At 48.9% G+C, this 283,879-nt stretch overlaps 7 protein-coding genes across 11 annotated transcripts; 3 read left to right on the top strand and 4 right to left on the bottom strand.

Moving 5' to 3' along the window:
* The first annotated feature begins 15,611 nt into the window (after window positions 1-15,611).
* TARDBP (TAR DNA binding protein) lies at window positions 15,612-27,651 on the top strand. Of its 3 annotated transcripts, none has more exons than XR_004298054.1 (7): window positions 15,612-15,906; window positions 16,903-17,154; window positions 19,046-19,209; window positions 20,867-21,007; window positions 21,926-22,096; window positions 22,484-25,569; window positions 27,589-27,651. XR_004298054.1 is itself a non-coding variant. In XM_032393749.1 (6 exons), the coding sequence occupies exons 2-6, from the start codon at window positions 16,917-16,919 to the stop codon at window positions 23,012-23,014; spliced, it is 1,245 nt and encodes a 414-aa protein (XP_032249640.1). In that variant the 5' UTR covers window positions 15,612-15,906; window positions 16,903-16,916; the 3' UTR covers window positions 23,015-25,862. The 3 variants fall into 3 exon arrangements, 1 of the variants encoding a protein (XP_032249640.1); XR_004298055.1 differs by lacking the exon at window positions 27,589-27,651 and having other exon boundaries at window positions 22,484-23,693; window positions 24,428-25,862; XM_032393749.1 differs by lacking the exon at window positions 27,589-27,651 and having other exon boundaries at window positions 22,484-25,862.
* Window positions 27,652-39,659: 12,008 nt separating this feature from the next.
* MASP2 (mannan binding lectin serine peptidase 2) lies at window positions 39,660-42,135 on the bottom strand. Of its 2 annotated transcripts, none has more exons than XM_032393771.1 (5): window positions 42,071-42,135; window positions 41,756-41,984; window positions 41,445-41,622; window positions 40,490-40,621; window positions 39,660-39,786 (listed from the first exon to the last, which is right to left on the bottom strand). In XM_032393771.1, exons 1-5 carry the CDS (start codon window positions 42,073-42,075, stop codon window positions 39,773-39,775), a joined length of 558 nt encoding a protein of 185 aa, XP_032249662.1. In that variant the 5' UTR covers window positions 42,076-42,135; the 3' UTR covers window positions 39,660-39,772. The 2 variants fall into 2 exon arrangements, with proteins under 2 accessions (XP_032249662.1, XP_032249673.1); XM_032393782.1 differs by having other exon boundaries at window positions 41,445-41,580.
* A 1,485-nt stretch (window positions 42,136-43,620) lies between these two features.
* On the bottom strand, window positions 43,621-51,893 carry SRM (spermidine synthase). Its single transcript, XM_032393737.1, has 8 exons — window positions 51,641-51,893; window positions 50,927-51,047; window positions 50,319-50,411; window positions 49,381-49,534; window positions 48,737-48,820; window positions 48,436-48,581; window positions 48,227-48,349; window positions 43,621-48,125 (listed from the first exon to the last, which is right to left on the bottom strand). Exons 1-8 carry the CDS (start codon window positions 51,805-51,807, stop codon window positions 48,105-48,107), a joined length of 909 nt encoding a protein of 302 aa, XP_032249628.1. The 5' UTR covers window positions 51,808-51,893; the 3' UTR covers window positions 43,621-48,104.
* A 4,594-nt stretch (window positions 51,894-56,487) lies between these two features.
* EXOSC10 (exosome component 10) lies at window positions 56,488-77,356 on the bottom strand. The gene is made up of 25 exons (XM_032393722.1): window positions 77,205-77,356; window positions 75,480-75,616; window positions 74,115-74,238; window positions 72,683-72,787; window positions 72,198-72,363; window positions 71,927-72,041; window positions 70,809-70,884; window positions 70,521-70,631; window positions 70,165-70,308; window positions 69,241-69,431; window positions 68,077-68,233; window positions 67,794-67,942; window positions 67,564-67,614; window positions 66,801-66,912; window positions 65,254-65,304; window positions 65,015-65,093; window positions 64,819-64,928; window positions 62,621-62,716; window positions 62,221-62,295; window positions 60,738-60,825; window positions 59,568-59,641; window positions 58,907-59,078; window positions 58,024-58,085; window positions 57,283-57,359; window positions 56,488-56,626 (listed from the first exon to the last, which is right to left on the bottom strand). Exons 1-25 carry the CDS (start codon window positions 77,313-77,315, stop codon window positions 56,596-56,598), a joined length of 2,664 nt encoding a protein of 887 aa, XP_032249613.1. The 5' UTR covers window positions 77,316-77,356; the 3' UTR covers window positions 56,488-56,595.
* A 3,697-nt stretch (window positions 77,357-81,053) lies between these two features.
* Window positions 81,054-202,194, bottom strand: MTOR (mechanistic target of rapamycin kinase). Of its 2 annotated transcripts, none has more exons than XM_032393713.1 (58): window positions 202,092-202,194; window positions 199,776-199,978; window positions 199,049-199,157; window positions 198,124-198,356; window positions 196,101-196,301; window positions 195,233-195,367; window positions 187,471-187,746; window positions 187,277-187,385; window positions 183,931-184,117; window positions 182,836-182,964; window positions 181,873-182,117; window positions 180,600-180,815; window positions 180,041-180,246; window positions 177,370-177,492; window positions 176,671-176,760; window positions 176,455-176,547; window positions 175,418-175,552; window positions 175,049-175,178; window positions 173,445-173,695; window positions 164,127-164,213; window positions 160,943-161,110; window positions 160,341-160,453; window positions 159,864-160,026; window positions 158,640-158,732; window positions 157,817-157,963; window positions 153,562-153,704; window positions 151,019-151,181; window positions 150,742-150,887; window positions 124,457-124,532; window positions 121,181-121,320; window positions 114,677-114,777; window positions 112,752-112,867; window positions 111,472-111,549; window positions 111,156-111,263; window positions 107,579-107,704; window positions 107,350-107,481; window positions 103,666-103,781; window positions 102,388-102,505; window positions 99,941-100,192; window positions 99,176-99,276; window positions 97,983-98,079; window positions 97,621-97,719; window positions 97,219-97,341; window positions 96,922-97,104; window positions 96,376-96,510; window positions 95,998-96,172; window positions 94,597-94,732; window positions 93,859-94,006; window positions 92,888-93,010; window positions 91,635-91,717; window positions 89,982-90,054; window positions 89,088-89,162; window positions 88,563-88,698; window positions 87,828-87,893; window positions 85,400-85,480; window positions 85,041-85,121; window positions 82,685-82,790; window positions 81,054-81,992 (listed from the first exon to the last, which is right to left on the bottom strand). In XM_032393713.1, exons 2-58 carry the CDS (start codon window positions 199,935-199,937, stop codon window positions 81,977-81,979), a joined length of 7,653 nt encoding a protein of 2,550 aa, XP_032249604.1. In that variant the 5' UTR covers window positions 199,938-199,978; window positions 202,092-202,194; the 3' UTR covers window positions 81,054-81,976. The 2 variants fall into 2 exon arrangements, with proteins under 2 accessions (XP_032249604.1, XP_032249601.1); XM_032393710.1 differs by having other exon boundaries at window positions 199,776-199,951.
* On the top strand, window positions 136,785-149,477 carry ANGPTL7 (angiopoietin like 7). The gene is made up of 4 exons (XM_032419221.1): window positions 136,785-140,803; window positions 143,200-143,300; window positions 143,896-144,178; window positions 149,470-149,477. The coding sequence occupies exons 1-4, from the start codon at window positions 140,434-140,436 to the stop codon at window positions 149,475-149,477; spliced, it is 762 nt and encodes a 253-aa protein (XP_032275112.1). The 5' UTR covers window positions 136,785-140,433.
* Window positions 202,195-207,046: 4,852 nt separating the features above from the next.
* Window positions 207,047-216,649, top strand: UBIAD1 (UbiA prenyltransferase domain containing 1). The gene is made up of 2 exons (XM_032393698.1): window positions 207,047-207,867; window positions 214,228-216,649. The coding sequence occupies exons 1-2, from the start codon at window positions 207,342-207,344 to the stop codon at window positions 214,713-214,715; spliced, it is 1,014 nt and encodes a 337-aa protein (XP_032249589.1). The 5' UTR covers window positions 207,047-207,341; the 3' UTR covers window positions 214,716-216,649.
* The last annotated feature ends 67,230 nt before the right edge of the window (window positions 216,650-283,879 follow it).

The following is a 283,879-nucleotide window of genomic DNA, read 5'->3' as shown; positions in this document are numbered from 1 at the left end:
AGTGACCAGGTAAGGCCTTTCTGGATGGCTTAAGTAAGGGACCCTTAGCAGACAACCGCTGGGGTCCCCCACATCCTGGGGCTCGGCCGCTCTCTGCTGCCCCGGACGAAGCAGAACCAAGAGCACAAATGAAAGGTCAGCCTCTTTCCTTCCCCTCCAGCGCAGGTCTCAAGGGGCACTGTGGGGCCTGAAAGCACAGGTGGGTGCCCCCATCTCTCAACCCCCCCCCCCCACGGCCCCGTTCTCTGGTGAGATTAGCTGCGGTAGCCCTGGGAGCTCCAAGTAAGAATGGATGCTCAGGAGGATGACAAGAGACCAATGCCCTGGAAAAGCAAGGCCCCCACCTCAGCTTGAAGGAAAAGGTTCTGTAGGGAGGAGAAAAAATTTCCTCCACTTCTTAGGGTCTCTGGCGATACTAGGGTCTGCAAATCAACCCGACAAAGACAGATTATAGGAGAAAAACACACACATTAATTTAACATGAGTTTTATAGGGTGTGGGAGACTTCATAAGGAAATGAAGACCCGAAGAAATGGTTAAACCTGAGTGTTTTCATGCTAGTTTGATGCTCAGGGTAGTAAACTGGGGGAGACCTAGCAAGGCCCGTGCACTTGGATCCCTCCCAGGGTCCCTCTATCTTGGGGATAAGGATGCTCCTTTCCTCCATGTCTAGGGAAGGTCTCCCACGAAGGTTCTGTGACCTGCTTCAGGGGAAGGTGGGAAGGCCACCTGCACCTGCCACGTTCTCAAACTCCGTCAGCTTTACAGTATTCAATATAGCAAAGTGCCACATTTTAGGGGAGCGTGTCCTGAGCCCTGTCAGCTGCCTCCAGGCCAGATGAAGAAGCTCAGAAGCCATGTTTAACTTGAGAAACAGTCATGTTCTCTTGACCCAACTTCCCAGAAACTCCCCGGGGCCCCTCCTGGTGGAGTCCAGGGGTTGCTGAGAGCAGGCCACACCAGAGGGCTGAGGCTTAGAGGGTTTCTGAGAGAATGAATGGAGATTTTCTGAATGAAGCAGCCGAGGCGAGAGACATCACAAACAGAGGAGGGAAATGAACTGACTTGAGGTTTTTAAAGGGTCACTGTGGCTGCTGGGTTGAGAATGGCTGGGAAGGGGGTGAGGGAAGAGGTGAGGAGACCAACTGAGAGCCTGCTACCACCATCCATCCAGAAGACAGGTGTCTCCTGCACACGTGGCCCTTCCTGCCTTCAGGTCGTGCCTTGTGCAGTCTGCACTCTGCTCTCCCACCCACCCCTCCTTGCACATGGCAAGACTCAGCAGAGTGAGCATCCTTGGAGCTTTCCTGGACTAACAATGGGTGCCTGGATCTTCTTGTGGGATAGTTTTGAGCATGTGGTGCTTTAGTCCCACAGGGCAAGGCTGCCAATAAGACTGGAAAGAAGAACCAGACCGGGAGTTGGGAGACACATCCTGGCCCGAGTTCTGCTGCTGATGAGCTTGGGCAAATCGCCTCACGTCCCCGTGCTTATCTTTCCATACCTGTTGTTACGGGCTGAGCTGCAGCCTTCCAAAACGCATAGGCCTAATCCTCAGTACCTCAGAATGTGACCTTATTTGGAGGTAGGGTCTTTATGGAGGTAATTGGGCCCTGAGCTAGTCTGACTGGTGTCCTTATAAGAGGAGTTAGGACCTAAATATACGCAAAGGGAAGACCACATGAAGACAGAGAAGACAACCACCCACAAACCCAGGAGAGGGGCCTCAGAAGAAAGCAACCCTGCAGACACCTTGATCTTGGACTTCCAACCTCCAGACTGTGAGATCATAAATTTCTGTTGTTTAAGCCACCTGGTCTGTGGTCCTTTGTTAACAGTCCTTTGAACTCACAACCCTGAGATCAAGAGTCATATGCTCTATAGACTGAGCCAGCCAGATGCCCTGGATCTCTTTTTTAAAATGAGCCAGAACATTTTCCCAGCTACATCAAAACTGAGGGGTCTTGGGATAATATCCTTTTTTTAAAATTGGATCTCTCTCCTTACCCAGAGTTTCATTATGATAATTTTTAAACATACAGAAAAATCAGATGTGTGTAATGAACGCTCGTATGTATACCTGCTGCCTAGATTCTAGGTTCCTATCTTGTCTGTACCTGTACCTTTTCCCCCTGCCCCCAAAGTCTTGCCATCATTGAAAAGTCAAGGAATGTCCAACCCCAGCAGGGTCCTGGGCACACGGTAGCTTTCAATAAACACTTCCTGAATGAATACAATAACAACAGGGCAGAAATAGTAAGGAGTAGCGCAATATAGTGGATATTTATTTGACAAATGTTCGCTGAACACCTATTACGTGCCAGGCCCTGTTCTAGGTGCTGGGGTCACAGCCATGAACAGGAACTGTCTTCTCTGCCCTCATGGAGGTGACATTCTAGAGTGGAAGGAGCAGAGAACAATCCATAGACACATGACATAAGTAAATTATGTAATATTGCTCGTCGGTCAATCCCAGCTACTTACTGAGCAGCAATTTTGTGCCAGGAGCTGCCCCAGAGGGGAACAAGGCCATCCTCCTCCGTTTCAGTGACAGTCCAAATCAGCCGCTCTATTAGTGTTTGAGGGTGCCACGACCTCGGTGACTTAAGACAAGATCTATTCTCACCGTTCTGGAAGTCAGAAGTCCAAATTGAAGCCTTCTCTGAAGGCCCTGAGGGAGGATTCTTCCTTGCTTCTAGCTTGTACGGGCTGCCAACACCCCTTGGTGTTCCTTGGCTTGTAGCTGCATCTCTGCTCCTGTCTTCACACGCTGTTCTCCCCATGCATCTCTGGTCCAAATTTCCCTCTTGTAAAAACACCAGTCAACAAATGATCAGAACCCACCCTAATCCAGGATGACCTCATTTTGCCTTGATGACATCTGCCAACATCTATTTCCAAATAAGGTCCCATTCACAAGTACCAGGGGTCTGCACGTACCTTTTTGAGAGACACAAGTCAACCCACAATAGCCACCATCTTGCTTTGTTTGCTTAGTGAGCAAGATTATGGCAGAATTTAAAGGTCGGGACTCTGTCAACTATATTTCAATCAAAAAAAAAAAGTCAGGACCATATCTATGCTTGGAACTAACTAAGTAACTAATTCTGTTCATCTTTTTTGGATCCATTTTTGGTTTTGTTTTTGTTTTTAAAGTAGGCTCCAACACCCAACCTGGGGTTTGAACGCACAACCCTGAGATCAAGAGTCACGTAGTCTACTGACTGAGCCAGCCAGACGCCCTGGATGTCCTTTTTTAAATGAGCCAGAAGAACATTATCCTAGCTACATCAAAAATTGGGGGATCTTGGGATAATATCTTTTCTAAAAATTGGATGTCTCCCCTTACCCAGAATTTCCTTATGATAATTTTTAAACACACAGAAAAGTCAGATGTGTATAATGAACCCTCGTATGTATCCCTGCTACCTAGATTCTACTTAGATTGTTGATCTATTGCTCCATCTGTGTTGGATTATCTCTCCTTTTAACTCATCTCTCTGTTCATCAACATCCTTTAATCCCACGTTGCTGCAGATTTATAATGAGCCACCTGAGCAGACTCGGGGTTGGAAGTCAGGAACCAGCGTGCTGTGTGGAGCTTGGCATTGGCAGGGTCTGTCCACGCACAGGTGACATTCAGCAGAACACACAGGAAGGGCTCCTGTCTTGGATATTCTTAGAGAACGCAGTTTCACTCAGATCTTTTCAGTTGGGCTCAAATTTCCTTTTTCCATTTGGGAAAAATCACACTTTCAAAACTGCTTTTGTTCAATAGATTAGAAGCACCAGGGATTGGCTGACTCGCAGCCCCTGCACGGTTTCACCACGGTTTTATTTATTAACACCCTCCCTCTCTTGCAAATGAGAAATTGTGAAATCCTTTTTAAACTGAGGGCTCTTCTACTTACTGAGCCGGTTTTTCAAAAAAGCAGAAACCACTGACCTACTGACAGTTTCTTTTGATATTTAGAGGTCAAAGATTAATAAAATATACTTAACTCCCATTGCCAAGCTTCCAAGGCATTTTAAATGTGCCCATCTCGGTGAGATCTGGCACCATCATTACCACTTTATAGATGTGGAAACCAACATTTAACCAAACAATGATCAGACTGGCTGAAAAGCTCCCCGATGAGTCAATTACAAAACACACACAGCCTGGGAACCAAGAAATGAATGGTCAACTAGTTATGATATAGAAATACGACTTTCTTCTTTGCTCTATGAGGAGTGATTTAATCCATTCTAGGGAACAGTTCCTTCTCCTCCTGGAACAGAAAGCAAATCTTTGACTCTCCTTGCCTCCCAGAGGGGAGCCCAGCTCTGGCATGCCTCCAGAGCCAGACCCGGTTCTAAGACCCATTTGGGTATCCTTACCCAGGGTCCACCCCGAGGCCTGAATAGAATCTGGGGGTCCTTGAATTTGGATGGGGAAAAAAAATTACATCTTTCTTTCCACTAACTTCTTTTTTTTTAAAGAAATTTATTTATTTATTTGACAGGGAGAGAGAGCGTACAAGCAGGGGGAGCAGCAGGGAGAAGGAGAAGCAGGCTCCCCACTGAGCACAGAGCCCGACGTGAGGTTCCATCCCAGGACCATGGGATCATGACCTGAGCTGAAGGCAGACGCTAAACTGACCGAGCCACCCAGGCGCCCCTATTTCCATTAACTTCTAACCGGACAGAAATCCCAAATATTTTTGTACTACAGGGCTATCGTCAGGGAGCTCTCCAGAAATCCTTTACATGCGTCATTACTTTTGATTTAAAGTAGTGAATTGACCCACTGACATTTAGTTCCTAAGAAAGCGGTGTTTATTACATCATGCAGCATACATTTGCTTGACAGTTTAATAAGTGAGTTTTGATATAATTCTTTTCTGTAAAGCACCTCTTTTTATTATTTTTACATGTGGTAAAAACCACATAATATAAAATTGACTCTCCTAACCATTTTTAAGTGTCCAGTTCGATGGCATTAAACACGGTCTCTCGGTTGGGCAACCACCACCAACAACCGCCTCCAGAACTCTTTCCATCTTGCAAAACTGAAACTCTGCCCCTGCTAAACACTAACTCCCCATTCTTCTCTCTCCCCAACCCCTGGCAACCACTGTCCGACTTTCCTTCTCTATGAATTTGATTCTTCGAGGGACCTTTTAGGAGTGGAATCATACAGTATTTGTTGTTTTGTGACTGGCTCACTTCACTTGGTATAAAGTCCTCAAGGTTCGTTCACGTTGTAGCAGGGTGACAGAACTTCTTTTTTCAGGCTAATATTCCATTGTTGTGTATAGACAACATTCTGTTTATTCATGCATCTGCCGATGAACACTTGGATTGGATTGGATTCATTTTCTTTGTAGTCCCACATGTTTTATGACATGCCTTTTTTTAAAGATTTTATTTATTTGTCAGAGAGAGAGAGTGCGAGAACACAAGCAGGGGGAGCGACAGGCAGAGGGAGAAGCAGGGAGCTCGATGCGGGACTCGATTCCAGGACCCTGGGATCATGACCTGAGCCAAAGGCAGACGCTTAACCGACTAAGCCACCCAAGTGTCCCTATGACATGCTTTCTAAAATGTTATTTAGAGAAGGGGTCCATAGACTTCACCAACCACCAGAGGGATGCGTGTGTAACACACAAAAGGTGAAGAAGCCGGGTGAGACAGACATTAGAAAGATGGGCTCAGAGAAGTTAAAACACTTGCCCGAGGTCACCCAGCTGGGATTCAAGCCCAGCTCAGTTAGGCTCCAGAGCCCACCTGTATGGTATGACTTCCCTTTTCACTGAGATGACTTAGACTCTGATTTTAATGGACATTCGGTGCCATTCCAGATAGGCCCTGAGAGGAATGAAGACATCTTATATCCCAGCAGCGACACCTAAATGTCTGTGAGTTTCTGTTAAAACTTTTTTTTCCGCCTTGTTTAGAAAATATGTTAGTTAGATTTCAAGAAGCAAATTAACAGTCAAGAGCCCAGATTCTAGAAATATTCAAATTCATTGGAGATCAGAGAAATGCAAATTATAACCACATTAGGAGAGAGCATTTTACACTCATCAGAATGGCAAAAATTAAGAAGGTGGAGATGAGAGGGTTGAGTGTTGACAACACTGTGCAGACAGGCAGGAGATCGAGATGCTAAGAAGCCAGGAGCCACAACTGGTCAGGGGTGGAGCTCACACCCCCTCACCCCTGGCATTTCTGAGCTGGTCTCTGGCAAAAGGAGATGGCATTACCTACTTCACAAGATTGTCGTGAGGGTTCCAACCGCTGTTGACACCACGTGCTGGGAAGGACACCTGAGTCCAGGAAGGGCTCCATGAACACAGCACCGGCTACTGGAAGCTCCCAGCAGGCAAAGATTTTTCTCTGCTCCTTTGCTGCATCCCCAGTGCCCAGGATAATTGAGCCCTCTGTAAGTCAAGTGCTCGATTAATATTTGTTGAATAAATGATGCGCTTGTGACTGATATGCAGAGAGGAAACATCTCAGCACTGCTTGATGGAATGCTCAAATAGTGAAAAAATGGAAAAGATCTTGGAAATGGTGACAACACAGAAGGAAGGAAGGTTAAATGTGTGTCCACTGCCTGAGCCATGTGTCCCACTTAGATGTGGCTCAGAGAGGTTCTTCTTCTGGTTCACGACACGTAAACCAGGAGCAAGCCGGACATTTGTAGGGGAATGAGCAATTAAAACGAGGGAGTCACACAATAGAACATTGCCGTAGTTAGATGCGGTCACCCAGGGGCGCCTGGGTGGCTCAGTCAGTTGAGCATCGGACTCTTGATTTTGGCTCAGGTCATGATCTCTGGGTGGTGAGACTGAGCCCTGACTCAGGGTCCGCACTCAGTGCAGAGTCTGCTTGAGATTCTCTCCCTCTCCCTCTGCCCCTCCTCCCGCCCCCACTCCACACACTCCCTCTCTCAAATAAATAGATAAATCTTTTAAAAAAATTTTTTTTATTTATTTTATTTTTGAGAGAAAGAGAGCACGAGGGGGCGGGGGGAGGGAGAAGCAGACTCCCCACTGAGCAAGGAGCCCAACACTGGGCTTGATCCCAGGACCCCAGGATCATTACCTGAGCCAAAGGCAGACACTTAACCCACTGAGCCACCCAGGCGCCCCAATAAATAAATCTTTTAAAAAGGGGGGCACCTGGGTGGCTCAGTGGGTTAAGCATCTGCCTTCGGCTTGGGTCATGATCTCAGGGTCCTGGGATCGAGTCCCACGTCGGACTCCCTGCTCGACAGGAAGTCTGCTTCTCCCTCTCCCTCTGCCCCTCCCCCTGGCTCGTGCTCGCTCTCTCTGTCTCTCTCTCTCTCAAATAAATAAATAAAATCTAAAAAAAAAAGAAAGAAAAAAATAAAAGTCCAGATAGTATGGGGCACCTCGATGGCTCAGTCAGTTAAGCATCTGACTCTTGGTTTCAGCTCAGGTCATGATCCCGTGGTTGTGGGATCAAGTCCCACGTCAGGCTCCACACTGAGTGTGAGTCTGCTTCAGATTCTCTCTCTCTTCCCCTCTGCTCCTCCCCGCCCCTCGCTCACACTCTCTCTAAAATAAATTAAAAAATAGGGTGCCTGGGTGGCTCAGATGGTTAAACGTCTGCCTTCATTTCAGGTCATGATCCCAGGGTCCTGGGATCGAGTCCCGCATCGGGCTCCCTGCTCCTTGGGAGCCTGCTTCTCCCTCTGCTTCTCTCTCTCTCTCTCTCTCTGTCTCTCATGAATAAATAAATAAAATCTTTAAAAAAATAAAAATAAAATAAAATAAAATCTAAAAAAAAAAAAAAAAAAAAGCCAGATAGTAAATATTCTAGGCTTTTGGGACCATAGGGTCTCTGGTGCAGCCTTAGATGATATGCAAATGAAGGGGGGGCTGTTCCAATGAAACTATGGACATTGAAATTTGAATTAAATATAATTTGCATGTGCCACAAAATATTATTCTTCTTTTGATCTTTTTTCTCCCCAACCATTTAAAAATCTTCGACTGCACAGAAATCATACAACTTTGTTGTACCAAAACTGCTGTGGTCCAGATTTGTCCCTCGTTTGTTGAGCCCTGTTTTAGATGTGTATCCATAACATGACAAATTCTAAAAACACAACAAACAAAGCCGGTGCTCTCAGGCAGGATGACAGTCAGAGAGAGATGACCACACATCCTAGTTTTCCAGGGACAGACAGATAGTTTACCCCAAGTTGTCCCAGGAATTAATAGCCTCTCTTTCACTCTCAAAAGTCCCAGATGGGGTGATGAATTATATGCACCCCTCTACCTGGTAAAACCATCATTCTTTTTATATAAATTAAAAACATATGTTCACTACTGTGCCCTAACATCTAGAGCAGGGCTCAGCAATTATTTTTCCTGTAAAAGGCCAGATAGTAAATATTTTAAGCCTTGTGCCATAAAGCCCATGCAGCGTGAGAACAATATATAAATGGATGAATGTGTACCACTAAACCTACTGATGGACACAGAAATTTGAATTCCACATATCACAAAATATTCTTCTTTTGATTTTGTTTCAACTAATTACGTAAAAACCATTTTTAGCTTGTGTGTTGTACAAAATCCAGCAATGGGCTGTAGTTTGTCGACCCTTGGTCAGCAATAACACCTACCACCTGGTAGGCACTGCATGCATGTCTGGTTTTGCTGAGTACATTCACTGAACAACTGTGCATGTTTTGCAAGGACAGGAGCAAACTGAAGGACAAATGGCAAATACCTGAGTGAGGGTCCTGGGGGAAGATGGAAGGGGATAGGGATTAGGAATAAATGGGGAAAATAGTGAAATAAGAGAGACTTTGCTCAAATGGAAGAGGATGGTGGGTATGATATGCAAGGGGTGGTAAACTCAACACCACTTCCAAGGCCCAGAAAGAAAAAGACAAGGAGAGAGACAAAGAAAGGAACGCCCTGAAGCTGAATAGCCTCGATTTGAAATCCTGGTGCTACGCTCACTATCTGGGGATCTTGAGTAAGTTTCGTCTCTCAAAGGTTCTTTGCACAATGCAACTAAATATAATACCTACTTCATAGAACCATTGTGAGGATTACATGAACCCATCCACGTAAAGTGCTTGGAACAGTGTCTGGCACTTAGTAAATGGTCAATAAATGTTATGATGTTGTGGTCGTTTTCTATAAAGAATAGAGAAAAACGTGTTCGGGGAGGGGATGGGCAAAATGGGTGAAGGGGAGTGGGAGGTATAGGCTTCCAGTGATGGAATGAATAAGTCATGGGGGTGAAAGGCACAGCACAGGGAATACAGTCAACGATATTTTAATAGTGTTGCACGGTGACAGATGGTAGCTACAATTACAAGCACAGCATAATGTAGAGTTGTCGAATCTCTGTGTTGTAAACCTGAAACTAACGTAACATTGTGTGTCAGCTATACGCAAATAAAAGCAATTGTTCCCCAGGGTTCCAAATAAGGTGATTGATTAGAGGTGATTAAGAGGGCAGGTTCTGGAGCCAAGAACCCCAGCTCTGCCACGTACTGGCTGTGTGACCTTGGCCAAGTTACACGACCTCTCTGTGCTTCCCAGTTTCCTCAGTTGGGAAGTGCTAACAATAGTAGTACTTACCTGATAGGTTTGAGGTAAGAATTATTCAGAACAGAGCCTAGCATCTAAGTACTCAAATAAATTAGTATGTTATCACTCTGGACCCACAATTTCTGGAGAAAGTAATAAAAGGAGTCAGAACAAAAACCCCCTGTGAAATACTCCAAAAGGTCCCAGGAGGTGGGCCGTGGACGCTGAGCAAAAATTCTGTTGAGAAAACCTCTAACATGAAAGACAAGACCAAAATAAACAAACAGAAAATAATTATCCTGATGAAACAGACATAATGTTGTGTGCACAAAAACAGCAAGGAAATTATCATTAATGTCCTCAGAGAGTTAAATAAAAATATTACTTCTGTGCAAAAGGAACAGTTGCTATAATTGAGGAGAAATCAACAAATAAGAAAGATCTCTGGGAAAATAAAAATATAGATGCTAAAAAATTTTTTTAAAAGCCAATAGAAGGATTGCAGGTAAAGTTGGAGAAGCTCCACAGAAAGGACAATGAAAAGGAAAATTTGCACAACAGAAGAAAAAAGATTTATTTTTAAATGGTGGGTCATTGCAGCAACAGCTAGCTAATAGAAATTTCAGAAAGAGAGAACCAAGAAAACAGTAGGGAAGTAGTTGTTAAAGTAATACTACAACAGATTTTTCCAGAACTGAAGAACAAGAATATCTAGGATGAAAAGATCACCATATGCCTGGGACAATGAACAAAAAAAGACCTCCAGGAAAACAAAGTCATCATCTTGAATTTCAGGCTATGAGTGATAAGGAGAAGATTATGTATGTTTCCAGAGAGAACATGCAGATTATATGAACGACCAAGAATGCAATAGACTGCTCAAAAGCAACAAGAGAAGCTAGAGGGTGGTGGGAAAATGTCTTCAAAATGTTGAGAAAAAATAATTTGCAACCTGAAATTCTATATGCAACCAGACTATCAGTCAAGTGTGATCATTGAATAAAGCCATTTTCAAGCATATGGATGTCCCAGGATGACAGCTGACAGATTTGACTACAAGGAAAACTTTGAGAGGTTCATACAGTTTTTTGAGGGTGTAAGGGAGATTTGGATGTTCAAGAACAAAACAAGTGGAAAAAACAAGGCAATTATTAACTCCAGAAAAAAGAAAAAGTTGCACAAGAAAGAATACTTCTTGGCTCAGTATTGAATAAAATTTATTTAGTTATAAATAATGAAAACATTGAATGTGTACTTAACTAAAAATTGTGATATATTAAGAGGATGGAGGAAATGATACAGGAGTGTTTGTGAGATGAAAACCTTCACTGATCATAATAAGAAATCAACATATAATCTCTAAAATGAATGAATCAAAATTTTGCAGACTAGATTTATTATTTAAATATATATAAGTATATATATGGGGAGAACAAGGGACTACAGTTTTTTGTTATTGGTATTTTTGCACTAATTGGCTGTTTACAAAAAATAATTTAAAAAATCTAAGACCCAACAGGGAGGCATATCTTAACTTTGGCAGGTTCTAAGGCACTTAAATTAAAAGAAAGTAAATTGTGATGAAATAAAAATACCTTGCCTTGATGTTATGTGTTTTTACCTTTCAAAAATGCTTGTGATAACCACAGTAGCAATGAGTACACATAATGCCCAAATTCTAGTTTCTAAACGTCTTTTCTGACTAAAAGGAATCAGAGCTCTTTAGAGGAATGGCTGATTCCAGGGCTGGTGCAGGGAAGGTATAAGGTGAACTTTCTGTGCCAGACAGCAAGAACAGGCTCAGAGACTAATAGGGACACATAAAAAGGACCCAAAGCTAGTTTAAAGGGCTCCCCCGGCCACCATTAGGACAATTTGATCATTAAAAACACTAATGACTGTAACCTATTGTAAATCATTGAATAAATAAAATCCAAGGGTTCATAGTGGCTATCAAAAAAGAGAGAAAGAGAGAGAGAGGCACCTGGCTAGCTCAGTCAGTGGAGCATCCAACTCTTGATCTCAGGACTGTAAGTTCGAGCCCCGTGTTGGGTGTAGAGATTACTTTAAAAAATAAAATCTTTGGGGCACCTGAGTGGCTCAGTCGGTTAAGCATCTGACTTTTAATCTCAGTTCAGGTCTTGATCTCAGGGTCATGAGTTCAAGCCTCATGTTAGGCTCCATACTGGGTTTGGAGCCCACTTAAATAAAATCTTTTTAATTTAAAAGAAAAAGAAGAGAGAGAAAATAAAATTTTTGTGATAGCATTGGAGGAGACTATTATGTCAACCTATTCTGAAAATTGATAAAAAGGTAAGTATTTAGAAGGAATTGTAGTTCATCCTCCGTTGATGAAGGAAAGTTCTTCTTCTTCTTTTTTTTTTTTTTTTGCAGTGTTTCTGAAACATGTTCTTGTGTTTTATTCACCTGCAATGAAACAGACATGGCTTTACTCACATAGTGTTTTGACCATTACGTCTAACCTAAATGTGATCATGTCTTTAAACCTAACTTCCTGTATGCAGGAAAAATAGGGGAGAGAGGAATGAGCTAAGTTAATGCTATGAGGAACCAACCGAATGAATCTAAAATGTATTCTACAAACTATCTAGTTCAGATATCTTTAAAAAGTCAGTATCTTGGATGGGGAGATTATTCTAGATTTAAAATGATTAAAGGATGGGGCACCCGGGTGGCTCAGTCCAACTCTTGATCTCAGCTCAGGTCTGGGCTCCACACTGGGCATAGAGCCTACTTAAAAAAAAAATAAAATAAAATGACTAAAGGACGTAATAACTGAAGGCAATGTGTGAAAATTAATTGGATCCCGATTCAAGAAAACAGCTATAAAAGACATTTTGGGGGCACCTGGATGGCTCAGTTGTTAAGCATCTGCCTTCGGCTCAGGTCATGATCCTAAGGTCCTGGGATCGAGTCCCGCATTGGGCTCCTTTCTCAGCAGGGAGCCTGCTTCTCCCTCTGCCTGCTGCTCACCCCCTGCTTGTGCGCTTGCTCCCTCTCTCTCTCTGACAAATAAATAAATAAATAATCTTTAAAGACATTTTGGGGATCAATTGTGGAAATTTGAATATGGACTGGATATGAGGTGATATTAGGAAATAATTGTTAATTATTGGGTGTGATAATAGCATTGTGGTTATGTAGAAGAGTGTCCTTGTTTTTACAAGATGCGTGTTGAAGCATTTAGGGGGTGAAATTTCATAACGAGGTGAAATGTCATAACGACTCTAACTCCGAAATGGTCCAGCAAAAAATGGTCCAGCAAAAAATGGCCAGCTAGATAAACAAACAGTACAAAATAGTAACAGTCATTGCATGTGGGTGTAGAGATTACATATATACATACGTAAATTTAAAAAAAAATAAATTATTTCACAGTAAAAAATTTTAGAAAAATCTAAGTTAGACCTAGACCAGTTGGAGAGGCAGCTTCTAATTTTGGTGGGACCTAAAAACTCAGGGACTAAGAGAAAAGTAAACCTTGATAAAGTTACTTTTATTTAAATACTTTTATTATCTTGGTATTTCTTTTAGTGTGCAAGAATGCATTTAGAACTCCATCCTCTACACTTTCTCAAGCTGGCAGAGCTGGGAATCTAAGGAGGGGAAGGAGAGGTGAGGAGGTGTGGCCTAGCGAGTAGGGTGAGAACTGGGGTCGGTTCCCAGACACTCTGGTTCCCTGCCCAGTGTCCTTCCTTTCCATTTGAAACTCCTCATCCTTATACTGGAAGTCCAATATATTAGGAGCACCCCAAAGAGCTATTGGGGAACCCCTTGGTCCCACAGCATCTGCCTAGCACTGACACCCATGTGCTTTATGTCTCCTGGGATTGTCTTCTAATTAACTCTCTGTCCCTAGATTCTAGACCACTGCATGCCCACAGTGACTGGCCTTCATTTTTCTTGTGTGTCTTTACACTGTAGTTTTGGCACAGTGCTGGATTAGGTGTGAGAGTTCCGTCTAACCTTTCTGATCCATCGTCTTCAGAAAGCATTTAATAAATGCTCAGAAGAGAGGAGATGGTTAAGAGCAGATAAATGTTTGGCCTTCTAACAATCCTCGGGCTTAATGTGTACGGGCTATGAACAAACAAGCAAACAAACCAGGAGAACTTACAAAACACATTTCAAACAAGTAGAACATTTGACAATCATGACTGTAGGGCTGAAACCCAGAGATGAGCTCCAGTTAGAGCAGAAGGACTCTGCTGTTCAGCTTCCCTCTGGCCTTTATCGTTGATTCTCTTCCCGAAGGAGTGTTTGTTCTCTTCGAGACCATGTTTGCTGGTCTTCTCAACTGGCCTGAAAACTTCTGGGGGAAGGGACGGCTTTTGTGGTTTTGTCCCTGTTTAACTTTTCTCCAGTTTCTGCATACCCTGCTCCTCCCACCTATGGCTGGCATCCAAGGCCCACAGAGCTGCCCACACTAAATACCTCAGTCTCAATCATGGCACAGAGAGTGGCCCAGGGAGGAGGATGGAACACAGCTTCGGGGGCTGATAGACCTAGGAGAGGAATTTATGGGCTGGGTGACGCATTTGGGCAAGTGTTTGACCTCAGGCAAGTCACACGGCCTCTGCGCCTCAGTTTCTTCTGCAAAATGGAGAGATAATAAAACTAACTTCTCCCCACAAAATGGCCAAGTGGATTAGTTCAGATGACTCGGGCCTCCAAGCTCATCCAGAGCTTCAAAATGGGCCATGGGGGGCATGTGCCCAATTCTGCTGTCCTCTGTGTACAGGGCCGCCCTTGGGCGAGGTAAAGGTTACTCAATCTGTCCTCTTCCATTCTCTCTTCACTTATCTCTGCAAATCGATTCAGGAGTAATCTGGTTAATATAAACAGCACCCATCTGGACTTGCCGGTCTTAATACTTATTCCCTAGGAGGCTGTAAGGAGGAGGCAGTAGAGCTCCTCATCCAGTGCCAGACTGCCTGGGTTCAAACTCCGGTTCCACCACTGACTGGCCCTCTGAGCTTGGGCAAGGCGTATCCTAATACACAGTATTATTATTAGAGGCCTGGAGCTGGAATATGGTAGCATTAGGGTTAGGGTTCAAATCCCAGGTCCACCATTTACTAGCTGGGTGACCTCATGCAAGATCCTTAACCTCTGTGTGCCTCAGTTACCCCCTCACCTGTACATGCGAATTGTATCAATAGTACCTCGCACACACGAGACCATCGGGGCAGATAGTAGGCGCTATCATTTGTTTATTTGAAACAAAGTCATCTTTCCAGGTGTGGAGGTTGGCTAGGGGCGGGAGGAAAGGATGCACCCGGCTGGCTTTTTTTTTTTTTTTAAGATTTTATTTACTTATTTGACAGAGAGAGACACAGCGAGAGAGGGAACACAGCAGGGGGAGTGGGAGAGGGAGAAGCAGGCTCCCCGCAGAGCCGGGAGCCCGATGTGGGACTCGATCCCAGGACCCTGGGATCATGACCTGAGCCGAAGGCAGTCGCTTAACCGACTGAGCCACCCAGGCTCCCCACCCGGCTGGCTTTTTATTTTTATTTATTTATTTTTTTTTTTAAAGATTTTATTTATTTATTTGACAGAGAGAGACACAGCGAGAACAGGAACACAAGCAGGGGGAGTGGGAGAGGGAGAAGCAGGCTTCTTGCCGAGCAGGGAGCCCGATGTGGGACTCTATCCCAGGACCCTGGGATCATGACCTGAGCTGAAGGCAGACGCTTAACGACTGAGCCACCCAGGCGCCCCCGGCTGGCTTTTTAAACAAAGGGTGCTTGGCTCCCCTGCTCGCTCAGGCCTCGGGAAAGTCAGGAAGACCCGGGACCCGGCTCCCCGCCCCCGTTTGGCCCCGCCCCACCCCCGCCCCGCCCCCACCTCACCTGGCCCCGCCCCACCCCGCCCCTCCTAGCCCTGCCCCTGCGCTAGTCTCGCGCACTTTTAGAGTGCGCGAGCTCGGGCGACCCGGGGCCGACGGTTGGTCGGGCGGAGCCATCTGTTACGCTACGTGGGGGGAGCCAACAGCCTAGGCTTCCTTATTTTTTCAACTTTTAGCTTTTCTGGTCCGGGTTCCTAGTCTTATTGTAGCCCTTAAATCCGCCCCGTTTGCTCAGCTTCCCAGCAGGGAGCCCTGCCTCTCTGGGGAGAAGGTCATTGTGCCTCCGTGCGGCGTCCTTCCCCTCCTGACGCGGACCGGTGGGAGAGGACGACGGCCGGCGGGGGGAGGAGGCGGCCTTAGCGCCATTTTGTGGGAGCGAAGCGGTAGCTGGGCTGCTCTTGGATCCCTCGCTGCTTCGGTTTCCCTGTAGGAAGAGAAACCAGACCGGGCTTCCTAGCAGCGGCCTAGCGGGTGAGTCGCGGACGCTTCTCACCGAGGACGCCCTGGGCGTCCCGGCTCCCGCGTTGCGCGGCCCGAGGCGGACGCAGCGGGTTCCGCCTCCGCCCCGGGAAGGGAGCCGTGGGGCCGGGCCTGCCTCGTCCTGCCCGAGCGGGCTCGCGCGGGCGCGTCGTTAGGGCTTGGCGCGGGGTGGCAGCCGGCGCCGAAGCAGGGACGCTTGGCCCGCGGGGCCGTGCAGCCCGAGGCGGAGCTGTGGCCTGGCCTCCGGGCCCGGGCCATTGCCCTGGGCCCTCCGGCACTTGGCACGCCGGGGGACCCCGCCAGCCTAGGCCCCGGGTCCCCGCGTCTGCACCTCGGGCTGCGCTTAAAAACTCCTCCCTCGGCCGCCACGCACTGGCTTCTGGGAGGTAGCGGCCCGCGTCGGGAAGGACCTGTCGTCGCTGTCCTTGGTCAACTTTGGAGACCCCCCCCCCCCCCGGAAGTCCCACAATGAGGAACAGGGAGGAACTTTTTTCCTGCTCTCTTCACCTGGCTCACTGCTTCTGTTCCTCCTCAAGACACAGCTTCTGCATCGCGTTCTTAGGGAAATGTGCTCTCATTCCTACACAGCTCTCAGCTTAGGTTCTCCTCGGCCCCCAAGATGACTGACTTCTTTCTAGTAGCATATATCACGGTTGTAATAAATAAATGGCTTGTTTGCTATCATCTCTGCGTCCCCCCGCCCCCCCCCCCGCGCCCCTTGTAGCCGGCATGCCCCCTGGGACTGACGGGTTGCAGCATCTGATGCATAGTAGGCACTCAGCAAGTGTTTAGGGCAGGAATGAACTAGCAAGGCACTATCCTTGTTATCTCATTTCAGTGATAACCAACACCTATAAGAACCCAAACCCCAAAGTTTTTCTAGAAGTCCTAGAAGATTGACATGGTAGTGTTTATTAATCAGGTGATTTTAAGGAAACAGTTACTTTGACACGAGTGTTCGTCATTAATATTTCTTTTTGCTTTAAGAAAAATAAGAAAAGATGTCTGAATATATTCGGGTAACCGAAGATGAGAATGACGAGCCCATTGAAATACCATCAGAAGACGACGGGACAGTGCTGCTGTCCACGGTTACAGCCCAGTTTCCCGGGGCATGTGGACTGCGCTACAGGAATCCAGTGTCCCAGTGTATGAGAGGCGTCCGGCTGGTAGAAGGAATTCTGCATGCCCCCGATGCCGGCTGGGGAAATCTGGTATATGTTGTCAACTATCCCAAAGGTGTGTTGCCATTTGCTTTTGCAATACTGAAGTATGGTCGTGTTTGTGTCTCCTAAGTTGGATCATGGCCTCATTTCACGGCGTCTCCTATAACACAAGTATTTCTTTAAACGTTGCTAATAGACTAGTTTGGAACGCCACTACTCTAAATTAGTAAGAATTGGAAATACAGAACATTTTTTAAAGAAAAAACTTTGTACTTAATTATTTGAACAAGTGTTGCCAACTTAATGCCAAATTTAAGGAACAGCTAAGAATGTTTTGCAGTGATCAGTCTGTGGTAAATAGATTCTTTTTAAAGTGCCCGATAATTTTGTTCTGGTTTCTTGCAGGCTTATATCATTCATTCAGTTAATCTGATTTTTCCATCCTTAAATGATTATCAGTTGCAGTAACCCAAATCTTGAATTAGTGCAATTATAATTTGAGGTTTTGGTCTTATTCTCACTGCCACTTATCCCTGATGTTCTAAATCTTAAAAAAGGAAACATGAAGTTTGTGGAGGAAACAGGTACATTTTAGCAATAAGAATTTACTTTAGTTGATATATCTATGTTACTTTTATTACAACTCGATGTTGCAACAAAGTATTGTAGTTGGTTAGTATGCAAGACATTGACTTAAACTTTGAGAACATTTTTTAACAGCATCAACTTGGTTTTTCTTTAGTATGCTGTTACCCAAATCTAAAATGTCATTTAGATGATGATATGTCGATGTAGGTTCATCAGTTGTAACAAGTGTACCATCTTGGATGGGGCAGGAATATCATGATAATGGGGGAAGCTATGCACCTGTAGAGGTAAAAGGAGGGTATGGGAAATCTCTGCGTTTCTTTCCATTTTGCTGGGGACCTAAAACTGCTCTAAAAAATAAAGTCTAGGGGCGCCTGGGTGGCTCAGTCAGTTGGGCGTCTGCCTTCAGCTTGGGTTGTGATCTCGGGGTCCTGGGACTGAGCCCCACATCAGGCTCTCTGCCCAGTTGGGCGTCTGCTTCTCCCTCTCACTCTCCCTCTGTGCGCATGCACTCTCAAAAAATAAATGAGAAATTTTTAAAATAAAATTAAAAAATCTGTTTTTTAAAATGTCATTTAGTTCCTCCTCCTCCCTTCCAAATACTGTTTTTTAAAAATAACCCAAGACTTTCTTTTTAATTACAAAATCAACATGAGTTCATGGTTGAAAGTTTAGAAAAGAAAGAAAAAGAAAATTTAAATCACCCTTAAATCCACAGCTGGAGATAAAAGTTTGATCGCTTTTTGGTATATAACTTTTAAGTTACGGGCATTAAAATAATTAAGCAAATCTATTTAATAGGCACAAAGATAGTACAGCACGGTTTTTTAGCCTGTTTTCTTTTTTTCCTTACTGTGTGTTTTTTTTTTTTTTAAAGATTTTATTTATTTATTTGACAGACACAGCGAGAGAGGAAACACAAGCAGGGGGAGCGGGAGAAGGAGAAGCAGGCTTCCCGCTGAGCAGGGAGCCTGATGCGGGGCTCGATCCCAGGACCCTGGGATCATGACCTGAGCCGAAGGCAGACGCTTAACGACTGAGCCACCCAGGCGCCCCTCCTTACTGTGTTTTTAAAGTCGAAGTGAAGTAGAATTATTTTTGTTTTGATGTGCCTTTTGAGAGGGGAGAACAAACCATCATAATCTTGAGATCTCACAAAACCAGAGGTGGGAGTCCTGGCCTTTGCACCAGAAAGCCCCTCAGCCACTTCCTCAGTCCCTCCGTCTGTCTTTGAGAGCTGACCTCTCTCTTTGCCAAAAGTTTTCAGTATCTTATTCTTAGAATCTTTTTGCTTATCGTTGTTAGATGTAGGGGCTAATGTGTTTTAAGACATGTTAAGTGAGGAGTTCTGAAAGGTTTCTGCTCATTTTGTTTAGATAACAAAAGAAAAATGGATGAGACAGATGCTTCATCAGCAGTGAAAGTGAAAAGAGCTGTCCAGAAAACGTCTGATTTAATAGTGTTGGGTCTTCCATGGAAAACGACTGAACAGGATCTAAAAGAATATTTTAGTACCTTTGGAGAAGTTCTTATGGTTCAGGTAAACTTTGATTTCATATTAACGATTTCTTTCTTCCCATAAATGAACATCCAGAATTCCTGTAGTTCGGTAACACTGCCCTTCATGCTCAGCAGATGGTATTTTTAATATTTATTACGTGCATGCATAGGGGATGCTAAAAAGAAATTTGGGTTGGGGTGCCTGGCGGGCTCAATGGGTAGAGTACACAACTCTTGATCTCAGAGTCGTGAGTTCAAGCCCTATGTTGGGCCTAGAGCCTACTTAAACAAAAACAAAATTTGGGTTGTACTGTTTCTCTTTATGCACGTAACCTATGTTTTTGCCTTTGACATTATAAAATGCTGCATAAAAGCTTAAGGGAAGGTGGTGACATTAGTCTATTTCTTTTTTTATTTTTTTTAAGACTTTATTTATTTGAGAGAGACAGCGTGAGCGCCAAGAGCAGGGGTAGGGGCAAAGGGAGAGGGAGAAGCAGACTCCCCACTGAGCAGGGAGCCCAATGCGGCGCTTGATCCCAGGACCCAGAGATCATAACCTGGGCCGAAGGCAGACGCTTAACTGACTGAGCCACCCAGGCGCTCCATAGCCTATTTCTTTATAACTTACATTACTGGGAGATTTAAAAACACTTATTTTTAAAAGGGGGGGGGCAGTTGGCTGGCTCATTCGGGGGATCATGTGACTCTTGACCTCAGGGTTGTGAGTTGGAACCCCACATTGGGTGTAGAGATTACTAAAATAAATAACTTTAAAAAGAAAAACACTGGGGGCACTTGGGTGGCTCAGTCGTTAAGCGTCTGCCTTCGGCTCAGGTCATGATCCCAGGGTCCTGGGATCGAGCCCCACATCTGGCTCCCCGCTCGGTGGGAAGCCTGCTTCTACCTCTCCCACTCCCCCTGCTTGTGTTCCCTCTCTCGCTGTCTCTCTCTCTGTCAAATAGATAAATAAAATCTTTAAAAAAAAAACAAAACACTGGGCGCCTGGGTGGCTCAGTTGGTTAAGCGACTGCCTTCGGCTCAGGTCATGATCCTGGAGTCCCTAGATCGAGTCCCGCATCGGGCTCCCTGCTCAGCGAGGAGCCTGCTTCTCCCTCTAACCTTCCCCCCTCTCGTGTTCTCTCTCTCTCTCTCTCTCTCTTATTCTCACTCTCTCAAATAAATAAATCTTTAAAAAAAAAAAACACTGATTTTCTGTTTTTCCCACTTAAGATTTGTAAATATTAGATCTAATTTATCTTTGCATTCTAAAACATTTTGTTAGAATTCTGTTTTGTGACATGATTAACTATTAACATGATCTGGATTCAACGTTTACTCTCCTGTTGCTTTTTTACCGCAAGAATAACTTGGTTTAGGGGCGCCTGGGTGGCTCAGTCGTTAAGCGTCTGCCTTTGGCTCAGGTCATGATCCCAGGGTCCTGGGATCGAGCCCCGCATCGGGCTCCCTGCTCCGCGGGAAGCCTGCTTCTCCCTCTCCCACTCCCCCTGCTTGTGTTCCCTCTCTCGCTGTATTTCTGTCAAATAAATAAAATCTTTAAAAAAAAAAAAAAGAATAACTTGGTTTAAGTTTTAATTAAGCAATTCCATCGAAGTAAAGCCATTCAAATTACTCAGGAACTGATTTGGGTGTGTGTGTGTGTTTCTAGTAAATTTCATTGTTTTTTTTTTTCCCCCCAGGTCAAGAAAGATATTAAAACTGGCCATTCAAAGGGGTTTGGCTTTGTTCGTTTTACGGAATATGAAACCCAGGTTAAAGTAATGTCGCAGCGACATATGATAGATGGACGGTGGTGTGACTGTAAACTTCCTAATTCTAAGGTACTTTGCTCTTTTTTCCTGTGCTTTGGGAATTTTTGCTGACAAACTCCCTTAGAAGACACCGTAAAATAACACATAAAATGCACTCTTAAAAGGTGGTGGCTGGTGAATTCCTGAAACCTTTTGCCTTGTTAAAGCCTTAGGACCTTCATGCGTGCTGAATATTTTGTTTGTTTGAAATCTTTAGTTTATTACCTCTCTAAAAGTTTGTTCGTTTTATTCTTTTCTTTTGTTATTTCTAGTGAGTGGAGAGTTTTCTTATGTAGTTACAGGTTTAAAACACAAGGACAGTGAGAATACATTAATCTTGTCACGAAAGCCTGACTGGTTCCAAGCAAGCAAGACTGACTTGGAGAGTTCGCCTCTTTGCCAGGGTGTTTCTATCATTGACTTTCCTTAATCCAAATACAGTCTTTTTTTTTTTTTAAGATTTTATTTATTTATTTGGTAGAGACACAGCGAGAGAGGGAACACAAGCAGGGGGAGTGGGAGAGGGAGAAGCAGGCTTCCCGCTGAGCAGGGAGCCCAATGCGGGGCTCAGTCCCAGGACCTGAAGGCAGGCGCTTAACGACTGAGCCACCCAGGTGCCCCCAAATACACAGTCTTGAACTTTAAACTTTAAAATGTGGGAGCGCCTGGCAGGCTCAGTCGGTAGAGTGTGTGACTCTTGATCTCGGAGTTGTGAGTTCAAGCCCCATGCTGGGTGTAGCAAGAACTTAAAAATTAGATCTTTAAAAAAGAAAATGTTATTTTTCACTGTTCTTAAAGAGCAGTGCTAATGCAGAAAACTAAGAATGTACCTCCTTTTTAATGACTAACAGAAAAGGCAGGTAACTTTTGTTATATCTGCTATCATAATGCTTTTTTCATGGCTTGTAAAATATTTCTCATGTTTTTCTTTTCTTTCCATCCGCCCAGCAAAGCCCAGACGAGCCTCTGAGAAGCAGGAAGGTGTTCGTCGGGCGCTGTACAGAGGACATGACCGCTGATGAGCTGCGTCAGTTCTTCTGCCAGTACGGAGAAGTGGTAGATGTCTTCATTCCCAAACCGTTCCGGGCCTTTGCCTTTGTTACCTTTGCAGATGATCAGGTATTTTTCTCTTGAATAATTTTGTCCCAGCTCTATTAGGTAATTTGTCTTGAACTTCTCCCACCCAGCTAATTGCCATCCTTAGCCAAGCTTTCTGACCTTGTGAGCTGTGGGATATATGGGTCTAGATAGTCGTGGTAATCCCTTGAGATATTTTTTCAGTATGTGGCACTAACCTGGGAGTGTTCTATGTGTTGAAAATAAGCTGACAAATTCCTGCCGCCTTACTAGAGCTAAAAGCGATTTTATGGGTTTAAATGAAATGAGCGTTCATTGCTTGTTTTTCCTCCAGCTTAGACAGTGGCTTGAAATCTTAAGTGTTATTGCTACTTTGATGCGTGAGTCAGTGGTTTAATCTCCTTTATTTACACCCCTTATTTCTTATAGGTTGCCCAGTCTCTTTGTGGAGAGGACTTGATCATTAAAGGAATCAGCGTACATATATCCAATGCTGAACCTAAGCACAATAGCAATAGACAGTTAGAAAGAAGTGGAAGATTTGGTGGTAATCCAGGTGGCTTTGGGAATCAGGGTGGGTTTGGTAACAGTCGAGGGGGTGGAGCTGGCTTGGGAAACAATCAGGGTAGTAATATGGGTGGAGGGATGAACTTTGGCGCCTTTAGCATCAATCCAGCGATGATGGCTGCAGCCCAGGCAGCGCTGCAGAGCAGCTGGGGCATGATGGGCATGTTAGCCAGTCAGCAGAACCAGTCGGGCCCATCAGGTAACAACCAGAGCCAAGGCAACATGCAGAGGGAGCCAAATCAGGCCTTTGGTTCTGGAAATAACTCCTATAGCGGTTCTAATTCAGGTGCAGCAATTGGTTGGGGATCCGCATCAAATGCAGGGTCTGGCAGCGGTTTTAATGGAGGGTTCGGCTCAAGCATGGATTCTAAATCTTCTGGCTGGGGGATGTAGACAGTGGGGTTGGTAGAGACTGGTGGGAATTCAAATTTTTCTAAACACATGGTAAGTATATTGTAAAATACATATGTACTAAGAATTTTCAAAATTGGTTTGTTCAGTGTGGAGTATATTCAGCAGTATTTTTGACATTTTTCTTTAGAAAAAGAGGAAAAGCTAAAGGAATTTTATAAGTTTTGTTACATAAAGGGTTGAAATATTGAGTGTTTGAAAGTGAACTGCTGTTTGCCTGATGGGTAAAAACCAACACACTACAATTGATATCAAAAGGTTTCTCCTGTAATCTTTTATCCCTGGACTTGTCAAGTGAATTCTTTGCATGTTCAAATGGAAACCATTGATTAGAACTACATTCTTTTCTCCTTGTTTTAATTTGAACCCCACCATATGGATTTCTCCCTTAGGAAAATCTCCTTTTTGGAGATCATGGTGTCACAGTGTTTGGTTCTTTTGTTTTTGTTTTTGTTTTTTTTAACGCTTGTCTCCCTTCACATGCAAAAGTACAATATGAAGCCTTCATTTAATCTCTGCAGTTCATCTCATTTCAAATGTTTATGGAAGAAGCACTTCATTGAAAGGAGTGCTGTAAATGTTCTGCCATAGGAATACTTCTGTCTGCACGCTTTCTCATTCAAGAACTCGTCAGCACGCTGCACAGGCTGCGTCTTTGACGGTGGGTGTCCCATTTTTATCCGCTACTCTTTATTTCATGGAGTCGTATCAACGCTATGAACGCAAGGCTGTGATATGGAACCAGAAGGCTGTTTGAACTTTTGAAACCTTGTGTGGGATTGATGGTGGTGCCGAGGCATGAAAGGCTAGTATGAGCGAGAAAAGGAGAGAGCGCGTGCAGAGACTTGGTGGTGCATAATGGATATTTTTTAACTTGGCGAGATGTGTCTCTCAATCCTGTGGCTTTGGTGAGAGAGTGTGCAGAGAGCAATGATAGCAAATAATGTACGAATGTTTTTTGCATTCAAAGGACATCCACATCTGTTGGAAGACTTTAAGTGAGTTCTGTTGTTAGGTGACCCGCGTTAGCTGAATGTGTTAAGTGAAACGATACTTGTACCTCCCCCACCCCTTTGTCAACTGCTGTGAATGCTGTATGGTGTGTGCTCTCTCCTGTTACTGACCTGTAAGTGTGCTCATGTGAACTGAAGCTGGTGGCTTGAGAACATGGACGGAGCTTGTGGCGTGCTTTGCAGGAGTACTTGGAAGCAGAGTTCACCAGTGAGCTCGGGGTGTCGCAAAGAAGGGTGGAGGTTCCTCTGTCTGTTAGCCGCCCATGAGAATGCTGTCTGATGCAGTTCTGTGTCCTGTGCTTGGATGCTTTTTATAAGAGTTGTCAATGTTGGAAATTCTTAAATAAAACTGATTTAAATAATATGTGTCTTTGTTTTGCAGCCCTGAATGCAAAGAATTCATAGCAGTTAATTCCCCTTTTTTGACCCTTTTGAGATGGAACTTTCATAAAGTTTCTTGGCAATAGTTTATTTTGCTTCAAATAAACTTATTTGAAAAGTTGTCTCAAGTCAAATGGATTCATCACCTGTCATGCATTGACACCTGATACCCAGACTTAATTGCTATTTGTTCTTGCATTGTCCAAAGTGAAAGTGTTTTTTTTTTTTTTTCTTTTTAAATCTAGTTTTTAATAAGTCTGGGTGACCGCACCTAAAATGGTAAGCAGTACCCTCCAGCTTCTTATTAGTGCCTCTGTGCATTTGGGTGATGTTCTATTTACATGGCCTGTATAAATCTCCATTGGGAATCATGCCTTCTAAAAATATTTGGGGGAGTGGGAAAAACAATGTTAATTATTTTCAAATGCTTTGTAGCAAAGCATAGCAGTCAAAAAGAAGGGAATATCAGCACCTTTCTGGTTCGGGATTTGAAAAGTGGAATTAATTGCGGTAGGGATAAAGTAGAAGAAACCACAAATTATCTTGTGCCTGAATCCATTACAAAGCCTGATAGCTTTAAGAACTAGCAGGGTGGGTTGTCTGTCTGGAAGTGTTAAGTGAAATGGGCTTTGTCCTCCACAAGTGGGGGAATAGAGTAATGTTGAATAAAATCGTTTACAAACTCAGATTAGACTCTCACGACGCATTGTGAAGTGTGTAAAAGCAATAATCTGTTGATTCTCTGTTGTACTTTTTATGTAACTACTGTGAGGGTTGAGCTTGTTTTCTGATGGAAGAATGAAGTTTTTGTGTTGGTAGTTTTACCTGATGCCCTTATCTGATTAGATTATGATAAATAGGTTTGTCATTTTGCAAGTTACGTGTTTTAACTTGTAGAAATGAAGTCGTCCTTTAGACTTGTGATCGCCACGTTGTTTCGTTATTCAGTTTCCTCTGTAAAAGGATCTTGCGTTGTTTTAATTTTTTTTCTGCATCTAAGTTGCATGATTTCCAAACCCTGTACCATCTGAATTTTGCATTTTAGCACTTGCACTATTACTCAGCAGCAGTAACATGGTAACACTTAAAATGGTATTCGGGGACCTCCAAAGACTAAACTGACAAGCCTCCAAGGAGCCCGGGGTAAGTTCACTTGTCAATGGCATGGTTTTAATCCCTTATTTACACTTGTTGTAAATCTAGTTACCCGTTAGAAGGCCTTCAGTGTGGAGCAGCCTTCTGCTAACATGTTTGTGGTACAGTAGCTGTGGGTATTTAATTCTACCCTAAAAAAAAAAAGAAAGAAAAAAGAAAATGAAGTCTAGAAGTAAACCATTTCGCAAAGATTTGTTTTTAAAAGTCTATTTGGTCATCTCAATGCATTCATTCTCAAAACTTTTTTGAACCAGTTGAATAAAAAATTTGTTGCCACCACAGTTTAGTGTCTGGAGTCTTACTGGAAAAATACAATTTCTTTTTTGTATGTGACAAAGGTGATGGAAAGTTACCTTTAAAAAGTGAGTCTCAAGAAGTTCCCCTTTAACGTGCACAAGAAAGAAAATTCACAAATGAATTTTTACATGAGTGATAATTATTTGGCTAGAATGAAACCCTTTGTTAAATGTTAACCTATTAAAACTTCTTAAGGAGGAACAGCCAACGAAAATGACATGAGATTTTTAAGGTTAAGTCGGCTTAAATTGTGTCCTTAGGAAAAAGAAGATGTATGTGATAATTAGAATAATTTGTTGTTGAGTACTAGGTGAGTAGCTCTTACTTGTGTATGAGTTCTGTACTCAGCTATTGTATGATTTGTGGTCCGTTGTTCGTTAAATGTGCCCAAGTATTTCCATGTTCATTGTAAGAAGGAAGAAAACACTATAGATTTATCTATAATAACACCACTTAATTCTAATATATTTCTTCTTAAGGAAATGGCACATTCGATTCAGCGTTTTTCTCTATGTGGACATTATTTAGTCTATTTTCAAGTGCCAGGAACATCCTCACAGCTAAAATAAATTCTTAACATTGGAATTACTAGGTCAAAGACTATGCATGCTCTCAAGGCTTTTCAAATATATTGCCAGATTGTCCTTTAGAAAATGTGTGTTGTCTTTGACAATGTGAAATAGTGCTATTCCATGTTCTTTTTGTCTGCCAATTTGATAAGTGAAAAATTAGATCTCACCAGTCTGTGGTATTGGTTTTTAAACATGGGAGTCAGCCAGCACCTAAGCCAAAGTATCGATGTGTCCAGTTTATTTACCAAAAAATCATGATTCAGTGTTATCCCTGAACCAATATTGCTATAATATATGAAGCTGTGTTAGAGATCAGTAAGAACAGGCCCCCACATGGTGGAATAGTCGTCAGAGAACATGAACAGGCAATTCGTAGAAATACAGATAACCATTACAAAATGTACTGGACTTTGTAAGTAATTAAATGCAGATTTAACCAGCGAGTTTCTATTGGATTGGCAAAGGTGATCCCACCTAATTGTCTGTGACCCCTTGAATCAAAGAGTAAGAAGCGAAAAACCTGGCGAGTGAGAAGCGCCCGGAATGGGTCTGACCCATGGTGTGGCGGTGGTTTGGGGGTTAGAGCGACAACTGATGTGTTCGTGTCTCTCAGGCCACGTGGCTGCTAAGACCTTTTACAGGAATTTTTAAAACTAAGGAATCATTGAAGACCTACAAATTAAAAATTGTTAATTATGTTCTTGATCCAGGGAATATAGTTAATAACTTTGGTGTAGACTCCATACTGATTTGCTTCCCCACAATTAAAGGAACCCCAGGACACTATTCCTCCCACAAACCATCTCTGTGTCTCATTATCTTGAAACACTAACGCCCCCCCACTGTCCCCTCTACAGCTGTCCTTGCCCCCACCTTCTAAGCCAGCACAAAACATGTTCTCTGTTACCCTCCCCCCTGGATAGGAGTGCTTCTCATACGCAGCAGTACATTTCTGATGGTCGACAATTGGTATGTCAACAAACATTAGATTTCTGGCAAGAAAACCCCTCTGGGTTAATCCCCATCCAGATGCGGTTCCAATGTCATTTGTCCTCATGAAGGATTCAGCTTCCTTTCCTGGCAAACAGATAGGCAGGATGTTACTATTGATTACAACTCTGTTCTTCAATTTAATCAGTGCTATGTCGTTATCAAAACCAGCATCATGAGTATAACCTTCATGTATAAAAATGGCCTCGGCCCAGGCTTGTGTGTAATGAGCCGACAGTCTCTTCACGGTACCCATTCTGATGTCTAAGGAGGAGGCAGCTTCTTTCTGCGCGTACACAGCGTGAGCAGCTGTTAGGATCCAGCCGTCCTGCAGGAGTGCGCCCGCTGCTGTAGCTTGACCTAATAACAGGACTTGCCAGGGGAAATCACCAAGCTTTGCCTTCTGCCCTCCGTATATACGACCTCCTATGGTACGAGTTGATATTCCACAAACTGGGGAAAGAAGCAGAGCCTTTATAGAAACCCCGCGGTTTTTCCCACAGTTATTACCACTTTGGAATTGTGTCTGATGTCATCCAAAAGTTACCTCGGGTTGATTGGGCGCCCACCTAAACAGGTGAGGCTGCTTTTTAAAACACAGTTCAAAGACCGGATAAAACCTCTTGGTAAAAATGAGGTGAGTGAAAATTAACTTTTAGAAACTAATTTGTTTTGCTAAAATAATTTGGTCTACACGATTGGGAGAATTAATAGGGCAAACAGGAAGTGTCTGAGCTGATGTACTGGGTGATGTGATTAGAAAGTGAAAGGAAATGACCTTTTCATTGCTTATTTTCCTACTTGTAAAATGGGGGTATTTACCATGTAGTTCTGGGAAAGCAGGAACTAAGGTCACTATCCCAGGATTTGCAAAATTTGTTTCACCTTTGAACATACAAATGTTTTAAAAATCAGAAACGTTGCAGTTGTAGCCAGGAACCTTCAGGTTCAGGAATTATTTTTGGTCTAGTTGATGCTTCCAAACTACATTTACTGTGTGTGGCTAACTGAGTGTGCTCATTAATGTAGTAACCGTGTTTGCTGTTGTGTCAGAATACTGGCATTAAAACTTACAAATGTGTCAGCTAAGATACCATTTTTTTTTAAGCCAATTTAAGCCAAATAACAAAGGAGTAATGAATATATTACCACCTTTCTTATTTTTTTAATCACTGTACTCAACTTTATCTTTAGAGCCAATTCTGGTAAAAAAATTTTTTTTGAGTACTATTAAAAGGCAAATTGCATTAATGTTTAAAAACTAGATGTCATTGAAAACAATTGCTTAGGGAAATAATGAAGTTATTAGCTTTGGGGTTTTAATAGTTATACAGAGAAAAGTAACTCCGCAGCAGAACTCGTGTTTATAAATGTATAAATGGTTCAAGATAATTTTTAAAATAATTTAATTTTTTATGCTTGCCTAGTTATAAGGTCAGAAATAATCAAGTGACTGATAAAGTCAGCACCTAGCAACCTCTCCGTCCGGAAAGGGGGTGATGAGAACGTAGTATTTGGAAATAACAACATGGTGTAAGAACCAAGTGCTGAAGTTCCATTTCTGCCCACCACAGCTAAAGCTCTGCTGATGTCTCCCACCCAGTTCTACTTCCATCAATAAGAATCTCTTGTATAAATGTATCCATTACCAGGCTCACAGACTGGGAGTGATGTTTCTCCTTTGGAGCTCGTCCAGAATCCATCAGCCTCACACACATATTTACCTGCAAATCATTGGAAAAGCAAAAATGTTTAACTGCATGTATAAGGTGGTTGTCATTTGCTTGAATACCCCCTTGAAAAATGTTGATTCTTGAGCATCAGTGGGAAATAGAGGTGTCTGAATAACCATTTTACATGATTTCATGAATAGGAGGTCTCTGCATTAACCATGTTTGCTTGCAAAGTGGAAACCTTTTAGATGTGTAACTTGAATATGTATCAAGATCTCAAGTGCTTAATGATAAGGTTTTGACTTGTTAAATTAAACCATTTGGAATATATTGTGTGTTTGTAGTAGTCATTTACTAGATAAGATCTGTTTTCAGATTCCTGCAAATTGACATTAAAGTCACTTCAGCTGTAATATTTCACTTAGCGGGTGGAAGAAGTGCCTTTTAATCTTTTGTGTCGCCTTAGCCAAAAATGTCGGCTCAAGTTTAGTTTCAGATCGTGAGGGCTTTGGTTCCAAATATCACGCACCGCCAACTTGGAAGAGTTTGCTTACCGTCATCAGGTGTCATTGTGTAGAAGCTCTCATCACAGCGGTACTGAATCACCGCTTTGTACGTGGTCACTTCAGGGCCTGTGATGGACTCCGCTTGGCCGCTGGGTAGGTCATCAGGAGGGCCACAGTCAACAACTAGTGAACACGGGAGGAGGAGGACAGTAAAAAGACAAGACTGACAGGTGGTTGTGCGCGGGGTGCTGGAGCTCGAAGCCATATTCATCCCCCCCACCCCCACCCCGTGCGGTGGACATCCTCCATCTCTCTGAAGAGGGAATTGCCTTAGTGTGATTTTAAAGACAACCCCTCCTTCCTGTTCTGAACTAAATGGCTAGAGTGAGGTGAGGCCCCTGGGGTAGGAGCCCTGTGATTCCTTTCATAAAGGAAGGGAGTTTGAAACCACTTGGACTCCTTAGCGCCCTTTTTTTTTTTTTAAAGATTTTACTTATTTGAGGGGCGCCTGGGTGGCTCAGATGGTTAAGTGTCCGCCTTTGGCTCAGGTCATGATCCCGGGGTCCTGGGATCGAGCCCCGCATCGGGCTCCTGGCTCGGTGGGGAGCCTGCTTCTCCCTCTCTGTCTGCCTCTCCCCCTACTCATGCTCTCTCTTTCTGTCTGTATCTCTGTGTCTCAAATGAATAAATAAAATCTTAAAAAAAAAAAGATTTTACTTATTAGAGAGCACAAGCAGGGGGAAGAGGGAGAAGCAGGCTCCCCGATGCGGGAATCAATCCCGGGACCCTGGCATCATGACCTGAGCCGAAGGCAGACGCTTAACCATCTGAGCCACCCAGGCGCCCCAGGCGCCCTGACTTCTAACCTCTAGGTCTGCCGCAAGCAGCCGCTCGGAGGGAAGAACCGGGCCACGCTGCACGTGCCTGCCCAGGCTGGATCCCCAGAAAATGGTCCTCGGTTTGCAGTTCGGTTGGCCTTAAAGGTCAAAGAACAACACAAAGAAGGACTTGGCTGCTGCTTAGGTTCAAAAATGTGTAGGGGAGGGGCGCCTGGGTGGCTCAGTTGGTTAAGCGACTGCCTTCGGCTCAGGTCATGATCCTGGAGTCCCTGGATCGAGTCCCGCATCGGGCTCCCTGCTCGGCAGGGAGTCTGCTTCTCCCTCTGACCCTCCCCCCTCTCATGTGCTCTCTCTCTCATTCTCTCTCTCTCAAATAAATAAACAAAAATCTAAAAAAAAAAAAAAAAAAAAGTGTAGGGGACCCGGAAGTCATAATACCTTGACTTCGCATTAAAATGCACACCTGTGGGGACATAATTAAGGTGAAGTAACTGCCCAGTTTAGGAGCCCAAGTGACTGCAGTCTAGAAGTCTGGTTCCCATAGAAGAGCTAAAATTCGATGGGTTTCTCTGGATATTTTAAAAGGTTACATTTAAGTAGTTTTCCGCAACTTCATAGCTGTGTGCCTGGTTCTGTGCCAAGTGCTGTCCATTTCTCTGTAGAGATGCCCACACCCAACTCGCTTAATTAAGGTGGCCCGGCTGGGCTTCAAATCCAGACCTCTCACTCCTCCCAGCTCTGCTGCTTTTGAACTAAGGATTGACAGTCTCATTGGTGGGAATGTAAATTTATGAAATGAAAATATTTAAATTCCCTAGGAATTCTGTGGGGAAACGTTTGCACTCAGTATGCACAAATATATTTACAGGGGCGTTCACTATGGCAGTGTATGTAATAGTGAAAATCTGGGAGCACTGCGGTGGGGGGCTCCATGCTGTCGTTAACAAGGATGAGTGAGTGGCTCTGCTAATACTTGGATTGATGTGGAAAGAGATCCCGACGACATGGAGGGAAAGAGCACAGTGCGATCAGACTTAGTATCCCATTTTGGTTAAAATGTATGTAATAGCGGGGGCGCCTGGGTGGCTCGGTGGGTGAAGCGTCTGCCTTCAGCTCCGGTCATGATCCCCGGGTCCTGGGATCGAGTCCTGCATGGGGGGCGGTCCCTGCTCAGCCAGAGGCCTACTTCTCCCTCTGCCCCTCCCCCTGCTTGTGCTCTTGGTGTCTGTTGAATGAATAAATTTTTTTTTAAATCCTAAAAAAAATGTAATTTTAAAATATATAATAGTGAAATCCCTTCATGTATACAGCATAGGAATGAAGGAATGGGCCCTAAACCCTCAGCAGTAGTTTGGGGATTTGGGCAAGAGAGGTTCTCACTATGTTTTTGTAAATTTATTTTTTCTAATTAACATGTATTTTATAATTGAAAAAATATTTAAAATAAGATGTGATGCTTACAAAATGGTAATGTACCTCCTCACCCCAGTTTGGTGTGTGTGTACACACGTGTGAGAGATGTGTGTGATTGGAGGGATGTCATAACAGTGGGATTGTGGGAATTAAAAGGTCTCATTTTCTCTTTCCCATCCTCAATGAATATTTTACACTTGGAAAAATATTTTTAAATATCATGCTTTTCCAAAGGAAATAATACTTTTCCTGGTAGCTTGGTTCCGTTTGAACCTATAAGTGCACAGAGAGGCTGGGGAAGAGAAGCAACTTTGAAATTCGGTCCCTGATAAGCAGACCGTTTCAGAAAACAGCAGAAGCAGTGATCAAAGCAGGCAAAGCAGCAGAAGCCGCCCCAGGACCCATGGTCACGTGGACTTACTGCTGCACGTGGGCATCGGCTGGTCCCAAGATCCATCTTTCTGACAGACCGCAGCAAACGATTTCAGGGGCAAATCACCCTAAAGAAGAATTCAGCAAATATTACTTACCTTGTTTATATCATGACGCCACGCCCCAAGGCTGTGCTCCTACACTGGTTCCTCTGGGGGGGGGCGGTTCGGGAGGTGCCCGGCGTGGGATGCCACACCCACATGACTGGCCACACCCCAGTAGCTCTGCGGGGTTTGTTCCCTACGGGATAGATCTCCTCTTTCAAGATGTATTTGGCACTGTAGGAATCATATGTGGGCCTCTGCAGCAGTTTATGAATATTTCTTGCTTTCCCCTTAAATCCAAGAACACATCAGATCTCACAAGTTCCTGCTGATTTCCCACCAGTGCTTTATATAAAGTGCCAAAGAGGGGTGGTCGGAATCTGGGGAAGGCCAACCTGCTCCAACACAGAGCGGGTGTGCCTGGATTTTTCTAGTTTGTGGCCATTAGCTGCAGGACAGTTATTAAAAATACTTTGATAAGCTTCACATGTGTATTCTCAGTTTTTATTGCTAGTATTGTTTACGGAGAAACATTTTTCTAAAGTTTATGAAAGATCACTTTGGCAGAAGAAGCCTTTATGCTTAAAAGGAGAGAAGGATGATATTTTTTAATTTTTTTTTTCAGATCAGAAACTGAAGAGGTTTGCAGTCCAAGGAGCTGTGGGAAAGAGCCTTCCCCGGGGCACTTTGCAAGGTGGGAAAAGTGCCTTCTTTTGAGGGGGGGAGGAGGATTTGTCCCTCCACAGGACTGGATTGAATAGCTATCATTTCAGTGTTATTACTTTTTACCACTGGGATTCAGTGACAATTTTGAAGAAGGTTAATCGCTTACCTGTGCCCCTAAAGCAACACAGTAAGCATTTTTAAAAATTACCCTCCCTTTCCCTTAACAGTTTATAACTTTGCAGAATATACTGTTTCCCAGGGCCGTTTAATTTTTTGTGGGCCCAGGAGTGGTGGCCAGTTAAGGTCATCACGTGGCCAGGGGGCGGGGCCTCATTTAATGCAAGGCGGTTTCGCAGAGCAGGTGGAAGGAGGATGGCAAACTCATCCTTCCCTTGTTTCAGCCGCTTTACAAGAGCTGCTGTGATGTGTGAACGGAGAAGAATCCACTTTAATCACCAGCTTTCAATCAAAGGCCTTTTTAAAGCTCTTTGTATAAAGGCACAATTCCTAAGAATAAAAAATTCTCCATAGCCATCTCTCTTCTCAGCCGAGTTTTCTTTGATTTGTATTGTTCAGTCATAGGCAAAAGAAACCAGCATGCTGACCACAGCTCTTTTCCCACTTTCGCACATGTATGCGTATCAGACCGATCGCGATCCTGCTGCACTTACGGTTTTGTATTAACTTACTTGGAGAAGCTCATAACCGGTCTCGCAAAAGACGGCGAAGCGATCCTTCAAGATGTACTCGGCTTGCACCGGCGCGATGTGGCCATTAGGTGGCGCCACCGGACCAGGGCAGGGCTGAGCTGTCGGGGGTGGGGCGGAGAGGGAGGCCGGGCTGAGTGAGGGGTTTTGGTGCGGTCTCCAGCGCGCCGCTCCGAATTTAGCCATTTAAAGGTCTTGATTTATACATGGGTCCCTCATCACAAAAAGAGCTCGCCGCAAGTGGGGTAGAGTCCGTCAGATTTAAAACCCCAAAGGCAAGATTACACTGGGTCGCTTATTGCCCAAATGAGGAATTGCAGCCGGGCCTGGCCTCAGCCAAGGCTGCCAGACAGGCGGGCACGCGGGGAGCCGGGGCGGCCTCCACACCGGCAGGGCAGCGTCCGCTCCGCGCCGGGAACCTGAGCCACGCGGCCCAAAACCAAGCCACAGTGTCGGTTGGAGGAAAAGAGCTAGACCGCATTCCCAGCAGTTACTTCCAACTCCGTGTGCCTGTTTCCTCAGCTGTGAGATGGGGAGGGGAGAACAGTCACTCACCCTCCAGGGTTGTCGTGAAGGCCGGATGTAAAGCACCTGGGCTGGGCAAGAGTGGGTGCATGTGACCCCCGACAAGAGCCCTGTGGCATGATCTTCGCTGCTCGGGGAAACCTGGGGTCCAGATCCTCTCCAGCACCCAAGAAGCCTCCTGCTTCCCCTTGAGAGCACGTGCCCACAGTGTGCAGGCCTCCAGGGAGAGGTCCTTCACTCTGGCCCCCAAACCCTGGCCTATTGTCACCCCAAGCCTTCAGCCCACCCCCATCGCTTCCCCTCGGCCTGTGCCAGTCTTCTGCTGAGTCACCTTCTCCCTCCAGCTGTGTGTCCCAGGGCAGCTCTCAGTCCCCTGCAGGCCTGAAGTCCCCACCTCCAGGGACAGCACAGGCCGCTGGCGCCCGGCTGGCACCTTCCCTCCCTCGCACAAGCCTCAAGGCTCTGTCCTGGCCCTTCCCCCACTAGCCTGGCAGACCTGACTCCCCCTTTGAGTCGCTCTGAAACCAGCACTTCGGTTGTAGAAGTTTTATTACTTTGACCTACAGGAAAATGAAAGACTCTCAGAAATGAACAGGAGACAAACGAATTGTTCTCATAGTGTTGGGCTCCCTCCTCCCAACCAGTCTCGCCCCTTCCCACATTTCCAACAGAGGTGGCCCGAGGGTTAATCTTTTCTCATCCAATTTTCTAATTTAAAAACTACCCCAATCCCTTTAATCCAATTATCACTTCCTCTATGCTACACCCTGCACCCAATGCTTTCCCTGCATTAGCCCACGAATTGACACCTTTTGAAGGAGACATTGTCCTTTTATAATTGGGACATTAAGGGTCAGAAAAGTTTTGTGAGAGGTTCAGTGTCACATAGTCAGGAAACAGGTTTGTGCCTGGACACAAACCTAGGCAGTCTGACACCCAAACCTGAGCTCTAAGCTTCCTGGATGGGTGGTTGGTTAGAGAGAAGGATGGATGGATGGATGGATGGAAGGAAGGAAGAAAGGATGGATGGAAGAAGGATGGAAGGATGGATGAATGGAAGGAAAGAAGGATGGATGGATGGAAGGAAGGAAGGAAGGAAGGATGGAAGGAAAGGATGGATGGAAGGATGGATGGAAGGAAGGAAGAAGGATGGATGGATTTTGGAAGGAAGGAAGGATGGATGGATGGATGGATGGAAGGAAAGAAGGATGGATGGATGGATGGATGGAAAGATGGATGGATAGATGGATGGATGGATGGAAGGAAGGATGGAAGGAAGGATGGATGGATGGAAGGATGGAAGAATGGAAGGACAGATGGATGGATGAAAGGATGGATGGGGGGGCGCCTGGGTGGCTCCGTCATTAAGCGTCTGCCTTTGGCTCAGGTCATGATCCCAGGGTCCTGGGATCTAGCCCCACATCGGGCTCCCTGCTCGGCGGGAAGCCTGCTTCTCCCTCTCCCACTCCCCCTGCTTGTGTTCCCTCTCTCGCTGTGTCTCTCTCTGTCAAATAAATAAATAAAATCTTAAAAAAAAAAAAAGAAAGGATGGATGGGTGGAAGGAAGGATGGATAGATGGATGAAAGGATGGATGGGTCGATGGAAGGATGGAAGGATGGATGGATGGATGGATGGAAGGAAGAAGGATGGATGGATGGATAGATGGAAGGAAGGAAGGAAGGATGGATTTTGGAAGGAAGGAAGGATGGATGGATTTTGGAAGGAAGGATGGATGGATGGATGGATGGAGGGAAGGATGGATGGAAGGATGGATGGATGGAAGGAAGGATGGATGGAAGGATGGAAGGATGGATGGAAGGAAGGATGGATGGATGGAAGGAAGGAAGGAACAATGGATGGATGGATGGATTGATGGAAGGATGAATGGATGGAAGGAAGGAAGGATGGATGGAAGGAAGGAAGGATGGAAGGAAGGATGGTTGAAAGGAAGGAAGGATGGATGGAAGGAAGGAGGGATGGATGAATGTATGGATGGAAGGAAGGAAGGATGGATGGATGGAAGAAAGAAGGATGGATGGATGGATGGATGGATTGATGGATGGATGGAAGGATGAATGGATGGAAGGAAGGAAGGATGGATGGAAGGAAGGAAGGATGGAAGGAAGGAAGGATGGTTGAAAGGAAGGAAGGATGGATGGATGGATGGAAGGATGGATGGAAGGAAAGAGGGATGGATGAATGGATGGATGGAAGGAAGGAAGGACGGATGGATGGAAGAAAGAAGGATGGATGGATGGATGGATGGATGGATTGATGGATGGATGGATGGAAGGAGGGAGCCAAGGAAGGAGAGAAGTTGGGAGAGATGCAAGATCACCAGGAGAAGGTGATCTTGCCTAGAACAATCTTTTCTTTTGCTTATTATCTTTCTTGCCCTACCTTCCTTCCTATGAAAACCCTCCATTTTGTACAACTCCCTTCAGAGCTCCCCTCCACCTGGTAGATGGGATACTGCCCAATTCACAAATCATTTAATAAAGCCAATTAAGCCTTCAAATTTACTCAGTGGAATTTGGTTTTTTGTTTTTGATGGATGGATATGAAGGGTGGCAGAATATGGCACTCCAGAATATGCCTCTTTGGCATAAGGATTATTTTGAGCTGATTATTTTCAGAAATAGCAGACACAGGAGAAGGTCTGAAAACAGAGCAAAAGTTATCCTTTTGTAAGGAAACTTTGTATTCACACAAGAAACGTCCATTAAGAGCGTCTCCCTCTCTGTCCCAGGAGAAGGATGACTAAATCACTAGAAACTCATCCCTGGAGAAGGCAGGGTCTTACATCTGTATAACAAACCTTACTTTCGTTTGCCATACTTTTCCCAGTCATGGGCACCTCCCCATAACTGGCTTCCCCCACGCCCTCCTCTCTTTTATCTTTAGCTGAAGATGGTACTGACGCCTTGAGTTCTAAATCCCCATTCTCCCGTGGGTAATCTCCCACATATGCATGAGACATACACCTTAACAAACGTGTTTGTTTTCCTCTTGTTAATCTGTTTCTTGGTCCCAGCCAAGAATTTAGGAGGGCAGAGGGAAAATTGTTTTTTCCTCTCCTACAGATGGAAGGAGGGCCGGTTGAGTGGATGGGTGGTTGCAAGAAGGGAGGGAGAGAAGGAGGAGTGAAGAGAGGGATAGGTGCGTGGGTGGGTGGGTGCGTGGGTGGCATTTCCCCTTAGGGACCACTGTCTCACAGACCACCCTCACTCAAACCTGGTTTGTCTTCTGGTGGAGTTCAGGACGCACTACCCCAAAATACAGCTCCTGGGCATGTTGAGTGTTTTAAGCTGAAGGAGTTTGAGAAAACAGAAGCAGGGAGATCCCTCGGACCTCTGCCCCCTCCCTCACCCTTCTTCCCCATCACAGTCAGAAGACCCTCACGTACCGTCACATGACAGTTGCCCTCCCTATACCAGGAGGGAAGGAGCATCCTTATCTCCAAAGACAAAGGGAACCAAGAAGAATCCAAATAAAGAGGCCTTGCTAAGTTTCCCCCATTTACAACACTTGCCTTAACCTGTCATTTTTCCCCATGACTGTCTCCTCTTCTGCAAACCCCCCACACAGAAATACGCAAGCCTAAGTGTTCCTCTGGGTCTTTCCTGCCTTGCGAAGTCTCCCATGCCATGTAGACCTTACATTACATAAGTGTGGATGTTTTTCTCCTGTTGATCTGTCTTTGTCAGTTTACTTTTCGGACCCAGCCAGGAACCCTAGAGGGCCGAGGAAAACTTTCTACTCCCCTGCACTCCCCGGGCCTAGTCAGGAAGAGTTCCATCCTATGTAGCTCCTCAACACTCCGGGAAGAGCTTGCTGCCGGGATCCAAGACGCACTTGCCCTCACCTGTGCTGGTGTAGCGGATCTTCCAGCCTGTGTGGTCCCCCGACTGATCAGTGACAAAGGTGATGGTCATGGCATTGCTTTTAGTTTCAATCCTAGGGGGCAACGTTGTCCCACAAAATGGGCCATATTCCTCTTTGTCTGTTCGAATCTGAAAGCAGAAGGGGCTCTGTCACCTCCGGACCCGCCAGAGCCAGAGGAGGTCTAGATCCAGGGAGCCGGACCTTGAGGATGTCGTAGGGACACTGGGTGTCCGGGTGTGTCTCCACGTCGAAGGACCCCACAAAGTCCAGGATAATGCTGAACCCCTCCTCCAGCTGGATGCCATAGGTGCAACTTGAGAGTTTGGGGTACGGCTGTGGGTATTCAGGGCTGCTGAGCACCCCCGACCGGTTGGTGAAGACCTGACCTGAACACAGGGCTGAGAGAGGACGGGCCGCTGTGAGCGGGTGCCAGCAGCCTGATTCCGCCCCCCCGGCTGCCCTCACTGCCCTCTGGCCCAGTCAGATCGAACACCCCACCTCATGGGTGAAGGAACAATCTAGAGTTTCTTGGGCTTCCTGGATTTGGCTGAAACAGGTGGCACTCAGATGTACATCTTCCAGGACCCCACCCACACCCCCAGGGGCTCCTGGGCCTGGGGAGTTCTGGGCCCGAGTCACAACTCTGGGGTTGACAAAGTGAGCGAGGTTAGACTCTGCTGAGGGGGAAGGAGACGAGGGGGTCCTTCTTCCACCCCTGACCCCAGCCAAATTCATCCACCACGGGGCTCCCACCTGCACCCAGCTGGGACCAGTCCAGCCTTCCCTGGGTCCCCACGGGGAACAGAGGGGCCTCCCCTTGTCCACTTTCCCTCCCACCCTGGGTCTGCGCACTGCCCTGGGGGTTAGTTGAGGGAAGTTCAAGTTCACACTGATCAAAAGCATGTCTGGTGCCCTCTTTCCCCACCGGGCCAGATGGTCGTGCGCTTGCAGAGTGAGCTTCTTTCTGCACCAGCCATGGGAGGCATCTGCCCAACCCCACCCCAGGCTGCAGAGGGTGTCTGAGCTGGGAGGCTTCCAGAAGTGAGGAGTCCCAGCACAGCCCACCTTCCTCCGTGGGCCTGCTCCCCACAGGGCAGAGGGAACAGCCCCTGGATGCGGGGGACCAGCCTGCCCATCGATGGCTATCTCCCTGGGCTTTTCTGCTCTGGGTCAGGCTCCCCCAGCCCACCCCCCCTAGGGCATGAGTCATCCCCTGAACAGGAGCTGGTCCAAGGATGCTCCCAGCTCAGCCGCTGGGGACCCAGTGGGGGAGTAGAGAGAACTCGGTCTCCCTGTGTGAACTCAAGCAAGCCCTCGTCCCTCTCTGGGCCTCAGTGCCCCATCTTTAGAATGGATTTGGGGATGCTGGGCAAGGCTTTCTGGCAAAGGGTCCGGTGGCCCCATGGAGGGGGTTCCCACCAACTAGGGTTCATCCAGGCTATGATGAGGGGAGGGAGAGAGTGGAGGGGGCCAGGGTGCACACCACTGCCCTCTCCCCACCATGCCACCCAAGAGACACGAAGCAGTAGGTGGAGCCGGAAGCAGGTTTATTTTTAGGTCCATGGAGGGATGCATGGGGTGGATGGGGGGCTGCAGGTAGCAGCAATGTCGGCCCAACCCAGACCGGAGCCAGAGGTGAGGCTAGGGGCTCTGCTCTGGAAGAGAGAACAGAGAGACAGGGAGAGACACTGGGGGAGAGACCCCAAGCCGGGGGAGGCAGGGGCGGCACTGAGGCTTGGGGCTGCCCCCTCCCCAGGGCACCCCAGGTTTCCCATCTGGGCACCTGGCACCTGGCACCTGGCAGGAGCTCAGAGGGTGCGGGCAGTAGAGGCCAAAGGGGTCGGCCTGCTGGGGAGCCAGCCGCCTTGAGTGCACCCTGCCCCGACTGGGAAGTTTTGTGCAGAGAAGCCTGTGTGAGCCGAGCCTCTGTTCCCCACTCCTCCAACCTGGGAGCCCAAGGAGGGCGAGGTGGCTGTAGCAGGAGCCCAGAGCCCAGACACGGTAGGTACATAGTGGGGGCCCAACACATATGATCCAAGGGATGGGCTGAAGACCCATGAGAGGGAGCCGAGGATGGAACGGAGGAGGGGGAGGGATTCCGGATTGTCAACGATGGACAGATGGCAGGAGGGGACCGAAGATCAAAGATGGCAGGAGGGGACAGCCTGCCAGGAGGGGACAGCCTGCCAGGAGGAGTGCCCAGTAGGCCAAGGTCAGTGGTCCCTCCAGACCCCTGGGCAGAGCACTTATGGCTTTTAGGAGCTGGCTGTATTCTGCGCCAAGGTGGGGGCTGGCCTGGGCACAGTGTCCGCCCCATACCTTCCCCAGCCCCGGCTCACCTGAGCGGGTGCGGCTCACCTGAGCAGGTGCGCTTGTTCCTGTGGAGGACGTAGCCCCTGCGGCAGGAGCAATAGAAGCCACCCAGGTGGTTGTGGCAGTGGTGGTCGCAGGGAGATGCCTGTCCCGGCGGCACCTGGCACTCATCGATGTCTGGGGGAGGGGCAGGTCAGGCAGGGGGTCAGGGGGGAGGAGCCGAGGCGGTACTGGGGCCCGGGAGCAGACTCGGCCTCACGGCTGACCCAACAGGTGTCTCCTCATGTCTGGAAGTGGCTGATGCCCGGCCAAGCATCGAACAGGCCGAGGCTCACTATAACCTCCTCAGGACACTTGGAGGAAGATGTCAGTACCCCTCTTTTTTCAAACGAGTGACGGGTTAAGTGTCCCTGCTCGAAGTCACGCAGCTAATGGGCGGCCAGCGGGCGGAAGCAGCCGTCAAGCCCAAGGAGCGGGGCTGTGACCCAGGTTCCAGCAAACCCTGCTGCAGCCTCCTGAGGAGCACAGAGAGGTGGAGCCACTTGCCCGAGGTCACACAGCTGGTCCCTGCAGGAGCCCCTATCTGCAACCAAGTGTTCGGCTGGAAGCCCACGCACAGGGAGCACAGGCTGGGTGTCCTCAACGGGGCTCAGGCCGGTGGGGCTGCACTTCCCATCCGGAGGGGGGCTCACTGGGCCCTGGCCTCACGGGGGGGCGGGGGGGCGCTAGGAGCACGTCCCTGGCTCAGCACCCCGCACACCATCGGGCTCAGCCGGAGGGCAGGGGTCACGGCTGTTACTGATATTTGCCCTGGGGCTGGTGTTGGACGGAGGGCTGGACTCCTCGCCCGCTGGTTTGCGCCCGCTGGTTTGGCAGGAACCCAGCCTCGGGGAGGTGAGGGGACCGAAGGGAGAGCTGGCCTGGCCTAAGACAGAGTCACCCCGTGGGCAGATGGGCCATCTCGCGTCCCTCCCCGGACCCCAGCCTCCTCTCGCCTCACCCTCTGCGGCATAGAAGGCCTCAAAGCCCGTGAACGGCTTCTCGTTGGAGTAGTCGGAGCGGAAGGTGACGTCCAGGCTGGAGGCCGGCGAGTAGAAGGTGTCATTGCCGGGGGCACGCTCCGTGTCTGTGCTCTCCTGCCCGCACAGCGTGGTCAGCACCTTGCTCCCCGAGCTCAGCTGTGGGGTTGGGGTCACGGGGAGGGAGGGCGAGACGCAAGGCCCGCACTCGCTCCCTCCCTCCCTGCTCCCAGGGGTCCCTGTCCCCCAGCCCTCGAGAGGGTCCGGGTCGTCCCCCCCCAGCTGTCGGCACCTTGACATAGTCGTACTCGCAGAGGTAGGAGAGCTCCAGGTGGAAGTGGGTGAAGTAGAGGCGCAGGCGGTAGCCGGGGGGTGCTGTCAGGGTCCAGCGCTGCTCCTGGTTGTTGGCGTACTCCCCGGGGAAGCCAGGCGATGCCAGGCGCCCAAACACGGGCTCAGGCCACTGTGGGCCGGGGAGTGTGGCTGCCCAGCCCCACAGCAAGCCCAGGAAGACCAGCAGCCTGAGGGCGGCGGCAGGGGGGCGGGTGAGGAGCCCTGTTCTGACCCCTCGCCCCTGCCGGGGAGGCGGTGGGGGGCTCCCACTCACCTCATTGTGCACCCGTCCAGCTGGCCAGGCCCGGTCTGGAGCCGCACGGTGTCTCACCTTTGGTCTGTTTGTCCAATGCCTGGCCCTGCCCCCAGCCTCCCTGACCCTGGGATTCTGGGAGTTGACCCCATGACTCCGGATTGCCCCGAGTGTCAGGCAGTGAGGGGAGGTCGCTCCGGGAGCCAGGAGCTGGACCTGAGCGACACAGCCCCAGAATAAATCCTGGCTCTGTCCCTTACCCTTAACCTCCGTGTTCCCTCCCTCAGTGTGTGACTTCCAAGGCCAGCGGGGGGGGGGGGGGGGGGGGGGCAAAAAAGAGGGAAAAACCGGGGGGGGGGGGGGGGGGGGGGGGGGGGGCGGGCAATGACAATGATCAAGACAATGATGGCTTCTGGGGAGACTTGGGGATGCGTCTATTTTTGCTCCCTCCCTCCTGCATCTACTTTTTCCCTACGCAAGATGGGAAAGAGAATTTTTAAAAACATGTGTGCACGAGGATGGGGGATATGGGAGAGGAGGCAGCCTCACCATTTTGAAAGCTGGAAACAGACGGACAGGTGAAAACTGCCCTCTAGAAAGCAACTCTAAGTCCCGCTGAGCAGGGAGGGACAGCCAGAAAACAGTGCTGAGCAGACAGACTGAATGTTGACAGCCCCAGCCGTCCTCCCGATTCAATTCCTAGAACCAGGCAGCCCCCCAGGCAGGCTTCTCCCTTGTTGCTGGACAAGTGTGGCCAGTCCAGGAGGAAGGGCCTGAGGACACTGACTTGGAAGGTTCTCCCGGCAAATGGCTCAGCCACGTCTCCTGGGGTGAAAACTCAGCGGACGAGCCCCAGTCATGTGCTCAGAGCTTCCAAATAGCTTTTTAGTCCCCACTCTTACATATGAGCAGAACATTCAAGGAATGAGAGAGAGTCTTCTAACAGACTCTCAGACATGAGAGAGAGTCTTCTAAATCAGCCAACCAACCAAAGAGTACAGAAACAAAGTAGGGAGGGGAAAATGTCCCAAACCAAAGTGAAATAATCATTAACATCTTCAGAGGGAAAAGAAAAGCAAGAACAAGAAGCAAGAACAGGAAACTACTTAAAAAGAACATTCAGGGTGCCTGGTTGGCTCAGTCGGTTAAGCAGCTGCCTTCGGCTCAGGTCATGATCCCAGGGTCCTGGAATCGAGTCCTGCATCAGGCTCCCTGCTCAGTGAGGAGCTTGCTTTTCCCTCTCCCTCTGCCTGCCACGCTCCTTCTCTCTCTGACAAATAAACAAATAAAATCTTTAAAAAAAAATAAAAAGGGGGCGCCTGGGTGGCTCAGTCGTTAGGTGTCTGCCTTTGGCTCAGGTCATGATCCCAGGGTCCTGGGATCAAGTCCCACATTGGGCTCCCTGCTAAGCGGGGAACCTGCTTCTCCCTCTCCCACTCCCCCTGCTTGTGTTCCCTCTCTCGCTGTCTCTCTCTCTGTCAAATAAATAAATAAATAATCTTTAAAAAAAATTAAAAAAAGAAAAAGAACATTCAGAGAACAAAGAATAGTTTCGGGAAATAAAAAGTATGATAGAAATGAAAAGCTCAATCAAATATTTGGAAGATAAGATGGAAGAAATCTTCCAGAAAATAGAGCAGGAAAGAAGTGAAAAACAGTAAAGATGAGGACATTAACAGATTTGTACCGTATGTCGAAGACTGAAGAAGAGGAATTCCAGACAGAGATAAAGGAAATAGAGGAGAGGAAATTATAAAGAAAAGAATGCAAAGAAATGTCCCCAAACAGAACATGAGTTTGTTGACTGAAAGTGTCCCCAGTGCCCAGAACAATAGATGAAAATAGAAGTTTACACATCATATCTCAAAAGGCTCGAGAGAAAAATGATTTTTTCTACAAACTGAGAGAGGAGAGAGAAAACGGAACAATCCGCATACAAAATATCAGGAAAAGAATTATTTTAGAGCTCCCCAAACAACACCAGAAACTAGAAGCCAGCATCCAAGATGGCCTTTAAAGATTCCTGCTTTGGGGTCCTCACACCCTTGTACGCAGTCTCTTCTCAAACGGAGTAAGGCTTGTGGGTGGGATATGGCTGAAGTGGTGTGTTACTTTGGGGCTCAGCCATATAAGACCCTGCAACTTCCATCTGGCTCTCTGGGATCCGTTGCTCTGGGAAGCCAGCCACCATGTTGTGAGGACACTCAGTGTCCCTATGGAGAGGTCCGCATGGGGAAGAACTGAGGCCTCCTAGCAACCACCGGTGTGATTTGCTGGTCGCGTGAGGGAACCGCCTGGGAAGCTGATCCTCTAGCTCCAGTTAAGGTCAGGTGATTGCAGCCCTGGCCTACAGCTTTACTGCAACCTTACGAATGACTCTAGGCTGGATCAACTAGCTAAGCCACTTCCCAAATCCTGACCCACAGAAAAGACATCCCTCTGCTATGTCTGGGCTAATCTTCAACACAGCAATAGACAATCTATAAAAATGGAAAAGAGCAAATCCCAAAATGCTAAAGGAAGATGATTTCCAACATAGAATTCTATACCCATCCGAATTCTATACCCACCAATTAAGCACGAAGATGGAACAAAGACATTTCATGGGTGTCAGAGTTGTAAAACTTTGCATCCCCTGTCCCCTTCCTCAGAAAGTTACCACAGAATATGCTCCACCCAGACAAGGGAGTAAACCAAGAAACAGGAAGATATGGAGTCCAAGGAACAAGACTTCTGATAGGGAGTTCCATTGGGGGTAGTCAGAATGCTCAGGACAGAACACTCGTAGAGTCTAGAGATTTAAAAAAACTTTTTCCGTAGTTTTTGTTTCTTAAATGAGAGTGTTATATACTTTCTGGTATAAATCATAATGGAGAAATGCATATTATGTATATTAATATTTCCTATTAGTGAAATTTCCAATTCAGTGTGATCGTGAATTGACTATGAGTTATAATGTGCTGGATACTAGGATCTCATAACGAAAAAATTGATTAGCATTCTGTCCAGATCCTCATGACATGTATTGAGTCCAGAGATCTTAAAAAAAAAAAAAAAAGCTTTCAAGATTTGGTAAAAAGTTCGAGGCTAAACTGGTGATGAATTTATTACAAATTAAGCAAATGCGAAACACCTCTAGGGGCAAGCAGCAGCTGCACGGGGGATAGACTCGAGTCCGGGCCGAGAGCGGTGTTTACAGAGATGTGATGGCACCAACGCTGAACATGGCCCTGACCGAGGTGATCATGTCGTTGTTGAGTGTGGTTGGGTCAGGGAAGGAAAGAACTAAATTCTCAGCTTCCCTAGTGGCAAGTCAACAGATTATGACTGAAACCGACAAGCTAAAACCCGGTAAGACAAGAGGATACAGACGTGCAGGTAAATACCAGGACCATCAGCTGGGAGAGGTACACGTGGCTGGCTCTGCAGGAAGCCAAGTGGCTGAGGAGGGCCGCCATTTTCCTTCTAATGATCCACCTGCAACTACTGGAATCCTTAAACCAGGGCAGCGCTAGCTTCGATAAATAACTTCCAAACTCTAGGCAAGGGGGTGCCTGGCTGGCCCAGTCACTAGAGCATGCGACTCTTGATCTTGGGGTCGTGAGTTGGAGCCCCATGTTGGGCATAAAGCTTACTTAAAATAACAACAAAACCCAAGAAGCTCTAGACAGGATCGATTTTATCCTCGATGCCACAGGCAGGGCCTGTTCACGACCCTCTCTGGGATTTCTGGGACCTCGGGGCTCGGGCCACGCCTGCACAGAGTGCCCCACTTCTGCTTCAGGCCATCAGTCCGTGTCTCCATCACATCTGTCTAGATGTGGGGTCCAGCGCTAGTCCTTAATGTGCACCCCTTCAGGGAGGCTTTACTAAAAGTTGGGGAAGTGGAGGGATTTACACCGAGACAACCTCAACGTCCAGGTCAGGCATCCTTGTTTCCCCAACGACCCCTCTCTTTCAACAACTTGGGGCCTCCTCTTCCCCTCCTCTGCCCTGACAGGCAGTCCTGATTCCCACTAGTTGCACGAGCACCACATGACCCACGCTGCTTAACGGAGCCTGTCACAGGTGAGGACCATTGCTCCCAGAGACTTGACAGACAAGGCAAGCAAGCCAGGAGCTGTGAGCGGCTCAACGCCACAGTCAATGGGGAGGCAGAGTTGAGATTCAGACTCAGGCCCAGAGCCCCTGCCAGCAGCATTCCTGGCGTCACCCTAGGGATGGACCTTCCTGGAGCTTCGTAAGATGAGCTGGGGGAGAAGAGTGGATGTCTGGTGATGTCCCTGTTGGGGCCCAAGGGTGCTTGGGCTGAGCTGCAGAGGAGGCACGCAGGGCAGGTCGAGTGGAGTGGCTCTCCAAAGGCCGGCTGCCTGGTGTCCTCCACCGTGTGCTTACTAGGTGTGTGGCCTTGGGCATGTCATCTACCTTCCTCACGAGCAGCTGGAAGGTTTAAGGAAGGAGACCTGGGTTGGGTCAGGGCCTCATAAGTAGCCACCACGTCTTCCTTTAACGGACACTCTGCCGTGTGACCCACACATCATGACCCTACCTCGTCTCCCCAGGAGTGGGGAGACCTGGGGAAACCATGTTCACCCCCAAGCCTGGGTGTAAGATTGTTCTAGAGTTGGGGGGTGGTGGAATGGTGAAGTTAACTTGCAATCACATGTCAGAAGGTGCTCCAAGTCCAGTGAGGGGCTGGGGGTGGGGTACGTGGAGCCCAGAGCGGGCAAGTGACCTCCCTGATGCCACTCAAGAAGTGGGCCGTGCAGCTGGAGCCTTGTTCCCCTGCCCCATGATGACTGCAGTTCCAGGCCCCCTGGAAACTCTCAGGTCCAAGGTAGCTGCGCAGGGCAGGTGCAGGTTCCCTGCCGGGGCCACTCCCTTGTCCCCTTCCTGCCAAGTCTTCCAGGTCAACCCATCCTCTGGCAGTGCTTCTGTCCAGGATGGAGAAAGGGGTTGGTGAGGTCAGCTTTTCTAGAGAGCAGGGCCCTTTCCTGCAGACCCTGAGACAAGAGTGGGCTGGAGGCCCCCTTCCCCAACCTGCACCCTGTTATGGTGGCTCTTCTCCTCCCAGGAGAGCCTCAGTCCTGGTTGTTGGGAAGGGTGAGGTGCCTGTGGGGCAGAGGATGGAGGTTCAGGACCTTGGAGAGGGGACAGTCCTGTGCCCACGGAGCCCTGGTACGGCCACCCACACCTGCTTTCTCCACCTCTCAACACTTGGGGGGTACTTCTGAGAATTTACCAGAGCATGCTCATGGGTTGGCAGGCAGGATTTGAACCTAAGTCTGAATCCTGAGGCAAGTCAGGGCACCTGATGTGCTTAAACAGGCCCAAGTAACCGGACACCAACCACGCACCAGCCAGCCGCCTCTGGAGTCCCATCCAGCATCGCCCTGAACCCCCAGGATGGGACCTGACAACCCTGTGAGTGACCCGAATTCTTCTGAGACAACAAAGCCCCTGAGTGACCCCACCATGATCTTCTCAACCCCACAGCCCTTGCCCCAGGGGTCTGTCATCTCCACCCTCTGTGGCGCTTGGTGAAGGAATGACTACAGCAGTGTCTTGGTACAGATTTGTCCCCTGGTGCCAGAGGTCAAGGGGCCAGTCCCAGGCGACACAGAAGGGCCGGGTCTGCCTATTCACCGACACGTGGCGGATACCTGGAGGCCAGACGCTGGGGTCAGCTCCGAGCCCAATACATAGGAACGCCCAACACTGGCTGATGTGGCACCTGCCTGGGCCCATTCAAGGTCTGGGGACACACGATTCGGAATTTGTTATAAATACACGTGTTTGGTGAGTGAGGGCGACAGAAGGTGGAGAAGGTGCTGTACACAGCTGGTAGAGGCTTGGAGGCTGGACGCCACATCGACAGAGAGACAGTCCGCCCAGCAGGGCAGCCCGGGCAGCATTCTGGGGCCTGTAACACTTGCTTGGTGGGCACACCGGCGGGGCGGGGGGCGGGGGGTCTCGTCCAGGGCTCGTCGCGCCCAGGCGCCCTGGAGGCTCCCTGGCCTGAGGTCCTGGGCGGTGTCAGCAGGGGCGCCTGGGCTCAGCTCACATCATTCAGGGCCTGGTGGGACAGAAGGCCTCGTCAGGAGGATGCTGGGTCATGTGGGGGCTCGGGAGGCCCCGAGTCTCTTTGGTTGTGGCCCCGGCCGGCAGGCGGCTCACCTTGCGTGCAAACTCGGGCAGGACGAAGGCGGCCTGGTGCACGTCTGAGTTGTAGTACTTCAGCTGCATCTGCTCCACCTGCTTCTGTGTCAGAGGCTGCACGGGCTTCTGGAAGTCGGTGCTCTGGGGACAGGGGATGCGGGCATCAGGGAAGTGCTTTCGGTGCCCGCCTGCCCCCCCTCCGGCCCCCGGGAGGGCACGCAGCTCACAGGATTTTTGCTGCACAGCATGAAGCCTATCTGGCCGCTGGGGTAGGTGGGGATGGTGCAGTACGCATAGGCCACCACGGGGAAGAGCGACTTGCAGAACTGCCGCATCTGCTTGATGAGGTCCAGGTGCAGCCATTGACACTCGCCTGTGCGGGGAGCAGGGGGGCATCAGCCCCAGCAGGCCGCCGGCCAGCCAGCTGCCCCGCCCCTACTCCCATGCTGGAAGCCTGCTCACCCTGCCCACGCTGGAGGGCTGCCCCGCCTGCCCGCCCCCCGCGGCCCCCCACGCTGGCCTGCTCACCCTGGCAGCAGAGGACGCCATTGTCCTTGAGGGCCGTCTTCATGAGCTGGTAATAGGACTCCTTGAAGAGACTCTCTGCGGGGCCTGCACCGGCGGGACAAGGGACAGTGAACACTCCGGCTGAGACCTCCCAACCCGGGCCGGGATTTGAACCCCGGTCTGTGGATCCAGAAACCAACCACAAAGACGGTGCTTTTGAGGAGCGCAGGGATCCACTGTCCCAGTATCTGAGGGGGCTCCACGTTTCCATTCCATTCCTTGGGGCGGGGGGTCCTCACTGCCACTGTGTCAGGGGACTCTGCACCCTGGGCCTTGGGTTGAGACTAGGTCCCACCCCTCGCCCCGATGCTGGCCTATTAAGAGCAGAGAGGAGACTGAAGAGGAAGCTGGGGCCTCCATGGGCCAAGGCCGGAGCCCCACTCTCCTCCAGGTCCCCAGTCAACTCGTAACTTTGGGCAGCAGCATCTTCTCCCTCCTCTGCTGAGCCAGGTCTGGGGTGGGGAGGGGAGCGACCAAGAAGGGGAAGGTGCGGCTCTCACTCTGGACCCCTCTGTCCTCCGCTCTGCAAACCAGCTGTGGGCCCAGTGGGAAGGCTGGCCTCTGGACGGTGGCTGCCCGGGGCCCAAGGCCCCTGCCTTGCTTACCCATAGGGTCTGAGGAGTCAGTGATGATAACGTCGAAGGCATCCTGGTTCTGTTTCATGAACTCAAAACCGTCGCCCACGTGTAGGGTCAGTTTGGAGCTGGAGTAGCCCACGGCCATGCCCGGCAGGAACTTCTTGGAGACCTGGATGACGTCCTGGGGAGGGAGGAGGGACCCGGCTGGGCCGTGGGGGTTGAGGGCCCTCCAGCTCTCCCTCTAATACTCTGGTCACTTGGGCAAGCCATTCATTTTGTGGAAACCCGGTACTCTGCTGCCTCGCCTTCCATCATGGAGGGCTGGCTCCTGCCTCACCATCCCCGTTCTCTGTCCCCGGACCAAACCGTCCCATCCGAGTGACTTTCTTGCTGGGTCAGAGGAAGGGGAGTCCAGCCTCCACCAAGAGGACCTCCCCTGCCTCCACATGGCCAGCTGCTTCTCATCCAGGCCTCAGCTGAAACCCATCTCCTTGAGGCAAGCACTGACCAGCCTTCACCCCTAAGCTCTGAGCCTGCTTTTTCCTTTCATGCCCTGCGCCTGCCGTGCCTTCATCGGGACTCGTCCTCACTAGAATATAACTTCAAGGGGGCAGGGACTGGACCTGTCCATTCACCACTCTACCACCAGCATCTAGATCATTGGCTGCCACGTAAAAGATGCTCATTAAAAACGTGCCGAGCGTAAAGTGTAGACACACAAGTAGTTGCAATGCTCCTGGGTCTTGCCTGGGACTTGACGTAAAAACCAGCTTAGTCTTACTAAGAACCAGCATCGTGGCACACCTACTATGTGCCAGGCCCTTTGCTACCCAGTTTTCCTACCGAATCCTCCCAACACGTTTTTGAGATGAACAAAGAGGCCGAGCAACGTTGAGCGACTCGCCCAAGGGTATACAGCCAATTCAGGGCGGAACTGGGATTCGAACCCACAGCCCGGCACTCACCTCATCAATCTCACACTGGACCACAGACTCCACGGAGGAATGCTTCAACACCTCCCGCAGGACACCTCCGTCCCCACCCCCGATGATCAGCACCTAGGAGGGGCAGGATCATTCAGAAGCACAGCCCCGAGCCTGAGCACCGGCCCCACCAAAGAGGCTCCAGCAGGACTCGGGGGCCCAGGCCCGCACGGGGCAGATGCACTCACACAACACCATCCCAACAGGGTAGGTTTCTCAACTCCTCAGATGCACAGACAGACCTCATTACTTCATTTGCTACTCTCAGAAATGCTTTCCTGCCTCAGGAACCTGTCACAAGGTGTCCCCTTTTCCTGGAAACTCCTCCCAGGGCTGCTCCTTCTTATGAAGCAGGCCTCAGCCAGAACTGTTTGCTCCTCAGAGGCCGTGGCGGCCCCCACCCCTTGTGAAGTGGGCCACTCGCCCCACTTACTTCCCCGGTTCTTGCTAGCACTTTCTGACAACCATTTAGGAAGCACCTGGGCTGAGCATGGGCACAGCTGGAGCCTCCTGCACTGTTCTGCGGGGCACTGAGCAGTGGGCTTCCTATCTCCGGGCTCGGGGCTGAACCCTGGCGGGAGCGGCGATACCTTCCGTGGGTTTGGGTGGCTGCAGAGGGGCAGGTTGGCTATCATCTCCTGGTAGGAGAACTCGTCCCTCTCCGTGCACTGGATGACACCGTCCAACACCAGCACGTTGCCGTAGCTCTTACTGAAGGCAGGAGTGACAGTCAGGGACCTGGGTCCTCTGGAGTGGGGGCAGTGCTCTCCCACTCGCCCCCGGTGAGAAGAATCTCCCCCAGCCTGCCAAGGGGTCCCAGGAGTGAGTGCTGGGGGTGACACGTGGCGAGGATGGCCAGGCAGGCCCGCCGGGTGGGGGGTGGGGGTGGACTCAGGGTCCCGGCTCTGACGTGTCCGGGGCTGACACGTGGAGCTCGGCGCGTGGGGCCGGCGCAGACTCCGGCTCCCTCCCCGCCCAAGAGGACCGCCCGAAACGCCAGCCTCCTGCGCAGGGAGACGGGATGCAGGGTCGGGAGGGGGTCTCGGGAGGGGAGGGGCCTAGTTCCCCAGAACTTCTGACAGTTTTGCAGGGGGTGGGGCGGGGACAGAGACGGCCCGCGGGCCGAGGGGGGGGGGCGTCCGGAGGTAAAGGGCGCAAGACAGGGGTCCGGAAGGAAGAGGGGCGGCCGGGGCTGAGACCGGAGCAGGAGGAGCCCCGGCTGGCTCCGGGGCGGCGGGCAGCGGGCGGTCTGGGCTGAGGGCCGCCGCACGCTCGGGGGCGCGGGCCCGGGCCGGCGGTGGTACCTGCGGAAGACAAGGATATCCTGGTACCGCGAGCGCTGATGGTGTAGCAGCTGCTCCACCTGCAGCGACAGGGCCTGGCCGGGCCACAGGCTGCACGTCTCGCGGAACCAGCCCTCGTGGATGTCAGCGGGGCCGAAGGCGACAGGGCCGTCGGGGCCGGGCTCCATGGCGGGCGGGCGGGCGGGCGGCGCGGGGCGCGGGCCCGGGACTGCAGGCCGCGCGGAGCCGCAGCACAACGGGACCAGCTCCGCCCGCCGCCGAGCGGCAACCTAACGCGGCCGGAGGGGCGGGGTCCACTGGTGGGGGCGGGACCCAACCCCACCAATGGAGGCGCCAGCGCGGGGCGCGCGGCGACCCCCGAGGCCCCGCCCTCGCCGGCAGTCGGAGCGCGCTCATTGGCCGCCGGTCCAGAGCGCGGTGCCCAGTGGCTGCGGCGGACCGTCCGTCGGCGGCAGCAGGGTAGTGCGGCTCGCTCCGAGGGGCCACGTGGGGGCCGGGGCCGGGCTGCCGGGCCCGGGTTCCGGCTCGGGGCGGGCCGGGCCGGCGGAGGGGATCCGGCTCCGTCCCCCTGCCCTGCGTTGGCCGGGCGGTACAGCCCCCAGGGCCCTGTCCCGTTTCTGGGGTCCGGGAGGCGCCGAGGGCCGCAGAGAGGTAGCGAGGGGGTGCCCGGCGCGGACTTTCCGAGCGCTGGGACGAGCGGGCCGCCGGCTGGAGCCTTCGGGCTACAGAACCCGGAGCAGGCGGCTACACTGTCGGGCGCAGAGTTACGTGGTTGCGCCGGGGCGGTGGGGTAGAATGTCTCTCTCGCCGCGTCCCCAAATGTGGCTCCTTGTTGGACTTGAACGGAGCGTGTGGCTCGTCAGGGGCTCACTGAGGGTTTTTATTTACTTGAAAAGGACCAACACAGCTCCCTGACTTTAGGGAGATCTTGCCATTTTCTTTCGATCCTCCAATCCGTGAGCCGTGCGGCTGCTGGATAAGGAGTTCTTTTCTAAGCGAGTTTCTAAATTTACCAGCAGTGCCCCGGAAGAGGCCAACACATGCATATTCAGCACCAAATAAGACTGGCACGCGGTTTTTTTTTTTTTTTTAAACAAACGGCTTTGCTGTTTGAAGGGTGGGCGGGAACGTGCTGTTTTTAGAAAAATGTCAAGGAACTTCTCTGAATCACATTAAGCATGCTAATTACCAAATATTAAATGCTAATTGCTCTACACGCATAGTTCTTTGCATGCCAGGGAAGGGAGATGAAACTGGTATAAGCTACTGGGGACATGACAGGGATGTTTTTTGACTGACGTTCCGCAGCCTCCACTTGGAGGTGGGAAGCATGTTCTCTGTAACCTCAGATGAATAACACACTAGTGTTTATCAGTGCAAGCCTCAAGGCTTACAGCAGCAATGTGTCTTGGTTGATTTTAAGCTGCTTTTCGGGGGAAGGTGAGCCAAGACAATAAAAGAATTGCTCGGAGATGGCTCATAGGGAGCTGCTTCGAGACCCGAGGTCATTCAGGTAAGAGACAGTCCACCCCTCTGTCCAGTTACCCAGGCTTGCCTGGGTTCAGCCCTGTACTTCCTCCACTGACACTTACACCTCTGAGCTGTGATGGCCTGTTCACTTGTGTGTCCCCTGAACCAGACTGGAAGCTCCATGAGACTAGGGATGGTGTCCGTAGCCGGCTGAGTTGACGCTGGAGGCTCGGGCGCTGGTCCAGGCACCTCGTAGTCAGCTGTCTTGGCCGCCTTCCAGGGATTGCACAGCCGAGACCAGACAGGGGCCCTGGCATTCCAGGGGCACTGCAAGGTGGGGGTGGGGGCAGTGGAAGATCAAGTCCATCCATCCCATTCCTCCCACAAGCTGAACAAAGCTGCACCAGCACGTATATCCTCAGCGGAGAAGGACCATAAATGACACCCTTGCCCTCCTGTAGAGGAGGTGAAACCACGGTTTTGGCCTCAACACCAACAGTGAATGGGATTTCTGGGATGGTGTGTATAAGCAGTAGCTCAGACCTTCCCAGTCCAGAGGAAACAAAGGCCCAAATGCAGGCAGAAAAGTCCCTAGATGTCCAGGGCCATGATCCTGTAAATGTCACTCAGCTTTAGATCACAAGGAGCAAAAGCAGTGGTTCAGCCAGAAGTAGCCAGCTAGCACAACACTGCCCGGTTACATTCACAACGGATACGGAACATCAGGATGCAGAAAACCAAGGTACAGGATGAAACGTTTCCTTGAATTCAGACCCACGTGCATTTAAGATTCAGTGGGAAAGCATTACTGTCTAGTGGGTCAACTATCCCAATCTGTTAAGATGTAGATGATTTAGCCACCGGGAGAGGGGAGAGGCGGGCGAAGGCGGGCTGTCCAAGGCAGAGGCTGCAGTGTGTGTCTGTCACTGAGAGACGTTCAGCAGTTCGCACCTGAGTCCTGTTGCAGGCACTGTGTTCAGCCAGGCAGATGGGGCTGGCTGTGAGTGAGAATGAATTTGGCCACGGCGTGGGATTACTTGGTTGAAAATGTTTCTGGCAAGCTAAGGTACCACCAACAGCACTGTGCCTCCTGGAGCAAAGAGCCCTTCTCCCCATCAATTCTCTCTCCACCCCCAAGCCCGCTGGCCCTGCCACACCCTCTCCCAGGGCACAGCGCCATCCTCCACGGCCGTTCGGACACACGGCCCTTGGGACACTCACCCATCCTCCCGGGGCCCTGGGGATCCAAGTGCTCCCCCCATGGCCTTAAACTCCAGTGAAGGGAACTACAGCTGTTCCCCAAACAGCCCCAAGGCTCTCATCTCCATCCCGTGGCTCAGGAGTCCTGGACTTCTGGTTTCGGGGACCAGTAAAATTTCAAAAACACATTTGGGGATGGACATCAGGTTGCCAACTCTTTCTTTTGCAAGGAAGGACATTTACAAAGACCTCGACTACTACTGTCTACGGTCCTCATCTTTTTATAAAACAAACACAAAACATTGCCACAAAGACAAAACTAGTAAGGGTCATTTCCAAGTAAAGGACAAGGAATCACCTTACTTCTCTAAGAAACTTAATATACTGTCTTTGTTCTCATGTCACCTCTGGCCCGTGGTGAGCCTGCCGTGGCCCACTCAGCAAGGCCTGGGGCGCACTGCCATGCTTATCCAGTGGTTCTCAGACTTCAGCCAACAGGGGAATCATCTGGAGAGCTTGCTGCGCCCGGCTTCCCAGGCCACCGGCCCTCCCTCCTGCTTGGCACGTATGGGGTGGAGCCCGGGGTTCAGCTCCCTGCAGGTCTCTGGCAGAAGTCCACACTCTGGAGTAGCACTAATTAAAAGGTTCTCTGGACTTTCTCCCTTACTCTTCAAGGTCCAAACCAAATGTACTTTTCGTGAAGCCTCCTCAGTAGAAAACCATTTCTCGCTCTTAAAAATTCCCATCTGTCCACCTTTTTTTTTTTTTTTAGCAGAGACTCCACCATGTTTGGGCAGACTGCTTACTGTGCCTCTGTGTCTGCTCTTTCCCAGCTCTGCACCAGAACCCTGGACTTTTGGGGGCCCGTGGACACTGAAATGACTTTCCCAGTAGCCTCTGCTGTGGCATGTGACTATGTGCTGGCCAGTGGGAAGTGGACACAGGCCGTATCTTTTTCAAGGGAGACTGGGTGTGCATCTCTTCCCCTCCTTCCAGCTGAATGGAATGCAGATGTGATGGATGGAGCTGGGCCAGTTACCCAGCCCATGAGGTGGAAGCCCTGGGTTCCAGTCGAGGGTGGTAGACCCCCAAGTAAGGGCCAGAGTGAGAATTGCCAGTTGCCGCACTAAGCTCTGGACTAACTAGGACTGAAGAGAGAGAGAAAAAACCCTCTGTTTTGCTAAGTCACCGAGAGTCTGCCTTTTCTGTCAGTTGCAACCATTCTAGTCCCAACTAGTCCAAACTTCAGCCCATCTGGGGCCTGGGCTGTTCTCTGCTGTTCTGCTTGACTAACTGCTCTCTGGCAGCGATGTCTGGATTCGTGGCCCCTCAGGGTACTGCACGCAGCCAGCCCTCCCAATCATCTGTGAGAAAAACTTTTAAGAAAATAGGCTCCCTGTTTGAGTATTTGTGAAAACAAAAATAATGGTATTTTGTGCTTTCTGAATTTAATAGCCCATCCCAGGACTAAAATCATATGGAATTCTGAAGAAATTCAATGCTACATTATTAATACAAAAATGGAAATCTAAATGTTCAAAAATGGTGAGCTAGAAGGAATTTTGGAATGAGGAAAGATAAAAACTTTTTCAGTGTGAAAAACTGTAGAAACATGAATCCAAGTTTGGAAATGAACAAACATGTGGTACAAAGACTTGATACCAAGGTGTGAAAGTTTCTCTCCGCGTGGAAGGATTGCAGATGTAATTTTTCTCGTTTCCTCATTCCGTCAGTGAACGTGCCATTACTTTTCCAATTGGGGAAAACGTTAAAAAGAAACAAAAGGGAGCGAGACAGGAAGAGGGAGGGAACCCGGCCTGGAGGCCGCAGTGGCTCCGAAGCTGCACCAGCCACCTCCCTGAGGGCGTCTGTACCCTGCGGCTTCACTGACATGACCTGAGGGCACGGGAAGGAGGTAACATGGCCCACAGACCCCCCGGAAAATGCAGAGTCAGTGCTCCCTGCCTCGTGGAGGCCGCCCTCTTCTGAGTCACAGGAGGCTTTCCTGCATTCCCCCTCAGGGGTGACTGTGGATTTCTCCAGAAATCGCAGCGTCCTCCAGGGTGCACTTACCCACAGACAGCCGAAGCTGGGGATCCGAACGGGGGTGGGGGTGGGGTCTGTCTTCTCCCGCCGGAACTGAGGTGGCAGCAAAGGAAAAGTCAGGAATCCGCTTTCTTCCAATAAGAATTATTTTTAATGGTTTAAAAATGAGTCTGTACAAAACCTGCACCACCATTTGGTGCTTCCAGTCCACCGGGGAATTCCAAGGGTCTCTTCCACCACTATCTCTTTGGCCAGCTGTGCCTGAAACCCCTGCAGAGAGAGACAGTGTGAAAACAGAAGAGTTACTTCTCCCAGTTGGGCTGGAGGTTTGCTCTCAGCCGGTTTACAAAATGCTGCAGACCTCAATAACGCACAACTGGGGAGGCATGGTTCGTCCAGGGCTCCTGGAGAACTGAGCTTGGCAGCAGCATGTCCCTCACACTCCGGCAGACAAGAGGGGACTGGGGAAGTGCTCTGGGGCCCCACGAGGGTGGCTGTGTTCATCAAGATCTAAAGGCAGATTCCCTCCTCATCAGGCCACACCCTAGGGGTGAATCCTCTGGTTTCAGGCTCTGCCCTGGGGATGAGGGTTTCATGTTTTTAATGAAAATATTCTTAAATGATGACCCACATTTACTTCCTGATTTTTTTCTCCCTCACTCCTCAGAAATGGGAAGATCTGGGAAAACTTCAAGTCTATTTGCTCGGAGGTGACCCCGGGAAGCTGTATGGTTGGTTAACAGGCGGTGAGGGACAGGAATCTGAGTCCTGGGACGCAGGGACCGTCAGGTGGATGGCACTTGGCAAGGCCCTCCCCTCCTCCTATCTCAGCTGCCCGACCGACAGAGAGGGATCTGGGCAAGAGAGCCTCTCTGAGGCTTTCCAGCTGGGCCCTGTGAGCCCGTACGCCAGCCTCCCCCACATACCTGTCTGACTTTCCGGTTGGAAAGGACATACTTTTGTTTCCCACCGACTGTTTCAGTTTTTTGGGTGCAATGCATTTCTGAAAAGATAAAAAGCCATTTCAGCCGAGGGACAACCTGACCACAGGACACACACAGGAAACAACACAGGAGCCCAGCTGGCCCGTCCAAGACTCCAGTGCCACCAGTGTGACTGGTTTTCTTGCAAATGGACCTTTCTGGGTGCTTCTGAAGGCGAGGCCGTCCGGACGAGCTCCCAAAGGAACAGGAGGGCTCCGCACAGGCCTCAGCCTCCACATGCCAAACTTGCGGTCATGTTTGGCCCCGCCTGGCAGCAACGCCCACAGGGGCAGATGCAGGCTTGTGCGGGCGCCCGAGGGAGTGTTTGTGGCCTGTAGCTGTAATTCCCATGGCAGTGAACAGCAAACACCCCTTCAAACCACACGCCAGCCTTCACAACCTCTTTAAAAGTTCATTTTTATTGCTGGAATAGCTGGTAGGTATTGTCTGTACTTGGGGAGAAATGAGGTGAGGGAAAGGATGTGCAGAGGAAGAGGGTTCCTAGCCAGGCCGTCTTCCCAGCAAAGGAAGAGGGAAAAAAAAGCACCACGAGCAGGAGAGAATTTTCAAGAAGATTTTTCTTTCTTTTTAATGGTATCTTGTATTTTGTTTTTTGAATTTGGAATCAAAGCCTAGTTGACATATACGATCCCATTAGTTTTCCACACCAAGTATATTTCTTACCTTGCCGGGCTGGGTCTGCTTATTTGGATCAAATTGGGAAGAAGGTTTCGGTTTGCTGTCTCCTGGAAGGTGAGAGAAGAGAGATGCCAGTGAGCGTGTCCGTGAGTTTATATACCCAACGGGCTGACTGCGGGGCTGGCGCACGATGTTCAGAAAGGGTGGGCTGTCAGCTCCCCTGCCGCCCCCTGCAGGAGAAGGGACTTAGGCTGACAAAGGTTCACGTGGTGTGTTCCCAGTAGGGAAGGGCAGCCCGAACACCAGGCTCATTTTTCACAGATCTATTCTCAGCTCAGGGGCAGGTGGCTACAGCATTAGCTCCTCTTACACCAAGGACATCCAGTCTGGTCTCTGTGTGCCCGTCAGGAAGTGCCACTGGCAGTCACTTGGGCCCTGGGGTGACGATCCTGCCCTACCTTCCCTCTCTCAAAGGGTTGTGTTGCCAAGGAGGCTGCCCTACCGTCAGGAGGGCCGCCTGCAGCCCCTCCGAGGCAGATGGACTCTCACCGGCTAAGGGGCCAGAGAGCAGCCCCCGGGCGTCAGGTTTCTTCGTAAACTCCTTGCCGTGTTTGTGTGTCTGTCTGAGAAAATGTGTTTCTGGGCACGAGCTACTGTGAGGAAAGATGGAGCCGCTATTAGAATGGACGCCATCTTGCGCTATGACCAGCGAGGCCATGGCGAGGTAACTGCAGCCCAGGAGGGTGGGGGTGGACGGTGCCTTCCGTCCCCGCACTGCGGTTCCCCTGCATGGCTCTCAGAGTGCTTGGGTGAGAGCCGGGTCTTTCTCGGGCTTCATCGGTGCCCAGGTCATGCTTTCTTTCCTCTACGGCTTCCTCCCTCCTAACAGGCCCAGACATTCCTTAAAGGGCACCAGTCCCGGCCTCACCAGCAAAAGCCTTGAAATCCGACTTGCTGTAGTCATAAGGGGTGAAATCCTTTTCTGGCGGATCTGGGTCTTTTGGCTTCTTGGAAGTTTTGAGTCGCTTCTTTTCTTGTTTCTGCTCTGTGGTCCTTGGGTCACTTGTGGTTCGCTCCCTTTTCTTGGCGGCACTTTCCAGCTGTAAGGTGAACACACCGTGGGAAGAACGCACGGGAGTGGATGCGACAGCCAGGCCCGCGAGCCTCCAGGCCTGCTGTGCTGGCATCTACGGGCTCGGGGACAGGGAGAGAAGTGCGGGTGGCTGTGAGCCTGGGCGGGGCTAGCACCGGGTGGGACACGTTCCTCGGTGGAGAGGGACATCAGGTCATTTACGAAAGGCACAACAGGCTTGGATATGCATAAGCTTTAGTACCTTGTCTACCACTAGACTCAGGGGTACGGTCTGTTCACCATAAATTCATCACAAAAAATCATGTAAGAGAAATTACAATATAAACGTTTTTGAGGGGAAATGCAGGCACTATTTGACAAGCAAAATGAACTAGAAAGACGTAGAAGCATTTACTTTGAAGCACAGGACAAGCCCTCCTGCTATTCGGGGAAAATCCTGACCGTGACCAGGGGCAGCTCATTTCTCAAAAGGGAAAGCAGAAGGGCCAGCACGTACGGCAGCCTGCTGTCGGACAGACACGGCCTGTTCCACTGTCGCTTTGTACTCTTCCTTGGCCTGGTCCCGAGCAGCTGCAAGAGAGCACGGTCCGTGGAGCTGCTGTCTCCAGCAGCCAAGCCTCCCTCCGCATCTGGCTGCATCGACTGCTGTGGCTGCCACAGCCGGGGCACCCTCCCTGCCCCCCAGTCTCCTGCGCTGGCCCCCCGCCCCTCAAGGATGGCCGCCTTGCAGCTCAGGCGCAGATGCTCTTCCTACACTCTGTCTGAAAGCCCACCTGCCCCTCCCCTGAGAACCCAAGCCGGACACCCGCCAGCCTACGTGACGCCTCTCTGAGGTCTCACAGGGGCCGCAATCAAAACACGTCAAGGACCAGAACAAAGCCACTTCCCCAACTGGCTCCTCGTGCACTCTCACTCTGTTGCTGGCCACCCTGCCTTTCTAGTCGCTCAGGACCAGCCCTTCTGGCACCCACGGCCCCCTTCTTCCTCTTATGTGCCACACACACAACTCATCATCAAGTGCTGTCGGGTCACCATGGGGTACACATCGGCTTCGGGCCACTTCTCACCACCTCTGCTACCATGCTGGTCAAGCCAATAGCCCCTCACCTGGCCTCCCACCCCTGCCCTCTTTGCTGGACTCTCCACAGTCTCGGAGTGAGCTTTTCTGGTCAGTGCAGGCCACTGCTCTGCTCAGACCCTCCACAGCTTCCCGGCCTGCTCGGAGGACAAGCCACATCCTTATACAATGGTCCTGTTCTCCCCATCAGCCACACTGGCTTCCTGGCCACTCTCTGCACACGCCCAGTGAGCAACTGCCTGGGGCCTTGGACTCGCTGGGCCACCAGCATGGGACCACTCTTCCCCTAGAAGCAGCCAGTCTTTGCTCAATGTCACATTTATCCGACTGCCTTCTCTAAACACCGTAGAGAAGTAGCCACCCCACCCCCCACCCCAGCACTTCCTACCCCTCTCCCTGCCATCGGAAAGAACGTACATTTATGGGTACACTGTCCGCTACCCCCCGGGAAAAGGCACACTCCACAGGGCAGGGGCTGTGCTTTGTTCTCAGCCATACTGACACTTTGTTGAACAAACAACAGGATACACGAGGCCTGTTCTTTGATAGACACCCCGACAGGCTGAGTTACAAGGAAGTGAGGGCTACCTGTTTGCTCCGCTGCCTTCCCCTTGGCAGTTTCTTTAGATTCCTTGTGCACCTGGACCTGGCTTGCCAGCTTCCAGCGGTTGCTGATCTACAATGAAAACAAATAAAACAAAAACACTCCAAAACTCAGCCACCTAGGAACGCTTTACTTTTTTAATGAGGGGATGCCGGCCATACTAATAACCTAGTCACTACACACATTTCTTAGTCATGAATTCCAAATCTGATGACACAAAAAATAAAATCTCTCGCTGGCTTTATTTATAAAATACTCATCAAGAAGGACAAAGTGCAACTGGATTCCAGGCACGGGGCCGGATGCCTTCCTGTCCGCCATCTCACTCAATCCCTTCCATAATCCCGGGACAAAGGCATCCTCATCACCCCCACTTTGAGATGGGAAACAGGCTCAGAGAAGCTAAATAATTTGTCTGGGGGGACACAGTTAGCAAATGGTGAAGCTGGGCTTCAAGGCAGGACTTCTCGAGTTGGGTCTGCTGTTGTACGATACCACATCTGCTCGTGGCGTTAGAACAGGTCTCGCTGGTATTAGAAGCACGGTAAGGGATGTGTGGTTGAATGGGCCACAACCCGTGGGGGAGGAAGGAAAGAAGCCCCAAAAATCCCCCTGACTCCCCATTTCTAAAGACAGCAGGCTAACCACTAGCGACAGGGCAGAGGCCCATCAGGCTTTCTGGCCTGACCTTTGCTGCCTAATGAAAGAGAGGGTGGGCAGAGGGAGCCAGGCCCCCGTCTGATCACAGCAGGTCCTTCCTACAGGAAGGAAGAAGGCTTTTAACAATTAACACGGTGGCTCCCAGGAACATCTCATGGGGCTCCAGGGAAGGTGTTTCCTTATTCTTATCCATAATGCTGTTAAAAACAAACCAAACAATAGAAGACAGAATGTTTTAAAATTTAAGCTGTCACCTGTGAGAGCCTTAAAGTAATATTCACATATAAAAATGCATCAAGCTGAACACCTACACCTGGGCACTTTACTATGTACAAACTAAACTTCAAGTAAAAACCAAACACAAAAACCAAAGACCTGTTTCTTAAAAGGTTTGCAAAGGCTTCTGAAAATCAGAATAAAGTTCTGGCCCCTCTCTCTAGAAATAATGCTTATATATATTTATATATAAAGCATTTTTTGTATTCATTTTCAGGGGGCTCAAGATGGGCTTAAGACAAAAACCTCGTTCAGATAATTAAGAAGCCCCCTTCTCTTAGAAAGTCACTCTTGGAAAAGGGTGACAAATCCACTTACTTCGATTTTTTTTTTTTTTTAAAGATTTTATTTATTTATCTGACAGAGAGAGCGAGAGAGCACAAGCAGGGAGAACAGTAGAGGGAGAGGGAGAAGCAGGCTCCCCGCCAAGCAGGGAGCCCGATGTGGGGCTCGATCCCAGGACCCTGAGATCATGACCTGAGCCGAAGGCAGACGCTTAACCATCTGAGCCACCCAGGCGCCCTCACTTACTTCGTAGATTTTTGACGATGGATCAAACTTTGCTGCCTGAGAAATGTGAGCGCAGTGTTCGAGTGAAGGCAGGAACTGGAGGGATGGAAGGAAACGGTTGTTTAAATGTGCTCAGGACCTGCATGGGGGTTTTCTGGTGGGGTTCATTGTGGGAGGCCTAACTCAGAGCATCCACCTGGCCACAGCTCACTGGCACTTGAGTGAGGTGTCCTTGCTGGTTTCACCTGAGAAGACCCCAACTCCGTCTCCACCCAGACACCAGGGACAGCGGACACATGCTGGGTTCAGAGACTCCCTCTCTCCAAAGACTGTTGGCTGCTTTTCTGGGCAAGAGGCCCCTACAAGCTGCAGAAAGCTCTGCCTATTCTGTCAGCCCTGAACACACACAACGCCTACTTACCATCTTAAATGGATTTTCGAAGGACTCCATTATGTTCTGGGCTTTCTTCTGCGCAACTGTTAATGGGCTCTTTCTACTTTCTTCGGCACTAGGTTCCTGCAGGGACAGAAAGTGAGCAACTTATCCCGTAATCATTCTGTGGCATTACGATGCAAGCAACGGAATAATCCTGGGTGGTTCAGTCGTTAAGCGTCTGCCTTCGGCTCAGCTCATGATCCCAGAGTCCTGGGATCAAGCCCCGCATCGGGCTCCCTGCTCAGCAGAGAGCCTGCTTTTCCCTCTGCCGGCCGCTCCCCCTGCTCGCGTTCTCACTCTCTCTCTCTGACACATAAATAAATAAAATCTTAAAAAAAAAAAAAAAAGTAGTAAGAATACCAGCTTTTAGGTCTCTCACATGTACGAGGCGCTGTCACAGTCTGTGATATAGCACAGGAGGGCGCTATAACACACATTTATTGAACCAATGAATTCTCACTGTGTCCTTACAACTTACGAGGTACATGGTATTATTCTCACCATCTTACAGATGAGGAAACTGAGGCACAGAGGGGTTAAGTCTTCCAGAGCCTGACAGTGAACAGGGGCAGAATGAGGACGAACTCCCAGGTCTGTCTCGCTCTAGAATGTGAGGTTGTAACCAGACACTTACAAATTAAGAATTATAAACTGTTGCGGGCAATCAGTACAACTAAGCGACAAGGTGCTGCTTCCTGGGTTCAGAATGTGTGCTATCCTTCTGCTTCCTCCGTGGTGACAGTCCTGCCACACAGAGCATGGGGACACCACCGCCTCTGTTAGACAGAGCACGGCGCTTCCGGGCTCACGTGGCCCAAAGTTCATGCTCCTATTTTTAGCTGCCTGTTCACCGTGATGGCTCAATTAAGCTCCCAGACTTCTCTGCTCACAAATTACTGAAGCAAGACCCAGTCTAAATTTCTGTGATGATGTGAAAAAGAACGTTAACTCGGGGCACCTGGGTGGCTCAGTCAGTTAATCGTCTGCCTTCGGCTCGGGTCACGGTCCCAGCGTCCTGGGATCGAGCCCCACATTGGGCTCCCTGCTCCACAGGAAGCCTGCTTCTCCCTCCCACCCCCGTTTGTGTTCCCTCTCTGTCTGTCTCCGTCAAATAAAATCTTTAAAAAAAAAAAAAAAGGTTAACTCTCAGGAAGTACATTTTGCAGGCGGTACTGCGCCTTCCTGGCTTTGGGCCCGCACTCTGGCATGATGGACTGGCTGGGACCCATGATCCTGGAAGCTCTGGCCTACCCAGCTGTTTCCCATGTGACACCTGCTAAGCTGGAGATGCGTCTTTATCCAAACGGATCGTATGCCTGCTTCTCTTTCTTTCCAGAAATTATGATTTTTCCTTTACCACATCTGTTGTTTGCACTACCCAGAGTTTTCTCTGTGTATTTTCCTTTCATGCTGGCCATTTCAGCGCCTACCCATCTTGACCAACAACTGCACCCTGGTCCTGCTTTTGCACAGAGCCTGTAGTTCAAGCCCTGGCAGAAACGAGACACCTGCTGGGTACGACAGACCGGGATAAGCTCTGTCACATCTCAATGCATAGTCCAGGAATACAGCTGGGTCCCCATTGCCCACACGTGGTCCCGGACTGGACAGAGTCACTGCCTACCATGACTCAGCCCCACTTTGGGATGTGAAACAAATTTCTACCCATGTACTAGTGCTTTCCTATCTCGCTCGTCACTTGCCCTAATCAGCCACAGTGTAGAGGAATGCTTTTCAAAGCCTCCTCTTTTCCAGCCCGAGCACACGCAGATGGTGCTGGCGCGTATTGCAGGGGGATACCCAGTCCCTACGGTTGAGCTGAGCACTCAGCCCGCCACTTCTGGGAGTCAGGATGGGCTGCGCCTCCCCTGCAGATGGAGCGGGGAAGGTCCTGCTTCTGAATCACCGTGGCGCACACCGTCCTCCCTGCTAGGCACTAGTGAGTGTCCAGATGTCAACTCTCCCTTGGGGCTGTCTTCACACCTCCCGAGAGGATCCTCCACCCACCTCTCACGGACTGCCTCGCGGATCTGTCTCCATGCCTGTCCCCACGGCTGCTGGGTTTTACTCCTGGCATTAGTCTCAAAAGTCGAGGCAGCACTCCAGGCAGACAGCCTGTTTGATAAACCCAGTAACTCCTTACGGGTCTATGCACCACCCGCCCAGCGTGTCCTAGCACTCACGTTAAACAGCGTGATGACGGCAGTGGCAATAAGGCATCTGGTATCTGGCAGGGCTTCTTCTTCTCTTTGGTTGGGGAACAGGAGTGCCTGTTTCTGCACTGGCACAGGCCCTAAGGGGATGGAAGTCAGTCAGGTCAAAGCCTCGTGGAGAGTGCGCAAGGCAGTTTCCAGAACGTTCCAGAGACCTCTACATTACCGTTGTTTGGGATGACAGGGTAGCCCTCTGAAGAGGCGTGGGAGCAGTCATGGGGTCCAAAAAGCACATTCTCCAATCTCTGCAGCAGAAAGAAATCAACAGGCCTCAGGAAGGATTTGCAAGCATGCGGCAGCTTTCTGCCGCACTGCTGGGGGCTGCCTCTGACAGGGAGGTGTCTTCTGCACCGGCTCTGACTGGTGCCCTCCCCCAGAAAAGAGACGTCAGATACAGCACTCTACCTCAGGACCCGGCAGCGGGCCGCTCTTCTTCACGCCGGTTGCAACTTCAGACTGAGGAGGAAAAATAAAGAGCGTCTGAGGAAAGGTGCCTGAACTCGGTGACCGCACATGTTTCCCTCAGCACAGACTGGGTCCCTTCACTAGATGTTTTACAAGAGCCCAGAGATGTTCTTTTGTCCTTCATCCCTTACAGTGCCTAGCACTATAATCACACAGTGCTCAATAATTACTTGTTGAATGAAAGAATGAAACCCTTTATCGTGACAAGGCACAATGCAGAAGATTTCTAAGAGCTTGAAAGAGATTGTCCTCTAGAAACCAGGGTTTCTCTTTCTACTTGGCCAAACTGTAGAGCTAACAAAAGATGTTTTTTTTCAAAGACTTTATTTATTTATTTGAGAGAGAGAGAGAGAGAGCATGGGTGGGGGGAAGGTCAGAGGGAGAAGCAGACACCCCACAGAGCAGGGAGCCCAATGCCGGACTTGATCCTGGGACTCCAGGATCATGACCTGAGCTGAAGGCAGTCACTTAACCAATTGAGCCACCCAGGCGCCCCAAAAGATTCTTTTTAAAGAAATTTTAACATGAAGACTGAAAATGTGTTTATCCTCAGTCTCTTCTTTATCGACCTAAAGGAACTGATTTTGTATCTTTCTGGATCCATAATCTTTCAAAAAATTGCAAATATAATTTACCATACACCGATATTACTACTGAGGCAAAACAAAAACTGTCCCCCCAAATTGAAATTGAAATTCAAATTGAATTGGGTGGCTCAGTTAGTTAAGCAACTGACTCTTGATTTCAGCTCAGGTCGTGATCTCAGGATCTTGAGATCGAGCCCCATGTTGGACTCCATGCTCAGCGCAGAGTTTGCTTGAGATTCTTTTTCCCTCTCCCTCTGCCCCTCTCCCCTGATGGCGTGTACCCATGCATGCTCTAATATAAATAAATAAATAAATAAATGAAATCTTAAAAAAAAAAAAAGAGTTTTAGCTTTTGATAATCATAAAGAAGACATGTTGGGGCACCTGGATGGCTCAGTGGGTTAAGCGTCTGCCTTCAGCTCAGGTCATGATCTCAGGGTCCTGGGACTGAGTCCCGAGTTGGGCTCCCTGCTCAGTGGGGAGTCTGCTTCTCCTTCTCCCTCTCCCTCTGCCCCTCCCCCGCTCATTCTCTCTAATAAATAAATAAATAAAATCTTAAAAAAAGGGGCGCCTGGGTGGCTCAGTTGTTAAGCGTCTGCCTTCGGCTCAGGTCATGATCCCAGGGTCCTGGGATTGAGTCCCCTATCGGGCTCCCTGCTTGGCGAGAAGCCTGCTTCTCCCTCTCCCCCTCCCCCTGCTTGTGTTCCCTCTCTGGCTGTCTGTCAGATAAATAAAATCTTAAAAAAAAAAAAAAAAAAGACCTGTCTACTGGCTTTCCTAACCCCTATTATTTTCTTGGGGCTTTTAGAATGGAGACCAGATTGTGTATGGAGGAGACCACAGGTGCCAGCAGACAGACGGGTCTGCTGAGCTGGAACCTTTAGCAGCAAAGCTTCTCACCTTGAGGAGGGGCATCTCCCGAGCCTGCTGGATTAAAAGATGCATCTCATTGATCTGCTGCCGTACAAGAGGTGGTACAGGGTTACAGCAAGCTATGATGCCCTGAGGTTCCCTGAAGACAAGAAAGAACACAACTCATCATTTAGGGACACAGCCCTCCCCACCGAGGCTTGCAGACGAGAACAGAGAGCTACGGCTAAGGTGAAGACCTGGGAAACACATTCCCAGCAGGGCAGGCTGGGCCGACTGCACCTCCGCGTGTTCTTTGTGGCACCAACCTCTGAGCAGGCGCCTTTTCTGCACTCGCCTCTGGCTCACCGGGAGAGCTGGGGGGGAGCCCCACAGCTCTGCTGAGCCACAGTACTGCAACAGGCTCAAAGGAACATGATGAAATTTGATTCTTTGCTTATTCTTCAATTAACATCAGAAAGCGTTCAAAATCATCAGGTGCCTTGGTTTGGAACAAATTACAGCTACGAGACTCTGACACACTTTCCTCCCTTCCAAGTGGATGCTGGAGGCTCGGCCTTACACTGGATCTCATCTGAGGCATAACCACTGAAATGACTGCAGCCCAGAAAGTTAAGTCCCTACGGGGCGGCCCAGGGGCAGACAGTCTGAATTCCCTGGGCTTGTGAATTTCCTTAGAGCACAGTCTCTGCGTCAACAGCCTTGAGGCAATAACTATCAGAGAAGCTGATTCTGAAGGATAAAATTTCTCTACTGAGAAAGGCAGGACATCGTTATCAGTTCTCAGACTCACTTGGGCAGTTCTTCAGCTATCTTCAGCATCATGTGGTTTGGCAGTACGTATCTGGAACAAAACACACAGTGCGATCACATTACATTCAGCCAGCCAGCCCCGTTAAAGGCTACAACTTGGGGGAAAACATAACCAACTTTCATGGTGAAAAGAAAAAAGGCCATCATTTCCTCGTTACCCGAGTTGCTCGGTCTCGAAAGCAGATATTGAAAGGATGTCTAATTGCTTACCCATAACTTTCATCTTCCCTACGAGCTGTTTTATCCCTCCAGGCGAACAGCAGCTGAAAGGCTGTCAGCTGCTGTGTGTTGAGATGCTTTTTCTGCTTCCTGTACAGTTCAAGGTAGGACTCGTCTGTGAAGATGGGCTTGACGAATTTCTGCAAAATATGACAGAACATTCAAGATCAGTGGGGATCAGAATGGCGCCCTGGGCTCCTCAGAACATTTGGCTCTTTTCAGAAGTGTAAGGAACAAAGCGAAGCACCAGGACCCAGGCAGAGAGCGGCCGTACCTTGAGGCAGATGTCCCTGCTGCGTTGCCACACCACCCGCAGCTGCGTGGGATGCTCGCTGCCTCGCTCCCACAGCTCCAGCCTCATTTTATCATAAATGTAAAGCAGGTAATGGGTGTCATCCCGGGCGTAGCTGAGCATTTCCTCGGGCAGAGGTCTAGAATTGCAAGGGAAGAAATTATTTCGCCACTCAGCCCTAGGAGCAGCAATGTCGTCTATCAGCTCTGCGTGCGAAGACTCTGGATCCCTTTGGTATCACGGCCAATACTGTAGTTACATCCATAGTCCCTCCGTCTCAACATGACAAGCCATTGTTTTCACAGCTGGGGAGAAAGGGCAGCAGGGTCAAAGTGCGGTTGAAAAGAGAGGCCCTTCCATCCTGAGTTTGAGCCTTAGCTCCGCACACCTGTCCTGGGACAAGTCTCTTAAGCTCACTTTCCTCACCTGTGAAATGAAAGGCGGCACCTCACAAGCTGCTGTGGGGACCACCCAGCACAACACCCCAGAAGCTCTTAGCTCAGTGCCTGGCACATGACAACAGCTGAATGACAAGGAGTGGCTTTTAGACTTTGTCAATTTTCATCTTCTATTCGGGCTTTATCAGATTCTCTTTAGAAATTCTGCCCTGCAGAACTGGAGGAAAGCTTCTGGAGCCACTGGAGTGGTTCTTCAGACAACAGCTGCTACCTCAGGGAGGAAGCCGGCCACCTGACAGTGATGGAGCGGAGCCCAGACTCCAGAAAGTGTGGCAGGACCCCACCACGCTCTCAGGCTACAGTACACATGCATGGTAAGACGCAATCACTTATGTACCTCAGAAGCCTCTCGAACCTCTGGGAGATCACCTGACACACACACACACCCCTCATTACTAGGGAGATCCGAGCTTCAAACGACACACAGGCAGGGACACAGATCCTGACACGGCACGCCTCTTCCAACTACGCTCTCCGTGAAGTGTGAGAGCCTAACACACACACTCCACGTGGTCACCCTAAAACTTCTGGTTGTGCTTCTGCTGCTGCCACCAGCGGGAGGAGACACCAAGGCCAGTCAAGCCAAGGTTCCACTACCGTCACAGCCCGCACATGGCTGTGTGTGGCTGAGAGGCTCAGGAGCACCCCGCTTCCTGCTGCCATCCACACGTCCTTGTCGAGCACAAACCGTATTCTCCAGTCGGCCAGCTGATACTGCTTGTTCGAGTCCACACTGCAGTAGAGTTTCAGGAGGTGGTCCAGGGAGTGCCGGCCCAGGTTAAGGAGGCGTGCTGCCTGATGGGTATCAAACATGTTCACTACGTACAAGCCGAAGTCTTTCTGTAGCCATTCGATGTCCGAGTCAGCACCGTGGAAGACCTGAAAACAAAAGCAGAGTCATGCAGCACAATGCGTACAAGGCCACTTGCGCTCTGAAATAAACTCGGCCTCTGGGTTAGTACAACATTGGAATTAGAAGCCAGAAGGAAGGGGCACCTGGGTGGCTCAGATGGTTAAGCGTCTGCCTTCGGTTCAGGTCATGATCCCAGGGTCCTGGGATCGAGCCCCACATCGGGCTCCTGGCTAAACGGGGAGCCTGCTTCTCCCTCTGCCTCTGCTTCTCCCCCTGCTCATGCTCTCTATCTCTGTGTCTCAAATGAACAAATAAAATCTTAAAAAAAAAAAAAAAGAAGCCAGAAGGAAGATTGAGATGGGTTCAGTTTTAAAAGCTTCTTTTAATTTGGACCAACGGCCTTCCACACTCCTAAATGCACACTCTTAAAGTCTGAAACAGCTCCCAGCCAGTGATTCTAAGCAAGCAGCTCTACTAGCTTCAAGGATAGTCATTAAGTGCAAAGGATCCTGATGGCACGGCCTCGCCCCAGTCGTCATTAACATGATGGAACATTTCTCCGGGTGGTAACAAGCTACAGCTTAAGCTGTTCTAATTGGGGCTTAGAAACAAAAGCAGTTTAGCGTGTGCGGCCAGAATGTAGGAAATTACAATTATTTCTCTCAACTTCACCAGGTCTATGTTGAAATGATGAAACAGTAAAGTGAACAGCACTTAAATCCTAGGCTTACATGCAAGAGCTACAAGAGGCTGGCTGACCTTAACGATGGCAGGGTCTGTGAGGCTCTCATTGAGAATGTACATGTCACTTCGAAGCTCCAGCGTGTCCACGATGAAGTCTTCTGTTCGGGTGGAGATTTGCATCAGGCAGGTCAGCCCCAGGAAGCTCCTGTATGAGTGGTGCTAAAACCCAGAAAGAGGGGAGAACAGGGAAAAATGATCACACCAGGCTTTCCTTTCTTGATTTTGGGAGGGCAGCTATAAAAACAAAGTTATACAATAGATCAGTTTTTGCCAAAAAACCCCAGATCTGTTAGTCTTAATTTTGTACTCCTCAGGTAGGGAGTGAACTCCTAGAAGATGTAAAATTTCACTCCACGTCATTCACAACTTACCTCTAAGTCTACCGCGAATTCTTGACAAGTCAAGAGCTTTTCATTGAGCTCCACCAGCTCATCCAGGGAGGACACAAAATGGCAGGGGGTCTCCCCCACCGGCCTATATAACTGGGGCACAAAAGCACAGGTAGAAAGAGAGAGGAATATTATGAATCATCCTTTACTAAAGCACAAAATGAATTAGGAGTTCAAGAAATGACCCGAAGTTGCAACCTTTAAGGATATTTAAGGAAAGCCAAAATTGCACTGATTTGATTCATCCATAAATTAAGTTTGGGTGCTAACCTGGGGTTGTGGCTTTTGAAGGACTGAATCTGGTGGAGTGAAGTGATCTAGTTCATACTGATAAGGATGTGCAAACCTGAATAAATGAAACAAAAAGAAAAATCCTTTTGATGAATTCCGTGATTCAAGGAAAAACAACTGCTTTAGTCCAGTTTGTAAAAACAAATGAGAAGAGACCATTGTGAAAATATTTTCTCGCTATAAAAACTACCATTCTTTAAATGATAATTAAAGGGTATCAGAAAAAAAAAAAAACAATACATCAGGTCAAACTGGTTCACCCTTACAATGTGATCATAAAAATGTACTCATCTATAAGGATTTGAGCTCTTATTTCAAAACACTGCATGGCTGCCATTGTGGAGGATACAAAAACATACAATGTGCAATTCCTTGTGGTCTGGAAAACAAACCTGTGGGGTGAGGGAGGACGGGCCAATATTGCAGTTGGTCAGATGCCAAATGCTGTATTTTTTATTCCTCTATCATCTACTTGCATAAAAATCCTAAGTCTGGGAGTTCCTTGAGGGCAGGGCCTCTCATCACCTCTGTTTCTTTAGCACTTGGCCTGTGGCCTCTCAGTGTGGAGCTGGGCCTGAAGGAATGCTGCTCAGGCAGACTCTGGCTACACATGACAAAAAGACCAACACCAGCCAAGTTCTTACCACCCTTTTCCTTCATGCAAGGTCCATCTGTCTATTTTAAGCCTTTTCCTTGATGAATTTATTAGGGGGCCCCTACCTCACTGTTTGAGTCCCCACCTGCTAAGAAAGGCAGAATGGCAGGGACAAAGGACAGTTTTAAGAAAACTTGGGGTTTCAGGTTCTGGTTGTGCGGGAAGGCAGCATCAGCATCCCTTGTTCTGTCTTCACATCTGGACAAAGGGGGAGAGAGCAACTGCTCCCCTTCAGGGCTGCTGTGAGGGTTACCTGAGACGCCACTTGGGCAGGCCCTCTGTGAACACAAACAGGAGGTTTTACCAAAAAGATCCACATTAGGATAAGGATAGCAATCACCCATTCCTCACATTCTTTGTTCACATTGATGTATCTTACAAAAGTGAAATTGAGGGAGAATGTAGAAAGTTCTCAGAGTAGAAAGTTCTGACAAATACTTACATGTCCTGCTCCACCTGCTGGGTTCTCTGCTGATGGATGAAATCCGCCAGGGCAGGGGGCACATCCAGGTCCTCCGGACGATCCTGTGGGCGCTCCCTCCTTTCTTTAGAAAGTGCTGGAGACCCAAGCAGTGACAACAACACCATCACAAAAGAGGTGAACACATTCACATCTTGTCTAGTTACGGAGCGGGTAAGTGGCTCCTTTTGAAGAAAGGAAGGTGGGAGGGAGACGTTTTCCCCTTTACTGAGGCAGAGTTCGCATGCCTTACCCTGAGGGAGGGGTTTCTGAGCATTGGGCTTGATGAAGATCTTGGGAAGAAATGGAGTGTTGGAGTTGTCGATCTTTTCTCGGAATTTAAGCTGAGGCCGGACGATGTTTTTTGCATGAAGCAACCGGAAAGTTTCAGATTTTGTTTTTTTGCTATATTCTCCTGCCTATGATAACAAATACAAAGAATTTATAACACAGCAACTCGATAAATTAGAGAAGTAAATTCCAAAAAAAAAAAAAAAAAAAAGAGTAAATTCCCATTTGTGCCTTCTGAGGGCATTCATTTAAGAACCTGTGTGTGTGAGGTTGCGGGGGCCAAAGGAGACAAGAGGTAATTAGGTTGTGCCTGTTTGTGAGAACAAGTTAGGCAGAGGCCAGTTCTGTGCCCAATAAATCAGAACAGAAATGCAGAACAGAACCAGCAAAGGCCCTATTATAAAGCTGACACTTGAAGCTCTAGTCGATCGGCAAAGAAGCCCTCACCTTACGGTTCCAGCTGGACACTACTGTTTTGGGAACTTGCAATCCTGCTGGGAGGACAGGCTGTTGATTCTTATTCACACCTGATGCTTCATCCAGTAAAATACCCTAAGGGCAGAGGACATAATAGTTTAGCATTTCCTTTCAGGGGTAACAAGTTAATTAACTAAAATTCTTAAGAAATAGATTCAGAGAATTACATGTGAGAACATATATATACAAGAGAGTCATCCCAAGTAATTAATGCATTATTTGTTCAAAGGCAGGGCGGTAACTGGCCACTCCCCACCCTCGATCAATTCCTTTTACAGCTCTCAGTTGGGCTGGAAATTCAAAAACGATTTAACAGAGTGATGTGGCCCACCAAAAGAATTAAAAAGACCATAGATTGTAGCTATTAAACACAGAAGGATGATACTCTAAGAATGAAGGGCGTTCTGATCTCTGTCCCATTGAAGCAGATGTGCGGTATCAGTTTGGGAATCTAGGTGACAAAGAGTAGCATGGCAGGACTTGAAATCATAAAATATGAGAAACTACTGAAAGACCTGTGGGCATTTAGATTATGGAAGAGATGACTTCACGGGACAGGAGAGCGTGATTTAAACATCTGCAGGACTGTCACATGGTTGAGGGTTAGCTTTGTTTTGGATGATCTCTATGTATTTCTATAAATAACACTGTGCTGTGAAATTAGGTCTAAGTAGACAGTAAGCTAGATCATATGATGCACATCTCCTTCCAATCATGCGAGTCAGGCTGTTTAGCCGATTGTAGATAATAGTTTAAAAAAAAAAAAAAAGACTAAATTTTGGTTGGGCGCTGTACCTGAGGCCTCTTCTCTTGCAATACAAACAGGATTTGCAAATCTGGAACACAGATTTGTAATAGACCTCCACTGAGCAGTGATAGGTTGAAATAATATATTTGAAGACAACTATGTTATCTTTGGGAAAAAGAAGCCAACTATCAGGAAGGGAATGTTGTTGGAACAAGAAGTCCTAAACTTTTCATTTCCTTGGATGCTGGAGTTTCTTTTCATATTTTAATAATAAAAAAGTTCATTTGTTAATTATCTTTTTTTTAAAAAAGATTTTATTTTTAAGTAATCTCTATGCCCAATGTGGGGCTTGAACTCACAACCCTGAGAACAAGTGTCATTTGCTCTTCCGACAGAGCTGGCCAGGAGCCCCCATTTGTTAATTATCTTAAGAGTAAGGTGATGGGGCGGCGCCTGAGTGGCTCAGTCAGTTAAGCATCTGCCTTCAGCTTAGGTCATGATCCTGGGGTCCTGGCATTGAGCCCTGCGTCAGGCTCCCTGCTCAGCGGGGAGTCTGCTTCTCCCTCTGCTGCTTCCCCTGCTTGTACTCTCTCGCTCTGTCAAATTAAAAAGAAAAAAAAAATCTACAAAAAAAAAGTAAGGTGAAACACTCACCACTCTTTCCAGAATGACATCATTGGTATCAACTAGTAAATCAAACTTGTCCTCCAACTCAGTCACTTTACTTCGGTCCTTAATGTTGCTTCGACACCCATGGTACTGCATTACCCTGCTCATGCTAGGAAGGACAGGAAAACCAAGGTTACTTTGTATACTTTTATTCATTTGTTCCCAATCTGGGAGAAAGCTTAAAAGGCGTGGCTCAGACTGTTCCCAATATATATATATATATTTTTAAGATTTTATTTGTTTTAGAGAGAGACACAGAGAAAGAGAGAGAGAAAGAGCACATGCACGAAATCAGGGGGAGGATTAGAGGAGGAGGGAGAGAGAGAATCTGAAGCAGATTCCTCACTGATCTCGGAGCATGATGCAGGGCTCCAGCTCATGACCGAGAGATCATGACCTAAGCTGAAACCAAGAGTCGGAGGCTTAACTGACTGAGTCACCCAGGTGCAACCCAACCCCCTCCAATACTTTTTGACCAAACTAGTAAAACTTGCACCTTTATAGCAGAAACACTGCTATTTGTGTGGTCTTGGGCAATTCCCTAAATCTCACTAAGACTCCCTTTCCTCATCTGTTAATTGAAGGGTTGGAAGAAATTACCTCAAAGCTTCCTTTAAATTCTAAAAAAGATATCATACTATGTAAATTATATACTTTGCATTCATTATTTTATCATGAAATCTAAAACATGCTCTAACTCTGTCATGCAACAGTTAAACGAAATCACTGTTTGTGTCCTCATACACTTATTAAAAAGGTAATACCCACGGCTCTGAAAACTGTGTGAGAGAATCTTGGATCTAGGCTTTCAAGTCCCATATTAATTCAGAAAGATTCACTGTCTACATATAGGTGCAAAAGTCAATATATTTTTTAAAAGTTAAACTCAAAATTTACCAAATAACATTACCCTAATCAAAATCTTTTATATATTTTTTTAAGTAATCTCTACACCCAACATGGGGTTCGAACTCACAATCCCAAGATCAAGAGTCGCATGCTCTACCAACTAAGCCAGCCAGGCACCCCCACTGTCTCATTTTTATATTTTATAGCTCTTCCTTTTTTTTTTTTTTTTTTAAAGATTTATTTATTTATTTGAGAGAGACAGAGAGAGAGAGAAAGAGAAGCAGAGCAAGGAGCCCGACTCAGGTCTCAATCTCACAACCCTGAGATCATCACCTGAGCCGAATCAAGAGTCAGATGCGTAACCGACTGAGCCACCCAGGCGCCCCTATAGCTCTTTATAGCACAGAAAAATATGGTTAAGAAAAAACTAATTTCAGGAAAAACTACCTATTTCTCTATATTTATTTCTCTCAACATGAGAAAATCATATATAGTACTTACCACTGAAGCAATCTGTCTCCCTGTGTTTCACAAAATGCCTGGAAGCCAGGAAAACTTCGGTAGAAATCATACTCATCGCCAAACTGTGGTAGGCCCCCAGATGCCTTGGTGACTGCCACCACTGACCCAAGAGCAAACTGTCAAAACCCAGAAAAACAAGCATGTTTTAAACATGGATCCCCATTCATTCAGCAACTCACTTTTCTCAAGATATACTACATATAATACATTGTGCTAGATGATGAATTTTACACATTCAACAAATACTCATTTAGTGCTGATTTTACCCCAGGCTCTGAGGATACAATAGTGAACATGGAACCAAGTTTTGGAGCTTACATTCTTGGAAGAGTGGGGAGAAAAAGAACAAATAACATATAAGACAAATATTCAAAATGGCCTAGGTTTGAATCTTGGCTCTGCTACCTATTAACTACGATCTTAGGTAGGTTATTTATCTGGACCTTAGCCTCCTCCTCTGAAAAATAGGCATAATAAAAGTGACCACCCCATAGAGTTGTTGTGAGGATTAAATGAGCCAATAAAATCACATTGGGTAGTGCCTGGTAGGCACATAAGTTCTGTTATTATTACTATTTAAATTCAGGTCCATGAGTTTTCTATAGAATTTATTTTTGTGTTTTCATTTGGGCAAGCATCTAAAACATAAGAATACCCTAGATCCTTTGCTGACCAAATTATAACGGCCACTGCCCACAACTGGACTTGTGTTTTATGTTTCAGTCAGTGCCAAGTAGTTCTCTAATTGCTGTGTGGTAATAAGAAAAAATCTGAAGTGGTTGTCATAAAGAAATGATGGTGGGTTATGTGAAGGCCAAATGACATCACTGAGAGTTGTGCAATGAATGTTTTCCAGGGGGAGAAGAGAGAGGAAGGAGGTGGGAACTTGCTTCGTGGTGGGACACATGGTAGCTGGTGAACATGAATGCCACCAATTCAGGACCATGGCTAGTGGTCCAGGAACTATCAGAACCAAACAAATGAATAATGACATCTACTAATGATCCACCTAACCCAGTGGAGTTTGGGGGAGTACACAGTGCTAACTTACAAATTATTTTAGTTTCCTGGTTTTGTAAGAGCTATGCATGAGATGTTTAAACCTAGTTTTGTTTATTCACATACAAAGCATTACACAAATAATCCTCTCCGTGTTCCTTCGAGGAGGCACTGATACACGTTCTAAGGCACCTAGAGGAGGCCAGCTCGGTGGCAGCTGTAACAGGTGACATTAAACCCAGGGTCTGGGATTATGCAGGACCGCACCACAGACGAGGAAAGGGGGACCATCTTGGCCGCGGGAGGGGAGGACGCCGACTGGTGTGGCCTACAGCCCTCCGGAGAGTTGATTAGGTGGCTCAAGCCTGGGCCGAGACGAGGTCACGAGGGCTGGGGGCATCAGGGTGACAAGGAAGCCCTTCCCACGACGCGGACACGGCTCTCCACACTCCACACATTTGCATAGGTTCAAATGTGAGAACGAGGGCCCTGGGAAGCGGGGCGTCCCTCAGTGTCCGCGTGCGATCTCCGCCCCGGAGAGGAAGTGAGAGACTGTGCCCGGCGCGGGCAGCTGCCCCTGGACCCCAGCCCCGGGCTCCGCAGCGGCGCGCGCGCGGCCGGGTGGGCGGCCGCGGACAGGGCCCGGGCCCGCTTCCGGCCGACCGCGGGCGGCTCACGGTGTCCACGGAGGCCCCGCGAACTCACCTTCACGAAGCTGTCTGCGTCCGGGAAGCCCGGCAGCACCATCTCCCCGTCCGGCTTGGCTGCGCTCGTGGCAGTCGGGGCCTTGGGCTCTCGGGGGCTGGGAGGCGCCATTTTTCCCGGCCTGCACGAGTCTTCTCGCGAGAGTGCCTCAGGCCGACGCGACGTGTGCCCACTGCGCATGTGCAAAGTTCGTCTGCTCTGGGATGAGCCGGCGGCGAGTAAGAGTTGGTTATCCGTGAGCCCCCCCCCCCCCCCCCCCCCCCCCCCCGACACGGGGAAGTTTACATTCTCTCTTTAACCTCACATTTTATCATCTGGATAACCTTGTGATTTACGGCGGGACCCGCGGGGCCCAATTAATCTCATACTTAAGGCCAGCCTCTCCCAAGCTCGTCTGGTGCCCGCGTCACCCGCTTGATCTGGGCTCCTGCAATGATCCCCTCTCTCTGACATCGTCTATCTTCTTCCTCGCCCCTGGTTCATTCCTAACGGCCTACACGTATCCTGGCATCGCTGCCAACCACACAGACACAAAACATCACCGCACACCTCCTTCCAGCCCCTTACAGGCAAACTACTGGAGAAGGCTCCACGTGCCCCACAAGCTCACGAGCTCTCTCGAACCCCTCCAGTCAGACGTTCCTGCCCGTCTACACCGCTGGAAACACTCTTGCTGAGGCACCTATTGGGAACTCACACATTTGTGAAATGAATCCGGGAAGAGCTTCTGTTCTGGGGGAGGCAGTTCGGACAGTTGAGGTGAAGGCTGGGAAGCTTAGTGGGGTGTGACCTTTCTCCTACAATCAGGTGTGGCCCACCCTTAATTCATTTGGCTTAGTAAGTGTTCAATAAATGTTAGCTGTTCCCCTTATTTAGAATATCCTATTAACAGGAATAAGAATATCCTATTAACAGGAAACTTGTTTTCACTCTCCCCACCCTCCCACTCGCACTGGTACCCTGGCAGAACCAAGACCTAGCCTAGTTCATTTTAACAACAAATATTTTTGAGCCTTGTTCCATATGCGTCAGCCTGATACCACATATCAGGCTATGCTGTGTGCTTTACGTGAATTATCTCATCCTCAAAACAACCTTTGGGGCTACATCATAACGATTATCCCATACTTTCAGAGGAGGAAGCAAGCACAGATTAAGTAATATGTTCAAAGTCACATGGGTAGTATGAGGCGGAGTTGAGACTTGAAACTAAGTAATTTGACACCACAGCCTTAATTCTTTCAAACTACTTTACATGCCTCCAAGAGTTTTAAGGCCTAACCTATAGAACTGTACCATATAATTGTCTTTCTCTGACTTTTCTTTTTTTAAAGTAGATTTTTTTTTTAAAGATTTTATTTATTTATTTGAGAGAGAGAATGAGAGGGAAGAGGGTCAGAGGGAAGAGGGTCAGAGGGAGAAGCAGACCCCCTGCTGAGCAGGGAGCCCGATGCGGGACTCGATCCCGGGACTCCAGGATCACGACCTGAGCCGAAGGCAGTTGCCTAACCAACTGAGCCACCCAGAAGCCCCTGACTGACTTCTTTTGCTTAGCATAATGCCCTCTAGTTCCATCCACCTCATTGCAAATGGCAAGATTTCACTTTTTGATGGCTGAGTAATATTCCATCGTATACATATGTACCGCATCTTCTTTATCCATTCCTCTGTCCATGGACATCTGGGCTCTTTCCATAGTTTGGCTATTGTGGACATTGCTGCTATAAGCATTGTGGTGCAGGTGTCCCTCCGGATCACTACATTTGTATCTTTGGGGTAAATACCTAGTGCAATTGCTGGGTCATAGGGTAGCTCTATTTTTAACTTTTTGAGGAACCTCCATACTGTTTTCTAGAGAGGTTGTACCAGCTTGCATTCTCATCAGCAGGGTAAGAGAGTTCCCCTTTCTCCACATCCTTGCCAACATTTGTGTGGAATTTAAGAAACAAAACAGAGGAGCATAGGGGAAGGGAGGGAAAAATAAAACAAGACAAAATCAGAGAGGGAGACAAACCGTAAGAGACACTTAACCATAGGAAACAAACTGAGGGTTGCTGGAGGGGAGGGGGATGGGGGAAGGGGTAACTGAGTGATGGGCATGAAGGAGGGCACGAGATGTAATGAGCAGTGAGTGTTATAAACAACTGATTAAACACTGAACTCTACCTCTGAAACTAATAATAGACTGTATGTTAATTGAATTTAAATAAAATTAAAAAAAAAAAGAACTGTACCAATGCATGCAAGGATCCCAAAAGTCATTCTTTGCCACATCCCTCCCTTCTTACAGGGTTACATGAAACCATCCTGGATTGATAGGTTAATGAGACTGTCCTTAAAGCTTCGGTTAGCTCATCTGCCTTTGGTAATTCACTTCAACAAAGTTGGAAGGTTTTGTCTAGATGTAACTTGAAACCCACTGGATTCATTAAAGATCTAAATCCTGAGGACTCCATGTCTTAAGGAGTATGTCTTTTCCATTGATGGCCACTATTTTCCGGAGTCCATTCATTCCCATGCCCTTTATCTTTCATGAATGGTAACATCACTGGTCATTGACAGTTATTTCATGTAGAACCAAAAAAGTTATGGTGATCATATTTTCGAGAGCAAAAGAGTTGATGCATGGTTTAGAACTATAGAAAATCTGAGACAGGTATGAGACTTACTGTGAAAGTTTTCTTACAGATTTTCTTACTAGAAAATCTGAGACAGGTATGAGACTAACTATGAGGGTTAAAGCTTATCAGTATTACTATTGATATTTAAACTCATCTTTGGTTTTAATAGAGGAGTCCTCCAACAAATGTGCATGGAGCAGCACTGTGGTCCAGGTCTCTGGCAGATTTGGGGGATACAACGTCATGGGACATAGGGTCCCTGGCCTTGTAATGTTCTTGCTCTTCCTAATACAAATTCTTTGAACAGCTTTTATGATTCAGTGTTTCTCACTGGGTAGCTGCAGCCCATAGGAATTTAGAAATAGAAAATTTACCTGAACTGAAAATGCTGTTCTTTGGAAGCACTCCATAGGCATGCTCTCTGTAGAGGAATCTCTGCATGGCACTTGCCACCTTCATTTAACGCTCTCTCCTCCCCATTATTGTAGGCCTCTTTCCTAGGTCCTGCGGCATCTAGTTTTCTCTTTACCTGTTTGACACTGGTTACCTGTTTTAAAAATACTACTCAGATTCTACTTCTTGGTTTTCGAACTTCACACGGTTCCCTGTTGTCCACACATCAGGCTCAAACTCCTTCTTGTTGAACCGAGGCAGGTCACAGTCTGGCTCCACATTCTCCTCTCTGGCCCCCTTCTAGTTGCTGTCATTCCCTTTGTTCTCCACTGACCACTCAGCCAGCTATGCTGAACTGAGGTCCGACTGTGTGAAAATGCCATTTTACATATCAAAAATGGTTTAAGACTTGCATTCGGATAGGGTTCAAGTTAATATTTGCCATTCCTGCAGGATATTGTGCTTTCAGACCGACTTTCTGCTGAATGTCTTCACATGCTTCATCTGATAAAGTCCTACTCATCCTTTAACACCCATGGCAAATGTCCCCTTTCCATGAGGATTTCCTGGCTCGGCCAGTGGAATTCGCACCTCCCACTGGGGCTCACACCCTGGGTGTGGTTCTACTCCCCACTTGGCTTGGGGGAGTTACCAGTCCACTCTGACATGATGGCGACCCCGCCTTGTCTGGCCTGTGAACACGAGGAAGGGGACCACGCCAGGTAGCTCCCGTGTCCTGCATGGTCCCTTGTACCACATGCTTAGTGAATCCTGGCTGTTGAAGGACCTGCTTCCTTTATAAACTCGTAATTATGAATAAAAAGACACCCATACACGTTTTTAAAATTCTGATGTCATTTATTGGCACAAAAATTATTCAGATACAACGTGGTGTCTAGAATGGCTACACTTGATACTTTGTGCATTTAGTTTACTATTTCTTTTGCTCAGAGTTCCCCGCAGGTACCAGACCTCCCCTCTCTGTGGTCAGCACCTCCAGGACAGCATTTGTTTCCAAGGCCTTGCTCTACACAGAGAGCGTTCAGACTTCACTGAAAACATTCCAGGACTGTGCTGGGGAAGGCTGCTGCGGGCCGCCCTACTGCACGTGGGTCTCTGTGCGTCGCTCCGCGAAGGCGACCCAGCCATTGCGAGAAACTCCCCTCCCAGCATTCGGGTCTTGGATTGAAGTGTGTAAGTCGCAGCATCATGGGTGAGGCAGAAGACAGACACTTTCCACCCATTTTGGCCCATCTTACAAATGATGCTGTCTGCGGACCAGTGAGGTAATGGGATGGGTGGAAGTGACCAAGTCAGCTTCTCCCGATTCCTAACATGTGTCCTCCCATGGCCTGAGGCTTCTTGACTGTGCAGTTTGCTGTATCCTTGTTGAGAGGAACGACTAGGCCATTCTTCTATCAGCAATGCTTATGAAGAGTTCTCTTGTGAGTTAAGTCAAAACCCGTATTTCTAAGTTATGAATCTTCTGTTCCCCCAAATCAATGGCTTGATTTGTGTAGTATTACTGTGTTGACTGTCCTGGGAACCAAATCAAGCCTTGTGTTTCTGACAATATATTCTTCAACAGCAGCTAAAGAGTTGGTTCAAACCAACGTTTAATATACAGTAGTACGTTTCATTTACATTTCAAAATATAAACAAAGTCGAGCTCTCTGACCGTGGTTTCAGTTTAGTGGAAGCATATACCCAAGTACAAAAGCCTCAAGAGAAACGCGGTGGGCATGTCTGGGCCTCGGGTTACCAGAAAGGACACCTAAGATGAGAGAGAGAAAAGAAATATTTTAATAATTTGGGCTTTTTCAAAGCTTTACATGGATACACTGAAAATGGAGAGACCAAGGTCTGACAACCCCTGGGGACATTCCTTGAGATCTCCCACAACTAACTGTGTTGGACACACTCATCATTTCCAGTCAAGGGCTGATGTCTGCTGGCCCCAGAAGGACACTCCCCCATCAGCCTCCCTCTCAAGTTTCTACCCTCAAGCGTGCCTCGGGCAATTAATCAAAGCAGACCCCAGAGCGGTCCTTGAGGTGACAATCCCAGATCATAAATTTGTCTTTGCATCTCCTTCTGTCGGTGCTCCAGCTTTTCCTTGGCCCTTCCCTCTATTTTGGAATTGACAGCAAAACTCCAAAAAGAACCCCAGTCCCCCACCCTCAAAAAAGAGGGACTTACATACATTTCTAAACCATTTTTTAAGGTAATTTTAATTTACTTTGGTGTTTGCCTTCCAAATATGCACCCACGTTACTCAAGTTCCTCCCTTTTTAGAATTGGGAGCGCACACGGCGGATACAAACTTTTTAAGAGATCCGACACTGCGATTCCCCTTTCTGGATCCCTGCACCACCCGCCCCAGGTCTTTCCTGCCACGGCGGGACTGGGGCACGGGGTGGGGCCCTGTGTGCATGTCCGCGCACCGCGCCTCCCACAGACGCTCACCAGCCGATGTAGCACTGACAGAGGTTCTCGTGTGACGTGGCTTGTTTGATGAGCAGCTCCACCTGTGTCGGGACATCCAGGGTTTCGTCATGAGAAAAGTCCCGACCTAGGACAGGAGAAACACACAGTCCTTCTGCACCACTCCGTCCCTGCCCCCGGTTCGGCTGGCCTGTCTGGGCAGCCCTGCTCAGTTTCTCCTTGTCTGAGAGTATGAAGGCTGCATGGCAGCCGGGTTTTTAAATTCACCTCCATGTGACTTGAATACACACCAGTCTCCTCCTAAGAGACTTGGTTCAAAGAGGGGAAAGGCCTGCAGTTGGCTGAGCTCAGGAGTGTCGAAGAGCTGGCCACTGGGTTTGCAGAGATTCCTTCATCTATTGCAATCATCAGGCAAGTGGATGAGAAACTGTGCTCGGTTTCAGTCCTATAACCTCCATGGTTGGGCCTTTCCTCCCATAGGGAAGCTTGTTTCCATCACAAACCCATCATCTCAGCCCGGAACAGGCACTCATGGCCAGTTGATGAAGCCTCTTTGGCACAAGGGCCATTTCCTGTCCTCCCCTGCCCAGCCCCCCCAGCCCCGTGTCCAAGCCTCCCTGCTGGCTTCTCACCGTCAGCACCCGCCCTCGGCTCCTACTTGACAAGTTCATCCATTCACTGAGCTCATCATTCTGGACCCCTGAGGTGTCAGGCTATGCTCAAGGAGCTGGATCTGTTCCACAGGAGCTCCCTCTTCGGTGGTGCTGCTGCGACCCTGGGGAGCTGTCCCTCCTCCCGCTGAAGGCTAAGTTCACCTGCACTCGGATCCCACCTCCTCCCGCTTCCTAGGGTGCTTTACACGGTCACCTACCCTCCTCTCACTCCTGTCTTCAAACTTCTATAAACTCATTCCCTTTGCGCACTGAAGAACAAAAGGCTCTCACGCACTAACCCTACTGCAGCCAGCCCCCACCCCCTTCCCCATGAGGCTGAGCTTCTCACAAGTTTGAAACTTGCTTCCTCTGCCTCGCTTCCCTCTCTCACTTCACCTTCTCTTCAACCCCTTCGGTCTGGCTGCCAGGCTCTTCACTCTCAGAAAGCTGCCAGGGACTTGGAGCTGTCCTCGGTGCCTGCCGTCCCTCATGCCTCCTCATCGATCCTTCGCATTTTACCTCCTTAAGATCTGGAGGCCACCTCCCTAGTCTAGTCAACTGTCCAGCCGCAAATTCGGCAGCAGCTTCCTCCCTCCACACAGCCTCCATGGCCAGAGCAGGGAGAATTCCCCAGTGCAAACCCACTGGGCCCCTCCTGCCTCCCTGCTCCCCCTCCAAGCCCTCAGAGCCTTCCCATTGCCCTTAGGACGGAGGATGAAAGTGTAAGGCACTGTATGGTCCCGCCCCGGCCCGCTCAGAGTGTGTGCCCTCTGCTTCTGTGCGCCTCCCATCTCGCTCTCTGTGGCAGTCAGACTCGTCTGCGTTCAGACCATTTTTCTTGCCAGATTCGCTCCCACCACAGGGCCCTTGCATGTGCTGTTTCCTTTACCTGGAACACTCTGCCTCTAATTATGTCCTCCTTCAGATTTTAGCTCAAGGGTTGTTTCCCAGAGAAGCTTTCCTGGAACTCCGGGCACTTAAATTCCCTTGTGATTAGCATCACAGCCCAAGCCCTTTCTTGCACCTAATACGGCCCCTTTAGATGCCGACTCCATGAGGGCAGGCAATCTGTCGGCTCCTACCAGCCGTTTCGTCAGCATCCAGGGCTTATAGGTGCTCAACAAATAAATACAACTTGACTTCAACACTTCTGTGCCAGGCTCCAATGCTGAGGCCTGGCATCCCATGTCTCATTTGAGCCTCACTGCCTTTTGAGAGAGGCATTCTTCCAGATGAACAGAGAGGCCCAGGGCTCACATAGGGTGTGGTGGAGCTGGGGTCTTCGAGCCCCTTGACTCCCACCTCCTGTCACACCATCTGGTCTATAGGACGTGTCTTGCTTTCAAAGGTATGCATTTCTCTCCTTCCATGCTCTCCACTCCGTAACAGTCCCCGAAGTGCAGGAAGGCAAAGGATCAGAGTGGTCAGGTCTGTTCCAATATCAAGCCATGATGATAAGAAAAACTTTCCTGAATTTGGAACCAAATGAACTTTACTCACCCCTGTCTGGTAAAATGAGATTAACATTACTTAGAGTGAGTTTAATGTTCATTAGAGAATCAGAGAGGGTCCTCAACTGATCGCCTCAGAGACCCTCCAGTTAGCTGCAGAGTCAAAGTTTAGGCACCAACACCGCTGGAAAGGGGCCGACCTCCCACTCAAGGGGAGAAAAATCTCGCAAGACTTTATGTTCCTTTTAAGTAAACACACACACACACACTCACCAGTGAGCTTGTCTCGAACCCTGTTAATAATTTGAATAGCTTTCTTATTTAGGGCCTCTGGTTTCACCAAACCGTCTCCAACTGGAATACACAAAAGTAGAAATAACAATAAGATGGGATCGTCATAACAGGTTCAATGGATGCCCCTGTTTTTCTCAAATATTCACTTTTGGAAGTGTTGAGTAATTCTTCCTCTGTGTCTATCTCTGTCTTCAGAATAGAATGAGATATTCATAGGCCCTTGTCTGCTCAAAGGCGGGCTTGTTGCTTTACCTTACCGACCCCTCTCATGGTACAGCACAGCTGCTATGTTCTTAATGAGCTAGTCATTGGTGCGATTCCTCAGAGGTCAGACTTACTGAAAGAATGAATAGATTCTGGCACTGTGGTCCCTGTTTTCTTATGGGCAGGTTCCCCAAGTTCCACACCGTCCAAAATTTCTAGGAGGAAAAAAAATCAATTGGCAGAAAATTCCAAGACCAAGAAACCACTGTTGCAAGCGTTAGCTCTACTTCTTTACACACTATATTCCCTTGAACACTCACTGCTACCTCTGAGGGGAAAGGAGATGAAGAATGGTCACTATGTGTTTATAAGATTTTACATCTCCAAAGCATGAATTTTCAAGCAAACGGCATTTATAAAATGTTCTGACATAGAGAACAGGAGCGTGAATGAATCCCTGGCGACAAAACTTGTCAAAACAACTGATGATAATATAAAGAGCACTAGCTTTCAGTGGGTCACACCCATGACCAAAGTGCTATTCTTTGGAGGAATTTATACATCCTTTCTGGGCAGAGAGAGTCCTCAGGCTTACAGTCGTCCTCCACTGATTGTGGCCTTCAGGAGAGAAGAGTGTAGAAGCAGAAGTATGAAGTTATTTACACATTGTTCTTGTACACCACAGGCCTTCAAAACGAAGCCAGGGGTGATAACACTTTTATGAATGACTACTTGGAACTTAACTTTTAAGCCACAGAGAACCAGCCAGGTCTAGCCAGAACCATGTGGGGCCAACAGAACCAGCTGTCCCAGTTCCCCTTGGCACGCCCTAGACAGCAGAGAGGAGTCACCCACTAACGTACTAAAGAGGTGGACCCTGAGAATGAAACCTGTTAAGTCTCACTTACCTACTCACATACTTTGGATGAGACCAGTCACCCGCACAAGGTACCCCAGACACCATGAGTAATTCAGGCATCATTCACAAATCCTGTCATGGTGTCCAGGCTAGAGTCCACACCTGTTCACAGACTGGACCATAACCCGGCACCTCAATTTCCTGCCCAAAACACCTTCTTCCTTCCCACCCACCCAGGAAGGCCAGCTTAAATCCAGCCAACCCAGGAACTCCCTTAACGACTGCCATTCAGAGCGGTACCTCCTTTCTCTCAGCCCCACGGCCTCTCCTCCAAACCCAACTGTGAGCTGCTGGATCATACAGTGGACTTTACTGTTCTCTTAATAGTTCATAGGCTAGGGGCACCTGGGTGGCTCAGATGGTTAAACGTCTGCCTTCGGCTTAGGTCATGATCTCCAGGTTCTGGGATCAAGCCCCACGTCGGGCTCCCAGCTCAACGGCGAGTCTGCTTCTCTCTCTCCCTCTATCTCTCCCCCTGCTGTGCTCTCTCTAATGAATAAGTAAAATCTTAAAAAAAAAAATAGTTCATAGGCTATACAGTTCGGTCGATTCTGTAATGTGATTCTGTGCTTCTCCATGGTAATCTCTGTACGTCACATTCTCTTTGCACCCTTAAACATTATTTGGCTCAGCTAAGCAACTAGTTGCAAATGTTCCATAAACGTCTGTAGAGAATATCTACTTTTTTACACCCCAACAGTATTTCCAAGGTGTGAACTATGTTGTTAGATGTTATGAGGGAAAAGGAGGGGGCTGGGGAGGCGGGCAAGGGGGTGTGGGTGTGAAATAAAGTTAAACAGCTTTACTCTAAGACCTTTGAGAGGTTCCATATACAAACCCTGTTCTGGCTCTCGGAGGGGCATTATCTTCCTGGGACCCTATTCTGTGGACGCACTTTTGGAAAGTGTTTCCTGTGGCTTCCCGGCTCCTCAGCCAGCAACGTAAATATGCTTCTACTGCTTCCATCCTCCTATTCCTGAGCTATTAACAAGGCTCTAGGACCATGTGATACAGCTAATAATTATCCCAGTCCAGACACCACTAAAGGGCATACAAAATACTGGCTAATATTCAGACATGCTTTTAATTGTGTTTTTTTGTTTTTGTTTTAAAGATTTTATTTATTTATTTGTCAGAGAGAGAGAGGAGAGAGAGAGAGCACAAGCAGGGGGAGCGGCAGAGGAAGAAGCAGGCTCCCCACTGAGCAAGGAGCCCGATGCGGGACCCCGGGATCGTGACCTGAGCCAAAGGCAGGCGCTTAACTGATTGAGCCACCCAGGGGTCCCTAAATGTGTTTTTTAAGCTCGGATAGAAATTCGGATCAAAATTCCTGAGCCTTAGGTACCCACTCCATCCTGAGAAGGATGAAATAAAAAACAAAAAAAAAACAAAAAACTTATGCTCAGTAAATATTTCTAGACCAACTTTCTGAAGTTAACTAAGTGCCCATTAGACACTGTTTTAGCAGGGCCAGAATTGCTGCGGGACTGCATCACTGGTCAGAGCCTTTAGAAAACATGCTTCCGGGCATCTGTTACCGCCTCCACTGTGCTTCCTAATGGCAGTCACAAAGCTCTCCCTGTTTAAGACACACTCTGGACAAAAGGAAACAGAAGCTGCAGTCTCCCAGGGGATGGACCCACCTACTGACTGGCCAGCAGAGTAGGAATCCGTCCTTGTTCGGGACCGCTTGTTGCCTTTGGTATTTGCTAGGGAAAGAAACAAAGAGAGGATAAAAAGGGCTTCAAACTCTGACTTGAAAGAAACTTGGTTGATATGATATTTTCTTACAACCATAAAAATACAATTTTTTACTGAAAGCTAAAGTCCCTCAGAGAGAGCCCAGGATGGATCACTCAGGACGGCAGGGGGTGTCAGCATGGGTATGCAATCCTGTGGGACACTCTGTGTCGCTGAGCTGAATTTAGATGCTGTGGACCAGATAACAGAAGGTGAGAGTGGGACTGATCGGTGTGGGTGAGACACCGGGGTCGGTCACCCCCTTCCAAGGAGGAGGAGCAAAGGGGAGACAGAGATGCAGCTGCCCTAGATCACAGGCGCTTGTGTCTCCTGTTGAGACGCCAGCTTGCTACTCTGTATGAAATCCGAACAGACAAGAATCACCAGGGTTTACCCTGAAAGTATTTTAATTAATATTCAAATTGATAATTGGTGTTTTTTGTTTTAGTTAATAAGAAAAAGTACTTGAAATTCATTTCCAGCCACTGGAACAGCTCTGTGAAAACATAACCCAACAGCCCAGTTATATAGCTCAGGCTCCGGGCTGGCAGGGGGCAAGGTTAGTGAAATGCAACGTGTCCGATATTCCCAGTTTGGAGGGTGCGGGCTCCAGCGCCCAGGCAATTGCATTAACTCACTGTCCATCAGCCTCCAGTTGAGCAAGGGGTCGTAGACAAAGGCTTCCAGCACGGCCATGACACTATCCTTGTGTTCCCGAAGCACTTCCATCACCGTGTGGCATGTGATCCTATAGTTGCCATCCAGACCAGTAACCTGCAGGACCAGAGCCACTCATCACAGAAGTCACTGGCCCCGGCCCCGCCCCTGAAGGCCTCAGGACAGAAGCGAGTCGAGAGGGTCTGTCACCCGAACTTAGGAAGCAGACACAGGCCATTACTGATGTATCAGGCTGGGAAGGTGTTCAGAGCAAGGGGTCAGGTCAGGCCTGTGATTCATATGACACAAGGTCTGATGGGAAGCATGGTGAGACTCTCTCAAAGGTCGATCATTTCTAACACAATGGAAAATATCAGGAAACAACCACAGAACCAACCCAGGCATTCTGGGGAACTGATGAGACCGAACAAGCCAGTCTGTGTGCAGAGCCGGTCTTGACTGTGTTGGTCCCATTCCAAAGCAGCTTGTTCCCAAGACCCACTCACCTCCATAGCATTGGTCAGCATTCTTGTTAGTCTAAATGGAATCTTCTCTGGGAATTTCTCCCTGGTCATAGCAACCTATGGGGAAATAAAAGAGAAAAACCAAGTCCAATGGCTAGATTGTTTTCTTTTTTTTCTTTTGTTTTGTTTTGTATTTTATTTTATTTTATTTATTTATTTATTTTCCAGGCTAGATGGTTTTCTTTAGCTAAAGCCAGGCAAAAACAGGTAGCTTTTCTTTGCATTGATTTCAATTAGGGCATAGAAATGAAGTAGCTTTAGTTTAGTGAGAGAACTTGTCACAGGGCTTTAAAAGATAACTAAAGGGGCGCCTGGGTGACTCAGTCGTTAAGCGTCTGCCTTCGGCTCAGGTCATGATCCCAGGGTCCTGGGATCGAGCCCCGAGTCGGGCTCCCTGCTCCGCAGGAAGCCTGCTTCTCCCTCTCCCACTCCCCCTGCTTGTGTTCTCTCTCCCGCTGTGTCTCTCTCTGTCAAATAAATAAATAAATAAATAAATAAATAAAATCTTTAAAAAAAAAAAAAAAGATAACTAAAAAGACACACACACACACACACAAAGGGATAGAGGGAACAAAGAAAAAGGACAAGTGTGCATCACACCAGGCCTTTGACCAGCAGGCCAATTCAGGGATGAAGATTCCTGAGTCAGAGGGTGTGTGAACAGTGGCCCTTGCCTCAAAAGGGGTTAGAGTCCAGTTACAGCAAGTATCAACGAGCACGGGCTTCACTTCTTAGTTTGACTTCCTACTGCTTTGGTAGGAGAGGCAAGGATCAAGATAATGCATTTTGAGCTTAAGTTTGCTTGAATGGTCAGAGGCAGAAAGGTGGTCATCTGGAAAGGTAAGCTTTACGTGGGGTTCTGGAACACGTGCTCACCTCAAAGCAGTCCCCAAAGTCGATGTGCAGGATCTTCCCACTCAGCCGGTCCAGCATTAGGTTGGATGGGTGTCTGAGAAACAGAAGAGACCATGGAGCAGCCACTAGAGCAGCACAGGCGAACAAATCCACAAGGATGGGATATCCCGGGCCCTGTCCACAGGCCAAAGCCAGCCCCCACCGGCCTCTGCAAACACAGTTTTTCGGGACACAGCCCTGCCGATTTGCCATGTCCCGTCTCAGGCTGATTCTGTGCCACAAGCAGACATGAGAGGCTGTGAGATATCATATGGCCAGCAAAGCCTAAATTATTTCTTATCTGGCCCTTTACAGAGAAAGTTTGCTGATCCCTGCTCCAGGTCCGAAACGAAGATGGATCTGTGTGAAATCACAAGTTGCGTTCCTGAGGTCTTTGGTCACAAGATGAATCCTGTCTGGCGGTCCCGGCGTCTCAGAGTGACGAGGCTCTATCTTTACCCTTCAAGCACCCATCACGGGGTCCCATCTCCTGAGCCCCCAGACTAGGAGGGGTCATCTGGCTTTTGTCACCAGGAATTCTCCTGGCTCTTTTTAAAAATGAGAATTCATTATTTTTGTGGGAAAAAACTATTTTTACTCTCAATTGCACGAGACATGATCCCAGGAGAAAGAGTAGACACCAAGGAACTAGTTTTTCGAAGACTTCCAGACAGTCAATTTCTGAATATTCCTAAGCTACTTTTTCAGTCAATACATGTGGATAAAATTTATTATGCAGAAATATCAGAAGGATCTACTGTGGTTAGTTTCAATTACAGAAATAGAATTATTTATCTCAGCACAGTGGTGACTGATGGTTACTGAATCAGTAAAATCCATCATATTTTTAAAATTGTTATTTATTTTATTTAAAAAAATTTTTATTTATTCATTTGACACAGAGAGAGAAAGAGAGAGAGAGAGAGAGAGAGCACAAGCAGGGGGAGCTGCAGGCAGAGGGAGAAGCAGGCTCCCCACTGAGCAAGGAGCCCAACTCGGGGCTCGATCCCAGGACGCTGGGATCATGACCTGAGCTGAAGGCAAAGGCATAACCGACTGAGCCACCCAGGCGCCCCCTTTTTTTAAAAAGTAAACTCTACACCCAATGTGGAGCTTGAACCCACAACTCCAAGATCAAGAATCACATGCTCTATTGACTGAGCTAGCCAGGCGCCCCGATCTATGGTTTTTAACATATTTAACCAGCCTATGGAGAAAGTAGTACCCAAGAACTAGGTTCTAGTTTGCTGGGCTGTTCTGTTGCATGGATAATGAACAGGGACTAAGGCTGGTGCTGCAAACAAGACCTACAGGTACAAAATACAATTTTTTACCAAATGGTCATAAATATTACTGGAAAATGAAAGGAAACTGTTTAAGAAAGGTACAATATAGGGGCGCCTGGGTGGCTCAGTCGTTAAGCGTCTGCCTTCAGCTCAGGTCATGATCCCAGGGTCCTGGGATCGAGCCCCACATCGGGCTCCCTGCTCAGCGGGAAGCCTGCTTCTCCCTCTCCCACTCCCCCTGCTTGTGTTCCCTCTCTGGCTGTCTCTCTCTGTCAAATAAATAAAATCTTTAAAAAAAAAAAAGGTACAATATAGAAAAAGACTACAAAAACAAAATCAATTTACTCACCTATCTCCCAGGCCCAAAATATACCCAACCATGGACATGACTGCTAAAGAGCGAGTGTAGTTGGTTCTTCGGTCAAACCACACCTGGAACAGAGGAGCGCACATGAACCGAGGCTCTGGAAGCTAACTAGCTTCAACATAATTATACCTCACTCAGTTGTCTTCTTATGTTCCATCAGTAACTAGTTAATAACATAAAATGGAATAAAGACCTCATTTATAATTGTAACAACGGCAAACTATGCTTGGAATAAACTTAGAGATGTATAGAACCTAGATGAATAAAAAAGAATTAACCTTTGCTTAGGAACATAAAGACCTGAGTGAATGAAAGTACCCATTCAAGACCATAAAAATGTAATAACCTCCCAAATTATTTGATACATTTAATGTAATTCCACTCAAAATTCAGTAGCACTTTTTTTGGGGGACCATGACAAAATGATCCCAAAATTTATCTGGAAGAAGAAAAAATTAAAATAGCCAATGAGAAGAGACTTTTTATTAATAGTTGTATTAACAGTGTGGTACTTGAAGAGAAATACACTTTAGAGAGATCAATGAAATAAAACAGAAGCCCCAGAAAGAAATCCAATGGCATAGAAAAATTTTTTGTATAATAAAAATGGACTCTCTTAAATAGTAGAGAAAAGACGGATTATTTGGTAAATACTGTGATGTTGGCTAATCATCTCAAAAAAATAAAATTTAAATCTTAAATTCTGAATTGGGTTGAGGATTTAAATGGAAAAACAAACTTTATAATCAGTACAAGAAAATGAATGTAGAAAGATACATATCTTGAGGTGGAGAAGGCCTTTCCAAATATAAAGCCAAAAGTAGAAACTTCAAAGAAAAGGATCAAAAATCTGGTAACTTCTAACTTTTAAAAAATGCCTATATATCAAAAAAAACCCCAAAATCCCAAACCAAGAAACATACCATAACAAAAATTTAAAAACCAAATAAGCAGGAAATTTCTAACATGTATGAAAAAGATTTAGTATCCTTAATATAAACACAACTCAAATACTACTGTAAGAAACGGGAGAAACGTTAAATCACTGAATCTCTATCTGCTAAACTGCACAGCTCGCCCACTTAATTTCTGTTATAAAAGACAGGACATAAGCTATAGCTGCTCGTCACGAAGACGGGTCCCCCAGGCGCACGCGAACGAACAAGAAAGCCAGCCCCGTACGAGTGCGTGGGCCAGAGGGCAGAGGCGCGCACGAGGAGCCCAGAGAGCCGTACCTCGGAGCTGGGGCTCTTCAGCCACAGCAGCTTGGCCAGGTCGTCGCCGGCCGTGTTATTGACGGCGTGCTCGAACACCTCCACCTTCTGCATCAGCGTCAGGTGGTCGTAGTCCGGAGCCATCTGCATCAGGACACAACCGTTGGGAGCAGCCCCGCACCGGCAGCTTCAACCCAGGAGGAGATAAGGCTCTGGGTCCAGGCAGAGCTGGGTTCTGATCTCACCACCCCGGCCCAAAGGAAAAGGAAGTAAGAACAGTACAAAGGGAAGAAAAGGGTATGGCCAACGGGACCTGATGACCACGGGAACTGCCAGGCCTACGGGTGAAACATCAGGTCCCACCCGAGTTCAAGCCTACTGGTGTCAAAGAGAGCACTGGAGCCATCGAGGTTCTGGGTAACAAACAAATCTCTTTCTTTCTTTTCTTTTCTTTTTCAAGATTTTATTTATTTACTTGATAGAGAGAGAGAGCACAAGCAGGGGGAGCTGCAGGCAGAGGGAGAGGGAGAAGGAGGCTCCCCGAGGAGCAGGGAGCCCGACACAGGGCTGGATCCCAGGACCCTGGGATCATGACTTGAGCCGAAGGCAGTCGCTTAACCCACTGAGCCACCCAGGCGCCCCACAACTCTCCTTCTTATTACTTGCATCTCTACTAACATCATTTCCCCATGTGGCCAGTGCCCCGCATACATCAGGTGTTCGGTCAATACACGCTGCCTGATAAACAATACTGTGCAGTTTCACCTAGAATGCTGAACACCTAATTTCTGGGCTTTAGGGTCCTGTTTCTTAGAGGTAATCTGCTTTAGGACTCACTTCATGAAAACTTCTTCAGTAGAGAATTCTCCCAAATAGATTTTTCAGTGATGTACATACACAGAAGAACAAGAAGAGCAGCTTTGTAGAGATTTCCCAACTTGCAAGTTATGTCAAGACATTCAAGCACTGGGTTTGGCGGCCTCATCACATACCCGCAACATGATGCGATGCTCGATGTTGAGAAGGATCTTCTTTTTCTCTCTGTAGTCCCGGATGAGGGCGTGCAGCGTGTCGCAGTGCGGGACCCAGCCGATGAGGCCCGAGTTGGTGGATAAGGGGATGACGGCGTATCTCTGGATGCTGGCAGCCCCGGGAAAGCAGGGTTGGTTATCAGACGGTAACCAGAGTGCACCTCTGAGCCCCTCACAACACATGCACGCGGGCTGAATGGCGCCCCCCGCACAGGGCTGCTGTCAGGTGTGCACGAAGATGGCCGGGGCTGGCGGGAAATCACCACCAGCCTCCTCAACCTGCCTGACAAACTCACTGCTGTCGGGGAGCAGCCTAGGACTGTTTCCAAGCCAAAAACAACCTCCAACTTAATATCCATGTTCTTAACAGAAAGACGAGGAAGAGAGCAGGGCGGACAGGGAAGGTAAAACACACCAGATGTGCAGCATCCCTAGTCTAATGGCCACGGGCCATTCCATTCTGGACCCTCTGGTGGTTGTCACAGGCATTTCCCTTGAAAGTTTGCTAAAAATATGGACAATTCTTCTTATTGTCTTTGACACCTGGCTACTGGTGACTTCCTGTCAGGTACATAGGTCTACAACCGATTTCATGAAGGGACACGACCACATGGGAGGGATGTAAGGAAACCCTAGAAGACCAGTCAAATCGCTGCTGTGCCCCCCCCCCCCCCGCCCCCCGCACCATGTCCTGAATACCTGAGGTTCTTGCGAAGAGACGTTGGGTCATTGGCCAGAAGGGTGTTCACCAGGCCAAAGAGCTGCATCACGCGCTCATCCTGCCGCAGGTCTTCGTGGCCCTTCAGGAGGAAAACAAACTCATGCCCGTTGCTGCCTGTAGGAATGGTGGGAGCAGTTAGCACAGACCAGCCCTGTATTCCCGAGCTCCCAGAGACTACGTGTACCCCACCCAGTCACATTTCCACACAAACACGAAAAGTACCCTAGAACTGATGAAAAGAATGGCCCTGCTTTTGATGGTCCCCAATGAAATGTTGGTCACATTACAAATAAATAAAATTAAAATCAGCTCTGTCTTTGAAGATCAGGAATGATTCTGCACAGAGATGGTCATTCTGTATGTTCCCTCACAACCCACTCTCTGCCCTTCTCTGTCTTGCTCGGGCCTGTGAAACCTGACCCCTAGAGACTATATCACCTGGGGTGCCAGTTGGGCTTGGCCAATGGGGGCACTGGCAGGAGGGAAGTCAGAGGGCCAAAGGGTTTGCCCCTGACAACGGCCAGGCTCCAGTTCTAGAATTTTCCAGTGTCCCTCCACCTGGGCTACAGCTTCTGGTGAATGGCCTCTCTTTCCGGGTTATGTGCTCTCGATGGGCTCCTTGCCCTTTCGGGTCTGGAGGGTGGGGGTGAGTGATAGCTTCTCACTGTTGGCTCTCTTAACTCTGCTCACAGAAGGAAATAGGTCCTTCTTTCAAGTCTCTAATGAAATACTGTGGAGAGCCTGACTGACCCATGTTTTAGTATCAAGAGACACCAGCCCACGGAGAGATGATCACCTGAGAACCACAATGAACTGGTGCTGGTGAATAACTACTGCATTTAAAAAGCAAGAGCCGTATTAAAGGTGAGAACACTCGAAGGGCCACCAGAGCATCCAGGCCTCCCACAACTACCTACCTTAATAGGTCACAGAGCTCACTGTGAGAACTCATTTCCACTTCAGTTTGTTCCTTTTACACAGTCATTTCCCAAAGAGAGAGACCGTGATGGTGAAAGAGAACATTCGAGAGCCCAGGAGCCCTTTCTTCAGCTCTGCTTGTCACCTACCACACCTGCATCCGGATGCCCCTTTGTCGGCCCTGTCAGTCCCCTGCAGCTGCCTGCCACCCCCACCTGGCCGCGCTGCACACCTTTACAGTTCCCTCCGCATATTCTACTGCAGGGCGGTTAGGCTTCACGTAAGCATCGTGACGGTATGAGCAAACTAGGAGTCCTGAGGAGGATGTAATGGGAAACCCGCTGGTGCTCTATTTCTCTCTCCATAAACATGGGAAAGATGCCACATGGAAAGATCAGTGGTGTGAATGGTGAGCAGTGATTTCAGAAAAGGGGAGGTGGCAGAAGCACATGGGTCCTTACCCATGAGCGTCAGCTTCCGGGGCCTCTGCTTAGAGGTGATGACCTGCAGGGACGGCGCTATGGACTGAATGCGAATGATCGGCTGGTTGGGGTCATACGTTCCTGGCACAGCCAATTCAAGGTCCCGGCACATCAGAAGTTTGGGGGAAACATACTGCAGTTCTAAGGAGGTGAGCTGTGAATAAATTACCAAAGGGGTTAGCTTTCCGCCTCCAGGGAGGAATTTAAATGCAATTTAGGTATTTTTCAAGAGATGGCTAATAGCAATGACTTGTCCTAGAGTCTGCAGATAGAAGTGAAACCAGACGCTTTAGAGTTAGTGTTAAGAAAACATAAGGGACAACGACAGTTAATGCTGCTAGAACCTGAAGATCCTACCTGAGGCAGCTGCTTAGAGATTCGTCTGAACACGTGATAATAGAGGTCCCAGGCTTGGGTGAGGTCCTTGACGTTCCCGGATTTCATGTACTTCCTGCACCACTCTTGGGCCTCCATTAAGTCTCGACCATATGCCTGAGCGGGGAAGCAGGGGAAGTACGCGAGTCGTCAAGGTGTGGACTAAGCCGCAGGCTGAACCCCCAAGCAGACAGCACAACTGCTTGGCCGCACGTTACGGCTGGACGGCTCTGGGCCTTCGCAAGGCTTAGCAAGGACAGCATGGAGGCCCGGTCCTGGAGGCCCCAGTCTCAGGACGGCTTATGGGCAAGGTAAGGAGAGGCAAGATGAGCTCAGGAAGGATCTCGTGGTTTTCCAGTTAAAGCTTTGGGAGGGTTCTTATAAGTTAGTGACAATTAAATTGCTGGTGTTTTTATATTCTGTGACCTCCGTCAGAGTACATTTTATTCAAGTCAGCAGGGAAGCCAGAGAGAAAGGGGTCTGGTAATGGCTTTGGGTCATGTCAAGCCGTGCTTTCTTATCCCATACCTGATTAAAAGATGTTTCCTTCAGAGTCTGGGGGCCCCGTTCCATCATAGCATGCAGGGGCTCCAGCACCTCAAACATGCCTTTCACGTTCCTCTCCCCAAAGTACAAACGAGACGCTTCTTCTAGGCCTTCGTGCCACATCTCGTGCCAGAGGATGGCCACGCGGATTAGCTCCTCGCTCACCTGGACCAAAGAGGGGAAAGACAGAAGTGCCAAGGATGAGCTAACCTCAGAAAGGCCTGTCTTGCAGAGACAGGAGGTCCTCTTGCCAGCAGCACCGTTGTGAGGAAGACTCACCATCATGGCCTGCTGGACCAGGGTGTTACTGTGCTCACACATGTTCTTCAGAATCTTGTTGGCTGCGTTGTGGCGGGCCGTTGTGGTGGACTTAGAGGCCACGGTCAGGGGGTAGATGAGGGCCTGAGGCAGACACGGAAGGAACACTTGCAAACTCTTTCAGGAAGATAAGAGAGACACAGAGGATGCTGCTGACACTCATTTGAGTCCACCACTCAATCTTGGGGTGGGTGGGGGGCTCTCTTCTTCAGGATGGCCCCTGGGCCTGGGCCTGCCAGCTGGACAGATGGGATGCCTGGCTCCCAGTTCCTGCACTTGTATCTCTAGAGTAGCTTTCGGAAAAGCTGAGACCCAGATCAGAAGGTCAGCTGCTCGAGGAGAAACTGCCAGGGTGCCACATACCTGGGGGTGGTACCGGCCAATGTCTGTGAGAAGCTGGTGAATGAGGCGGCCCACCAAGGGCCTAGGCGTATCGATTCTTGCAATGAGCTGCGGTATAACCTGGTATTCAGACAGACACGATATGCAGCGCGTGAGATGTGAAAACAACTAGTTATTCTTCTGGGCAATGACCAGCTCTTGAAACTTGTGGTAGATGCTGGTAAGCTCTAAAACGGTTCATTCCCTTCAGTTCGCTGGGAGAAACTAAAGAAAATACGGAGTCTCGACCTTGGGACCGATCCCCCCTTCTTTACCACTGTTCACTGAACACCGCATGATCCCAGGAGGAGACAGAGCAGGAGTGAGACCTGAGCCAGCCTTACCTGTAACCAAGTGTCAATCTGGATCGCTTTCACCCCCTCCACTAAGGCTTCATTTACATCTGGCCAGTGACCATAGTCAAACCATAAGGTGAGGACTCTGGAGAAGAAGAATGAGAAAATCACAGAAAATTGAGTTTCCAAATTTTTATCTTTTTTTTTTTTATTTCATCTTTAAGACTCTTGAGAAAAGAATAATTGGCAAAGGGGTGCCTGGGTGGTTCTGTCAGTTTTGTCTGACTCTTGATTTTGGCTCAGGTCATGATCTCAGGGTCCTGGGATCGGGCTCCACATCGGGCTCTGTGCTCAGCAGGAGTCTGCTTGAGGATTATCTCTCTCTCCCTCTGCCCCTCCTCCCCCTGTTCACACACTCTCTCTCTAAAATAAATAACTCTTAAAAAAAAGAATGATTGGCAGGACCTCAAATCAGTGGTTCTCCAGTGTCTGGTCTCGGGGACCACCTGGGAAGGGTGGTTGGTGATGGTCGTTAATACTTGGCTCAACACAAGGAGGGGCATCCCAAGTGAACGATTATTTTGTTTCAGATAATGTAGAGGGTTCAGCATGGTCTAAGCTCAGAAATCTAACAGATGAGCCCAGGGACAACGTATGCATAATCTCTGCACATACAAAGTCACCTGGAGACCAGTGGCAACAGGGTAAATGTAGGACTCAGCTGTCCCCATCACCCATAGCCTCTGGACTGGCCGGTCTGTGTCATTTGTTTCGGCCTCTCTAAGTGGCCTCTCAAAGCTGAGGGGAGGCTCCTGGGTGGCTCAGTCGGTTAAGCATCTGCCTTTGGCTCAGGTCTTGATCTCAGGATCCTGGGATTGAGCCCCATGTCGGGCTCCCTGCTCAGTGGGGAGCCTGCTTCTCCCTCTGCCTGCCTCTCCCCCTGTTCCTTCTCTCTCTCTTGCTCACTCTCTCTCGAATAAATAAAAATCTTTAAAAAAAAAAAAAAAGCTGAGGGGATTTCAGCACTACTGCCACAAACAGATACGCTTCTTCCCTTCATGACAGAGCGCGCACGGAGCATTCTCAGGCCAAGCCTCCTCCTCAGTCTTGGCCGGTGGAGGCTGGTCAGCCATTACTCTTGGATATACTCATCACGGTGGGGAAGGCGAAGAGGACATCACGAGTGATTCTGTGTCCTGCTGCACACACAGCCTACCAGGGGCCCTGCCCTTCTCTGATACCTCAGGGTGTCCTGGAGGTTGTTGCCTCGTGACAAGGAGATGGAACGGAAGAAGCCCTGGACGGCAGGGACGGTGTACATCAAGAGGGTTTTGGACAAATCCTGTTGGAACACACGCATGTTAATGGACACTCTTGCCTTAGTTTCTCATCTGTAAAAGGGGCCTCACAGCATACTGATAGTACCTACACCTCAAAGAGAGGTTATGAGGTTAAATCAGTTAATGCGTGAGAGGCCTCTGCATTAGCACCTGGCACACAGCAAGCACTCAGGAAATGCCAACTGCGTCACAGTCACTATCATCTTGGGCTAATGGTGGCAGGGGGAGGGGGCCGAGACTGAACACGCCGCCCCCTGGGCCTGCTAGCCAACCTGGAGCACTCTGAAAGGACAGCCGGAGGGAGGCGGGGTGGGGGGAGGAAAAGGCAGAGGATGGATCCCGCCGGCCTCTGTCCTCAAGCGGACCCGCAGCTGTGCGCGGCCACCCACACACACAGGTGCAGGCTTTGAGGGGATGAGCTCATTCCCGTGGGAAGAATGACCAGAAACTCAGTCTTCAGCATGGGGGCCAAAGCAGCGCCTCAAATACAAACACATGCACAAAAGCACCGTCGTGAGCAATGCTGGCTGACAAATAAGCCACAGCGTCTAGGCTCCTCCGGCCCTTCAGAGTGAAGCCCAGGTTCCTCAGCGGCCACCACCATGTCACTCCTCAGAGCGCCTGGTGCCGGGCTCAGTCCTCGCTGGGGGAGGAAGGGAAGGGTACCTCAGTGACCTTCTTCTGCAGAGGAGACGGGGTGGGGCTGTTCTCGGTGCTCTCGGCCTCGCTCTCGCTGTTGCTGCCCTCGGTGCTGGTGGCGGTGGCCGTGGCCGTGGCCGCTGTGGTGGCGGCCGTGGTCGTGCTGGTGATGTTGGCCCCGCTGGTGTGCCGCAGCTTCTTCTTCTCGTCCCGGGCTTGGTTCTGATGCTTGTAGTGCAGCACAGCTTCGAAGTTCATCACTGCCCACGCGTGCCAGGCCTGGGTGGGGCGAGAGTCGAGGATGAGGAAGCCTGAGTGCCAAGGCCTTAGAGGAGCGTGAGGCCAAAGCTGAGGAAGAGCGCTGGGACTGCCCTTTCTTCTCAGTGGCCAGCAGAGCAAAACTTCACCGAAACACTCAGGAATGGGGCCTTTTACCAGATTCAGCCTGATTCCTTCATTTTGTGGTGCCCTTACTGTAACAGGACTGTGGTGAGGGCTGGGGGGGAGGGGGCACCCGAAGAGGAGCAAGCCAGGTCCTTGTCTCAGGGGCCTTCCGGTCTGGTGGAGGGCCCAGCAACCCGAGGACAGGCAGATGTGAGGGGGCAATGAGACGTACAACGGACAGCCAGGGTCAGGGAAGGCTTCGTAGAGGGGAGGTTTCTGGGGTAGGGACTGAAGGGAAGCCTTTGATGGGCAAGGTGGGGACAAGAGCACAGCAGCAGGGACTTCCCGGCCTGGGGAGGGCAGGGACGAAGATGCAGGGTGGCCAGCACAGGGCGGTTCACAAGAAACAAAGAAACAGATCCGACTGGAGCATAGTCCGTGATGGAGGGCGGTGAGGGGGAAGGTTAGCAAAGGGCAGGGTCAGATTGTGGACAGGCTAACATTAGGCCAAGGAGATCCCATTTCATTCTAGATTTTAAAGATTCCTTTGGCAGCCATATATGAAACACTATTTATAGGAGCACAGGTGTAGGGGAGTGATGGTAAAAGTCTTAACCAGGCCCTAGGTCAGTGGGAAAGGGAGCACATCTGTCCAGCTCTCCCATCCGGCCCGTGTGTGCCCTGTCAGAGAGCCAGTGCCCAATGACCGTTCACTGGGAGAAGCCTTTGGTGCTTCTTTTGGTAAAGGAGGAACTATCCATGCTCTGCAGTTTCGAGCTGCGGTGACCTCTGGTGCAGCACTGTCTTGTGCAGACAGCATGAGGCACACTTTGATTTGGGCCTCCTAAGTGTGCACTGATGGCAGGACACTAAATACTCCGCTGGATATACTTTCTGGATCATTGGGAAACTCCTTTAGCATCCCTGGCTAAAAACCTTTCTTTAATATAAAAGTGTCCATTTTTCTACCTAAGCAGAGTAGGTTGATCATAATTGACCTTTATTTGATGAGTCACAATTCTGCAATGACCCAGGCTGTTTCCCCACACCTTTCATTTATTCAACAGCTCTTCTTTACCCACTCCGTGCCAGGCATTGAGCCAGGGGATGTGGTGAGCAAGACAGAAATAGTCTCTGCACACACACAGGACCACACCACTATGGTAAGACAGCATAAACCCAAAAGGAGCCATACAAAGAAAAACTTAAAATTCCAGGAACCAGTTTTTTTTCCTCGTGATTTGTTTCTTTTCTAAAATTTGAGTGAAGAAAAATAATCTGGTTAAGAGACACTTCCAATTGGTAAGGTTCCAGCTAATCCAGGGTTTACTGGATGGAACTGAAGCTGTCCTAGATAGAGTAATTATTGCTGCTATCACGAAACGGGCATTTTTCAGATCAGAATGAAGCATGCTTCAATCAGGATAAGATTTTTACTGTAGATGCTTCTGTGTCTTCAGATACATGTTTTGATCTCAGAGGGATTAATTCACAAAGTATTAGCAAGTTAAGGAAATGTTAGAAATAAAATCGATGACGTTTGCTGTACCAAGCAGCTATTCCCAGGAGGTAGGTCCCTCACAGAAGACCTAAAAACTAAGGCTATGTGCTCTCATCAAAGATGTGTTCTTCCCCAAAGCCCTCCTCTAGCAGCCAACCGCATCTTTGATACATTTTCTAATTCTGTTTATCCTCCTGAAAAGTTTCCTATGTCATAACAGGATGTTACCCAGAGCTTTCCAATAAAAACAGAGAAAGTGAAGTTCTTAGATGAGGAGCAGGCAGGGATGGAAATCAGGAAGAAGCCGGGAAGGAACAGATGACCCAAAGGAAGATAAAGTTCCAGAGATTGACGGTGCGTCCAGATGCTCGTAGGAAAACAATCAGCTACGAGTCTGTAAGACAACAAGCATTCCCCCGTGCCACATACGCAATAATGGTGTGATAAAGCGTTCCTCAAAAAAAAAAAAAAAAAAAGACTCTATCAATCTTTCTGTACATGGAGCTCGTAAGGGGCCTCTGGCAGCCTGGCTCCTGGCGCGCGGACCAGCAGGGCTGAGGCGCTGGGCTCCCACCAGGCCCGGGGTTACCTTGTACCAGCCGCGGTCGTGCTCCGTGGCCGCGCTGCAATACTGCAGCACCTTGGGGATGGTGCTCTCGTTGATGCCCTGCAGGTTCAGCTGCCACTCCCCGAGCTTCAGGAAACACCTGGAGACACAGCAACAAGCCCACGTTGCTACCCCCGCATGCTAGCTCCCCACCCCCACCCCCAACAAGGAGAACAGCCCATTTTGTCCGCGGAGCAGGAAAGCCTCCCTGATGCTTATGCTTGCTCCCAGGAAGCAACGTGAGGTTGGGCTTTTCAAGCACCAGGATTCTGAACCACCCAGAAGGAAAAAAATGGGCGTTAGGGCCGCGTTTTGAATGTATCATCTCTTCTCCTTGACCTGTGTGTCAATGCTAGCATCGACCAGGACCTGGTACGGTCCATGCAGACCTACCCACACCAACTTCAGTTTTGGGGGGCTGTCGGCTGCTGAGTAACGTTTCCTATTGATTGCTACCGGCTTCCCCTCATTTCTCCTTTCTCCCCTCCATTTTTAATGATAGATGCATATCAATATATTATATCATGCATCATATATATTATAATGACATATGTCATTTATAATACATCATATTTATCATGATAATATTTTTTTTTTAAAGATTTTTTATTTATTTATTTGAGAAAGAGAGAATGTGAGAGAACACATGAGAGGGGGGAGGGTCAGAGGGAGAAGCAGACTCCCTGCCGAGCAGGGAGCCCGATGCGGGACTCGATCCAGGGACTCCAGGATCATGACCTGAGCCGAAGGCAGTCGCTTAACCAACTGAGCCACCCAGGCACCCTTATCATGATAACATTAACAACCAATATTTACTGATTGCTAGTCTCTTCCAGGTACTGCTCTAAACGGTTGATGTGTTTGTTCTATTAACCCTCACACCGCCTTCTACTGCCATAGAGCTCTCATCATCCCCCTTTTATATGATGAGGAAACTGAGGCACAGAGCGGTTAAGTAACTCATCTAAAGTTGCACATCGAAGCAGCAGCATAGCTGGCATTTGCAGACAAGGGGTCTGACTCTCAAGCCAGACACCGGGAGGACAACGGCACATGGATGCTCTGGGGCTGAATCCTGGGCAAACAGCAGCAGGGGCTCTGGCGCAGCACGATTCGATGGCTGCCTGGGGTTCCTACTGCAAAAGGCGGTGTCAGCAGCTCGCTGCCCAGGGAGTTCTGAGCATTCCCGCCATGCCGCAGAGGCTGCTAGCACTGGGGGGACTGGAGCACAGCTGGCCCCGGCCAGCGGGGACACCTCACCGGGCCATGAGCTTGTGCAGCTCTTGCTTGTGCTGCTGGTCCTCGGTGGCGATGGCGTGCTGGGCCTGCTGCTGCATGGTCTGCACGAAGTGCTGCATGTGCTGGAAGGCATCAATCTGTACCGGACAAAAGCACGGGGAGCCGCTTGCCATTCAGCCCGGCCTCGCGGGACAGAAACCCCCGTTCATCTCATGAGCCCTCGAGCCGACCCCCCCGTCCCAGGAGAGCACCCTGGAGCACAGGGCAAGGGTCCCCTAGGACAGGGGGCCAGGGCAAGACGCTGGGAGATGGTTGGGCTTTTCAAGAAGACTCATACTTTTCCAACTCAAATCTCAGCTCTCCTTGGCTAACTGTACTGCTATTTTGAGAAGCCAAAGAAAAGCTACTTGCCTGGTTACCCCGAAATAACAATCCTTAGGAAGAAGTGTGAAACAACTGCTTACTTCGCTGTCAACATATTGCCCCGGGGGAAGCCAGGCTTCTGGGGGATTGTTCCGGGCCCGTAAAACTTTAGTACTTGCTTAGAACTCTACGGTACCTTGGACACTCCAGCAGAGGCCAAACTATAGTTTTAAAAATCCGACAGAACCCTCAGTACCCAAATAAGAACACAGAGATGGGGTGAAGCCCCTCATCCATCCATCCAAGGAAATAGGGGGAAGACACTGGCTGAGCAGACATCTAGGTGAACGGGGTGGCTTAGGAGTGAAACCGTCACAGCACCCTCAACCCGTTCCATCTATTTACACCACGGGACTTGATACAAAGTGAGCCGAGGCACTTGGGTTAGGAACAGGGAGCTGAACAGGGAAGGGCAGAGACGCAGAGTCAGAGATCTGGGAATAAGGTACCAGCCATCTGTAGAAGCCCACATGTCCACTCCCACCAGCATCTTGATTAATGGGATCCACACTATTTTTAAAGGGCCTCATGGGTGGAGACAGAGCATACAGACATGAAAAGCTCCAATGGAAAAAAGGGTGGGATGTAAATCCACCAACATGGGGAGGGGAAACGGTACGTGAGAGTGAAAAAGAGGCAACACGTTCTTTGCTGCAGAAGACGGGGGAAAAAAAAATCAACGCTTCCAATAAATAAGGTCAGAATGGTCTCCTTCCATTTTTTTTTTTTAAAAACTGAAATGTGTCAGTAGTGATGGTCTTGAAGGAAAATACAACTCCCTGGCTTGGGGGCCAGGCCCAACCTCAGATACCTTTCAACGGAAGGAATTAATTGGCATCAACAGACAGGGCTCCCCCCAGAGCCAGAATGACGTGACAAACGATTTATCAGGCAGCTAATCCACGCATGGGGACAGGGCAGACACACAGATGTTCCGACAGGTAACAAGACACCTGTCCCCCTCAGACAGCTGCCTTCACGGGGTTCCATTACTCACCCTGGCTTTGAAAAATGAATGACATTAGCAGCCCGCACCTGAGAAGTGATAAATGTTCCTTTAGTTTTTCCTCTATGAGAACTGCACTGAGCAGACTTAAAGCTGATTACGAAGGAAACAAAGAACTGAGAGGCAGTACTGGAAAGATCAACCACGAGACGGGGGACAGCTAAGCCGGTGTGCCGAGCGTGTCCGTCAAGCACGTAAGGGCTGAAGCAGAAGCTCTGACGCCAGGGCTGTTCGGAGCCCGCACGCTCCGTGTTGCTGGCAGTCCAGACACACAGTGTAGATTCCTTTCAGGAGATTCAATCAGGCGCTGAATCAAAAATGAACTGCCCAAACCGGGGAGGACTGCGTAGTAGTTTGGATTTGAAGCTCAGTATTAAGTAAATTTATCCAGCATGGGAGAATCTGTATCCTTCTATTCTGTGGCATGGAGGCCACTTACTTTCAAGGAATTCAAAGTGTTCTATTAAAATACCCTCTTTTTTCCACCTCCGGAAAGCAAGGAGGGAAAAACGGATTCTTTCTCTCTTACAGATGAAGGACTGGCTGCTCAGACGAAGGGGCTTCTCTTGCGCCCTGAGTTTCAGCTGCACGTCCTACTCCTGGCTGGTGGGCAAGATCGATGTCCTCAGCATAGTGAGATTTCACAGAAGGACCGGCCTGTCTCTAGATTCTGGAGAGTGGCTCATCTAGGAAAACACGGGACATAACACCTTCTGCCTGACGCCTTCCTGCAGAGCAGGCTCTGCTTTTCTCAAACTCTCTCACCTGCCTTATGCAAGGCAGAATACAATCACTTTACTGAATTGTTTGTAGTGGAGGAAAGTAAAGCCCAGAGAGGAAAAGGGACTTGCTCAGTAGCACGATTATTATTACGTAGTTGGTTCTCTTTGAGTGACTCCTGAAAAGATGTAACATCTCTAGCTCTGGGCTTGAAGTTCAAGCACCTGACCTGAAAGAGGTTTCTAAATTTCTAATGCCTGTTGTTTCATGGCCTCCCATTGGAATCTGGGCTCCTAAGAAGAGGCCATAACGTGTGGAGAGGTTGGGCTGTGGTCATATGTTGAAAGAAGTCACTCCCTGGTTGAGACATTAGCCAAGAGGCTCCTGCTGCCTCCCTTCGGCACAATGTTCAAACACTTGGACGCTGTACACAGGAAGGAAACCAGACTACACTCAGATCCAGCACCTCCTGTTTTTCTCATTTGCCTGGAGGAAGGTCAGGCTTTGAATCAGAAGTGCTCTGGCCCGGGAAGTTCGCAGAGACTTACAACAAAACCAAACCAAACCCCCCAAAACAACAAAAAGAAAACAAAACCCCCAAATGACACACGTAGAGAATGGAGCTCAGGCCGATCCTGTTGACGCGAACCCCATCGAAGACCCAGCGCTGGGGTGCAGGGTTCCCGATCCCACTCTGGGTGGCTTTCGCAGTCACAGAGTCAACCACCCAAAAAGAAGTCAATTTCTAGACACGGTCCCGGATTTCCTTAAGTGTGCCTTCCACAGCCTCGGCTGTAGCGGTCGCTCTGCACTCCTTTTTCCCAGCAGGCCCCGCGTGGGGACCACGATGGGGAGAGGAGGAGAGCTGGGACGCTCCCTCTGTTTGGTAAGGGAGATGAAGAGCCAGAGCAGGGGCTGATTTTGCCTCCAGGGCCAACTTTTTGTTAATCATCACCATCATCCAGGGAGATCGTTTCAAAAAAGAAAACCAAAACCCCCATCAGGAGCCACACCTATTTCCCTGTCTGAGGAAGGACCCTGTCTGTAAATAAAGGAAGAGGAATTCTACGCTGGCTCTAAGAAGACGCTCCCTACTGGATTCAGCATGACACTCTGGGTGTTGCTGCTTCCGAATCCCAACTGATGATTGGAAAGGAGACGAAAAGTCTGAAAAACCCGACTGGTCTGATGAAATTTCCAGTCTATGTTTTCACAGATATGCTGCCTTTGGGTACTGAAAAGCCCACTTTCTCTTGGGAGGCGGGGGGGGGGGGGGGGGAGGAGGCCAGAAATTGTGCCCTTTCTATGTTCCAGCATACTCTGTCTGCTGATAAATACAACTGTGACTACACTCAAGAGTTCGGTCAATGGTACACGTGTAGGCCCTCGAATACGAGTCACTTCTGAAATCAGGCCAAATAGTTTCCTAACAGGAGCAGACTCCCTGACATGGTGGTTTGGAGGCTGTTTCCTTCTGGGCCCCAAGGCAGTGAGAGGCCAGTTAGTGAGCATTCTGGAGAAACATGGTCTACTGCTGGATGGATTCAGATACAGACCTTGCGAGCACTCTTCCACATGTTTTTCATGTAGGCGTAGGTCACCTGAGGGTGAACTGTTGGCAGAGGATGGTCAAGTTGGCGAGATGGATCAACTCCCAGGAGCAACACTAAGGTTTTATGAGCAAGGGCCTTAAAAACAAGAGAGGTCGCGTGGTAAACAGAATGGGACCGGGAGCGCCTTTCCCTCCTCAGCCTCCCACCCCACCCTGCGGTGGGGGTTACTCACAAGCCTGCCACTCTTCCCACAGAGACTGGCATACTTGAGCCAGGTCCTCATGTCCTCATGAGGGCTGACCACGAGTGACCGCACCATCAGGATTTTCTGCCAGTCCTCCACAATACGCTGGCAGCCCTGGAACATTCAGGAGTGAGAATTAGGCATGTCCTCCACTATAGCTTTAATCCCCAACAAGCAACAGCAAAACCTGCCTTGAATCAACAAAGACATTCATTTTTACAACCTCAACTTTCTCAAGTGAAGGGTACTGTGAAGAAAAACACTTCTTAGGAACCTCTCAAAATCTGAGGATCAGGAGAGTATAGGCTCTGGTCCTTGAGTCCTGGCCCTGCAGCTTTCCATCTGTGGGACACTGCACACGTTACTTAACCACTAAAATGGGGGTAAAGATAGTACCAACTTCATAGGGCTATGATGAGGGCGACATGAATTAAACTACTGAAATTTCTTTTCTGGATTGTAAATGCATTTTTTTTTTTAAAAGCCAGTCTTCTTTTTTTGTAACGGATTTTATTTATTTATTTGAGAGAGAGGGAGAGAGAGAGAGTGAGAAAGAGAGAGGAGCACCAGTGGGGTGAGAGGCAGAGGGAGAGGCAGACTCCTCGTTGAGCAGGGAGCCAGATATGGGGCTTGATCCTGGAACTCCGGGATCGTGACCTGAGCCGAAAGCAGACGCTTAACTGACTGAGCCACCCAGGCACCCCAATAGTGCATTTTTAACTTTGATTTTTTTGCTTCAGCTTCTCTGGCTGAAGAAGACAATCATTGACAAATCCAACTTCAAATATATCATACAGGGGAGCCTGGCTGATTCAGTCGGTAGGGCGTGTGACTCTTGATCCAAGAATGTGAGTTTGAGCCCCAAGTTGGGTGTAGAGATTACTTAAAAATAAAGTCTTGGGGCACCTGGGTGGCTCAGTCGTTAAGCGTCTGCCTTCGGCTCAGGTCATGATCCCAGGGTCCTGGGATCGAGCCCCGCATCGGGCTCCCTGCTCGGCGGGGAGCCTGCTTCTCCTTCTCCCTCTGTCTACCACTCTGCCTACTTGTGCTCTCTGTCAAATAAATAAATAAAATCTTTAAAAAAAAAATAAAAAAATAAAAAAGAAAGTCTTTAAAAAAATGTATCCTTCAAAATTTGAAAGATGAATTAAGTATAAAAGAAGTTTATTTTTATTTATTTATTTTTTAAAAAGATTTATTTATTTGACAGAGACAGACACAGCGAGAGAGGGAACACAAGCAGGGGGAGTGGGAGAGAGAGAATCAGGCTTCCTGCGGAGCAGGGAGCCCAATGGGGGGCTCGATCCCAGGACCCTGGGATCATGACCCAAGCCGAAGGCAGACGCTCAATGACTGAGCCACCCAGGTGCCCCTAAAAGAAGTTTAAATAAATTCTCAGATGCTGCTGCTTGTAAGCGGTGGCATCGTCAGTCCTGAAGTTATTAATGCCTAAACCTGCACGAAGACTTGCCTAGATTCTTTCTGCTTCATTTTCATTGGTCTCAGATCAAAAACTGCATGTAGAAGGAAAAGTGCCTCATTCACTCACACATATAAATTCCTTTTAATTAAAAAAGAGTGAATTCATTGTTATCAAAAGGGATAGGCTAATTTTATATCAAAAACTTCTGAAGGTAAGTGGCCCCTCCTCTTCCACCTTCGCTGTAAGAAGTCAGACTCAGAGACAAGCCACCAGGGGAGCAGGGCTGGTCACTCCATCGGCAAATCTGTCCATTTGAAAGAGAAATGGAACCAAAGGAGCCATCCTCCATGGAGGTGAGTCTGAGAATCTAGCAACAATGGTCGCAGGCTTTTAAATATGACAGGATCCACTGTGAGCCTAAATAAAGAACCCAAGGCAAGTAAGGCTGACCCCTCAAACTGCCCCATGGGAGACTCTGGCAGGGGATTTCAACTTAAATGACTTGACCACAAAAGGGCAGCTCATTGAGTGCTTTGACAGCAAGCCATCCACAAGAGCCAAATTTCTACCACAAACTTAATGCTTTATTTTCAGGCCTTGGACCATATCTTTCCATCCCATTAAGTGTGACAACACTGATTTGGAAAGTTATGAAAATAGGAAAAAGTACATTGAGTGACTGTTTTGGAAACTTCTCACCATCTGCTAGTTTCTTCCAGAGGCTAAAATAACCTGGCCCCCTTTAAGCCAAAAAGCATCTTGTCTCAAGGTAGGAAAGTCACGAAGGCCTCAGATGCTGACAGTGTCTTGGACGTGATAAAATCAAACACGGGTTTCCCCTCTCCAAGATGCATTTATTCCACCCCTGTCTGGATCTCTATTTGGATAAAGCCTCCCTTGTTAGAATGGCAGAACACTCATCAGATCTCTGATTTGGAAATTCTTCACCCCATTATGGGCACTTAAAAAAAATGGGGTGTGTACAAATCAGGTGGGAAATGCTTGCTTTGTGGAATTCTCTTCTGGTGTCCAATAGACAATTTTCCATCAAAACATTCACTGGGCATTTCATAATTGCTAATAAAACATATGAAAGAACCGCATGTGCCCACTGCCGCGCACAAACGACTGTATTCAACATGCTCCTTTGCCCGATGCTCTTTCCTTGCCAGTGGAATGTGCCCTGAGCTTCCCAGACAGGAATGCAGCCTGGAGTGAAAAGGTTTTGTCACAGCCTACCGAGGGGGGCCTGGAACCACAGACCCTGATTTGCCTGGAGACAGAATTTGGAAATAGGTGTGGATGGGCCAAGAGGAACAGTCTAAAACCAAGGAGGCTAATTATGATGCATGGGGGACAAGCGGCTTCTGGAGCGGTAAAGGCTTTCTCTCCTTTGAAAATGAACTTGCCCTACTACCAACTCAAGGAATGGGAGAACTGTCCTTTCCAAGAACACTTAAGACTGCTGACTTCCAGATCTGGAACTGACCGCGCCTCATGCTCAAATGATCAGAATGTACAATGAAAACACTGATGGAGGACTTGGAGAAGTTTCTCCATGAGGGAAACTTCAGTAGAAAACATTCTGAAGAGAGACCGTGCATGACTGTGACCGGAGGAACAGTAAACAGCAGGGGTTGGTCGGCTGAAACATTAGGCAGCCCCATTTAAAAAGCTGGATGCAGGCAGCCAGTAAGTGGATTTAGAGTAGTGGTTCTGTGTTGGCCACACACCGGAAGCATCTGGGGTGGCTGGAGAGAGATTGATCCTGGGTCTATCCCCAGAAATTTTGTTTTATTTGGTCTGGGAAGTGGCCTGGGGATCCAGATTTTAAAAATCCCTGCAGGTCATCCTATCGGGCAGCTGAAGCTGAGAACCACTGATTCTGAGGTTAAGATTCTCAACAGGCTGTCTGTAAGTGTCACTTACTAAAGACATTTTCTTGTGTTCCTAGAGAAGGGTCAGAGGAGGCTGGAGAACTGGTCATTCGCTCACAGCTAAGGGCTGAGCCGCACAGCCTCTGAGTGCTTTGCCTTGAATGCCACCCCAGCTTCTGTGGGGAGGCAGGGAGCATGTGCTGGGCAAGAGCAGGGGAGGGAGAGCGGGGTCGGGGGGCTACCGGGGGCTTTCTAGCAGCCTCACCTGCAGTCTCTCCCACCAGATCTGGCGGATGATCTCCCGTCGCTCAGGGACAAGTTTGTACTGGATAACCTCCTCCAGCTCGGAGAGCATGTGGCAAGAGACCATGGCCTGATGGAAGCAAATCACATTCTCACTTAATACTGCATGAACAATCTGAAAGCCAGGATTCATTTCAATCTTTCCTTCTAGCGACAGGGTATCTGCTGAGAATCCACAGGCATGTTCCCAGCAGCCTGGGAGTCCTCACTCGGCCACGCTGAAAAAAGAACTGAAGTGAGCCTCTGAAACGACCCTGTGCAGAATATTTCACACTCACCCCATATGCCCGACTGTAGCTCTCTCCTGCCATAGCGGTTAACTCGGCATCCAGCAGGTCTCTGGCTTTGTCGATGCACTAGAGGAGAGACAGGAGAACCAGAGAACTGAGCTGTGGGCTCGGGGGCCAGGGGCGGTGCTGTTTTTTTTCAGGCTTGTCAGCTAGCTGGAGTTTATTCATTTCACTTAAATTCTAGGGTGAAGAAAAAAGTTCACTGAAGAAGGGAAGAAACCTTTTACCAGATCTGTAAAGCTAAAGAAGAACGTTATCCGAGTTCTCAGAAGAGACAGAACGTAGAGCAACTGCAAGCTTACCATCCTGAATCCCGGGGAACTAGGGAGGGAACATGCAGGCTTAGAGACGGAAGCACTGTGCTCGTGTCTCCAGAGGACAGCCTGTGGACCTGCTCTCTTTCATCTTCTCCTTGCTGGACACACTTGTGAGCCTAAACTGTGCACACTCTCAGTAGCCCCATGTGGTCGTCACTGGCTTCTAAGCCATCTTGTCCTCATGAGGGAGCGCCTCCACTCTGGCAGAGGAACGCCCAAACCTGCCCATGTCACGGGGGCTTCTGAGCCTCAGTTCTGGTCCTGTAAATCCCAGCTTGGAGGATGGCCGCGGGACTGTGGCTTGAGTCTTCCGTTTCATCAACTAAACACCCTGCACATGGAGCTTTTCTTTCTTGAATGTTTGAGACTGAGGACGGTGTCCCCATCCCTTAGGTGCTCAGGTCACTTAGCCCAGCACCCCATCCAAGACAGTCCAGTGCCTGTCAGGATGTGATTACTTCATTCTTTTATTCTGCAGGCCAGCATGGGATTTTTCAAATCTGATGCTAGCCTTCCCGGAAGGTCATCCCTCTGTGACACTGCTGCACAGCCAGGAGGGGCTCGTGACTGACCCCTGCTGCAGGGGGGGACTGCTGCTGTCCCCGTCCTCCTCGGCTGAGACAAGATGGTTTCTCTCTACTACGAGGAATGCTAGCAAAGTGATCAAAGCATGCAATGATGACCCGAGGAGTTCATTGCAGAGCAATGTAAATGGTAACTTCCCCAACACCTTGGTTCCTCTCAGAGCAGAAAGTGGCCCTGGCCGATGTGCTGGCAGTCTTCTTCTGAGTATTCTGCTCCAAAGCCTAGATTGCCGTCAGCTCACAGGGCCAAACGCCAGAGCGGAAGTACATTAGTCCCTTTGTGCAGGCATTGCGTGCCTAGGAACTGACAGGGCACACGTTATTATCTTTTCTTTGCTAGACGGTCTGAGTCCATGTAAGTTTTTACCTGTTGCGCCAAGGAGAAGAGGTCCTGGTGCAGCGCCAGCACGGCTCTGTAAAATGCCCCATCGTGGGTGTCCCGAGGGATCATACAGGTGTACTCCTCCATGCTGTCCCACTGACCTACACACACACACACACATACACACACACACACAGAAAAGCATTGGGGGGGGTCAGCTTGCTGGGCTAGGGCAGCATCTCAAATAGGCCTTGTCATTGTTACTTGCATTTAGCTTGGGGTTCAAACAAGACAAACTTATGCCTGATGTATCAAAACCCCATGGAGACTCTCTATACTCTATAGGGTTGAGTGAGCCAATTTAACAAACAAAGCCACATCTGTCTTCCAAACACAGGACTCCATTGCTGCCCCAGGGAGTTCTGTGATCGATGGGAGAAACCGAGTGAGTGCAAAGCCTACAAGTCAAGAGGCTTTAATGTAGCACCTCATTAACCCAGAGAACTCTCTCCGGTTTCCCTAGGTGAGATGGAATGGCCTTCTTCCCTACTAGCAAAGCAGCTCACAGTTCAATGGTACGTTGGAAATTACATTTTCCCCTAAACAACTGAAAGTGGCCATTACCCAGACACGGGGCAGGATTAGACAAATAGTTTGCCCGTCTCACTCTGGCAGTACCTGTGCCTCAGGAGGGAGGAGATAAATATTTTAAGAGGCTCTGTTGTAACAGAAAGATGGGCTAGGTCCTAGCACGGCAGTCTCTGTGTCAGGGCAGACGGGGGAAATGGCTGCATCCGAGAAGAGATATTCACTTCCCCTGATGGGGCGGGCATGTATCACATGCCAACATTTCCAAGGCCATCTGCAGAAAAGACAGCAGCCTCATTAGCTGCAAACTGCAGGGCAGCTGATTTTACAAGGCATTTTCCTGCCTTTCACTCCAGACCATCGGCTCATTCATTCTCTATGCCTCTGGGCAAAAGCAAATGGCAAACGATGACTCCTCAGGAAGCAATTTGTTTTTGAAAAATGTTCTGGATCCAGCCAAGAGCTCATGAATGGCAAGGATATAAGCTCTGTGACTCAAGAGGGATGGAATGGAGGTAGAAGGTTATGTAACCTTCTTCTGGACTCCATAGGTGAAGCTTTTCACTTGGGACAGCCTATGGATTCTTTCCCCTCTTACTGAGAACATCTCTGGAATAGACAGTAATCCTCTCCCAGCTGGGGCCTGGTGTCAGAAATCTACACGTGTCTGTGGGGACTAAAAGGAAATCTCTCCCTTAAAATACTCAGGGAGTCGGAGTAAGGAGGGTGAGCGTTGGGCAGCAAGGAGAACAGAAAATACAAAACTGTCAAAATTTTTATAACTGTTGGAGAAGGTGAGGGCATATAGGGATTCATTACACTATTCTCTTCACTTTTTTGTTTTAGGAAAGTTCTAGAATAACAGTTAAGAAATAAAAGGGGACAGAAAGTTGTCCTATTTCTGCTAGGGGTACAGACATGATGGGTGGAGCTCCAGCAGCCATACCGGATTATGAGGTAGACTCAAAAATGGAGGCCTCATGCAAAGCAGAAAATATGGAGAGAGGCTAATGACAGTGGAACCAGGACACCAGGTTGGAAATTTCTACTTCTAGATTTTATTTATATGAGAGAAAAATGAACCAGTAATTTGCTTAACATAAACAATACCAAACAAACCTCACTAAATATCTTGATTTTGAGGCTTGCTCACCAGTTTCCTTGGCTTCCCCAGGAAGGGCCATTTTTACCTGAGTCTAACAAGTTACTCATGGTCATCAGGTAGAAGGGAGAGGTGGGAGAAGTACCTGTGGATACAGATTTCTGGACGCTTTTGTGGACCTGACGTCTCTACCCGGAGCCACAGTACCTTCCTTTTCGAATGCGAGCCCCCAGCCTCCCTCTCCCTACCTTGACCGGGGTGCCTGCGAGGGAAGCCTCACCTAAACCCCATGCAGCTGCGGCAGCCATGCGGGCCATCTTGGCTTGGGTCTCATCATTCACCAGGGTCCACTTTTCACAGCACTGCTGGTGGAGCTGCCCCCTGAAGGAGAAGAACCATACAGTTGGGTTAAGTGAAATCATCTCCATAACCTGCTCATCTTCCTCTCTAGTTCCTTTGCTTAAGCTGGGGCTACACAGAGACTGGATGACAGGGGCCTGCCTGGAACTGGGAACCTTTAAATAAAAAGCATTTTTGACTGGGTCCTAAGATACAGGAGAAGTGGTCGGTGATTCGTAGTTTCTATGGCCTGGTGGCTCACAACTTGTCTGCGAGTGACTTTATCCAAGACTGTGTCTAACTCTATGTGATCTGAAATGTCCTGAACATCTGGCCCTCTTCATAAATATTAAATAGCTTCTGTCCTATGCCAAGGAACTGCGGGCTCTGTCCCCCAAGCAGGCCTGCAGAGAAAGCAACCTGAAGAGACACATCTGGACACATTCATTTTGGGCTCAAAGCTGTAGGGAGAACAGGCTCTTAAAAGTGTGATACGAACGGCTGTAGTCTGGGATGAGACTCAAATGAAATCAGCCAGCACAGAAGGAAGAAGGCTCTACCGTGGTCACACCCCCCAGAAATCCAGATGCTCACTCTCAGATTTTGCAAAACTACCGTGAGTGTGGGTCAGGACTAGGAAAATTGAGATCTGCACGGTGCTCCCCAGACTTCAGTACACAGACAGCATGGACGGCCTCTCAAGAAAGAGGTCCTGTTGACTGCTGATGCTGTTGCCTTCCCATACTCCCCTTCTGAATGAAAGGAGATGAGACCTTGCTAGTGGGTGAACAGGAGCCTGTTTTCCTGTGAGCTTTGAGACTCAGCTAGGAGGCTCTAATCTTCCCTGCTTTCTGAAAGAGATGCTGCAGGAATTTTTTTTTTTTTTTTAAAGGATGTTTTAACTTGGTCTTGGCAGTGGAGTCAAGAGAAAAGGTACAAGTTCCAAGTGGCCCAGCTCAGAAGCCGTGAGGGACGTGAGCTGCACCGCACGTGACAAAGATGCCGAAGTTGGGCGGTGCTGAAGGGCTCTAGGCGGAGCTCACCGAGAAGTGGGCTGGCGACCACATCTAGGACAACTGCTCGGGGGCCGTGATCCAGCATCGTGTCAAAGGCGGTCATTACCCTCACCGTCTCTCTGGCGCATGATCAAGAGAGCCAGGGACACAACATTCTAGTTCAATACACAGCTCAGATCAAAAAGAGGAAGAGGAAGTGGGCAGCCTTCATGCCCTATGCACTTACTGAAGCTCAGTGATGGAAGCAGGATGAAGTGGGATGTTGGCTTCCTGCCATCCACACCCAGAAACCTTCCACTACTGGCCCTGGGAGGGCTGACCTAAGAGCAGCGGTTCTCACACTGCCCGTGCATCACAATCCCCTGGAGGCTCCTTCAGATGGATTGCTGGGTGCCACCCCTTGAGTTTCTGACTCAGGAGGTCTGCAATGGGGTTAAGAATGTACATGTCTAACAAATTTCTTGGTGATGCTGCTACCGTGGCCCGGGGGCCACAGTTTGAGAACCACTGGCTCAGTAGCCGATTTTTGCTGGGGTCCCTCCCGGACGTAGGGGAGAAAGCTACCTGATCACCGAATGGTCCTTCCAACCCTAGATTTCAAATGTGGATAGCTGGTGGCCACAGGCAACTCAGCATCCTCTAGTCTTCTGTGAGGACCATCCAGTTCTGGGCCATGGGTCTGGGGATTTGGCTTTGCTTTTCATCTAGAGGCAGGGAGAGAGTTCAGTATGAAACGCCACAACCTGTGACCTCAAACGACAAAACAGGGAGCAGGAGAGGAGCAGCACTCTGGAAACGTGGTCCCCTGACAGGAGACACGGGCACCGCCTTCAGGCCACGGCTATGGCGAGAGCTGCCAGGACACACAGAGGCGGGTTCCTTTCCCATAAGCACTCGTTTCCAATAAGAACACAGAATATACTAACTCTCAAAGGCAAGGGGAAAACAAAATCAAATAAATAAAAAAATATGAGACTATTTGTGGGGCAAACACTAGGCTCTGTTTTCTTTTTCTTTTTTTTTTAAGATTTTATTTATTTATTTCACAGAGATAGAGAGAGGGAGAGCACAAGCAGGGGGAGCGGCAGGCAGAGGGAGAGGGAGAAGCAGGCTCCCCGCTGAGGAAGGAGCCCGACATGGGGCTCGATCCCAGGACCCCGGGATCATGACCTGAGCCAAAGGCAGCCACTTAACCGACTGAGCCACCCAGGCGCCCCAAGGCTCTGTTATCTGAGACCTCTCACAGCACACCAGGGAACACTGGGTAGAAGGCCGCCCTCCAAGACTCTGACTTTCCCACCTAGTACAGCAGCAAGAAGCTCAGAGAACATTCTTTCCTGTGGAACACCTAAGTGGTTGGCTGCCTGTGTTCTTGCTCCTGAGCAGTCTGTTCTCCAGGACCCAGAGGCTGTGTTACGGAGCAGTGTGGGGAGGGGGCTGACTTACATTCACCATGGCAGCAGGTGTGGCTGTGTGTGCCATGGGGCTGGGGGGGGTGGCGGATAGCTCTTGTAGTTAGCTTCCTGGGGAACGGGGTACATTCTCAGCTCACTGGTAAACCCCTGATCACTGTGGATGCCACCTCTGCTGAAAACCGGCCTCAGTCAGGCATGTTCCAGATATATACTTAAAGTGAAAGCCATTTAAAAAAATTGCACACTCAAGAGAACTGACCGAACAAACCATATAAGAATCCTGCAGACGATCAGGAAAAGAATTCTGCTTCTTTCATCTCTTTTTTAAAATCTCTTTCAGTCTGCTGCATTTCTAAATCCCCTGGTCAGCATCACCAGCCACTTACACTTTGTAGGTAATTATGAAACTGGAATGAATCCAAGAGAGCAGAGGCAGAGGGCGCCGAGTCCTGCCACGGCAGGAGACCCAGATCACTTGCTCTTGGGACCCCTCAGACAGGCTGTGTCAACTTCACAGAGTCAACTCCCCTGAGTGTCACAGGGGATTAGACAGTCACATCAAAAGTCTCTTCAATACACCAAGCTATCCCTATGTAACCCATGGAAGGAAGTGCTTGTCTCTAATTCCTGAAGTGAGGGAGGGCCTGGGAGAGGCCTCAAGGAGGAAGTAACAGTACAGGTGGACTCTGAAAGGTGGGGAGAGTGTCCAAAAGTGGAAAAAGGAGCAGAGGAGGAGGTGGGCACTTCAGGAAAGCGAATGAACAAACGCAGACAAATTCTGTGGGGTTTGGACAAGAGTGAAGTTTGGCCCGAGTTCAGATTATGAGGTAAAGTTCACTGAGAAATCGGCTGGAGTCACAATACCAAAGGCTTGGATGTAGGCTGTAACATTTACATGTAAACCCAAGGGCCACAAGGGAGACACTAAAACATTTTAGGAATTGATTAGAGTTGTATTTTAAGAATGTTTACACCTTGTTTTTTTTATCTTTCTCTTAATAACATGGTTGCATGATAACCGATCTGAAAATGAAAAATAATTGTTTTTGAAATAATGTGGCTAATTCTTAACCCACTACTCTTTTGCTTTAGATTAGCACTGTCCAAGAGAAGTTTTGAGAGTGATGAAAATGTTCTGTATCTGCACTATCCAAAGTGGTAGTCACTAGCCACATGTGGCTACTGAGGACTTGAAATGTGGCTAGTGTGACTTGAATTATTAATTTTACTTAATTCTAAATAGCTACACTTGGCTAGTGGCTACAGTACAGTTTTAGATACCTGTTGGACGTCAAAAAACAAAAACAAGACTCAAAAACCTTAGTTGTACAAACTAATGAGGTAGATTTGATAGGATATCCTTCCTCATGGAGGTGAAGGAGTATGGAATGCTAATTACAGAAATAAACAATGGTACTTGAATCTCCCTAATAATGGTTAAGCCAGACAAGCCAATTTCAAGTAATTTTAGACTATTATTTGTATATATGTGATCCAATGCCTAAAGCTAAAATCGTTGACATTAAATTTTCATGCAGTACAATTACATCTTCTATCTTAGGAATACAGTAACAACTTTATATTAAGAAATAAAAACAGCAATCATTTACCAAAGAATATCTATAATTAGGTACAGAAAAAATGTGTAGTGGGAGAACGTTCTCTTTAGAAGACTTCCTTTGATTTTTCCCCCCCCAATAATAACTGTCCAAGGTATAGAATTTCAGAACAAATCTAAAGTTGCCTATTTAGGTAGCCTGAGGTTGGCTAATCCAATGGAACATTATGCGGCCCTTCAGAAAGGGAGGCAGCCCCTGTAGGCAGTGATGTGAAGGGTGGCCTGCACATGCTCAGTGAGAAAATACGGTGCAAATGGTGTACAGAGTTCACCATCATAATGTATACGGGTGCACAGACCATCGTGCGAAGTCTACATGGAGACCCAGTCTCAGTGGCTGGGGGGTTGGGGGACAAGGAGAAGACTTGGTTTGCATAGTTCTGACACTGTTTTGTACTAGTGAATTTTGTGCCATGTGCACATTACCTTTTCTAAAAAATAATGCTTTAAAAATAAAAAATGAATACAAGAATGTAGATTAAGGGGCGCCTGGGTGGCTCAGTCGTTAAGCGTCTGCCTTTGGCTCAGGTCATGACCCCAGGGTCCTAGGATCAAGCCCCGCATCAGGCTCCCTGCTCGGCGGGGAGCCTGCTTCTCCCTCTCCCACTCCCCCTGCTTGTGTTCCTTCTCTCACTGTGTCTCTCTCTGCCAAATAAATAAATAAAATCTTTCAAAAAGGTCCCGAACGCAGATCCCAATGGGAGGGCGCAGGCCTGTGGAATTCTGCCTCCCCCAGATGGCTCCTCAGAGGCCTGCTTTCAGGGGAACCTTAGGCTTTAGGTTGATGGTTCCAGCCTTGCTTTATTCTGAAAACTAAAACTGTAATTCCTTCCGCTCTCACTTCCACCTCTAATCAGCCTCTAAATCCTGTCAGCACCACCTCCTAAACAGCTTGGGATCCAGCCCCTTCTCTCCACCCCGTCCCTCTCCACCACCCTCTCCCCTTGGGCGGCCTCTCAAGTGGTCATGCCATCCCTTCTCTGGTCTCCCTTTAATCCACTCTCTGACTTTGCTCCCGAAAGGGTTTTGTGTATAATGCAAACCTGCCAACCACGGCCCTCCAAGTCCTTGGGTGGCCTGTCAGTAGCCCCAACTCCTCACTTCGGAGTATAAGCCCCACACCATCTGGGCCCTAGCTACCTCTCCTGCCTCACCTTCTACCTTTCCACATCACACCTGACCCTCCAAGCCACACTGAGCTTTCCAAACGCTAAACACACTGTGCTCACTCCTTCTCACTGCACCCATTCAAGTTAGGTATCACTTCCTCCTGGAAGCCTTCTAAACCTGGATTAGGGCCCCTTCCTATTTTCCACAGCTCCCTGTGCTTCCTCTTTTTGACTGTATTCACTCTGTATCACAGCAGCCCAGCTGTCTGGCCTATAAGCTCTGGGAAGGCAGAGGTGGTGTGCGTCTTGTTCCCTGCTGTGTCCTTGGGGCCTGGTGCAGGTACTGGCCATGAATAAGTGCTCAGTAATTACTGTCTGAATGGATAAACAGGGGGACCTTTGGTCTCATGTCTCAGAGAAAGTCTGGATAATCTACTCATGGGCAGGCGGTATGGCATGTTAACTATTTGAAACTGTAAAATATTTCACCACGGTACTATGGCACTTCGTTTCAACTATTTTAAAAACTGCACTAGATGCTGGCAAACACAATAGGGGCCATTTTTCCTTCAATGCCCCCGCAAAACTCCCCAGACCAAGACCTCGGCAAGTGTTCTCAGCTAAGCATTACTGTTGCTTCTACCTGGGGGACCCCATCCCCATCTCCTTCAGCTGTCCCCCAGCCTTAGTCCTTCCTCCAGGGAGAATGGCAAGGCCATCCCGCTCCCTCTGGTGGCCTTTCAAAGTTGTCTGCTCAGACCATTGTCACTGTACTCTCTAGCCTGAATAACTGTCTGCAATGTGCTTGTCTCATGAGCCTCACGATGGAGGAAGGCTTTTTCTTGTCTTTTTAATCTCTGGAGCCTTGTAGAGTGCTGGTTTTGTAGTAGGCATTCCGTAAAGATGAAGCATCTGGAGAGGGCAGTGATTTGTTCTTCTTTTCCAAAATCATTAGCAAGAGCTAATAAAGAAAAGAGAACACTGAGGCTACAGAGTAAGAACCTGAGGTCCTCCTAGTTGTTGGTCAAGAGGCAGACAGAAGGAGCAGGTGTTGATCCCAGGGGCTCACCTGAGCCTGTCCTGTCCTAGAGCATTACAAAGTCTAAGTCTGAAAAAAAAAAAACACCCCAAAACCCCAAAGTGGTAGATGATTATTAGGAAAATACCGTGAAACAAAAATGAGTGTCTTAGGTAAGAACTCTGCATGGGGGAATCCCTTCAAACCCCCTAAAACTCCAGCAAGGACGTCTTTGGCAGCCACTCGGCTGCCGGGCCGCCGCGGCTCACCATTCCCCCAGGGCCTCGAGGCAGCGCATGCGGCCCAGCATCAGCTCCGGGTCATCCTTGTTGGTGTCCATCTTCTTATCGTAGGCCACGAGCGCATCCTCCCACTCGTGCAGTTTCTCATACCAGGTAGCCTGGATCTCCTGCCAAGTGGAAAAGAAAGAGGACTGCTGTGGGCTGTGGGCATGGAGAACATGGGGGTGCATTTTGTAATCCACACATTGCCTTTCCTAAGGCGCTAGATGCTTCACCTATCCCCGTGTGGCTTGGCTTTGGTTGAAAAGAACTTCAGAATATCTGGAGGTATGTTTGGTGGTGGTGCAAATGCCGGGGGACTTGGCATGTGGACAGAACGATCCTGGAATGATAATCGGAGAGCAGATGGAAGGCCGTGTCCCCACAGTTCCAGCATGTGGGGATGCAACGACAGGGGAAATTGTTTGGGACAGCAGGAAGCCCCGACCAGAACTCCTGCAAGGAGCCAAGGCCTGGATCTGCTGGGTGTGGACGGTGGGCCACAGGAGCGGGATGGCAGCTGCTTTCCTGATGGGGCCGGAAAGACCAGGCATATATGTATAGTTGCTGGAGGAAAATAACTCGCTTTTGAAAAGCTCTTGATTCTCTGCGTTTTTAAACTTTCAGGAAATAATGATTTAAAATACAATATAACACTACCACTTAAAATTCTTGGGAAAACCTTTCCTCCTTCCATCCAATGTTCCCTCCTGCTCAACACCTGGCAGCTTTACCAGTGTCAGGGGCCAAAGGCTGGTTTCCATTCCCCGGGCAGATGGTGTGCCACGCTGAAATGCAGTGCTGGCCACGTGAGGAAGAGGGGCTGCAGTCTCAAAGCTGCAGACTCCGGCTCTCTAAGTGGTCAGGGGACGGACTGTTTTATGCCTCTGCCTGCCCCCCACCGACCCCCCACCTCCGTCTGTCTTCTGGGCTTCTCCATCACCAGCTTAGTAAGTGGCTATTTCTCTACCAGGCCAGGGTAGTGGCTCTCCAGGGATTTCTCTAACAGCACGATGATTCCGCAGTGGAATCTGCATGATATAATGCAGGGCCCACGTGAGTTTCCCCCATTACCCTCCGCTCCTTTCTAAATAAAACTGATATTTGAGTAGTATACACGCTGACAGCTACTCCGCTAAGCTCTCTGAAAGGACCTTTTCTTCCTGAACCTCTGTAAGGAGGTCACTTCTATTTTCGGTTGTGAACTCGTGCCGAAGCCCCCTCGTCTGTTTTTGGCACAGCCAATCCCCTCTGCCACCCAGCGGCTCCTTCCCCAGTGTCAGTGAATGGTAGGGTTCACCAACACAGGCGTATCTGGCTCTGTGGAAGGCCAAACTACCTAAACTTCATCTTCCAAGCCTGTTGAGAAGAATATTAAAGAGAAAAGGTAGAAGAGTCACTGCCTTTTATTTTTTTTTTTTATTTTTTTTTTTTAAAGATTTTATTTATTTATTTGAGAGAGAGAGAATGAGAGAGAGCACATGAGAGGGGGGAGGGTCAGAGGGAGAAGCAGACTCCCTGCCGAGCAGGGAGCCCGATGTGGGACTCGATCCAGGGACTCCAGGATCATGACCTGAGCTGAAGGCAGTCGCTTAACCAACTGAGCCACCCAGGCGCCCGAGTCACTGCCTTTTAAAAGAGTCACTGTGAAGACAGTGTCCCACGAAAAATGCTTAAATTGAAAAGGAACACCAGTCTTTTCCCATTTTGGGTTTCTACCCTGGGTGGGCAAGAGAAAGGGGCTCATGATTGGCGGATGGCACAGGCTCGGCACAAACGAGGAGAAAGCAGAGGGAGCGGCACATGGAGCAGGTCAGGCGGGGGGCAGGATATTCTGAATTGCAATAGATTGCAGAAACTATAAGGTTTAAGCAATGAATCACCCAAGATTCTAATGAGCTTGCTATTATACAAACTGTGCTGAGAAAGCACACGCTCTGCCAAGAAAAGGCAAACCGCTGTCAAGCTTAATGAGCTGCAGCTACCTAAACGTAACAAAAAATCCACTCTGGGTTTGGCAATAATCCTGGAGCAGAGGGCCACCTTTAGAACCTGGAGACGGAGGAACTTTCACGGAAGGTTGGCCCTCTGAGCCGCTGGGTAGAAGCTATCGGCTGGCAGATCACCTGAATGCCAGATGGTTGCGAGTCCTTGCTTCTCTGGGCACTTCCTGCGGCCCAAGCTCTAGGGACATCGAAGGAGCGGGCGTCTTTGTCTGGGAGGCTACGCTAAGTGCCCCCTCGGCCGACTTTCTTCCCTCTACAAATGAGGATGGTGGCAAAGGTGGATGAGATGTAGTCCCTTCTGCTCTGTCATCGGGAGAGTTGCTGTCTTGGTCTAGTTACAGATCTGTCCCCGAGACGGCAAAATACTCCCTGAAAAGTTTTAGTCCAATTTCCTAGCCCCTGTGTGAGGCAAAAACCTGTGAAGCAGCCCCGAATTTCTTCACTCTAACACACTGGGCTCTGGATTCTGGCAAATCCGAGTAAGTGGCCTACATGACTAATGAAAGGTTCCTCATCAAATACATGGACCCAGAACATCTTGACCTTCCAGGAAGTCAATGCCGATTTGATTAAGTCAATGCACCCTCTCAGGACCACAGAGGGTAATGGAAACATTTTAATACTGATAAGGCAAAGATGGCAGGAGAGAAGAAGCTATGTGAGCAATAATGAAATGGAACAATTCCCATAGCACGTATAAATTATAGTACGCTGTTTCCTGGAGAATCGGCCATGATGTCTTCTGAGGTATGTACTGAGCGTTAACTGCGGGCCAGTGCCGATGCCAGCTGTCACGGACAACACGGAGTAACTCAGGCCGGGGGCATGCAGATGATGCCAGACTGCCTGGGCTCCAGTCCTGGGGCGTCCACTGAATGCTCAGGCAAGGCTGTTCCTCTGTTGGGACCACATGCCCCTTTCCCGTAGAATGGGATAGCAATCAGACCTTTGTTCAAGGGGCCGTCGTGAGGACTGAATGAGATGGAGTACAGAAAGTACGCAGCAAAGGGCCAGGCATGCACCAAGAGTTTGATATATACGAGCTACTCCTTTTAATCAGATTCTGTCCTCACGATCTATATTTGGTTTGAATATAGTTCATAGGGCCATGGTCTCCTTCAATACAGGAGAGTCAGCATCGGACGTCACCGATTGAGGAAAAAACAGAAAAGGAGAGTGACTTTCTCAGGGTTGTGGCCGAGTGCCTCCCTAGCCACGTCTCTACCTCTTGCTTTTCTAAAAGGAACGAGGCACTTACCAGCTCTCCGAAGTGTTTCATGGCATATTCTAACACCCCGGCAGCTGCCTCTGGTTGCTGTAGCTTATTATTAATGCTGGGAAAACAAAAGGAAGAGGTGGTTACACTCAACATGTCGGAGGGTGGGAGGCGCGGGGGTCTTTGCAGGCGGATGGCTCACCGGCACGTTGGGGACAACATTTTGCAGATGGAAAGACAGCACTGATTGTGTATGACCACCCAGCAAGCTCAGCCTGAATGACTTCATCTGAGGGATGATTTCATCTTGATCCCACACTCCTGGTTTTGAGGGGGCAGCGTCTGGTAGACAGGAAGCCTCTCTGACTCTGGGGCCCTTTCTCCAACCAGCACGGACTGGTTTCCTCTCAGATACTGTCTGTCAGGCAGCATGTGTCTGTTTTCTAAAAACTACAATCCGGGGCCCCTGGGTGGCTCAGTTGGAAGCGACTGCCTTCGGCTCAGGTCATGGTCCCAGGGTCCTGGGATCAAGCACCGCATCGGGCTCCCTGCTCAGCGGGAAGTAGGCTTCTCCCTCTCCCACTCCCCCTGCTTGTGTTCCCTCTCTTGCTGTGTCTTTCTCTGTCAAATAAATAAATAAAATCTAAAAAAAAAAAAGAATCTACCAATAAATAAATACATAAATAAATAAAAACCACAATCCCTGGGTCCCAAATTGGCCCAGCTGTAGAACACAACCAGACGAGGTCCCTCTGCACTTCTAACTCTCACTTCCTCTCATCAGTTGCCTTCAGGAATAAGACACAGAAGTGGCGCTGAGGCTGGGTCACCCCCGTTCCTGACAGAGCACCCCAGGGACTGTGGCTGTGCAACCATCTCGACTGCGCCCCTGACAGAGCCCATTTCCTTCAAAGCCGGACGCTTCCTTAGACCCTCTTCAAGGACCACCCCCGCCCTCTGCAGCGGGAAGCAAAGGGACCCCACCCAGGACCACGTGCCTGGCATCTGGCGCGATGATGTTTTTCACTGACAAGGCCCTACTCTGCTGTCATCGGGCAGCACGTGGCACCGGGACCGACTGGGGGACTGTAACGTATCGGGACAATTGGGCAGTAGCAGCGACGGTCTGTGCCTGGAGCTGGTTAACCAGAGAGGCTGTGGAGAGGTCCTGGACGCTGGACAAAGCAGGGCTGAGACCCTTGTTCCAACAGGAACGTACATACGAAGGGAAATGGCAACGAAGCCTACGATTATGTTCAGGAAGGAAACGAGGGACGAAGTAGGCCTGAGAAAGTCACGGGCCAACAGTGATGTTATCTGTTCACAGGTGGGGAGCAAACTGACAGTCCAGCTTGGGAGTCTAGACTGTTCTAACGAGCAAGGGATCCAGTTTACTGCCCTAAGTACAAACTGTCTATTTGACTAGAATTAATTTTTAAGTGGTTTTGGGAAATTCCAGGATTTGGGTTTATGTGGTAATATGGCAAGAGATTGCTGGGATAAATACTGTTTTTTAAAATTCAAATTCCACCACATTTATTCCAATAAAACCATGAAGGAACTGCCCATAATCTGTCAAACCAGAGAAGTTAACATTTGTGAAAGTAATAATCTAATGCCTCATGTTTACAAAGCACATTTCAAATAATCTTTCCAAGCTATCACTCCTTTGACCTCACACATGCCCGAGAGAGTGGGCAGGAAAGGTATTATCAGTCTTGTTTCACTCCTGGGGAGACTCAGGCCCGAAGGGGCTGCAAATTTCCCCAAAGCCCACCATGAATGGGGACAGTCCCCGTATGATCTGAAGCAGTCTTGTGACGCTCCTTTGGTGAGTACGAGGTGAAGCAGCTTTGGATGCAGGGCCAGAAAGCTTGGGCTTATACTCTTGGAGGCCCAGCTCTGCTACCTATAAGCTGTGCGACCATAAACAACACATGTAAATATATATAATTATATAGTCCATGTATTCTTTTTGGTTCCAGTGTGGATTACTGGGATGGCCGTGGTAGAAATATTAACTGCTCTGGTGAGGAAGACAATGTGTTCCTTGCCTAAAGCAAAAGAAGTTAACTCTAAGAATCAGACATAAAAATCCAGGAGTTCCAATAAATGTCTTCCAATCTTGTGTTCTGGAGCATATGCTATCTTCAAGAATAAATTATAAACACTGCCAAAGCTTGCCTCACTCGGGACAAAGCAACACAAAACTGGAGACAAGCAAAAGGCTCTCCCCACTCCACTCTCCCACTCATTATGTATAAAAAGGAGAGCTTTACAACAAACTGACCAAAATCAGGAAGTAGTGGTTAGGAACCTCAGAGGAAAAATATGAATTTTACCTTCATATTGCTATAGCTTTGATATCCCTCTTCTAAGGGCAGACCAACTTAAGTGCGCAAATTAAAAACACACAAAAAAACAACCCAAACTCATCAGATGGCCCCCACTCCTTTAAGGGAAAGTCCAAGTAAGTCACCTGCCTGATGCCTCCCACCTAAATGTGGGCGGAGGCAGGGGAGGGTGCAGAGCCCAGTGAGAAGGAAAGAGAGGGGCTGGGTTCCTTGGGGGAACCACCGACCAGGCCTTTAGCAACTGCCAGGAAACCTGGAGGTGTGCCATGAGACTCCTGATAAGCTCTGTCCAAGAGTACGGACAATCACTGCAACATTACAACTTCGACTAAATGGACTAAAACATAACCATGAAAAAGGGGTGGGATCAGTCGGAGAAAGGGTCCCTTTCAAATGTGAAATCCCTGGCCTCTGAATCGAGGACCTGAAGGAAAGGAGACGGTACACACCTACGGTCGACTGTTCAGAGTAGGGATTTTAAGTTACCCAGCTGCTATCCCCATTTATTCTTTCTTCCTCCCTGTTCCCCCTTTATTTTCCTATAGGATTTTCTCCCCAAGCTCCATTTCTCTCTTCTTGCCTTCCATGGAGTCCCCCACGTGTGCTCTAAGGCTGCTGGAGGGCGCAGCTGCTCAGGCAGAAGTTCTAGAGGTAGGTCAACAAAACTCCTGGTTGTTTGGGACCTTTGCTTTTTCTCCTTCTCCATGACTTCTGGCATTCCACTGTGGGAGGCAATGTATTATAATAACAACAGAAAGATACCTAAATTTATTGAGAGCTTACTGCATGTACCAGGCACTGGGCTTACTGCTTATATGTATTATCTCAACTCAATGAAGTAGACTCTAATATTAATATTCCCATTTTACATATGAACCAACTGTGGTCCAGGTCACAGGCTACTGTACCATTAAAAAGGATCTTAAGTAATAACTAAGGGTGTGCTGTAAGCTCTGCAATGTAAGCTCTGCCTTAGCCTTCTACCCTCGCATCAGTAGGCACGCGTGAACAGCTATGCAGTGAAGGAAAGCAAGGATTGGACGGCGTGTATCAATTAGCTAACTCTCTCCCTACAATTTGCCGTGCAGGAGAAAGCAGCCCTGCCAGGCTTTCATTTTAACTTCCTCAGGGATGCCGTGGCTGACGCTCCCCTCTGACCCCTGAGCTCCCATCCCCTACTTCTCCTTCCCTTTCAGAAGCTGCTGCTATGCCTTGAGCCTCCCAACCAAATGGCCAGCCAGGTGGCCACAGCGGGCTTTTCCAAGGCAGCCTGTTTGAGGCTGCCAGGCTCACAGAGCCCAGACTGCAAAGTGTGGGATAAATAAGTGTCTGTTGGAAACTCAGTAGTTAAGTGCCCAGTCTCCTGCCTACTTGGGTGACACGCGGCTGTCCTCTGAAATAGTCCCCTTTTAAAAACTCCGATGTGGTTTTATGAGACTGAAGGGAAAGACTGGCTCGTGGGAGGAAATCACCTTCACTCAAAGCCCCCTTAATGATGAGCTCTTGTTTTACAGGGCAGCTGGGAGTTTTCTATAGTCCATTCTCTAAACACTCCCTTGCGTGCCCCTCAGTCTCTCCCTATTACTGCTGCAGGTGTAAACAGGGCAAACCGTGCCAAGCCCCGGCTCAACGACACAAACCAGACCCCACTGACATCAGTCCAGGTGAAAAGATCTCACAACAAACAAGCTGAGGGAGTTGGAGGTTAGGCGGCAACGTGCCCGAGCACAGTGTGCTGGAATGACATGTTGACGGATTTCCCATCTCTGGACGAGCGCTGAGGCCCCAGGAAAAGAGAGCTTTGTGAGCTGGTGGATGCTGAATCCCACGGCTGTCTTCACGTGGCAGTGGGTCTGTCTGCATTCTGCTCCGTCTCCAGCAGGAACAGCAGTTGAGAACTGACATGAATCTTCAGAGCAACCAGAAATGGCCTCTCCGTGTAATAAATCCCAGCGCCCACCACTGAACCCGGTGCTAGAGGGACCGTGAAGAGACACGAGCCAACACAGTGAGGGAGGACAGCAAGAGGGGAAGAGGCGATTACAGCACTTTCGCTCATTCCCCACCTCCCCTTCCCCACCCCAAGATTTAATTTTTATTAAGGGAAGCTGAGTTGAGAACCAGAAACTGGGAAAACTCCTGGCAACTGAGGGAAACGCCTTCTAGAGCCGTGCCGAATTAACGAGTAAGGACAAGGAACTGCCTCAACGCCTTCCCTAGCACACGGATTACATCGGAATCTTTCCCCCCCACCCCCCACCCGAAAATTCCTCTTCAGAAGCAGGGAAAGTGCTAGGGTGAGTAAGCGACTCAGATGCGAAGGAGCGTCTCTCGTGGCCCCAGCAAGAGTGATGGCTGAGGAGCTAGGGCGGGGAGGGGGGCCTGCTTACGTCTCTGTGACCCTCCCTTTCAAGCTTTTCCTCAGTGCTTCTCACGTGCAGGATGAGGCTGAGGCCTTAACGCTGACCCACAGCACAGCAGTAAGAGGGCTTCTGGCTTGGCATCCAAATGACCTGAGGAATTCTGTTGTTTCCTGAAGGGGTTTCGAAGTCATTGCTCCATAGGCTTCTGGATTGATGTCAAATCCAAAGTAATTTGGCTGGTAACTAATTCCTTCTTGTATGGCTCGTCTGGTTATCGACCTCATCTCTTAGCCTCGGTGCCTCGGTGACCTTTAGGCTATTAAGAGCAAAGCCTGAGCCTGTCGGAAAGTCAGTCAAATAAGAAGCATCTGCGGTCACATCTGGGGGACCACTTAGGCTTTCCTAGTGCTCCCAACAGGAATTTATGAGAACATTATGCACTCGCTTCCCAAATGGCTCTGGGCCTTCTTTCTCCTGTCTATTTCTAGTGCAGACCACAGTCTGTGTTTTATTTGGTTTCCTGTCAAGTAAGAATTCTCTGAATTCCCTTAGCGCTAGGCTGGTGACACATGCAACACAGCTGACAGGGACCCTGGAGGGTCTAACCGCGGAGCTCCTGACCAGCCAAGATGAGGCCAAGCTGGACACTGCTTTGGGTCCTCACCACTGCATCGAGCAGTCTATCTTGCTTCTCTTATAGAGGGTTAACTGCTTTAGACACCATTCCCTGTCCCTTCTCCGAGCCCCGAGACTTAGCTCTGTGCCCCAAGCATGATTAAAAACAGAACGGCTCGATTCCTGCACAGAGCCAGGAAGATCTGAAGCCGGCTGGGCCCCGATGTCTTTATCAGGCAATTACCCTGGGACTCTGGGGAATTCAAGGATGTGACAGCCTCTCTCTGAATAGGGTAAATGAAAAGCAAAAGGAGAGCGTGAAGACAGAAGGCAATGTGAGAGCATCTGAAGTGTGACATGGAGAGGGGCCGCGAGGGACGATTTAAACGCAGGAGGAAAGTGAAGGCAGGCTGGTTGGCCTCAGTCATCCACCGAAAGCCACAGTCAGGTGATGACAATAGCACCCCTGGCTCTGTTAGGGTCAAACTTCCCTTTTCTGCTTCAGGAACTTAGGAAAAGTCACTTCGATCCTTTCCTACATATTAACAAAGGGAAGTCCAGCCTCGTTAGGAGGTTTCAAAGCCGGGACATTCGGCGTCCCTGGTGCTCTCCAGGGCACAAGGCACCAAGATAAAAAAAGATTTGACGCAGAAGAGGGGGCTTGCCCTGGACAATCAAATGGGTTCCTGACGTCTCAGTGCAGAGCGTAAGAGCTCTTGCTTGGTCTCCACCCTTTCCCTCAGTGAGAGTTTAAATGGTACGTCTGTCACAATACCTAGAGGACATGCTAAATCTGTATGTGAGAAAGTGGGAATTCTCAAGAATAAAAAAAGACAGAATGCTAACAGCTGTGTAGGGACAGAGATTAGGGACAGGGGAGACAAAAATTCCTATCTTTCCAAGACTGTCTTTTTCTTCAACTTCACTGCAATTTAACCACCTTTTTAAAAATACTGTTTTCAACTATGCATATTCTACATAAATAAGTGGTGAGCAGAGCATTCATATAATTTTGTATTTTGCTTTTTCACATAACAGAGATGTTTCCCACTTGATCCAGTCCTGGTAATTACTTTTAACCTCCATGACTTCATCCTGCCTATACGGCTCCCAAGCCTGTAGATCGGTCTCCCGGGTGCACCTTCCCGGAGGCTGGTGGCGGGCGGCACTTGCATTAGGTGCGCTGCTCAGGAGCACTCGGCGCTCTCCCGCGAGTGATACGTGACCTGCCCAGTAGAAGTCTGCAAGGCCGGCTCTGGGAAGCAGAGCGCCCATCCCCTGAGGATGAACACAGCGCTCAGCGAGAAGCCGGCAAGCTGTCCCGTTTGACACATCACATCCAGGCACCCCCGTGGCTGGACGTGGGGCCCAGGTGCCCGAGCACAACCCAGTGTAAGGCACTGTGAGGCCGCGTGGCCCCGGAGTGTCAGGGCACACAATTTGTGCTGCCCGGGTTTCCAACCCAGGGGCCTGTCAGAGGCATGCTGTAAAAATGATGAATGGCTGTCACATTTCCAAGGCTCCGGCTGATTTAGGGAGCCATGGGCAGACACATCACTCCCAGCATGTCAGCCAGTTAATTACTTCCAACTTTATCTTTCTTGTCAACACTTCTTGACAAATTGGCCATTATCTTTTTATTCTACAACAATGAGCACCGCTCCTTTTCTGGTGATGCCTGGAGGTTTTTCTCCTTAATGCTTCTTGGGATGCATCTCAGAGCAATGACGAGCTCTGAGAGAGACGAGTAGAAAGAGGAGCTGTCAGGGAGGGAACAAAAGTGGGCTGGGCTGCTCGGGTGAACCCAAAGCTCATTTTCAACTACCCTGACTCCCAAGCAGAGTGGACATTTTGGCTAACATCCTGATTTCCCGGCTTCCCGATATCCAATGAGCTCTGACTCCGCCCCTTATGGGCATGAAGCTGGGACACGAAAGGTAAACGAGCTGGCTTCTAGTGATCCGGCAGCGTTGAGCCCTCCCCTCGTAAGGGGGTAAGCAGAGGTGAGATGGCCTTCTGCTCCACTAGGGAGAGAGGTCGCGTTGTTGAAATGCCGATGCCCATTCTTGAATCAGGGAGAAGGGAAAAATAAGCCTGCTTCTGGGTCAGGACAGGCTGATAGAAGATGATCAGGACACGCTATCATTGGGCTACCAAGATTCATAGCCTATGAGATGACCAAAAGCATCTGGAGAGACCAGTGGGGTCACCACCCGCACAGCTAGCCGACACTGGACAAACTGTGTCAGAGGCGGGTGTGGGGCAGAACCCAGCACCTACCGCATTTCATCAGTTGTAAGACGTGTACTTTAACATCTCTGAATCATGATATGGCATATCATTCAAGGTTTCGGAGCACTGGGACATGGTTTAATTGCCAGCAGTAACCCCCGCCCGCCCCAGCCCCAGGGGTACATAGAACTCAGAAGCAGGTCCTCTAACTCACCGTTTAAGAGAGGTCCCATTAAATCTCAAGGCACCCCGGAGGGTGAGGGAGACACAGCGGAGGGGCAGACGTTTACTACTGAACTACCGCAAGCTTCCCCCTTTGGTCTTGGGCTGCAATGAAAGACCCTCTGTCCTTTTGGTCAGCTTTACGAGAAACCCCAGGACTCCTCCCTTTGTCCCGCTCCTCGCTGATGGCCAGCTTTCTGCGCTGAAAAGCACCTTTCCTTGGGGTTTCAAAGGTGCTCTATAAAGACAAGCTGTTGTACAGTGAAGCTGTAGGAAGTCTTCAGAAGAGCCAGAAATAAATGTATGCTCTGCCGGTGACTGGCGAGAGACCTGACCTCTTGAGTCTGGCCGGATGTAAGAGGGCGTTACAGAAAAAGACGGGGCTTGGGAGATCCGGTCTGTGCTCACGCTCTGGCCGCACAGGGGCTTCCCTGGTCCATGCACCCTCTTGCTGCATGGAGCTGCCCCCCGGGGGGGACAGATTCCTAGAGGCACACTGCACTTCTGAAGTCAGCATGAGCCCAGAGGCTTGGAATGTGTTTTTGTCGAGAAGTGAGGAGCTTTGAGTAAATCCTCACCCCTCTGGCCAGAGTGCTTTTGCTTCCAGCAGAGGTAGGGAAAAGAACAAGACTGTGTACCTTTTCTGGAAGCCAGGACACAACGGGAAAAGCAAAACTCATACTTCCAAGCAACACAGTGGTGACAGTTTGGGAACACGTGTTTAGAATCATGACAGAGTGGGTTTTATACACGCTCTAGCCCCTTGCCCGCAGACTGCAAAGCCCAGGCCCGCGTGCCGCTAACTGGTTGCTCTGGTGCAACCGGCTCAATTTCTCTAACGTTCTCAAAGACCTACGGTCCCCTCTCCCCGTTAGTGCGGCCTACGTCAGGGAGGCAGAGGTCCGGCCTGAGGGAAGCTCTGCAGTCCCAGGGCAGCTGGATACCAACGTGTGGTCTTATCCTGTACCTCGGACAGGGTCTTGTCTCCAGCAACAGTGACTTTCTGCTATTGCCACGTAATGGGCATTTCATCCTCTTTCGGGGACAGCAAGATGTGTCAGGTTCCTGGAGAAATTATGGGGAATAGAGCTGCCCAGAGATGCAGCTGTTTTTATGGGGACATGTTACTTTGTTCTGTCTTCAACACATGCTGCTGCACGTGGCCCCCCCCGGCCACGATGATGGTTCACTAACAGGCTGATGCAGGTTGAAGTAATTAGATCTGCCGGTTACACAGGCCTCTGCAAGAAGCTAGAGCAGGACAAAACCCTGCCCCAAACGCTCTGTGGTCCTCCTGCTGGTCATCTTCAAATGTAAAGAAAGAGGGGTGAGACACAAATCAATGGTTTCCAGGGAGACAGAGTGATTATACAGTAAGGACGCTGCCTCCAGTTATTGATTAAAATACAAGGTTGAACCAAGTGATCTCAATGCTTCCAGTTTTCACTGCCTTTGATTCTGTAACTAAGACCTACAGAAGAAAAATGGACTCGGAGCAGGACAGAATGTGCTGGCCAATGATGAAGGCCTCACCATGACAAAGTACTGCCAATGTCCATGGAGAGAGACTCTAAGTCTCCATGACAGATGTTTATGTAGGCAAAGAGAACCTTCTGTTGGGAATTCATTCTTTCACTTGACAAGTTCCAATGAAGGACCTTTTTGGTCTCAGGCTTTGTGCTAAGAGCTAGATGTTAGAACTACAATGATAAACACAACAGATAAGGTCTTTGCTTTCACAGAGCTTACAGGTCAGTTAAGCAGATATGCAAAACAAAAAAACAAACCCCAAGATAAGTGCTGTGAAGGTAAATACCATGAAGAAAACAGAGCGCTTAGATGGAGACTAACGTTGGCGGCTTAGTTTAGATTTGGGAGGGCAGGGAGGGCTTTTCTGGTGAGGTGATAATTATATACCTAAATAATAATACCTTTTTTAAAAAAGATTTATTATTTGAGAAAGAGAGAGAGAACAAGCAGGAGGGGCAAAGGGAGAGGGAGAGAGAATCTCAGACTCCGCACTCGGCATGGAGCCAGATGTGGGCCTTGATCTCACAACCCTGAGATCATGACCTAAACCAAAACCGAGAATCAGATGTGTAACCGACTGCGCCATCCAGTCCCCCCTAAATAATAATACTTACTATTCACTAGACACTGACTATGTGTCTGCCACTACTGTTTCATGAGCCCTACGTATTTTTGAATCAACTTCCTAGTTAAGTATAACACACATATATACACAAGTATACATAGGGTACAGCTTGATAAATCATCACAAAGTGAAGATACCCTGGTAGCTGCCTCCCAGACCAAGAAAGAGAACACAACACACAACAGAGGCTTCTCCTGACCACGGCTCCCTGCTCATCTCCAGAGGCAACAACTATCTGACTTCTGACACAATTGGTTGGTTTTGCCAGCTTTTGAACATCACCTAAACACTCAACATGATGTTGGGAGATACATCTATGTTGTTGCATGCTATGGGAGTTTGCCCTTTTACTGCTGAAGACTACTGCACTCTATGAATATACCACAACTTATCCACCTGGCCGCTGAAGGGCATTTAGGTGCTTGTTGGCTCTTGGCTAGTATGAGTGTGGTGTTCCTACAAACGTTCTTGTACATGTCTTTGGTGCAAGTGTGTTCGCATTTCTGTTGGGACTATACCTAGAGTAGAACTGTACGGGGTTTGTTCAGCTTTCAAGGACACTGACAGATTGCTCTCCAAACTGGTTTTCCCAATTTACATTTCCGTGGGAAGTATATGAAAATCCCCACTTGGCTACTGTCAGTGTTTTCCACTGTAGCCATTTTAGTTGGGGTTAAGTGGTGGCATGTGATAGTTTTAATTTGAATTGCCATCATGACTAATGAGCTTGAGCAGCCCTTCATGCGTTCACTGGCCTTGTGGAGATCCTCTTTTGTGAAGTAAGTGCCTATTGACATCTCTTGCTGATCTTTAACTTGGCTAGCTTTTAAAAAATTGTTGGGTAAGAGTTCTACACATCCTCTGGAGACAGTGTACACAGAGGTATGTACCGGAGATCTCTCCCTGCCTTTTTACTCTCTTCATAGTGTCTTCTAATGAACAGAGATTACTCCTTTTTTTGCATTTGATAATGCTTTCTTGGATGGTTAGTGTTCTTTGTATCTTGCTTAAGAGATCTTTGCTTATCCCAAGATGCCAAAGATAATATCCTATGTTACCTTCTGGAAGCTTCAGTTTTTACCTTTCACATGTAGAACTCAAACCTCCTCTGAACTTGAAGTTTTGTGTATGGTGTGAGGTAAGGGTCAAGAGCCCTCTTTTCCCCCGTAAGGCTACCTAGCTGACCTGGAAGAACTTACTGAAAAGACTATCCTTTCCTCCCTGTTCTGTGGTGCCCCCTTGTCATAAATCAAGTGTCTACATATGTGTGGGTGTTTCTGGACATTTGATTCTGCTCCATTTATCTATGAGTCTATCCTCATGCCAACACCATACTGCCTTAATTACTTACGGTAGCTTTATGATAAATTTTGTTTTCTAGTAGTTTAACTCCTCCAAATTTAATTTTCTTTCTTCTTTTTTTTTTTAAAGATTTTATTTATTTATTTATCTGTCAGAGAGAGAGAGAGAGCACAAGCAGGGGGAGTGGCAGGTAGAGGGAAAAGCAGGCTACGAGCTGAGCAGGGAGCCCGATGTGGGGCTCAATCCCAGGACCCTGGGATCACCAACTGAGCCAAAGGCAGACGCTTAATCTACTGAGCTACCCAGGCATCCCCAAATTTAGTTTTCTTATTGAAAAATGCCTTAACTATTTTTTTTTTTTTAAAGTTCTTCTTCTTCTTCTTTTTTTTTTTAAAGATTTTATTTATTTATTTGAGAGAGAGAGAATGAGAGAGAGAGCACATGAGAGGGGGGAGGGTCAGAGGGAGGAGCAGACTCCCCGCAGAGCAGGGAGCCCGACGCGGGACTCGATCCCGGGACTCCAGGATCATGACCTGAGCCGAAGGCAGTCGCTTAACCAACTGAGCCACCCAGGCGCCCTTAACTATTTTAATCCTTTGCTTTATTTAACCAAAAATTCTGTGAGGTAAAGTAGTTATGATTTTCATCTCCACTGCACAGATCTGTAAACCCAAAGAAGTAATTTGCCTAGGGTCATATAACTATCAAGTGATGGAAAGGGATTAGAACCCAGATTTGCCTGATTCTAGACCCAACTATTTCAAGTCCTTCATATACCGACCGCCTCCTTAATCCTCAAGCCAGATGATCCCTTCAGGGCATTTAATATGAATGCGTTAGATTTCAAGAAATCCTAATCTTGTTCTGTGTTCTAATCTTGTTTGCCAACTACAAAAAGCCACTTTCCCAGTGAGGCTGAGGAAAACAGAGCAACAAGAGGTAAAAGCTGCTTAGATTCCTTCCAGAGATCCCTCTGCCTCCAGAGTAGCAATCACACCCCTCACACCCAGGTCCCTCGGGCCTGGCTCCCCTCCACCTCTCAGCTTTAACTGCCCCCCCCCACCTTGCTCCCAACTCTTAAGCCACACTCAACTACTTGTGTCTTCCTACTAAGTCAAGTTCTTTCACAAAGCTGCACCTTGCTCACGATGCTCCCTTCCACCCCTGGCTACCTCCTCTTTTTCTCTGAAACCTGGGGATCACTCACCTTGGGAGGCCTTCCCAAACTCATCTGGGTTGGGCGCTCCTCCTCCTCTGTGCCCCCGTCCTCGTGTCACCCTGTCCTAGAGCCCAGCTGTCTGCTTCTCCAACTACACTGTGAGGCAGCTGAGGCTGGGCCGGCACGGTCACCATGCTCTGCAACTTGCATGCTGACTCACAGAACCGGTGTTTGCTACAAAGTCTGAGGGGGAGCCGAGACAGACTCTTTTGCCGGGTGCCATAATGAATAACAGACTCTAGGAGGAGGCCGGAGAGAATGATTTCTAACCTGTCCGGAATGCACTCTTCGGCAGAAGTGGCGAATGAGAAGCTTAGGGAAGAGATGGATGTACCTTCTGGGATGGATGTGGGCTTTTAGCTGGGACAGAAATAGGCTGGAGTGACACAAGGTCAGGTATGAAATGGCTGCATGTAGTAAAGCAAGCTGGGACGCATTACAAGACTTTAGGAGAAGTAAAATACCATTTAGTACACAAACTAACAACAAGGCAGGTTCTTCTGAGCTGAATTCATTCAATAAACTGAGAGTTTGGTGCTGAGGGTAGCTGTTTCTCTCCCTCACCAATTTTGCCAGTGATGGTTTTAACAGCAGGCAGGGACAGGAATACATTAGAAAGGAGGAGTCTCTCTAACCGGGACATTTTCAAGAAAACGAGACCTGACACTCCCATCTGGGTAGAAGGAGAGACCACCTCGAGGCCCTTCCCTGCTCTGTAATCCCCAGGCTGCTCGAACGCGTCCAGTCCTTGGTGCTGGCCCGAGGCAGCGCAGCCCAGATTGTGAAGTCCTTGAGAACTTTCAGGCTAAGTGAGAGCTCACTGGCTTTTCTCATCCAGAATATAAGCTTGATTTTTCATAAACATCTTTCCCAGGAACACCAAGCTGACCCTCTTTCACCACCAGCAAAACAGAGAAAAGGAAAAACTGCAAGGTGTCCAACACAGGTTTTCCAGATTTTCTCAGTTAATTCCCATTTTTATGGTCACTTTATTCGCTGAAGGGCAGAGAAGGGAATAATAGCTTTTTGGAGAAGGAAAACCGGTCTAGTCTGCCACATCCTTCCTGGTTTTCTCTACTGGCTTAGCTGTACTCAAAACAAGGGTTTACTTTTCCTTCTTTCAGAAATTCAGAATCTAGGACATCGCAGGGTTGTGGATGTTTGGAGGACTGATAATCTGGCATGGGAAACACTCTTAATTTGCTAAATTTTTTTAATTGGGGTGGGGGTTTACTGACATTTGGGCAGCTTAGTTGATGTAAGAAAATCTTCAAGTAAGGAAAGCCTCTGTCTCCAACTTATACCTCATGTTAGAAATTGGTTTTCAGAAAATAAATGTCAGAGAGCAGGCATTCATGCAAACAGCTAGATGCTTCTGATCCAAACTTACGAACCCCTAGGACGGATTGCACCATGGGTTGCAAATACAAATGACTGATTCACTTTCTGCCCAAATATGAAAATCTATTCATAACAGTTTCCTGTTTGGGCCGGGGAAGCGGCCACTGGGAAGAACAAACAAAAAGCTGGCGGGGAATCCATAAAGCCCCACTGTTCCGTGGTACTCTGTCTAGCATGTTACTGCAGGGGAGCCCTAAGATGGCAGGGTCACACATGATGCTCCACGTGGCTGTGTGGGTCGCGCGGCACAAGCTCAGCGTCGGCCGTCGGCTAGGAGATCGACTTGAAGATCCTCAACGGGTTCAGCAGCCCGTCGGATGCTGACAGCTGGGGCTGGGTTCGAGTTAGTAAATGCCGTGGGGCAAACCGCAGCGCCCAGCTGGGCTGAGTATTTGCGTCAAGAGAGCGGGGACTGGCTGCCAATTCTGAACAGGGGCTGACAAGTTGCTAGAGGGTGCCAGCCATGTCCTGACCCCTTAGTGGGCAAGGAGACTATGGAGAGGAGAAAACAAACCCTGATCTACCCGAGCCACTCCCGCTTTTTCATTCAGAAGGGAAAAAACTGTTTGGTAATTCGAGCCTCCTGAACAGAAACGGCTTTCTGGGGAGCCAGAAGTCCCAACTGGAAAAGGACTCTGGGGGATCATGGCAGGGAAGGAGGGTTGTCAGGTATCAGGCTCGTGTGTGAAGGACCCACACCGGATGGCAACAGTACGAGGACTGTCTCAGTGGCTCTGTAAGACGGAAATGGCAAGGGTATGTTCCAAAGACAGAGTCTTACCGTCTAAGGACAGAGGGACCTCTGTAGACATTCTCAGTGAAAAACTCATGTTAAGTATTTAAGGTTTGCTGAAATCCCAGGCTTTTCCCATTTGTTTTCAAACGAGTAGTGCCCTTCAAACACAGTATATGAGAAATAACAGTAACCCTATTTTCAGGGATATATATCACACACAGAAAATAGCTTCAGATTGGCAGACTATATTACATAGGACAAGGGAAATGAGATTATAAACATGGATTTATTAGGTGACGGGGATTCCTCTCCCTATGATTTAACGTACTTTCCAAGTTTTGAAACACAGGCCAAGGATGGGCCTGTTCTCTGTTGTGCCTACAGATGGATGGAAGCGTGTATGACCATCCCAGAGCCATGTCCGTCACTCCTGAGTTTTTGTCCCTGCTGTCTTCTCCGGCACCTCCTTGTCAAATGCCAAGTGTGAGAAGCTAATGCTGGCCCACTTGTTGATGGAGAAAGTACATACAAAGCAAGATGACTGAACAAATCCTGTGGATACAAAGTCTTTTTCTGCTTCCTAAGAGGCTTAGTCTTTCTATTTCTAGAGTTCTTCTAAGTTGGAGATTTTCAAATGTGACACAGTGTTAGATCTAGGTGGAATAAGGGTTTTGTAAAACACTGAATGATGATCAGAGAAAGGAATAACTAGCCTTGTTAAAAGCACACTCAGCAGGATGCCAAAATATACCAGATCCTCATACAAACAGCATGGATTACATTAACAGGCCTCCCTGGGTGAGCGGGGAGTCTTATTTATTCCCAACTCTCTCTGCCTATCTTAGACTCGCCGCATGGTTATGTAACCTTTAGAATGGAATTTGGAAATCCTTCTGACCCTGCCCTGCTCGCTGATAGAGCTGAGCGAGTGGCTGGCAGGGGCATAATCTAATAGGCAAAATTGGAAACACACAAATTCACAGTCCTCTTGTCTTAGCCCAGAGACTATGCAGGCAAGGAAAGAAAGACTCACCCCTGTCTTCCTCCTCCCCTCTGGCCTAAGTTTACGCTGACTTCACCCAACAGGCACCTGACCCTCCCAGATGAGCTGGGAGGGGCTAAAGCACCATGCACGGCCACAGTGGGGGTGGAGGTGCAGGCAGCAGATAATATTTAAGATGCTGAGTCTGTAGAGTGTTCAGGGAAAGAAAGGAAAGGTATAGGGAGCCCAATTAATTTGCAGTTTTAAACTCAAGCTTTGACAAAGGCTAAGAAAGAGCAAGGGAAGAGAAAGCAAGAGCGTGGTTAGCCCATCCAGGGAGAAAGTGCATACTTGTAATTTGCTCCAGCTTTGCAGACCTCAGCTGGGCATATCCAGATCCCCAAAAGGAAGATCATTCTTCACCCAGGCCCAAGAAAGATGCTGAAAAAGACTCTCTCAGGGGTGACCTGGCTCTGCATTTTCATCATGGCCTTTGTCAGCCCCCCAGCGTGGCCACAGAAGCCCCCGAAACGCAAGACACCCGTGCAGCTCCAAGTGGCCACCTGCTGTGAGGAGGCGAAGGAGCTCAAGGCCCAGGTCGCCAATCTAAGCAGGCTGCTAAGTGAACTGAGCCAGAAGCAGGAGAGGGACTGGGTCAGCGTGGTCATGCAGGTGATGGAGCTGGAGGGCAGCACCAAGCGCATGCAGTCACGGCTCACAGACGCGGAGAGCAAGTACTCGGAAATGAACAACCAGCTTGACATTATGCAGCTGCAGGCGGCCCAGACTGTCACCCAGACCTCGGCAGGTAAGGAGAACATGTTCATCTACTACTCATCATCTTCTTGCTCAAACGGCCGAGTGTCTCTGTCTGTAGCATGGTTTCTACATATCTTGGCCATCAGATCGATGACAGGGGGTTCTTTGGGGTATATTTTCCTGGGTATGTGCCACGGCTCTAATGTTCTGTACATTTCTATAAATTGGTGCCTGCACCATCTCTTTATTCACAATATGTTTCAGCATATGAAAGGTATGAATTACCATCCCGGAGTGCAGAGAGACAACGTGGTTTGCCCAGAGTCACATCGAAAATCTTAGAAACAGGGTTCAAGTCTCCCTGATTGGTCCACTTCCTTAGCCAGAGCTGACAGGCTGTGCCCTCAGTCTCAAGGGAACAGGAATGAACACCAAAACTGTAACATTTATTGTTCTAGAAGCCAAATTCTGTCATGTCCCGAAGATTTAGTGGTATAAGCATTAATGGGTTTCGTGTCTTGTTTGCAAACTTGACTCTTCCCACTGGCTCAGAATTAGATGTAGATGTTGCCTAGAGCCAGATGAAGAATTCCTTTGTGTTCAGGAAAAGGACAGGCTCCTCGAGGTTCCCTGCTTCTGAGATTTCTATTTCTTCCCATGATCTCAAATAAAATTCTCCCATTATAGAAGAAAATGCAATGTTGAGATCTGGATTTTCAGTGGCCCCGAACTAAGATACATTTAATGTTTTCTAAAATAATTTTCAGTTTCTAGGTAGACTGGCTTAGACTGGCCAAGGTCAATTTACTGTTCAGAGAGAAGAGATCTGGGTTTCTGAAATCATCAGGAAATTATTACTTGTAAGGAGAATATCCTATATCTATGTCACTTATTGCTGATATAAAAATTTTTGGTCACATCATAGACCAAGTCAAGACACGACAGACTAAATCACTGGTTACTCTCAGTTCAAATGAAGAAAAAGCCTCAACATGAAATTGAGCTTCGACATCCCATTAATAAACCACCATGTATAAATCGCTTTCTAAGCATGTACTTCCTGCCCCTCAGTGTGGGACTAGAATAGAAAGGTATCCTCAGGACATTTTCCAGATAAGTGGGTCCTGATCTGGCCTGTGAAATGAAACCAGACCCGCAGGAGAGCAGCCAGCTGGGAACCTGCCCCTGCCACCCCCGGCTCCTCCAGTCGGGATTTGCTCCCCTCCCAGCAGGGAGTTTCTTGGGGGTCAAACAAAGGCAGCTCTCCTGCTGTGCCTCTTCCTCTTCTTGCCCAGGATATTGTTCCTCAATTTTCTTCTCTATTACCAGGTGCTGGGTCACCTTCATACTGTTTTAGTAGATAGGCCAGCGGAGAAAGCAGTAAGTTGATGCTTTCATCATTACGGAAAATGAAGGGGTTGATGGCGAAGGCACGTGCCTCCCCACCCCCTCCTGCAAGACGCTCTGCCTGGGATGGTTCTTGGCAGAAGTGCCGCCATCGGTGTGTTCTTCTTGAAGGCCCAGTGCAGGGGCCACCAAGGAAAGAATCCCAGACACAGAGGGTGGGAAGCCTCTCCTGGATAGCAAGGGTGCCCGCTCTTTGAATCCTATCAGGAAAGGCAGTTTCTTCCGGGGTGCTCTTTGAGATTTGCAACATGGAGACCAAATCTGGCATAAGGCAGTAGCCCCTGGGCAGCCAAGGAAGCACTTAAATCAACCCGAGTGAAAACCAGCCTGTCCAATGCTCTCGTTTGCTTGTTTTAATAATGCCGCCAGGGGAAGGCCTCTAAGCGTTCCTCAGGGTGTGTGCATTTCCATTTGAGAATTGAGCAGTGTTAGATGAAGTGGGGGGGAAATAAGATGTGAAATCTATCTCCCTTCATTAGGGTCCTAGTAGGTAATCTAGATAAAAAATAGCTAATTCTCATAGGTAAAAATAGCCATTACCTCTGAAAAACCACCACCAACCATCACACAAACCAACCAACTAGGCAAACAACCAAAGCAGACCCTACTCATGACTTATGTGGTAAGAGAGGCTGTCTGTCCCAGAAGCTGAATTTATTAAACAGGAGCATCTGTTATGTAGCCATCATGCATTGGAATGTTTCCAGAATTCATGGCCTAGAACCTCAGCAGGATAATCGATTTCAGAGTTAACCTAAAACCACCCGTTTGATTATCCCACTGATGCTATCCAGGTGAAGGGCTTTCCTACCCCTCAGCCCCCCAACCAGTGAAGCCAAAATACACCCCCTTTTGGTCTCCCAATGCCTACACCTCTCCAAAATCCAGACACGGCCTAATAATGAACACTCATGTGATTATCGTGGTAGAAATGAAGTCTCAGTTTTGAAACTCTCAACTGAGCTGCAACACGGATGCCCACCTGCCGTGGAGCCCCTGGGTTTGGATGCTCACCCCTGTGGTTTGCTCCTCTTGTAGATGCCATCTATGACTGCTCGTCCCTCTACCAGAAGAACTACCGCATCTCTGGAGTGTACAAGTTGCCTCCTGATGACTTTCTGGGCAGCCCCGAGCTGGAGGTGAGGTCAGCAGAGCCCACTGCCCAGGTGCTCCCATCTGTCCTCCGCCCCCTCAAAGGGCTGGGGGCAATGAGGCTTGTCACAGTAGAAGCAAAGGGAAACTCAAGACAGAGAATCAAACATACTAAATACCAGAGAGCTAGCCACACACTCAATTTGGGGGGGAACCTCCCCAGGCATCTGTTTTGCCCCTTCAAATCATTATCAACCAAACACCAAATCTTCTAACATAGATTAGATAATTCTATAACCTCTACCCAACTAGCTGACATCTCTTGCCACGACCTAGAGCAGTTACTCTTTGGGGAAGGAGAAAAGAGAGAACATGTTGAGAGCATATGTGGATTTTCTCCTCTTCCGACAAGATGCGCACTTGCCCCCATCCTCAATTTTGACAATTCTTCCCCAGCAAACCACCACCTCGCTCCTGCCGGCCAACATGGCCAAATAGTGGCCGTAGTGAGCCAGCATGACTATGGACGTGCACACATCCATTGGCTCTGCAGAAATGGGAGAAAGGTGGTGCGGCCCGCTGCCCTCACACTCCCCTGCCCGCCTCTGTGAGTCCCTGACTAGAGCATCCTCTCCGCCACAGGTGTTCTGTGACATGGAGACATCAGGCGGCGGCTGGACCACCATTCAGAGACGGAAGAGTGGCCTTGTTTCCTTCTACCGGGACTGGAAGCAGTACAAGCTGGGCTTTGGCAGCATCCGTGGGGACTTTTGGCTGGGGAATGAGCACATCCACCGGCTGTCCAGACGGCCAACCCGGCTACGTGTGGAGATGGAGGTGAGCACGAGGCCTCGGACCAGAGCAGGCTGCCACACACAACTATGCACAACTCTGGGGGCGCCCTTCCCATTCTTGTTCACTATAGGCTTGTGTATTTTTTTTTTTTTTTTAGATTTTTTATTTATTTGACAGAGAGAGACACAGCGAGAGAGGGAACACAAGCAGGGGGAGTGGGAGAGGGAGAAGCAGGCTCCCCGCTGAGCAGGGAGCCCGATGCGGGGCTTGATCACAGGACCCTGGGATCATGACCTGAGCCGAAGGCAGATGCTTAACAACTGAGCCACCCAGGCGCCCCAGGCTTGTGTATTTATTATGATGGTTTTCCTGCAGATTGCAGTACAGTTGAGGGAGAAGAGATTTTTTCCTGTTTTTGTTTTTTTTCCACAAAAGCAAGACTGCAGATACACAAGAAGAGGCTGGACTCCGGCCAGAGCAGAGGAATCCCCAGTCAGCAGGGCTGAAATGCGGCGGTGCCTGCTCTGGCCTGGGGCACAAGCTCCTGTGTGTGCAAACCGTGAGGGCCGTGAGTGGCCTCGGAGCGCTGCTCTCCTCTCAAGCCGCTCTACGACATCTCCGAGGGGGATAGAGCCAAACACACACCTACACCTTCCAGGCAGGGCCGGGAAGGGTCACAGAAAGAGAGGCTAGTCAAGGCCAGCTGGGGACTCAGGAAGAGACGCATGGCCCAGGACCACATGAAATACATGTGCATGAAATGTGCTCAGCATCACTCATCATCAGGAAAATGCGAATCAAAACCCCCAATGAGATTATCTTCTCACACCTGGTACAATGGCTGCTATCAAAAAGGCAAGAGGCAGCAAGTGTTGGCGAGGATGTGGAGAATAGGGAACCCTTATCATTGTTGGTGGGAATGTAGATGGGTACAGCCGCTATGGAAAAGTCTGGTGATTCTTCAAAAAAATTAGAAATAAAATTCCCATATGATCCAGCAATTCCACTTCCGGGTATATACCCAAACAAAAAGGAATCAGTATGTTGAAGAGATATCCGCACTCCCATGTTCATTACATCATTATTCACAATAGCCAAGACATGGAAACAACCTAAGTGTCCAGTGACAGATGAATGGATAAAGAAAATGTCACATACACAAAAAGGAACATTATTTAGCCATAAAAAAGAAGGAAATGCTGCAATTTGTGACGACATGGACAAATCTGAAGGCATTACACTAAGTGAAATAAGAAAAAGAAAAATACTCTATGGTATCACTTACATGTGGAATCTTAAAAAAAAAACCCAAACAACCACCCGATTTCATAGAAACAGAATAAAACCATGGTTGCCAGGGGATACGGAGAGATAGGGAAACGGGGAGGCAGAGGCTGAAGGGCACACACTCTCAGTTGTAAGAGGAGCAAGTTCTGAGGATCTAATATACATCGCAGTGACTATAGTTAGAAGACAGTGTCATGTATTTGAAAGTTGCTGAGAGTAGGTCTTAAGCGTTCTCACCACACACACACAGTTAACAATGTGAGGTGATGGATGTGTTAATGATCTTGAGCTTGATAGTCATTCCATAATGTGTATGAAGGCATCATGCTGTACATTTTAAATATACACAATTGTATTTGTTAATTATTCCTCAATAAAATTGGGGGGGGGGCAAGGCATCTAAACTTTACTAATCAAAACCTATAGCTGCTGAAATTTACTCATATTTTTACATTTACACAATTGAGTAAACAGAGAATAAACTTTCCGAGACAATGTTAATGTTGAGGAAAAAAATGTTACCATAAACCCCACCCCCCAAAACTGAGCTTCTAAGTCGGCATCTGTGGCTCCCTTTACCCTTCTAGGAAAACTTGTTAGAGGGAGCAGCCGAGGGAAAGGGGAGAGCAGTTGTTAAAGAACAGGACACCCCCAGCCACGTAAGCTATAGTGTGCAGATTCTGAGCAGAACCAGTACTTCTCAAGCACCTCTTCTGGTGCAGCTGCAGTTGGGCACTGAGGACTCAGAGATGACCTCGGCACAATCTCTGACCTTAAAGAGGACAGAACCACCAGGAACCAAAGGAGAGCTCAGTGTCACCCCTGAAAGTAAAGAACGTTTTGTTTCATCCTCTACGATGTGAGAGAATAAGGTATGAGAGCTGCATGTCCACCTCGTAAGCACTGGCCCCCGTTTTTAATTTTCTTTCTGCTGACCTCAATCAGAACATTTTTCAAAAATGGGATTACTTGTCAGGGGCTGAGCAATGAAAGCACCCAGCTTTGATGAGACCGTTTCTTATACTTAAGGTGAGAAAGAAAGAAAAGCAAGTACAATGGACCGAATGTGTGTGTCCCCCTCAAATTCCTACACTGAGGCCAATTCCCAATTTGACAGTATTTGGAAGCGGGGCCTTTGGGAGGTGATTTGGGTCATGAGGGTGGAGTGGCTCACGGATGGAATTGGGGCCCTGATGAAAGACACCCCAGAGAGCTGTGCTCTGCTTTCTACCATGTGAGGACTCAGGGAGAGGGTGGTAGCATGGCAACCTGGAAGAGGGTGCTCACCAGCACCCAACTGTGCTGGTCCCTGACCATGGACTTTCCAGCCCCCAGAACTGTGAGAAATGAATGCTGAAGCCCCCTGGTCCATGGTATTTTGTTAGAGCAGTCCAAACGGACTAACGCAGGGTACTGAGATGTGGGGTGGCTCTGGAACAGGGTGACGGGCAGAGGCTGGGAGAGTTCTGAGTTGCGCACTCGAGAATGCCCAGAGTGCCGCGAATGGACTCTCATAGGCACGTGCTGGTGAGAGCTCAGAAAGAAAAAGAGAGCTAGGGAGAGAGCTTCTGTCTTCTGAGGGAACAGCTATGTAATCATGAACAGAACGGTAGCAGGAATATGGACGGTAAAGGCCATTCTGATGAGTTCTCAGACAGAAATGAGGAATGGTTAGTGGATAATAGAGAAATGGCAACTCTCATTATAAAGTGGCAGACAATCTGAATTGTGTTCGTGTTCCAGTGTTTCATGGAAGGTAGAACTTGCGAGCAGTGACTCTGGGTATTAGCTGAGGAGACTGCTAAGCAAAGTGCTGAGGGGTGGCTTGGTTCCTCCTGACTGCTTAGAGTAAAATGAGAGAAGAGAGAAACAACATGAATGTGGATTAAGCAAAAAGGAGCCAGAACTTAAAGATCTGGGAAATTTTCAGCCAACCCATACTGTAAGAAATGGGCATGTGTGTTTGGAAGAGAACACGGAGGGTATGGCCACATGAGGCTTTGCTAAAGGGATTAGTGTGGTGTGAACCACGGACCACATCAGCTGCTCCAGCAGGAAAACCACAAAACAAAATAAAAGGAAAGAGACAGGAAGGAATGAAGGAAGACTATCAAACATCTTGGGTTTTACAGGACAGAACTACAGAGCTATTTGGCTGTGAACATGCAATATTCTTCAAGATGAGAAAAGAATGATCCCGAGGTGGTCCAGAGATCATTATGGCTACCTGCTTGTTTTCAAAAAGGAGGACAATTGCCCTGCTTTTAACAGGCCTGGTGGACTCTGCCCCAGTGGGTCCAGAAGGCAGACCGTCCCCCAGAGGGCTTGGAGGGCAGAGGATCCAGCCAAAACGGATTACTCCCAAGCCTGGAGATCTCATGAATTTTGCCCTGTTTGGTTTTGGACTTGCTTGGGATCTGTTACCCTTTCCTTCTTCCCCATTTCTTTTAGAATGGGGATGTCTCTCCTGTTACTGCTGGGGCAGTGTATTCTGGAAGCATGTAACTTGTTTGTTTTCACAGGTTCGCAGCTGGAGACAAATTTTGCCTCAGGATGAATTATACCTAGGGTCTCATCCCTATCCCTGACTTAGATGATGTTTACATGAGACTTTAGAGCTGATCCTGGAATGGGTTAAGACTTCAGGGCGGTTGTGATGGAATGAATGTATTTCGCATTTGAGAAGGACATGCATTTTGGGGGGCCAGGGGAGGAATGCTGTGGACTGGATGTTTATATCCCCCAGAATTCCTATGTTGAAGCCTAATCCCCAAGTGATAGTATTTGGAAGTGGGATCTTTGGGAGGTGATTAGGCCACGACGGTAGAGGCCTCATGAATGGGATCAGAGCCCTCATTAACAAGAGCCCAAAGAGCTTGTTCTCTGCTTACCATCACCTGAATACACAGATAGAAGTTGTCCACTGGGCAACCTGTAAGAGGGTGCTCACCACAACTCAACCATGCCTGCACCCTGACCATGGACTTCCCAGCTTCTAGAACTGTGAGAAGTGTTTGTTGTATAAGCCCCCCAGGTTATGGTAATTTGTTATAGTAGCCTGAATGGTCTAAGTCAGCAGGCCACCAGCCCTTACCCTAATGCCACAAGCTAACCAAGTAAAAGCCAGGTGTGTGTGTATGCATGTGTATGTAATTGCTTAAGAAGCAATTACACTTACTGATATATATAAGCTTTGAGGAGATGCGAGTAGTTTATACTGTTTCAGTGTTAGTCTGGTTTGGGAATTACATGTGTCCTGGAGCAGACAGGTAAAAACGTCAATAGGTAGGGAGGGAATGAGACAGATTGATCCAGTAGCAAGAGAACAGAACTGTCAGCATAGCACAGCTTTTTAAAACAAAAACCAAAAGTAAGAAATAGCTTTGCAAAGACGTTTTTGTGAACCTGATTATTTAACCTGATTATTTCAAAGAGAATTTGAGGCAGTTGACTCAAATGTATAAACCAGAATAAACTTTAAGAAAGTGGACAGTGAAGGGAAAGCAAGAGTAGGAAAGACAAAATAGAGCTGGAAGGGGGGAGGGCAGCAGACAAAAAAGGTCAGGGGGCTGCAGTCCATTAAAAGTGGGCCAGGACTGAGCTGTGAGCTTCAGAGTGGCCACTGTGAGGAAGGGAGCTCAATCTATCACCAAAGAGCAACGCCTTCAACATGGGACCCAAGTGGTAATTCAGGGACATACGACCCCCCCATGGTGACCCCTGGGGAGGAGTTTCCACGAGGCCCATGCAGAGGACTGGGGTAGTACTGAGCACACATTCTCTAAGAGCAGCTTTGTCTAAGGCTGTTTCTTAAAACTTTCTGCAGTGACAATGATGGCAGGACATTGCCATGGTGCTTAGGAAAAGCAGTTTCACAAAAGCAGGTGGGAAAAGCCGCAAATGGAGAAAGAACACAATGGGAAGATGGGAAGACAAGTGAAGTGGGCAGAACTGCAAGCCGAGCTCAATCAGGCTGGGACAGAACCACACGGCTCAGAGCCCTGGCTTTGCCTGGGAGCACAGGTTTCTACTGGTTTGTGCTTAAAGTCAAGATCAATCTGCAGGGAATTCTGAGGACGTATTTTCAGCTATATTGGCTTAAGAGGTTAATGGCCTTCTTGAACATTTTTCCAGGGCTCTGACTGTATCTTCCTATTGCAAATCTGTATACACATTAATGCTTCTGTGATTGTCTCAAATATGGAGGAAACCCTGGGGTGGGACAAGGGGGCTTTCAGAGAGGTGTCAAACCGAAAAAGGTCAGCAAGGAAATTAACATGCAAAACTAGTTATATGACACTGAAGTGATTATATTCCTCTGCCAGATGTTCTGTCAATTATCAAGGAAGATGGTGTTACCTAAGCCAGGGATGGGAGGAAGAAATGCAGGTTTTCACATCTGCTGTACCTAATTAGAAACGGAAGCCTACTCCATAGGATGGCATGTTTATAACTGTTTGTATGTGGCATTTTAGAAATCAACAGTCTCCAAGCTTACTTTATTTGGACAAAAACATGATTCTATTTCTATCTTCTTGGTCACTTTTTAAAGTGTTTAAAGGAACACTTCTTAGCATTTACTCAAAAGCAGAGCTGGCAGAGAAGCTGGCTATTTGATGATTCTCTCAAATGGAAGAAGCGCCACACACAGCAGACTCTTTCAGCCACAAAGGAGGTACTTATTAGCTGGGTGATTTTCCCCTCAACTATCTGTAGTGAAATAATCAACCATGTTAGCATTTACATGAAGATAATTAGATCCCAGAGTTAATATTCTCTGATAGTCAGTAGGGGAAGCAAACAGTTCTCTGGGAGCTGGAGCTAACATTTGAGGCTGCTTCTAATTTCATAACAGCAGAAAACTGATTAAACAACCTATTTTTTCCATACCCAGAAGACTCAAAATCATCTTAGGAGAGGAGAGAACACAGCCAAAGCCAGGGAAAAGATCACTGAATCTCAGACTTCGCTCTGCCAGCTACACTCGCAGAACTCCAGAGGAGGACGACTCAGGCAATAAAACCCCAGTGGCCTCTGAGGCACCGCAACCAGTACGTCCTACTCTGACCCGAGAGCGCGATCGAACCCGGGCGTTAACATCTATCGCTCCCAGGCCGCTGCTGCCTCAGAACAGCTTCGGGGCTGATGCCACCGGGACAAGCCAGCACAGGTGGGAAAACAACGGGAGCCCGTGTGCTGAGGGTCAACAGAAATGCCAATTACGGCTCCAAGAGTGGGGAAGAGCCATCTGCAACCGCATCTCATTTAAACGTGTTGGCCTGGACCCGACGGCAGATTTCACGGAGCAGACGTCTCCACGTGACTCCAGTGATTTGGCAGCAGGCAGTGGGGGGGAGAGAGGTCATTTCAGATGAAGGCAGCAATTAAAAAGGGTTTAGAGCCTACCTGATGAGAGACTCTAGGATGGCGGGGGTGGGACCTTTCTGGAACTCCAGTTCTTTGTAGTGTAGTGCTTTGGCGTATGCTCGGCACTTGGCAGCCCTCTCACCCAGCAGGACAATGCCATTGTCATCTCTCAATGGCAGGGGGCCCTAGGGCAGAGCAGAACCCACAGCATAGGAAAACAGCGGCCGGGCATGAACGGGAGTAGGCTGCCTGGGTGCTTCTCCCCTCCCACCTGTTTCCTGTCAGGCACCAGCTGGACAACGGGGCAAAGTCTCACCTTGTCACTGTGTTCCATGAATTCAGCCAAGTTTAAGAGGGTCTGCGTGACTTCGGCGATGTCCTGCGAGGTGAGGGCCAACTCGATGCTTCTGATGAGTTCATCCTGCTGGTCTTCATTCAGTTCAGACCAGCAGGACACAAATGCGGCATTAAAAAGATCCCTGAAGGCAGAGAGCAGTGGGAAAAGATGTTGGAAATGCTCTCGTGCCTCCACCTGGTGCCACAGAGTCACTTATCAATCTACTCCTGACATCAATGATTTTGCTCATACAGACCAGTGCTGTCCAACAGAACTTGCTGGAAATGGTCTATCTTTCCTATCCAATACGGTAGCCACTGAGTACTTGAACTGTGCTAAGTGTGACCGAGGAATGGAATTTTAAGTTTTATTTAATTGTAATTACCTTAATGCAACCCTGCGTGGCTAGTGATTACTGATTTTACAGCTCAGGTATAGACATTGTGCTACACGGGAAGCCGTGTGAGGGCGTGGGGGGGAAAGAAGAGCAGAGCTAAATAACCTGTCTCCACAGGCAGATCTCTTGGCAGTTTTTCCATCTTTTCTCTTCACGGGAGGGATGAACAGAAAGGGGACTTCTAACACAGAAGCCGGCATGAACAGATTCAGAATAGAATAATCTTCAAAGGATTCTTGGGATGCTTCTCAGGCGAGATTGGAAGAGGCAAAGGCAGTGCCCGTGACTGCTTTTCAAAATACAACCAGAACCCCTAGTTGAATGGTCTTAAACACAACAACCCAACTTAAGAAACTAGAAGCATTAGAAGATAGAAACCCAATCCATAAATTCTCAAAAGGTCCTTCAAGCCAATGTAACTGCTGGAGACCTGGAACCAGAGGTGCCATTTCTAAGATTACTACAACTATTTTAAATCATTAAAGCATCACATGGACTGGCATATTTGCTGTGCCCGATATCTGAACTTTAATCCCATCCCCTCTTTTTTGGTGAATGTTGGGGGAAGGGGGTTGGAAACTATAAGATACGCTTATAATGTATGGGTTGAGCATTTGATGCCTCTACACATACTTTCTATTACATATGAAAAAGGTTAACTCAGACCAATGTATATAATTTTGGAATCTGCTGGAAAACACAAAATTTGAAATGTAAAGGATAACATGAAGACCAAGAGAAGTCCTGTGTAAATTAAAAAATACACTTTCTGACCTACATCCAAGGCCACACCAGATCCCAAACGAGCACACTTGGCACCACGGGGATAAACACATAGGTGTATGTCTATCACAAGTCTCTTTTGGATGACATTGTGCTCAGGAGTGACTTGGAGCAGAAGAGAGGTACACTACGTCAGCTGAGCATATGAAATCTGCACACTGTGGAGTCGGGGGAATCCTAGGAACTATTTTTAAAGCATAAAAAAAATACCATTTTATGCCTCATTATAAATAATAATCATCCATTGTAGACAAATTTGGAAAACGGGAAAAAGAATAACAAAGAAAATAACTACTCCTTAGACCTTCCAACTTAATCACTGCTCTTACTTTCTAGTCTTTTTCCATGCAGATGTGTTTTTAACAGTTGAAATCACACAATTCCATAGTTTTGTATCCCATTTCATTCATTTACATTATACTGTAAACCTTCTATATGCAAAGATTATAAATCAAATCTTCAAAGGCTTCTTAAGATTTATTATTTAAAACAGTATTATTTTATGGCAAATTCTATTTCCTGGAGATGGCTGCAACAATATCTCCTGTTCCACATGCTCTTCTAGAATCTTCCTATCACGAGATGGCATCCATATCACCTTCCCTTGAATCTGAGTGGGTTTCTGTGACTGCCTTGAACAACAGAGTGTGGGAGAAGTGATACTGTGTGACTTCCAAGGCCAGCTCATACAAATTCCATATACTGCCTCGTTCCCTTGGGGACGTTCACTCTTGAAAACCTGCCAGTATTCTGTGAGGAAGCCCAAGCACCCCACAGAACAACCCACATGGAGAGGAACCAAGGCCCCTAGCCAGGGCAGTTCCCATTTGAAAGCCCCAACCTGCCAGACATGTGAATGAGCCACGCTCAAAGTGGGTCCTCCAGCCCCTGGACAAACACCCCCACTGACACTGACGCAGAGACGAGCTGTCCCCACAGGTCATGTCCAAACTGCAGATTTATGAGCAAAACAAATGACTGTTGTTGTTTAAGACTAGTAAGTTTGGGGGGTATCTGTAATTCAGCAGTAAATAATTAGAGTTCATTATTATTAGAAAGCAGTTATATTAAACCATTACATAGTTCTTTTCAGAGCTATAAATGACTTTGTAATTAAAATTTTGGACCTAAATCTAAGGAAAGGTCTGCTAGCAAGGTTAAGATGGGTGCTTTTCCTATAATATGAGCTTGTTCAACCTGCCTTTTCTTTTTTTTTTTTCCTCCACAGGTTGACAAAATTAAAAATACTAGCCCTTTTTACAATTATCGCCGATAAAGAATTCTTATATATTGTCTTCTCTGTGCTGATCCTCTTGATCCCATCCTGAAGCGGGGGACGTACCTGGCCATCGGGTTGTAGGCCTGAGCCAGGGCCCAGCACGAGCGCAGGGAAGGTGATGAAGAGTCCTTCAGGAGCTCCAGACTCAGCCGCCTCAGCCACTCCAACCAGTCATCTTTGGAGACCCTTCTGGCAGCTCCCCAAGCCTGTAATCCCCCAGGTGACAGTGGAAAACCATCAGCTTTCAGGGCCAACTGTAAGGAGCCCTCGTCTATTTAATGATTATTCTGTCTTTGATTTATAAAAGCATACCTCTCGTGACAAAATTCCCTCAGAACACAAATACAAAAGAATAATACTTAATTAGAAGCCATAAAACAAAAGCAGCAACTTCTGGAATTGAGCATGATATAGAAAAAGACTGTTTTACAAATCATTTGTGCTGGACTCAGCAAAGCAGAAAGCTCTACAGACCCAGAATGGATGGGCCCGTCACACGCAGGGTGTCTTCAACAAAGCCTAATGGCCCCTGCAGCGTGTGACGGGCCCTGGACGCTCTGCATTAGGACATTGGCTCATTCAACAGCAAAGGGTCACACAGGGAGAGGGAAAATGGTCAGGTTCACAGCACCGTGAATCACATTACACTCAGGCGAGCCAGAGCCCAGAGCACACGGCACTGGGGTGGAATGAGACAAAAGGAGTTGAACAGATTTAATTTTTACTTTCTGATTTATCCCCTCCAACATTCCTCAAAACTCTGAGCATTCCAGGCATCAAGAGTTTCGGCAGGGAAAGCTGAGGGAGGTGGATGGGAAGACCCAGGCTCTGGAGACAGGCAGGCCAGTGTCATGGCCCTAGCTGCACTCTGGAGCTCGGCGGCCTGAGTTCAAATGACTCTTATCTAACTCACTGGCTGTCTGACCTTGGGCAAGTTACTTCTCTTCTCTTGGGCCTGTTTCCTCACTTGTAAAATGAGGATAATAGTTCTACCTCCTAGGGTGTTTTCAGGATTAAGTTAATATGTGTCACAGATTTATACCAGTGCTTGGCACGAAGTTAGTGCTCCTGGTAGTGCCTATTTCTGTGAAGTCAGGAATACCAGTTGGAATCCTGGCTCCACCGCTCAGCAGCTGGAGCACTCTGGGCAAATTACTTGTAGGTTGCATCTGAGCCTCAGTCTTCCGCATCAAGGGGTAAAATATCTAAAGAGCCCAGCTGGAAGAGATGAGCAAAAAACAGTTGCTCTTATTACCAAAACAACATCTCTTTGAGCTGGCCTAGCCCTAACTTTTTAAAATATATTCTTTTTTTAAAGATTTTATTTATTTATTTGACAGAGAGAGACACAGCGAGAGACAGAACACAAGCAGGGGGAGTGTGAGAGGGAGAAGCAGGCTCCCCACTGAGCAGGGAGCCCGATGCAGGGCTCGATCCCAGGACCCTGAGATCATGACCTGAGCCAAAGGCAGATGCTTAATGACTGAGCCACCCAGGCAACCCTTAAAATATATTCTTAAAAGATTTTTCCAGCAGGACATGTGTACTCCCTAAACTAGGGAAACTGAGCAAGTTAGAGCAGAGGTTCCCCAGGGAAGTGGTCCAGGGAGTGGAAGAGATCCCCGTGTGCTACACCACCTAACTAACCATCAACGACTCAACCCCTCACTTTCCTGGGATAAACTGGAGATCTGCTGTGGCTTCTGATGAGTTACAAATGAGCGATACCATATAAACTACTGTTTTATGTCAGAAACTGAAATAGAGACACTAAGGGACAAACTGAAAAATTATGTGCATGATTCTGACGATACAAGGAGCCAGCAGGAAGAGTGACACTAGTTACTTGACTTTTAAAGTTTGTTCTCTTGAACAAAATGGGAACAGCAAGTCCTTTTCTATGCAGAGGCCTCTGGCTTCCTCCCTACACAAAGGGTCTCCAGATAGCTGCTCTGTAACACACGGCACTTCCAAAGCTGAACATACACAAGGGAGGATCAAGAATGTCTTTTCCCTCCAGCGATGTGAGGCTGAGCCTGGGTAAGGCAGAGACAGTTCAGCAAAGCGGCTAAGAGACTGGGCTCTGCAGTCATGCTACCTTGGTCAAACCCTGGCTCCACCATTTACTCGCTGACTTTGGGCAAATCACTCAACCTTTCAGGGCCTCAACATCCATATCTCTGCAAATTGCCGACAGTAACGACAGCACCTAACTCACAGGGTGAAGGGTAAATGAGTCAATGAGTCAATATACGTAATGTGCTCACATCAGCGCCTGACACATGGAAAGCACTCCACAGACGGCAGTTGTCAGCACTATTACTGTCACCGTTTGAGAAACGGTAGCAAAGAAGTCTCTGGAAACCTTAGCTTCATAGACAACTGCACGATTTATCAAATAGGCTAAGTCCTCCATGTGGCCCTTCCTTGCTGTTCTTTCACTTAAAACCTAACCCACGCTCGCTCCTCTGGGTTCTGTGGTAACTGTCAACACGACCCAGCCGCCTTCCGCCAGCAGCCACAGCTGACCGCCTCCTCCAGTGAGGCCAGCGCAGGCGGACAGAGCGTCAGCTTCTCCACTTAGAAGGTAAGCCCAAATAGCTTCTCCTCAGACGGGAAAGCTGCTGAACATCCTGGCAGGCACTCTGGAGGTATACACGAACGGTTTCTACGTTTTCTGCCCCGTGTAACTCCCCTGCTAGCATAGGCAGTAGAAAGATGACCGAGGTGGCGCGCGGTTACTCGGAAAGCGGGTCCGACTGGTCACTGCACTGACCCCGAGTGACCTGCGCACAAGTATGTGGAGGCACAAATGGGGCTGAGGGTCAGCGCTGGAGATCCTGCTTAGGGTTCCTGGACTGGATCTGTTCTCTCAGGTGAGATACACTAGAGACTCTTTATTTTTTCTGTTTGACAAAGGTCACGCTTCTTTTTCCAAGTCCTGGGTAGAAAGCAAATCTTCCTGGAAGCAACCTAGACTACAGGGGAGTTTCCTAAAATAGTCAGGACACGGCTCTAAGAGGGTGGACAGCTGCCTGGTTAGAAGGACATTCTGAAACCAGGCAGGCGGAAAACATCTGGGTGGAAATGTGTGTCTGGCTTCTCCGCCCGGCCCCTCCCTGAAAGGTGAGGTGCCAGCAGAGTGGCCTCAATGGCGGCCTGGGGATGCCGGGTGCCTGGCGGCCCTCTCCTTCTCCTGGTCTTGGACCAGCGCTGGCACGCTCCACGGAGGGAAAGCAGCATTACCCCTGCCCCAGGGGTCTTTCACCGCTTCCCTCGTAAATCACCCAACCCTTCTCAGCGGCGGCCACTTTACAAAAGCTACCTATGCGGGTGAAGGCTGGCTCAACAGTCAGTGATGAGTCCCGGTGTTCCCCGGCTGTGTGTGAACACACACACACACAGGTCTGTGTTCAAATCTTTATGGGCTTGGCCAAAAGAAGAGAACAAGTTCTGCCCAGTTCTCTACCTTGGTCCACGGCTATTCTTGAAGTGCAGCTGCTGTGGGCCAACCGCTAAGAAAGGAAGACTACCACCGCATGGAACTCCAAACACGGAGCTGCTCACAGTCACCAGGAGCACTGACAATAATGCGAAATGTGGGAAATAAGCAACCTGGTATATTTATTTAAAAGCCAGTGACAGAACTCCGATTATTCTGCTCAGATCTACCAGCGATGCTTTGAAACTACCTGTTTTTAAATGGATGGCTGGTGGCATATGTGGTGGGAAGCTGGTTATATCCCAGGCTTTTGTGTCAGCAGAGAGAACTCAGTACTTATCTGCAAAGATCTAAAAGCTTGCTACTCAAAGTGTGGTCCCTGGACCAGTAGCACGGGCATTACCTAGGACTTGGGTAGAAATGCAGAATGTAGGCCTGACCTCGGACTGCCCCAGTCACAACAAGCATTCTCACCAGCCCCCAGCAGTCAGTAAGCCCCATGAGTCTCAGCAGTCTGAGAAGCACTGCTTTCAAGAGCTGGCATCAGTTTCAGTGCTAATTAGGGGACTCACTGGTTTTGTTTCACTCATGTAAAAAATAAGAATGTTATTTGCAACAAAGGATTCTACTATGAAAGCTCCAAGGAAGCTTAGAACTTTGTTCTACACTTAACCTTTATTTTTAAAAATGTGTAATTTGGACACCTGGAAAAAGACGAAATGCCCTAAGCTCATGGTATCTAGAGTTTCAGAAAAATGCTTGGGCTGCTCTTTGGTTGTTTTAAACTGATGGTAGCAAGAGCTAAGAGTTCTGAACAAGAGAGAAGAGCAGCGCTCTCCTTTACAACCTGCCCGCCCCCGGAAATCACGGACTTGCCTTTTGGAGGTTGATGGTGCTGACGTGCAGTTTCTTCATGGGTCCTGTTTCTACTGGCCCACTAGCCAATGCGTCTCCTTGGCCACTCCTCAGCATTCGATGCTGGTAAATCAAAGGGTCTTCTTCTTCATCAGCAAGGGTGTATCCCTGCAACCAGAGATTTACAGAAAAACCCTGCAACTCCGCTAGGTCCTCCCAGGTTAGAAAACACCCTTAAACCTTGGGAAGGTCGCATCTTCTGGAAAAGTCAGGATGTCAACAAGAAGGAAAAAGTTATATGCATGGACAAAATGAACCATGGGTGGGCTACACTACAAAGATGCAGACCCATCTTTGCTGGTCACTTTTGGTCAGTGACAGCACTGACTCCACAGCATGAGCACAGAGCTGGCAAAGCTGAAACTGTGGGCAGCGATCCAAGGGGCCAAGTGCTACGAGCTGGGGGGCAAACAGCCCGCCGCCTGGCTCTGTGTGGCCCAGAAGCCAAGAAGGGTTTCTATATTTTCAAGTGACTGGGGAAAAAAAAAATCAAGGAGGATGACTATTTTGTAGCACACGCAAGCTATTCAAGAAGCACACCTTGGCGTCCCTTAGTGGAAGCACACAGGCAGGCGGCCAGGCTCACGCTCTTCCACGAGCAGGCGGCTGCTTTCCGGCCTCGGGCAGCAGGGCCCAGTCACTGCCTACAGAGCTGAGAAAAACCTGCTATCTTTACAGAAACTGTTTGCCCATCACTAGTTTAGGACTATAAAGCCAGATGTGCTCCCAGACCCATGAGGAGAGTCAACGGGGGACTCTGGGACAGAAACCAAGCGCAGTTCACCTTGACAATTCTGCAGATAAGGACATCATAGCGCTGATGGTTGATTCGGTGTCGCACCAGGACTTTATTCACCATTGGAATGAAGATTTGGTACTGTCAAAGGAGAGGGAAGAGGTCAGAAATGTTACTCTGCAGAGAGGGAGGCAGACAAAAGAATGCTACAGCTAGTTCCCCTGAGTTTGGGGTGGCTCTGTGTTACTCAGAAGAATCACCTACTTGTCTGTCTGTCTGTCTCTCTCTCACACACACACACACACACCCCGCTACAATCCTAGTCCCTATGCCCTTCCATCTGGGTTACTGTGATGGCCTTTGACTGCTCTCTCTGCTCCCACCCTTGGCCTGGTCTGTTCTTCCACACAGCACTGTGAGTCACCAGGTCAGACCATAGTATTCCTGTGATCAAGATCCTCCAAAGTCTTCTAGTCTTGCTCAGAATAAAAGCCCAAGTATTTATAATGGCTCACAGCAGTGATGTGCAAATTTCTGTGGGCATCAGAATCATCTGGAGGGTTTATGAAAGCAGAGATTGCTGGGCTCCACAGCCAGCTTCTGGTTCAGGGCTGGGCACAGGCCCAAGAATCTACATTTCTAACAGGTTCCCAGCTATGCAGATACTGTCCAGGGACATCTGAGAACCACTGGCCTACGGCACCTGGTCTCTATGCCCCATCCCAGCCCCACCTTATCTCTACGACCTGAACTCCAAGCCTTCCCCCTCACCCCCCAGCACCCTCCTCTGAAGCCACACTGCTTTCCTGCTGTTCCTTGGACCTTTCAAACGTGCTGCCTCCTCACACCTTTGTATTTGCTACTCCTTCTGCCAGCATCCAACCCTCTGGGCTCAGACCTTTATTTGGGTCTCTGGTCAGACGTCAATTTATCAGAGGTCTTCACTGTCCACCCTAAACAAACAGCGGCTCTCCCCACTCACTCTACACTCTTATGAGACAGACTGTTTATTAGCTTTGCCTCACTGGAATGTAAGCTCCATCAGAACAAGGACACCATTCTGTTTACTGTGTTATCCCAGAACAGCATTTAGCGCACAGACATGGCTCGAGAAATATCTGCTAAATAAATGAAGGACAATAAAAGCAAATAATTCCTAGTTCTGTGAAGGTAGTTGAGAGCTACAGACTAGCAAACAGAGATGCTCACAAACAGAAGGCATCTTCCCCAAGCCAGGCAGAAGAGCACGTCTGTTCAGGACTCCTGCCTCACCTTCTTCCCCAGTTGGAAGACCAGCGAAGACAACGTGTCCATGGCCGTGGGACGCAGTTCCGGGCTCTGGTCCAGCGTTCGAACAATTGGATGAATGATCCGGGAGGCGTAGTCAGTGAAGTCCAGGGACTCCGTCAGGCGGTCCACAGTCTCTAACGCGGCCCTACAACAATCGCGGACATACGGTAATTGTTAACACATGGTCCCAAAGTACGAGAAGTGGCTGAGGGTTATCTTATCAGCACCAAATGGGAAGGCACGGCCTTGGAGGTACCTCGGGTGACATGGATCCAACATAAGTCCCAGTGGGATAGGGATGGTTAAGATTTCCAGAAGCCTGGGGCATTTCTGGACTAAAATAAAGAGAGCTGAGGTAACAAAAAAATGGAAAGATGGCATGGGAACTTAAGAAAAGGACATTTTTAACCAAACATGAAAAGCTTGATGGCTGCTTAGTCCCAAAGCGCAGGTTCTTACTTCCGAGACGGCAGTGGAACTTCCGGGGCATCAAACAGCTTCACGATAGGGGGCAACAACAAATGCAGATAGTCATCCAGGTTGGCGCCAAACAGCTGGATGGCAGCCAACAGCTGCAAAAGAGAGCAAATGCCCGGTGATGAACAAATAAAGGCAGGTACCAAGCATACAGAGCGGGGCAAGGGTGTGGGTAATTCTGAATTCTGTGGGGACTCTGAAAAGCCTTCAGTAAGTGGCCTTGAGCTACATTCTTTTGGTAGCCTTTCCCCTCTCCCCCATTTTATTTTGCTTGTGTATTATTTTGCTTTCTCTGAGCTTATTTCAATGGATAAAGAATCAGTTGCTAGATAATAGGAGAATGGGTCCGGGATAAAACATTTACCAAGAATAATCCAATAAAAGAGAGAAAACACAAGTCCAATCAAGAGAGGATTGTAAACATCCTGTCAACTGCACACATCGGGTATTAGCATTCTTTGGACTCGATCTTGTGGATCAAGCACCATCCTGTCACTCAGACCAGGGTCTTGCCTCTTAGCTGATCATCCCTGGACTCTGACGGATGCTAGGAATCTCTCTAGAGGACACCTTTCTGGACTCACCTTGATGGAGACGATGCGGCCTGGGCTGTTGTCATGCATGAAGACACGTAGCATGTGTGGGATCAGCTGGGGCAGGTAGAGCTTAAATTCACCCCCAAGAGCTACCACAATCTGCTCAATGAGAAGGATGATCGTGCTCTGGATCGAGGTGTTCATGACCCAGAATTCCTATAAAGAGAGAAGAGAGAGAGAAGCAAAGCCAGGTGCTCTTCTGCTGAACTAGGAATCAAGGAACTGAGACTGCCCAAAAGAAGCAAAACTGTAGTGAGCACAGTCTGCCCCAAGAGAGACTCCCTCCCCAGCCTCCTCTCCCCGGGCCTCTTTGTATCCTAGGTCACAGTTACAGTGAACAAATTAAACCGCATTTCCCCAAACGCACCAGGCTCCTTTGTTCCTCTGTGCTTTGCTTGTGCTGCGCTCTGCCTAGAACTCCACCTTTTGCTCAGCTAAGCCCTGTGTTTCTAGACCCGGCTCAAGCCTCACTTCCACGAAGGCTTTCCTGTTCTCCTTCCATTACACACTTTGGGTCCCTCTGCCCCCCTCTTTTCTAGTACCTGTAGTAACTTCATTTTCTTTGCCACCTTCTCTCTGCTAGACTGTAAACTAGTTACGGGCAAGAAACCCCTTTGAGCCACCTCTGTCTCCCTAGGACCTAGCACAGCACCTGGCATTGTCCAGCCACCCGAACACGTTTACAGAGTGAATGAATGAGTAGGTTTACTTTACTCAAGGGGCTCTCAGGCTGCCCACGGTGGATTCTCTACGTCGGGTACCAGCCACTCTCTACCAGAAGATGATTCCAGAGTTTAACAAAGTTTCTTGCCCTTCCTGGATTTAGACTTTGCTAGTCTAAATACTGCTAGATATAGACAGCACCTGACGTTGGCCCCAGATCATTTTCAGGCCTGGATGATGCCACAAAAGGAGCACTTTTTCTACACCTGTATAGTTATGTTCCACGTAAGTTACTAAAGTAAAAACTTGGCCAGTTGGCCACAGAATCTGCCTCAGTACCCCAAATTGGTCTGAGTTTCTGACTCCAGGAAAAGCTGTCATTTCAAATCAACTCAAAAAGAGAGTTGCCTACTCCCTTGTTTGAAACCTCCAGAGAAGGAGACTTGATGATGATAGATTAGCCCTACTAAGGATGGCAACACATGCATATTCATACTTTGGGGCCCTCAACTAATTCAGAGTAAAGTCAATGGAAAAAAAAAAAAACTCCTCAGAAGAAAAGCATTATAGAAGCATAAAGTATTTTTATTAAAAAATGTCTTAAAAATCAAAATAGTCTAGAAAGTAAAAACCATACTAAAAGATGCCGGTAAGACTTTCTCTCTGCTCGGAGAGAGAGGTATTTTCTCTGAAAAAGCGATTTTCTCTAGATAAAAACCTCTGCCAAAGAAACATCTCCGATTTTATAAACTCCACGGTCGGTCTGATGTGCATTCACTTGGCCCGCACGCTGCCTTCTTTAGAGAAAACCCTCCTAGCTCTCCACTGTATTACTGTTGGCTTCTTACAGCGGCTTCTCTCCTTCAAAGAAGCCAGGTAGCCTGCCCAGGGATCATTGTTAAGAGACTGTCCTCATCCCAGGCTCAGGGGCACTCATTAAAATGCCCAGGGTCAGCAGTCAAAGGAAGAGCCCCTGGTGCACCTTACCCATCTTGGAGGAAATGAAAGCTGCATTTTGCGAGTATGAAGCTCCCTGCCTCAAACTTCTGTGTTTTGGTCCTAAGTCTTTTGGGGGGACTAAGTCTCTGATTAGTTCTGCTTCCAACCACAAGTACACCGCTGCCTGCTGGGCCCCTCCCCCAGGCAGTCCATCAGCTCTCCAGCACTCTGCTCAACTTCCTTGTCCAGAGGCCTCCGCCGCAGGAGTTGGGGAGCAAGCAAGCGGTTTTCATTATTTGTACAGACAGGAGTTTTTCAGTTCTGAGACCCAGTTTCAGGGAAGTTCCAGTTTTGAAGTCAGCCACTTTGATTTTAGTCCTGCTGCTTCCTCCAAGCTAACTACAAAGGGCTGGCAGAGAGGAGCAGAAATCAGTGAAGAATTGTCTTCCCATTCTTTGAGGGCACAGCTATCTCTGCAAAGCAAGCTTCCCAATAGACATTTAAATGATACAGAACAGCAGGAAGCAGGCTTCCCCCTCAAACAGAAAAACGATACTGCCGCGGACGGGGAGTCCTCCGCACCTACTTAAAGCACGTTATAAAATCTGGGACGGGAGCCTTTCCTCAGGTGCTGCTGTATGTAGCCAGAAGGTGCATTTATGTTCTTTTTTTTTTTTTTTTTTAAAGATTTTTTATTTATTTATTTGAGAGAGAGAATGAGAGAGAGAGAGCATGAGAGGGGGAGGGCAAGAGGGAGAAGCAGACTCCCCGCTGAGCAGGGAACCCGATGTGGGACTCGATCCCGGGACTCCAGGATCATGACCTGAGCCGAAGGCAGTCGCTTAACCAACTGAGCCACCCAGGCGCCCCGGTGGCATTTATGTTCTTAAAGGCGGTGGGGAAAAGCCTCGCCTTCTTCCTCAGTGCCTGACAGGAGTTCATTGTATTTAATAGCACTACCGAAACCCAATCCCCAAACCTCTCTTAAGGCCGTGGTTTTATGGGCCATAAGAAGGAGGGCTTTCGCGGGAACAGTAAAGCACTGTTGTGATATCAAAGTGAAATTGAGGGGCGCCTGGGTGGCTCAGTCAGTTAAGCGTCTGCCTTCGGCTCAGGTCATGATCCCGGGGTCCTGGGATCGAGCCCCACATCGGGCTCCCTGCTCCACAGGAAGCCTGCTTCTCCCTCTCCCACTCCCCCTGCTTGTGTTCCCTCTCTCACTGTCTCTCTCTCTGTGTCAAATAAATAAATAAAATCTTAAAAAAAAAAAAAAAAGTGAAATTGCTTTGTTGTGTGTGAGGCAGAGAACTCAAGAGTCTATTTCTGGCAGAACAAGGACTTCAGGATTCTTCCTCCAACTTCACAGCTCGTACTGAGGGGCCGGAGCCTGCGGCAGCAGCCCCCCTCCTCTGACATCACCCACCGGGGCACCCTGCCCCGCGTTTTATACTCCTGTTGTAACAGCTCTATGAAGACCCGTGACAAAAATGTCCGTGCTCTCCAAACCTGCCTCTGAATGTTCCTTGACCCAAACACTGATGAACCGGCCAAAGCACTAACTTCTACTCACTCTCATGAGGGTGACTATTTCATCCATATAAGGTCGGATGTGGCTCTTCACAAAGGACACCAACATTCCCAGCTGCTGGAACAGGAACTGGAATGGAGAAGAGGTCAGCAAGTTGGCATCAGGAAGGACGGAGAGCTCCCAGGGTTACCCTAAGTCCGTGGGAACAAACGAACACCACTATGGAATCGGTTTCCACACCATCCATCTACTGAGTGTAAGTCTAAAAAAACTCAATTGAAAGCCTTTGGCGGTGATTGTGGTGGGGGCTAAAAACAACTCTCAGTAGCTTTACACCCCAGCCAGGCGAGCCAGGCTTTGGGGCCAGACTGGCTGTCCTGAGCCTCGATGCTACCTCTTGGCTCTATGACCTTCATTTAACCTCTCTGCACCCAGCCTCTTCAGGGAGAAGATGCAGGTAACAGTACTTGTCTGCAGGGCTTACTTTAAGTTAAATGGGAGAACACATGGAAAGCACTAGCACCAGATGTGAATATCGTGAAGTGCTCCATGAACACCAGCTATCACTGAAGGATTCACGGAGTGACTAAAGACTTAAAAATGGACATGAAATTTTTAATCACCTGTAAATGTATCTTTTGTCTCTTCAGCTCTAATTCACTACCACTTACTTTCTAAAATAAATACGGCTAACTATTACGGGTATTGTGGTTCATGTGTAGTAATTAACTCAATTAATCAGATCTTAATTCATGAGGTAACTGTTTATCTCTGAGAAACTGTGCCCCAAAGCAGTTAGCAGGGGCGCCTGGGTGGCTCAGTTGTTAAGCATCTGCCTTCGGCTCAGGTCATGATCTCAGGGCCCTGGGATTGAGCCCCGTATCCAGCTCCCTGCTCAGTGGAGAGCCTGCCTCTCCCTCTCCCTCTGTCTGCCGCTCTGCCTACTTGTGCTCTCTCTCTCTATCAAATAAATAAATAAAATCTTTAAAAAAAAAATTTAAAAAACAGTAAGCAACCTGGGGGAGGGATGGGATAAGGAGATTCTGTTCAGGTTGATACGGTGCAGCTGTAAGAAGGGATGCCATCCACTAAAACAAGGTGGGAATAAAAAGGCTTGGGTAAAGGTAATCCAGCTACTTCCCTGGCTAAAGATGTCTTTAGGGTATGGTTTTTATTTTGTAGTGATCTTCAGATAGTGCTACATGTCAATATGCAATAGCAAATCATATTCTAAACTCCCCTCCCCGAAAGATTTTTCTAGCTTTCTATGCCTCTGCCTCCTCCTATTGATAAGACAATTTAGCATAATGAACATACATATTTTCACTTTTTTAAAAATTTATTGTTTTTTTTATTAACATATATTATTTGTTTCAGGGGTACAGGTCTATGATTCATCAGTCTTACACAATTCGCAGACATATTTTCACTCTTATCTGCATTTGGAAACTTGGGCAAGTTAGGATTAAATAAAAAGTGAAAAAGTGTTGTTTCAAATAGCAAGTAACAGACTTATGGACTCACTACCTGAAGAGGTGAGACTCATAGGACATACAGGGTTGGGCTCCAAGGGAGTGTGGATGCATTCTCTAATGACAAGGACACCAATGGATTCTAAGGTGGTTCAAACCTGCCCACCACATGGCACAGGTTCGACTCAACTCAGGACAGCCATCCCTACCTACCGCTTGGGAGCCTCCTCATCAAATCGCTGCTGGCCCTTTTTGTGAAATGGTCTCTATAAAAGGACATTCCAGAGATTAAGGGACATGAGACTCTAAGATTAATGGTTTTTTTAGCTAAATTTTTGTTATGTGAAACCTGAAAGAAGGCAGAAAATAGAAGCTGGAGGAGAAGCAGGGCATTGGGGATGGCAGGGAGGTCAGGAAAACCATGAGACCGAAAGGACAGAGCCTCCTGACCCCTGCTGACATTTCACATTAGGTGTAATAGGGAAGTCCGGTGGTACTAAGCCATCTGCAGGAGCCACAGGACAGATGCCCACAGCAAGTGCCTCCCTCACAGTAAGGAGCCCAGCAGCGCCCTCTATTTCTTCTCCCTTAGATTCTTCCATAAGCTTTTCTTCTCTTTTTTTCCCCCCGAGACATTAGTATATTAAAAGAATATATCATTTTGTTCTTGAAAACATGGTGGGTTAGATACTCCTACTATGAAAACCCTAAAGATAAACAATAACAAATACTGTTATTGTGTCATCAGAACCAAAACCTTTTACAGAAAGCCAGACCTTCAGAGGGCTATGTATTAAGAGAAATGGTGACCCCCAACTTCCCCCAAACCTGTCCACTGGCAAAAGGAGACAAAGACATTTGTCAGTCTTGCTGTGGAGTCTAGGTAGGAAAAAGTCTCTCCCAAGAGCTTGTAATCTCAGGTCAATCTCATATGAGTTTAGGGGGTTATTTTGACTATCTGTGTGGACTGAGAAACTCTTAAGCCAAGAAATTAACTTAAAGTTCTCCTGGGTCACATGGTAGAAGCAAACACAAATCCTCTTCAGACAGATGCAACTTGAGAGCAGATTTTCTAGTACTGCTCCAGGGAATGCCCAGCTTTATAGGATACATGATCTAAAAGTATAAGACACTAAAGATAGACCACTGCCAGTGTGACTCAGTAGAAACAATAAATAGGATCAGACCCATCACAGATTTTATATATATATTGGAATTATTGGATAAAAAATATAAAATCGGTTTAAAATGCTTAAAGGAATAAATGTGAGATTTTAAAAAATGAGCAAAGAACAGGATACCACCCAAAAATACTAAGCATATTTGAAAGAACCTAGTATACCTTTAGATACTAAAAAAATGTAGTTGAAACTAAAAACTCAAGGACAGGTCAAAAAGACACAGTTGAGGAATTAGTGAACAGAAAAGGGATGTGAAGAAATATCCAGAATGGATCTCCAAGAGATAAAGTTGAAAAATACGGACAAGAAACTAACAGACATTAAGGACAGAGTAAGCTCTACATGTGAATCAAATTCTGGAAGGAAAAAACAGAGGGGTGGAATCCTCATATTCAGGAAGTCCACAAATTTCAAACAGGATGTGAGAAAGAAATCTGTACCTAGATACACAATAGTGGAGCTTCGGGGCAACAAACACAATGAGAAGATCTGAAATAGCCACTGAGAAAAGTGAGGTGAAGTGAAAAGGAATCGTGATTTCTCAACAACAAAAGAAATCAGAATGCGTGGGATCATATCTACAGTTGCAGGAGAACCCAGAATTGTATCCTCAGCTAAATAAAGATTTAAAAAGAGGGTGAAATAGAAGGATAACGATCCTGGAGGAAGCCCCGAGGTGGGAGACAGAACACGGAGAATCGAGACGGCAAGTATGTCTGCATAAAACAGTGATGATGTTTAGCTTGACGGCAGAAAAAAAAAAGTGATACTACATAAGAGGGAAGGAGATAGTCTGAGCAGTCACTCTAAGTTTTGTATGTTATTCAGGAGAAAGATGGAGATACGGATTAATTTTTTAAATTAGGTATTAAAGTTAGGTATGTGAGGCAAAATCTAAGGGTGAGAAGGATGAAATGAATCCATCCTTCATCCTGTACAGGGGAATATATTCCAAAGAGCTCAAAGATCTGAGTGGAAAAAATCAGGGGGTGCCTGGCTGGCTCAGTCGGAGGACGTGTGTGTGACTCTTGATCTTGGGGTCGTGAGTTCGAGCCCCACATAGAGATTACAAAAAAAAAAAAAAAAAAAACAAATTAAAAAAAATGTGAAAAGCAAGGCCAATCAAGTACAAAAAAAAGGTAAAAATGATGTACATACAAGGCTTTTTGTTACAGGATTATTTTAAGTATCAAAAGAATGGGAAAGACGCAAACGTTCACCCACAAGGACGGGTTCAACAGCTGTGGACCGTGCACGCAGCGGGGCGCCATCACCTCGCAGGGGTGCACGCACCCTCGGTGCTGCAGCGGCAGGATCCCCACGACGTGCCGCCGTGACAGTGAAAAGAAGCAGGCGCACAACAGAGTTTCCATTATGTTCTCTTCTGTGGCAGGAAGGCAGGGGAATATGGATTTCCTCACATTTTCAAAAACAAACAGCAAAAACATAAATTGAAAAATGATCAAATAGTTACCTTAGGGGGGAAGTGTGGTAGGCAAAATAATGGTAAGCCAAAGATGTCTGTGCCCTAATCCCTAGATCCCACGAATAAATGACCCTGCACGACAACGGGGACTTCTGAAGATGTGATTAAGGTTCGGGACTTTGACGTGTGGAGATTCTTCCTTAAAAGCAGAGAACCTTGGCTGGCAGTGGGCAGAGAGAAGGATCTGGCAGCAAAAGAAGGGTCAGAGAGATGCAATGTTGCTGACTCTGAAGGCAGAGAAAGAGGGCCAAGGAATGTGGGCAGCCGTAGAAGCCAGAAACAAGGGAGATGGACTGTCCCCTAGAGCCTCCAGAAAGGAACATGCCTCAACAGCACCCTGATTTTGGTTCAGCATGACCTCTGTCAGACTTATGACCTACGGAGCTGTAACATGATAAATCAGTGCTGTTTGAAATCATGATGTTGGTGGGGAATTTGTTATAGCAGCAATAGGAAACGCTATAGGAAGAAACAGGGTAATACGGATGGGGAGAGAAGCTAGACTTCACTGAACATATTTTATAGTTTCGGCTCTGGAACTATGTTAATGTCTTACATAATTAGAATAAAACTCAAATTAGGAAAACCTCAAAGAAATTTCTGAAAACTGAAAATAAACAGAAACAAATTTAATTATAAATCAAGTTGGTTGCACAATCACTCAAAGACGAATTTCAAGCGACTTTAAACACAGTATTTTGGTGTTTATCCCCGAAAGGACACAGCCTAAGAACGAGAAAAAAAAAAATCATAAAAAACCTTGAATTGCATTCAGTAACCTTACCGTTATTACTAATACTGGTCATTTACCATTTATATGTATACAAGATACATGCAAGAATGTATTCTGCAAGATAAAGCACGTAATTGTAGAAACGTCAGAACCAAGTAACGAGTTTTTTCAGTGTGAGAAACAAGTATAAAATCAAAGTAAAAACTCTTAAATCTTAAATTTGCATTGGAAAATCTGTATTACTTCATGACTTGTGTTTCCTCTTTCTAAAAATTACTTATTTCTATTTCCGTTCACTGAAATGGCCAAGAAACAACGATATGCCAATAGCAATGAGCACCCCAGCACACCAACTGCAGTCTCTATAACTCCTTGGAAGTGGCCATGCCCAGGCTTGAGTGAAATGTACTTGATAAGCTCAGAATAGCTTTTTTTTTTTTTTTTTTTTGCCAGAAAGCAAAAATACAATCAAAGACTAAGACCACTGGCCAATGTAAAAAGAACACAACAGCCAGGCTGATTAGGATAATTAGATCATGAGAAAGAACAGTGCCTTCAATGAATAAAAATACTATATATAGCTCCATGAGTTGATAATGATACTCCAAAAACAGTAGGGGTTGTGGGGTAGTGCCTGAGTCACCTTTGAGAAGTTGCAAGGGACTTGATTTATTACTCTGAAAAACTGATAAATAAAAGTAAAGAATCATGCATTTATTCTTCCCTCCCTGTATGAACTATACTTCAAATTAACTGAATGAATAGTTGACAACATAAAGTTCTTTATAGATGATCACTAACTAATAAATCTAGGAATAATGTAATTAGAAAATCACAGCTTTCCAGTTGCTAACTAAATAATCATTCTAGAAAACAATCTTCAATGAACACTAAAATGATTAGGAGAAAGGCTGACAGGGAACAAAGGATCACAGTACGTGAGCCCACTGATTAACCTTAACATCACTAGAAATTGGGATGATTTAGAAAAGATTTGCTTACTAACTGTTGTTAGTATTTGAAGTACTCAGTACCGCCTACGAAGTATGTCTTGCCAAAAGAAGGAAGCTGAATTTAATCGACTCTAAATCTAATCAGTTTACAAGAACTTAAGATATCTTGAAGATACAATCAGCCAAATCCAGAATGGGAAATTCTATAGGACAAATGACCTGCTTTCTTCCACAAATAAATGGCATGAAAAAAAAAGTGGGGGAAAAAGGAGAACAGATAGAAAGAGAATTAGATATATCACATATCCCCCCAAATATATAAAACAGAACTGACTAAACTGTGAGAAATTAATAAATCCACCACTGTAAGGGGAGATTATCTCACTTCTCTCAGTAATAGAGATGAAGCAAACAAAAAATTAATAAAAATACAAAAAATGTGAACACAGTAAGTATTAAGTTCAAATCTAATGACATACATGGAACTTCACGCATAACATCAGCAAATACCCGCTATTCCCAAGCACAGAGGAAACATCAAAATGGATCAAGCATTCGACTATTAAGGCAGTTTCAGCAAACATCAAAGAATCGTAAACCCAATGCAATTAAGTTAGAAACAGATATCCAAAAAAGAAATTTGAAACCCCATAAATCTGCAAATTAAAATATCCACTTCTAAATAACTCAATGGTGAAAACAGAAATCATAGGAAACATTAAAAACACTTATCTCTAAGCAATAATGACACTAAATTATTATTCAGCTATGAAGAAGGAATGAACTACTGATCCATGATGAACCCCCAAAGTATTATTATGTTAAATGAAACAAGCTAGACACAAAAAAAACCACATATGGTTCTAACTCTATGAAATGTCCTGAAAAGGCAAATCTATAGGCATAAAGTAAATAAAATGAATAATTTCTTAGGGATGCCTGGGTGGCTCAGTTGGTTAAGCATCTGCCTTCGGCTCAGGTCATGATCCTGGGGTTGTGGGATCGAGCACCACGTTGGGTTCCCGGCTTGGTGGGGAGCCTGCTTCTCCCTCTCCCTCTGCCCCTGCTCATGCTTGCTCTCCCTCTCAAATAAATAAATAAAGTCTTTTTAAAAAATGAATAATTTCTTAGAAAAATGTGACCAAAACTGTTTTAAGAAGAAACAGAAAAACTAAACACATCTTGGAACCTGTAGTTAAAAAAAAAAATTATATAAATATATATATATTCAGGCCAATTCCACTCAGGATTAGTGGATGTAAAAAACTGATATTAAGGGGCGCCTGGGTGGCTCAGTCGTTAAGCGTCTGCCTTCGGCTCAGGTCATGATCCCAGGGTCCTGGGATCGAGCCCTGCATTGGGCTCCCTGCTCCACAGGAGGCCTGTTTCTCCCTCTCCCACTCCCCCTGCTTGTGTTCCCTCTCTCACTATCTCTCTCTCTGTCAAATAAATAAATAAAATCTTTAAAAAAAAAAAAAACTGATATTAAGTGGCTCAGTCGTTAAGCGGCTGCCTTCAGCGCAGGTCATGATCCCAGGGTCCTGGGATCGAGCCCCGCATCGGGCTCCCTGCTCTGCGGGGAGCCTGCTTCTCCCTCCCCCTCTGCTGCTGCTCCCCCTGCCTGTGCTCGCTCTCTGTCATATAAATAAATAAAAATCTTAAAAAAAAAACAAACTGATATTAAATATTAGATATAAAGTCAATGTATCAAAAAATACATCATAACCAAAATGGTTTTAAAACAAGAATTCAAAAATATTTCAACATTAGAACATGTATCAGTGCGGGGTGCTTGGGTGGCTCAGTTGGTTAGGCGACTGCCTTCGGCTCAGGTCATGATCCCAGGGTCCTGGGATCGAGCCCCGCGTCAGGCTCCCTGCTCAGTGGGGAGCCTGCTTCTCCCTCTCTCTCTGCCTGCCACTCTGCCTACTTGTGTTCTCTCTCTCTGTCAAATAAATAAATAAAATCTTAAAAAAAAAAAAAAAGAACATATATCAATGTAATTCAACATATTAACACACTGAAAGAGAAAAAAACATATGATAATCACACCAGACAAATAAAAGGCATTTGATAAATCTAATACCCGTTCATAATAAAAACTAGCAAATTAAGACCATAAGGGAACATTTATAACCCTTAAAAAGCTACCTGCCAAAAACCTACAGGAAACATTATACTTAGTGGGTAATTCTTAACAGCAGTCCCACCGAAATCAGGAAAAAAGATTAAAGATCTCCAGTTTCACAGAGTCTAACCAACATTGTAGTACAGGTCGTAGAAATGCAAATGAGGAAAAGTAGTAACTGGTTTACAGATTAAAACAAAAAACTAGAACTTTCTCTTTTTGCAGACTATATGATTATCTACAGTGAAAAGCTAGGGAAATTTAGTTAAGTTATTGGAATTAGTAAGAATTCAATGAGGTTGAGTACATAAACTGCACTTCCGTACTCCAGGCACAAAATTAGAAAATATACTTTCTAAAAAGATATTATTTACTCTAAACATACACCAAATTGAACATACAATCACAGAGGAAAAAACTGATTAAAAAATTAATTCAAGGGGCACCTGGGTGGCTCAGTCGGTCGAACGTCCAACTCTTGATTTCGGCTCAGGTCATGATCGCAAAGTCCTGAGATCAAGCACCAAGTCAGGGCTCCATGCTCAGCAGGGCTCTGCTTGAGATTCTCTCTCTCTCTCCCTCTGCCCCTTCCCCTGCTCATCCACACACATGCTTTCTCTCTCTCTCTCAAATAAATAAATCTTAAAAAAAAAAAGCACCCCCTTGAGCTTTATTGAGGTTTGCGGCCAGTTGTGGCCTAGGTAAATAATCACAGAACCACTCTGCAAGTTGTGTAGTTTAGAGAAAGAAAAGAGAGCAAAAGGGAGAAACAGGGAGGGAAAGGGGGGAAATTTCTACCTTACAGGAAAGGGCCAGCTGTTAAAAGGAGAAGAAATGGTAGAACTAGAAAGTCCTTACTTTGCAACCAGTGTGATGACGGATTCAGGCAAGGATCATCCACAGCTGCTCAGACATTGGGTCGAAGATAGGGAACAGGACTGTCGCAGTCTCAAAGTATCACCCCCAGATTACTTAATGACTCAAGAAAAAGGCACCTTACAATGGAGAGCTCTGACAGAGACCAATTTAACTGCGTGCTCAAACTCAGGATCAACACTAATGGGAGAAGCTGACATTACAAGATCCGGTAAGAGGTATGCAATGTCACCTCTGTAATATTCTCACTAAAAATGATGGACTTGATGGACTTCAATCTAATCACGAGGAAGCAACAAGTTCACACAGTGGGACATTCTACTGGACAACTGCACTGAACTCTAGGTACACCCCCGCCCCCCAAAACACACACTCATCGTTTAGCCATTCTGAGGGGATAACCCAGGAAACTAAACCTGTACCCTCAGGGCTTAGGAGTTAGGGGGAGGGGACGTACTTGGCCCAACAGCCAACAGGGGGCATTGGTAGGAAGTGGGGCTCAGGAGCAAGGGTGGGGTTTTAGCTACTTACTTCCCGGATGGCCCCGTCGCAGACCCGAATGACATTGAGGAATGTGGGCATGACCTGCGGCAGGAACTGCACACACTTGAGGCCCAGGGACTTGAAGATGAAGGTGATGGCCTGGACAACCATGGTGTGATGGTGCGAGAGGGACTGGTCCCGGAAGATCCGCATCAGTGCCACCATGGACACAGCGGGGTAGAACTCATCCAGGGGCAGGTTGCCCATGTTGACCAGCATCTCGCTGGTGCTGTAGTCGGCTAGGACAAAACGATGGCAACAATCACGAGCTATATGTGCCATGACTCTGACTCGGAGCAGAACCTGGCTAACAACAAACAGCCAGACCGTCATTCAGCATTCATGGGGAATACAGGCTATGTTAGGAACCCATGAACAGGCTCTCACCATGAAGAATTCAAGAGCTTTTGGCTGTTCTATTACCCCGACCACAAAAGCCTAAAATGGTACATGATGGGTTTTCTTTAAATTGCTATGTTTAACTTCGCTTCTTATCACTACAGTTGACAACTTTGTAGTTGAAACCATCAATAAAAATAATTATTTCCCCAAATGAAAGTAAAGGGAATCAAATTAGGCTAACATCTGTTCAACAGCTGCTCGGTCCCCCTAGGGACGTCAGATGAGGGAGCGGCAAATGCTAGCTGACCTAACAGCGAGGCTCTCGAAGACTGGGTAAGGGGAGGGTGAGTGGTGCACTGAAGAGGCCAAGAACTAGACCAGCCGAGAGACTGGACTGGCACCGCCGAGCAAGGACGAAACATGCAGGGACTGGGCTCAGACTCTGGGTCCGAAAGGTAACGTCAGAGCTATGCTTCTCTACTATACAGAAGAACTAGAAGCAATAGGATTCCATCCATAGAGTTTAGAAACAAATTATTTTGAGGAGAAGACTCCATAGCTCAGGGGTTAGAGCACTGGTCTTATAGAAACAAATTATTTGGGAAAATAACATTTTGCTGGAATGGCTGGGAGAGCCACTGCTGAACTTTTCATTCTTTCGTAAATAAGCCCGCCCTCGTGAACAATGGGTTAAGTCTAGAAAAACCTGCCGTAGCCCCATACCCTACCCAATCTCTCACGCTACTTGTTAAAAGGCAGAGTGGCTCCAAGGCCAGAACAGCTGATGAAAAAAGAGCCCTGGATTCTGACTGCTACCACTTTCTCTATGCCCCTGAGCCTGGCCTCAGGGTTTCCCTAGCAATTAAAACTGGGAGAATAAATTCTACCCTCTTCCTCCTTGGGTGTCATGAGAATAGAAAACATCAAAGAAGCACTAACAAAGAATCAGAGATGAACAGAAGTGATGAAGTGATAATTCACATCTCTCTCATCAGCACCAAAAAGTGGGTACAGACTTGGCCTATTGACCCTTGACAAAGAATCTGGACAGATGTAAGGACTCTGGACACCCTGGGAAGCAGCATCCCTATTGTGATTCAAGAGGAAACTTGACTTTCCATTCAGAAGTCCTGAAGTGAGCCAATATGCTATAATTTGTTATCCAGCCCAAGGCTCTTTCTAAACACAGCTAGCAAGGGGCTTTGTGAGGTAGGAACTTGGCGAGTCTCTCATGGTTCCCCTCAACTTACAGGAATCCTGACTTGACTTGGATTCAGACAGGCTGACAGCAGAAGCGTCGCGGGACTGGTCAATCATGCCAATGTTTACTTTGTGCTTGTAGGGATCCAGGGCCCCCAAAAGCCCTAACACACGGATAGCCTGGGTGGGAAAGGGGAGGGGAAAAAGAAAACATTCATCACAACATCTGATGACAACAGGTTTGATGACTAGTTCTCTCACGTTCCATGACACCCAGTTCATACCTGAATGACCAGCTAGAAGAACAAAACGGAGGACAGGACATCTAATCAACACTCCGTCAGAGCATGTTAATGCCACAATCTCTCTCCATTCTTCCAGCAAAGTCTTTAAAGAACCAAGTTTGCCATGTTCCTTACCTCTCTCCGTGTACCCTGGTTCTGCTCAGTCTTCAGAAAATTCAGAAGGACCTCAAGCAAAGTGGGGTACTTCCTGTAGGGCTCCACCACATAGCCAGTGCTGGCCACCAACTGTCCCAGGGTCCACAGAGCCACCTGGACAAACAACAGATCATGTGGTTTGTTGAGCCAGTAAGAGAGAAGAGAAAGCATGGTTTGTACTGTTTAATGATTGCAATGAAGCGTTAGAGGCTTTTCCAAGAAAAGAAGTTTCCAGGAGAGGCACTAACCATCTACAGAAATCCTTGAGAGTCTGGGTGCAAAAACAAGGCCACAAACCAATGCAACAATGACTGGATAAAAAGATAAAAGAAGGGTGCCTGGGTGGCTCAGTTGTTAAGCGTCTGCCCTCGGCTCAGGTCATGATCCCAGGGTCCTGGGATCGAGCCCCGCATCGGGCTCCCTGCTCCGCGAGAAGCCTGCTTCTCTCTCTCCCACTCCCCCTGCTTGTGTTCCCTCTCTCGCTGTGTCTCTCTCTGTCAAATAAATAAAATCTTAAAAAAATAAAAAAATAAAAGAAGAGCCCCACCATTCTTAAAGGAAATACACAGTCCTTCCACATCCTGAGTGATTAACAGGAGAAATCCGACTTAAAAGGAAATTAAGATTGTTCTTAATTTTGGTCTAGTCACCTAATGACCTTGGTGACCAAACAAAATGAAGCCAGGGCTGGGGGAGGGTGTGCTGAAGCTCTACTTGCCTCCACAGCCACAGGCTTAGGCTTTCTCTTTCCCTCTAGGGGCTGGGGTTCTGATAGATAATCTGGATTTTCTTTTATCTAGAGGAAAGGCCACTGGCCAGCCCTGATGATTACTGAAAGTGACTCCAGGTCAGGATGACAGCTAATTCTGGCTCCAGATCTTTCTTCATTTTACTCAACAGATACTTCTGAGTACTTACTATGTGCCAAGCTCTGGGTTAACTAAGTGACGAAGAGAGGCAAGGGCCCTGACCTCCCAGGGGCCTGTTCTGCTCAGTCTGGGATGAGTAGTACTCACCTGCCTTTTGGCCAACAGAGAGGAGTCCTGGAGCATGTCCATGATGATAATAAAGAGTTCATCCACCCATTTCCTCATTTCTAGGCCACTAACCTACAAAATGAAAAAGAGGGTAGTAGGTAAGATTAGAGATTATGGCATTACAAAGTATTTTGATTTCCTCAGAGACTAAACAGTATTCTTTCCATCCTATGGAAAATGCAGTTATCCCCTTACCTGAGCCAATTCTCCTATTGTAGCCAAGACATTATTGATCACACCTGGGTTTGGGTCAGGGTCCGGATCTTTCAGTTTCAAAATTAAAGCCTATGAAAAGAAGATATGATAAAAATGAATGCAGAACAGAATCTACTAGAAACCTTTCTTTTACGTAAGTAAAATTCACCCGAGAGACCATTTCAATCCTAGACAAAACTTCTAGGCTTTGTGAATCCAGAATTTCTCCAGAATGTGGATTCTAAAACTTTTCTCCATACTGAGCCCAGTTAGATATATGAGAAAGCTGAGAAACACCATGATTTAAAAATGTTTCCCATGCCTTCTCAAATGGTATCTGATCATTTGCCACATTCACATAAGTTTTCAAAGATTTCACAAGCCTCTAACATACTCAGATTTTAAAGCGAATTTTTTTCATTTTGAGGGAACTATTTCATGCCACTATCTACCTACTTCTCCTTTCCAAGCACATTTGATGATGTGCTTGAAGCTTGTATCTCACCCCTTATAAAAAGAGAGCCCTTTCCTGCAATTCGTGAGATTTTCGCTATCCTTTCTGAGAATGCTTGATGTGGCCCTTGACCGCGAGCCTGGGGCCGAAGAAATTATCTACTGAAACACTCCCACTGTCTCAAAGAAGCGGACATAAGATGACCTGGAGAGAAAGTGCCAGTGTCTCTAGCTTCTGTGAGCTACCTTCAAAATGGGCTCCATGTAGGGGCGGATGAGCCGTGGGGCATTAGAGACCAGGTGCCCCAGCATGCGGGCACTCTGCTCTTTGATTCTTCCAATGCCGCTGTGCTCCAGCTCCGTCAGAATCTGCAGGGAAGAAAGGCCCGTATGGTAGAGGAAGTTCTAGAGAGGAACGGTGTATCAAAGGGGAAACGTGGCAGGGAACCAGAGGAAGGAACCAGAACTGCATGCGGATCAAGTAGCTGCTGGATCCTCCACAAAGGCCAACAGTCAGGGACACAGCAGTGGTGGGAAGAAAGACTGCTGGAAACCAGCCCCAGTCCCCACAGTGCCCCAGCCCCCATGGTCCCTCAGCTGTCCCCAAGCACAACTTTAACAGTACGGCACAGGCCCAGGGGGCTGGGAATACCAACAGGGACAGTGAGAGCAGGGGTCTGCAGAAATGAGGAACGAGGGAAGGGCTCTCTTCGAGAAAAATCTTTGGACAGCAAATCACTAAGGGGGCCTATAAATAATGACAAAGAATCAAAGAACAGTCAGAACAGCTATTCTGTTGAAAGAAATGTTAATACTCAGTAGTGGTTTCAGGGACATCTAGATAAACCCAAACAGTGATTATATCAACAGAATCCCCTTGGACCTTGATGAACAGAAATAACATGTTTGTTCTGACATCCTTAAAACACCAGTAAATCAGCAACGTTCTACTCATCGTGACACAGATATAAACAACTTAATAAAGACAGACTTCTGGCGAGCTGAAGTTGCCAGAAGGAAATCTCTGAACCGTGAGAAAAGTGCATGTTAACTCAGCTACCCAGAGGAGGAGTCTACAATTTAATAATATATTTTGTCTTAGGTTATTGATTTAATAATCCTGACTTTCTGGATCCCCCCAGCAGCCTGTTTTCCCCCGTCACAGCAGACACCAGCGAGAGTGGACAGAGAGGGATGCTGAGAACAGACCCACGTGAGCCAGGAGATGGCTGGCAGGCAGGGAACAGATGCCCGAGAGGAGAGTGCCAATCTCTGGAGCACCAATGGCCAAATCAAAGATCCCCAAATTCACTTCCAGAGCCAGCAAGCATTGCTGCGCCCTCAGAACAATACCCAACACCCCCTCTGATGATCGAGAGGCATGAGGAAAAGGCCAAAGCACATTTAGGTAATGTCCCTTACCAAGGCGTGCAAATGTGTGATTCAACTTGTGAAGGTCTGTATCCACATTTGAAAACAAGAAAAATTAAAAATTTGGGGGTTTCAAGGGCTAAGCTCAGTACATGGTAAATTCATTCAATGGTGCTTCACATTCTCCAGTATCAGGAAAAATGAGATGGCCTGATAGCCCGGCAGCTTATTGTAACCTTCTAGCAGACACAGGCCATGCCTGGCTTGTTCGCTAATGTTTCCAGCACCCAGCAGGACCTGGAACCTGGAAGATGTCCAAAACATCTATTGACTGAATGAACACACTGATATTCTCCTTAGGAGATATTTCTATATCAAGCTTCTTTAAGCAGGATTTGGGCTGGCAGGCTCAACAATGATTTGTTTTCCTTCCCAAAACCTTAGGTATTTTAAAAAAAGACTTAAAAGGATAGGCACTCCTATCACAGGCCAGCAGTTGAAGAAGTAAACCATTAGGCTACAAACAGAAGTGCCAACGTAATATAATCCTCTAATTTGACTGATGATATTACAGTCACTTTAGTTATGATTGTGAATACACGACATTTCTCTAGGATGCAAGTTACGTATGTTAATGATATTTCTGTGTTTACATTCTTTACGTGGGTGGGTCAGGAAGCAGAGCGGGAGGGAGGGGCAGGGTGGGGTCGGGGGACAGGAAAGGACTGGGTGAGGCACACTGAGACCCAGAAGAGGTGGGTGGAAAGACCTCAAGGCAGGAAGGACCGGACCATGCACCACTCGCAAGGAAGCCTGACAACTTATGTGGGTAGGTGGAGACAAAAACTGGGCAGCTAGATTTTAGCAGGAATTGAAAATCCTGGGGCGCCTGGCTGGCTCAGTCAGTGGAGCATGCAACTCTTGATCTCAGGATTGTGAGTTTGAGCCCCACATTCAGCGTGGAGCCTACTTAAAAAAAAAAAAAAAAAAAAAAAGTCCTAGTAGATGGAACAGCAAGGCCAATCTGAAGCTCCCTTTGATTCTAGTCCAGCAGCTTAGCTTGGCATCTGACATTATTTAAGAATGAAAGCCAGGGACCACAGACCAGGGGCAATGACCATGAGAAGGAATGTTGGAACCATTCTCATCCTTGGCCTCTGTGCCTGACCTGGCATCAGCAAGAGCAGGAGAGCGGAAGGACAGAGAGGTGCTGGGAAAACTGACACCATGTGCAGCAGACTGAGTGGAGAGGGCCAAGAAGTGGAATCTCTGGTGACTTGCCAGGAACAAGAGAAGAGCTGCAGAAGAGGTTAGCCTGGGATAAGAGGGCCCCTGGAGTCATACTGCCAAGAGGCTTACAAGGTGATCAGCACTGGAACTGCAACTGCAAAGCTGGGAAAACATGGACTCTTGGAGCCAAAGGTGGCTTTCACCAGGTATCTCGACCTTACTCCCTCTTCCCGGTCGTCGTCTCTCTTTCCCCAAACCGCTCTCACAATGACAGTCCCTTTCCCATTGCCTCTAGGTCTGACTGTCACACCATTACCTGGATGAGCATCTTGCGCAAGAAAGGCATGACGAAGGCCGGGTTCATGCTACTGAGCCGGCCCACGGTGCAGATGGCCAGCTCCCGGATCTCAAACACCTGGTCGTTCAGGGCCACAAACAGGGCCTGTAAATTCTCTGCCTGGGCCAGATGTGCATCAAAGCGCTCATCCAGGGATGCCAAGACACAGTACCGGATGTCAGGGTCTGTAAGAACAATTATGCCTTTGAACGCCTCTTCAATGCCATCACCCCTCTGGTCATTTCCCAGTTTCTGTCCCCACTGCCTCCGGCCTAGTAAGAGGATGCCACGTACCTTTCTCTCACCTCACTTGTCAAATCTTTTCTCTACCCATAGGAGCAAAGACAACAGAATTAAAGACAGATTCTTTTACACCAATAGGCTGGAGTAGCCAAGCCCAACGCTTTGGCAGAGACATCAGCTGGACATCAGCTGGCTGAGGCCAAAAGTCTCTAGAGGCCATGCAATGTAACTGGCTAATTCCAACTGCCCTGTGCACATAAACTCCCCTAGACTGCTTCTGTCTCATAAACCGTACCAGGATCTGTTATCCCAACCACGAGCAGTTTGCTGAGCACATCTGCCACCACTTGCACCGCGGTCTGGCTAACCACGTGAGCGTGGCCGCTGATGAGGTGGACGGAGGGCGTGAGCAGGCGGGAGCAGGTGCGGGCAGCTTCCATGCGGATCTCCTTGTGTTCGCTGTTTAGGAAATGATCTGCACAGTGGCGGACGAACTGGGTCAGAGAGTGGCCTGGATACAAAGGCAGAGAGAAAACAAAATTAACACTGCTGCTCTGGATGGTAGATCTCCAACTAGCTAGCTGCATTTTTCATTTCATGGCTACGAATTCAATTTTCAACAAGATACTGACTCAGAACGCTTCTCTTAAAAAAGGTAACAAATGGGTTTCCGATCAGCAGAGAGGCAGAAGGGAGGCGGAGGAGCAGGGAGACACACAAAAAAGCATTCCAGCCACCCCCCTCATCCTAATCCTTTATTTCCTTCAAAGAATGAATAATTTTGTTTTATTCTGACCCAAACCTTTATATTCCCAGAGAGTAAAACAATTCTTGATCAAATTTACCGTGTCTGTTTTAGTTCCCAGATTTGAATACCAAAAGAAAGTCTGGTGTAGGCTGGGTTTAAATATAGCTACTTTCTATTCATTAGAAATACATTATCCTGGGTGTCAATCAGTGCAAGAGGAGGAGCTACAAGAGGGAAACCACAGATGGCTATAAGCATTCAGATGGCACATTTAGGCTTTTTGTACTTGTTTCCCTGCAGTCTTGATCACTGCGACTTACATGATTTTAAATTTCAAAAGTATCCATTTTTCTCTCCTGAAATAGATCTCCCTAGGGCACTGATGTGGGTTTATCTGCAGCTTAGAACTCCACGCTGAACTACACAGTACAGCGCTCTTGAAAATCACACTGCCATAGGAATGGAAATACCTAAAAGCCTCTGGCTTAAACATTTGAAAGCATTAAATACCATCTCAGCTTCATGGACATGGGGGATGGGGGCTCCATCTCTGACTTTCTCATCTCCGAAGCATTAATTCCTTGGATCAATGCATAATTTCCCTGAACACCATCTGCCCCCAAACTCAGGATGGGATGAAGAAACAGAGAGGAGGAATTAACAATACATGCAAAGAGCCCAGGAGGCTGAGCTGCTGCAGGATCAGCTAGCTGGTCTCCAGGATCCCCAGCCAAGACCCAGGACTTCTGGTGCCCTCATTCCTTTCTTGGGGTTCCCAGCAACACTCACTGTCTTGGCAAGCACGGCTGCAATTTCTTACCTTCAAACTCAAAGCTGCCAAGGGTTCGAAGGGCAAGAGTAATGCTGCCCACATCGCTGGCCTCAGGCAGGGCTGTGAGGCCAGGGGAAGCTAGCTGATGGGCCAGGCCCTTGGGCATGCCCGGGTGCCGGAGGGGTTTGTGCATCAGGACCAGGGACAGCATCTTCAGGAGCCCATCCTGGATGTCCTTCTTCAGCTGTGGAATCTGACGGCTCAGGTCGTAGAGCACAGCAGTGAGGGCAGGGCTGAGGGGAAGGAAACCAGGCACCTATGGCGCTGGACAAGACATTTGTCTGTTCTTGAGAAGAAACAGCCTTTCTTGTCCAGCAAGGGGATTTGGCCCATAACTGCTTGGTCTTTAAAGTAGAAAGGATACTATAAAATAGAAGAAATGTCCTGAACTCTCTTGGCCTGGTCAGAGATTTCAAAACAATCTATGAATTTCTGGTCTTTGCCAGAACTTGCTTAATATAATTTAGCCACTGCTGAAGACCAAGTCTCAATAAACAATCTGGGAAGCAAACAAAGAGCATCATCCTTATTTTATAGCTAAAGAGAACTAAAGCCAGAAAAGCCAGACAGTTTCCCAATGATAACATAAACAACAGCTACAAACATCAACCGAGCACTTCTTCTGTGCAAGGCCCAGTGCCCAGAGTGCCTGTTTCATGAACTCTTTCACTTAACCCCCTTGACAACCTTGGACAACAAGAGCTGCTATTGTGCCCGCTTTTCAGGTGAGAAAACTAAGGCTCAGAGAAGTTAAGTAACTGGTCAGGACCACACAGCTAACTAGAGATGGAACCAGGATGCGAAACCAGCCCGTGTGTTTAGCGTGAGCTCTCCTGCCTATCCAGTTTAACGAGCAAACACCCATGCCCTGCTCTTTCGGCGCTGTCCCGATGCCGCCGGTCAAGGCTCTTACTACGCAAGACGGGAGCAGCTCAGGTTTCTGATACCCACCTCAGTCCCACTGCCAGCATGGGCTCCAGCAGCTCCTTGATATCCTGTTGGATGCCTGGCCCCATTGCCCGGGCCAGCATGCTGATGCAGGTGAACACTGTGGCATCCACCTGCATGGCCTTCTGTCTCCTGCAGGGGACCAAAAGAGTGGCTACTTCAGACACAATGACATCGTGTGATGCCCCACCTCAAAATCGCCTTGGGGCAAGGAGGGCAGGTGATCCAGGCAGGGCCACAATTTGCTGGCGAGCAGGTTATCTACTGCACAATTCTAGGGGGCCCATCACACCGGACACACTGTAGATTTGAATTTACAACAATCCAGCAGATGGCAGTCAAGTATCTTGAGAAAGGGGCCCCTTTCTGAATTTGCACACAAGGCACAATATGGGTTAGCGCGGTGCTGGCCAAGGTACCTATTTAGGAAGCAAACTGAACAATGTGTACATCAGGGACCAGGGGGTAGGGTGCATCCATCATATGGAAAGAAATTCTCCCCCACGATGAGAACGCTGGGCTTTAGAATGGGGAGGCTTATCCCTTCATCAGACCGATCCTTGCTACTAACACAGAGAAAGATCAAAACACAGCTTTAGTCAACACTGACCCCCTGAGCCTTAGAGGAGACACCCTGGCCTCTCCAGCTTGCGGGGTGAAGGTTTTTCTTGTATTTTATTCACTGGGGAGGTTTCAAGGGGTGGAATAATGCACCCAACTTCAGTGACAAGGAGAAAGTGACCATTAGTTCTCTTCAGTTCCAGTCCAGAAGCTCTCTTAGGCCTTACATCAAAAGACCTTTGAAAACCAGAGAAAAGAGCAAAACTAGGAGATTCCCAGTTAATAATAATATTGAAAACAGCACTGACATCTAACGTGTTCACAGGGTATTCAACCTCCCCAAATATTTATATATATATCACTTCATTTGAAAAAGGCTGGCACTCAACTGAGGAAGGGTTGTGCTTTGTATGATTTACTACACCCTGGAGCTTAGTGACGTGGAGAATGGGCTTAAGCTCCATGGAAACTGGGATGGAGCATCCTTCTCCCCAGCCAAATGGGGATGGAAGGTGAAATCACAATAGAGATGCTTACTTATGGGCAAAGTCCTTAGGGGGTAGGGCTGCACGGATGATGTCCAGCACACGAGGTAAATAGACCTTAAACTCAGATCTCACAGCCACAGAAAGCAGCCCCAGGGCTTGGAAGGCTGCTGTACGTTCCTTCTCCTTCTTGACACAGCTTAAGACATGGTTCATGGTGTCTTGGAGGTACTGGGTATCTGATCATAAGAAAGACAAAGCATATGGCTCAAGGTCAGGGTTGGTATATATATCAAAGGTCAGAGTTCCTATAAAACACTTAAATTGGGGCGCCTGGGTGGCTCAGTCATTAAGCGTCTGCCTTCGGCTCAGGTCATGATCCCGGGGTCCTGGGATCGAACCCCGCATCGGGCTCCCTGCTTGGCGGGAAGCCTGCTTCTCCCTCTCCCACTCCCCCTGCTTGTGTTCCTGCTCTCACTATCTCTCTCTCTCTGTCAAATAAATAAATAAAATCTTAAAAAAAAATAAAAAAATAAAACACTTAAATTTAAGAATAAATTAAGAGAGGGGAGTCTGGGAGGCTCAGTCGGTTAAGCATCTGCCTTCAGCTCAGGTCATGATCTCAGGGTCCTGTGATAGAGTCTCAAGCCAGGCCCCCTGCTCAGCGAGGAGTCTGCTTGTCCCTCTCCCTCTGTCCCTCCCCTTGCTTGTGCTCTCTCTCTAATAAGTAAATCTTAAAAAAAAAAAAAGAATAAATTAAGAGAGCCTGTTGAAAAAAACTAAAGAAGAATTTAGAGGATGTATTAACCAAAGTCTTATGCTTAATAATCACTCCTCAGATACACCTTTTGGAAATATTAGAAATATTAGATTTTTTTCCACTTTAATTTAAAAAAAAAATCTTAAAGGGTCTCCAAAACAGTAACATTGCATAATTGTCCCCATTAGTGCTATATTTTGAGGGAAAGACTACATGCTCTTGTTTAAGAAATATATGTTAAATCTTGCTTAAAAACAAAGAGATGATCATCTAAACTATTTTATATTATATTGAAATTTAAAGTAATTTTGAATACTGTTTGCAATAAACAGGCCACTCTATTCAGCTTAGGCCTGGAAATCACTTTGCTATTATCCAGAGATTTCTGTTATAGTTATATTTAATAGAACAACATTTAGTCTGTAATTTGGGAAGCCACAAGTGTATTTTCATTAAGTTTCCATCAGCCAATGTGCGCAGGTAGGCGATTCTTGGGCAATTTAAGCGGAAGTGTTATTACTCCTCCAAAGGTTGGAATTTCCTGATTTTTGTCTCTTCTATTTCTTCCCTTCCATCTTGCTGGCCTCAAGTCCGTGCACCAGCAGAACATACACAGCAGCAGAGAAGGCAAGACCACACATCCATTAGAAAGTGAGGGGTGCTGAGGGCCTCCAGAAGCTCATTTAGGAGGCAGTGAAGTGGAGTCCCAAACAGCATAGATGCCTCCCTGCATTTACTCTAATGAGAAAGGTCTTCTTTCATGGATCTCATGGTCAAAGCACTCTGGGGCTTGAAAACAGAAGAGTAAGGTGATGTATGTAACCTTAAAATCAGAGCACATCCATGAGGAAAATGGGACTTCTGCATGGGGACAGCATTTCAGCAGGAAAGAAGCCTAAATCAAGAGGGTGACATCCTTTGCCCGATTTAGCACCCTAAGAGACTAGGAATTGTTAGAGGTTCCAGCCCAATCTTAGCATGTTTTTGATATGGCCAAAAATTACATCATTGGGAAGTTTGAGCAATGATTTCCAAGCTGCAAGCTTTAAACTTAAAGGGGGCACTTTCCCCATGAGGCCACATGTATGGGGGCTGCCCAGGCTGAATTTTAATGACACATTTTAGTATATTATTTAATAAAACAATAAAAACCCACATCAAAAGAATACACCTAGGGGCCCTCTGAGCCTTGGTTTCCTGCTCCTAGGCGGGCCTTTGAACTTACTGGGGTAACTGCTTCCACAACATGCCAGACTTTGATCAAATTCGGCCTAGTTATTACTTTCTTTTGAACCACAGACTTTCAAACCACGGTTATTTAAAGCTCTACTGAACAGGGGCATGTCTGGTCATTAAAAAGGAGAATAGCTGCTGGGTACCAGGTAGGAAGAATGGAAAACTGAAAAAAATATGGGTGATTTTCATGATATCATTTCTCTCTGGTTCATTGATTTTATGTGGCTAATTGTCTCGTCCTTACTCAACACATTCTCGTCTCACACACAGCACATTTAACGCCAACCATGCATTTTTCCCGTTTCATCTGAACTGGGTGGTGTGAAATGAGTCTGTGTGCTAGGGAAAGGCATCTGCAAAGGGTCGGGCTGACCTTCTACTTCCACTCCTGGCTCTCATTTGCTCCTGAATGCTTATTAAGCACAGGCAATGTGCACCGCAGTGAGGTGCAAAAAGATGTTCGAGATGGGGTCTCTCCACTCAGCAAGTAGGGAGGTAAGATAAGGATATTAAGTATGAACAGGCAACTGGAGTATTATTACAATTTTTAACCTTGACCTTACTTCTAAAATGGATTTGAAGGAGGGAGAGGGGGCAGTAAAAGCAGAATAATGGTTTCCATCTACTGGGGCTTACTCTGCCATTTGGATGAGCTGTTCAGGCATTAATGCAGTTCATCTTGCAAGACAAGGACTGTTATTCTCCACTGACAAGTCAGGAAGTGGAGGCCTAGGAAGGTCAAATAACCTGTCTGAAAACCTGATAGTTAAGGACAGAAGCCAGATTCATCCCAGGTCGGATGCCAAAGCCTTCCCACAGCTGGATGCTCTAAAGGAAGGGGGAAGAAAGTACTCCCAGCAGGAGTCACCCAGGAAGGCCGTGGGGAGAAGCCAGCACCTGAGCTAGGGCCGCTCCAGGGGCCAGGGATTCTCACTGCCCAGTGCAAAGGGCAGGAATATGGGAACCCACAGTCCGTCATCCCTGAAACCTGCCTCTGAAACCTCCAGGCCCTCCTCCGTCTGAGCAGTGAGGCAGGTGGGTGACCAGGGGCCGAAGCAGGACGGTCACTGCATCCTCCCTGCCCCAGAGAGGCTGCTGCGGAGTAGCTAAACCCAAACTGCCCTTCCTTTGGTCTCTTCGAAGCCTGTCACCAACTCGTTGTCTTCCATACGTGCCAAGTTGCTTGGCTCCCGAACGGCCTCTCTGCCTGCACTCTGAGTTTTCCTGTGACATCTGCGGCACCCCCGAATGAGGCCCGGCTGAAATCAGACAGGAGGCAAAGATGCCAGAGGCGAGCCCCGAGGTTGGCGTTGCTTCAAACGAGAGGTAGACATGACTCTTGGGAATCACTTCTGTTTGATTTCAACAGGGAATGACACGACATGTCTGTGGACATCCTCACCTGTGAAGGCAGAAGGTCGAAACGCGGCCAGGCGGGGCAACAAATTAAGGATTGTCATCTGGATCAGCGAGTTCTTGCTATTCCTGCATTTCAGCACCCACTGGCACACCTGAAGGAGGAAGGCGCAGGGTTGGTGAGGGAGCGGGAGAGGGAGTATGGAGCTTGGGGGGGGGGGTGGGCCCCTCGCCACTTACCTGATCAAATTTCTCCTCCATCAGGTCTCTGCAACACCGACTCTCCACCAGGGTGGACTTCGCTGGGCTGGGGGAAGCCCCGAACCCCATGAGGCCTTGGTGAGAGCTGTACCCCAGCAGTCCCACCAAGGCGTTGGACTGCGGGGGCTGGACAGCCTGGAAACTGGTGAAGGGGGTAATGTGGCGAGGTTTCGTGCCGAAGCCCATGAGGTCCTTGCAGTACTTGTCATGCACCAGCTGCTGCTGTGTGATTTCTTCCATTTCTTCTCTCAGGCGCTGTATGGGGGGTGGGGGATCAGCTTAACTCACAAGTGCCATTTGCCTAGCCACTGTGGGGTCTACAGAGCGACTCGTCTGCCCCACCCTGAAGGGGAACTATTTTCAAAGTGGGGGGTGCCCGCTCCTCATCTTCCTGGATTTCCCCAGAACCTTGCAGGAGGACTGGTTTTGTTCCAATTCAGGCAGAAGAGCACCACCTACCGAATGATGAAGCAGCAGCAGCAGGGGGCTGGCTGCGGAGGACCCCTCCCTTGGTTTGGGAAAGCTGAGTTGTGACTCCAGACCTAAGGCTGTGGCCAGGAAGCCTCTGGCGAGGGTGACGGGCAGCCCCACGCCAGGGTCCTGGCGAGGTCGGGCTCCTCTCTTCAGAAACCCAGGCCGAAACAACTTGGGAAAGTAATTTTCTTGGGATCCGAGGAATTCCGTGGCTGGTGGGGACTAACCTGACTGGCTGAGAATTCACATCTATGTCCTATTCAAAGCGCTGCTTAGTAACAGTCCAAACAATTCATTTCTCAACTTCCATACTGTTCTCGACACAGATACTCTCACTTGTCAGAAATTCTCTGCACTATTCTTATCAAGGTCACCAAGGACTCTGATGCTGCTAATCGGATGGTCAATTATGTCTTCGTTGTATTGGACTAATCTGCAGTGTTTGAGCCAACTTAATATTTCCTCCTCTTTGAAAACTCTTTCTTCCTTGGCTTCTTGGATCCCGAGCTTTCCTGGCCTTCCTCCCCTACCCGCACCAGCTGCCCCCTGGTCTCCCCTGGTTGCTCCTCATCTCCTGACCTTAGGTACCAGGCCCCACCTCTTCTCCAACGACACCAGTGCTCTGCTGGGGAACTAGTCACCCAGTCTCGGGACTTGAAGTCATGGCTATGTGCTGATGACTCCCAAATCTGTGTCTCTGCCCAGAACCCCCCAGAAAGACCCAGTTCTCTGCTCAGATACCCAACAGGTGTCTCAAACTTAACATTCACTCGTCTGCACTCATCTAACATTCAGAAGCAAACTCCTGACCTTCTACCCCAAACCTGCTCCTTCCACCTCAGTCCTCCTGTCTCAGCAAATGCCGCCCTATCCTCCCAGTCTCACAGGCCAAAAACCTTGACTCCTCTCTCTCCCACTGACCCCCCAGTCCCAAATTCAGAATCCAGCCACTCGTTGGCCTGCACGGTTTCCACTAGGGTGCAAGCTGCAAAAGTTCTCTGCTAAGGTTGCTGCTGTTCCTTCCTAACTGGACTCCGGGCATCAGCCCGAGCCCTGCTGATAATCCACTCAACACGGCAGCCACTGCAATCCCTCTGAAACATGAGTCAAATGTCACTCTGTTGCTCAAAACCCACTAACAGCTTCCCACTTCACACACGCGGTCTGTACGGTGGCTCCTGGGACCCCACACGACGTGCCCCTTTCCTTACCCCAGGTACTCCTCTGACCCCATCTCCCGCCACCTCTCTCCTGTCACACAGCTCAGTCCCAGGGGCAATCTGGTCCCCTCCAAAGGCAGCAAGCCCCCGCCGTGAGGCCTTCGTGCCTGCAGGACCTGCTCTGCAATGCTCTGTCCAGGTCTTTATTTGCACGGCTCTTTCTTACCTCCTTCACGACTATGCTCAAATGTTACATTTTAAAATGTAATCCTTGATCCACGCTAGCACCTCCTGGTCCCTTTCCCTGCCCTACTTTTCTCCAGAACATTCATCACCATATGATACATTACAGCTGACACTTGAACAACAGGAGTATGAACTGCACTGGTCCACTTACATGTGGATGTTTTCCCATAAATCCAGTACGGTACCGTAAACATATTTTCTCCTTCTTATGATTTTTTTTTTTTTTAAGATTTTATTTATTTATTTGACAGAGACACTGCGAGAGAGGGAACACAAGCAGGGGGAGTGGGAGAGGGAGAAGCAGGCTTCCCACTGAGCAGGGAGCCCGATGCGGGGCTCGATCCCAGGACCCTGGGATTGTGACCCGAGCCGAAGGCAGCCACTTAACCGACTGAGCCACCCAGGCGCCCCCCTTATGATTTTCTTAACAACATTTTATTTCCTCTAGCTTACTTTATTGTAAAAATACAGTATATTATACACATAACATACGAAATGTGTGTTAATTGACTGTTTATGTTATTGATAAGGTTTCTGGTCAATAGGAGGCTATTAATAGTTAAGTTTGGGGGAGTCAAAAGTTCTATGTGGATTTTCAACTGCATGGGGGGGTTGATGCCTGAACCTCTGCATTGTTCAAGGGCCAACTGTATATATTTTTACTTATTTGTGTATTGTCTCTCCCTGCTAGAATATAATGCCTTATTCACTGCTGTATTATTCTAGCTCTTAGGACTTGGTGTAGCTGGCCCACAGCAGGTGCTCAATTAATATCTGTTCAATGAATTAACAAGTTACAAAATTATAATACCTTACATTTGGATAGTTCTTTAGAATTACAAAATTTACAAAGTTCTATTTTAATTAAACCTAGTTAGGTGATGTTCTGTTTTCCTGGGAGAAAAAGAGATCCCACAGCTGTACAGGCTACAGTGGAAAGCCTGCGCTATACTTGGGTAGGGAAATCTCCGAGGGCTGCCATTTATGGAATGCCTGCTCCATCAGGTGTTGTGCCAGACACTTCACGTATTCAGTCGACCCTTGAACAATGTGGAGGTTAGGGGCAAAGACATCCTATGCAATCGAAAATCCATGTGTAGGGGCGCCTGGGTGGCTCAGTTGGTTAAGTGTCTGCCTTTGGCTCAGGTCATGATCTCAGGGTCCTGGGATCGAGCCCCACATCGGGCTCCCTGCTCAGTGGGGAGTCTGCTTCTCTCTCCCTCTCTGCCCCTCCCCCCTACTCGTGCTCGCTCTCTGTCTCATTCTTTCTCTCAAATAAATAAAATCTTTAAAAATAAATAAATAAATACATAAATAAATAAAAAAATCAAAGAAAATCCATGTGTAACTTCTGACTCCCTTAAAACTTTACTAACAGCCTACTGTTGACCAGAGTCTTACCGATAATAAACAACCGATTAGCACACATTTAGCATGTGTATTAGATGCTGTATTCTTACAAGAAAGCTAGAGAAAAGAAAATGCTATTATGAGAAACATAAGGAAGAGAAAATACATTTACAGTACCATACCGTATTTACCAATACCCTAAGTGTATGTCATCTATTGACAAGATGAATCGTCTGTCAGTACCTACATGAATACTATCTTATTTGAAGCAAAACAATGTAGATGTTAATATGCATTACTAACACCAGACAGCAAAAATGAAAAGATAATGTGAAAAAGAAAATCGTATTTATTTACAGGGATAACGAACGACGCAGGCACCGATGACGAAGAAGCAGCAATACGACTGTTTCATGGCAGCTTAGTGTCATCGAGACAACTGATTCATGGTAGCCTAGCCTACACGCGAATGAGTCATCACATTTTTATGGCGTACAGTACTATAGTCATATTCATAATACAGTATTGGAAACACCGATGGATACATTTTTTAAAAACCCACTTACCTGCAATGATAGGCTGATACGCAGTTTCTCCAATTACGAGAAAGGTATACTGTACAGCCATGAAATGCTTTGAAAGCAAAGTCACAAAACGGTAAGAAAACCAACACATCATTACCTTTGGCTTGACAGTAAACATCACTCACCCTACGCCCACACAGGGACAGGCTGTCCACTTCCACACGAGCTTCGCACACGAGGTTCCACATGATCGATTCACATAAACATCTCGTACAGTCTTGCTGTACAGTCAATAGATTTTCACATAAAGACTCACAAACACACAATAGGTAAGTTTATTAACTGTACGGCATGATGATTCTTTCCTATTCACTAGCAGGAAGTGGCTCAGCAGAAGGGTCTGCATTCTCGTGGGTCTCACGGTGAGTAGACTGAGGCAGAGGAGGGGCCGGCTTGCTGCTGCAGCGCTGGCAGCAGCGGAAGAGGTGGGAGGGGAGGCAGGAGACACAGCACACTCCGTGCAACTTTACAGAAATACATTATAATTTCTGTTTGACTTTTTTGCTTTTTCATTTCTCTAAAAATGTCTTTCTACAGTACCGATCCCTCTTCCACGGTCTGCTTCATTTCAGTGCCTGCATCATAGAAGGATCCATGTCGTAAAAGACATCAAGAGCAGTCTTGAAATAACCAGACCCCTCCTGGTTCCTGGCACTGCTTCTCCTAGGCCGTCTTCCTCATCATCCAGCACCGGTTCGGAAACACTCCCCTCCCTCAAGTCATCTTCTGTTCGATCCCCTGGTGTGGTGTCTATTAGCTCTTGAAAGTCTCCAAGATCCATATCACCCTTCAGCCCCCACCTTTTCTGCCATATCCACTTTCTTTCAATCTCTTTCATGGTTTCCTTGACTGGCCCTGTCATAAGTCCTGTGAAGTCACGCGCAAGATCTGGCCACAGTTTTCTCCAGGAGGAATTTGTTTCAGGCTTCATGGCATTTGTGGCTTTTTCTACAACAACAATGGCATTTTCAATGGTGTAATCCTTCCAGACTTCCCATCAGGGTTCTCTTCCACAGTGTTGACAATCCTTTTCACAAAGTACCATGTGTAATGAGCCTTAAAGGTCATGACCCGGATCTAGAGGCTGAATTAGAGACGCTGTGTTTGGGAGCAGGTAGACCACTTCGATGACTCTGGTGTTGAACTCATGGGGTTCTGGGTGGCCAGGGGCATTGTCCAATATTGAAAGAATTTTAAAAAGTGGTCCCTTACCAGCAAGGTACTTCTTGACTTCAGAGACAAAGCATTAAGGGAACCAATCCAGAGAGTTCTTGTGGTGTTTATCTCTCCCCTTCAAAGCTCCAGGGTTAGCAATTTATAGATAAGGGCCGTCTGATCGTAAACTCTACTGTGTTGCACGAGAGAATTAGCCTGCCCCTTCCTGCCTCGAATCCTGGTGCCTGCTTCTCCTCCTAATAAATGTCCTCTGTGGCATTTTCTTTTCCAGAGTAAGGCACTTTCATCTGCATTAAAAGCCTATTCAGGCACATACCCTTTCTCTTCAGTGATCTTCTTTATGGCGTCTGGGAACTCATCTGCTGCCTCTTGGTCAGCAGAAGCTGCTTCTCCTGTTATCTTGACTTTTTTAAAAGTCAAACCTCTTTTCAAACTTATCAAACCATCTTTTGCTGGCATTCAATTCTCTAGCTTTCAGTCCTTCACCTTCCTTTTGCTCTAAGTTGTCAGATAATGATTTCGCTTTTTCTCGAATCATATTGGTCTTTAAGTATACCTTTCTTACAGCAATCCTGTACCCACATAAAAGCTGCATGTTCAATATGAAATAAAAAGAGATTTCTCAAAAAGTGCAAGACTTTTGTGCCTGTTGGCACAGCTGCAGCAGTAACTTCACGGATTTCCTTTTCTTTTTTTGCACTGGTCCTTACGCTGGGTTCATTTATCTTGGAATGGTGGGCGGCCACAGCTGCAGATCTCAATCTGCGGTGCATATCAAGCGATTCAACTTTTTCTTATAACATCATGACTTTGCTTCTTGGAAGAACCTCACTAGCGGCACTTCGTCTGGGTTCCATAGTATTATTCAAGGTTTACAGTATTGCACGAAACACGATGAAACACACATGAGAAGTGCGACAGGGCACTTCTTATTGTGACGTGCGATTTACTGTAGGGGCGAACTGTGCACACAGATGAGCCTTGCGGTGTGTTAACCAGACACTTGCAACACCTGAGCTCACAGCAACAGCAACACGAGGTGGCTATGAAATTACTGCAGAAGACAGTGTGTCCCACAGTCAATTTTACGCAGTTAGGATTTAATATTGTACCTTCATATTTGTTCACATTTCTCTCGACTGCGCACGGCGCCACGTATGGTCTATAAGTGCTGGTATGTGTAAGTTTAGGTAAATTTCTAATTTTTGTAATAGATTTGTGTACATTTTGTGGTGGTAAATAATTAGACTAGTATCTACATGTATTTTGTGCATCTGTGACATACCTAACTTCTTAATTTTTTCAATATTTCTAGGCTATGCGGTTCATTTGTTGAGTTAGTTGAGGTGTCACAAACCTCCAAAAAATTTCCCAACATATTTACTAAAAGAAATCCACGTATACGTGGACCCATGCGGTTCAAACCTGTGTCATTCAAGGGCCAGTTGTATTTAGAAACCTCACAGGAGCCCAAGGAGGTGGATGAGATCCCCGTTAACAGCAAGGAAAATGAGGCTAAAGGAAGTAAAATAACGTACCCAAGTCACACAGTAGAGAGAGGAGCGGGGATTCCAAGCTAGACTCCTGGGTTCTACACCTACAGCAGCACATGCTGCCCAGCGCCTACAGCACTGCCATTACCAAACGGCCCCTGGGTCTAGTAAAGCAAGAAGCCCCGGGACAAAACTGCACACCAACTCGCTCCCCATAGGAAGACTCGCAGAGGGAGCTCTACCCCCAATGTATCCTGCATCCAGTGGACTGACACTGAATCTCCTCCGCGTCTGCACTGCCAACACCAGTGGAGGCCACCACCATCACCCGCCCAGGCTCCTTCCATAGACCCCCTGGCAGCCAGGAGAACGGGACCTCCAACTACAAGGAGTGCAGTTGACCAAAGGCCCCCACTGCGACTCTGAAAACGTCACCATGTTTGCGCCACGGCCACGCTTGCCATCGGCTGCCTCTAGCCACTGACAGCACGGGGGAGGAATGCTGCAGAGGGCTCACCTGAGAGCCAACTGTGGCCTGAGGCCCCCACGGCGGCTCTGCACGGGGGCCTAGCATGCTTCCAGCCCACTTTCCTTCGCGGTCTTGTTCACTTAGGGCCAGCTGTGCCCTGCATCTGATGGCTTGCCAGTCTCTCCCTGCTCCGTTTTCTTTCCCGGGCTATTTCCGTTAACAAAAATGCTGGCACTTTTAACCACACCCCCTAACTAGTCTCCTGCTTTCATTCCTGCCGCTGCACAAGCTTTGCCCCACAAGTCGCCAATGATTATTAAAAATGAGGCCCTCACACCACTCCCCTGTGTACACACTTCTGAGGTTTGCAGTGAGAATAAAAGCCAGTGTTTACCACGAACTGCGAGGCCTCAGAATTTGGCCCCCTCCCCCGGCTCTCGTGCCCCAGCCACATTTCCCTTCTTTCTGTTCCCTGAACTTTCAAACTCTCTCCCACCTCAAAGCCTCCACCTGGAACACAATCTCCCTGCCCTCTGCAAGGCACGCCCCTCCACGTCCTGCAGGTCTCAGCTCAAATGGCACCACCCCAGAGAGGAAGCCACCCCCTCCCCCCTGCTACCCTCCATCCCATTACTTCCTAGGACTTAGTGCTTTTCTGAAATGACCTTGTTTACTTGCTTACTGCCTGTGTCCCTTACATCACATCCTCTGTAAGGACAAGGATCTCGCCTGTCCTGTTCACAGAATGGCACGTGGGAATCCAGACTCCCTTCTGACGTGGCTTCTCACCTCTCCCTCCATGCTGCTGATGCGGACCAACTCGTTGAGGATCAGTAAGGCTCCATGGATGCGATCATCCCGATTCATGCCTTTCTCCTTGGCCAACGTCTCATCAAACCCTTTCTCTGCTTCTTCAAACGTGTGCTATGAGAGATACAGAATGTGTTAATTACCCAAGGTCCAAAGGTAGAAAGAACACAGCCCACCCCTTCTACACAGGGGGTTCTGTGGTGTGACCAGGCCTGCTCAGTGGCTTGTACCAGCAACATCAATGATATGAAGTTACCAAGCTCTTTCCTTTAATTTAGCTTCAACCCGCACAATACCATGAGGCAAGAGACCATGACCATCCCTATTGAACAGATGAAAAACAGAGGCTCAAGGAAATTAAATGACTTGTCCAAGTTCACATAGCAAATTGTGCCAAGCCTAGAACCCAGGTCTCCAATGCCATGTTCAGAGCTCTCTTTGTAGTACAAGCTCCTTGGTTAAGTTTTCTTGGCAACAGCAATCGGCACAGGGCTTATGACTCTGGAGGAGAGAGAACCAGCCCTTTCTAAACTAGTATCATTGTATGTTGCTATTTTTCAGATACCCATTTTTCTATAATTTAATATCTCTGAGAAGAGAGCTCTTATAATTGTTGATAAGAAGACAGTAAGTCAGTTTAACTGGACCACATTTTCACTCTTAGTGGTATGTATGATAATGGTGTGGCTACCAACAGATCTTTGCTCTAGTGAGATACAATGAAATAACTATTGACCCACACAATGTAATACTTGGCTCTGTGGCAAGGCCCCGTCGCGGCCCTTTCGGAGGGGTGATGCTGTATGTATGCATGATTCGCAGGGGGATGGAATGGCGACATGCTCACCCGGTACCACTGAGGCTTCTGCATCTCCTTCGGCTCACGCTGGGTGGTGAGGATCAAACAGGCACGAAGGGCGGCTACAGCTCCCTCCCGGATGGCCTGTTTGGGGTCCCACACGGCCACAAAAATGTTGTCAAAGAAGGGCTGCACTTGCTGGAAGAAGAAGGTGGGGACGCTGATGGCCAGCTCACGGAGAACCAGAACCTAGGAGAGAAAGGCACACAGAGGACTCTCATCTGTATCAGAGTTTGATTCTGTCACGATACGGCCTCTTGTCATCATTCAGTGTATATATACATCAGGAAGAGAGCGAACTTGTCCACCCTTCTAGCTAGGAATCTCTGGGGACCTAGGAGTAAAAGTAAAATTGATCAAACATCTCAGTGTTCATTATCCTAGGGCATTTACAAACATAGAATGTTCCTCATGTTAGAACATAAACTCTGGAAGACAGACGTGTTTTATACTTTGTATACTGCCCTCAACAGCCTAAAACCATCCCTGGAACACAGCAGTATTCAATAAACATTTACTGAATGAGCTAATAATCCTGTTCAATATTTAATCTTGCTATTTTGTTCATCTGACAGTGGAAGAAACTGAAGCTCAGAGGTTGCTCCAAGTTTCAGAGTCAGGAAGGACAACACCGACTTGCAGCGGGCTCCATGTGTGTGTCCCTCACCCAGTCCCAGGATCCCTCCTCGTGGGGCTGGCTCCTAAAGAGGGAGCTGACAGGAAAGGATCCAAACGACGCTTTGATCCCCACCATATTCATTCCCAGATCCTCTCTCTCTCTCTTTTAAAGATTTTATTTATTTATTTGAGAGTAAGAGAGAGAGCACAAGCAGGGGAGCTGCAGAGGGACAGGGAGAAGCAGGCTCCCCGCTGAGCAGGGAGCCTGATGCAGGGCTCAATCCCAGGACCCTGGGATCATGACCTGAACCAAAGGCAGATGCTTCACCGACTGAGCCACCCAGGCGCCACCACCCCAGATTCTCTCTCTTAAGGACAGACTCTCCCTCATCTTGCAGCCTGAAAGTCTGGTCCTCCAAACCAGCCGTTTTCAGGGACAAGCCTCAAAAAGCAGTGGGGATGTGGGGCACCTGGGTGGCTCAGTTGGTTAAGTGTCTTAATCTCAGTTCAGGTCTTCATCTCAGGGTCATGGGTTCAAGCCTCGAGTTGAGCTCCAAAATGGACATGGAGCCTACTTAAAAAAAAAAAAAAAGCAGTGGGATACACCACGAGAGGAGGAAAAGAGGCTCTCACTCCTCCAAATGCAGAACAGCCAACGGGGAAAGAGGAAGTCTGGTCTAGGTACCAACCAATCAATAATGCCTAAAAAGTAAACAAGAGTGGCACCTGAGTGGTGCAGTCGGTTAAGTGGTACTCTTGGTTTCAGCTCAGGTTGTGATTTCAGGGTCATGAGATTGAGCCCCACCTCGGGCTCACGCTCAGTGGGGAGTCTGCTTGAGATTTTCTCTCCCTCTGCCCCTCCCCTGCACTCACACATGCGCTCTCTCGCTCTCTAAAATAAATAAATAAATTTAAACAAATAAATAAATAAAATAAACATGAAAGGCCTGAAAGGAGGGTGGGGAAGTGAAGGTCCCACTGCCCCTGCTCCTCTCCTACTCCTAGGCCTTCCGTATTCCCACGGTACAGCAGAGAGACCCTGACAAAGACACTGATGGGATCATGCAGACAGTTATCTGGGGCTTTGGAAGCTTTTTGGCTTGTGGCTTCTTCCCTTCCTATGGCTGAGGGGTGCCTTCTGCTTAGGAGGCAATTTTGATTCTAGGAAATTAGAGGTCAAGGTAAGCGCTACACTTAGGGCTGCCTCTCAAGCAACAAAAGAGAACTTTAAGTTTCCTCTTCAGGTATGGCGCTCAGGGCAAAAGAGAAAGGGATTCAGGACAGAACCGAAGGCCCCTAAGAAGCACAGTGCCTATGCCTGGAGCGTCCCCTCATTGTGCCTTTCAGGGACCTGAGCACCTTGTGTGGGGGACCCCTCCCCAGAGGCACTCACAGCTGCGTGTCTCCGGCCCTCGTTGCGGTCGGCGCCCAGCCACTCCAAGGCTCGCTTCACCTCAAACTCCACATACTCAGCTGTAAAAGTGTCCCCTGCCATGGCGAGGCGGCCAATGGCCTTTGATGCCATCTCCATGACAACTGGGTCATTCGAGGGGAGGAGGTTCCGAAGATAGTTAGCGAATCTGCCAATGCGAGTGGCATTCCCGCCTTCCACTCCAATGAGGCTGGCTGGGAAAGAGAGCAAGGCAAAAGGTGAGGATGGGCGCATCCTGTCCAGGAGAGCGCACTGCCCTGAAAGAAGGCTGGCAAGCGACCCCTTCCTTCTACTTTGAGCACAGAACGCAACTTCCAGATGGGAAGGATGCAGATAATTTTCATTTTAAAGCAACACACTTGATGTTTGTGCCAGAACTACTTACATAAAGCAAAATAACCTCATTTTAGTACAGATAATTTGTTTTCCCAAGAAGAAAGAGAAAACAAACTGAAAATGAATAGGAATTCACCAGACCAGTCCCTGGGGTTTGAGAATGACATGCTTTTTATCACTGTTCCCCACCGCCCCCTGTCCATCCGTGAGCCCCGCTGCGCCAAACTGCTCGACAGAGACACTAGAGCCCGCAACAGGCAACACGGGGCGGCAGAAGGAAAGCTGGCTTCTCGTCTCACGGTGGCCACTGCCTGGCCCTAGAAAAGCTGCGTCACAGTTCTCAGACTCTGTATCTGAAAATACCAGCTTTGCCCATGTCCCAGGACCATTGCTAGGATCAATACCTGAACAGGTACACTGAAAGCCACAAGGCTCCTTAAAAATTCCTTAAACAGGTAAGAACAAAGCAGTGCACAGCACACACAGGTGCAGTGGACACGAAGGGAGCCACCCTTCACTCCGGTCGTTCCTGTCGCCAGGCTGTCCTTACCTATGGCCAAGATGCCACCTTTTCTCTCATTGGCATCTGAGCTAGAAACCAGTTCAAAGATGTGATGGTTCAGCTGATCATAGAAGCGCGTAGACTCCTCCTGACTCATCTGCAAAGGAAGGTGTACTCAGAACAGCTTCCGATGACCCCCCGAGGCTGGGGCAGCAGTGGCGGGGGGGTGGGGGTGGGCGGCTTCCAGAGGGTAGGACTGAGAGGTGGCCAGCAGATACAGCTCAACCCAGAGAGGACAAAGCTGCTGCCCACTTTTATAGCTGTAAACTGTTGAGCAACTGAACTCGTGGTTCATCTGTTTATGGAACAAACACTTGTTGAGCAGGCCGCATCCTGGGGTTACAAGGACGCAGGAGACACTGTCCTGACGTCACATGAGCTCTCTATCTAGAAAGCCCCAGGCTACCAACTCTTCAAACCCACCCCAACCACTGTTATCAGATGGAAAGAACTGAAGGTCTGGAATACTGTGGGAAAAAGAAAAAAAAGAAACACGAAAAGAAACAGCTGACTCTACACTGACTCCTAAATGCCATCATAACACAGGACATGCCCCAGAACCGTGTACCCGCTGCAAAGGAACCTGCGTATCACACAGACAGGAGAAACTGGGGGCCGTCACGGTCCAAACCCTCACTGAGCTGTCAAAAGGAATCTAGACCGGTGCTGGTACATTTGGACCAAACATTCCCCGGCGAATCACAGAAGCCCCAACCTCTCGAAGCTCCATGGTGACATAGTGCTGGAGCTCCTTGGCAGCTTTGGCCCTGGTCTCCTCATTCCGGCTCTTCAGGCCGCTGGCAAACTGCTGCAGGACGCTCACATTGCTGGACGTGGTGGTTGCTGTGGTGGCGGCAGCGGGTCCGGTTCCGAGCATCCTGATCTGAGGTTCTTTGGAGAGAAACTTCCTTTAATGTTCTGGATAACAAACCACAGTGATGAATTTATTTACGGCCACGGTTCCTCAGCACAGGTCTCCCGTGTCAGGAAGGGGATCCTACAAAGGTTGGGAGACCTCCCTGAGGAATGCACAGAAAAGCCTTGATTAGTCAACAGTGACTGGTGTTGAAAATAGGCAATGTAGCAGACAGGGTCAAGCTGTGGGCTGTGGAGCCAGACTTCCTGGGTTCGAACGCAGTCCAAAATTATAGGGCATCTGCTTTCATCAGAGAGGATGAAACCCAAGGATGGAACCCAGATCAGGTCATGATCCCGGGGGTCCTGGGATTGAGCCCCGCATTGGGCTCCCTGCTCAGCAGGGAGTCTGCTTCTCCCTCTCCCTTTGCTCCTCCCCCAGTTTGTGCTCTCTCTCTCAAATAAATAAAATCTAAAAAAAAAAAAAAAATCATATCAAAATTATACACCTTGAGGAAGATACTGAAAATGTCCCAGTTTCCTCACCTGCAGTAGGATAACATTACCTAACTCATAGCATTGATGTGAGGGTTAAATAAGTTAATAAATGTTAAAAAGTGCTTAGAACAGTGCCAGGCACACAGTGAGTGCTTAGTAATTGTTAGCTATTATTATCATCATGACTACTCCATACGTGGCCCAGTGCCAGGCACTAGAGATAGGGAGGTAGAGAGAAAATAAAACAAGCCTAAGACTGTCCCTTTCCTCAAGGCATTCAATTTTAAGAGGGACATTGATTATTATTCTATAGCAGCAATGGCCAGTAGAAACACAGTACAAGCCATAAGAGTAATTTTACATTTCGTGATAGCCATATCAAAAAAGGTTAAAAGAAACAGGAGAAATTAATACATTTTTAAAACCCAATACATCCAAAAGATCATTTCAACCTGTCATCAACATAAGAGTATAGATATATTTTCCATTCTCTTTTTGTACTAAGTCTCCAAAATGTGCTGTGCACATGGCAATCTCAATGTGGACTAGTCATGTTTCAAGTGCTCTAGGCCGCCTGTGGCTGGTGGTTATTGTACTGGACAGTGCTGTTCCATAAAATACTAGTACTTGGAATGTGAGCTAAGAGACTGACTAGTTCCTGAGATCACACATTCATTCCTCAATTAAGTACTATCCCTTCCCTCAAAGAGCTTAAAATCTAGGTGGAAAGTGGCCATTATAGGGCTCAGCCCAGACTGCTATGGAAGTAACATATATACCTATCCCAGGGATGTCCAGATTATATTAAAAAATCAAATTATCAAAATTCTTATTTTTGAAAGTATTTGTGAGATGCAGAGAAAAATTAAAAAAAAGACCCCAGGGAATAATGGTTTTGTAAAGCTATTAAATGCTCCAATGCCAAGAAAAAGACTGCAGAAGGAAATGTCATCCTTCAGGGGAGAGGAAACTCAAGGATCCCTGATGAGAAAACTAACTATGAGGTGTGTGCCCAAGGGTCTGCGATGAAGGGGAGGGAGGCTGGCAAGGAATTCTCCTTCTCAGGAAAGAACCAGGGTATCTTCACAGGGTCTGAGACCCACAGGCTCATCTGCTCCAGGCACAATTCAATGAAGATATTGGAAGTCGAATATCCTAAGAGTCTTGGTGAGGGCTTGCAGAAGTTAAAGTTGGGGTGGCTGAAACTGAGGATGGGGGCGGGGAGGGCAGAGAGGATGAAACACAAGGATGGAACCCAGCTCAGCTCTGGGTACTGGGTCGTTGAAAGGTCCCCAGGGGGCAGACTGAGGGGCACACACTGACGTTGCTCCTCTCTGAGGTCAATCCGTAGGTGGCTAGGAAGAAGGGGCGACTGCAGGGCATGGAGACCCAAAGGCGCCCCGGCAGTACCGGGGCTGATGGGCCGGCCTTCGCGGCGCAGGGACGCACGGCAGGCTGAAGGGTCCGGGGGTCTCCTGGGATCTGGGAGGAGGTGGGTGCTGCCTCGCCGGGCGGGGGTCAAGGGCTCGGACGGCGCCCAAGCCCGTGGGGCCGGTACGGAGGGAACCCCACGTCCCAGACGGGCAACTTCCCGGGCCCCCCCTCCCACGGACCAGGCTGACCCTGGGTCTGGATATTCCTCCGCCTTGGAGGGGTCGGTTCCAGGCCCCAGACTCACCGCGCGGCTTCGGCCAAGGCCTCAGCTGCCGCCACCAGCGAGGGTACCTCCGCTTCAGGCCCCCGGCCCCACCACCCGCCTTCCCCGCTGTCCTCTAAGCCGGGCGGGCGGGAGGGCGGGCTCCCAGCCCTGAGGACCAATCGGCAGGCGCAAGAAGAAGATGGACTGGAACACAGACCAATAGAAATGAAGGAGAAGCGAGGCTTAGGGACCCGGCTTCTCTAGGGGGCGGGGACTGTTCAAATAGACAAACCACGCGGCCAGTGGCAGGCGAAAGGAGGCTTACGTCAATTCGGGAGAACCAATGGGTCCTGAGTTGATTTCAGTCACTTCCACGCGCACATCCGGTGCATCGCTACTATTATTCCTCTCTGCATCTACACTGTGGCGGGGTGGAGTTTGCCGTGTGGGTACCGCGGCATGGGACTCGGAGGCTGTGCGTCCCGCCCGCTTTAACCGGAGCGTGAGCGACGTCAGTGCCCTGTGATTACTAGAGCGCAGACCTAGAACTTTCGGACTGGCGCTATTTATGCACCCTTGATTCCTCTTTTGTTAAATGCAATATGCATTTTAACGTGTTTTTAGTTAGACTTTCCCAGTTTTCCAAAATTATCTAGTTCACGAGATCTTTCGCGGGAGACCATAACCCAGTTTTAACTAAATGACCTACTCCTAAATAAATAATTTCCAAATAACATCATTTAAAATCATCCTTCCAGGGGCAGATGGATGGCTCAGTTGGTGGAGCATGGGACTCTTGATCTTTGGTGGTGAGTTCAAGCCCCAGGCTGGGCGTAGAACCTGTAGAACTTACTTTAAAAATAAATAAATAAAATAAAAACATTCTTTCAAACAATCAATAGCAAAAATGGAATTTGACTACATCTCAATTTTTTTTGTCACGGTTATATAATCAAAAATTCCTCAATTTCTTACAACAGGGGTCTGATTAAATAAAATATGATGCATTCATATTAAGGAAAATGTATGGAGCCATTAATAATGGTAATATAGATTAATATTTGCTAAGAAGGAAAAAGGTTCACAATTTGTTAAAAAAATACAAGTTATACAACAATATAAGTATAATATACCCCTTTATAAAACATTTAATATATTTCTTAGGTGTCTATATTCACAGGGGGGGAATATACAACTAAGATGTAATAGAATATGGAAAAGGCATACTTCTGGGACCCCTGAGTGGCTCAGGCGGTTAAGCGTCTGCCTTTGGCTCAGGTCATGATCCCAGGGTTCTAGGATAGAGTCCCGCATGGGGCTCCTAGCTCAGTGGGGAGCGTGCTTCTCCCTCTGCTTGTGCACTTGCTCTCTCTCTCTCTCTCTTGACAAATAAATAAATAAAAATCTTTAAAAGAAAAAAAAAGGAAAACGCATACTTCTTATACATTACCACCAATTACTTGTATAATACAAAGAAGTATCTATTGAAGAGATGTAAATTTCCAGAAGTTCTAAACTGCCAAATTAAAGAGGTTTGGCAATATTCTGTGGCTAACAAAACACTTTGGCAGATTCTTTTTTTGATTTAATTTATGGTTACTACTTTAGGTTTAGAATCTTTTCATTACATTGCTTCTACTCTGAAATAATTGTCCCTCTGAATTTCACATTTTCCACTTGTGTTCAACATCTCTATATTTAATCATCAAACATTTAAAAATATATAATATATTCACTGTTCAAATCCCAAAATAAATAAAAATTATATTTATCATGAAAGGTCTCGCTCCACTCCTGCCCTTTCACTATTTTCTTAGTTCTTATGTATCCCTAGAGTTTCTTTATGTAAATATAAGCAAGTATAAGTGCATATTCTTATTTTCCCCTTTTGTTACTACCTATACTGTTCTGGACTTTAAGAAATTTTGGTAGATCTTGGGGTACCTGGGTGGCTCAGTTGGTTGAGCGTCCAACTCTTGATTTCAGCTTGGGTCATGGTCTTGGGGTCGTGGGTTCAAGCCCTGAGCAGGGCTCAGTGCTCAGCATGGAGTCTGCTTGTCCCTCTACCTCTACTCCTCCCCCACCTCACTCACACACTCTCTCTAAAATGAATAAATAAAATATTTTAAAAAAATTTTTAGTAGATCTTGGAGATCTTTCTTAATATATAGAAAGCTAGCTTGTTCTTTTGTTGTTATAGCTACATAGAATCCCTTCACATGGATGTACCATAATTTATTTTTCCAGTCCTCTGTTGATGGACACTTGTGTTGTTTCCAAATTCTTGCTATTATTAATGATGCAGCAGCAATGAATGCCTTTGTACTTATGTAATTTTTTCCCCTGGCAGCTATACCAAATAAACACCCAGAAATGGAATTACAAGGTCAGGGTAAATGCATGTGTAGTTGATGGACAACGTCAACTTGATCTCTATAAGGGAGGTACTAATTTTCATTTCCACAAGCAATATATGATATTTTTGCCACCTTAAAATATAAGGCCCTGTTTTCTTTCTTTCTTTTTTTCTTTTTTAAAGATTTTATTTATTTATTTGACACAGAGAGAGAGGATGCACAAGCAGGTGGAGCGGCAGGCAGAGGAAGACAGAGAAGCAGGCTCCCTGTGGAGCAGGGAGCTGATGCTGGACTCAGTTCCAGGACTCTGGGATCATGACCTGAGCCAAAGGCAGACGCTTAATGGACTGAGCTCCCCAGGCGTCCCAGGCCCTGTTTTCTAATTAACAATCAAAGATGTTTTTATAGCAATAGTAATCAATGCATTTGTAGGTCTCTTTTCAATTTACAAAGTACTTTCTTATGTTAAATAAAAGCTAATATTTATTGAGCATTACAATATCAGGCATTTTGCTGGACATTATAAAGTAGTGGTTAAAAGCAAACTGGAGTCTAACTGAATCTGAAACTTTGCTCCAACACTTACTAGCTATACGACCAGGTGCTTAATCTCTTTGTACCTATTTCTTTATCATAAAACTGAAAGGATTATAATGTACTTACCTCTATAGGCAGTGTACTGGGGTTAAATGCTAATACACATAAAGTACCTGAAACACTCTATGACACATGTGAGCAGTGGATAAATGCTATCACTTATTCCTGAACATTTCTATGAGAGAGGTTGTATTGTTCCCACTTGATACCTGAGTGAACGGACATGGAGAGGGATTGGGTCATAGAATTGGTAAGTAATAGAGCCAGGATTTTGAAATATCTGCTTCTTCCTCTTGTCCAGTTTGGTAGCATAGGACACTTGGGTTTGGCCAGCTTTGCAAGTATGTGCTGGGTGGTAGAGTTGTAAATGTTTAACAACCAGCTAGTCAATAAGGGAGGGGGCATGTATGTATGTACAGGGTTGGCTTCATGGCTGTGAGAGGTCATACTTCTCTGTCTTGAAATTCTTAATTATTTTTGAACAGGGTCTGCACATTTTAATTTGCACTGGGCACCAAAATTATGTAGTCTGTCCCATGTACATATATGTGTATTATAACTTTCACCATGTAAAGGAGGTATAGCATATAACTTATAGATAATAATAAAATGCACAATGCTTTTTATGGCAAATTCCATATGGTAAATCGATTCTAACAGTATGCTTTTTTGGGGGGGATATTGTATGGCCTCTCTAGGTTGCAACTGACCAATGAGTGTAGTTCTGATATGAATGTTGGTTGATATTTTCTTTTATATTCCGCGGCCATTCACAACATAATGGCTACAGAGTTGACACACTTTTAAGTTTAATCTGCATTAACTTATCTCTGTCACTTCTTAAATCCAGATGATCAGAAAACAATTATCAAGCATCTGCTGATCTGTGTGGTATAAATACTCCCACTATGGCAGATTCCAAGCTACCAATGGGTCACCGAATGAAAAGCTGGGAAGAGATGAGCATATCATATTTCCACAAATATAGATACAGCAGACATAAACAATCTGAAGAACATAAATGGTAAAATGGAGTGAAATAATTAGGAAATAATGAGGGACGCCTGGGTGGCTTGGTCGGTTAAGCTATTGCCTTCAGTTCAGGTCATGATCCCAGGGTCCTGGGATCGAGTTCTGCATCAGGCTCCCTGCTCCGCGGGGAGCCTGCTTCTCCCTCTGCCTCTGTCTCTCATGAATAAATGAATAAAATCTTTAAAAAAAAAAAAAGAAATAATTAGGAAGTAATGAGTTTTGTTACCTTTGTTTTTAATATAATTTATCTCATAAGTTTGTTTAATTTTTAATAATGGCTGGGCTTAATGACCAGTTCAGAAAATTCCTAAAAATTGGACAATTGGCTCCTTCCAGCCGGGACAAACTACCGATATGGATCATAAGCTTCCAGAAAGCAGGCAATGAAGACACAGAGCTGGCCACGTGGTAGAGTGGGGAGGAGGGTGGTTATTTGCGTGAGTCAGTGAGTACCCTAGAATATGGATAGAGACGAAGGCAGGCCAGTATATTGCAAATGGTAACTGCACAATAAAACGGAAGAATTATTGCCGTTGTGATTATTACTAGAGCTAATAATTTCTTGGACATCATTTCCCATTTCAGAGTTTCGTTTCCCATTTAAAAAGTGGGAGGTAATCATATCTTTCTCATCGCCCTCAGTGTGCTCCCGGATTTTTGTCCATTTTGTTCACTGCTGCCTACAATATAGTAAGTGCTCAGTAAATGCTTGTTGAATGAAAAAAATGAATGAGTCCTATTTTGGTGAATTGAAGCTCCAGGTAATTCGTAAAGCGACACGCAATCGGGGTCGTCCTTGTGATACTGAGGCTGCGGGTCCGGGGGCAGCTGCGGGACTCGGATCCTGGGCGAGAGAAGGGCTGGACCGCGCCGGGTCTCCGCCGGCCCCGCCCCCAGCTCCGGGTCTCCGTCGGCCCCGCCCCCAGCCCAGCTCCAGGGCCCCGCCCCCGCTCCGGCCCGGCCCGCGTTGTCAGCCCCTGTTTCCCGACGGGCCTCTGGAGGCGGGCGCACAAGATGGCGGCCCCGGTACTTTGGGGCGGGCGGCCGCAGCTTGGCCTTGGGCTCTAGCCCGGGCTTAAGGTCCAGAGACAGGCTTCGCCCGGGTGACAGGAGGTCTGGGCGGTGCCGCTGGGCCTCGTGGGCTGCCAGGTCCGCTCGGTGCTAACCCCGGGGCCCGCCGCCTCCCCAGCCCTGCCCCGGGGCGGAACCGAAGGAAGGTCAGGTCTGGCCGCCCCGCCCCGCACCCCGTGGCTGATCCGTGGGTGTTCACTATTAACTTTGACTTCAGCCACGTGTAGCTTCCATGGCGGCCTCACAGGTCCTGGGGGAGATTAACATACAGGCGGGAGAGACGGCCAAGGCCGGGGACAGGGACCTGCTGGGGAACGACTGTCCGGAGCTGGACGGGCTTCTCCAACGCTCCTGGAGGCAGAAGTGCGCCTCTTACGTGCTGGCCCTACGGCCCTGGAGCTTCAGTGCTTCACTCACCCCGGTGGCCCTGGGCAGTGCCCTGGCCTACAGATCCCAGGGCGTCCTGGATCCCAGGCTGCTGGTGGGTTGTGCTGTGGCTGTCCTGGCCGTGCACGGGGCTGGCAATTTGGTCAACACTTACTATGACTTTTCCAAGGGCATTGACCACAAAAAGAGTGATGACAGGACCCTGGTGGACCGAATCTTGGAGCCCCAGGATGTTGTTCGGTTTGGAGTCTTCCTCTACACTTTGGGCTGTGTCTGTGCCGCTTGTCTCTACTACCTGTCTCCTCTGAAACTGGAGCACTTGGCTCTCATCTACTTTGGAGGCCTGTCTGGCTCCTTTCTCTACACAGGAGGTAAGAGTTGGCCTGTTTTCTGGCTGCATGTACTAGACACTCCTGCTTCGCATAGGAGTTACAGGGCTGGAGAAGAGGTGTCAAAGGTTCTTTTCTGAGTTAGGCCATTTACGTGAAATCTATAATGTGTGGGTCATGTGGATTTTTTGAGAACAGTAGTGAGTTGAGAAGATCCTGGCTTGGTTTATGGATGTTAGGAATCACAGATATGGAAATTTTTCCATCTAGTTTCTTTTCATTGGTTGTATCTTAAAACGCCACCATTTCAAATTTTAGTGGAATTAAATTTGAAGAGCTCAACGTTATACAGCTAATTACTTTCAGCTAGTTTGCTGTGTGATTCCTTGCCACAGCTTATTAAGGTAGTGATGGGCACGTGGTCAAGTCCTACTTACTGAGCATCTGTTACGTGCCAGGCACTGTTCTATGTGAACCCAGCAGTCACAGTTCCTGAGCAAGGGCTCTTGTGGAAGTTATTTTATAGATCTTGAGGAGAGAGAGAAAGTAAAAATAATATAAATTCTATTCAGGATGACCAACGTCCTGGTTTGCTCAGGACTTAAGACGGTTCCCAGGATGCTGGACTTTTGGTGTGGAAATCAGGGGAGTTCCTGGTAAGCCTGGATGAGTTAGGACCCTGATTATAGTATATAAAAACATGATTAGTGCTATAGGGCAAAAAATAAGTAGAGCAAGGAAGGAGGACATAGCTGTTTGAAATAGTTTGATCAGGGTAGACCTCCTCAAAAAGGTAATGTGAGCAAAGATAGAAGAAAGTTGGCTAAGCACGTATCTAGAGAAAGAGTGTTTGAAATCTCAGAATGGCAGTTGCCAAAGGCCTTAAGGCAGGAGTGTCCTTCAAAAGTTTGAGGAACAGCATGAGTCCATTATGTGTGAGTGAGGGAGAGAGTAAATACAAGGAGGTAAAGCAAGGGAAGTATGTGTGGGGAGGGCAGAGAAGCACAAAGATTATGTGGGCTTTAAGATTTTCAAGGAATCAGTCTGGCTGCGGTATTGAGAATGGGTAAAGGTGAGTGGGCAAGGACTGAAGCAGGGAGACGAGGAGGCTGTTGAACAATCCAGGCAAGAGAGGTTTGGCGGGCTGGATCAGGGTGGTAGTGGTAGAGAAGGGAAGAGGCCGTCAGATTCTGAATATATTTTGAAGGTAGACACTGTTTGCTGCTGGACGGGATGTGAGGCAGGAGAGAAACAGGAATTCAGTGTAACTCAAAAGCTTTGGCCTGAGCACCTGGAATGATAGAGTTGGTGTCAAGTGAGATGGAGAAGGTCGAAGGTAGGGTTTGGGGGAGAAAATTGGGAGATTGACTTTGGACATCTTGATGTATTAGATCTCCAAGTGGATGTCTGGACCTAAGCATCTGAGTTCCAGGGAGAGGCCTGAGCTGGAGCTATCTGGGGGTCTCTGGCACCTAGATCAAGTTGTGTGACTGGGTGAGATCACCAGAGGAGGGAGTGGTGATAGAGACACAAGGGGACCAGGAGTGAGCCCTGGGGCACCCCAACATTAAGAGGGGGAGAAAAGAAGGAACAGGCGAAGAGAGTGTGATGGAGGAGCCCTCTGTGAAAGCTCAGTAAAGGAAATCAGTAGAGTGCATGGGGCAGCAGCAGAAGGATGAGGCCCTCTCTGTGAAGGTGACTCATACGTGAAGGATAAGGAGCAAGTGACGGGGCAGAAATGGGTCTGATTCGCGTGCCGAGTCCTTCAGGGCTGGAGGAACAGTGCATGCAAATGCCCTGGAGTGGGCGAGAGCTTGGCATATTCTAGGATTTATGAAAGGCCAATATGATCGAGAGGGACAAGGAAATACTGTTGGGGAGGCTGGCCAGGGCTGGATTGTGCTGGTCCCACAGGGCCTCCAGCTCCCAGCCTTCAGCCTCAGTCCTTGGACCCCTTTCCTCTAATTCTGTCTACTTCCTGGGTGATTTTAGCCCATCTCGTGGCTTCATATGCCATCTGTTAACCTCGTGACTATCAAATGTATAGCTCTGGCCCAGATCTCTGCACTCAACTCAGACTCGTCTGACTTCTTCCTTACTAGCTTCTCCTAAAGGCCTCACGGGCATCTCAAGCCAATGTGTCCAAAGCCAAAGTCCTGATCTCCCCTAAGAAACCTGCCCTACCCCCAGCTTCCCCCATCTCATTCCACAGCAACTTCCTCCTTCTAGTTCTTCAGGCTAAAAGTCATGGGCATCATCCTTGACTCTCCTCCTCCCATCCAGTCCATCAGCAAATCCTGTTGACTCTACTTTCAAAATGCATTTGGGATCTGACCATGTCCTGCCACCTCCCACCCCCACTATCATCTCCTCAGTTATGGTTGCAGGTTCTTTACTGATCTCTCTGCATCCACCCATGTCCCTTTCAGGGTGCTTCCAAATGAGCAGCCTGAGTAGTCCTGTTCAAACGTAAGGCAGCTACATCAGTCCTCTGCTCACAGTTCTCCAGTGGCTCCCATCTTGTTCAGAGGAAAGGCCAGGGTCTTCACAGTGACCCCCACGATGGGGCATTATCGGCTCACCCTCTCCCTTCCCCCTTCCTCCCAGCTCTGTTGCCGCCTTCTTTCCTCCTGCTCACTGTGCTCCAGCCACACTGCCCTCCTGACTGTTTCTGGTACAGTCAGGGCATGCTGCTGCCTCAGGTCCTTTGTAGATGCTTTTCTTTGGCTTGGAATGCCCTTCCTCCTTCTGTCTGCCTGATTCACTTTCTAACCTCTACCCATTTGCTCACTTGTCAGCTGTTTTGTGAGGCCTTGCTTTCCACCCTATTTAAAATTATAAAACAATAGAGTTTTTTTGCAGCAACTGAAAATAAAAGTGTGTACACACACACACACACACACACACACTGTGTTTTCCCCCACAATGCCTTCCCTATTGCTTTCTTCTGCTTTATTTTCCTTCATAGCACATACTACTTCTAACACACTATCTAAAGTACTGACTTTGTTAATTGTCTTCCCCCTTAGACTGTAAGCTCCCTGGGATTAGGGATTTGGGTCTTTGTTCTTTGCTGAACCCATGGTGCCCAGAACACCGCCTGGCATGTTGTTAGTACTTAATATTCATTGAATGAACAAATGGGGAGACACTGAAACGCAATGAGCAGAGTCATGACATAATCTGATTTATAGTTTTTTTTTTTAAATATTGACCTTTATTGATATAATTGACTTACTGTGAAATGCACAGATCTTAAGTGTTATAGTTTGATGAATTTCGACAAATGCTTACAGTTGTATAACCCACACCCTGTCCTGATACAGAACATTTCCATCACCCTCAAAAGCTTTCTTCCCTGTCAATTCCCACTCTCCCCATCCCTATCCAGAGGCCACCACTGTTCGCTTTCTTTCACAGAGATTGTTTGGCCTGGTCTAGAACGTTATGTAAATGGAATCGTTCTGTATGAATTCTTGTGCTCAGCATGGTAGTTTTGAGATTTCATCATGTTGTGATGGGCATCAGTAGTGAGTAGTATCCATTGTGCGGACACAACCACGGTTTGTTTATCCTTTCTCCTGTCCAGCGACATTTGGATTGTTTCTGTATTTTGGCTATTATGCCTGAGCACTCACGTTGAAGTCTTTCTGTGGATATTGTTTTCATTGTTGTGGGGTAAATGCCTGGGAGGGGAATCTCTGGGTCAGAGGGTAGATGAATGTTTAACTTGATGGGAAGCTGCCAACGTGTTTTCTAAAGTGGTTGTACTAGTCTTATCTTCCCCATTGGCAATGTGTAAGAGTTCCAGTTACTCTGTGGCCTTGCCAACATTCTGATTTATGTTTTAATGAATTCATGCTGGCCACTGTGCGGAGAGCTCACCCAGTCCTTCACCGTGTTGGCTCCTTTGGAGAGTGGTGTTGGGAGGGGTGGGAATGCCCAAAAGGAGAGGTGGGCCACATTCTGGAGCAGGTGGAGCCCGTGAGCCGTGGGCCAGACTCCGGAAGCGGCTTTCTCCCCGAGGGCTCTATCATTTTCTTGTGTCAGAGAACCTCCAGAAGGTTACCAGACCGCTCTCAGCTGCGGAGTGGGCTTGTGGTTGGTTTCTGTGTAGAACCTGTTCAAGGTGGGGGTGTATCCTTGCAGGTACAGGTTTCTGTTCAGCTTGGTTCACATCGTTTCTTGCCAGGTGACCTAAGGAGATCCAGCCAGATGGGTAATCTAGCCGGATGTCACGGCGAGAGAGCTCTCGTGTTTTCTTCCATAGTGACAGCTCTCATGTCTGCTTAGAGAACTGGGAATGTCAGCAAAAGAGGAGGGGGCAGCTGGGGGAGAAACTTGCCGGGTCCCTGTTGGGAGTATTCCCACCTGGCACCTTCCCTGGATGGGGGTTGTTCCCTCAATGCGTGAGTTACTGCAAGAGACATCGATTTACTAATTTGTAACGGGAGCCAATGCTCTGCTTGAGAGAGCTTCCTCCTGGAGGGCATGTCCTCAGACAACCAAATAATTTGTCACAGCACTGCTTGGGGAGTGCAGAATGAGTTCGCTGCATGTTGGTGGCTGCCGGGCACCATGGCTGTGACCCTTTCCTGGGGACGCTTCATTCTAAAGAACCAAGGGTGGTCACTTAGCCACCAAAGCACCCCGACTAAATGGAGATGTTAGCTAATGCTCTGGTGGTAATCATCTTGCAGGATATGAATGTACCAAGTGTCACGTGTCCGTTATCTTTCAATAAAGATGGAAAAGAAACAACAACCCGGAACCCCAGCTCCCAGTGTGAAGGGAATCTTGAGCCCAATCCTGTTCTTTAGCTGCCCTGGCTTTAGATCCTCTGCAGACCATGGTCCCTTACCGTTTTAGGCTGGTTAAAGTGCAGTTGATGACCCGGTACTTTCCTTTATCTCCGGATCCTGAGGCCGCGAGTTGGAAGCGCGGTTAGACCGGGAGGTTTCGCAGGCCTCTGTAGCAGTCTGTGTGGGGCCCACCTCTCAGCTGCTGCAAACTGCCTCACTCTGAGCCGGACATTTTTCTTCACCTCGGCCCCAGACTCCGGGTGCTTGTTACTGTAGCTCTGTGTTCCGTTCAGCCTTTGTGCCTCGCGTTGGGGAGCGAGCTGTGAACAAACCAGACCCAAGGCCCTGCCCTCATAGAACTTACGGTTTGAGAGAAGGACGGTGATGGAGTAATTAGAAGCATGATGGATTTTACAAAGCTGGAAATCTGGGTGCCCTGGGAGCATATGTATTGCAGGGGACCGGATGTGGCCTAGGGGATGAGGGAAGGCTGCCTGGAGGAATGGTCTTTAACGTTTTGAAGGGTGAATAGGAGTTAGGCTGGCAAGGGCCGGGTGGGGTGTCTGAAGGCCCCGAGGAACCTACGGAAATATGAGTGGAGGAGCGGGGAGCTCAAGGCGAGGCTGGAGGGAGGAGGCAGGGCAGGCCCAGAGGTGAGCTGGTGAAAGATCTGAGGACAACCTGTGCAAAGGGTTTTCCGGTGTATGTTGGGGGAGGGGCACGGTCCGGTGAGCATTTCCAAAGGACCCCTCTGGCTGCCCATGGAGATAAGGGGAGGGAGGGAGGGAGGGGGAGGAGAGGTCCTGAGAATGGGCGTCACAGTGTTCCCCGCATAGGGTGACCATGACTCAGATTTGGGGATGGAGTGAGATCCGATGGAGTGTGGCATCGCTGGAGAGAACTGGGCAGGTTTGAATGAAGTGGTTTAGACAGGATTTGAAGTGGGTTGGCAGTATAGGAAGAGGAGTTTGGGGTGATTTAGTTGTAACTTCAGGGGAACCAGAGAGGGGAAGCAGCACTGTAACTTTGTCGTCTTAGCTGTTTTATTTATCACGTGAGTGGAAGTTTCTTTATGTAGAGTGGGTATCCTGAAATTTCACTGAGATGCCCTGGGGGTTTTCAAAACCAGATCCCCCCAGAGGTTGTGGAAGAAGGAGGCAGCAAAGAGACTGGGATGGGTATTCTGTGAGGGACTGACCGACAGAAGCCATGTCTTGCAGGGGTCGGTGAAGGGAGAAAGAAGCCAAAGACCCAGATTGTAAGACCTTTTAGAGCCTTCACGGGCTCTCTGGTTAAATAGTGTGTGTAGTGGGAACCCACTGCTCTTTGTTGCAGGACTTTGCTGGGGACAGTAGGAAGGAAAACTTGACTCTGAAGCCTAACTGGGTGCTAAAAGATGAGTGTTCTCTGCCCCTCTGTGTCATCGGAGACAAAATCAGGTTTGCTCGGAGGGGTGGGGCAGGGAGCTCACTAACTGGCCGTTCTCACCATCCGAGAACTCACCGCTCCCAGCCAGGAGTAGCCTGCCTTTGGACGATGAACAGCCCCTCAATTTCCAGCCCTTGATCTCACACCAACTCTCTGGGTTTTCTGGCCGTAGGAATTGGATTCAAGTATGTGGCTCTGGGAGACCTCGTCATCCTCATCACTTTTGGCCCGCTGGCTGTGATGTTCGCCTATGCCGTCCAGGTGGGGTCCCTGGCGGTCTTCCCACTGGTCTACGCCATCCCCCTCGCCCTCAGCACCGAGGCCATTCTCCATTCCAACAACACCAGGGACATGGAGTCCGACAGGGAGGCCGGCATCGTCACGCTCGCCATCCTCATCGGCCCTACCCTCTCCTACATGCTCTACAACACGCTGCTCTTCCTGCCCTACCTGATCTTCAGCATCCTGGCCACACACTGCAGCATCAGTCTGGCCCTCCCCCTCCTCACCATCCCCATGGCCTTCTCCCTGGAGAGACAGTTCCGAAGCCAGACTTTCAACAAACTGCCCCAGAGGACTGCCAAACTCAACCTCTTGCTAGGGCTCTTCTATGTCTTTGGCATCATTCTGGCCCCAGCGGGCAGTCTGCCCAAACTGTAAGGGGACCCGGAGCTCCCCCTCCCCGTTCCCAGTATTGGAATGTGTCTGTTGAAGGCAGAGAATCCGAGGAGGGAGGGTGACTTAGCAGCGAGGGGGCTGAGGTTGGCTTCTGAACTCCCACCTTTTTTTATTATTATCTTTCTAAAGATAAGGTTTTCATTTTGTATTACTCCGTTTTATGGTGAATCTCGAAACCACTGGTAGCGGGTGAACTGGCTGCGTGGTCCTTGTTTTATTTATAATTTCCACTAGGGGGTGATGTTAGGTCACTTTAAAGCAGATTAAAAGGCCCTAAGACTGTGAAGGAGCTGCTGGGTTGGCCTCCTGTCCTGGAAGCGCAGTAGTCACTGGGCTCCCGCTTGCCCTGCTCACCCACCGGAGGTGTCATCCTGGTAGCTTGGTCTCGCAGGATGTGCCCGTGATCGGTGCCAGGCCCCAGTGACCCGGGGCGCATCTGTCTCTTACCCTGAGCCCTTGGGGCCTGAAATACACTGCTTGAGAGAGAAAGTCCCTCATTAACAGCCTACCGTGGCTCCCGGCTTTTTGCCTAGGTCGGGATTCGGACACTTTGACCCTTCATCTCTCCTTTCACTTACTGCCCCAGCAGAGAAGTGGCAGATCAACCTGCAGCCAGCTAGCCAAGCTGAGGGCTGGGGAAGGGAGCAACCCCACCCTGGAGGCAGCTGAGAAAGTCACTCTGCTTTTGATTAGAAACTGGTACCGCTGCTGTTTTCCCTTTGCAGGATCTACTGGATGGCAGGAAGGACTCCAGCCCTTTCAGTAACTATTAAGAGCCCTGAAATCGTAGGGATTTCGGACTCCTTAAAGCTCCTTCCCCTGACCCATCGCCTTTCCTCCTGCCTCCCTGTGCCCACCTTCTGTCCGGTTCCCATTTGTGTGTCTCCCAGCCACGGAGCCTGACTATTTGGGTAGCAGTGTAGCAGCTGAGTTGGGGACAGTTGTCATTTCCCACAGAGCCACAGGATGAGCAGACCAGGGACGTCCGCTCATCCGTGAACGAATAAGCCGATAGACACAGTCCTGACCCTGTTCAGCCAAAATGGCAGGCCCTGCCAGGGAAGGCACTGTGTCTTCCTCTTTGAAGACAGATGTGCAGTATTGACCCTGCTTCTCCCAAAGGCTTCCGTTGCCTTGTGCAAAGATCTTTTGCTCCCAGAATGGGGGAATTCCAGTGCTGATCGTAGCTGCTTCTCACTTCACTGCCTGCAAAGTACAATTTCTGGGCGAGAGTGGCTCAGCTGCCTTTGGTCCAAGACTGAAATAGATTGAGACCATCATCATTATACTTTTCTGTTGTGATTATAGCCTTTCTGATTGGTGTTTCAGGGTCTTGGCCGCCGAAAGAGACAAGAACTAGTTCTTACCCCTTCAAATCAGGTTAATTATGATTTGGCTCCTTGGAGTTAGAATTGGTCAGTCTCCTTGGAAAAAACATGTTTGGAAATTGCAGGCATTCCTCCAAAGCTAAAGGTGGTTTGTCTACAGAGGTCCAGAATCCTCGAATGGTGGTCAGAGCCCAGTAACAGGAGAAGGAAGGACGGCCCTCCTATCCCGCCATTCTTCCCAGCACCATTTTTGTTTTACACCAGGCCCAGGGCATTGTGCTTCAAAGCCAGGCTCTTGTGGCTCCTCTTGAGAGCAGGCCGTTCTCACACAGGGCTCCCTCCTGCAGCTCTAGGACCGGAGCTCCCTGCATCCCCAGACCACACCCGCCTTCGTAAGCCCTCATGCCGGGAGGTGTCCGTTGGCCTCTGCACTGCATCGTGGTACAGATTTTAATGCGTATTTTTATATATAAATATTTCTAAAAGGCCAAATTTAGTGCCAGGTTTTATATGCAGGCCACCACAATTTGTATTACATCTCCTGATTCAGTGAAGGTCTTCTTTAGACTTGTTAATAAAAACAATATTTATCAGTCATCTTTGCTTTCCTCCTTCTTGTCTTACTGTGAACTTGGAATCGTAAACCTTAGGAGACCAGCACAGGAACACTGGGACATTCGGTGGGGGTGGGGGTGCGTCCTCTGATCTTTGATGATGAATCTGGGGAGGGTTTGACCAGACTTGATGAGCCTTTAGGAGAGACCGGAGGGACTGCTTAGAGCCAGCTAGGCCAGATTAACCTCGCTCCCCCTGTCCTTAGCTACTTTCATTTTTCTTTTTTCTTGATAGGGTCACTGTGCTGATGGACGGAGAACATGTAGTAGAAAGAGTATGTTTGGGTTTCAGCGAGGCATTTGACAATATGTCCTTAGGAACAAAGCAGAGATATGCAGAATGGATACCAGTTTAGCCGGAGGAATTTGCGGGAGACGGAACAAGCTGTGGGAGAGAGCAGGCTGGTCGGGGTGTCATGCCAATGGGCAAGGAGGCCTGTAGCAGCCCGTGTGAGCCTGCCCTCCGCCCTTTGCCTGGCGGGGTCCAACACCTGTTGTCAACGACTGGAATTAGCCCAAATCACAGGTTTTGTAAACCTTGGAGGAAGAGCTTATAAAATGGCTGACCATTAGGATCCTCATAAATCAAAAGGCTGCTTTGATGAGTCAGAGGAAAAATTTAGCATGGATAAATATAAATATACTTGGGTCCCCCAAGTCAACGGCATGACATCAGAAGGGGGAGCTCCGTGGCGTGGCAGCCGTAGATGTGGCGGGTATGAATTTTTTCAATGACCCTGGGAGACCGTATCATGTGCCTTTATTTCTGTGAGTCAGACTTATTCTGCTCTCCAGTGGGGTAGCTGGAAATTTAGCCTCAGTCACTTGTTAGGCCCACCCCCTTCCCTCTGGGATCACCTAGGCCTCCTGGGTCTCTGGGGGGCAGGAGCTAGGCGTGTTGGCCGGGCTCTTGCTCGCTCACTATCTGTGAGGTTGCTTCCATCTGCTTCATGCTGGGGTTCAGCCCTGGAATCCACTCTTGTTTCTTAGATATTGCTCTAGAAGGGCTCAAATGCCTCTGACGGTAGATCCTCCTTGCTAAAGAGTACTGTGGGCCTGGAGGGCGCGCCTTCCTGCCACCCAATCCCCATTTTGGCCTAGTCTCGGGGAAGCACCTGTTCCCTCCACGATCTACCTTGTCCACCTCCCGTATTCAAAGCATCTCCCTGCTTCCCCACCCCTTGTAGACCTTTGCACAAAATCCACCGGGGTGGGGTGGGGGGCTCAATGCTGGCCTCTTCTGGAGGGGGGCAACAAAATACATCCCATGGTATTAACTCCTCTGTTAATCCTGTATCCAAACAAGCACACCAAAGTCTGAGCCTGTTACCTGGCCCGAAGGTCAGTGTGAGTCAGTAACGAGTTCTGACTTCCATGAAGGTTAACATGATCCGAGGCAGATTTAACAGGCGGCCAGTGTCCAGAACAAGGAAGACGTAGATCCTGTCCATCCCTGTGTTGTTGGATCGAACCTGGGGGGCTGGGTCCCTTTCTGAGCTCCTTTCCTTTCTTGGTTTCTGTTTTTTCTTTTGATAGTCAGTATGGAGATGGGTCAGAAACATGCCGCGGATATAATATACTTGGATTGCGGCAAGGCGTTTGACAATATGGCATGAAATGAGAAATGGATGAAGATGCAGTCAGAGGAACTTTATTTCTGTGTGCCCGCGTGTGTGCGTGCGCGTGCCCACACGTGTGTTTTCACACTGGTAACAGCTGCAGCAAAGATTTTACATCTCTCAGGATGGGAATTGCATTTTGAAGGTGTGATTCACAGACCAGGTCTTGTCAAGGAAGGAGTAGGCACACTGGTGAGGGCACTTCAAACCATGTCCTCGTGGCAAGGAGACTCAGGAGAGGGCTGTTCTGGGGAAAAAGGATTTGTGTGCGTGTGTGACTTCAAAGGGCAAACCTGGGACCAGTGGGTAGAAGTTATATGGCTCCAAGTTTAAGCTCTTAGCTCAGGAAGAACTTTCTAGCCACTTAAGAACTTTCTAGACCTTAAGGATCTCCCAATCCTGTGATACGGTTGTTCAGTTTTTCTGGGATTGTCTCTCAAACCTGCCCCCAGGGGTCAGGAGGACAGAGGACAAGAACTATGTCACCATTTCCTCTCTGTGATGTCAGATGGTTGTTTGTGCCTATTTTAACAGGCACAGCTGTGATTAATATTCCTTTTTTAGAGATGTATACACACATGCGTGGGCGTGCGCAGGAACACACACACACACACACACACACACACACACACAGGGTTGATTTTGCCCTTGGAGTGAGGTGCATGACAGACAGCTTCTTTCCTCCGAGCCCTGCGGACCACTCTGCTGCTAATGGACTGTCAGCCTCTTTCATTACGGGCTCCAGACGGTGCAGGCTGGTATTAAAGCAGTGCCTCTGGCAAGGATCTGGCACTTGGGTCTCAGCCAGCTGACATTTGTGATTTGCCCTCCTTCAAATCGGTACAGCCCTCCCGCCGCGAGTCACTAAGCCAGGATGCCAAATGGCCGTGTAAACCAAGTCAGGTCCCCTGCCTGCAGAGGTGACAAGGGCTGAGCCCCGGCTCTTCAGGAGCACCTGCAGATGGTGGGGGAAAGGCGATCATGGCAAGGCACGGACCCCTTCAGTGTCCCTGACCCACTGGACACCCCGAGGGCTCTGGGAGGGTCTTGAGGAGGACAGCGAGGGTCTTGATCACATGCTATCAACCAGGTTTTGGGCGTCAAGGGAAGTTGGTCTGGGGGTGTACTACGATGCTAATACATCCAGAGAGGCCGCTCTCTGTGCGGTGTGACTCAAGGGACATCCCAAGTCCACACCCCTGCACCCCTGCCATATCCCTCCCTGCTCCCCCCAGCCTGCCTCAGCAGCGCCCTCATTAGGGTCACAGTGGGTTTCACAGGGAAGGCTGGGGCACGGGGTCTATCAGTTTGCCAACATGACTGCCATCAGTCTCCCCCAGCAGGTGGCAGGACTCGAGCGCAAGGACCGTCCCTATTTTACTTATGGTCGGAAGTCAGCCCGAGCACAGTGCCTGGGCTCACAGTGCAGGTGCTCAGGCACTGGTCGTCTCCTGACCGAGTTCCTTGCAGCGGCTAGACCTTCCTGGGCTGCCCGATGGTGAGAGCCTGCACTGCTGCATCTCGCCTGCTGACCCTGAGCAGTAAGGACAGGTGCGTTCCCCTCGGGGTAGGGAGTGGAAGGGAAATAGGGCAGGAACTCGTAAGCTCTTCTAAAAGATCCAGCCTGTCTTCTTGGTACATGGAAGCCTCTACATAAATGTTTGCTGAGTGACTGAGTGAATGACAATAATAAAGCTATCTCTGTGTGTTAGGCATTGTTCTAAAAGCAAAAATACATTCTTTTAATACCCCATGAGTGGGGTATTAAGGTCTCCTTTGCAGAAGAGAGGAAACTGAGGCTCAGGGAATTTATTAAATTTTCCCAGGGTCACCCAGCTAGTAAGTGACGGAAGCACAACACAAACCCTGCACCTCATCTCTGTCTTGTGTGCCCTGCAGCACCTGGTACATTGGGGACTCAGTCAGTTGGTCTGCTCTTAGCAGTGGGGGTGGTTGAGGAAGCGGGCACAAGGCTGATGGTGGGGCTGCCCAAGAAGGGGGCTTCAGAAGCATCAGAGAGGGACCAGCCTTCACGATTTCCCTGACCCCGCCAGTGGTCATAGGCAGGTGTTCCTGGAGTTGCTCCCAAGAGTGTGCGAGTGATTGGGCCAGCTGCCGGCCCACAGAGGTGGCCCAGGGCCCAGGGAGGTGGTTCCCAGCATGGAGGGATAGCCACCTCTTGGCAGGGGGTGCCCCAGCGAGGCATGCAGACAGCCTGCAGCTGGCAGAAGAGACAAGCAGTTGGAGGGAGAGGAGGCGCCATGGACTGGGTACTGCCCCTTCCCGTGCACCGCCCGGGCCCACTGCGCTGCCCCCTCCAACCCCTCCAGGGGGCTGGCTCTGCAGGGACAGTAATGAAGCAGCTTGCCTCACCTGCTCTGGTCAGTCTCTCATCCCCAGATCATGGAGAGTGACCACTGCCCACCCACAGTGACACGGGGAGGTCCGTTCGCGTTAAATTTCTACTTCTGCACCCATTGGCCCATGTTCATTTTCTCTGTTTCTTGCAGTCCCCACCGAGCCACTGACTCGGAGTGCCCACATCAGGAATGTGGGTGACTCTCCTTCCTGAGAATGTGGCTGCCTGCCGGGCGGAGGGGGTGGGGGAGACTGAAGGAGCCTCTCCCCACCTTCAGGGTGGGGCGGCCCCTGGAGCTGATAGTTACATGGCGTTTGGGACACAGAAGACTCAGTGAGACAGGCTAATGCACATCACCGAAAGAATAAACACTGGCAACCACGGTTCCCTGCGGGTAGAGAAGGGGGCGCTGGATGGAGCTAATCAGCAAGGCTTCCAGGCAGGCTTCCTGGAAGAGGTGATGATGAGTTGTGATCAAGGCTTCCAGGAAGAGGTGGCCATGAGGGCGATAATTTCCGTGGAAGCTGAGGTGCTGGCAGACCCCAGCTGGAGAAAGTCCCCTGATGGCTGCCTGAGAGTTTGGGTGAAGCTTCCTTCATGAAGCTCTCTGGCCGCACAGCCAGACAACTGCAGCACTGAGGCAGGTGTGTGAAGGGCCATCCCACCACTGCCAAGGTCAAAGCCTGAAGAATGAAACACCCTGACACCCCCTTGCTGAGAAACAAACAGGAGGGGATGGTGGGGCATTTAATCAGCCCAGGCTGCCAATACCTAATCAAGATGAATGGCCGTGAGGGACGAGGCCCAGGCAAAGCAATCGTTAGGGGCTGGGAAGACTGCCTCAGCTCTGGGCTCCACCGGGCCCCCCCGGAATGCCAGCAGCGAGGTCCAGATTCAGGAGAGATGCCCAGGTGGTTGGAGGTCACCACTGTCACCAGCTGTCCCCACCCAGGGCCTTCCAGTGGACACTTCCCTGGCCAACGACCTTTACTGAGCATGCTCTGACCAGCTGTGTCTCAGGACTGAAGATAAATGGGGCACGCCCCTGCTCTTGGAGACTCACAGTGAGCTGGTGGCGAGAGCACACACGCATACGTTATTCTCATGCCGTCGCAAGTGCTGTCATAGAGGCCCAAAGGGTTGTGGGAGAAGGAGGGTGGCAGAGATTAATTTCTCCACGCCTCATTGTTCCAGACCCGGATCATCAGTTCTCGGCTTACAAGAACCTCTTTCACCCGGGCTTCTGACCGCGGGTCCTCTCTGGCGCCACCTGCAGGCGGCTGCGGGGCCAGCCAGTCATTCACGGTTAATTGAGCAAGTACATGCTGTGTTAACAGCCCTGGGCTAGGCTCTGGGATGTAACGGTGAGTGAGACCTGGTCCTATCCTCAGGAATCGTGCAATCCCAAAGGAAAGACAGACAAACAGGCCCTCCTTCTATCACTCATGGAGTCTGACAGCACCGAGTTTAATCAAGTCCAGGCTGTATCGTTTGCCCACTGTGTGCGCTCAGCCAAGCTGTGTTACCCCTTTGAGGGGGTCCTTTTCCCCACATGCACCCTGGAGAGAGGTAACATCATCTCCTTGGGCTCCCCTCAAAGTTACACAAGGGTAGAACATCCGAGAAATGTCTGAAGTCTGTTTTATCAGGGTTGTCGTTATAGTAAAAAAATTTGCCCATATGCACACATGTGTGTGTATGTATGTGCGCACTTACGTATGTGGAGGGGGGCACCTGCCATCTGCGCCCTCACCAACAGGATGATTATTATTCTGGGTTTTCAGGAAGAGCTGAAAGTTAATGGAACCCAATGCAATGAGCGACACCTTGTAAAACAATCTCAATTACCAGATAACCAATCTCCGTGCAATTCCAGAGAGGATAAAAGGAGACCACGGGGATTTGAGCAAATGAGAGCCCAGAGCTTCGGGCAGAGGTGGGGAGATGGAACTGTTCCTTATCTCGCCAGCTCAGAACAGAGGTTGGGCACAGGGGCAGCCTGCTGCGCTAAGAGCCATTCCTTTTCCGAGGGACGAGGAGGGGATGGTGAAGAGCAAAGATAACCGAGTTAGTCAAGTGGGAAAGAGTGCTGTGTAGCCTCTGGCCACCCTCCTCCCCACCCCCCCAGCGGCTGCAGCTCAATTCACCTTGACTTGCCCTGGATAGCTGGGAGACCTGCTTCCCCAGGTCCCCTGGGAGAGGCCAGGTCCTGCCCTGGAAATGCCGCTGGCTGCCTGGGTGACCCGGGACGCTAGTTCTCTAGCCCCTTGGGGTGGGTTTGGCGAGCTGGTGGGGGGATGGGGTGGGTGGGAGTGACATCAGCCCGTCCACACCGCCTAACCACCGTCAGAGGGAGAGTCTCCATCCTCTGGGTCCAGGAGGCAGGCTGGCATTCACCAAGCTCTTCATGTGCCTCTCGGCCTGGCCTCCCTGCAGCCCGGACAGGTACGGCCTCAGCTGGCTTCACGGGCTGAGTGGTTATGGGACTCGCTCGAGGTCACAAGACCACCGAAGGGCAGCCCCAAATCGGCTCCTCTCCGGCTCTAAATGCGGCACTCATTCGGTTAAAAATCTCATTTTCAACACTTCTCCTTTCTTGGGAAGGGGGGAAAGCACAATGGGTTGTTTTTTTAATAAATCTCACTTTGAATTTAAACCTCTTTAAAAATGTTGAAAGAACCACAGCTGCCTGTCTGTCATTGTCTTCCACTCTCCTTCCTGCGTCTCCCCTCACTCCCCTCCCCTCCCCAGCCGCACTGAGCTCCCCTGCACGAGCTGGCTGCTCTGGCTGCTGGAGGAGAGATAGAAGAGGTAGGGTCAAGGCCTGTCAGAGAGAGGGTCTCGGGGTTCCCACTATTTGGGAAGGGGCTGGATGATCCCATGCTTTGTGCCCTCTGACCCCAGAGATCGTCTTAGCCATCCCTCCAATCTGGAGCAGAAGCGTGGCTCCTGCAAATTTGGTAGCCATCATCTTCAGGCCAGAGGGTTCTCAGACAAAATCACGTAAGGAAAGCCACACTGCGGGGCCTCCTCAGCCTTGTTCTCCCTTCTTTCGCTGTCTGACCCGAAAGAGGCTCACACATGTGTGTTATCATCCTGGAGACTCATAGCAACTCCATGAGGGAGTTATAACCGTTCCCATTTTAGAGATGAAGAGACTGAGGCTCCTGCAGCAAGATCAAGCACCTTCTCTCAATGTCCCCAGGCAGATACAGCCACTCATGGTTGTGGAGCCGGTGGCCCAGCCAGGATTGGAAGGCAGGTCCTGTGACTCCAAATCTAGTGCTCTTCCCACCATGCTCTCTGGCATGCCAAGCCTCGGTCCCAGCCTCCAGAAGGCAGGGGTGGGATTGCTCCTGAAACCCGGGCCCAGCCCACGACAGAGAATGCAAGCAGAGCGGCAGGCCTGACCCTGCGGAGAGCAGGGAGAGCGGTGATGGCTCCCTGGGTGGGAATAAAGCAAACAAGTGAGGAGCCGCTGATTGGGAGATAATCTCATGAAATGATCAAGCGCCAGTTGCTTCCGCAGCTGCAGGGCTGCATCTGGGCCCAGGGCTGACGTGAGCTCCGCTCCCAGATCTGCATTGTCACTGCTTGTTGGAAAAACAGATGTTATTGTCCTCTGTTCCCGTCCCTTTGTCCCTAATAGGCACTTAAGCGCAGGAGGGGGAACGGAGAAATGGGGACGGAATCATGCGTCTATTTCAGGCTCTTTCCGGAAGCTTGCACTTCAGTGGGACTTATGGTTTGGGATAGAGTGGGTGCAGGGAAGAACCTCCTCCCCCTGCCCCGAGAGTCCCAGGGCTGGCAGGTGCCGAGGACTGGTTCTGGGAGGACCTGCCTCCTGGTCTCTCCTCGGTGCAGTACTTGGATGTTAGAGGAAGGGACGATGGGTACCCCCGGCCTTCTGCCTTGACTCCCAGGACTTGGGAGGTTGGATGAGGTCAAGGGCTGATGGGCTCAAGGTCTGAGTCCTATTCTTGTTTCGGATTCACTCATTCATTCATTCATCTGCTCATTCATCGATCTGCTGCCGAGCACATTCTTAAAGGCTTAACCTTCACCCGAGCTCTGACAGCAGCATGCTGATTTGCAGGCAAAAACTTCTCGTGGAAGAGCAGAACATCCTCTTCCATCAGGTCACCTCGGCTCTGACTTAATGGGAGTTCAGAGGCTCCCATGCACCGAAATAGCTCTGCAGCTACCTGCATGGTACCTCTGCCTCTGCCCACCATCAGTCAGTCCTCTGGATGAAGGCATTCTCTTTCCCAAAGGTCCCCGCCAAAATACAAGTGCATAACTGAGGAGGGCTCACGGGGTGGGGGGGGGGGGAACCTGCCCGTCACCAGGGAGAACAGAGGATGGGGCCCCAAATGAATGCCACACAAGATGGGTAAGTTTTGGCAAGGGACAGATGAGAAGAGAGATGTCTAGCCCCTGCGCTGCTGCCTGGGAGGGAGGCTCGAGGGGCTCTGTGAGAAAACGAGGGATGCAGGAGAGCAGTTCCCAGAGGGACCTGGTCCTGCCCATCACTGGTTGCCCAGCTCTGCTGAGACCCGCTGCGTAAGACTAAAGACCTATCCCAGCCTTTCCGCTCCTGGCTGGAGTGGGGGGAAACTTTTTATGCCCTGCGGACTCTCAAACCCCAGAAGCTCAGAGACAGGGCCACCTCTGTCCCCACAGGGGCCTCCTCCATATCTCAGTGGGGTAGAGGTGGCAGAGATGGGGTGGAGATGGACCCATCCCCTGCTGCCTTGCCTCTCACCACCCCCTGCTCTGTGTCTGTCTGCTCCCCCAGCAGGGGCCAGGGGCTGATTCCAGGTGCCCCCAACAAACCACTTCCCAGGGACAGAGAGTGCCCTGGGCCATCCCAATGAGTCTGATGAAAGAAGAGAGAACGTCAGCATTGATGGGGGCAGGGGAGTCCCTGTCCTGTCATCCCCCCTTTACCTGATGGGTATTCGGCAGCTAATTAACTGGGGAGGTGCCCACCAGGCAGAGATGCCCTTCGTAACCTCTTACTACTTAATATTCAAAACCTATTTCACCTCCCTGTAGCAGAACTTCTAAAAAAGTCACATAATTAAAGCACATTAGAATTCATTTGAAATGGTTTCCATAAAGACAATTATTATCTAGTGATGATTCCCGGTGAGTGCATAGGCTTACCTAAGAGGACGAGAGCTGAGGGAGGGCTTGCCCCCTCCCCTGTGGCCCACCCACTTTGTCCTGCTCCAGGAACCACTCAGGAGCATCTTGGGAATGTTTCCTAATGCCCTTGGGCCCCTCCCCACCTTACTGCCTTCTGCACCAGTGTGAATACCATCCCACAGCCTGCCCTGAACCTCCCCCCACTCGAGTGATAAGGGGTTGGGAGAGGAACACCATCCAGAACAAAATGGAAGGAATCTGGCCAGAGCCCCCAAAGGCTTGCTTACCTCTGGTAGCTCTTTATTCCCTCCCCTCACTCTTCTGCCTCCCTCCACACTCACCCCCTTCCACCCCTGCTCCCATGCTCAGATCTGGTGTGGCAAAAGAGGTGCTTTCTGGAGCAAAGGGTTTTGCCCTAAGGACAACACTCAAAAGACTCAGGATGGAGAGGAGCCCTGGGAAGTTGGAAAGCCATCTCCTTCCCCCAAGCAGGGACTCCTGATCCAATAGCCCTGAAGGCAGTGACCGTGCCTTAACCATTTCCCACAGACCTGGGCTGGGCAGATGGGCCTTTTTCAAGCATGTTCCCTCCGAATATACTTTAAAAACTAATCCACGGTGTCAGAAGTCAGGAGAGCCGTTGGAGGAGATTCGGGGCACATAGTAAACAGATGCATTCACTTTGAGAAGATTCTCGCAGTATACCCTTATAACTCGTACACTCTTTTGAGTGTACGTTGCGCCTCGATGAAACGTTTGCCCCAAAAGCCCTTTGTCAAGTAGAGATTAATACTTCCACAATTATATCATCGAAATTAAATAACCACTTTTTGGGTGAGATGGCACAGAGAGTAGAAAACAGCGGATAATCTGCAATCGTTTTGGACTTGGAATGAGCGCATTACACACAACATGCATTTGTTCACAAAAGACTTGCTTCTGCAAGTGTGTAATATTAAAATCACAATATTTTGTATTGTATATTAAATACATTAAATATTAAAATCAGGTGGGAATTTCTGAAGACATACTACTGAGCTTTGGGGGTGAGACGGCCCAGAAACTTCCGGGTGGCAAGGAAGTCAGATTGAGGCAGAGGTAAGAATTTGACAGAGGTGACCTCCTCCCTCCACCTCTTGTCCCTTCGCTCAGTGTCGGATGTGCTTGCTGCCACGTTGCTGGAATGCACATTTCTCTGCTGCTTTGATGGGTCCCAATGTCAGGTTTTTTTTTTTTTTTTTTAAGATTTTATTTATTTGTCAGAGAGAGAGAGAGCACAAGCAGGGGGAGCGGCAGGCAGAGGGAGAAGCAGGCTCCCTGCTGAGCTAGGAGCCCGATGTGGGACTCGATCCCAGGACCCCGGGATCATGACCTGAGCCGAAGGCAGATGCTTCACCGACTGAGCCACCCAGGGGTCCCGCCCCAATGTCAGGTCTTGAATGAGAGTCACCTCCTCTTGGTCTGAAGGATCAGAAAGGAACTGCCCATTAGAGGAGGGCTCCAGAGGCAGATTCCAGATTGGTGACTGGGGTACCCTATGCGCCACGAGCCCTCTTCCCCCTGTGGCACACCTCTTTGCAATGTGCCTACTCTCCAGTCTCCTTGTCAAGAGGCAGAGTCTCCTTCACATCCCCCTGAGTCTGGGTTGATCTTTGGCTTCCTTTGGCCAACACAATATAGTGGAGGTAACGCTTCCCAGCCTAGGCCCTGACAGGCCTTGCAGCTTCTGCCCTGCTCCCCTTGGGACTAACCTGAGACCACCAGCTGAAGGAGTCAGGTGTAGCCTCATGAGAAGCCACATGAAGCGGAGATGAGCTGTCCCAGCTGAGGGACCCCCAGACCATCCAGCTGACAAGCCAGCACCAGCCACCAGACGTGTGCGCAAGGCCCGTTTTAGATCCTCTGGCCATACTAGCCACCAGCTGACTGCACGTGAGTCCAGGAAGGACCAGCCCAAGACACCCACGCACAGAATCACGAGCACATAAATAGTCGTTCTAAGCCACTAAGTTTTGGGGGTGGTTTGTCACACAGCAATTCATAACCAATTACTAACACCCTTGCCCGAGCACCTGCTGGCCAATGCCCTCCAGTTCTCTGTCTGTTCTTCCATCTAGAAGCCCTGGAAGCAACTTTTTGCCCAAGATTTGTCTCTTTGCTCATCCCCACCAGTTTCCAGGGCTGACGCGGCACTGCCCATTGCTCTTTATTAGTTTAATATATGTTGAAGCCTCCAAATAGATGCTGGGGCCCAGGTGGAACAGATGAAATGTGACTAAGTTCTGGGGGATGATTGATAATGAGTAGGGACTGGAAAATCAATTGTGTTAATTCCTAGTCTGTCACTGGGACTGAGAATTAATGAGAAAATCTGTCTAACTTAATGGTATTTACACATTATACAGAGTGTGATAAAATTGTCGGCAGCTGCTGCCTGGCATTCCAATTACACAAGGCCCGCACAGCCCGAGGGGCAGGCAGGTCTGAGCTGTCCAGGACCCGGGCTGGGCATGCGGAGACCTTCCCCAACTACCACACTAACCTCTGAGTAGGTCCCGGGACCCGGCGTGGTCCCGGCCACGTGGGGTGTCTAACTGGCCGGTGTCTCTGGGATTTGCTGGAGGGCACGTTTCCAGGCCTGCTCTGGAGATAAGCACCCCAGAAGCCACATGGGCCATCGGACAACGGCCAAGGGTGGGTTCAGTCTCATGTGCCGGCATGATTTGAGAGACACAGAGGGTCCTCCTGACCGACCTGACCCCTTCCGCATGGGGAAGGCACCAGCCTGGCCTATACCACACCCACCCGAGCCGTCACTGTTGGAAGGCACCTTGAAGAGCCTCGGTCTGAGTGTTTGCTTCCTTGAACTTCGTAGACCAAGGCTTGTCCTGACCAGGGACATGGAGCTGTCCGTAGAGGTGTCCCCAAGAACGCTCAGCTCCTGGTATTCACACCCTTCTGTGGTCTTCTTTCATACCGAGTAGGGCTGATCTGAGGGTCCGATAAGATACCGCAGACAGATAACTGATACAGGTGGGAGGGAGAGGGGTGGGCAGCGCCGGGGGGGTCCCCCACGTGGGGTGTGGAGCTGAGCGAGGACATCCCCACATATCATCCCTTTGCTCTCACCCTGAGTTTTATTCAAATGAAACCTACTTGTGTGTTTCCCTGCTTCCCAAATACACCCTGCCTCCCACCCCTCCCCCTGCCTTGAATATGCGGCTTTCTCCATGACTCGAGGCAGGGGTGGGGTCTCAGCCCTTCTTGCACGAGAGCCAGTGGCCAGCGGGCTAATAGAGCGATCACAGGATTGCTTGCAAGAAAGGCTCCGCAGAGCACAGGGAGCTCGGTAGATTTTAATCCTTTCCCTGTTTAATCTTTCCTCTGCTTCCTTTGGCTCACACGTATCCACATGCACTGCAGAGTTTCAAAAGATAAGCCCCACAATGAGAGATGGCAAACTACCCTGCTCTGCCTCCAACGGGAGTCGAATTCAGCCAAGCAGGAATCCACAGACTCTCCGCTTGGCCTCTGGGAGCTGGAGGGGCCTGCGGGAATCAGGGACCTGGGAACCTCCACCCCAGGCTGTCACTTCCTTTGGCCTCTGTCTCGGGCCTGCTCAGATCCCATAAGGCCCCTGGTTGGGCTGGGAGCCGGAGGGGGCGTGCGTACCCCTGGCGTGGTTGGTCAGCCTGACTCAGCGAGGCCTCACAGTCAAGAGCAGGGGTCTTTGAAATCAGATAGGCCTGAGAGCAAATCTCAGCTCGGCCACTTCCCGCCCTGGGACTCTGGACCAGTGACATACTTCTCTGGGATTTGATTTTGCTGGGCACCCAATACGTACGAATGGCCGGCAGTGAGACTCGAGTCTGCAGGTGAGCCCTCCCTGGTCACAGCCCCTCAGTGAGGAGGCTGTTTCGCCTCTGAGCACCAGCGAGCCAGGCTGGGATGCCGTGCGACATAAGGACATTAAGCGATCCTTCAGGCCAAAGAATCCCCATATAACAAATTCATCCTGTGTAATAAAGAACTTGGCTGCACCCCTGCTCAGAGTGTTGGAGATCCGAATTGCTGCCTTGGCACTTGAGAGACACAGAAGGAAGAAATGAGCTCAGGGTCTCTGGGAAAAGACCTTTAAACCTGTTTTGGAAATCAGATTTGTCTGACTGCGGCGCATCTCCCCTCCAGGTCTGGATGAAGGGAAGGGACTCTGGAGGGCTGCCCGTGGGGCACAGGAAACAGTGGGCAAGGAAGGACAAGGTTCAGGGAAGGAGTGTGACAGTGTGACAAACGCAGGGACCTTCCAAGCAAAGGTCCCCCCCCCCGGGAAGGTCTGGGGGCAGCAGGAGAGAAAGGCTCTCTTGCTGGTTAGAAGGAGCAGACCTGAAACTCACAGACCTAGATGCAGCCCGTGCCCCTTCCATTCACCCAGGCCAAGCTCTGCCCTCCTCCCCACCTCGCATGGACCCTCTCTTCCTCCCCAAGCCTGCCTTTGATGCTCATTCATTTATTCATTCAACACCCTTACGTTGAGCAGCCTCTGGGTGCCAGGGAACAGGGAGGAAGGGCAGAGTGGATTCATGGAATTTAAGTGCTGAATTCCAGAGTTTATGGAACCAAGCCTTGCAGCTCAACCCCCTCAGGTATCCATGAAAATACAGGTTATCCCGGGGGTGCCCCAAAAGGTGACAAAAACTGCCCGTGAGAGACTGGCATGAGAGACTGGACGAGAGACTGGGAGAGAAAGCATTACATTCAAGGCACAGAGGTGGGAGGAGCATGGGGTGTTGGGAAAGGAGCAAAACACAGAAGAGGACTTGACTTCAACTGTGTGGAGGAGGTACACGGGAATGTCTTCCCTCAGCTCCACACCCCACGTGGGAGACCCCCAGCGCTGCCCGCCCCTCTCCCTCCCACCCGTTACCAGTTATCCATCACTGCACAAAGAAATACCCCCAAACCTGGCAGCTTCAAACAATCACAAACATCTAGATCTTTGATCCCTCCCAGTTTCCGGGGGTCAGGAATTCAGGAGCGAGCTCACTCGGGGTCTCCCTGGAGGTTGCAGTCAAGATGTCAGCCAGGGCGGTCGTCATCCAAAGGCTTGACGGGCTGGATGACCTGCTTCCAAGATGGGGCACTCTCACATGCTGGTCGCTAGCCTCAGGAGGCCTCGGTTCCTCCCGATACGGTGGGGGCTTCCCCAGAGTGAGTGATAAGAGAGAGGACGAGGCAGAAGCTGCCATGGTTTTTATGAGCTGGCCTCAAAAGTCACAGTTTCCCCTATATTCCTGACTATCACTGCTGACAGTGTGGCTACCGGGTGGGCCCTGGGGTGGCTGTGTCTGCCCCCAGAGTGCCCAGCCCCTAAGGATGGTCATATAGGTGTCCCCAGGACTCTGTTTTGGAAATACTGACCTGAGCACCTGCTGTCTGGGAAGGTAGACCCTTGCTGTGCACCCGCTCCCAGCTCTGTCATCATCCCATCTGCTCCGCCCATCTTACCCTCTGCTTGCTGCACCCCCCCCCCCCCCCGCCCCCCCGTGTTAGAAGGAGCAGACCTGCTTTATCTTTCATATCCAAAGACGGTGCTATCAACATGATTGGAGCCTAGGGGGAGCTGGGAACAATAATGGCCCATCTTTATGGAGCACTCACTATGTGTTAGGTTGATAGTGAGCATGGTCGAAGGGCTGACTTCTTACAGCCTCTCTGTGGGGTTGCCACGCCCCATTTTGTAGTTGATCAAACTGAAGCACAGAGAGGGCAAGGAGGCTTGCCCAGAGCCACACAGCCCTTAGGGGCAGAGCGACGATCTGTCTCCAGAGCCCACTCTGCTAACCTTATATTTATTGCATCTGTGACGTGAGGCTCCATTCCCTCTCAATGAGGAAGCCTCGCTCATCGGACAGAGGTGGGGGTTCACCGTACAGCAAGGAAGTCAGAGGTTAGACATCTAGAAGGTTCTCCAGGCCACGTGTTGCGAGGCCTCAGAGTAGCTCTGTCCCGTGTTCAGGAAGTGGGGTCTCCCAGACTACAGTGAGCCCTGAGGCAGCAACCAGGCCAAAGGGCTATGGCCTTTCCTTTTTTAATTTTTAAAAATTGTGTTAAAATAGACGTAATGTAAAACTTACCATTTTAACCATTTTTTTAAGAGTACAGTTAGTGCATTCACATGGTCGTGCAACTGTCACCACCATCCATCCCTGGGATGTTTTTGTGTCATCTTGAGGTCTCTGCGGGTCCCCAGTTCTCCTGCCAACCGGGACCCCCTCCCTCCCTGCTCCCCGGGCTGGGACAAGCCTGTGGGCGCAGGCTCTCCTCTTCAGAGGCAAGGATTAAAATGACCCACCTCTGATGTCTGCTCTGTGCATCAAAGGGCCACAGCTGTGCGGATGACGGGCTGTAACGCGGCATGAAAGGGAGTTTATCAATAGTACCCGGAGCTCGGTAACTCATAAACCTTTCATTAGTTTTACATCGATGACGGCTCAAGTCCTCGGAAGTAGATTTAGCCTGGAAGATAGATGTCTCTATAAATCATCATCTCTGAAAATTAGGGAAATGGAGGGAGCCTTTTTATAGGATTTCCCAGCAGCTCACTTGGGGGGCTTGCGTTCTTGCTCCCTTTCTGAGCTGATGTGGGATTCCAGCCTCGTGTCCTCAGAAGGAAAACACAATCGGAGGCTCAGAGAAGGGACTAGAAAGGGCACCACACCGCTCTCTCTTTTCCCGGGGTACCTCCAAGCCTGGAGGCTGCAAAGCTGGTCATATTGGGGCAGTCTTATTACCTACGCAGAGGCTCAGGGAAACAGCTTTCTGGAAGGTGTTTCTGTGAGAGAAAGAAATGAAACAGCCGCAGGGGAGCAGACAGAGGAGCTTTAAAATCTAGCTCTCACCGGAAATGGGAAAGAAGAGGGGAGGCTTTTGCTTGCTAATGAGCATAATAGTAATCATAATAACACTTAGAGCGGTCTCTGCCACAGAGACAATTTACCAGTATGTTTTAGGTATTATTGGGAATGTTTCTTATTTGCCATGTGCTTTGTTAATGACTTAATATCATTACTCTCCCACTAGGGATAAGGAAACTGAGGCCCAGAGGGGCTAAGTGACTTGCCAGAGATGACGCAGCCAAACGTGGCAGGGTTCGGGCCTGACAGCCCCCCACCTTACACAGCTGTTCCTCATCCTGGGGGCAGCCTCTCTTGGGCTTGACTTTGACAATGCCCCCTTCCCCTCTCTCAGTCTCTTTTTTCATCCCTCAAATAGAGAACTTCATGTCCCCCAGACACAAAGTGGGAGGCCAGCCAGCCAGGAAGCTCCAAGCTTGGAGCTCTCGGGGAGGATAAACTTCCTCCAAAGGCAGAGAAAGTGGTCTGTTTCAGGATGATCGTCCACACCTTTGATTCATGGAGCCTTTGCCATGTCTCATGGAGACTTGGCAAATGTTCCCATTTTGCAGATGAGGATATTCAGCCCTGCCCTCTTCCTTCCCCCACCCCTCCCACCTCTGTTTCAATCACACAGCTAGTGGATGGCCCAGGCAGGCTGGAAGCGGGTCCTGGCTTATGCTGTGGTGTCCGAGGCGGGCAGACCCCTTAGGCAGCACAGATGAGCTCTGCGAAAGGCCGTGTCTCCAGCCAGGATGTCAGGACATGGGTCCCCGCGGCTCCCTTTCTTCTGGGCCGGGGTCCCCCACCTGGTTCCCTGCAGGTTGGCTCTGCAGCTGCAGCCTCAGGTGCTCCTGCCCCCACTCCCCAGCCCACCCCCGGGGCTGCCCTCCACGTTCAGACAGACTAATTACAAGAAACCACAGAGAAGCGCTGGCAGGGAGTCGGGCTTGGTGATTTGACGCACTGGGCCGGCCTCAGGACTCAGTGATGTTCACCATGTGCCGTTAGGCTCCCCAACAAATCAAAGACTTTTCAATTTCCTTTCCTCGCCCCTGCTCCTGCCCCTGGGGGCCCGAGCTGTGATGGAGCGCAGGAGGGAGCCAGAGGGGGGGGTGCTGCAGTCTTCCGTGCCGCGCGGAGGAGCGAGAAGGCTCCCAGCAAGTAGTGTCCCAGGAGGACTTTTACTCAGAAATAATATGCATGAGGATTTATTTCCTCATTGCTGGGCTTCCAGCTAAGTGCAAGCTTGTTTCCCCTCGGCTCAGGCAGGAGAACGCCCCTCACAGTTTTCAGCGGAGCAGCCAGAGTCTGATTCAACTAGCATTTACTGAGCACCTACTATGTGCTTTACTCACCCCACCGAACCTTCAAAACAGCCTTCCGCGTTGGGGATGCTAATTCCTATTCTACAGATGGGGAAGGTGACTTCTTCAAGGTCCCCAGTTAGTAATAACACTAGCAGCTGACGTTTACTTTCTATGCCAACGTGCCCGGTATTTACTCAATGAGCTCTACCCATTGAACTCACTTCATCCCCACAACCTTGGGAAGCAGGGACTGCTATCATCCCCATTTTGCAGATGAGGAGACTAAAGCCCAGCGAGGTTAAGTAATTGCCCCAGGTTACAGAGGTTGTGAATGATGGAGCTGGGATCTGAATCCGGGCCAGCTGGCACCAGGGATCACGCGGCCAAGCTAGAAATCGGGTCCAGTTCTTTGGTTCATACCCAGTTCCTAAAAGCCACAGTTATTCTTGGCATGGTGCCCTTCCTGTCCATGGGAGGAATGGGGTTTGGAGGGACTGGATCCAGGTACCTAAGGATCTCAGCAACTTTAAGGCCGAGACTTGGCTGCTCATCTTGATCAGGACATTTCAGTAGTGAGTTATAGAAACCCAACTTAAGTAGTTTAAGCAAAAGAGGGGCTTTTTTGACTGCAGCGACTGGGGAGTCCACAGGTGGGTCTAGGGATCAGATGATGGCATCAGGGCTCAGTCTGTCTGTCTCTGGACCTCATTCACCAGCAGCTCTCTCTTCTGTCCTCATGGCAGGGAGGTGGGGGGGGGGGGCTACATACATTGGCAGTGTGGGCACTGCCCCAAGGCTCCCAGCTAAGAGGCTGAGTGGGAACTGAAGTACACCCAACACTGCTTGCCAAGCTCTGTGCCCTGATATGCAATGCAGCGATGGCCCACAGGGGCAGTTTTCCTAATGCCTCTGCCAGGACGACTCACCTATTCCTACTATATGTAAGATCTGTATAGGCTACTGGTAACCCTGACCCTTCCTCTTGGTGCCTAAGACCAATCGCACATCAGCACCCTCCCCCCACCTACCTGGCAACTCTATCAGATTCATACACTCAGTGAATATTTATGGAACCCCTACCATCGGACAGCTGCTGACGGATTCCTGCAAACTTTCTGCACCCCCTGCAGCTTGCATTCTGGTAAGGGATCCAGTTGGCTTCGCTCAGGTCACATGACTGTTCTTGGACCAATCACTATTGCCCAGGGCACTTGATTGACAACCTCACCAGGACCACCTAGAACCCTCGTGGTTTCTCAGGGGAAATTGCAGGGCTAGGCTGCAGAAGTAACTGACATGCGCTGAACTGTGGGATCCCAGCAAACTCATAGACCTTCTCTTCTTCGGCCAGTAACCTTCCCACCTTCACTGGGAGAGGCCTGGACCCCAATTCTCAGAGAGGAGTGTTGTCCCTAAAGGGCTCAAGCTGTGTGCCTATCACAGGTGAAAACTCCCTCAGATCTTGCTCAGAAAGAAAAAGTCAGGGGTCAGGACTGTTTACCCAACATCATCGTCATCGTGACTTTCAGTTTAGGGAAGAAGAAAAATGATGAAGCCAAGGGGGGTGTCCATGTCAGGGTGCAGGGCCTAAATGTGACCCCCAGTTCCGTTGTCTGTGGGTTGGTGGAGGGCTTACTGGGTCTGATAAACATGGAGTACTAGTTAGGTGCCAGGAGCCTCACCTGCTTTGTCTCCCTTAAGCCCCACACCTGCCAGGTAGGTGTTATTATCCCATTTTGCTGGTGAAGAGACTGAGGCTCAGAGAGGTAAAGTAACAGAAATATGCTTACTCTGCTGTGCTGACTCCAAAGCTCCCCCACTGAACCCACAGAGGCACCCCAAGCAGAGGGTGCCCACCCCGAGCTACCTCCTACATGCCCAGCGAGGGACCTCTCGCGGATCCCGTTTCAGCTCCTGGTCCCTGCCTCTCCTCCAGCCCACCGGCCCCTAGAGACTCAGCAAACCCTGCTGCAACCCCACCTCGTACCATTTCCCCCCGCTCCCACTTACATCTGGGCGGCATCTCCCAGGTTCCTGAGCACTTCCACGTGCTCTCACCGGCAAAGGATGAACATCATCTGTTCCCTGAAGCCACCTCATCCTCCCGGGACACCTGCCGGCCCATCCCAGGCACAAAGTCAAGCCTAGCTGAGCCAATGCCCTGTCTGCCGCTAGAGGGAGCCCCCAGCGCGGCCTTGTGCCTTTCTCGGGTGCCGAGGGGTGGGGCCCTGTACAAGGCCCTAGGGATGCCTTGCCAAGAGTCTTATGGAGACCGGGATGACCTGACAGGATGGTACCACTGGAGACCGAGAGGCTCTGGTCTGTGTGCTCTTCATCTCCATTACTAAAGGCTGGGGAGATGCAAGGGGCTGGAAATGGAGCGCCAGCATCCAGGGCTGTGGGCGGAGGCTCTGCCTTCCCTCCCCTGTCCATTGCTGGTGCTGCTCACGTCCACTCCAAGTCAGAGAAGAGCACATGCGACTCAGCAACCCAGCAGCAGCTTTGCTGTCCCTCGTTCATTGATTCACTGACTCATTCGAAAAACATTTAGTGAGCACCTACTATATATAAGCACTGGGCTAAGCCTTGGACATACAGACCATGGTGACCCAGACACGGCCCCTGTGGTCATGGAGTGGTTAGTCTTGCTGAGGGGCGGGGAATGGAGAGATGCATAAACAAGCAATCGGGGACGCCTGGGTGGCTCAGTCGGTTAAGCCTCTGACTCTTGGTTTCAGCTCAGGTCATGATCTCAGGGTCCTGGGATCGAGCCCCAGGTCACGCTCAGCCAGGAGTCTACTTGAGGATTCTCTTTCTCTCCCTCTCCCTCAGCCCCTCTCCCCCTAAATAAACAAAAAAAAAAATCTAAAAAAAAAAAAAACAAAAACCCAAGCAATTGCGATGTTGTGTATTAAGTTCTACAAAGGCACAGGAGACTCCAGGGGCAAAAAGGATGTACTTAAACCTCTACCTGGGGGACAGGAAGGCTTCTCAGGGGAGAGAGAACTTCTAAGCTGAGAGCCAGAAGAGCTGAGGAATCAGCGAGGCAAAATGAAAAGTGTTCCGAGCAGAGTGATCAGTTTGTACAGATGCCCAGAAACGAGAGAGCGTGCATACATGTGTGTATTCATTCCACAAATACTTTACTAGCACCCACTGCGTGCCAGGCACTCTTCTAGATGCTGGGGTTTGGCTACAGTGGTGAGCCAGGCAAACAATGTCCCGACCTCAGGGTGCTTACATGCTAGTGGAACGTGGCCATTCAGGTAATCCAAAGAGGCCATAGGGAGAGATGTGGAAGGGACAGTGGCCTCTCCCCTGCTCAGAGTACCCTGGGCCCCATTCTCCACCCTCCTTCTGCCAAGCCTGGCGGCTAGCCCCTAAGCCTTCCTGAAATGGTCAGTTGTGGGGAAGTCACCCAGTCCGTGGGGGGCAGGGCACCTGGGCCAACGTAGCAATAGCCCAGCTGAAGGCCTGCTGAGCCATTCTGCTAATTACAGTGATGAATGGGTTTAATTTACTTAGAAGAGTAATGTGCTGTCACTCTGTTGTCAGAGCTCAGCCCCAGTGTCTGCTCCCTCCCCTCTCCCCCAACAGGTGCCTGCCCAAGCTCTTGTACCCTCCCCACTGGTGGCCCGGGAACTTGCCTGCTCATCACCGTGCCTGCCTGGGACCCATCTCTGGCAACCAGGGGAGGAGAATTCGTATCTGTCCCCGCTGTTGAGAGTTGTGTGCAGCGCGTCGGGGGAGGGTAGACCTTCCCATTCTCTGCGTCACCGCTGCGCAGGTGCAGAGAGCCCCCGATCTCTTGTTTCCCCCTTCCCCCACCCCTCTATCTCACCGCCTAGCTGAAGCCATTTCATGTGGTTCCCTGTTTCATGGCCACCTTCCGGCTCCAGAGTATGAGCGCCCTCGAGGACAGGGACCTTCTCAGCTGCTCTGTTGAATGAATGAATGAACAAACAGTTCTTGAAAGCCTCACTCCCCCACCGCATGTGCCTCAGGCCTTGTAATAGGACAACTTTGGATCTGGTGCTTTTCTTCCCCAAATCTTGTATCTTCCTCCTCAGCTCTCCTCCCGGGTGATGTCTGTAGGTGACAGGTGGCCCGGAGTCTTCATCCTGCAACCTGGAGAGGAGCAGGATCACGCAACACAGAGGCTGAACAGCAGTCGAGGCCAGAAGTCGAGGCCTGGTGGTCTGAACCCATTGTGGGCGGAGCAAGGACATCAAGACCAGAGTGTTCTGTCCTGCAGCCAGAGAAGCCCAGGTCCCCACTTCTAGGAGGTGGTTTCCAGCCTCCAACTTGAGCTTCCTTTGACTGCTCTCATTTCTACAGTGATCCCAGGAGGGGCAAAACTTCCTTGTGATTGACAGTCTTCTCCTGCTGTCTGACCTGACTCGCTCCCTTTGCACTGGATACTGCCCTGCATTAGTGCGGCTGGGAGGGGGTACCTGGGCAGGGCTGCCTTTTCAGAGCCAACCTAGGAGCTTTCTTCTACTTTCCAGGCCGTGTCCAGGTCTCCCGGCTCCTCCAGGCCCGAGGACCATTATTGCCAAGCCTGCCCTAGCCTCGGGTCGTGGCATCAGCCTTGCCCCTCCCCTGCCCTCTCCTCCATCTTCCCAGGGCAGCTGGGACAAGCAGTGGCTGAGTGGATGGCCTGGGTCAGGGGAGACAGGGGTGGTGTTTAATTCATTCACTGCCACGCTTGCCCGAGTAGGCAGCTAGGCAGCGGGGCCGGCAGGATGCTCTAGGGAGCCCTTCCCCTGACTCAGCCAGGCACGACTAGTGCTGGGATAGGGGCAGGGTTTGGTGGGGATAGGACTGTGTTTCCACCCACTGTCCCTGTGGGGGCAAGAGACCTCCCCTGTCAATCCTTCCACCCAGTTATAATGGGACAAAGGCAGCAAGGGGGGTTGTAGGCAGCCTCAACGGGAGAACACATCCTTCCAGGAGGGAAGCCAGTGGGAGAACCCGGACATCATCCGGGAGTGAGAGCCCCAGCTCAGCTACCAGCAGTCTATGACTGAGGCAGGTCGTATCCTGCTTGGCCTCAGTTCCTCCATCTGTAATGGAGGAGGAGGACAAGGCCTCTTCTAGGTCTGGGATTCCCCAGCTATAATTCCTGCCCCAAGGGAACGGGGCAGAATGGACCCCTGAGCCCTCATGGGTTGTCCAGCACTGGCCAGAGATGCTGGCGCCAGAGCTGGTACCCACGGACTGGCCACCTCCCTGCAGACGTGGCAACGGCTGGGTCTCAGCAGGCGAGAGGCCACACTGCTAACTGACTCCCGCCGTGGGGAGACTGGCCTGGCCTCATCAGCATGCAGTGCCCGTGCAGAGTGCTTAAGAAAAACTTATTAATTTCCCCTCCACAAAGACTGAGGGCTCCGCAGTAATCACAGTATAAGTCGTAATAATAATAATAAAAAAAATGCCTCCATTGAAAATAGCAGTTGGGACTCTGGAGAGTTCAACAGGAAAAGATTGTATTAAGATAAAGGAGATGATAGCAGAGCAGACATTAAAGGTTGTCATTGTCTGGTAAATCACATCGAGGAGGCCCCAGGACAGCTGTATCCCTGGGAGGGAGTGAGGACCCCGCTCCTGACCTGGTTACACACCCACCGGCCCACCTCGGGCCCGCCTCCCTGCTGCTCTCAGGGCTGGAGAAAAGGCAGGAATCCCAAGTCCCTGGGACCTGCAGCCAGCCTGAGGACCCTCATTAGGGGCAGAAGGAGGGGACGGGCTGCAGATTCTGAAGACAGATCTCTGCCCTGGGCACTCTTACCGTCTAGCCCGATGGTGGGGCCTCCGGAACATTTGTCAGCAGCAGAGGGGCCTGGGAGAAAGGGGGCGCTTCTGGGTCACCTGTCCTGTTGGCATGTTCCTGGTGGGGACAGGAGCACTCGGGCCTGAAGCCCCTGGACACTGCCCTGCCCTGCCTCCTAGACCTAGGCTGATTCAGAGAGGGTGTCCCGACTTGCCAATGGGGAGGGCAGTCCCGGGGGTAGAGCCCAAAGGATCCTAGTAAGGAATGATCAGCATGAAGCCACATACACTCAGGCCCTTGCCCCACGGGGCTCTCACCAAGTAGTGGTTGGGCTGGGTGGGGTGCAGCGCAGAGCCGGCGTGGGATGGGGGTCCTTGCTCTATGACATCTTCACTTGGCCAAATGGGAGGGCGTGCAGACTGTAAAGATGCAGTCTGAGCTGAAAGTTAAACTGGACTCAGGACAAGAAGTTTCCAGCTGTAAATGGCTGGGAGTCCACCTGGAAGAGTGGGGGTGATGATGGGCTTCCCCTGTCATTACTGAGGGGGGCATCGCCATGTGAGGTTAAAAGGACAGACTCCTCGGCTTTGAGTCCTGGCTCTACTATGTATTAGCTGTTCTTCCTTGGGCAAGTGACTTAACCTCTCTGTGCATCAACTTTCTAATCTATAGAATGGTGGTGAGAGTATCTACCTCATAGGGTTGTCATGAGGATTATCATACATGAAGAGCTCTAAATAAAAATCTGCTCTTATCCCCCAGTCGTCCTTACCTAAGGTCATGTAGTCCGTCAGTGGCCAAACCACATCACCGGACCACTTTTGGTCTAACACCTTCTTTCCCCAAGCTACTTCTTGAGGAGCCCGCAGTGGCGGCCAAGGGCTTGGGCTTTGGAGCCCAGAATGCCCAGGGTTCAAATCTCAGGTTCGGCTTTGGCAAGTGACTTGACTCATCACACTCTCAGCTTCCTCTCCTATAGAATAAGGTAGGTGAAGCTGGGGGTACTACAAGTAACTCAGAAAGGGGCAGCCAAGGCAGCCCACTTCCTTGGGGTCTCCGCCTATGGATGTCAAGCCCAGCGGGGCAGGGCTCCCTCCCCTGGCCCTCCAGGTGGTATCTATCCCTCTGCAGCTGTAAGCCTCGGGCACCGGGGACCATTCTGGAGTTGCCCTGAGTGTATGAGGCTGAGCGGAGAGGACCAGACGTATTAAGTGTGATGGGGTTGTGTGGAGATTAATGTGAGGCTGGGTGAAGTAGCGAAGGCAAGTCGTTTTCCCAGTTAATATGCACATTTAAGGAACGATTTGAGAGTATGAAAACATTTAAAAGGAATGCTAATTTCAGCAGGAGAGATAAACTCTGGGAAGGAGACCTTACAGAGAAGAGAGCTGGGCGGGGTTGGGGTGCAGGTGCCAGACGGCCTGCTCTGAATTCAGCCCCATGGGGTGGTTCTCTGAGGACCTCTCTGTGCCCAGCTGTCTCTAGGAGCACAGGCCTAGGAAGACCCAAAGCAGAGTCTGGGGTTCATGGGTGACCCTGGACCCTGGAAACGTCTGGAAGTAGGGGTCCTGGTCTGCATTGTCAAGCACAGGAGCAAACCCAGGGTAGAGGGGCAAAGTCAGGGTAAGGGCTGGGAGGCCTTCCTAGAGGAGGTGTTGCTTGGACTGAGCCTTAAAAGATGGGTTACAAGGAGGATGTGGGACCTTTTGGAAGTTGGACTGTTCATCCAGGAGGTCCAGGTGGGTTGGGGCAGCCCGAATACAAGGTGAGGTCCAGGCTTCTTCAGGCTTATGTCCAGGCTCCAGAAAGGTCCTCATGAACAAGCTAGAAGGAGGCCAGGAGTAGCCTCGTCTTCCTCGGGGAATTCTCCCTCTCCTGGAGCCTCCGGAAGGGAAATGCGGATTCTCGGCTCCCACGTGCTGCAAATGTCACATACCCCCTCAGTCCTGGAGGCTGGACGTTGTACTTATCCGCATGGTCCCCACTCCCTGCCCAGGGCTGGCCCTTCCTGCCAGAGTCTCATCCTTCAGCACTAGCAAGTATATCACCCAGGATCTTCCAGGGACCCTGAAGCTCCAAGACTCCAGCCCATCCCATCCACTCATCCAGCTTAAAAGTGGGGTGAGCCCTTCCCCCAGCTTCTTGTTCCTTCCATCTCCACCAGAGACCTGAGTACTGAGGACGTAGTGCTTGCAAAGCCAGCTGGGATGAAAAACCTTTACAAGTGCCCAGTGTGGTTATTAATAACGTCTCTCGGCTCTGAATGCCTCTTTAATTCCTCTGCTTAAACCACTCAGGAATCCATAACACTTGCCCCTTAGCCTGTGGTTATTCTACTCCCTTAATGGCCTTTTATGGAGGGACCTTATTGAAAGCTTTTCCCCAGCCTGAGTAAATCATGTCCTCTGGGTCATCCTTGCCTGCAATTTTATTAACTTCTTACGAGAAGTCAGAAGGACCAGAGTGAGGCCAGTGTTTCCTCTGTGTTCTGTCCCGCCCAGACCCAGCACTGTCCCTTACCTGGCTGGGGTCCTCAGAGTCCTGGAGCCAGACCTCGAAGATCAAGAATGGTTGGGGTGTCCCAAACCAATGCCCCTCCCTCCTGTACTTTCATCGGTCAGTCTTTCTAGGTGTGTAGGGGAAGCAGGCATAAGCACCAGGAAGGGCGGTATTCACATCAGTCCCCTGGCGCGTCAGTCACCTGGCGTGTCTGTCATTTAGTGAGCGCTAGATCTGACAGCAGGGAGGGGGAAACAGAACCAGAACAGTACACTGGGGCCCCAAATTGGGAATTGGAAAGGGTAAAGGACCACACTAATGCAAGATGTTAATAATAGGGACAACTGTGTGCAGGGGGAGAGGAAATATACGGGAACTCTCTGTACTTTCTCCTCAATATTTCTCTATGTCCCCAACTGCTCTAAAAAATAGTCTATTTAAATTTTTGAAAAAGGCAAAGGAGACCCCAGGAAGCGGAGATGCCCAGAAAAGATCAGGGGTCCCCCTGGGGTCTGGAATGACTTTCAAGGAGCTTGTGTATCTCTCTCCTGCCCCAGGAGGGAGAGGGAGCCGGGGAGGGCTGGGAGAGGTGGAGAGGATAGATGTGGGGCTGAGGTGGGACTGGGGTGATCCTGGGGGGCAGGAGGGCATTTCTCAAGGGAGCCTGAACTCTCCTGCCTGTTCCTTGGGCCGGCGGCAGAGTCACCAGCAGAGAAGGACCATTTCAGATGGATATCCAGCTGTCCCTACTTGTCCCAGCTCTAAACCTCCAAGAAGATGCCATCTCCTCTTTTCTGGGCTGGTAGAAATTCTTTTTTTTTTTTTTTTTAAGATTTTATTTATTTATTTGACACAGAGAGAGAGAGCTGGGGCACAAGCAGGGGGAGCTGTGGAGGGAGAGGGAGAAGCAGGCTCCCCGCTGAGCAGGGAGGGCTGGTAGAAGTTCTGGGCAGCACCCCCGCCAGCTCCGGAGCTCCGCTGAACTTCCTCCCCACCGAGTGGGTTATAAACCATCTTTATGACTGCAGCAAAAGGGGGCTGGAGGAAGGGGGAAGGGCAGGAGGCAGGGCTGAATCCCACTGCGGGAGGGGCCCTGTGTTTTCCTCCAGCTGTCTCCAGGAAGGGTCTCAGAGGGGTTTCCAGCCCCGGATGACCAGAGGCGACAGAGGATTTTGCAAATGTTATCTGGAGCCAGAGAGATGGATTCCCCACGAGTGACTCTGAGGAGCCACTGTCCCTTATGTCCCATGATCTGGGTCCAGAGGGCTGGTCATGAGAGGAGGGGCCTGGGAGTCCCCTGTCTTTCCCTGACTCCAGGAAGTGGGGTGAGCGCCAGACCTGGGGTTAGATTAGAGAGGCCAGTGGCAGGGGAGAAAGCAGGCTCCGGCTGTCCCTGGCCCCCGCTTTGGCCAGCTCCGGGCTTGGAGCTGAAGGCCCGTTCTGACGCCCCCACCCCCTCTCCGAGTCCCTAGTAAGAGTGGCTAGTGAGCTCTGGCATGTGGCCTGTGGCAGGCCACGTGATCTCATTCCCGCCTACAACCACCTTCTCTAGATGGGCCCCCTCTTCCTAATGATCATCTGTGGCTCTATCCCTACTCTCTGCCTCTCAGCCCTGATCCCAAGTCATGGTGGTAACTGTTGACTTGTTGCCTGGCTTCCCTCTGGGACTGTAAATTCCTCTTGTTTGCTGCAGCATCCCCAGCATCCATGCTAAGTCCTGGCACATAGTAGGTGCTCACTAACTATTTGCTGAACACATGAAGGGCTTGATTAAGTGGATAGGCTCAGAGAGGTAAGTTGTTTTTTCAAGGTCACCCAGCTTGCATCTGGTCGAGCTGGAAGTCACATGCAGGCTGTGGATAGCACAGTCTTGAGTTTCTACCCACTCCCCGGTGCTGCTGGGAGGAGCGGGACCCCCAGACCCAACACAGAAGCCAAGAATAACCCGCACCCCGTACCTTCATTCTCCTCTGCAAAATGGGTTGAGCTTCTCGGTGGTGCTAGGAGCAGAGTGGGAGTCTCCCCTGAGCTGCAGCCGAGGTCCCTCTCTTCTTCCCTCTGGGTAACGGAAGACGTGGCTTCCTGACCGAGCTGGGAGTAAGAGTGAGCCGCAGCTTGGGGAGGCAGAGGAGCAGCCCAGGACCCAGCCCCCAGATGGGGGGCTATGGAGAAAGAAAGGCCACACTCCTCATCCCTGCTGGGAGAGGTGGGAAAGGGGGAGAGGCCAGGAACATCTGTGCTGGCTCAGCCAGCTTAAGCTGCGAGATACGCCCTGAATCCCAGGAGTTTCCCCACCACCCTGCACCTGTGCGGCCCAGCTGGCCTCCTCCTTCCCGGTTACCCAGTGGCCAGAGTGATTTTGGAAGAACAAAACTGCCGAAAACTTCCAGTGGCTTTTCCTTCCCCTTACAAAACAAACCCGAAGTCCTGTTTGTGTCCTGTGCCTGATCTGGCCCCTTCTTCCTTCTCCAGCTTCTTCTCATCCTGGGACCCCTCCTCCACCTGCCCGCCAGGCCGGCCCGGCCCTTTCTGCCCTTTCTGCCCCGGAACAGCCCGGGCTCGATGCTGCTTCCCTACCTTGGCCCTTGCTGTCCCCTCTGCCTGACACACGCTCTCCTCAGATCCTCTCCAGGCTGACTGCCTGTCATCACTTAGGTCTCGGCACGGATGTCACCTCCTGGGAGAGCTCTCTCTTGACCTCCTTGTTGAACGCAGCCCCGGGCACTCCTGATCCGCTCTTCATTTCATTTCATCTCATTTCATTTCATTTCATTTCATTTCATTTCATTTCATTTCATTTCATTATTTCATTTCATTCACTTACTTGTAGCTTCCTCACCTCTCGTCTGTCTCCTCCACTGGAAGGTCAGCTCCATGAGGGCAGAGACTGCATCTGTTCACCGCTGTGACCCCGAGGCCTAGACCAGTGAGCACGTCACAGTCGGTGCTCAATAAATGTTTGTTGAATGAATGAATGAGCCTTTCACCTCTGGTGGGAGGTTCCTCTGGGGCATCCCTGCTGGGCGGCTCAGCTCCCTCCCACCCCAAGGCCTTGATATGCCAATACTGGGAGGTGGGGAAGGTGGGGGAGGGAAGGGGGAGCCGGGCTGGAGCTCCCAGCCCGAGTGCTGTCCCCATGGGTGCTGAGCCCTCCAAGCGAGATGGATGCTCCTGCAGCCAGCAGCAGCCTGCGGAAGCAGTCCCCTATTAATAATGGCAGTGGCACGTGTCAGGAGGTGCGGGGGTGGGGAGGGAGGCGGCTGTGATGGAGAGGGAATGATGTCCCCACTCCCACACCCCGACACACACACAGGCAGGGCTGGACACCGGTGGGGAAATGGTGCATATTTTCTAGAAGACAAGAATATCACTTTTTTATTGGGGTTGGCTTGTAAATGGGTCTGTGGCTAATCCTGGGTCCTCCCTGGAGAGTTCTGCCCCAATGGGGTGGACCCCGCAAACCAGTCAGGGAGAGAGGCAGAGGGATGTCCCCTTCCCATCTCTGTCCTTGGTTGGCCGGGCCCCCACAGAGGCCACAGCTGAGAAGGGGACAGTATGGGCCCTGGGACTGGAGACGGTGAACTTTGCCCAAACTCCTCTTGACTTCTACCTCTGGAGGCAGAACTGAGGGACAAAAATAAAGCTGAGTATGGGAGGGAGGAGAAGGAGAAGGGGGGCGGGAAGAGTACAGGCTGCTTGGTGGCAATTGGGGTGTAGACAGGAAGGCCTGGATCAGACCCCAAATGACACCTGGCTTCGCCCTAGCCCTGGAGTGGGCATGGCGGGGGGGGGAGCGGTTCGGGGAGCCAGCAGAGCTGCTGACAGACGCAGAGTTGAGCTGTTCTCTCCTGATCAAAACTCCTGTCACTGTGATTTTTAGGGGAAACACAGCACCCTGTTGCCTCCTGAGACACCTCTTGTCCCCAGCAGACGGTAGGTCTCAGTAGCTGCGAAATAGGGGTGCTGTGGGCAGCTCTGCCCCCACCTGAGGCTCTGGCTTCTCACCCTGACCCAGATGCTTTCACAGAACCCCTCAGTGGCCCAATCTGTGGCCGTCCTGGTCCCCTCTCCATTGCCTGCCTGGAGCCCCTGCCCCTGCCACTGTCCCTCGCCAAGCCCCTCCTCCCTGGGCCTTGACCCCAGCTTAGTCTGTCTTTAGACCCAGCCCCTGCCTCTCACTGGGCTGCCACCCAGCCCTGTCCCTTCTCTGAGCGCTGATCCTCCAGCCCGAGTCCTGTGGCTCTAGACACGTCTACACTTCCAGGATCAAGCGTCTTTGAAAACCCTTCAGGTGCTCTTCAGGAGCCCCAGACTCTCATCTAAACAGTCTCTGAGCATACCCACAGCCCAGCCCCGTCCCTCAAGCCCAGACAGGCCCCCAGCACCGCATGCCATGACCTCCCACGGCCAGGGGCAGCCTGAGGTCGGCAGGCAGGTCTGGAGGCTGCTCACTCCATCCTGAGCTGATAGGGAACGTCATTATTAGCAGGTTCCTAACTGGGCCATACTTCCTGGCTGTGGGGGTGGCTTGTGCCCCCGTGTCAGAGAAACATCACACTCCTCACACCTCCCTCCATGGGGGGGTGCCGGGGACACGCCCTCGGGTGCTTGTGAAATGCCCTGCTCCTCTGGCGCCTTCCAGCCGCCTCTCTCTGGCACCCCCCTCTGCTGGGTCGGGGTGTGGGTGTCTAGGGGTGTCACTGAGGGGCCTTACACATCATTTTCAGCCCTCGGCCCCCTTCCATCCGTTGAGATGTCTTCTCTGAGCCTGTCTGAGAGCTGCTGTGCCTTCGCCCAACCCTAGGATAGTCCCTGTGACCTCATAGGTGGGAACCCCCAGTACCCCTGTTGTCAGCCCAGGTAACAGGGATTCAGAGATGTCAAGCCATTTGCCTAAGGTCACAGAGCTAAACACGGGCAGAGCCAGATCAGGATCTGGGTTTGGGTGGCCCCGACCTGAGTCCTCGGGGCTCACGTTGCCCTATACCTGATTGGGGGCACCCTGGGTGAGCATTTCTAGGTGACAGAGCCTGGCTAAGAGGTGCAGGGGAGAAGCTGGGTCTGGAGCAGAGTGTGGGGCTAGACACTGTGATCTCCTCCCTCACGACCTAGTCACCGCCCAGAGGCCTCACCTCCCAATCCCATCACAGGGGGATTAGTTCAACAGACGGATTCTGGGGGGACACGTTCAGTCTATAGCATACAGTGCACGTGCAGTGTGTACGCAGCGCATATATAGGGCGCTGGAGTGCATACGTACTGTACGTAGGACACACGCAATACACACGTAGTATATTCACATACGGTTAGTGTGTATCTGGTGCACACGTAATACATATATATGGTTAGCGTATACATGGTGCTCAGTGGTGATGCTCCTCCCGCCTGGTTTCTGGGGCCATCTCCACACTAGGGAGGTACGCCCCCCGCCCTGCCGGAACCACTAGCCCCACCCCCCATGGAAGCAGGTGGAACCACTAGCCCCGCCCCCCATGGAAGCAGGTGGAAACTGCTTTTTATTCAGACTAATTTGTTATTGAAACAACTTGAGTTAGCTTCAAAGTAAGTTAAATGAGCAGAGATCGTCTTTCCTTGTCTCATCAATCAAGGAGGCTACAAAGAAGGCGGGAAACAAAGAGATCACAGGAGCCTGGCAAACAGATGGGCTTGCGTGGCCCCGAGGAGAGGGGCCGGTTTCTGGGCCAACACGGGGTGCTGGGAACAAATCTCTTCCTTCCTCTAGCTGAAGGGGCTTGTCCAGCAAGCCGTCCCTCCTCCTGCTTCTGCGCTTGTGAGGAAGAAGCTAGCGTCTCCCCGGCGGGGGCGGGTGTCAGTCTGGGGCCCCTCGTCCTCCTCCGCAGGCGGTGGACATGCCCAGAGCGCCCTCCCCGCCTGCTGGCTGTCGGCTACACTGAGGGCAGGGGGGACATCTCCACGGTGGCTGGCTTGGGGGTGGCAGGGTGGTGTCTCCGGACGCCTGTGGGGAGATGTGAATTTTCAAGTGTGGTTTTGAGGCCCAGCTGGCCGAGACTGCTCAGGGCTGGTCCACTGCGCTCCGGATCCCCGCGTGTGCGCGTGCGTGTGCGCGAGCACGTGTGAGTGCCTGTGAGCATCTGAGCATTCCGTGCGGTCTGGCCTGGAATACCAAATGCACTCCTGACAAAAGGGAGCCGCTGGTTGCCTGCTCTGTTTCCCCTAACTACGGGGGCTGCCTCGCCTTTATGTCAGGCTGCCTGCCGCTCAGGGAGATGTGGGGGCTCCCTCTCCTGTCGCAGCGCTTGGCTGAGAGACCCCATCTCCCACTCCCGAGGCTGTCTGGACTCACTACCCAGGGCCGGGTCAGAGCACCTGTGGTCGGTGGGCGTTAGAGACTGAGGCCAATGCCCTCTGAAAGATGGGGGACCCGGGGGGACACACCAGGAGGGGGCAAGTAGGGAGAGACTTTGTGAAGGGGTAGAAAGTGCCAGGGGCCCGGAGGCTGATGGAGAGAGTGGCTCCCAGGGAGGAATAGCGCCCGAGAGGGAGGCAGGAAGGCCCAAAGTACTGAGCAAGAAAGATCTAAGGCGAGGGAGGCCAGCAAGAAGCCGGGAAGCTGCAGGGACAGAGACAGGAACCAGGGAGCGAGGGACAGAGCAGGGACAGCGGGGCGTCCAGCTGCGGCTGGGCGGGACACGTAATTCTGATCCCTGCCATGGCTTCCTACACTGGAGAGCTGGTGGGGAGGCCTGCTAGGCTGTGATTACTTTCTTTCTTTTTCTTTTTTTAGAGATTGATTTATTTTTATTTCAGAGAGAAAGAGAGAGAATGAGCAGGACAGGTAGAGGGAGAGGGAGAGGGAATCCCAAGCAGGCTCTGCACTGAGCATGGAGCCCAAGGCTGGGGCTTGATCTCACGATCCTGAGATCATGACCTGAGCCGAAACCAAGAGTCAGTCACTTCACCGCTGGAGTCCCCCAGGCGCCCCGAGGTTGTGATTCCAACCAGGTCCTAAGGATGTCTGCAGAGAAACAAACTCAGCTAAAGGCCTCTCACCAGCTGTCACCTTCATGTCGCTTTTGTCTTTGGAAGAAAGAGAAGTAGGAACTCCCGAGGTGGATTTCTACACAGCTGACTTTCACGTATTCCCCCTCACACCCCATCTTCATTGTTCTCCACTCTCTGCCAGTCTTCGTCCCCCAGCTATGGGCCAGCAGGGGGGTGGCCTCTCTGTGCATCTCTGGCTATAGCTAGGTCCCCGTCCTATGTCCTACCCCCATCTGGAGTGCCCAGGTCTCTGCCCCCTCACCCCTCACTCCACCCCACCCCCACACTCCTGATGACCCCTGAGCCCCGCTTCGGGGAGTCCCACCCCACCTCAGCCTGACGGTGGCTGCTTCCTGCGGTCTCCCGGACAGCCTGCAGAGTGACAGAGCCCATAAATCACCATGGTGGGCGGGGCCCCGAAGAGCTGACACAGCACCAGCCTTGGGAACTGGGGTTTTCGGGTGTGCGGTGAACTGTAGGGGCACACAGCCCGGGACTTCTCTCCCTTCCCAGTTCAACCAAGCCTCTTGGTGCCTTGTTGGAAGCTCTCCAGCTGGCCTTGCCCAGGAAGGTGGGGCGAGAAAAAAGAGGTCAAATATGAAGCAAAGGGGATTTAGGTTAGGCTGACAGAAGATCTTACTGTGCTGAGGATTATCATCGGCCAGGCGAGACGAGGGAAATGGTGAACTTCCTCGGCATGGAGTTTATAAAATTTGGAAAGATTCCGTCTGGTGATTTAGATATAGAGCTGCCTGGAGACAGGGGGATGGACTCTATGACCCACTCAACACAGAAACTTCTGCTTGGCTTGGGCGGACCCTGGGGGTCAGAAGACCTTGATTCCAGGCTCCGGAGGCCACCGAGCAAGGAGTCATGCAGGATGGGTCAGATCCTAGCTCCCCTCCGACCTCCTCTGTGCTTTGAACGATCACTCCCCCTGGCTCGTCTTCATCTGTAAAATGGGGACAGTCCTGCATCACAGGAGGTCACTGTGAGGGTTTAAAGGACAGCGTATGTAAAGCGCTCTGCATGGGGCTTGGCCCAGAGGACTCTCCAGGAAGTTCTCTCTAGAAAGTTCTTATAACTGGGCAAATCCTCTACCTTTCTATGCCTCAGTTTCTTTCCATAAAATTGAATGCCTGGGGCCACCTGGATGGCTCAGATGTTTAAGTGTCTGCCTTCAGCTCCGGTCATGATCCCAGAGTCCTGGGATCGAGTCCCGCATCGGGCTCCCGGCTCAGCGGGGAGTCTGCTTCTCCCTCTCCCTCTGCCTCTCCCTCTGCTTGTGCTCTGTCTCTCTTTCTCTCAAAATGAATAAATAAAATCTTAAAAAAAAATTGAATGCCTGACCCCCACTGACCCATTCAATGCACATCTCCTGAAGCCCTGCTCCACGCCAGGCCCTGTTCTAGGTGCTGGAAATAGAGCAATTCACACAACAGACAGCATTCCTAACCTCATGGAGCTAATATTCTAATGGGGGGGGGGTGACAGACAAGAAACATATATGTACTATGAGAAAACGAGACAGGATGAGGGTGATAGAGAGTGATTGCGCAGGAGAGGCTATTTTATAAAAGGTGGTCAGGACAGGCCGCTCTGATAAGGTAACATTTGAAACAGAGACCTGCAGGAAGTGAGGGAGTGAGCTGCAAAGATACTTGGGGCAGGAGCGAGTGTGTGGGCAGCAGGAACAACAAGTGCAAAGGTCCTGAGGCAGAAGTGTGCTTGGTGAGAGTGAGGAACAGCAGGGTGCGGTGAGAGTGGTTGGAGTGGAGCAAAGGAGAAGAGGCCATTGAGGAAACGTAGCCCGCTGTAAGGACTTCATCTAGTGCCCCAAGGAAATGCCGTGCTCGTGCAGAATTTTGATAGTGGGGTTCACCTGCATCACGAAGCCCTTTGGTTCCAACATCCTGGAGGAACTGAATTTCCTGCCTCCTCTATTTGTTCGGGACCTGGAGACCAGCACGTCTGAGACTCCATCCCCTGCTTACCATGCCTGTTTCTGGCCTGTAGAATGTATGGCTTTTTAGTAACAATTAAAAATAACTAAATTCTTTATTGCCGTAAGTGAGAGGGGACTTTAATGCGTTCAACCTTGTCCCAACTGGCAGCTTTACCTTCATTTTGTAAATTCGGCAACAAAGCTCTGGAAGGTTCTGTGCTTGCTGGAGGTCATACGGGCCATATGGTGTGGAAGAAAGGGATTTCGCTGACCACTGATTGATGAGCAGCTTTGTAAACGTGTATCTTTCAAAATTACACACACACACACACACACGCAACCCCCAAGCCCAGAGTGACACAATCACACGGTCCCTCCCCTAACGGCCGTTCATCCCCAAAGGTATCATAAATGCTGAGAAAGTGAACACATGGCCACCTCCCAGGCCACAGCTGCAGCAGACATCCCTAATCAATCACAGGGCTCTTCTTGCTGAGCTCAGATGCAGCCTCAGGATTCTGGAAAGCTGACATGGGGTTGGTTCATAAAGGGAAACATTTTTTGCAGGGGGTTGGGAAACAGCAACGACCTCCTCTCTGGACTTGGGACCCCATTCCTTGAACTCCAGGCAGCTTTCTCTGCCTGATTTATAAACTGACCACAACTCTAGGATACGAGACAGAATCAGGGCAGCCGCCAAGGGAGATGGGGCTTTCCAGCTCCGGGGGCCCCTGCCCTCCCCACAGGTGGGGGCTGTTGGAATCCCTCCTGGGATTTGTTCCAGTTGTCAGACACGGATCAGGCTTGTGATTGGTGAACCCCGACAGGAGTACCTGCTGTTTAATGAGCTGGAGATGGAAGTGGCTTTTGCAAGCAAGTCCTTTCCTTGGCTCAGGTGTGCAGATTAGATATGAAACCAGGAGAACTGCCTCACCAAGCATGGTAACCAGAGGGAAATGAGCAATGCTGATCTGACAGAGAAGAATAAAGACAGGGAGGAGAAAGGAGGGGTAAGGGGGAGGAGCAGGGATGGAGAGATGAGGGATATGATGGAGCAGCCTTTGGCCAGATCCCAGGGCTCTGCTGCAGGCTTCCCAGCCCCTGATGTTGTTTCAGAGGGGACCCCATTTTATCATGGGTTCCTGGAGGTCCTGAGCCCTTGTTTCTGGGATCTGTTGAGAGCAACAAGGTAGAGTAATGAAGTGGAGACAGACCTGGGTTCGAATTCCGGGCCTCCAGTCACAACCTCAGATGCCTCGTCTATGAAATGGGCTTCATATTTCCCCGAGGAGGGATGTAAGGCTCCCAGCCTTTCCCCCCCTTGTCACACATTCTGCAACTGAGCTTCTGGCAGGTGCTAGACCTGGCGTTTTACCTTTATCGATGGGGTTCCAGTGTGTCTCTCTCTCAGCTGGATCCGAACTCAGGTGGGAAAGTGGTGAGTTTATTTAGTAGGACATATTAAACTTTAACAGCACCCACCCCATGAGCTTGGTGTGAGGATGGAAAAAAATGATGGGATATTTACAGCCATCTCTCCCCATCTCTATCTCTACCATCGTCTATCCGTATCTACATGGTCTGTCTATACCCCCTACCGTCACCACTGTCTCTAGCATCGACACCATCTCTATACCTTCGGACCCAGCACAGATCCATGCTCAGCTTCATTTCATGGGTCCTTCTTTTCCAGGCTCTTCCTCTGATGCCATTGTGGGAGGGGCCAGAGAGCATTCCACTGCCTTCCTCCAAGAATGGAGCCACTAACCAGGAGCAGGGACAGGGGCAGCAACTCCCTGCTCCCCAGTAGTGGTTTGGCAGGAGGGATTGGCTCCCTGTGCAAAGCCAGGGCTCAGACAGGCCAGGAGACAGGGTTTTGGTTTTTTTTTTTAAGATTTTATTTATTTATATATTTGAGAGTGTATGAGCGTGCGCACGTGCGAGACAGAGAGAGAGAGAGAGAGAGCGAGCAAGCATGAGCGGAGGGGAGGGGCAAAGGGAGAGGGAGAAGCAGACTCCCCGCTGAGCAGGGAGCCCTACGAGGGGCTCCATCCCAGGACCCTGGGATCATGACCTGAGCCGAGGGCAGACTCTCAACCGACTGAGCCACCCAGGTGCCCCAGGAGACAGTTTTAATTTAACCCCCCTCCTGCTACCAACAGCAAGGGGCCTGGCGCTGCAGGCTCTGAGGGAATGGGTGAGAGGACAGAGTCTCCCAGAAGTCAGAGAAGCAGGACTACCTCCATCACTATCCCAACCATCTCCTGGCACTGACGGAGGGCTGTTCTGTGGCAGGCATGGTGCCGGCTGTCAGGGGTTGACTGGTACTGTGCTCTGGATAATAAAAATCACGAGAATGCTCTTGGTCCACAGTCCCTCTTAGGGAACTTTGGGGCTATATGCATTTCAGATTCTGAAAATTTTCCAGATTTTAGAAATGTAATGTCCTGTATCTTATGGAACACTCCAACATATTCATATTTCTGTAGCAAAATACATATGAATAGTTCCAGCAAGTGGATAAATAAAGACCATAAGTACTTCCAAGGTCAGTTTAGTTCAGGTTCTGCTGCCAAATGAGTTTTGAGAAGCCTTTCGGTTTTCAGAGCTTTGGGGCTCTTGGAACTGTGGAGATGGAACCAGGGCCTGTCCGCTTAGTGAGCCCTGGGCAGGCGCTGGGCCAAGCACTGTCACTGGATGGGTGCATTAAATCCTCCTACCGCCCTAGGAGGTTGGTTCTGTTTGTATTATCTCAGCTTTACAGAAGAAGAAATCCGGGCACAGAGAGGTTCAATAACTTGGCTAAGGACACACAGCTAGCAAGTGGCAGAGTTTGGACTCAAACAGGTCTATGGGGTGCCAAAGCCCGCCATCACCCCCACAGTTTAGAGTGCAGTGTGTGTGCTGGGGCAGGGGGGACATTAACAAAGAGATCCTTACAATAGGATGGAGTGAGTGCGGGAAGAGGGGAGTCCAAGTCCCCAGGCCCTGAGGAGGGGCCGAGGCCAGCTTCCGGGGTTAGGGAAGGTGACTCAGAGGAGCTGGCGTCTCCCTATCTACATCTACCTGGAGACCTGAGGGGTGAGCAGGCACTAGCCAGGCCTTGGTGGGACATGGAAAAGTGTTTCAAGCAGAGGGAACAGCATAAACGGCAGGAGAGAATGCATTAGAAGTCAGAGAACTTAAAGAAGTTGCAGCCTGGAATGGGAGGAGGGGTGGGGGCCAAGGGGCAAGTAAGGGTCAGCCTCAGGAGGGAAGGGGGGGCGGTTGGGGGCCAAGTTGTCCCTCCCCCGACCCTTGCGGGGCCCCACGCTGGGCAGAGGTCAGGTCCTCCTGCTCACTGGATCTGGACAACAGGAACCATGCAGGAGTCCGAGTGTGCAGCGGCCGAGGGCGGGGGTGGGGAGGGTCTCTGGGGCACACGCGCGGGGGGGGGGGGGGGCAGGATTCCTGATCCCCTGATCTTTCCCCGGGGAGCCCCTGGTTAATCCCGGCTGGCTGGCTGGCTGGCCAGGCCGTCAGGGGGACACCTCCTCCCTCTGCTACAGGCGACAGGTCGGGGCGCTTGGCTCCTGACTCTGCCATCGCGCTCGGGCTGCCTCCCTCCCCGCCTGACAGCTGCAATCTTTATTACCACGGGGTTTATTTGGGGGCGCGTGTGAGGCGGGCGTGTGAGAGCGCGCACATCTGCGGCCAGCGCCGCCCACAGCCCCGCAAACGCGGCTCATGAATATTCCACGGCGGTGCGCGCCACACTCTGCCGTCATCGATTATTTATACATGAAATAACGAAAGCTTCATAATAATGAAAAAATAAATAATGAAAGAGCCTGCGTCCCAGCTGCCTCCGCCGCCTCCCTCCCTTCCCTCCGCCTGGCCCAGGTGAGGGGCTGGGCGCACCGAGGACCCGGCACTCACGCGGGGAGCGGCCTTGGCATCCGCACCCGCCCCTTCTCCCCGCAGCATCCGAGGCCAGTGCGGCCCACGAGTGTGCGTGCACGTGTGTGTGCGTGCGTGCACGTGTGCGGACTCACACGCACACCCAGGGAGGGGGCTGCGCACACAGGGCAGGGCAGCTCGGTTGTCCGCACTGCAGACTACAGGAAGGCTCCAATCAACAGAGAGGAAGGCCTTGTATCATATTAAGCATGAGCTGGGAAAACATCAGACACATCCTAGTTAAATTCACTTCCAACCTCACCTCTGGGGCTGTAGGCTTGGAGGGGCGTCTGATTCAGGAGGGGAAATCGTTTTAGAAGTTCTTCCCTGTGTTACCCCTTTAGATACACAGCGGGTCTTACAGACACAGAGAAACCTTGGAACCAACCTTGACTCCTAAACCCTGTACCTGGAGGATTGGGCGGGGAGGAGCGCAGATGCGGCTGTGCGCGGGTGTACGCATGCGCCGCGGGGGCCCCGAGTGGAAGACCTACACCCAGCAAATATTTGACCACAGCTTCTACCACCGAGCAACTTCCATTTTTCAGGCTTATCCCCTCCCTATCTCCAACCTACAGCCGCCTTTTAAAGCAGGTGTAACTAATGTGCCACTTTGCAGAGACATTGGTGAGGTTCGATGCTTTGCTCAAAGCTGCAGAACTGGTGAGTGGGAGAGCCTGGGCCTGTCCAAAGTTCCTGCCTTTCCATTGCTTAGCAATACGGGAATTGTCTGTTGTCTGGCTAGCACTGGGCCAGGCATGGACATCCACATCCTGAATGGGAGCGCATTTTCTTCTTGACCCTTGAAAGGGGCGGAGGTGTGTGGACTATATTGACTGGGACATTGAATACAAAAAAAGCTAAATATGGCAGGTGTTCTCATTCCTGATTGAACAGAATCACTAGAGAAGCTTAAAGAATGTTTTTTTAAATTAAACTTTTTATTTTGATATAATTATAGATTCCTAAGCAGGTGTAAGAAAGAATACAGAGAGGTCCTGCGTCCCCTTCTCCAGTTTCTCCCAGTGTTAACATATTTCAAAATTGTAGTATAATATCACGCCAGGGAATTGACAGTAATATAATCTACCAATCTTAGATTTCTTCAGTTTTATATGTACCAATTTGTGTGTGTGTTCATGCAATATTTTCACACTTGTAGGTTTTCATATCCATCTCCTGTCAAGATACAGAATGGTTCCATTGGCATAAGGGTCCCCGTGTTGCCCTCTTGTGACGACACCTACCTCCGACCCCGTCGACCCCACACCCAACCCTATCCCTGACCTCTGACAACCCCTGATCTCTTCTCTGTCTGTAATTTTGTCATTTGGAGAATGTTATATAAATGGAATCATATGGTGTATATGTAACCTTTTGAGATTAGCTTTTTTACACTTGGCACAATTCTCTGAAAATCCACCCTAGCTGTTGCGTGTATCACTAGTCTGCTCCTTTTTATTGCTGGACATCATTCCACAGTATGGATGTACCACAGTTTGTTTTGTGAAGAATGTCTGGGTGGTTTCCAATTTGGGGCTATTGCATATAAAGCTGTTATTAGGGAAGCTTTTTCAAACGTCAGCTAATAGACATCTCCCTTGGAAGTTGACTCAGATGGGGGTGGGTCTGGGGGGGACCTGGGATTGTGTGAACATGTGCAGTCACTGATGATGGTGGGGCATGGACGTATTGCTACAGGAAGAGGGTTTGGTTTTCAGAGGGTCCTCAGCATGCCTCCAGAGTGTAAAACAAAAATATTTTTGTCAAAATAAAAATATATACACTGCAGGAGCAGCTCTAGGTTTCGCTGGGATTACATCTATCTTCTTTGTGTATGAGTAGAAGAGGCACTTTGGATTTGGGGAGTAAGTTCTGGTCTGGATTTTTGAGGATGTGTGTCCCACCACTCTCCAGAGTGTCCCTTTGATCTCATTGCTGACTCTCACCATGAGCCTCAGCTTCTCCATCTGCAAACTGGGCACCATATTTCACTCCTCCAGTTCCCGAAGTTGGAAAAAAGTTGTTGGTGCCATGACATTCTTGGGGTGCCTCCAGCAGAAAGACCTGGGCTCATCTGAAGGAGTGTGGTGCGCTTCCATCCCCATGCTGCCTGAGGGCCAGAAAGGCAGGGAGCGTCCCAGGAGCACCTGGTCCTTGCCGCCTGGGTCCCTGTGCAGCCCATTCAGCTGGAACTGCTCAGATGTGAGCTTGTCACTTGCAGCTCAGGCCCCAGCCTCTGTCCCTGTATCTTAGAGAAAAGACAACTTCAGGGTGAACTAATGAGGCCAGATTGCACACCTGCTCCTCCCTCTACCCCTCCCATCTTCCCTAATCCGCATGATGGCCCCATGGCCCCCTTCTCCCACTCCCCTTGGCCCCTCCTTGGGAAGGGAAGTCAGACCCTCTCTCTGCTTCCAGACCAAGGCTGGAATTATTTAATGCCAAATCAGTAAAAGTGTCAGCAGCTTGCAGCTTAACTGCTAAGAGGAATGATTCATCACCCCATGCCAGGCACCGAGTATTTCCTCTGCATCCCCATGGCCCACCCCTCAAGAGAAAGGAGAGAAATTACTGTCATTGCTTTTTATGGTACATATAATCGGGTGGCAACATGGAGCCTCGACTCATCTCAAAGTCATTTACAATGAATTATTCATTTGGCTGAAGACGTCTTCAATTGGAGGGGAAATAGCCTCTCTACTCTCTGGCTTTGGCTGCCCTCTCCATAGCTAGGGAGGGAGTCCTGGGTCTGAAAGACCCAGATTCCCCTTGGCAACCTCTGGACCTCAGAATCCTGGGGTGTAGGATTGGGGAAAAGGCAGGGGGAGGGTGTCTGAGCTGCAGGAACCCACTTACCTATTCTATTTCTGGAAGATTCCTCTGGGGTCCAGAAGTATCTCTCTCTCTCACTGCTCAGAGGGGACCATAGCTCCTTGTTCACATCCCTCCCGCCTTCCACTCTTCCTTTCCTCCCTCCCTCCCTCTTCTCTCCCTTCTTTGTTTCCGTCTATAGAGATTTATGAAGTCTCTATTAATATGTGCCATATCAGTCAGGATATGGTAGGTTATGGTGCAGTGACAACAAACATCCTCCTAATTTCAGTGGCATCAGATCACAGGGCTTATTTCTCACTCAAGTTACATGTCATCACAGATCATCCAGGTTCTGCTCTGCGTCATCCTCATTTGGGAAACAGGCTGATAGAACAGCCACTATCTTGAATGTTGCTATCACACGTACCTTCTCTTAAAGCTTCTGCTCAGAAATGACACATGTCACTTCCACTCCTACTTCATGGGCCCAAACAAGTCATATGACCACATCTAACCTCAAGTGGGTAGGAAGGTGTCACTTAACCATGTGCCCTGAAGGAGACATAAAAGGAATGTTGGTGAATGCCCCTGATGACTATCTCACAGGTGGGGCATCAGTCCTGGAGGACAACAGTGAAAGGGACACAGTCTTTCCTCTCCTTGAGCTCATGGTCAAGTGCAAGAGGCAGATGGAAGAGGCAGACACACGGTCAGTGGTGATCCAGGGGGCTCAGCACCAGGAAAGAGGTCTTCCGGGAACTCACAGGGGCAGAGTGATACAGGATCTGTCCTCAAGGGGGTCTGACCATGATGGGCAAGAAAATTCATTTTTCTGAGCCTCCGTTTCTTCCTCCTTCCTTTGGGGATGATGATGGTGCCGCGGTGACACCCCTACACACTGGGTGGTTGTGAGAAATGCATGAGGTAATGTCTGTAAAAACCTTTGGAAGGTGAGGTACCCACACAGTTTGCTCTGAATTCATTGACACTTTTTTAGAATAACAACGCTGCGTTGTTTCCCAGGAGTACATTCAGTTCCTGAGCTCGGCCCCCACCCTCTGTGCCTCTGAACCAAGGCGCAGCCCTGGTGGGTTTGGCTTGCTGGGAGCTCTCTCCAAGGGGCTGCCCCCAGCTCTGTGAAGACAGAGCGATTACCCCCAGAAAACTAGCATGTGCTGGGGCTGGAGGCTGCCTCTTGGCAGGAGAGGCTTTAGGGTGAAAAGGGACATGAGGATGATGGGCCTGGAGCTCACCCAGTGGGCTCCTCTGCTGGGAAGGCCCCAAGGCCGAGTGGCAGCTGCCTGTAAGCCCCAGACCGTGGAACAATTGTTCATTTATTTACTGCATATTTACTGAGTGCCGGCATGTGCAAGCATTGTGCTGTAGCTTGAAAACAGCACATGACAAGACAGAACATCTCTCTGTTCTCAAGGTGCTTACATTCCAGCGAGGCAACAGGGCATTTTTGCGGTGGCCACTGTTGGTTGACCAGATGCCCCTGGCGTCCCTGTTGCCATTTCTGTGCATGCATCCCTCACCTTCTGCATGCATTGCTTCTAACGCAGCTTGGCCCTGTGACCCTCTTCAGAGGTCTGCCCCTGGGCTCTCCGAGCTGGTGCACCCATATCAGAACTGGACGTTCTGGACATGCCTGGAGTTCACTCTTCCCTAGAGATAGCCCTTAGCCAATGATTGATGAGTGTGGAGAGTCCAAGTCCTGCTCCCTTGCCTTGAGCCAGGACAACCCCTGAGATGTGATTTCTGTTCCAGAGCTCTCCCAGACAGCTTCCCTGTCCTGCTTTCCTGTTCCCTTATCAGCCCCTTTAAGGACATTTCCTTAAATCACTAGCATGCAAAACTTCATCTCAAGGCTTGTTTCTGGGGGGCCTCACTGACACCCTTCCTTCCTCAGTGTGCCGATGGTCAGTTTTGTTCTGGGGTCCTTTCCTCCCCACCTCTATGTGAGTCAGCGTGAATACCAGGTAGTCTGACCAGTCAAACTCACCCCCTTCTCCCTTGACCTGGGTTGAGTTAACAGGACGCAGGTGACCCAGATGTGGCCCAAGACACAGGATGGGGTATCCCCTGGGGGCTCCCTGCAACAGTTTTCTTAAAATGAGAAACAGAAGATGAACCCACTTTCCCTGCTGGATATACTGCATGTGATGGCTGGAACCCTGGGCCACACTGAGGAAGCTAAATGGACACACTGACAGTGGTCCAGCTCCAAGGTGAAAGGCATCAGGGTCCTGGATGATGCCAATAAAACTCAGAATTCATCCTATCTCAGCGTGTCTTGGTCTCCAAAATGGTAAATCCCCTATTTGGTGACGCCCTTTCGAGTTGGGTCTGTTGTTATTTGCGACTGAAAACATCCCAATGGATATAATTTTAGATGGTATTCAGTTGCTGTGCAAAGTGGATCCTCTCCAGGTCTGTATTAATTCTGTCAGAAGGATCCCATCTCTAGTTTCCATCCTGCACCAGGTTTGGGATAAGTCACATAACATCACATGGCATGGGTTAAGGAAGAGGCTTATTTAAAAAAGGGCAAACTAACAAGGCAGGGCCAACAAGCAAAAAAAGTGAAAGCATGGGGGTCAGATACCAGCAGGGAAGAATTCAGGTAAGCTGGGAATGTAGCCTCGTATTATTCTCTTTATATACAATACTTCTCCCAAACCATCTCTCTCTTTTCTTCCATTAAGGACCGTAAATCTTGTTTCCTTCTTTGCTCTGGCCACCAGGCAGCCCAGAGCTAAATTTGTGGCACCTCTCACATAGGGTTCGGACCTTAGAGCCTGCACGTTTGTGTTCTCCCCTCAGCCTGGCATTCTCTTCCTTCCCCTTTGCTCCACGTTCCTTAGTCATTTGTTTTTATTCTGTTGGTCCTCTGTATATTTCTGTAATTTACATCCATCATTCTTTAGAGTGAAGCAGGGAGTGCCTCTGTCAACCCTTCCATCCCCGGAAGCTGCACTTAGAACCTCCCTCAGGATGGTGGCTGCTAAGTGGCTCTTGAGAGATGGAGGAAGGCATCTGGCAGATGGAGGAAGAACCCAGAAAGGCCTCTTCCTCTGCAGCTCCGAGGAGGTATTCAAGGCCACCCTTCAGCCATATTTCAGCTGTCAATCCTGACATTCCTTGACCTTATTCTCCTTTTCTGGGGCCTGGGGAAGAGTGATGGTTCCATCCCAGTGTCCCAAATGCCAGGCGTGGGCAAATGGGTGGGAAATCCTTTGAAATTCCCAATAAATAAATAAAAATAACTTTGAGGGCTTGTCACCATGGAGACCAAAGGCTTGGTTAGTTGTTATGGCGACCCTTGGGTAGGCTCTCTGCCTGAAATGATCAGCATCGCTGAGAGAGAAGAGCGAAGAGATGGAGAGACAGGACCACATGCCATGGACGAGAGCTGAGCACCAGCAGATTTCTAGAGGCAGGTCAAGAACAGGGGCAGTGTGTGTGTGTGTTGGGGGGCAGGAAAGGAGAAGCAAAGGGGAGAGCACACTGTCTTCTGGAACTTTCTTTTCTGGCAAGCTGCCACTCTGACATCCACATTATTCCAAGAGGCTCCTGATCCCTCCTCTTCCTGTGCCCCATGTTGCCAGGCCTCCAGCCTTGGCAGTGCTGCTTGGGAATCTCCATGACAACACCAGCCCCCACCTGTGGGAGCAGAGCCCTTGGCTGGGACCTTCAGGGAGTTGCCTGGGTAACCAGGCTCCCTTGCCCCACTTCCCCACCAACCAAACCTCCTCAGCCCTTCCCCCCAGTTCGTGATGGGAGAGTGAGTGGACAGGGTCACCATGGAGACTCAGCTTCCTCCTACTGCCCCCTTTCCAGAGCACCCATCTCACGATGGCCATTGAGAGGCGATCTCTGGGTGAGATCCTTGTTTGGTTAAGAACAAAGGGCATACTAGGTGTCAAGAGTTCAGAAATAACACAAATAAAAACAATGAATCACAGAAGTAGTAATTAGGAAAAGTTTAATGTGCATACACCAAGAAGTTTGCAAACCAGGAGCGCTCAAACCAAACCGTAGAAAGAGGCTCAGGGGTATATGGCTCTAAATCAGCTTGTACAGTGGGAAGGCAATGGCTGTCTACTCTTCACAGGGATCAGTCCTAATACTAGAATTTTCTTAAATGATAGGAATCGGTCATATCGACCTTGGGAAACAGTTTAAGCTTTGCTTATGATTTTCAGAGGCATAAGCAAGAAATGACGAAGGTTGAGTTAGCCTTGTAAAATAAGCTAAGTTAAGCTTCGTTTGCATGACTACACAGGTTTCATCTGCTTAGAGAATTTTCAAGGGTGGTCTCCATTTGTTTTTTATTTTAGCAATTCCACCCTTTTGATCATTTTCTCAGCGGGTTTAGAGTGTGACCAACCAGTATGACCACCATTGACGGAGCCAGGCTGAAGAATCAGACATTCTGTGCTTTCATCTGCTTGAGTCACCAGGCTGGAGGGCCATGTAGTCACCATCTTCATCATTTCTGTGGTTGTTGTTGATTTCATCCAGTCGTCTGATCCTGAGGGATACCATTTGGCAAGTGAGGGGCTGCTAACAGGCATTTAGAACCCTTGCGAGTATACAATACACTGGAGAGGTTGATATGATGAGTATAAGAACAGTAGCCAAGGACTTAAAAGTTCTGCAGAGCAGAAACTCCCGGGAGGCAAGATTTAACCAATTAAACTGGTCAAAGGGATGACATGATGTCTTAGCAAATACATACCCTCGTGACTGCTAAGGACAGGATGAACTTGACGATGTTGTATTTCGGGAGGTGGTGTTGCTGATGAGGTTTCACCTAAATTAGGTCTCTGTGCGATGTGAGCAATCAGGTAACTTCATGAGAGGCATTTCTTTTTTTTTTTTTTTTAACGATTTTTTATTTATTTGACAGAGAAAGACACAGCGAGAGAGGGAACACAAGCAGGGGGAGTGGGAGAGGGAGAAGCAGGCTCCCCGCAGAGCAGGGAGCCTGATGTGGGGCTTGATCCCAGGACCCTGGGATCATGACCTGAGCCGAAGGCAGACGCTTAACGACTGAGCCACCCAGGTGCCCCATGAGAGGCATTTCTATGGAAACAAAAGAGAAACAAAGGTTAATAGTTCAAGCAAATTAGAAATTCAGTTTCTGAGTTTGGAGAACAGCCAGTTGAGATTTCTGGATGTTGGGTTCTGAGCATCTGCAGATGGAGTGAAGGCAGGCAGTGGCCATCTGACTCACTCTCCTGGTGTGCAGTTTGAATGTCTCTGGTGATCTTTCTGAGCAGCCACATAGCAATAGGCACGAAGATCGTCTACACATGAGCTGTTGGGCTGATTTCTCTGAAGTTCATATAAAGTTGTCCGGGTTTAGCTTCCAAGGCTTTAGGAAGAGGGTAGTGTAATTTCATAGTGATTCTGAGTCCAAAGAGTGGGAGCAAATTAGAAATGTTAGTTTGCAAAGTTCTAATTAAATATTGGAGGAAAGTAGAATTCAGATCCAGCCCAGTTTACAGGTAGAAAGCAAAACCTCAAAGACAGTGAACAGCACTAGAATCTGATATCCTCACAGGTATGTTACTGAAACATATGTGTTCTCTTTATAATCATCGCCATTCTATCAAAGACAACCACAGTAAGACTAATTTGTTTACAAATTAATCCTAGTTTCAATAAACTTGGCCTGATTATTTACATAAGTGCAGAAAGAATCGTGATTGACTATATAGTCTCTCTTTTTTTAAAGATTTATTTATTTATTTGAGAGAGAGAGAGTGAGTGTGCAGGGGAAGGGGCAGAGGAAAAGGGAGAGAGAGAGAGAGAAGCAGATTCCCCTCTGAGCCCGGAGCCCCGAGCCCGGAGCCCGGAGCCTTGAGCCCGAGGTGGGGCTCCACGCGGGGTTCAACATGGGGGCTCAGACGCAGGGCCCCTGAAATCATGACCTGAGCCAAAATCAAGAATTGGATGCTTAACTGACTGAGTCATCCAGGTGCCCCTATATAGGCTCTCTTAACCCTACTTTGCTGGAATTTTTCATAAGGAATCCCAGATTGGACTTTCCAAATCCTCTTGAGGCTGGGAAGCCAAGCTGAAGACTTACCTAACTATGTCCTGTTACAAGAACAGATTCTTATTGCCCTTATGCAAATACATACGTTGTCATGAAAAATAAGAATATTTAGTAAGAGTTTCCGAATCTGGAGGGAACAGGTAAGGAGAAAAAGGTAAATGCAACGTTTTTGCAAAGATACACTTAACCAAATTGCTGTAAATTACAGGTACCTTAAAAGACAGAAGGAAAAGGTGTCCAATAAATCTGGAAAACAAAATATTAATGAACCAGCAATGTTTCAGATGAAATAATAAAAATCATAATGATTTTCATCAGTTCATTCAGTTTTATGCAATTCATTCTTGCTTTGCTGCATCTTGGGTTAGCAGCTTTATGAATCAAACAGTTTTCCATTAGAGTTTTAGAAATTCTTACCCCCAGTTTAGTGTTACAATCTTGAAGTTATCAGAAACTGGCTTTTTAAAGCACTTGTCAGGGTCTTTTCCATGAATTTCTTTGAAGACGAAACACTTTTGTTTGTAGTTGGTTGTAAATACTTCCAGAGAAGAACCAAGAGTAAAAAAATAACTGTGAGTGAGAAAACTTAAAAATGGTCACAGCTAAAGGTCTGATAAGAGTTCACACGTGTGTGTGCACACACTCATGGGTACACACTCATGCATGTACATACACAGTGATGCAATTGACAAGTACATTTGATTACTTTTGTGATATACAATATTTTAAGATAATAACTGGAATTATGACTGATAACATTATACCAGGGCACATGAGATATTTAGGAATTTCATATAATTTTTGAATCACTTATTTTAATGATATACAACCTATATAAATATGATCTAAGAAGGTTAAACATTACTTTTTATTTGACAATGTTTCCCATGGAACTTAATATACCAAGTAAGCCTAAATAAGTGAACGTTTCTCTTTTTGCTTCATTCAGAATTTGGTTTGGGGAAGTTTGTTAAAGGTGTCAAGAGAGGGGTGCCTGGGTGGCTCAGTCGGTTAAGCGACTACCTTCAGCTCAGGTCGTGATCCCAGGGTCCTGGGTTCGAGGCCCATGTTGGGCTCCCTGCTCATTGCAGAGCCTGCTTCTCCCTCTCCCTATGCCCCTCTCCCCTGCTTGTGCTCTCTCTCTCTCTCAAATAGATAGATAAAATCTTTTAAAAAAATAAAAATGTCAAAAGATTTAAAACATGATCAAATGGGATCTTGGGTGAAACAATACTGAGTTACCCATTCAACTAAAGTAACAAAAGATTTCAAAAGCAAACACAGAAAGTTACATAGTTGTAAAAAACCTTAGCTTTTTTAATAGAGAAGACTCAGGGTTCTTTTTTTTCCACCCTAAGTTGTCAAAGACCTGCCAAGCACCACATAGAGCACGGGAAATTATCTTTACAAGATACAGAATCTTTGTTTCCTAGGCAAGTTACATTAAAGGTACAGAAAAAACTTTGCTTACAATTTTTTATTAAGAGCAGACCAAGAATCTTTTTTTTTTTTTAAGATTTTTATTTATTTGTCAGAGAGAGAGAGAGAGGGAGAGCGCGAGCAGAGAGGGAGAGCGTGAGAACAAGCAGGGGGAGTGGCAGGCAGAGGGAGAAGCAGGCTCCCTGCTGAGCAGAGACCCTGATGCAGGCCTCCATCCCAGGACCCTGGGATCATGACCTGAGCCGAAGGCAGACACTTAACTGACTGAGCCACCCTGGCATCCCAAGAGCAGACCAATAGTCTAAAAATTTTGTGATTTGGGGGCTCCTGGCTGGCTCAGTTGGTAGAACGTGCGTGTGACTCTTGATCTTGGGGTTGTGGGTTCGAGCCCCACACTGGGTGTAGAGATTACTTAAAAACATTTTTTTGTGATTTTAACAGAGAGAAAACCAAATCCTAATTTTATACCAATATACTTTTGATATTAAAATTATCCTTTTTTAACTTAAATCAATCCATTCCAATCTAAGTCAGCTTGACCACATGTTAAATTCCTTTCTCAAGATTCTTTTTCCACAAACTTTCTGCAATTTCCTATATCCATTTAGGTTTTGTTCTATTTTTTCTTTTCTTATTCTGGAATAATCATCGTACTTTAGGACAAAATCATTTTCTTTTTTCCCTTACCAAAACAGACAAACCAAAAACCCCATGTCCTTCATACCTTTTCTTATCTAAAAAACACATTCTCTATTTCTTACCTACTTTTCATATAGAGGCATTGTCTTTCATCCTTGTTATTTCTTGTAGTTTTATTTTTGCATATTGATTATAAATTTAAATATTAGTAATTTTTGCTTTTCAGTGAAAACTAGGAAGCAGGCAGTTCTGAATGATCACATATTAGCATCCTGTAGAAGATTAACAATTTACAAATACATTTCAAAATTTCTAGAAATATATTGTTTCTCGTAGTAAATTTTTCAGTGTGGCACAAACATGTTTATTAATAGTCCCAAACATCTTTTGCCTGTCTAAAAATTTGAAAAGCCAAAAGTAGATAAACTTATGTTTAGCATTTAATCATTATGTTATTTGGATAAGATTCAGTTATTCAATGACTATCCATTATTTAGTTTAACTTAGTATGAACTTTTATCTTATTTACACTTATTTGAATTACTTGGTTTTAGCAATTATGCTTGGATTAGACATTAAACAGCTAATCACCACCTTAGGTTATTTTTTTCATTCACACATTTTGAAGACATGCCTGCTTTTATTAAACCAACAAGCTTAAACTATCTTTTATTTATCAAAGATTATCCCAGATCATGTGAATTTGAAAAATATTTGGGTTGGTTCCTGTATTTCTGAGCGTATACTTACTTGATTTATATAAACACCTAATTTTCTTTAAGCCACTTCAATAGAGCTCTTTACAAATTAATTTTGGCAATATCATCCAAAGGTAGAAAAAGATCATGTATCTATATAATGTATATACATGCATAGACATACACAAACATGCAGACAGACACACATATCTTATAGCTTTTGTTTAAAAAATTTTAGCCATGTCTCAGGGCACCTGGGTGGCTCAGTCGGTTAAGTGTCTGCCTTCGGCTCTAGTACTGATCTCAGAGTCCTGGGATTGAGCCCCACGTCGGGTTCTCTGCTCAGCGGGGAGTCTGCTTCTCCTTCTCTCTCTCCCTCTGTGTGCTCTCTAGCTCTCACTCTCTCAAATAAATGAAAACAATCTTAAAAAAATTTTTAGCCATGTCTCAGGTACAAAACTCAAAAGAATAGTTGGATCCAAATTGTGTTTCTGGCAGTGGCCAAGGTTACACGCACAGATGGGCTAAGTTTTTTACTAAAGACTTTTTATTTGCATGTTGTAAGTATCTTTTAGAGCTGTTTTTGGAGGCATTTTGTCTTATAGAAGCTTCTGTATACCAATCAAAGAATTCATTCCATTGTCTTTGAGAGGTTTAGAACCCCTCCCTTTTAAGGTGCTCCTTAAAATTAACTTATATAAGTTAAAGTTTCCTTAAAGTGGCCACTACAATTCCAAAAGTTCACTCATTTTTCAAAAAAGGCACAAGAGCCTGGTCCACAGACCAGGTGGAGCCCATCTTTGTCTTTAGACCCCCCAAGGTGTCTTAACTGTCAGGGGCCTTGTTTTCCATCAGCTGTTCCCAAACACAAGGCATCACATGTCCCCCAGCCCTCCCCACCCCTTTCGAACAGAAAACAGAATAGTGTGACCTACCAAGAAGCTTCAACAAACACAATACAGATATGCGCAATAAAGCTCGAGAGCTCAGAATGCAGAGAGCAGAGCTCAGATCCAAGAGGTACTTCTCCTTAAAGTCCAGGGTCATCGAGAAAGCAGCTCAGCGGGCTCTGTGGGTACCAGCACCTGTCCGCTCACCAGCCTCTGAGTCATCGGCGGTGGTGTTTGGATTCCACTTCTGACACCACGAAATGTCAAAAGTTCAGAAATTACGCAAATAAAACCAGTGAATCACAGAAGTAGTAATTCGTAAGTGTTTATTGCTCATACACCAAAAAGACATTTTGTAAACCAGGAGCACTCAACCCAAAACACGGAATGAGGCTGGGTAGATGGCTATGAAGCAGCTTGCAGAGTTTGAAGGCAGTGACTTTATTCTTCACAGGGACTGGTTATGATATTAGAGTTTTCTTAAGTGATAGGAATTGCTCAGTGGTTACCTCATAGCAACCTTGGGAAACAGTTTTGCTTAGGATTCTCAGAGGCATAAGCAAGAAATGACCTAGGGCAAGTTTTCGTGCAAAATAAGCTAAATTAAGCTTTGTCTGTATGACCAAAATGATTTTATCTGCTCAGCGAATTTTCAAGGCTGGTCTCTGGTTTTTGATTTTAACATGGGCGAGGAGAGAAATGACTGGAAGGAGAGAAATGGCCACGGAGGTAGGTGGACCTGTGGGGGCCGCCCACATGTTGGTTCTTCAAGAAGTGTCACTCAGGGCTGTTTGGGGTCCAAGGGAGGGGCTGGTGTCTCCCCTCTCCTAACGCCCCCTCCCCCAGGCAGGTGCTAAATGAACATCCCCTGTGCGCACCCCCTGCCCTCCCTGCTGGAAGTCCTGGGCTCAGTGGAGTGGCGTTTGCCTGGGGCAGGAGGTCAGGAGGCTGGCTGGGTGACCTTCCTGCCTCCTGCAACCCTGTAATCTGCTGAGCTCTGGTCCAGGGCTGTGGCTCATTCAGCAGCCTAGAACACTCAAGTGGTTAACGAGCATCTATCTTCCAGACAGAAGACACTTACATGATTAGTTGTTATTTTATCTTGCTAATAAAAATACATAAAAAACAAAATGGCCAATTAGCAAGACCAGTTATTCCCCAGGTCTTGCCTGTTTCCTTTTGGAGAGCACCATTCTCCGGGCATGCGTCTGGCTCCACCGTCAACTGCCTGCTGACCTCTGAGGTCCCTTGTCCCCACCCCTGCCTTTGGGCCCCCACCATCTTTGCTGTGATTCCTGCTGCATCTGATCAGCATCAGGTGACCCCTGGTGGCCCCTTCCCTTTTCCACAGATGACCAGACACACCTCATTTCTCTCCTTCTTTGCTTACCTCTTCCTTCTCTCACTTCCAACAGAATATCTCACTTTCACCCCTTCTCCCCTAACCAGACTACCTCACTGTTCCTACCTTCATTTCAATGTTGGTTTAAATCCCTCCCCTTCCAAGAAGCCCACCCTGGTAGAAATGGGTTAGGCCAGCTAAGAATTGTTACCTGCTCTCCGTTCAACCAAGCTTCTATGAAGCTACGTCCTCAACCCTTGTTGTGAAAATTGGAAGAATCCACCTATCCCCTCCAAAAGTCAGAAATATGGAATTTGAGCTGCAGTGCTGGTGACTTTTGGGTCTGCCTTGAGCTTGGATCTCTTGTACAACCTGATAGCACCTAGGCCATCGAGAGCAATCAAGTGGACGACTGGAGCAATCACGCCTTTTCCATGCTGGGAGATCTGTTGCTGCGTACAGAGAAATGAGATTGATACATTCCATATTTATGACCTCTTGAATTAAAGGGAAGCAGGTGCAGAGGAGAGAAAAGGCAGTTGGGGAGGCATGCTGAAAGGGACCCCCACCTGTCCCTGGCAAGCTTGGGGACCAGTGAGCATGACAAAACATTGCAGTTTGACTGGTTCCTGCAAATGCAGGGAAGCTTCCTCCTAGGGAGGTGGGGTGGTAGCCCATGGGCATAAGCTAGAGAGCCCAGAAAGACACACTCCCTGGGAACCTGAATGTCACAATGGCCCCAGGTCAACCTTTACATGTGCAACCTACAAAGTAGGTGCTATCATCCTCATTTCATGGATGAAGAAACCAAAGCTCAGGGAAAAGGCAGTATATCCTCCAGGAGGCTGTAAGCCACAGTGGTTAAGAGTATGCAATCCAGAGTTGCTCACTCTGCTTAGCTTTGAATTTCTGCCTTGATGTTTTCTGGCTGTGTGACATTGAGCACACAGTCTCAACCTCAGTCTTTTTCTCATCATAAATGTGCTTGTTACTTAACTCATAATGTCACGGTAAGAATTAAATTACAAAAATGCATGTCTAAAGGACTTAGCATGGTGCTTTGCACTAAGTAATAGCTCATAAACAGTAGCTTTTATCATAGTGTGTCTCCTAGACAAATCTCATCCCATCTATCCATCCACCCATCCATCCCTCCACCCATTCATCCCTCCACCCATCCATCCATCCATCCATCAACATCCATCTATCTATCCATCCATCCATCCAACTTTGATTGCCAAACACCTGGTTAACAAGTGATTAAGGAATAGTGCTTGCAGTAAGGGGCTTTGCAAACTAGTAGAAGTGACAGACACACAGATACATAATCAAATATGCACAAACCATGACAGGTTTGAACAGTCTGTGGCTAGGGATGAGGGTGAGCCTGGGGAGGCAACAGTCAGTTCTACTCACAGAGGGGTCAAGGAATGAAGAGCTGACCTCAAAAGGAGAGGGTTGGGAGACTCCTCTGAGCTGGGAAGCCTTTTCTTCTGGAAGTGTCTGATCAAGCCTACCTTACCTCCTTGGCCTTCCTATCCACCAGCTCCCAAAGTCCCTTGGATATGGAAAGTGGTTCATGAATTCTGTAAGCAGCTTCTACAGTGCAGTGTGGCCTGGCCATGGCAACAGTGGGCATGGTGCAAGCCCCAGATGCCTCCTGATGAGGAGGGGGCAGGGGCCCCCAAAGATTGCCCTCTTGTCTCCACCTCCTACACTATGTCCTGGCTTCTGCCATGTCTTGAATGCTTCATTCTGCTGCAGTGAGCAGGCTCAATTGTAAGTGCAGGGACTGGAGTCGATGAACCCCACACCGAACATTGGGTCCAGTGTGTGCTTTGATAATAGGACAGAACCTCAGGATTGCTGAGAAAATGGAAAACACACAGCTGGAGGGTCATACTTGTGTGGTGTGGTTGAAGGGACTGCACGATACAGGCCCCCAACACCACCACCACCACCACCACTGTCGCTACCACTTCACACACGCATACCCCCCACCCCCCAACTTAGATCCCGATGCCTGGAATTTTACCATCAGAGACACATTTTTCCATCTACCATTTATTTATATATTCAAGCCCCTGTGCATACGTGGATGCTTTCAACAAACATCTATTGAGTTCCTCCAGAGTGCCAAGCCCTGGGCTAGGCACAGAAGACCAGGAATGAGCGAAGCCCAGTCCCTGTTCACCATCATGAAACTCACTCTCGGCTATAGGAAGACTCACAAACAAGCAAACAAAACACAGCAAGGCCTGGCGGACCTGGGTGGCTCAGTTGGTTAAAGGTTAAGCGTCTGACTCTTGATTTCTGCTCGGGTCATGAGCTCAGGGTAGTGGGATCAAGCCCACAAGCTGTTGGGTTCATGCTCAGCGAGCAGTCTGCTTGTCCCTCTCCCTCCCCCTCCACCCCTCCCTGCACTTGCACGCACATGCTCTCTCTTTCTCTCTCTCTCTCAAATGAATAAATAAATCTTCAAAACATAGCAAGGCCTGAAGTAAGGCCTCAGGCATGAGGTGCTGGAACATTGTTGAGGACCATCTAGCATTGCTGAGGGCCAGCCTTGAGGGTTGGGGAGGGCAGGGAAGAGTTCCTGGAGGAGGTGTCTCCTCAGTTGGGTATTGAAGCTTGAGTAGGAGCCAGCTTAGCAAAAAGGATAAAACACAGATATTTTATCTCCCCTTTATTTGGGGGTATTTATCCTGAGTTCCCCTCAGCTGGCTGGTTGAGCAGGGTCTGAGTCTTCTATTTCTTTACTTTTATTAAAACGATTTTTAAGCCTCTGCACATTGGCACTGCTTAATAAGTGATGACTTTTCTCAAAATATGGGGCTCTAGTTGGGTTTCCAGAAAGTTTGCCTCTGGCATTCACAATTCTTTTTTTTTTTTTTTTAAAGATTTTATTTATTTATTTGACAGAGAGAGACACAGCGAGAGAGGGAGCAGGGAGCCCGATGTGGGGCTCGATCCCAGGACCCTGGGATCATGACCTGAGCCGAAGGCAGACGCTTAACGACTGAGCCACCCAGGCGCCCCTGGCATTCACAATTCTTGAAAATGTTTTCCGGATCCTGGGAGACACGTGTTCTCGTGGGAATCTGGGGCCCCAGGTCCTAACCTTGGGTAAGTCCACAGACCTCTCTGGGCCAAAGATTGCTTATCTGTGAGACAGTGGTGGGGCTTCTTGTGACTTCTGAGGCTCTTCGAAGTGGGATGCTCTGTAGCAGCCTCCTGCACTCCCGCACAATGTTGGTCTTATTTTCTCCTTGACCATCAACCATATCCTCAGAAATTGTTACTTGGGGTCAACCATTGGATCAGTGACAAGTTCTTTTAATGAGTTTATCAAGTCGCAGGAAGGCTACCCTGTCTGTCTGCACGTGTGTGTCCAGCTGCTGCCCTCAGTCTCTGTCTATCTTGTAGGTATTCCAGAAACTATTCCTATCAGTCCGACGTGGCCAGCCATCCAGGGGGAGGAGTCTGGGCTTTCACACTCTGGTGTATACAGGGGGAGGGAAGAGAGGAGAGGGAGAAGAGCAAGAGAATACATAAATAAGGGAGTAAGGAAACAAATGTATTAGTCAGGGAAGTACAGGTTATGCTGCATAACAAATGAGTCACCAAACCATAGGGTTAACACAACGAAGGTTTGCTTCTCAATTTATATGTCCAATGTGGTCTAGATGGGATAGGAGATGCTCTGCCCAGCACACTTACTCAGGATGCAGGCTGATGGAGGCTCTATCATTTTGGGGCTGCGACATCTGGAAATGAGGTCCTCATGGTTCCTAGAATAGCGCAGATGAGAAAAGTGAAGTTTGCAACTGGCTCTTAAATGTTTCAGCCTCGAAGGGACTCATGTGACTTTCACTCACAACCTTCCGGCCAAAATAAGTCACATGGCCCTTCGTGCTTGCAAGGGGTCTGGGCAATGTGGAGAAGGTGGATTTTTGGTGGGCTGTACAGAGATCTCTGTCACAGTGACCCAGTGGTGGAGGGAGGGAGGGAATGATCACCTGTGTGAAGAAGTGAATGAGGGAAGGAGTGAATGAACAGGTGAGCAAAGGGTGCGAGTGAAGGCCTGTTTCCAGCCTGAGAGCCCTCTCTGGCCAGAGAGCCATCCCTCCCTTGGGGGCTGTGCCAGCTGCAGTCTACCTGTCACCTCCGGGATTACATTTCAGAAACTCATTTTGAGAAAGACAAGCTGGGCCCAGGGGGGCCGTATCTCAGTGTCCTTGTCCTTGGGAGGCAGAGAAAGGAGAAGAGGAGGAGAAGGAGGAGCAGCGGGAGGGATGGGCCAGGCTTCGGAAAGCAATTAGTCGAGAATGGGAAATTACTTTCTCTGTGTGAGTTTGGCTTTGGCAGGTAAGCTGCCACCATTCCCCAGAGGCTTCAATAGGGCTGTGCTGAGGACCAGGCTGGTGTACCTTGGCCAGGGAATCACTCTGGGGTGGAGGCCTAGGGCTAGGAGGCCCCAGGGCTCTCCCCTGGCCTCTTCCTGGAAGCCCCTTAAAGTGGCCTTGGCACGGGGCGCCTGGGTGGCTCAGATGGTTAAGCGTCTGCCTTCGGCTCAGGTCATGATCCCAGGGTCCTGGGATCGAGTCCCACATCGAGCTCCCTGCTAGGCGGGGAGCCTGCTTCTCCTTCTGCCTCTGCCTCTCTCTCTCTCTCTCTCTCACTCTCATGAATAAATAAATAAAAAAAAAAAAAAAAAAAAAGTGGCCTTGGCTGTCCTGTGGCATAGAGCCTTTCTACAGATTATTATACTTAGTGGTATCAAGACTAAGGATGAGGTACCATTTCATCACTGCATCTCTGTGGTGCCAACAAGTACCTGGATATCTTAGTTGGGGTCAGCCCCTATCCAAAGCAGAACCTGAAATGAGGACTTCCATACAGGTAGTTTAATTGGGAAGCAGGCACGAGGGGGCAAGGACAGAGTGACAGGGAGGGAGGACAAGCCATACAAGGGTGCCATATTGAGGGTGCGGTGGGCAACAACAATGCCTTCCAGTATGCCCGCCTGAGGGACAGAAAGTCTGAGCGTTTATCCACTGGCTCCCTTCTCCATCAGCTGAGGGTTGCCTTGGGAGTGTCAACTCCTCTGACTCTGAGCAGCATCTACCTGAGAAGGTCTGGGATCCGCAGGGCATCCAGGTGGGAGGCTGCCAGCCTGAGGTGTCTGAGTTCTCACAGATGCGTCCTTTGAAGCTGCAGCTAACATTGGAGGTGGGGTCTGGGGACACAGCCTTGGGTACTGGAGGCATGGGCCACACCCCACTTGTCAGGTGGTGCCCAGAGTAGGGCAGCCTTGGAGCACTGGAGTCAAGGACCGCCCCCTCCCCCTGGTTGATGCCAGTCCCACTGACACCTTCTCCACTCCCCACTCTACTCCTGCAGGCAGTGAGTTCTGGAGAACAGGGAACCTGCCTTTTACACTTTTGGGCTCCCAGGGTCTGGTCCAGAGCCCAACATGGAGCTCAGGAAACTCATGTCATGGGGAAAAACATATCCTTGGGTCTCCCTCCTGCTCACCCACATGGGACGAGAAGGGGGGTTCCCAGAAACACCTGCCCCCCACCCCACCCCGGGATGTGGCTCCTGCATTCCAGTTCTGGCTCTGCTATAATGAAGGGCTAACGCTCAGTGTGCCTCGACACATGGGGAAATGCAAGCTGGTGCTGGGGTTGTAAGGGCCTCAGAACCACTGGAAGGGTGGCAGGGCTGTCTGCATTTTTTGTTTTCTGTCCTGCTTCTCCCCTTTTCCTGACAATGCCCCCCTCCTACTGGAGAATTGCTCTCTTCTCACTCCTCCCTCACTCCCTGTGCTTCTGGAGGGGCTGCCAATCACATGACCCCATAACCACCGTGTGACCCAGCCACAGCCACAGTGATTGGCTCAAGGAGTGGACACATGACTCCAGCTGGGCCAATCAGGATCCTTCCCTGGGATTGCGCACATGACCACTGGGAGAAAGAGAAGCCTTCTCTTTCCGTGTGAGCTCGGGGCTGGACGGGCGACTCCTGGAGTCCAGTGGCGGTGTCCTCCGGGAGAAGTGGTAACGCAGACAGAGGGGGAGAGGGGAACAAGCTCCTGGTGTCTGGTGTCGGCTGCATCTGGATGGACCCAGGTGGGGTCCTGTCCTCCTGTGGGGAGACCCCAAGGGGGCAACCTCCATCCCAGGATGCTGCTGGCTGCCTCAGGACCCTCTGGCCTTTTCAATATGCAGTTGTGATCGGCGGCCTGTTCTAATGTAGGCAGCCAGGCCGTCATGAACAAAGTCTGACTGTCTTGCAGGTAGAAAGGTTAGATTTGCAGGAAGTGGCCTGTGTAAATCCCACTGGTTTTCTGTCACTGTTGTGTGCCTCTGACTCACAAGCTGGGGCTTGGTTGAAACATGGACTGTCCAGCTGCCTGAACTTCTCTCCTCCCTTGGGTCCAAGCCCGGCTCCCACCCCGCTCTCCAGACTTCAGGCCAGGGTGTTCCTCTGGTCCTGACAGCACCTCCCTCCCTCTAGACCCGCGCTGTCCAGTAGTAATGTAATTCGTGCCACGTTGGCAGTTTAAAATACTCTAGAAGACACATGAAAAAAAGAAAAAGAAACAGATGAAGTTAATTTTAATATCCCACACGTTATTATTTCAACGCATAATCGATATAAAAAATCACTATTGAGCTATTTTACATCCTCTTTTTCCTGCTGAGTCTTTCCCCTCATTGTTCACGTCAGTGTGGACCAGCCACGTTTCAAGTGCTCAGCAGCCACGGGTAGCTGGTGGCGCCACTCTGGACAGTGCAGCTCGAGGCAACCACCTGGTGCAGGGACGCAGCCAGCTGCCTGAGTTTGCATGCCTTTGGCCTTTTCATTCCGGCTCAGCTTCTCATTTGCTCGAAAACGCTGTTGTGTGTTCACTTCTTGGGATCTGTGGTCAGATCTTGGCAGTTAGCTTGCAAACCAGAAGAAATAAGGCAAATCCTCGCAGGCAGAAATTCCTCACCCCTGCGGTAGGCAGAAGGGAGCCATGCGGGTGTTGTTTGTTTTTAACTTTTCGGGGGAATAACTTTAGATTTACAGAAAAGTTGCAGAGATGGTACACAGAGTTCCTGGACACCCTTCACCAAGTTCCCTGTAATAGTAACATCTTATATAATTACAGTACGTTTATCAAAACTGAGAAATTAGCATTGGTACAATCTGTTCACTCAACTTCAGACTTGGTTCAGATTTCATCAGTTTTTCTACTCGCGTCCTTTTTCTGTTTCAGGATAGAATCTAGGATGCCACAGTGCATTTAGGGGCCTTGATTTTTAATAAATAAATACATCTATCTATCTGTCTATCTATCTAGGTAGTTAGCTAGCTATTTATAAAACAGCTTTATTGAGGTAAAATTGACATACAACGAATTGCACATGCATATAATACATTTTGTTAAGTCTGACATATGTATACACCATGAAACCCACCATCTGTCAGCAAGCCAATCAGAAACAATGGTGAACTAGGGGTACCTGGGTGGCTCAGTCAGTTAAGTGACCGACTCTTGATCTCAGCTCAAGTCTCGATTTCAGAGTCGTGAGTTCAAGCCCTGCACTGGGCTCCGAACTGGGCATGGAGCCTACTTAAAAAAAAAAAGCAACCATGAAACCATCACATGGTAGGGATTTTAGCTGAACCATACAGCAACAAATATCCAATCTTATTTAGAGTTTACTAAATGTCAAAACTATCTTAAACGTTTTACGTGAATGCATATATTTAGCCCTTATACCAACCTGTGCTAGATAGGATTACTGCTGTCATCTCTTCACTCCCTCCTACACAACTGTGCTCCTACACCCTCTGTCCAGTGACTTGGCAGGAGCACCAGCTCTAGGGGGCGTTGATTTTTCCATCTGCTATGGACCGAATTGTTCTCTCCCCCAAATCCATATGTTGAAGCCCCAATCCCAATGTGACTGTATTTGGAGATAGCGCCTTTAAGGAAGTAATTAAGGTTGAATGAGGTTGTAAGACTGGAGCCCTGATCTGATGGCACTGGTGTCCTTATAAAAAGAGGAGGGGATGCCAGGGGTGCGTGTGCACAGAGGAAAGGCCACGTGAAGACATGGTGAGAAGGTGACTGTCTGCAAGGCAACCAGAAAGCAACCCCGTTGGCCCCTTGATATGGGACTCGCAGCCTCTGGAACTGTGAGAAAATAAATGTCTGCTGGTTAAACTCCCCACCCACACCCGCCCAGTCTATGGTATTCTGTTAGGGCAGCCTGAGCAGACTCACACACTACCCTGCTGACACTGAGCTTGGCCGTGTGTCTTTCCTTGGCCGATGATGCATTTGCTATGTGACTCTTGTGAAGGCTTTAGTGGCCTTGGTGTATCTGGCTTGTCTTTCCACGCTCCCGTGCTTCTCTGTGAGATGGACAGAACCTGGGAAGCCACTGGGCCACGGAGGATGAGGACACACACGGAGCTGACCTGAACCCATTTAGTGGCCTGGACCCAGTCAGGCCTGATCCCAAGTAAGCCTGGCAGAACCTCAGCTGACCTACAAACCTGTACAAAAGAAAATGAATAGAGGTTGTAAGCCATTGAGCCTTTGAGATTGTTCGTGATGCAGCCCAAACTGATGAATAACCAATGAATTGAGATACTATTGTTATCCCGCATTTTATCAGTGAGGTGGGGCATGGAGAGATTAAGTAACTTGCCCAAAGTCACACAGCTACTTTGTGGCTCACTGAGGATATGAACCCGGGCAGCCTGGTTCCCGAGTCCATGCTCATAACCACTATATTATAACTGGTTCTTACATGCTCAGAGTTCTTCACCAACCTCTGATGGGGTGATTTAATTCATTCCATTATTTGACTTGCTAATTCATCAAACACTTTCTCACAAAGTAGTCTGCCCCGTTAGTTTCTCTCTTAGCATCCTTATCTTCTTAGCAGTTATCAAAATCTGTCACTTATCCGTGTCTATTTCTATGCTGGTTGGTCTGTTCCTCTTGCTAGATGTTAAGCTCTATGAAGGCAGGACTGTATCTTTTTTGTTCCTACTGGATACCCATCAATACCAGCTATTAAGTGCTCGTTGAATAAAAATGATCTAATTGCTAAATACCAACCTGGGCTACATCTTGGGGATGTAGAAACAAAGCATGTGACCTGTCCTCAGGGAGTTCTAGAAACCTAGACACCAAGACTGACGTTGGGGGGAGCTGGAGGATGAACAGGGTGTAGAGGCAGGTTACAAAGACGGATCCCTTATCCTGCTGTCAGGGGGTACGTTCCAGAAGGTTTCACAGAGGCGATAGATAACTGGGACTTGAAGAATAAGGCAACCCCTAGCAGGACAGCCAGGGCAAAGGCATGGGGGTTTAAATGTGTGCTGGGTGCTGGACCCTGCAGGTCATTCAGGCTGCCTGGAAGGGAAGGTGTGCGGGGGAAACTGTCTGAAGGCCGCTGGAGGAGTGGGCAGGGGTCTGATCTCCAAAGGCCATTCCAAGCAGCTTGGACTCTCCTGCACGCCACAGGGAATCGCAGTTGCCCATCCCTGGAGGTGTTCAAGCCAACACTGCAGCTACTTTTGTTAGACTGTTTGAAGAGTATTCACACAGCAGAGGACGGTAAATGCAAAGATTGTGCGGCTCTGAGATTTGCTGATTTGTCCGATCAGGGTGCCCAGAGCAGGGAGCAGACAGGGCTGGAGAAGCAACTGGGTGGTTGTCGCAGAAGTTACGTGAGCTGGGGTGGGGGGTGGCAACCACAAGGGGAAGAGGCTAATAGGGCAGGTAGTTGAAAGAAAGGTGACCTGAGCCTACCAGCCTGCGCAAAGAGCAGAAGGGGGCGTGAAGAAGGGGGCCGAGGCAGAGGGTGTTCCAAGTTTAAGCAAGGGGTTGAGCATAATGCCCTTGAGCAGAGCCTGGGAGGAGTTCAGTCAGTGGTCATTATTGCTGCGGTGTTCGCGATTCAGGGCGGGGGGGCGTAGATGCTAAGGACCCAGCACGAGGGTTTGGGAATCAGTAGCAAGTGACAGACCGTTCTTACACATTTCAGACAAGGAAGCAGGTGAGCTGGGATCTAACTAATGGCACAGCACAACTGCATGCAGGTCCTATAATGATGTTGTTAAAACATTTTTTTATTACGGTAAAATACACATAGCATACAATTTTAGCATTTTAACCATTCTTAAGTATACAATTCAGTGGCATTAAGTACATTCACATTGTTGTGAGCCATCACCACCATCCATCTCCAGAATGTTCTCATCATGGCTGACAGATGTATCCACTAAGCAGTAATTGCTTATTCCCTCCTCCCCAGGCCCCTGGTAATTCCTACTCTTTGTCTCTGTGGATCTGCCTCTGCTAGCTATTTCAAATAAGTGGAATCACACAATATTTGTCCTTTTGTGATCTGGGTGTCCGGCTTATCTCACTCAGCATTATGCTTTCAAGGTTCATCCATGTTGTACCACGTAGTACAACTCAATTTTCACAGCTGAATAATATTCCACAACATAGCAACACCACGCTCTGTTTATCCGCCCATCTGTTGATGGACATCTGTGGATGGACACTCCTCCTTTTGGCTCTTGTGAATAATGCAGCTATGAACATCCATGTACAAGCATCTCTTTGAGTGTCTGTGTTCGATTCTTTCGGGGATCCACCTAGGAGTGAAATTGCTGGGTAACCATATGTGGCCAGCAATTTGTTATGTGCCTTTGGTTAAAGTCACTTCTACTCTTTGGAGCTATTTATTTCCTCGTATCTTTAAAACGTAGGTTCCTCTTGGGGTGCCTGGGTAGCACAGTTGGTTAAGCGCTGGACTCTTGATTTTGGTTCAGGTCCTGATCTCAGGGTCCTGGGATCGAGCCCTGCATCAGGCTCCATGCTCAGTGAGGAGTCTGCCGGAGAGTCTCTCTCTCCTTCTCCCTCTGCCCTTCCCCCTGCTCATGCTCATTCTCTAAATAAATAGATAAATAAAATCGTTTAAAATGTAGGTTCCTCTTGATTTTGCTCAGCTTTCCAAGCCAGGGGATTGGCTGACTTGCTGGGAGATAAAAAAGGATGGTGTGGGGAGGGCTGAGGGTTGGCCTTGATGGGAAGCCCCCAGTTATGGGGGAGGACTGGTGACAAAGAGGAGCCAGCAAAGGAAACAGAGGAGTGGCAGTGGCAGGAGAAAGAACGTCTTCTCTAGGTCGGAATGGAAGGCTAGGAACAAGGGAGTGGAGAGAAAAATCATAGTCTCACCCAAAGGAGCACTCAGAATGAGCTTGCTAATTTGGTTTGATGAGATGAGGTTGCGCTCAGCATAAAATCCAGCGTGAGAGTCAGCAGCTTCATCTCTGGGAAGCAGGAATTGTGTGGAGGGAAGGGAGATCACCCATGGTCAGTGGGGGACATGCTGGGGGCTGGGGAAGAGGCTGGAGCAGCTCTTGGGTGGACCAGGGTCAAGGCGGAGAAATAAAAGGGCTGGTAAGCCAGGATTTCATTACTGAACTCATGGTAAAGAATTGGTATTTTCAAAAAAAAAAAAAAAGAATTGGTATTTTCAAAGGGAAATCAGCGTTCATGGTGGATGTATATATTACTCTACTTGGTTCCATATAAAATTTAAAGAGGAGAGATTGGGGAAAGATTGTAAGTAAGTAGAATGTGATAAGCCCCTTTCATTAATGTTTAATAATAACTATTATTATTGAGCTGCAAATGACCCGATGTTATCTCAGCTAATCTTCACACCAACCTGAAAAGACTTGGTTACCTTTTTTAGGTAACCAGCTTGCAGATGACCCCACCGTGCAGATGGGGAAACCGAGGCTTGGAAGGAAGTGACATCACCCTGAAGGAAGAGCAGAGAGGAGATTTGAACTTAGTCTGCCCAGCTCTGAAGTGCATGCTCAGAACCTCTGTGCTCTGGAATCTTCGTCTTTCTGGGGAGGGCTGAGCAGGCCTTTATCCTTGATCTCCACTGGTTCCTTTGCCTTCTTGAAGATTTCCAATAATGTGAGAGATAAGGCTGCCAGAAGACTGACGGGTTGATGTGATGGCCGCTGGTCTCCTCCCACGGCCTGATTTCCCCTCCCACTGGAGCCCCCTTCTCAGGCCTGTGCAGAGCGCAGGGATGGAAGGAGCACTAGATGGGAGTCAGCACACCTGGGCAACCCTGAGCAAGTTGCTTGCCCTTTCTGAGCATCCGTAGCCCAGCTGCCATCTGGAGATCATGACGTAACTTAGCAGGGCTGCTGTGAGGATCAGGCCAGTTGGGAATGTGACAGGTGTTCTGAACAGCCAAGCCCGGGGCAGATGAGGGAATGTCGGTGTTGACCACACCGCCCACAGGGCTAAGCCTCACCACCGTCCTGCTTGCTTTTGTGGTGTTTTCAAGGGAACACGGCCCTTTAGCTTCAAGCCAGATCCAGGCTTCGAAAGACCTGGGAGGGAGGAAAAATTAGGAAAGGTTGCAGAAGGGTTCTGGAGAAGAGGGGTGCGGGGGGGGGGGGCGTGCAAATCCTTGGCCAATCAGTGCCTCCCCTGTGCGCGTGTGTGAGTGTGTGAATGTGTGTGTGTGTGTGTGTGTGTGTATGAGTGTATAGGGTGAGTATATAGGGTGTGTGGTGTGTAGAGTGTCTGTGTTAGTGTGTGTTTATGTGTGTTTATGGGTGCGTGTGTGTGTGTGTGTGATGTGTATGGGCTTGTGTCTGGATGTGGGGTGTGGAGGGGTGTCTGTGTGGGCCTGGCAGCCCCACCCCACCTGCCTTCCCAATATCCAGCCTGGGCTGCTCCTGGCAGAACCTTGGCTACCACAAGGTGGGCCAACGGCAGCCCCAAGGCAGCCCCAGCCTGTGCTTTCTGCCTCCTCCCCTACCCCAGCCCGTCCCCTGGTGGGGAGCCCCTAGTCTCCCTCTGACTGGGCCCTACCCACGAGGGTGCTCTCAGGGTGATCACCTTCCTGCGTGGCCCCTGGCGCCGATGCCACCCCCACTTAAAGAGACTCTTGATCCCCAGCAAGGACAGGTGTTGGGTTGTAGTACCTGGCCTATTTCAGCCCTGCCCAGGTGCGCCCCATTGTAGCCCCAGACAGGAGCTCGAACTCCAGAACCGCCCAGAGTGAGGGGTGTGGATCTCCCTCTGTGAGGGGGTAGGGACACCTACCCCGTAGATGGCTGGACTTCACTGAAGGGCTTACAAGGCTTACCATCCTCCATGGTCAGGGCAGGGAAGATATTTGAAAGAATTCACATAGTTTGGCAAGGCACTGACCAGTCAGAATGGATTCTGTGCTTGATGAATATCTAATCTCCCCGCCCCCCCAAGAGGCCCATCAATAATCATCCACAGACGGACGAGGAGGGAGCAGACCTGAGCCCCGGGGAACTCTGGGGCTGTCCCTGGTCTCTGCTTCCCTTACTAGTAGTGATGACTGCTGTTCACTGAGTAAGCGAGTGCCACGTCGCTCTGCGCTGGGCACTGTGCCCAGTACTTCGTATGTACCATTTCACGTAAGTCCCACCCAACCCTTTGAGGTAGGTACTATGGTTATTGTTCCCATTTCACAGATGGGAAAGTGGATCCCAGAGGCGTTAGGTCCCTTGCCCAAGATCACACAACCAGTAAGAACCAGAGCTCAGATTTCATCCCAAGTGGTCTGGACTCTCCCACTCCGACTCCGTGCTCCCATTTCCCTGCTGGGGGTGGGTGGGGGCTGCCCTGGAAGGTGGCTGCCACAGCCCTCCTGGCTTCCTGCAATAGAATTCCCTGTAATTTCATTATAAGTCATATTTCCAACTAAGCTGGCTCTGAAGGTCGTCGGTAATCAAACTGTCAGCAGGCCACCTTCGGTGGCTGCCAAGATCAGGGCCCCGAGCCAGGAGAGCACTTGGAAATCAAGCTTCCTGCCCCCACCACTGTGGGTGGGTGAAACAGGTGAACAGGGCTGGGGGGCAGGGGTTCGAGGGCCTGTGGTGCTCTGGCCTCCCGATAATGAGAAGGGAGAGGGCTTGGGGTTGACCCCGCTGTTGGCACCACCACCGGGCGAGCCGCACTCCTGATCCAGGAACAGTGGCACCTGGCAGAGTTCTGACGACATCACATGCATGTGAGGCAGGGGTCTTCCCCGGGACAGGGAGCCTGGGGGAGGAGGCAGACGAGTTACGTTTTCTGAACCACTGCTGAGTGGCCAACACACCTGTCACCTGTGTAAATCATAAGAGTCCCGTGTGCCCGGCAGTTTCCCACATTCTCTCTATTTCTTGGAGGCCCAGACTGGCAAAGGGGCCAAAGCTTGCCAGGGTTCAGGTGCCATTTGGACTTCTATCTAGGTTTTTTCTTTTAACTGTAAAGGTATTTTCCAATTTTGAAATAAGGTGGGGGAAATGCTGGTTAAAAGAAGGGAAAGCAGTTTCTTATCTGCAGGAGTTTTCAGAGCCTTTAACAGACTGGATCATATCTCTTCCCAGGAGGAGGGATGGGGAGCAGCCTGGGACTCTGGAAGCTCTGGCAAGGGCAGGATTAGTACCTCACCCCACCGCAGCGTGGGCAGGAACCTATCCCAGCAGGGGAGCATGGGCAGGCTTCTCTCTTAGCCCCTGCCCCCCATCTGGGTGCAAGCTGCTGCGGGGTGAGCTGAGACCCAGCCCACACACCTCACAGGAACCGCCTGGAGCAGGGCAGGCTGATATCAGGGCATGCTCTCCTTTCCTGGACTGCTTAAGGTGCGGGCGGATCGTGCTGTCCCATGCATGCCCTGGCCACTTCTCACTTCTGCTGGGACAACAGCAGCTT

This window comes from Phoca vitulina, unplaced genomic scaffold, assembly GCF_004348235.1.
Source record: "Phoca vitulina isolate PV1807 unplaced genomic scaffold, GSC_HSeal_1.0 scaffold2, whole genome shotgun sequence".
Classification (NCBI taxonomy): Eukaryota; Metazoa; Chordata; class Mammalia; order Carnivora; family Phocidae; genus Phoca; species Phoca vitulina.
The sequence above is the reverse complement of the archived record's forward strand: the minus strand, read 5'-3'. Positions and strand labels throughout refer to the sequence as shown.

Bases quoted from the DNA above. Each gene is read 5' to 3' on its own strand.
- SRM (XM_032393737.1), bottom strand. From the start codon at position 51,807: ATGGAGCCCGGCCCCGACGGCCCTGTCGCCTTCGGCCCCGCTGACATC. The intron at 48,821-49,380 runs GTAAGCAAGGCA...CCGCCGGTGCAG, and splicing joins TGACTCCTCAGACCCTATGG to GCCCCGCAGAGAGTCTCTTC. The intron at 48,582-48,736 runs GTGAGCAGGCCA...CTCCCCGCACAG, and splicing joins TGGCGTCCTCTGCTGCCAGG to GCGAGTGTCAATGGCTGCAC.
- MTOR (XM_032393713.1), bottom strand. From the start codon at position 199,937: ATGCTCGGAACCGGACCCGCTGCCGCCACCACAGCAACCACCACGTCC. The intron at 175,179-175,417 runs GTAAGGAACATG...TTTCCCACCCAG, and splicing joins ACCAGGGTACACGGAGAGAG to GCTATCCGTGTGTTAGGGCT. The intron at 100,193-102,387 runs GTAACCCCGGGC...CGCCCCACCCAG, and splicing joins ACGACCGCGGCTGGTACAAG to GCCTGGCACGCGTGGGCAGT.
- TARDBP (XM_032393749.1), top strand. From the start codon at position 16,917: ATGTCTGAATATATTCGGGTAACCGAAGATGAGAATGACGAGCCCATT. The intron at 17,155-19,045 runs GTGTGTTGCCAT...CATTTTGTTTAG, and splicing joins TGTTGTCAACTATCCCAAAG to ATAACAAAAGAAAAATGGAT. The intron at 21,008-21,925 runs GTACTTTGCTCT...CCATCCGCCCAG, and splicing joins GTAAACTTCCTAATTCTAAG to CAAAGCCCAGACGAGCCTCT.
- MASP2 (XM_032393771.1), bottom strand. The intron at 41,623-41,755 runs GTGCCGACAGCT...CCAACCCCACAG, and splicing joins GCGAGTACGACTATGTCAAG to CTGAGCTCGGGGAGCAAGGT. The intron at 40,622-41,444 runs GTGAGGCGAGAG...CCCCTCCCCCAG, and splicing joins GGCCTTCTATGCCGCAGAGG to ACATCGATGAGTGCCAGGTG.
- EXOSC10 (XM_032393722.1), bottom strand. From the start codon at position 77,315: ATGGCGCCTCCCAGCCCCCGAGAGCCCAAGGCCCCGACTGCCACGAGC. The intron at 70,309-70,520 runs GTAAGTTGTGAA...TCTGGGTTTTAG, and splicing joins AATTCGCGGTAGACTTAGAG to CACCACTCATACAGGAGCTT. The intron at 60,826-62,220 runs GTAAGTGAGGGC...TTTTCATTGTAG, and splicing joins CATCGTCAAAAATCTACGAA to ATCAGCAACCGCTGGAAGCT.
- ANGPTL7 (XM_032419221.1), top strand. From the start codon at position 140,434: ATGCTGAAAAAGACTCTCTCAGGGGTGACCTGGCTCTGCATTTTCATC. The intron at 140,804-143,199 runs GTAAGGAGAACA...CTCCTCTTGTAG, and splicing joins TGTCACCCAGACCTCGGCAG to ATGCCATCTATGACTGCTCG. The intron at 143,301-143,895 runs GTGAGGTCAGCA...TCTCCGCCACAG, and splicing joins TGGGCAGCCCCGAGCTGGAG to GTGTTCTGTGACATGGAGAC.
- UBIAD1 (XM_032393698.1), top strand. From the start codon at position 207,342: ATGGCGGCCTCACAGGTCCTGGGGGAGATTAACATACAGGCGGGAGAG. The intron at 207,868-214,227 runs GTAAGAGTTGGC...TTCTGGCCGTAG, and splicing joins CTCCTTTCTCTACACAGGAG to GAATTGGATTCAAGTATGTG.